Here is a 285,373-nt window from a genome sequence, read left to right on the forward strand (position 1 = left end):
TCTTTTTCATCCTGACACACTGAAGGAGGAAGTTACCCAATTACAAAGAGCTCCTGGGAACAAGCCAGCACTTTGCATTACTAGCACCCACACGCAAATGCTGCCAGCTTCCTCCACCCACCTTGCCCTTTCACCTGGATTTCCAGCCCTCTTCTTCCTTGAGAAGGAACCGTCTCTCATCCCCACTGCCCTCCAAGTCAGAGAGTCCCCATCCCTCCCAAGACTATGGTTTTGTTTTTTCCCCTTGCCTGCCTGGCAATGGTTCTTACACAGGCCAGATGGCACCAAGTGCTTCTCCGGCTACAGCTAGCAGGAGCAGAGCCTTCTGGGGCACATTAGAGCAGTTTCTGCTGGGTAGGCAGCAAATGGAAAACAATCAGGCTCAGGAACTCCTGGTAGCGACGTAGTGATGCAGCAGGCAGGGATGAGAGAAAATAAGAGCTGGAGAGTGAGGAAAAGGAAAGGTTTTTTTCCCCTTCCAGCTTTGCAGCATGAGCCTGAGCAAAATGAGATCAGACTCTCTCTAAAAATGGCTCCCTGCTTCTCAGGGAAGGATGCCTAGCTGCAGCTCCCTCTCTCAGTTGGTAGAGGCAGCACCGTTGAAGTGCCCGGGGCCCCGGACAGCAATGGATGAATAAGCAGCTGGAGCAAATTTAACCTCCAGGGAAGGCAGAGGGGATGCTGGTAGAGAGACAAACAAGCCAAACAAATCAGGGTATGTTGACCTCTTATCTTCCCAAGGTTGATCTGCTGCTCCCCCTTCTGCTGCCACATCACCACCACAATACCCTAAATCCTTCACATCCCTATGCTGTAGGAAAAGATTGTTACCTCACTTGGGCAACTGAGGTCTGGGGAGGTTAAGTGACTCGCCGAAGGTCCTACAAAGTGTCTCTGGCAGAGGCACAATTGAACCCAGATTTCCCGAGTCCACATCCTGTGCCTTAACCACTCCCTCTGCCCTCTGTTCATCAAGACACATTCACAATGCACAACCTCATGGCACTGGAGTCACTGTCACTATAGGAACCCTAGTGAGACATGTCTTCTCCCACCCATAGCTGGCCTGTAGGATGCACCCAGTGTCTTCCAGATGAGGGCCCAGCCACAGCGAGTCATGCTCCTGTCACCTCCAGGCTGGATTGCTATAGCTGACCCTACTGGAGCGGACTATGAGGGCCACACACAATAGCTTCAAATGTGAGATAGTGTCTCGAACCCAGACCCACCGTGTCGCCCAGCAAGAGCCGTACCCAGTGCACCACCACGCTGCAAGGGCGGATGAGGAAACTGCAGTCAATAGTCCACAAACAGGGGCTGCACCGGTTGACTCAGTAGGATCAGCAGACCGCTGATGAGACCCCTCTTCACATAAAGCTGCCCTTTCTGGCCACACCCCTTGTCTGAGCAACTGTGGCTGAGACCAAGTTGCTGCTTCCTCCAAGTTATCTGGCCTCATTCCTCTCTGACTGTTTCAGATTGCAGCTTGACTCTTGATGGGACTTCTGTCTCTGACTCCAGCTGCGGCCCTTGGCATGAATCCTGACCATGATGCTACTCTGGGCTCCAACCAGTAGGTCGGACTGCCCATGTTACAGACCTGCAGCACCCATCCAACATCTGGATGAGGAGGCTCAACAAGAACCCATCTCACTGGCATTTTATGCTCTCCATTGATGCCTTGGCTGTTTCTGGAGTCATTTTGAGGTCCTGGTCCTATATTTCCAGCTCTTATGGGCTAGGATACGGCTGTCTTGGACTCTCCATAACCCACGGTAACAGCTGACAGAGCCCAAAGTCAGACAGGGTGGTCTAGCAAGGAAGAAATGAACCGTGCAAATCCTTTTGTATTGGCCGCCTGGGGCTTGTCTCCACAGCAAGGTTAACTCGTGTTATAGCTTGGTTGTTCCTATTAACTCGATCCCTGTCCCTGCACACAAACCCTCGCTCGTGTGCAGCAGTGCTAGCGACTCAAGTTGGCTGGTGCAGCTAGGGGTAAAGGCTAAAGCCCAGATGAACCCAACCCATTACCTGCTACCACCACCACCACCACATTTTAGAGTGAAGACAGCCAGGTAACCCTTGAGTGTTGCTAGACCTCCACTGCCTTCCCATAACTCCCCTGGGCCGTACTTTCTTGCTACCTACCTAATCCCTGCTTCCAGACTGGAAGGCACCAGCCAATTCATAGAGATGAGAGACAGTCCATAGGGGCTCAGTTTATTGCTGTGCTCAGAACCATGCAGTGTGCTCCCAGAAGCCTTAGCACCACGCACAAGCGAGTGCAGGATCAGCACAGACACAAGGCATTACAGCAACTGGAGCGCTAGGCCCAGGGTACATTTAAAAGCAAGTGTGACACAGTTACCTTGCTAAGGGCTGTGGAGAAAAAAAAAAATCGTGCCACGTGTGCTGTAGTTAGGTAGACCTAACTTCCAGTGGAGACGTGGCTAGGTTGACGGAGGATTCATCTGTCTGCCTAGCTACCACCTCCAAGAGATGGATTAACTACAAGAATGGAGAAATCCCAGCCATCGAAGTAGGAAGCGTCTGCACACAGCACTTCAGTGGCACAGTTGCAGCACCAGTGTTGTGCTGCTATAGTGTAGACGTGTCCTTATTTCCATGCATGGCGGCTCTCACTTGTGCTAGGTTAACACGAGAGAAGTAATTCAGCCATGCCATCAGGGGCTCGTTCACCTGCACATCTACCAACGTGATATATGCCATCATGTGCCAGCAATGCCCCTCTGCCATGTACATTGGCCATACCAGACAGTCCTACGCAAAATAATAAATGGACACAAATCTGACATCAGGAATTATAACATTCAAAAACCAGTGGGAGAACACTTCAACCCTCTAACCACTCAGTGACAGACTTGAAGGTGGCAATTTTGCAACAAAAAACTTCAAAAATAGACTCCAAAAAGAGACTGCTGAACTTGAATTAATAAGCAAATTAGATACAATTAACTCAGGCCTAAACAGAGACTGGGAATGGTTGGGTCATTACACTAATTGAATCTATTTCCCTATGTTAAATTCTCCTCACACCTTCTATGGGTCATCTTAATTATCACTTCAAAAGTTTTTTTTCTCCTGCTGATGATAGCTCATCTCAATTGATTAGACTCTTCCTGTTGGTATGCATACTTCCACCTTTTCATGTTCTCTGTATGTATAAATATCTCCTGTCTGTGTGTTCCATTCTATGCATCCGAAGAAGCGAGCTGTAGCTCATGAAAGCTCATGCTGAAATAAATTTCTTAGTCTCTAAGGTGCCACAAGTACTCCTGTTCTTTTTGCGGATACAGACTAACATGGCTACTACTCTGAAACCTGTCATTTGAGCTGACTCCGCAATGAAGATGCTTCCTATTAGGCCATGGCTACACTTACAGTTCTGCAGCGCTGGTAGTTACAGCTGTGTTCGTACAGCTGTGTAGGGCCAGCGCTGCAGTGTGGCCACACTGACAGCTACCAGCGCTGCAGTGTGGCCACATTTGCAGCATTTGCAGCGCTGTTGGGAGTGGTGCTTTGTGGGCAGCTATCCCAGCATTCAAGTGGCTGCAACGTGCTTTTCAAAAGTGGGGGGTGGGGTGGAATGTGAGAGGGAGCGTGGGAGAGACAGAGAGATTGGATTTTTGGAGCTGACACTGTTCTCAGCTCCCTGCCTTGCAAGTTCTAAGGACTGGAAGACACACAGTACCTACCTTCAATCATTTTAAAAGTTCTGACCCCTTCCCCCACCCCTCTCTCATTCACTAAATGCAAATTATGCACTCCTAAATAGCCGTCAGACCAGATAAGCATCTGCTCAACATGGACTTCCCCCTCCCCCTCTGCCGTGTGAGCGTGCTGTTTCTCTCTTCAAGCAAACAGCTGTGAACATTCCAAAGTAATTCCCCTGCCTGCTTCTGCTCGCTCAGCAAACAGGAGCTGTGTTTGTTTTTTAAATAAGCAGTTTGGCTGAACTCCGAGCTCCCCCTTTCTTCCAATTTGTTGTGGACAGGAATTCTGGGGTACCTCCTTATATCCCGGAGGTCAATAAAAGCGCTGGTGGGGTCCACACTTGCTGACCAGCGCTGGATCACCAGCGCTGGAATTGCTACACCCGAGGCTCGACCAGGTGTACAGCCAGCGCTGCAATCAGGGAGTTGCAGCGCTGGCCGTGCTTTGCAAGTGTGGCCACATCCTAAGTTGCAGCGCTGTAACCCCCTCACCAGCGCTGCAACTCTCTAATGTAACCATGGCCTAAGTCTAGTAACCTTTCCCAGATGGGTCTTTGTTCCACCCCATGACTCTACAAACGCCCTTGGGGAAACCCACTGGGGCTGGTTTGCCAGGCCAAACTTTGCAGGTAGTTTATTCAAAAGCCATGAGCGGGAGTTATTCCAACAAAGGTAGAGATGCTTAATGAAAGAGGAAGTCAGAGAGAGCTCTCCATCACGGCGTAATATCTTAAGGTGTCAGAAAAGAACCGGACGTTCCATTTAGCCATCACACAGGCACGGAGAATCCAAGAGCCATTATTTCTATTTTCAGATAAGATATCAGAGAAGCAAAATGAGGATGTAATATCAGATCAGCGTGGACGTGCCAGTAAAACAACAGCAGAGTTATACCTGCCGGAATAAATCAATAACCTATGTGAAATTTCTGCAGGCACAGGCAGGGTTCATTCAAGAAATCCTTGGAACTTACATTACTCTTTATTAGCTGAAGAGTCTGTTTGGGCCACACAGGGGCTTTGACAAGTAGTTGATTAAAAAGCAATGTAACTCAGAGCAAATTCCTTAAATGATGCTGGCTGTTCCCTAGAGAACTCCTGCCATCTCTACTTTTTGTGGTAGGTTAATTAAATATTAACTGATTATTTAAAAAGTATTCACAGCAGTTTGGCAATTATTGCCTTGATGTTATTTATCTTTTTAGTTATAAAAAAAATGTGCCTAGTTACATATCTTAGGGCATGTACATAATTTTTTTTTTTTTTAAAACCTAAAAGCTTATTGATACAAAGCAATAAAGAGAATTTTCAAATCAAACTGGTTAAGTTTTTCATCCCTGACAAGCAGCCATCTGCAGTGTGTGTCCCTCGTCTCTGCAATGGTCTGCATTTCATGGAACACAAAACAGCTAGGTCACACCTGGCCCCTGGAGATCTTTTATGAAACACTCCAAGCATCAGAAAAACAACAACAAAGTCCACACAACACAACATAAAGAAACATTAAAAAAAAAAATCACATAAAAAACAGTGACTGTACTGTTCCAAGACAACACAACCCTCCCTTTCCTTCCAACGTTGGCTAAGCCTCTGTCTCTGCAACAAGATACCTACATGCTCCTGTCTCCCTGGCCAATTCTTGGGCATACATCTCCTCTACCCAGTTGGCCAGAGCGGAAAACTTGTTGCTCAACTCTATAGGTAAGAGAATAGATCCCAGAAGGAGAAGAGAAACAACCAGGGGCTCCAGCCCTAGAGAATCCCCTTCACCTGAGCTAAGACCCCTCAATACCTCACCACCCTTCTAGCCTCCTCTATTTGATAGGGGCTTCTGTGAGCTGATCGCCATATTTGGGGTCAGGAAGGAATTTTCCTCCAGGGCGGATTGGCAGGGGCCCTGGAGGTTTTTCGCCTTCCTCTGCAGCGTGGGGCATGGGTCACTTGCTGGTGGATTCTCTGCAGTTTGAGGTCTTCAAACCAGTTTTGAGGATTTCAATAACTCAGTGCTGGATTAGGGGTTGTATAAAAGTGGATGGGTAGGGTTCTGTGGCCTGCCTTGTGCAGGAGGTCAGACTAGATGATCATATTGGTCCCTTCTGACCTATGAGTCTATGAGCTCTCTCATATCCAGAGCAGAAGACGAAGTTGCCTGCCCCTGGGGAAAAAAGGAGATGCTGTCGAGGGAATCAGTGCAGAGAGAGCAGCCTAGAGGGTGACTGAGGAGAGGAAGCCCCTGCCCCTCCATCAGCCTCACCAGTTGCTGCTGCTGCTGCTGCTGAGACTTTACCAGAAGAGCTCTCAGCATGGGGCCCACCAAACTGCAGCACTTTTGCTGCAGCTCCAGCACCAAACCCTTCTCCTCCTCCGCTCCCTGAAGGTACCTCCACCTCTCTTTTCTCCCAGTCCACTTCTAAGTACTCACTGGAACTGTGCTCTTCCACCTCCCTTCTCAGCTGCCTCCTCCCTGGTCCTAAAAGGTGGTTGTTATCCCTGCTCCAAGCTGATGTCCTCTGCCGACCCACAATCTCCCCTGGCATGGTCTGAACTGAGACCCTTCCCTTTCCCTGAGCTTTGCCTCCAGCTGCTCTCTGCCTTGAAGCCCTCCCCAGACACAACTGACAGCTGATTCCAGATGCACTGTCTCAGTTGGTCCTGGCTCCGAATCAGAGTCCCATTCCAGATAGGCTCTCCAAAGACACCCTTCTTCACTGTGCCCCTAAACCATGCGTCACAAGAATTGTCCCTTCTGGGGTACAGAGCTGCCCCATGGCCATATTCCTGACATTTGAAATACTGCACATTTGAGTAACTGCCTGCAAAGAGTTCCTCAGACCATCACAGTGGTGGACTGCCCCACATAGTTAACATAACCCCTTTCCCCTGCCACATCTACCAAACTGGGCAAGTGCATTAATCTATTATCTACCTAACTCCTCCTCAGCTTAACCAGAATGGACAGGGGAATATGTCTAATTCCCAGCCAGCTGGGACTTTTTCCTCCCTTGTCAGTATTGTTGTTTCTTACCTTAACCAATTCTCAATTAATTCATAAGGAACTGTCCTGATTCTCATAGGGCTTCCAAGAACTCTCTGTTAGAGAGTTGTTACGAAAGCAGAGATCAGCCTCCCTTGACCCCGGCAGCTGAATTGCTGCTATGAGGTCTGAAGGCACAAATGGCTTTCAACACAGATCTCTTACTTACTAGAGAATCCTCTTTCTGGCTTTGGTGTTGTTAGGGAAGCAGATCACAAACGGACCATGTACCTCCTCACCCATCACCAGTTAGTTGTCCCTGTACCCCCATGTCCATCCTTCCCTCTGTCCCATCCCACTCCCAAACTCAGCCTCCTGCCCTACCTACTGGCCACCATCCCTTCCTCCTGGTTGCTTCAAGGGCTGTGCATAAGATATCACCGCCCCTACCACACCCCACTACGTAGTGGCAAAGGTAGTATCTGATTGCAAACTCTCAGTTGTCATTGTCCTGTTCTGTACCAAGGGCTTCAGCTCCTGAGAAGACCCAGGCAGTTCTTTCCTCTGCTGTGTCCATACCACACTGACCTCTGCAGTAGTCCCACTATCCCAGAGAACTCAAGCAGTAAATGTGCCTGTCTCATCCCCATCTTCCTGAGGCTTTTTGTTATCCTCCCCTTTCACTTGGGAGACTCTTGTGCTGCAGTCAGGGTGGTTCATCCCAACCTGCTCCTCTGTTCTACAGCCATCTCTCTCCTTGATACAGCCTTCAATCCAAGCTCTGTAAGATGAGCGACTGCCTTCACCACCAGCCCCCTACTAGGCTCTCCCCTAGTTATGGGTGACTCACCAGGTACCTGGGGAGCCATTCACTACACACCAGTCTCCTCTGCTGGGGCCACACCTGCTGCTTCCTCCATCATCATCATCAGCAGCTGCTGCTGCTCTCGGACTTTCTGACTCGATCACCACCACCAGAGCAGAGAGTGAGGGGCTCGGCTTGTGCCCGTTCTCCTTTCACCATTCCTGGCTTTACCTCATTCTGTTCCTCTTCCTGCCTCTATACTGGAATTTGTTACAGCAACCGTGCCCAGCCATGCCTATCCTTCTGCACCAAAGCCTGGGACTGTTACTGCAGGATAGCTCTTCATCTTCTCCTAGGTTTTCTTCCCCAACCTCTCCAAACTATGGGCCCTCCTGAACACCAACATCCTCCCCTGTCCCCCTCACTGCTCCCAGAAGTCTGCTGGTTGCAACAATTCCCCTGGGTGGGGCAGGCTCCTCAGAGAAGCCCTTCACCCAAACTGGCACTTGGAAGACAGGCCCCATTTCTCCTGCCCCAGGCCTTGTAGTCTATCTTGAACTGCTCCCCATAATCTCTTCTTTGTGCCATTCCATTGCTGCTCCTCCCCAATGCCTCCTTCAGTCCTCCCTTCTTTTTCCTTCTCCTTTTTCTACCCTTCCCCCCTCAAATGAGAGCCTTACAGGAGAAAATCAGACCTTCCCTACAAATCCCGTGGGCCTCCATCCTAAAACTACTAAGTAGTTGCAGGTCCTTCTAACACAGCAACCATCTTATTCCTCTCACCCACAGCTAACTAGTCCGGGTCCTACCCTTCCTCTGACAGGCTACACAAGGGGGAATGAGGCAACCCAGGTTCACCTGGGACTAATTAACTCACTGAGGAACTGGGAGGCACTTAATTAAACAGAGAAGCACCTGCAGATGATAAAAGGCAGCTACTCCCCCAGGGTTAGGTTAGAGAACACAGGTCTCTAGGGATGAGAAGCAGCAAAGAATCCTGTGGCACCTTATAGACTAACAGACGTTTTGGAGCATGAGCTTTCGTGGGTGAATACCCTCTTCTGCATGCATCTGAGGAAGTGGGTATTCACCCACGAAAGCTCATGCTCCAAAACGTCTGTTAGTCTATAAGGTGCCACAGGATTCTTTGCTGCTTCTACAGATCCAGACTAACACGGCTACCCCTCTGATAGGGATGAGGAACAGCTCTAAGAAAAAGAAAGCCCCTAAGGAGTGGACTTCTCAGGGGGAGCTGGTGAGGGTGTTCACTAGGGAGGGAAACGGAGGCAGAAAGCTCCTAAATGTGGGTCTGACAGGGAGGAGGCATGAGTGCTAAATCTCAGTGGAACTGACCCCATGGAGGGACTTCACCAGGTAGCAGCAGAAGCTCTGGAAGAGAGGAATTTTAGGTTGTTCTAAAGAAGGTTTGTCATGGTCTGATTTCTGTGGGGACCTAGACCCAAGAGGCGAGATCCTTCCTCAGTTGATCATAAGAGGCCCCAGCTCCAGAAGAGGGTTCTGGGTCTAGAGGCCCTGATGAGTGAGGGACTTGAAGATAAATTGGGTTGATGGACCAAAGTTAACTAATCTCCTGTCTCTCCAGCTGGGGATGCTGGGGTGGAGGCCTATTGGTATAAAGGTCCATCTTTGGGTTTAATAAACTAGACCCCTGAAGGGTTGCCATTCAATATATATAAGCCTCCTTGGGCTTATTGAATGCCTATTGGAGAAACTGAGGCAGTGATGTAATTGTGAATGCTAAGCTGGGCCTGATAGGCTGTGCTTCAGTAGTGAGGGCCTCCTTCACAAGCTGCCTGTCTTGTCAAACAGTAGAGTCCTGTGAGCTATAAAGATGCAGCACACAGAAAGACCCCCAAAATAACCTCAACCTGCCCTCCCACAAAAGCCAGGAAGAGAAATGTGTTATGCACCACTTTCTAAAAATCTATCAAATCCAGGCCTTGTTTGACCAGTTGAGCAAGTGAATTCTTTAGGTAGGGCTGGGCCTTTCTTCGGGCCTGGCCTGCCCCCAGCAAAAACATTTTGGTACTGTGCTTGGGATTTTTGAAGGTGTCTAAGCTATTCCATGCTGGATGGTTGACAACTTTCTATCAAGACTGTGTTTGTTGTCAGAAAATAGTGTTTTCAGCTAAACAAAAGAGTTTTTTAATCAAGTGTCTGTGCTGTGGAAAACTTGACTTGCTTGTAATAAAAAAAAACTGAACTCCCCAAATATTTAATTTTAGATAAGCCAGCACAGTGTCACATGGGAGTTGTGGTTCTGTTCCTCCTTTCTCTGCTGGATTCCCCCATGGACTACATCTCCCATCATGCACTGCCTCCCCTCTGGGGGTGGACTATAGTGCATGATAGGAGATGTAGTCCAACCAAGGAGCATAGCTATAGAGGAGAATACAAGCAGGAGGCTCCTGAACTACAACTCCCATGAGGCAGCCTGGCAGAAATTCCAAATCAAACCATTTCAGGTTTTGGCTAAAATATTTCAACTTTTTGTCAATTTTTTTTAATGTTTTTATTTTCTTTATTTTAAACAGGTTGGGGGGATTCCAACTATTTCTATTAAGCAACCCATTCAATAGGAGTTGAGGCCAGATTGTCAAGAGGCCTGTTCCACATAGGCACTTTTGAGAGAGATCTGTACTCATGGGCTGAGCTCTCTGAGAGAGCTTCTCCAAATGGCTGTGGGAGCTGGGAGATACTACTCGTGGCAATGCTAAGTGGCACTCCTACTCCTGGTGTGCTCTCTTTTCACCAATGTTCTTGCGAATGAAACTCACTCACAGAATGGCGCTGGTTTTGCCAGGCTCTTGTTAAATCCTTGAATTGCAATCACAAGGCAAGAAGCTAATGCGGTTACGCTGAAGAACTGGTGAAATAGGCCTGTGGCTAATACTGCCTGTGTCTACTTTCTAGACAGTGGTTCCGGATGGGGCACTTTGTTCTTCCCCAGGGTCTAGTTAAGATTGACCCTTATCCAGTCCCAATCAAGACAAGGGATCATATGGGTTGTGGAAAACATCCAGAAGATATGGGTGACAAGAGCAATACCCATTTCCTCCATACAAGGAGTTTTTCACCTTCCTCTCACAAGGCAGATGATCTAGGGCAGTGGTTTTCAAACTGTGGGTCAGGACCCCTTTTTAATGGGGTTTTCAGGGCTGGCTTAGACTTCCTGGGGCCCGGGGCCAAAGCCCAAGGACTTCAGGATTCAGCTTGCAGGCCCTCTGCATGGGGCTGATGCCCTTGAGATTCTGCTTTGCCTCCCCTCTCGACCCAGGGAGGTGGGGCTTGGGCAAGCTCAGGCTTTGGTCCCCCCTCCTGGGGTCGTGAAGTAACTGTTGTTGTCAGAAGGGGGTCGCGGTGCAATGGAGTTTAAGAATCCCTGATGTAGGGGGCTGACTGGATGTAGGCAGCTTCTAGATCAGTGATCACCAACCCAATGATCATGATTGACTGGCGATCCTGGGGACTCTCTATCACAATCTTCAGCCAGGGCGGGGCTGCCTGCCACGGCCCCACGCTGCTCCTGGAAGGTACCAGCACTCCCCCATGACCTGGAAGGGGCAGGGCCCAGGGGTCTATGTGTGCTGCTCCTGCCTGCAAGCACTGCCTCTGCAGCTCCCATTGGCCAGGAAGGGGGAACTGTGACCAATGGGAGCTTTGGGGGCAGTGCCTGCAGAGAGGGGTGGTGCACAGAGCCATATGCCCCCCGCCCCTCCCAGGAGCCGCAGGGGTGCATTGGCCCCTTCTGTGAGTGGTGTGGGGCCTTGATAGGCAGGGAGCCTGCCTCAGCCGTGCTGCGCTGCTGACCGAGGTAAGTGCTGCCCAGCAGGACGCTGCACCCCAGCCCTGAGCCCCTCTCGGAGCCAGCACCCTGAACCCCCTCCTGCACCCCAAACCCCTGCCCCAGCTCTGAGCCCCCTCCCAGAGCCAGCATCCCAAACCCCTTCCTATACCGCAAACCCCTTCCTGCACCCTGAGCCCCCTCCCAGAGCCAGCATCCCCTCCTGCACCCCAATACTCTGCCCCAGCCCAGAGCCCCCTCCCAGAGCCAGCATCCCAAACCTCTTCCTGCACCCTGAGTCCCCTCCCGGAGCCAGCACCCCCTCCTGCACCTCAACACTCTGCCCCAGCCCGGAGCCCCCTCCCACACTGTAAAGCCCTCTGCCCCAGCCCAGAGCCCGCACCCTCTCCTGAACCCCAACCCCCTGCCCCAGCCTGTTGAAAGTGAATGATGGTGGGGGAGAGCGAGCAATGGAGAAAGTGGGGCCTGGAGTGAGTGGGGCAGGGCTTTGGGAAGGGGCAGGGCCGTGGGGAAGGGCTGGGGTAGATCCTGGGTTGCCCTTAAATTCAGAAAACGATCTTGGGTGTAAAAAGGTTGGAGACCACTGTTCTGGATGAAGTAGCAGCAGCTGCAGAGCAGAGCCGTCTTCCACCCTTTGTCAGTTGGTCTGGAAGCTGCCACCCTTCCTTTCAGAAGTGACCTCACATAAGTGATCTGCTTCTTTGCCACTGCCAGACAGGATCACTGCAATATGCTCTATACAGGGCTACATCCAAGAACCACTCAGCTAAGCTAGGGCTGAAAGCAGCTACCATGTTTAGCAATAAGTCTCCCTTGGAGCACGTGAAACCTGTGCTCTGTATCCTGCACAGGCTTCTCCTTCCTTTCTGGGTGCAAATTAAAGATCTGAGGCGTGATTCTCCATCACGCTGCATGGCAGGTTGCTAATTACACCAGTGCAATGCAAGCGTAAAGCGCTGCCAGGTCAGAATGCATTAGGCCTGCTTTAGATATTGTTTTTGTGGCTATTTTGGTTAGAACTGTGATTTTTTTTTTCCCTACCAAAATAGTTATACCAGTAAAACTCCTAGCGTTGAGATAGCTATACCACTATAAAGGTCCCGTACACTGGGAAAGCTTATACCCTTTATGGGAAAGAGTCATACTGTTATACCAGTATGACAGTCAGGGCTGGGTTGCACCATTCTGTACTGGTGTAGACAAAATGATACAACTTTTGTGTTTAGACAAGGCCTTAGAGTTGTGAGTTCTCTGCCCCTCAGTACCATCCTGCTAACATGGGATGAGGAAGATGTTAATCTCTCCAGGGGATTGGTTTTATTTCTCCACCACCTCTTCTTGCCTTGATGAAATCAAAAGAACTGAGGCATCTTTTGGTTCAAAGTATAAAGACCAGGTCAAAGGGAGGGGAGAGGAGATTGCTGGGAGAAAGGTGTGCAGGCTGGAAAGGCAGTGAAGTTTGGGAGCTAGCGAAATCATCCCGAGCACGTAACGCCTTTGAAGCCCTGAAAGGGCATAGGAATGGCCGCTCTTCAGCGGATGCTGTCTCATCCCACTAATAATGCTTGGCACTTCCAAGTCCAGTGCTTTTCAGCCATAGATCTCAAATTGCTTGCAAAGGTGCGTGAGTTATCCCCACTTTACAGATGGGCAAGTGGAGACATGGAGAGGTTAAATGACTCACCCAAGGTTACATCGTAAGTTGCAGCCTGGTCTCCTGACTTGGAAAGTCAATGTTCTATCCAATAGACCATGCTGCCTCCCATAGGCTGGTGGCTAGGAATCTCCAGCTCATTTTTCAATATTGGTTAACCAATGTGTGTGAAAGTGTAGTGCAAATGATAGTAATAATACCCAGCTCTAATCTAGTGCTTTTCATCTGTAGATATCAAAGTGCTTCACAAAAGAGGTCAGTATCATTAACCTCCCTCTTTTTTTTTTTTTTTTTTTTTAACAAATAGGTAAAATAAGGCACAGAGAGGGAAAGTGATATACTCCCGATCACCCAGCCTGATAGCTGTAGAACCAGGACTCTCCAGTGTCTCAGTCCAGTGATCTATCCATTAGGCAATACTGCTTCTCCTGAAGGTAAGTTAAATTTCTCGTATGTTAGCTAGTTGAGCTGCTCTTGTTAAAATACCAATTCTCATGGCTACATTAATACATGTAAAATACACTTTCCCCTAGTGAAGACAAGGCCAAAAGGGGTTAATTCAGAAAGGTCAGTACTCTGCTCTTACTGGGAAATCAGTGCCAGAAGGAGCTGCTGCTGCTCTGGATGCCTCTCGGAGTGCACCTGGGCTTACGCTGCAGAACTGTCAGCACTCCTACATGCAATTATTAACGCCCCTATCTGTGGCCCTTTGCTGTACTGTTGAAAGTTCCTGGGTTCCAACCAATCCAGGTTTCTGGGTCTTTGTTCCTGTCCTGGGAAGATTTTTTTTTTCTCTTTCAGTCTGTTCTTTAAATTAACCCTACAACACCTTTAGCCTTCTAGTTCAGGGATAGGTAACCTATGGCATGCGTGCCAAAGGCGGCACGAGAGCTGATTTTCAGTGGCACTCACACTGCCGGTCCGGGGAGCTCTGCTTTTTAATTTAATTTTAAATGAAGTTGCTTTAACATTTTAAAAACCTTATTTACTTTACATACAACAATAGTTTAGGTATATATTATAGACTTATAGAAAGAGACCTTCTAATAACTTTAAAATGTATTACTGGCATGCGAAACCTTAAATTAGAGTGAATAAATCAAAACACGGCACAGCACTTCTGAAAGGTTGCCGACCCCTGCTCTAGTTCTTCTGTGCCACTTCAGGAACTGGAGGAAGAGCAAAGCATTTCAGATGTCTGAGAGCCAGCTCCCATACCACTTACCACACCTCTCTCCATTCGCCTTCCCTGCCAATTGCACACAGCTTCTGTCTGCTGTGGCCGGACCAGCACAGCCAGGGCCGGCGCTTCCATTAGGCGACCCTAGGTGGTCGCCTGGGGCGCCAGGATTTGGGGGGCGGCATTTTGCACGCTCCCCACAGGGCGCGCGGGAGCTTTGGGTTCCGCTCCCGTTGTGCTGCCGAAAAAGGACCTTCTGCCGACGTGCCGCGGAAAACAGCGGCAGGCAATCGAGCAGCTCAATGACTGCCGCTGTCGCCTGCGGCATTTCGGCAGAGGGTCCTTCTTCGGCAGAGTGACAGGAGCGGAACCGGAAGCTCCCGTGCGCCCCGTGGGGAGCGCACAAAATGCCACCCCCCGAATTCTGCCTATGGCGCCAGAAACCCTGAGCACAGCTATTAATCTACCTGCATGCTAGGCCTGATTCCTTCCCTGTTTGCGCCTCTAATTCCCCAAATCCCACCCCTTCCCTATTGCTAGTGTATCTTTATCCGTGGGCCCAGCTCCTAGCCCCCCACTTCTTCTCTGAGACCCTTTCTAGAGCAGGAAATTGGACATGTTACAATCACTGCTTTTTTGGTTGCCATCCTGGTGTGTACTCTCAGTGCTGCTTGCTACAGGATGAAGGCACAAAACCTGCTACGTCATCTGTCTTCAAAGCAGAGTTTTCCCAGACTCTCACTTGAGTTTTTGCCCTAGCCACCCTATTGTCCTATGACTGGGTTCAGTGTGCAATCCAGCTGAGTGAGGGGTTGTTACCGCTTACCCTGCAATTCTGGGCACCTTTACAATGCATTGTTGCTGTAGCTGAGATGCTCACAACCAGCCCACAAGGACATAGTCACACCATGAAGCATCAGTGTGCTAGACACCCCTGGTTCAGTAATCCTGACTCCTGGCAGCCTGTCTACAGCCCAACAGTAGCTTCCAGTGACCTTAACACACACACACTCCCAAACTGTCCCCAAACCGTGTGCTCTGCAATGCCAGCCCTCTCCTGGACAGTTCAGAGAAACAATAAGGTTTCTTTGTGCCTCAGAAGACACCAACCACATCACAGCTTATTAACTTAACTGGGGTAAATACACCCTTCCATTTAAACACCACACTGAGTTGGTTTATAGTGAAAATAAAACCAGTTTATTAACAATAAGACATAGGTTAAGTGGTGCCAAGTAAAAGGAATTCAGTTAGAAAGAGCTACAAGCAAATCAAAGTGAAAACATGCATTTAAAAGTCTAAAATTTAATCGAGCAAGGTACAGGCTTTGTTCAAGATTGTTTCTCACTTACATTCACGTTTCTTAAGACTTCAACTCACCCCCTTGGTTGATGGACCCATCTTTCTTCGCTTGCAAAAGCTCCGTGTCCGGGAGTCTGTCTAGTGATAGATGCCACAGATGGCTTCTCTCCTTGCTTATATCTTCCAAAGTTCAATGAACATGTTTCAAGAGGCAGGATGACCTCATGTTTTCCTTCCGGTGGTCTTCCCATCCCTCTGCTGACTTGTATGTAAATGGAGCTTCCATTGTTTCTGGTCACATCTAACTTAATTTCGCTGGAGACAGGTAAATAGCTGCTTTCCCTCCTGTCTGGGAGGAAACCTGTTTCTCTCTGTTTGGCCACAGACTTTAAAACATAATATTATTAAATATCCATACTTCCTCATATATTGTTAATATAGACATTTTGAAATGATATTAATCACGTGTGTCGTTAGCTTTCAAAAATGACTTCATTCTGTGCACTTTTACAATACAGTAATATTGTACACAATGAGCTGATTCAAATGCTTATCACTTGGGGTTCAGTCTCTGTTTTTCTAGATCAGTAAACCTTGGAAGAGGATTCTTCTGAGGGTCACCCCTCAAATTAAAGTTTATTCACACTGTGAAGAAGGTGACATGGAGTACGGTGGTGAAGGAAGCTCCATGCTCTTTCTTCCCCCACTTGTCAACTTAATAGCTTTGTTTACCTAATATGTAAAAATGGACCTTCTTTGTCTGAAGATCAGGTTGGTCAGAGAATCAAATACACGTTCCTTTGTCTAAGGCAGACCCATTTACGAACCCCTGACATGCCTGATTTTAACACCTTTTAGTCATCTTTTGGTCTGTGATGGGATGTTAGATGGGGTGGGATCTAAGGCCTTGTCTACACCACAAAGTTGCAGCGCTGGTGAGGGGGTTACAGCGCTGCAACTTAGGAGGTGTACACATCTGCAGGGCATTACCAGCGCTGCAACTCCCTGTTTGCAGCGCTGGCCGTACACCCGGTCGAACCTCGGGTGTAGAGGATCCAGCGCTGGTGATCCAGCGCTGGTCATCAGGTGTAAACACTCACCAGCGTTTTTCTTGACCTCCGTGGAATAAGCAGGTATCCCAGCATACCTGAGGAAGCCTCTCTGGTAATCAAGCAGGTATCCTTCCCCGCAGTTTGCTCTCGTGTTCCCCGAACCCCCCCCCCCCGCAAGCAGGTCTCCTTCCCCGCGGTTTGCAGGGGGGTTTGGGGAACGCGAGAGCAAACCGCGGGGAAGCAGGTCTCCTTCCCCGCGGTGTGCTCTCGCGTTCCCCGAACCCCCCCGCAAGCAGGTCTCCTTCCCCGCGGTGTGCTCTCGCGTTCCCCGAACCCCCCTGCAAACAGGTCTCCTTCCCCGCGGTTTGCTCTCGCGTTCCCCGAACCCCCCTGCAAACCGTGGGGAAGGAGACCTGCTTGCAGGGGGGTTCGGGGAACGCGAGAGCACACCGCGGGGAAGGAGACCTGCTTCCCCGCGGTTTGCTCTCGCGTTCCCCGAACCCCTCTGCAAGCAGGTCTCCTTCCCCGCGGTTTGCTCTTGCGTTCCCCGAACCCCCCTGCAAGCCGCCCAACAGCGCTGCAGTGTGGCCACATCTAACACCACTTGCAGCGCTGGTTGCTGTAAGTGTGGCCACTCTGCAGCGCTGGCCCTATACAGCTGTACTAATACAGCTGTAACAACCAGCGCTGCAAAATTGTAGATGTAGACATACCCTGAGTTACTACAGAGAATTCTTTCCTGGGTGCTGGCTGGTGAGTCTTGCCCACATGCTCGGGTTTAGTTGATCGCCATATTTGGGGTTGGGAAGGAATTTTCCTCCAGGGAAGATTGGCAGAGGCCCTGGGGTTTTTTTTTTTCTGTCTTCCTCTGCAGCGTGGGGCACGGGTCACTTGCTGGAGGATTCTCTGCACCTTGAGGTCTTTAAACCATGATTTGAGGACTTCAATAACTCAGGCATAGGTTAGGGGTTTGTTACAGGAGTGAGTGGGAGAGGTTCTGTGGCCTGCATTGTGCAGGAGGTCACACTGGATGACCATAATGGTCCCTTCTGACCTTAAGTCTATGAGTCCATCTAGGGTTGCCAGTTTTGGTTGGCCATATTCCTGGAGGTTCCATCACATGACATGATCTTTAATTAAAGATCCATTTTAATAGGGCTGCCAAGAAATTTAAAAAATTGTGTGATTAATCACACTGTTAATAATAGAATACCATTTATTTAAATATTTTGGATGTTTTCTACATTTTCAAATATATTGATTTCAATTACAACACAGAATACAAAGTGTACAATGCTCACTTTATATTTATTTTTATTACAATATTTGCATTGTAAAAATTTTTTTTTTCAGTTCACCTAATACAAATACTGTAATGCAATCTCTTTATCATGAAAGTTGAACTTACAAATGTAGAATTATGTGCAAAAAAAGCCTGCATTCAAAAATAAAAATGTAAAACTTGAGAGCCTATAAGTCCACTCAGTCCTACTTCTTGTAAGCCAATTGCTAAGAGAAATTGCTAAGTCCATATACATTTATGGGAGATAATGCTGCCCACTTCTTAATTACAATGTCACCTGAAAGTGAGAATAGGCATTTGCATGGCACTGTTGTAGCCAGCTTCGCAATCAGGAGAGGCGCCAGGGTTTCTGGTGCCCTAGGCAGAATTCGGGGGGGTGGCATTTTGTGCGCTCCCCACGGGGTGCGCGGGAGCTTCTGGTTCCGCTCCCATCGTGCCGCTGAAGAAGGACCCTCCGCCAAAATGCCACAGGCGACAGTGGCAGTCACTGAGCTGCTCAATTGCCTGCCGCTGTTTTCCGCGGCACGTCGGCAGAAGGTCTTTCTTCAGCGGCGCGACGGGAGCAGGACCAGAAGCTCCCGTGTGCCCTGTGGGGAGCGCACAAAATGCCGCCCCCCGAACCCTGGCGCCCTAGGCGACCGCCTAGGGTCACCTAATGGAAGCGCCGGCTCTGGTCGCAATATATTTAAATGCCAGATGCACTAAAGATTCATTTGTCCCTTGATGCTTCAATCACCATTCCAGAGGACACGCATCCATGCTGATGATGGGTTCTGCTCGATAATGATCCAAAGCAGTGTGGAATGATTCAAGTTCACTTTCATCATCTGAGTCAGATGCCCCCAGGGAAAGGTTGATTTTCTTTTTTGGTGGTTTGGGTTCTGTAGTTTCTGCATCAGAGTGTTGCTTTTTTAAGATTTCTGAAAGCATGCGCCACACGTCATCCCTCTCAGATTTTGGAAAGCTTTTTAGATTCTTAAATCTTGGGTCCAGTGCTGTAGCTATCTTTAGAAATTTCACATTGGTATCTTCTGAGCATTTTGTCAGATTTGCAGTGCAAGTGTTCTTAAAACTAACAACATGTGCTGGGTCATCATCCGAGACTTCTATGACATGAAATATATGGCAGAATGCGGGTAAAACAAAATAGGAGACTTACAATTCTCCCCCAAGGAGTTCAGTCACAAATCTAATTGACCCTTTTTTTTTTTTTTTTTTAATGAACATCATTGGCATAGAAGCATGTCTGCTGGAATAACAGCCGAAGCATGAAGAGGCATATGACTCTTTAGTACATCTGGCGATGCCAGCTACAACAGTGCCATGCGAATGCCCGTTCTCACTTTCAGGTGACATTGTAATTAAGAAAGTGGGCAGCATTATCTCCTGTAAATGTAAACAAACTTGTTTCTCTCAGCGATTGGCTGAACAAGTAGGACTGAGTGGACTTGTAGGCTCTAAAGTTTTACATTGTTTTGTTTTTGAGTGCAGTTATGTAACAAAAAATGTACTTTTGTAAGGTGTATTTTCATGATAAAGCGATTGCACTACAATACTTGTGTGAGGTGAATTGAAAAATACTATTTCTTATGTTTGTTATTTTTACAGTGCAAATATTTGTAATAAAAATAATATAAAGTGAGCACTGTATACTTGTATTCTGTAATTGAAATTGATATATTCGAAAATGTAGAAAAACATCCAAAAACATTTAATATATTTCAACTGATAATCTATTAATACTGTGATTAATCGTGATTAATTTTTTGAGTTAATCGCGTGAGTTAACTGTGATTAATCAACAGCCTTAATTTTTTATTCCTGGGTACTCCAGGACAATCCTGGAGGGTTGGTAACCCTAGAACCCCTGCGTATGTCCATAACTTTTCATACCTACCGCGTATGTATACATGCAAGAATATTAATGTGAGTGAGTTATTATTTTTTAAATGATACCTCACAGTGCATAGTTTGTAGCAAGATTATTACAATGGCATGCAGGGTGTGAATACAGGGGTCCTTCGGATCACCTAGTCATGCAGTAAAACCTTTTATCCAGGTTCAAAGGTGCTTTAAGCCCAGGTTAGCTAGCCCAGCTGGAGAGTGGGTGGGTTAAAGCCTGGACTTGGCTTTAACTCGAGTAGGAAACAAACCACGCACTTTGCAGTGAGCATACAGGCTAAATCACTTGAGTTCTGATAGGCCTCCTTGTCTTCCCAAAATTCCCCTGAGGCCATATTGTCCTGTCCTTCCACATACTCCCTCCTTCTGCACCAGAAGTCACTTATCCGTTTATATCCACCAGCTTGGTATTGAAAATCCACTTTCCATGTAGCCTGCTACATCTCTACAAGCACTTCCACAGAGATGGTATCTGGAAACTCTTCCTCCTGCTGTGCTGCCAGCTGTTACAGGCTGACACCAAGGCTCTGGTGCACCTCAGATGGGAGGTCAGTAGGCATCACGATTTGGGGAGATATATCTGAAATCGGGATGTCTCCAAGGTCATCTCCAAGAGACTCACAGAGGCAAATATCTGTGATGAGTTCTCTGAGCCGGATGACTAATTTGAGGTAATTACCTGCAAGTCTTAATGGCCCAGACAACCCACAAGCAAGGGTCTAACCGGGTATATAGGCGCCTAATGCAAGTAGCCAGCTGCACCAGTCTGCTCCAGGTGGCTATTTTGTTGGGGATGCTCTTTTCTCCCTCTGACAGACTACTCTTGCTGCAGCATAGCCTGGCCCTACCCCTTTGCTGCCACAGCTCTTGCTTAAACCAGGGCCAGTTGCCTGGCTGTCCTCACAGCATCTATAGCTAAGGATCCGATTCTGTCACTGAGGTCATGGATTCCATGATTGTAATGGACCTCTGTGACTTGTTTGTCCAGCAGCCCCTGGGCTAGAGCAATGGCTGGGGGTCAGCCCCTGGCGGGGCTCTGAATGTTAGTCCTCCTCTTCCCCCTATTATAATATTAAAAGTCAAGGACAGGTCACAGGCATCTGTGAATTTTTGTTCATTGTCTGTGACATTTACTAAAAATACCCACGACAAAATCTTAACTTTATTTATATCTGAATGGCTTGGTCTATCTTTGTAATGTGTTCTTCTCTAGGGGCTACACCTTCAGAGCAGACCTGCTGGGCAGCTGAAACACAATAGACCCACAGTATCTTCCGCCCACACACACATCTCCCCACGCAACTCTTCTTCCATTCTTTCTATGCTGAGCAACAATATAAAAGCTACAGCCTAACCTCCCTGCCTCCTGCTGGGATCTTTTTAGATCTGAGGTGCTGCTGCAATATACATAACTAGAAAGTCACATGCTTGGTGCTTTTGTAGGCTGAGTTCACCCAGGGACATTCTGCCTTCCACCAGTCCCTGTGCACCACTCTTCCAACCTCCTCTATTTCAGAGCCTTCTTGAACGTTCTTGTTTCTTGTCTTTCTGTCTGGGAGCAAAGGCATTTCCCGGTTCTGGTTTTCTGATGATTTCTCCTCCTACCCCCAAATCAATTGAGATCTGCTCACTGATGCCTAGAACGTTCCCTGAAATGCCGGAATTGATCAGATGTGGCCTTCAAAAGTTATTGTGTTACATCCAAACAGAGACATGCCACCGAGCCATGTGTAGAACCTTGCTTCCCTTGGCCTATAATAATCTGACACGCAAAACAGGGCGAAGGGGGGTGCTCACTGCTCTCAAAGGACTTGCTGCTGCAGAAAGTGCAACCAGGGAGTCAGTCAAGGGTGCTCTACCCTCTAACTCCGGGGTCCCCAACGTGGTGCCCGTGGGAACCATGGCACCCACTGGAGTGTCTAAGTGAACCCGCGTACTGGCTGGTGGACGAGCATCCGCCGAAATGCTGCCGAAATTCAGCGGCATTTCAGCAGCGACGCCCCAGGATGATGCTGCTTGCCGCCAACAAACAGCGTCATCCAGAGAAGTCACCGCCGAATTTCGGTGGATGCTCGTCTGGCGTCTGCCAGACGAAAAAGGTTGCGGACCACTGCTCTAACTCATTCCTGAACCGACTGCCTGAGCACAGTGTTAGGGGAGGTTGCGTCTTTCAGATTAGATATAAAACTAACTTTCTGACCACGTGTGGTCACTATTATCTGTTGTTTATAGTCATGTAACCATAAAGTTACGTGAGTCGCTCCCAGCCATTCATTTCTATGGTTCTGGGATGATGATTTGTAAACCTAAAAGAGGTTAAAGGTGACCTGCAAAAGACTTAGAAATTCTGTATTTTTTTTAATTATTCCTTTTTGATTTTTGCCTTGGAGATACCAAGAATGTGGAGGCTGGTCAGAGAAGTTCTTAGGGATTGTGTGATGTCCCACGCCTTAAAGGAAGGGTTCGGGTGAGGATGTCCTGTGTTTATACAGCACTTGGCCAAATGGGATCATTGGTCTATGACTGGAGCTCCTAGTGGCTACAATAATACAGTTACTAATAAGAGAAGTGAACCTTTAACAAAGACATTCTGTCTCCCAAGAGTTCGTTAGGAGTTAACAGGTGTTGAGAGAAGGTGGTCTTTTTTTTCTGTTTGTTCAACTTTCCCTCTCTTGTGACCTCCTGATGTCACTAGTTCTCTGGTCACCAGAGAACAGTGATACTCAGGCTCGCGAGGTGCAAGAGACTCTTTAAGATGTCTCCTGCGGCTCTTTGCAGCTTATGATATTAAAACACTGTGATTTAATTATTAACCAATCCGAGTGATTAACCAGTCAGGATGTTTTTACTATGTTATTAACCAATTGTAGTTGATAATAGTTGGTTAGTCATTTTGGTATGTGAAATGATGGCTGCATCGGGCTGGCCGGGGGCTTGAGGCAGCTGCATCGGGCTGGCCGGGGGCTTGGTGCAGTTTGGCCAGGGCTCCTCCGGCTGCAGTAGGGTGCCGGGGGGAGCCTTAGGGCTATGGCAGTCGAGGGGGGTGGAAGAGGTGGGGCCTTTGGCGGAAGGGGCGGGGCCAGGGGGCTAGCCTCCCGAAAGGGGGTTCACGCACTGCCTATGACTGAGATCTGAGTATGACTACTATAGAGTCATCGACGGCAGCTCAAACCTGAATTTCTGAGCCAACAACCAAGTCGATCTCTTTTTGTTTTCATGAAAACCTCTCGAGTCTCCTTTCTCCATCACGGGTTACTGTTAACATCTGCTGTGTTGCATCCTAGACAAGTTTTTATAACAAATTGGGCTGCTTCAGGATTAACGGCGCTGTATAGATACAAGATTGTTTCATTAGTTGAGGGAGATGAGAGGAAGAATGGGATCTATAGCACTGCCCAGATCTAACCGTTTTCTGTCTAAAGAAAAGCCCCCTTAAAATAGCTTGTTTTGGGTCATCTCTGTGATGGGTAATAATAATAACCTCTAGTTTTTATAAGATGCTTTTCATCAGTAGATCTCAAACTGCTTTGAAAGGAGGTAGAGTAGAACCTCAGAGTTACAAACACCAGAGTTACAAACTGAGCAGTCAGCCCCACACCTCATTTGGAACTGGAAGTGCACAATCAGGCAGCAGCAGAGATTACCCGCCCCCAAAAGGAGGTACAGTACTGTGTTAAACATAAACTACCAAAAAAAAAGGGAACACAGCATTTTTCTTCTGCACAGTAAAGTTTCAAAGCTGTATTAAGTCAAGGTTCAGTTGTAAACTTTTGAAAGAACCACCATAAAGTTTTCTTCAGAGTTATGAATGTTTTGGAGTTACAAACCTCCATTCCCAACGTGTTCATAACTCTGAGGTTCTACTGTAAGTGCCATTTTACAGATGGGGAAACTGAGCCACAGAGAGGTGAAGTGACTTGCCCAGGGTCACCCAGCAGGTTAAGAGCAGAGTTGGAAACAGAACCAGGGTCTATTGAGCCCCAATCCAGTGCAATCATCACACTGCCTCTCCTAGTCTAATAATTAATAATCTAGGGCTTGCTGGCATACAGACCAAATAATATTTTTAATGAACTAGCTATTCTTTTTTTAAAAACTGGGTGTGTTGACTTCTGCATTTATAAGAATACGTACGAAAAGGAAGGGAAGTTGAGTCTCTTCCAGTACCAGTAAGTGCTTTGTCAACATAATCTGCAGGTGGATGATGAAAAGCTCCTGTGCAAACAGAATGCCTGGGTGTGGCAACCGTTCTATCCAGAGTCACCCAGATCATGGTACGCTTGTGTAGCTGCTGCATGTACATTTTATATCGATAACTCTAGAGTGAATGAGGCAAGTGAGCCTGCACTTTTCTGCACTCTTTTAGCTCCATCTATAACACCCAGAGGATCCTACGGCACTTACAGACTTAAACACATAGGCCTTGGCTACATTGGCGCTTTACAGCGCTGCAACTTTCTCGCTCAGGGGTGTGAAAAAAACACACCCCTGAGCACAGCAAGTTACAGCGCTGCAAAGGGCCAGTGTAAACAGTGCCTCAGTGCTGGGAGTGCGGCTTCCAGCGCTGCAAGCTAATCCCCATGGGGAGGTGGAGTACCTGCAGCGCTGGGACCACACTCGCACTTCAAAGCGCTGCGGCGGGAGCGCTTTGGAGTTTTGAGTGTAGCCAAGCCCATATACACCTGAAGAAGTGAGGTTTTTTACCCACAAAAGCTTATGCCCAAATAAATCTGTTAGTCTTTAAGGTGCCGCCAGACTCCTTGTTGTTTTTGTGGATACAGACTAACATGACTACCTCCTGATACCAGGGCTGCCCAGAGGATTCTGGGGGCCTGGGGCAAAGCAATTTTGGGGGCCCCTTCCATAAAAAAAAGAGTTGCAATATTATAGAATACTATATTCTCATGGGGGTCTGGGGCAAATTTGCCCCCCGGCCCAGGCGGCCCTGCCTGATACATATACAAATTGTGGCCCCAATCCTGCAATTGTATCCAGGTGAACAGACCCGTGAAGAGCCCAGGGGCTCCCTGAGGTGGTCCAACTGTATGGATCCAATTGCAGGAGCTGGGCCTGTGTTAAAAAAAAATTGCTTCATCCACTGCTGCTTCATCCACTGCTGCTATGTGGCAGCACAGAAACGCTGTATGTGTAGTTTAGTATAGGAAGTTAATATTAATTTGGTGTCTCAGAGAAACTGCTAGAAAATGTGTAGAGTCAAATGTAAGGGCCAGATTGGAATGTTGTCAGGACAGTGGGGCTAAAACCCTGTGCTTGTAACAAGGACTATGGGCTCTTCACAGGCCCCAAATTCCTAGATCCAGTGCACAGTGCTCCCACATATGCTGCTAAGGCAATCGATTCTGTACTGAATTGGACTGAGGAGCACCCGCTCTGCTTCCTGTATGATTTTGCTGTATGATCATGTGCTTATGGACTCCAGTAAGGGATCAGTACGCCATTGTGGTGGGCACTGTGCAAGCTTGTATTATCCCTGACCCAACGAGGTTATAAGCTAAATTCTGAGGGGAAGGTTGGGCCTGGGGTCAATCCCCTGTTCTGCCACAGGCTACCTTGGGCAAAGTCTCTCTCTGCCACCTCCATTCCCTATCTCTAAAATGGGGGAAATAGCACCAAGCTGCGCCACATAAGCTTCCCTGAGAGCTCAAATTACAAGAATCAGTGTGGTATAAAAACCCAATCTCTCTAGATGGGTTACAAAAGAACACAATGGGTAGATGAAATGAGCATATGGAGGATGAGGTAACAAATATTTCTTTTGTACAAAGAGCATTAGTCATGGCTACCCGCTGTCAGCTAGCAGAGCATTGTAGGCACCTGGATTTTCCTTGGAAGTCTCCCTTCCAAGCGGAGCCTTCACCCAGCCTGAGACAGATTAACCTGTTGCCAGACCTTTGAAGAGGTGATTGTTTTAAAGCATTTTCTTTGTTCTAACTGGGAGAGTCAAGATGCCATTGTTAGGGGCATGGGTGTGCTCTTTGCAGAAGGACTCTGGCTGAATGAATGCAATTAGCACATGAATTGTTCAGATAGTTTGGACAGGGGAGCAACTCTGCGTTAAGTAGCCTCATTCACTGCATCACTTAGCAGTCCGTGCCCCTGCTGGACAAGTCTATAGTGATTCACTATCACCCAGCTTTAAAGTTTCCCAGGCTGCTTTGTCAGAGCTAAAAGTAAGTTTAATGTTCTATGCTAAAAGCAAATTACTCCTAAACAGCTGTCAATGAAGGATGAGGAGGAGGAATATTTAGCAGGGGGTTAGTCAGTGATATGAAGTAAATTTAAAACATCTTAAATTATTTTATTACTTACACTCCATGCAAGGTCATAGTGTAGGTAGCCCAAGAGCTAAATCCAGCTCATAGGCCTTACCTTAGTTAGCTGGAGGTTAAAATGCACCTTTTCTCCTTGTGTGAATACCCCCCATAGAGTCCTGCAGTGGGACCCAAGGCCACCTGCCTTTATGCAGTAATTTTGCCTGTAGACTACAGTGCTCTGTCTCAAGCCATGATGCAGGGAGCCATTCGATGACTTGCACACAAAGAGCTCCTTTAAAAGACTCAGGAAGCAGAAGGCAAATAAAAAGAACCCCAGATCTATGCTTTTTACATCATCTCATTATTTTATAGCCAATCGCATGATTTTTGGTGAGCCCAACTCACGATTTTTGAACATTTGGGGATGGCAATGCTGCCACCAGCACAGCAGCGAGGATCATCCTGACTCCGTGTCCTGTGCTCTGACCATCAGATGATGACACTTCACTTGGCTATGGGGAAAGTGGGGCTCATTGATTAGTCTGAGGATGCAGAGGGAAGCCAGTGTTAGAACTGAGTTTAGTATGGAGTTTTGGGGATTAGCACTCCTGTGTTTATACCACGTTGGCTGCACTGAATGGTAGGTGGATCCAGGACAACATATGGCCTCCGCTAATCCTTTAATGCATAATGTTTGATTGTCTTCTTTAATCGGATAGTTTTCAGTGCCACGGTTTGGAGACCAGAAGCTTCATTCTTGACATTGAGGGGTTGCTCTAAGTACCTTTTCATCAGTCTTTTAGCTGCAAATATATGGTTTAACCAGTCAGAGTAAAAACATTCCTCTTCCTGGGTAAGCTTGGGGACAGCTGGCAGTCATGTCTGCCTGGCCACGCCCTAGTTTGCTTCATTTAATAAATGCCAGTCACTAATGCAGCTGTCTTGTTTGGCTTTGGCAAATATATTTATATTTGATCCAACTATATTTGCAGGAGTAGGAGAAAGCTCTTTTTGTAGAAGGATTGGGTGTGTACGCAAGTGATCTCATAAAGGTAACGTTTTTTAGAAACGCCACCAGCCCTTTGATGCAATCAGGTGCATTCTACAGACTAAAATAACTTCCTTCTCTTGACTCTCTCTACAAGCCAGAGACAAAAGTCCATCTCAGGGAGGGATTGTCTGGCAGTATCTGGAGAAAGGGGATGAATGCTACAAGGGAAATCTTGCCAATCTCCCTCTTCCGTTTAAAAAGACTTGCTACTGAAGACAATACAAGTGTGATTATTTTAGACATCTAAGGCCTGGGCTACTCTAGTGAGGGGGTTCGAACGAAGATACACAACTTAGCTACGCTATTCGCATAGCTAAAGTCAAAGCATCTTAGTTTGACTTACCTGGCCGTCCTCACGGCGGTGAGTCGACTGCCGCGCCTCCCGCATCGACTATGCTTACTCCTCCTGCCGAGGTGGAGTACGGGCGTCGATTTGGGGATCGATTTTTCATGTCTAGACGAGACGCAATAAACTGATCCCCGATACATCGAACGCTACCCGCCGATCCGGCAGGTAGTACAGATGTACCCTTAGAAAAATGTGTTTAATCCTGTCTCTCTCTCTGCTGTTCAGCTACATTTTTTAATGTATAACTGCTTGCTAACTTGGATCAATTCTTTCAGAGCACAGATGTATATTAAAATGTGATGACTCAGAGGGATTAATAAGAGCATTCAGAGCATTGAAATTAGAGACCAAATATTTAGTGTCGCTCAGGCCGGTAGAGACTGATTATAATTGGTTGGTTGCTCAATGTGAAGTAAAATGAAGATCTCAATCTGGTTCTTGATATATAAGTGTACCCACTGCATAAAAATTACTTGCATAGTTGACGCCTTGGTTGGCCGTCTCAGCAGAAGCCTAAGACTGAATGAAAAATTGGACCAATCTACCTATGTCACCCAGGACTGTGAAAAATGTCATGCCCCGTAAGTAGGTTGACCTAACTCCTAGTGTAAACACATGGCTAGGTTGATGGAAAGATTATTCTGTCAACCTAGCCATAGGCGCCAACTTTTCAAAGTGTCGGGGTGCTCGACCCCTCCCAGCTCTGCCCCAGAGCCTGCCCCACTCCACCCCTTCCCCCAAAGCCCCACCCATGTCGTGCCTCTTCCTGCCCCCACTACACCTGGCCCCTTCCTGCCTAGTTCCGCCCCCTCCCCTGAGTGAGCTGTGCCTCGTTCCTCCCCCTAGGGTGACCAGATGTCCTGATTTTATAGGGAAAGTCCTGATTTTTGGTCCATTTCTTATATTGGCTCCTATTACCCCCCACCCCCATCCTGATTTTTCACACCTGCTGTCTGGTCACCCTATCTTCCCCTTCTCCCCTCAACCTCCTTCACACCACGAAACAGCTGTTTGCGGCAGGCATGGGGAGGGATGGGGAGGTGCTGACTGGCGGGGCCTACTGGGAGGCAGGAGGCACTGGAGGCAGGGGCAGGTGTTGACCCATGGGGTTGCTAGTGGGTGCTAAGCACCCACCATTTATTCCTCATAGGTGCTCCAGCCCCGGTGTATTTCAGTGTATAGTATATACAAACAAGTCATATGAAATTTTAGTTTGTACTGACTTCACTAGTGCTTTTTATGTAGCCTGTTGTAAAACTAGGTAAATATCTAGATGGGCTGATGTATCCCCTGGAAGACCTCTGCATACTCCCAGGGGTACACGTACACTTGGTTGAGAACCACTGGTGTAGACATGCACCTAGTCTACACATAGTATTTATATGATGCAGCTATTTCAGTTAGGGGAGTGACTTCCTTTATAAATACAGATAAAGTAGTGTGGACGTAGCATACTAGTGTATGTGTAGTATACCACTGGTATAGTTTTATTCCCCTTCCAGATAGGAATAAGCTATCCTGTTATAATTGCCTACACCCAAAAGCTGTATCGCTTTAACCCTTAGTGTGAATGCACACCCTAACGTGTTAAATTAGGTCAAAGAAACTTTCTGGGTATGGCTACACTTGCAGCCGTACAGTGGTGCCGCGGGAGCACTTTGAAGTGCAAGTGTGGTCGCAGCACCAGCGCTGGGAGAGAGCTCTCCCAGCGCTGCATGTACTCCACCTCCCTATGGGGATTAGCCTGCACTGTTTACACTGGTACTTTGCAGCGCTGTAACTTGCTCGCTCAGGGGTGTGTTTTTTCACACCCCTGAGCGAGAAAGTTGCAGTGCTGTAAAGTGCCAGTGTAGCCAAGGCCTCTGTGTGCTCATGATTTCTCTGTACTGACAGTCCTTGTCCTGAGGAAATTGGCTTTTAGAGGGTTTGTATTGAGTTGACTCAGAGGGGGGCTGTATTTCAGTGGTGAGTGAAGTGATTCTTGTATGTATGTAGCTTGCAAAGTGCTTTGGGATGAAAGGTGCAGATGTATATGATTTCCCGCCCCCCCAGATGTGATATGACTCATCCAGAAAGATTAGACCTGAACTCTGTTGTTTTGTTGTTGAAAACACACACTTGCAACATCTCAATTCATGCTTTACGGAGGTCAGTATCATTACCCCATTTTACAGGTGGGGAAACTAATGCACAGTGAGGTTAAGTGACTTGCCCAAGTGACACCCACCAGGCTAGTGGCAGAGCTTCTGAGTCCCAGTCCAGTGGTCTATCCATTATACTGCCTCCCCCTTATAATGATCCTTTTGATGTAAACACTAAGGCCCACATTATCCTGTAAAAACTTACTGCACACGTGCTTAACTTTATATCCCATGAACCAAAGAATAATAGAAATATAGTGCTGGAACCAGGACCAAGTAAACCTAGGTATCTGATCGGTGTTTATCTAACCTGTTATTAACAACCTCTAATAACAGGGATTCCACAACCTCTCTTGGAAGCTCATTCCAGTGCTTAAATATCCTTATAGTTAGAAAGTTTTTCCTAATATCTACACCAAATGGGACTTGCTGTGGATTAAGCCCATTACTCCTTGCCCTACCCTCAGTGGACATGGAGAACAATTGATCACTGTTCTCTTTATAACAGCCCTTAGCATATTTGAAGACTATCAGGTCCGTCCTGCCCCTGTCTTTTCTCAAGACTAAACAAGCTTTTCCTGATAGGTCAGATTTTCTAAACCTTTTTGTTGCTCTCTTCTGGACTCTCTCCAATTTATCCATATTTTTCTTAAATTGTGGCACTCAGAACTGAACACAAGTACTCCAGCCGAGGCTTCAGCGGTGCCAAGTAGAACAGGACCATTACCTCCCGTTTCTTACATACAACACTCCTATTAATATACCCCAGAATATTAGCCTTTTTTGCAGCTGTATCGCATTGTTGACTCTCATTCAATTTTTATCCACTATAACCTTTTCAGCAGTACTGCCACCTAGGAACTTATTCCCCATTTTGTAGTTGTGCATTTGATTTTTAATACCTGAAGACAGTACTTGGCACTTGTCTTTATTGAATTTCATCTTGTTGATTTAAGATCAACTCTCCAATTTGTCAAGTTTTTGAATTCTAATCCTGTCCTCTAAAGTGCTAGCAACCCCTCCCACATTGAGGTCATCCACAGATTTTATAAGTATACTTTCCACTGTGGTTGTTAATGAAAATATTGAATAGTTTCAGACCCATGCAAGACCCCACTAAATATGCCCTTCTATTTTGACAGCAAACCATTGATAAGTAATCTGAGTAGAGTCTTTCAACCAGTTTTGCACCACCTTATAGTAGTAATTTAATCTAAACCACCTTTCCTTAGTTTGCTATGAGAATGTCATGTGGGACTGTGTTAAAATCTTTACTAAAATTAAGATATATCACATCTACAGCTTCCCTCCCATCTGCTATTTGGTTTTGGCATGATTTGTTCATGACAAATCCATGTTGGCTATTTCTTCTTCACACAGTGCACAGTCAACCTGTGGAACTCCTTGCCTGAGGAGCTTGTGAAGGCTAGGACTATAACAGGGTTTAAAAGAGAACTAGATAACCTCCATGAATTTAAGTCCATCAATGGCTATTAGCCAGGATGGTTAAGGAATGGTGTCCCTAGCCTCTGTCAGAGGGTGAGATGGATGGCAGGAGAGAGATCACTTGATGATTACCTGTTAGGTTCACTCCCTCTGGGGCACCTGATATTGGTTACTGTCATAGACAGGATACTGGGCTGGATATACCTTTGGTCTGACCCAGTATGGCTGTTTTCATGTTCTTATAACCTTATTATCTTCCAGGTGCTTACAAACTGTTTAATAATTTGTTCTAGTGTCTTATGTTGAACAGCCCTACTGGGTCAGACCAAAGGTCCATCTAGCCAGTGTCCTGTCTTCCAACAATGGCCAATACCAGATGCCCCAGAGGGAATGAACAGAACAGGTGATCATCAAGTGATCCGTCCAGTCGCCCATTCCCAGCTTCTGGCAAACAGAGGCTAGGGACACCATCCCTGCTCACTCTGACTAATAGCCATTGATGGACCTATCCTCCATGAACGTATCTAGGCTGAGAGGTTTATAATTTCCAGAGTCTTTTTTGTTGCCATTATTAAAGACAGGCACTATGTTTGCTTTATGGCCAGTCACCTGCGACCTCACCCATCCTCTATGAGTTCTTAAAGATAGGGGTTCCTTCTGAGATTGCTTCAGATAGTTCTTTAAGTATTTTAGGATTAATTTGAGTAGGCTCTGCAGACTTGAATACATCTTAAGCTTTGTCTACACTACACAGCTTTTGTCTTTGTCTACACTACACAGCTAAAAGGCACGCAATGTAGCCGCTGTTTGTCCACAGGAGAGAGCTGTCCCACTGACAAAAAAAAACGTCCACCCCCAATGAGCGGTGGTAGCTTTGTCCGCAGGAGCACTCAGGTGTCCACACCAGTGCATTTTGTTGACAAAACTTGTGTCTTTCGGGATGGTGTTTGGTGTTTTTTTTTAACACCCCTGAACTATAAGGGTTTTGTCATTCAGTTGCCAGTGTAGACAAAGACTAAGTTATCTCCAGCCATGTCCACACTACCACTTATGTGGGCAAAACTTTTGTCGTTCAGGCGCGTGACAAAACACCTCCTTCCGTGACATAAGATTTGCCACCATAAGCACTCATGTGCAGGGCACTATGTCTGCGGGAGACACTCTCCCGTGGACGTAGTTACCACTGCTCACTGACCTGAGTTTATTATGTCGACGGGAGAGCTCTCTCCTATCAGCATAACGTGGCCACGCAAGCTCTGGTACAGTGGCACTATCCGTACAGCTGTGCTGCTGTCAGCTTGTAATAGACGTAGCCTCAAATGCCTTTTACCCGGTCTTTCCCTATTTTTGGCTTATGTTCTTTCCCCCTTGTTGTTAATAATTGTATTAAGTCTCTGGTCACAATTTACCATTTTAGGGAAGGCTGACGCAAAATTGGCATTAAAGACCCTGGCCTTCTGGAGGTGGCCTATTCTTAGTAATAGCCCGGTGGAAGTCACCGGGGCTACTTGCAGTGCGTAAAGCCTTTGTGGGACGGGTGCCTAAAATTCCCAGAACCAGGTACTTACACGGCTTGCTTAGCTCTTAGATTTTAAATGAAGTAGTTGGGGGGGAGGGGGCTATGCAAGCAGGAGGAAGGAAAGTGGTGCCTCTTGTATGGCACAGGGCGCTCCCCTAAGCTGAAAGGGGGCCAGGGCTTGCTTCTGGCCTGAAATCCCCCTGCAAAGACCCACCCTGCTGGGCTCTGCCTGCGAGCTGGGGGCGGAGGGGGGAGCCGCAGCAGCGGGAGGGGAGCGTTTCTACGGGAACTGCTGACACGACCTTCTGTGCCATGTACAATCCCAGCCCCCGCACTCCGCATGTACTGCACGTTTTGGGTGTCACCCCCGCCCCCCCCGGTCCTTTGCACTTTGGTACCTTCCACCACTGAGCTCCCGGGTAAGCCCGTGAACGGGGCTGGAGCGGAGCTGCTCCGCCCCCGCTGCAAGCCGCGTCCGTCACCCGCCCCGCTGGGGCTGCTCCCGGCGGGGTCCCTGCCCCGCGACCCCCAGAGGGGCACGGGGAGCAGCCCGCCCCCACGCCTGGAGGCCGGGGGCAATGGGCGAGGCGTGCAACATGGCCTGGGGGGGGGGCAGCCTTTGGCCCCCCCCCGCTCTCTGGGGAAAGGGGGGGGCTGCCCTTTTGCACCCGGAGAAACTCGCAAAGCGGAGGAGAAATAACGAGCAAAGTCCCCCGAGAACAATCCTATTAATAAAGCAAATCTACCCCCCCCCCCGCCCCGGGAACCGTCCTACAGCTACAAAGGCAACAGAATCCATTCACTACCCCCCCCCCCCGCACATTCTCCAACAGCAGAGAAAAGGGAGAGGTGCTGGGGGGGCGAACCCCCCCCCGTTTGCTGAGAATAGAGTAAAAAGGGGCAAACAATCACCCTCCACCCCCACGTTTACCCCACCCCGCTAAACCTCCCAGGGTTAAAAAAATCAAAACCCGCTGCAAAGCCCCCGCCCGAGCAGCAACACGCCGCCGGGGTGGGGGCTGTCAGCAGGGAGGGCAGCTGAGGACAGGAGCTGGGGGGGCTCGCTCGCCTCGCTCCCCCCCCCGTCTGGCGCGTTGGTCGGGCCCGGCCCCGGCGGCTCATTGTGCTCGCTTCACGCCGGCCCAAGATGGCGGCGGCGCTGGAGAGCCCGGCCAGCCGCTAACTACAATAGAAGGAGGCGAAGGGGAGCGGGCGCCCCCCCACCCCCGTCCCCAGCAGCGGCCCCCCCCGGCCCGCCCTCTCCGAGCGGCTTCTCTAGCATGGTGCGGGGCCGCCGCCGCCTCCTCCCGCTGCCGACATGGGCGAGAGGCTGGAGCTCAGGCTGAAGTCGCCCGTGGGAGCCGAGCCGGCCGTTTACCCCTGGCCGCTGCCCGTCTATGTGAGTATCGGCCCGGCCCGGGCACCCCCCTTTCCCGCTCCCTGTCAGACCCCCCCGCCCTGGAGACCCGCTGTTCCTGCTCCCCGTCAGCCCCCCCCCCACCTGCGGTGCCCCCCGCTGCCCGTCAGACCCCCGGACCCTCTCTTCTTGCCAGACCCCCCTGGCCAGTCCCCATCAGGCCCCCCTGTTCTGGGCACTGCCCTGTCCCAGAGCGCCCCCCCCCAGTCAGACTGCCCTTGTGGGGGCACCACCTTCCCCGACCCCCCGCCTGGGCATCCCCGCTGCCCCCTGCTCTGGGCTTTCCCCATTAGGAACCCCCTGTCCAGGACACCCATGCCACAAGCCCCCCCCGGCCCTGACACCCTTCAGACTCTGCCTTTCACCGGTCACCTTCCCCAGTTTCACTTTCATGGCTTGTCACCCATAGACTGTCCCTTCTCCCTCGAACGCTCCTTGTCCCTGGTAGCTCTGCTCATCTGTCTCCCAAAGAGAACCCTTATCCTCCTTGTCCCCACCTAAATATTCCCTGCCCAAAACACCGCTCTACTCCAGGCAGCCTCTGGTCTCGCCAGGCCTAAGTAGTTTCCACGCCTTTCACAAAATCCCTCTTTTTTTTTTTTTTTTATTCCTTCATGTCTTGTATTTTCTTCCCCCAAACAATCCCCCTCCCGAGCCGCTTGGGTGTCTTTGCCTGCCCCCTGAATCCTCAGTCTTTTACTGTTCCCCAGTCATCCGGTTCCATGTTCTGAATGCTCATCCTCTCAATGGAAGAAATTCCTGTTTATTCAACTCCTCTTTCCCAGCCTTCATCCCCAGTTACTACCTTGCTGCCTGTCAGTTGCTATCCAGACACCCCTATCCCCAAGAAGCCAACACCTCCCCAGCTTCCAACCCAACCACCTTTCTAGTCTATGGAATCCCCCTGTGCCCTCAGATAATCCCATTTCCTCTGGACCCCCAACCCAAACAAACAATTCCTTTCTATAAATAAACACTCCTGATGCTGTTTGGCATTATTATATCATTATTTTCTTTAAGCCCTCTGGCACCCTGCTTCTAACCACCTTGCTCTGCTTTCCTCGGTCCCATTTCTCCATTCAGCCCAGATTTGGATAAGATATTTTCTGTCACATTCATAGTTTTTCTTTTGGGGGGGCTGTAGCAATTTGTAGCATTCGAATTACTGTAGTGTAAATAAATAACTATAGGATGAAATATAGCAAAGGGTGGGTTATTTTAGTCTGCTCAACTCAGGGTGGTGTTTCTTTAGAGGTGGTGGATTTGACCTCTAAAATTGGTTGGACTTCACAGATAAACAGGGAAGTGTTGGGAGGGGACAGCTAATGAAAAGTTTTTCTTGAAAAGTCCCCTAGTTCCTCTGACAGGTTAATAAAATGTTCAGACTAGAATGAAAAAAGATTTGTAATTTTGCAAATGTGAACTGGTGGTGATGGCGGGGGTGTCTCAACTGCTCTGACCGGCTGGGGAAGGAGGTTAAGGGTGTGGGGGAATGGGGAGAGCGATCTTAATTCCCAAGAGGGAAGGGAGGGTTTTGGAATTTGTGTGTGGTTGCATAATTGCAGCTTTCCTTGACTTTTTTGAATGCTTATTTAAATAAGTATTAATGTAAATTACTTTTTATTTTGTCTAAAGAGAATTCCAAGTCAATTTTTCTGTTGACTACACATTATAATCCACACCTTTTCTCAAATATAACACTGATTTCCTGTGTGTAGTTTTTTAAAATAATCCACATATTTGATTGCCTTTTTCTGTCTGTCTTGAATCAAAGTGCTAGATATGAGATCCTTTAAAATGAGTATTCATGTTCAAATTAGTAAAAGCCTCACCAAGGAGAAAGTTAGACTGTTTGTCTACTTATATATGGTTAGATGTCATTGCAAAACCGGTCTAGCTTCAGCATCAAATATTTATCCCCTGCCATGTAAAAACACTGTGTGTGAATTGGTTTGCAAAGAGAAAGTCAGGCAATAGTCTTCCAAAAACTGGTTTGGGTGCTGTTGGCTTTCTTTGTAGTGTTTTGGTGTTTGGACATGCTAGGACTTAGTCTAAGTATCTTGGTAATGCTGATGCAACTGCAATTATCTACTATCTTGCTTATGGCAGGGGAGACCACTGCATACATGCTTTCTGAGTTTTGGTGCTGTTGGATGTGGCTGTGGTTTCCAAAACATCCTGCATATAGGAGGACTTGCTATTTTTGATCATCCTACTCCCAGAGCCTGAGCCCTCCAGCACACACCAGTTAATGCAGCCTTTCCTGTTTCGGCAGCTCTGTCATTTGTGTGTGTGCGCGCGCGCGCTGTACTTGAATTGACAGAAACTGAAAGTTTAATAGTGACCATTTCATGCTTGTTACCACATATAATCAGTTTCCAGAGACAAGTTAATATGTAGCAATAAATATTTTCTTGCATAAGTTAAGGCTTAATCAGAAAGGAGGGACTGGATTGGTGATATTTGTTTGAATCTCCTTGCTTAAAAAAGGAAACCTGAAATTAATGTTGTTATAGCTTGTGAGGTAGGGATAAAAAAATTATCAGGGGAAACTTGGCCAAGTGTTTCTAGGTTGCATCTATTCTAAGATGTCCGAATATGCATACTCTTTTTTACAGTTCATAAAAATGTAGTGGGTTGGGTGTCTATCTGCATATGCTATCTAAGATGTAAGAAATGCAGTAGAACCCGAACATCCTGTCATTAAAGTGGCCTCTCTGGGTTGCATATTTTTTTTCCCATAGTGATACAGAAGTGAATGGTTCGTCTGGAGCTAATGAATATTTTGTACCACAGCTCTGTTGAAGAGATCACACTCCATAATATTTTGTGTTCTTGCTGGAACTTCTGCCATTGCATCAAAGAACTGTAATGCTTTAAAAAGAAATCCTCTTTGAACACTGCAGTGTCTGGCCTACTAGCATTGTACTGTACTGAACGGTAGACTTTATTTCCCTCGTTGGCTCAGACTGTAGTTGGCAGCAGGGTGTATGTACCGTTGTGGTTTCAGAGCTCAACTCTGACGTCAGCAGAACGTTTCTTAGTTTCACCACTGACTCCACTTGCTTCTTGGTATCTAGGAGGCAAGATGGGGTAACTTCAAAAATAATTTTTTTAAGGTTTTTTTTTTTTGTTGTTTAGAAGCATCCTTATTTGCAGTTTCTCAAGGTTTATACATCTCTCATAATATTGGCACAGAATTTGTTGGGGATAGGGAGAATAAAAAAACAGCACTCCCCACTAATTTATTTCTGAGGGCCACGTGAATGCTGGAGAATTATATTTGCAGTATCAAAAGTTGTGTAGGTGTTGTGGAGCTGCTGTTTGATAGCACAGTTGTGTGACTTAACGATGTATTAGACAACTTTTGCAACTTTTTATTTGTTACTACATCCAGACTTTATCTCACTTAGCAGAATGTTTATGTACCATGAAAAAGTATTAGATTAAAAATGTTCATATTAATGGTGAATTGATGGTAGCAATTTAATTATGGTATGATTGTATTATTTGTTGTAAAGGACAGTTGCTTATTTTGTGTACAATAGGAAAACTGGGATCTCCTCAGACTACTGAATTTGCATAATAGCTCAGCTGACAACTTGATGCCTGTCAAGATGTTAAAAGAAACCTGGGAGGGTGATGTGAAACGTGTATTTCCCTACAAGACTAATTAAGACCGTGGGAGGAGAGAGCAGTGGTGTTATAGATATAGCCTCCCACTGGCTTACATACAAAACTGAAAGTATGACTCTTTCCCCGCCTTCTGCTTTCCTCAAAGGAAAGGCCACGGTTTCCTAATGAATACATGGTGAGCAGTTCTGTCCATAACGCACTGTGATGAGTAAGTTGAATAGTGCATGGTGAGTAATCTTCCCCCCACATGACTCAGAAAATATTTTCTGATGTTGACCTCTGGTTTTTATGAGTGTCCTTCTTAATCAGAGCTGAGGTGGGTTTACTCTTCTGTATCACAGCGTAACTCCTTGACTCCCAAAATCCTGCCCAAAAGTGTGCTTGCATTAAATTCTCAAGTGTCTAGAATATTAAGTCTTGTACTCTGCTTCATTTATTGTATTAAAGCTTTATTTTAATGACAAATGAGAAGTTTAATAAACCTAGATAAGGTTTTCCTTACTTTCACTCTGCTGGCCTCTCACTTCACTTAGAATCATTTGCTCAAACGTCAGATTTCAGGTATATAGATTAATACGTAGATGATGTCTTTCCTATTCATACTTCAAAACATAGATACACAGGAAAAAAAAATCCTGGTTGTCTGCTGCCTCAAGATAGATACAAAAGACACAAAGTTTGGGGTCTTCTCACAAGCAAGTTGTATTTGCAAAAATCTGATGAAAAGATCAATCCCTAGTATCTCTGAGTATAAGATGGAGTTTATACTGGGGCACTATTCCTAGATGTCATTTTTTTGCTGGGTGCCATTATGCAGCCTCCTCTCAGGATGAAGCATCCCCTTCAGAACAGGGAGTAGCTTGTATGACTGTGCAGTCTGAATTTTAAACCTTCAAACTAGCAGCTGTGATGATAAATCTGGGCTGAAGAATTCACTGTTCTGTTGTTTGTGCGTGATGTTTTTATTCTCACTGCTCTCTTTCTGCTGAACTCTGATGGCAAAAATATTCCATTGGCCAGCAAAATGTCATAGTATCATTTTTGCAGCTGTTTGAGAGAGGCATATTTTGGCATATGTGTCTACTACTAAGAAGTAATGAAGTATAAGCTTGATATAGTATTGACTTTATTTGTACAGGTGAGTGGGTGCACAGCATCTTTTTTTACCCACTAGCTAGGCTGTGACACACATGATATCATTCTGTCCCTAGGAATATGTTTGCTCTGAAAGCTCAGGGGCAGGCACTAATGATTAAAATCACCACACAGCAGTGTGTCATCTTTTTAAAATTTATTAAAGGTTAACTACAGAGATGAATAACAAACCCTGTTTAAGATCTTGTGCCCACTCTGACTGTGGGAAGCAGCCCTGTCTGGAAAGTAATTGTTTGCATCAAAACTGTATCTTCCCTGACTCTTAAGGAAAGAAGCTTCTTTTGATAAAAGAGTGGACTCCAATGGTGTGCTGTCACCTAAAGTTTTCTCAGTGGGACTGGTGACGGCGGTGGCTCTCCAAAAGAAAAAATTCATGATACAGACTTCTTAATCATCAGAAGCTGTGTGTGTGATGGTGACTCACAGAGCTGGGAAACGTAGGAGCTGAACTGATACTTGTGGCGGTGGGGAACTTTTTTAAAAAAAAAAAGTCACTAATGAAGAAAAGCCTGTAGAAGCTTTAATGTCTTCCCCTTCTCTGACCCTTCAAACCCTGCATGCCCTTTGAACATTAGTGCTGAGTAGGCTAAATACGGGTAATTACTGATTTGATGATTTCTCAAGGTTGTATGGATAATAAAGTATATTGAGAGAAATACTTTCTAACCAACAAAACAAACAGAAGCAAATGGCAAAATGAGCATTGTAACACCATTAACTAACATAATTTGTTAGCATTGTTGTTGTAGCTATGTTGGTCCCAGGATACTAGGGACACAATGTGAGCGAGACAGTATCTTTTTTGGGACCAACTTCAGTTGGTGAAAGAGACTAACTTTTGAGCTACACAGAGCTTTTCTTCAGGCCTGGGAAAGAGATCTTTCCTGAACCCCTTCTTCTGGCCGTCAGATAATGCCCCCAGCTTCAGCAAGCTCATCACCAAAAGCAAGTTCCCCACAGACCAAGACACACACACCAGCTCATATCAGCACCAGAGTCTGCCTGAACAACCTGCAGACACATCTCCACTGCCACAATGATCAATACCCCCTGCAACACACCTTTCAAGGTCCATGGGTCCTACACATGCCTATCACAACATTCGGTATACCTCATCCAGTGCACTAAATGCCCCAATAACAACACTGTGGGTGAAACCAGATAGTCATCATGCTCTCGAATGAACTCGCACAGAAAAATGATGGAAGATGAAAACACCACATCACCGGTGGGGGAACACACTTCACAAAACAATCACTCCGTATCTGACCTCAATCCTTGTCCTCAAAGGAAACCTTCAGAACATCTTTAAAAGATGAGCCTGTGAGCTTAAAGTAATAGCTTTGTTAGACACTAAAAATCATGGTGTTAATAAAGATACTGAATTTATGGCTTATGACAACAATCTGTAATCCACTGACCCTCCACCTCCTCTTTTTGTTTTGCTTTATGACTGCAAGGGTGTTAAAGTGCCATTTCACCTTGAATGATCTCTTAGAATATGTGTTATCTCCTTAAATGAAACAATCTGTTCCATCTTGTATTTAGCTGTGGTGTTGTGAGGCCTGGTTTGCATTAGGAGATTAGGTTGGTACAACTTCATTGCTCAGGGGGTTTGAAAAATCCACCCCCCTGAGTGGCACAGTTAAACTGACCTAACCCCTGGTGTAGACAGTGCTAGGTTGATGGGAGAACTCTCCCATTAACCTAGCTGCTGCCTTCAAGGATGTGGATTAGCTGTGCTGACAGGAGAACCTTTCCTGTTGGGGTAGTGGTACAGCTGCATAGCTGCAGGGTGCATCTGTGCTACTGCAGCATTTTAAGTGTAGACAAACCCTCAGTACCTTTCCCAGACCCAAAGAAGAGCACTGTGTAGCCTGAAAGCTTCTTTCTTTCACCAGCAGAAGTTGATACTACCTTGCCCACACTGTCTCTATAATGTAATTTGACAATTTCCCCCCATTCTCTTCAAAATGCAAAATGAAACAAGGCAGGTACTCACAATGAGGTTTTCTGCTCTAGTTCAGAAGAAGAAAATATTGCCACCCTATCACTTTTCACACCCCTTGGGGTGCAATAGAGCAGCAATTTATCTTCTCTGCAAAGGCTCTTGTCAAATATAATTTACTGTGAGTGATAATTTACTCAGATTTCTAAATGGTTTAATTTGCAGCTGAAACTGACAACACAATACCTGTATTTGCATCCTAGCAAAAGCTCAGTGAGCAAATACCTTTCTCTAAATCCTTCTCCCACCTCCAAAACAAGAATGCCATTAAAATTAGTCAGGCTATTGTGTGAAACTACCTTAAGACCATTTCTTCTACAAGTCTGTTACTGCTTCCTTATATTTGAGATATCTGAGAGGCATTTACATGAAATGGAGGTTGTCAAAGATAGTTTTGTTGTTTTTTTTTGTTGTAGAAGAGATGGTGTTAACTCCAAGTGCCCCGGCCAAAGTTCCAAGTGTGACAATTACATTTTATTTTCTTAAAATTCCCTTCAGTTTCAGTTGGACACAATATAGAACAGTTTATGCAATTACAAGTTCTCAAAGTGTTGAGGAAAATCCATCTCACCATATGCAGCTCCCACCCTTCTCCTCCATGGCAACCCACTTATGGAGAAGATTGTCCTTTCAGGTATCAGTCACCCGGATGAATTGTGCTTCCTCTGGGAGCTTGTGAAAGATATCGTATCCCTTGGTTTGCAAGATTTATGGATAGGTAATCACCTTTCTTCCTGAACAGCCATACCTCTACTTTCACACTTCCTTTTTTCTTTCACTTCCCCAGTCTTCCTTTTTTGTTTCTTTGTTGCAGCTCTTAGACTTAACCTTTTGAGTACCTAGTTAAAACCTCCCCATGCAATAATGAATACACCTGATCAATAGTATAGTGAATAACAAACTTGTCCATTGTATTAATGACATTTTTTGATTATGTAGCTGATAGTTTGTATGTGGTATATTAAGATACTCTGAAACCTGTCATTAAGATGATGTTTGCAGTTGACTTTACTTTCTCTTCCTAACAAAAGTTGCTGCAAGAGAGAGGGGGAAAGAAGAGCTCACACCAGGAATCCATGAATTCAATGAATTTTGCAGTTCTTAACTTGCAGATGAGTAGAATCATAGAATATTAGGGTTGAAAGGGACCTCAGGAGGTAATCTAGTCCAACCCCCTGCTCAAAGCAGGACCGATCCCCAGACAGATTTTTGCCCCAGTTCCCTAAATGGCCCCGTCAAGGATTGAACTCACAACCCTGGGTTTAGCAGGCCAGTGCTCAAACTACTAAGCTAAAGCCAAAAACCAAAATTGGACATTTTGATTATACTTGCCACGTTCCATGAATTGGGCTCCTCAGCCACTTAAAAACCCTCCAATGGCAGACCTCATCCTTGCGTCGAGGAATAGCCAAAGACTTGCCGTGTAACTTCTGTATTCTGTAGATATTGTTCTTCCAATGAATAATTGTTCATTTGGTGCAATAGACGTAAATAAATGTAGCGTGTGAAGCAATTTAATGAGTATTTAACCACGTTTTATTAATCTAGCCAGTAATGTGTTTAATTCCATTATCATATATAGTGTAGAAATGCAAACATTAGAGAATTAAGGAGTAGTTGCTATTTTTAGAACACAGGATGATGGCAAGTTATGTTTTACAACAGAAAATTTAAATGATGAATTTTTGTAGATATGATCAGAGCTATGAATCACAAAGATGGTTTTTGCTCTGCCATCTTTTTTCTTTTTTTCTTTTCCAGTTTCATAAGTGAATGAGTGACTTTGAGTAAGCTATGAACAAAGGATGTTTTGGTGTCAGACTAGGGATCTGGGGAACTAATGAAAACAGTTATGTGTTGATTGCCGAAATAATCAGTAGTGTAAAGAAAAAAGCCTTGGAAAGTTCTGAAGCAGCTTCTTCCATTTAATATCCCAAATATGTTGTTAGAATCTGCCTACACTAAAAGGAAACATTCAGAAAACTTCTGTTAATCACATGAAGCTCTGTTATTGATTGCAACATTGGGAGCTCTATGGTGAAGAGGCAGTCCAACCTTTTTAGCACTGTCATGTATCTCTTTTTAGATACAAAGTTTAAAAACTGCCCTTGGCTGTTGTGTAGAGTTCTTGTAGTATGCACTGTCAAATAGCTGCTTCCTGGTCCAGATGTGGTGCATTTCAGTGTTATGGGAGGTATTCCTTCTAGTTTGGATATCAATTTGTAAAGCCCTTTGGTGTGAAAAGTGTTCAGGCAAGATTTTGATAGTATATGGTAAAATTCTGTTACCAGTGAAGTCAATGGGAGTTTTGCCAATGACTTTTGTGGAGCCAGGATTTTACTGTCTTTGAATCTTCATTAGATGGAATAAACAGGTTGGAAGGGCTTAGCCTTTGACTGAATTTTTGCCTTTAAATCAGGAATATCTTCAGATATTACAAAGTTATGATGACAATATTTACCAGACTTGAAAATTAATCTAGTCTTTGAAAGCTTTTGACAGTCTCATTACAAGTGCTGCATGCAGGATGAAGTCTATGGCGGGTGTAACCAACAAGTTGAAACTCATTGTAGATGCAGATGAGTTAAACTTTTTTGTTGTTGTTGTTTCAAGACCCTCACAAACATCTTTCTTCTCTAGGACCTTGAGGAGTATAGCTTTGTATTCTTGCATTTCTGATGTGTCCATCACTGCAATAAGCAGGAGTTAGCCTCAGATAGTTATGGTATTTCCATCTTGGATTAAATGAAAAAAACTTCCTAAAATTTAAATCAGACTGTATAAGGTACCAAATCAGCAACAGAATAAATAGGTAATGGTGTATGGATGTGTGTGTACATAAATAAAACTTAAGCGATAACAGAATTTCCTCCTCCCATTGAAAACGTATACAATTTGTAGTTGGGTTCAAAATAAATGAAATGCAGTTTGTCTCTTTAAAAACATGTAAAAAATAAAAATTTCTATTAACATTCTTCTATATAGTGGTATGTTGAAATCCGAAGGGCCCCTGTGGCTCTTGAAGTCCATCCCACTTCCCCGGAAATGTTTAATGGTTGCTTTTCACTGAAGATCAGAAAGGGTTTGTTCTCTTGGGAACTCTTTGTCACCAAAAGATGCTGAATTCATTGGAATGCATTTGCTAGGCAAATTCTGTTAACCCATTGCACAGTTCCTAAACTCTTTTAACGTTAAATACACCAGGTTCTTTTGACTAATGCCCTTGGTGTGGCTGCTATTTCAGAATTTTGAAAGAAAATGTCCTTATCCTCTAATTTTATTCTTTTTGATTACTCCTTTCCCCATTCCTGTTCCTAATGGAACTTGAAATTAACATGACTTTGACTTATTTATGTTCAAGCCATTAGCATGGTTTTGGGACTAAGTGTTCATTTGTGTCAGGAGTAACATATGCAGAACATTGCCTTTGCTTAGGTCCTACATAGAGATACAAGTTCTGTCAATGAGAACTTTTTGGCAACCGCCTGTGTGGACACAGATTGGTTTATTTCAGTTTAATTTAACCCTTTTCCCAACTAACTTGACTTAAACCAAAAAGTCATTTTTATACCGGAATAAGTGTGTCCATATCCAAACTATAGGTTTGTCAGAACACACAAGTTGTACCACTTTGGCTACACTAGTCCCACCCTTCTTATTGTGGGCACATTTTTACTGGTATAATTTTATTCCCAGATGATGGTGGTTTTTCAACCTTTTTACACTTGCGGATCCCTAAAATATTTTGAATAGAGGTGTGGACCTCTTTTGAATTTTAGACATAGTCTGTGGACCCCCAGGGCTCCGTGGACCACAGGTTGAAAACCACTACTCTATGGGAAGGAGAACAAGCTATAGCAGTATAAGCCACGTTATACTGATGTAATTGTGTTCACACTAGGAGTTGTACTGGTTACAACTATTTCGGCAGAAAATTGTACCCCCAACCAAAGTAGTTAGTACAAAAATAATGTGTAGACTAGGCCTACACTGGTATAAATGTATAACTCAATGTGTACAAGTGCAGCTTTCTCATGTAGATAAGGCCTCAGGCTCTGTTTGCACTACAGTTTACATCGGAATAAGTTACGTCACTCGGGGATGATAAATCCACTCTTCTGAGCGACTTAAGCACCAGTGTGGACAGTGCTATGTCGGTGAGAGAGCTTTTCCGGCTGACAGCTTCTGCCACTCATGGGGAAGTTAAGCTGATGGAAGAGCTCTCTCCTGTCGATTTAGAGCAGCTATGTTAAAGAACTTACAGTGGTGCAGCTATGCCGCTGTAAACTCTCTAATGTAGCCATGCCCTCAGTCTCTTGTTGGATAGATCACATATTAACAGAGAGATAGTCTCAAGGATACTTCCTTTCCAATGTGCTATCATATGAACCACTTCAGTTGCACAACATTTGCAACATGCTCCTGAGGCAGCTACAGCAATCACTTATGTGGAGATGTAAAAATATTTAATGCATTTTAGCTGTCTTAGTACAGTGTAGCTGGTGGAAACAAGAAGGAGCCAGCGCTGTATGGGCCAACAGTTCTACAATCTATATCTATCATTCCTACCCAGAATATCTATTTGGTTTCCATACCAGTTTTGGAATCTCTAATCAGGAGCATATTTTTCCCGTTAATTTATCATACTTTCAGTTAGGTTAGATCTTGGCCCCAAGTTCCTATATTTTTTTTTTAGCAAACTTTTTTTTTTTTTGGTCCCTTACGAATGCATTAATGCACTGCAAGTTTTACATGATGTCTTCTGGCCAGCTGTGTGTAGCGCTATAAATTACTTGAAGCTTTGATTGGAGTCTTCGTTGTGGTTTATGACCTTGTCATGTGAGAAATAATCTTTGAGCTCTATCTCTTTGATTTAATGAAGATAAAGAGATTGAGGGCACATTGTCTGCAGGAGGGAGTCTAGTGATGTCTTTTTGCTTTATAACCTCCTCCTTGGTGTAAGGAAACCTTAGTTACAAGGCAATTCAGAGGAAGCTTCTTGCTCCAATGTGTAAGAGAAGTATCGTATTCCAGTTGCTACACTGGAAAATAAATGACACCAACCTACTCTCAGCTGATGGCATTAATATGTCTAGCCCTGCAGTATGAAATATTGCACAGATATGACTTTTTAGCTTTCTCTTCACTTTGTATTCAGAGGATCCTGACGCATGCAAGTATGAGTTCACCAAAAATTGGTAGTGTGTATGCGCCAGAGGGCCTGAAACTTCTGAGAGAGTGACTCAAGATAGTTGCTAGCTGCACTTGAGATCTTGAGACTTCTCAATTCATTTGGTTCCCTCCCCAAACAGTGTCTCTTCCCCCTTTTCTCCATCATAGCTGGAAATGCTTCTTACATGGGGTTTCAGACATTCACCATTGTCTGTAGATGTTTGTATCCAGAATGATTCCTGTCTTCAAAGACTTAGCTGCATGTCTGCCTAGGCAGGCTGAAAAATAGACTAAAACTTTGTATGTTCTAAATCAGGAGTACACAGATTTTTGGCTGCACCTATGCCACTGGATTTTGAAAGAGAGTATCTGCATGCCACACAATAATGTGGCACACTCTCCTTCTCTTTTCTGTCCCTCTGGGGCAGCCATAGCTCAGAGTAGAACCATATTGACACTGCTTTTGGATCTACAGAAAACTTTTCCACTTGAGCACAAATGGAAGAAACCTGGGGGATATTAAAGGCACAGTTGACCCACTGATCACTTTATTTCAATGGGCAAAACAGGCTGTTTTTCTTGTCCCACCTTTGTGATGCCATTGCTAAGCAACCTTGTCCGTAGGTGACCACAAGGGTGTATGCACCTCTTGATGGTGTGCCCACCATTGTGGCTAGCTGGGCCATTTTTTTGCTAATATGCAGATTGGCCCTTTGCTATCCAAATACCTTTATCAAAGCATGAGGAGCTGCAACAGTATTCTGAGACTGGCTGAATGGTTGGGAGAGCCTGAACTGCTGTGATTTGGTGGCCAGGAGAGGAGTGGTTTCCAAAGTAAGGTCAGCTTCTGCCATGAGGGAGGTGTCCCAGGCAGAGGCAACATAGAACTAAAAAAGCATTTTTTTTTATCAGTTTGCATCAGCTGCTGCTTCCTTTGAGTTGTACTGTCTGACCTAGTGGTCACTGAAGGACTCATGAGAGACCTCTTCCTCCTGGTTTGCAAATGCCTGACCGCAACTAGCTTGCACATGCCCAAATGGTCTTGGGCAGCTCTTGCACAATTCTGAAACGAGGCTTTGGACACTTTTCTTTGGGGAAGAAGCATGTCCTAGTTGCTGGAACACTGAGAAGGGACTAAGGTGTCCTGGGTTCTATTCCTGGATCTTCCATTGGCTTGCGGAGTCATCTTGGCCAAGTCACAGTCCCTGTCTTTGCCTCAGTTTCCCCATATGTAAAATGGGGGTGTACTGACTTCCTTTGTACAGTGCTTTGAGATGTACTGATTAAAGGTGCTATAGAAGATCAAGGTGATATTATCTGTAAGACCCCTCTCCTCTGTCCAACTTATTTGTGTGTGCCCAGCCTCAGATTTTCGGTATGCCAAACCACCCCCACTGGAAAAATCTGTCTCCTGTTTGTATTTCAGAATACCCCATAGAACCCTTACACAGGGCATAATGTGTTTAAAGCACTGTACAGACAGTGACTAATCTCATAAATGTTATCCTCATTTTACAGATGGGGGGGAATAGGTAAGTAGGTATTTATGCCATCTTAAGCTTTAGAAAATGTAGCCCTCATGAGACTTGCTAAAAATGTAGACTGCAGGACAGTTGCATGTCCTTTTATATTTAGTTCATTCTCATACATCTGGAAGAGTGCTAGGATGTGGTTTCTCATTTCAGGTCCTGCCAGCAAAGCATTTTAATTAGTCATTGTTCCACAAACAATTAAATGTTCGTGGAACAATGACTAAAGTGACACATTCACAAATTTAAGAAATAGCTTTTTGAGATTCATTTTACATTAAGAACCTTTTTATCTTTAAAGTACCACCCCTCCTTCATAAACATACCTGGGTGTCTGTGATGCTACGCTATCATGATACCTAGAAATAATTCTGAAGTCCACACCTTTAAGATTTAATATGGGAAGGTTTCTTTAAAGTGTAAATGGAGGGAAAATTTGTAGAGAAGGTTATGTAGTACTTCCTATTCAGTATTGCAACACTGGCCTTCATAATAACTGGGTAAATTGCAGCAAAAGTGTTGTAATAAACTGTCAAAGTTTGACATTTCAGTTTGATAGTATAGGTTTCTAATTCAGTTCTTTTCATTGGAAATTGCTACTGTATTAAAAACACAAACATAGCCTTTTACTGAACTATTTTACCTGTCTGATCACTACTGTCTAGTGCAGGGGTCAGCAGCCTTTCAGAAGTGGTGTGCCGAATCTTCATTTATTCACTCTGATTTAAGGTTTCGCATGCCAGTCATACATTTTAACGTTTTTAGAAGGTCTCTTTTTATAAGTCTATAATGCATAACTAAACTATTGTTGTATGTAAAGTAAATAAGGTTTTTAAAATGTTTAAGAAGCTTCATTTAAAACTAAATTAAAATGCAGAGCCCCCCGGACCAGTGGCCAGGACCCAGGCAGTGTGAGGGCCACTGGTTGCCTACCCCTGGTCTAGTAGTATTGTCCACTACTGTGTTTGACCAGTGCTTAGTCCAGTGGGGCCCAATTCTTGGTTGATTCCCAGGTCATACAGTAATACTGTAAACATGATTAATCCTAGTCTAGATAATGAGAAATGCAGATGAAGATTGCCCTTAAAAGTTTGGTTTTCCATGAATGACAGTCAGAGAGAACTTCCTAAAAGAAAATGCTCAAACTTTTCAGACAATAAAGAAATAAAAGTATACTCTAATCACAACAAGCAATTCTGACAACAATAAGGAAAGGGAGTGGAGCATGGGATTGAGACCCATGTTCTAGTCCCTGCTCTGAACTTTCATAGGCCTTGTTAATAGTCAAGAGTTCCACTATTTAATTTTAATTGAATTTAAAAACTGGTTCAGAATGGTGAGGCTATTTGATTCATTTTAAACCAAGATTCTATTAATTTTATCTTAATTCAATAAGGAATCAAACTAAATCAGAATAAACCAGTTTAAATTGACTTGAGTTTACACATCAAACTGGATTTGCACAACGTAGTTTAACTAAATCCGTTTAAAATCACGCACTTAATTCAATTGGTGCAATTTGCATAGAGACAAGATCTCAGTGCCAACTTGGGCAACTCACTTTTTTCCCTTGAGGTCTGATCTACACTTGAAAATTAGATATGTTAATGTTGCTCAGAGCTGTGAAAAATGTCCTAGATGCAGCTAAGTTGATGGAAGTTTTCTTCTGAGAAGTGCATTAACTACCATTAGTATAGGAAGCGTCTATGCCAGGGGTCGGCAACCATCTTTTAAAAAGGGATAATTCTTTGTCTCCCTCACAGGAATGTGGAGACTCACGGTATGTCTACAATACAAACACTACAGTGATGCAGCTGCTGCAATGGAACTGGGCCACTGTAGTGCTTTAGTGTAGAGTTGCCTGCAGTTATACTAACAAAATACACTGGATACTCTGTTTGGGGAACTGGTTTAAGATAACACAGAAAATAATCCGCTGGTATCAGCTGCATTTCCACTGGGCTTGCCAGTTTAATTGTACTGGTATATATGTATACTGGCAAACCTTTTCAAGTGTAGATATGTAGGCTGGTATTTTCAAAAGTACCCAGCATTGACTGGCCTGCTTCTTTGAAAATCCAAACCCATGATATTGTGAAGTGCTTTGAGGTCCTGTACAAGTACTAAGTTTTAACAAAATACCATCTGAAGTTGGAACAACTTGATATTTTTCTTTTGGGTACTCAAGTCTGCTGAATCAGTGACCACATGATTTTCTTTTTCAAAGTAGTTGAGACAGATTGACTTCTGAAGCATATGGAAAGGAGCAGCCATGTTTATGGAATAATGACTTTTTTCCCCACTGATGCTCCTTTTCTTCATGCAAATTATACTTTAAAAAAAAAAAGATTTTAGATAAATTAATAGGGACTAATTCTGCCTGTAGATGCTTATGCTCATGCAGGGCTCCTATTATGGCCAACAGTATATGTACCGGGGCATAACTGGACTTTCATATTATGCACAATGTGTACATGTTACTGTCATAATAAAAACCCTCTGTTTGATATGGAAGTAGGTTGTGTTTTTTTCAGTTGAAGAGCAGGAAACCTGTTTTATTTAAACTTCTCCAGTGTTAACCTCTTGCTGCTTTCTGTTGTAAAGAACACTGGACCTATAGAGGAATATTATTTGATCATGGGCTATTGATCACTGATGGGTGCACATGACATTTTAAATTGTATGCTTTACATGTGTGCAGAAATCAGTTGATCCTTGATAGGATAATTTTGAAATCTGAAGCTACACAACTGTAGCCTCTAATATTATTTAAAACTTGGCAAAATAATATTAAATTAAACAAAAAGTTTATTGATATAACTTTGACTTGGGTTTGAACCTAATGTTTTAAAATGGTCTAAATGCCATTCTTTGTGTGCCTTGCTATGGTTAAGGCGGTATTACAGCCTATGGGCTGCAGCTGATTACTGCTTTGAGGCCCTAGCAATAGCTACCCCCATTAGGGAAAGGGCTGTCTCTTTTCATTCTCTGTTTGTGCAGATGAGGTGCAATTCCCCTATGGAAGGTGGCTGCCCTCCCTTTCTTCTTGGCTTTCTTCTTGAACTAAAAGATTTTATTTGGAGTTAACAGCCATAGTTAGTTCATCCCATTCATTTGGAATACAGGAATGTGATTAAAAATAACTTCTGTTTTTTGAATTTCAATGCCATTGAAGCAGAATGAAGTAAATTGCTAAATTGTATGCTGTTTTGCCCCACAAGTGAGTTTTCTGGTGTGTGCAGTTTAATTACAGAGGTACTTATTTGCACTGTTGAGGCTGTTAGACCGTTGAGTCCCATCCACACTGGCATTTCACCAGTTGAGAATGGTACAGTGGCGGATGATGTGATGGGTAGCATTGCTTGGAGCAGGCATGATCCAAATGTGATCACCTGTGATGTGTTAGGAGCATTTATGTGTGTAGAGCTATGGAATGTTACAAAGCATACAAAGAGGAGGACATGGTGGTTAGTAGGTCAAACTTCACTGCTTAGCCAATTACTTGGTTTCTGGTTTCCTTTGTTAGTTTTACTCCTTAGGTATTTTGTGGCTGCTGTCACCCCTGGAAAGTTCTAGGATTTTCACATCTGCGGCCATGTCTACACTAGCACTTATGCTGGCAAAACTTTTGATGCTCAGGGTGTGAAAAAATCACCCCGGAGCGACATAGGTTTTGGCGGCATAAGCACTCATGTATATGGCACTATGTTGGCAGGAGATACTCTGCTGCTGAGGTAGCTACCACCAGTCATTGAGCTGGTTTTATTTATGTTGACAGGAGAGCTCTCTCTTGCCTTAGCAAAAAACAGCGAGCGATCTTTAAGTGTAGACGTGGCCTGAGTCTGAGGTTACGTCTGTACTACCCGCTGGATGGACGGGTAGTGTTCAATGTATCGAGGATCGATTTATCGCGTCTTGTCTGATGCAATAAATTGATCTGCTAATCGACACCCGTACTCCACCTCGGCAGGAGGTGTAAGCGGAGTCGATGGGGGAGCCGTGGCAGTCGACTTGCTGCCGTGAGGATGGCCAGGTAAGTCGTACTAAGATACTTTGACTTCAGCTACGCAAATAGCGTAGGTGAAGTTGCGTATCTTAGTTTGAACCCTCCTGCTAGTGTAGCCCAGGAATGAGACTGCTGATCCCAGACAGCATGATTCTTCACAGTTACAGTCTCATGTTCTGACATTCTAAAAATAAAACCCCTTCCTTGCAGTCTAGAGAGCAGTTTCTTTCATACTTCTGCCTGAGTCAGTAGGCTAACAGATGTTTGCCCTTCCTTATCTCTATCCCCTTTCATTGTCTCCTGAGATTCCTGTTCAAGCCAGTACCTAATTAACATATTACCTGCAGGTTGCATGGCATGGGGATTTTCTACCACAGTATTTGTCCTTTGTCCCATGCTGAAATTGGTTTTTAAAAATAAGACTTAATGTTTTGAAACCAAATTTAAAACTGAGTATGTATAATAGGAAACCTACATATCCCCAAATTTGGCTGTGAGAAATACGGATTTAGATTTTGTATAACTTCCAGACTACTGAGAGAGAATTCAGAGATCACTAAAAGTTATAAGCTGTGTGTGGTACGCATGGGACTAAGGCCATGTCTACATCTAAAATTTTGCAGCGCTGGTTGTTACAGCTGTATTAGTACAGCTGTATAGGGCCAGCGCTGCAGAGTGGCCACACTTACAGCAACCAGCGCTGCAAGTGGCGTTAGATGTGGCCACACTGCAGCGCTGTTGGGCGGCTTCAAGGGGTTTTGGGGAAGGCGAGAGCAAACCGGGAAAGGAGACCAGCTTCGCCGCGGTTTGCTCTCGCGTTCCGCGAACCACCCTGCAAACCGCAGGGAAGGAGACCTGCTTGTTCGGGGAACGCGAGAGCAAACCGCGGCGAAGCTGGTCTCCTTCCCCGGTTTGCTCTCGCGTTCGCCGAACCCCCGAGCAAGCAGGTCTCCTTCCCTGCGGTTTGCAGGGTGGTTCGCGGAACGCGAGAGCAAACCGGGGAAGGAGACCAGCTTCGCCGCGGTTTGCTCTCGCGTTCCCCGAACAAGCAGGTCTCCTTCCCTGCGGTTTGCAGGGTGGTTCGCGGAACGCGAGAGCAAACCGCGGCGAAGCTGGTCTCCTTCCCCGGTTTGCTCTCGCCTTCCCGGAACCACCCAGCAAACCTCAGGGAAGGAGACCTGCTTGCTCGGGGTTCGGGGAACGCGAGAGCAAGCCGGGGAAGGAGACCAGCTTCGCCGCGGTTTGCTCTCGCGTTCCGCGAACCACCCTGCAAACCGCAGGGAAGGAGACCTGCTTGTTCGGGGAACGCGAGAGCAAACCGCGGCGAAGCTGGTCTCCTTCCCCGGTTTGCTCTCGCCTTCCCGGAACCACCCAGCAAACCTCAGGGAAGGAGACCTGCTTGCTCGGGGTTCGGGGAACGCGAGAGCAAGCCGGGGAAGGAGACCAGCTTGATTACCAGAGGCTTCCTCAGGTATGCTGGGATACCTGCTTATTCCACGGAGGTCAAGAAAAGCGCTGGTAAGTGACTATACTTGATTACCAGCGCTGGATCACCAGCGCTGGATCCTCTACACCCGAGACAAAACGGGAGTACGGCCAGCGCTGCAAACAGGGAGTTGCAGCGCTGGTGGTGCCCTGCAGATGTGTACACCTCCTAAGTTGCAGCGCTGTAACTCCCTCACCAGCGCTGCAACTTTCTGATGTAGACAAGCCCTAAATAATATAGATACTATATGTATAAGTGATCACTATGTCACAAATGCATTCTATCATGCGTCTCTGATCACTTTGCCTGCAGTCTGCCCTTGAACAACTTTTAAAATTTCAAACATCCCCCATTTTTCTTTTAAATCGTCTGCATTTAAATGTTTCTTCTTTTCCTCAAATGTGGAATTGCTTACCCACAAGCCCTTCAAAAATTACCCTGCCTGAGGCCCAGGATGGGAAATTCAGATCTTGGAAGCTCAGCATTTGCTTTTTGTTCAGGAAAGTCTCTTTTTAATTAAAAAAAAACAAAAAAAAAAACTTATGACACTAGGTTATTTTTAGAGATTTCTGTGGCGCCTTCTGAGCCCTTTACAGTTGGACTCTTGGTAACTATAGCTCTGGGCTTTGCAGGATGGATACAAAACACTATTTAGAACCCCCCATAATTTTCCTAAAACAGACTTTTCTGTAATGTGGCACATGCACAACGGTTTTATTGGCACTCGTATGGGATGAGACCTGCAGAACTCGTGGCTTTACCTAAGTAATATGGTATTCCAAACATATGCTAGTAGAACCTTTGTGTCACACAATCCTGTGTGTGTATGTGTGATGTAATGGACAATTTCAATGACTTTATAGTAGTAGAAAGGCTTTGATGTAGCTGGTGTTTGGTGTTGCCAGTTATTAATCACTAGTATCCATTCTTATTGTTTAGCTGATAGTTTATTTTAAAAAGCCGTTTGCTGATTTAGACTCCTATTCCACATATGGAGACGTGAGCATGTGCCAAATGCTCAGTGGATGAAATCAACTGTTTGTTATGTAACTTGCATTCAAACACCCACCTCGCACTAATAATCCCCATTGACTATAACATTTCTTATTTTCAAGAAGTGATGGTGACATGAGTGGAAGGGCAGTTTTTAAAAACTGTTTAGTAGTCTGTGGAAACTCAAGAAAACTTAAGAAGCTTTGTCTCTTGAGAAATGTACATTTTGAATATATTAACTGGGCTGGGTGGCAATTAAGGACTCCTGCCTCTGTGTAACTCCTAATCTACTTTAGAAGGTGGAGTCCTTTTAATCTTTGGGGATTAATATGAATGGTGTTCTCCAGATATCTGTTTGAAACTGCTTCTCTTCTCTCTTCCCCCCCCCTTTAATTTCAGGACAAACACCATGATGCTGCTCATGAAATCATTGAGACAATTCGGTAAGTGTTCAATGTAGAACTGGACAGAACCTTTTTTTCCCATGTTGGCATTACTGTATGTCTCGAATTAGACATTGGGAGGGGAATCAAAATACAAAGGAAGACAGCAATCTAATTATGCTGTAGCAGAACTAAACCCGTACACTAATCAGAGTTGCATTACAGTGCTGTAAAATGTTTCTATAAAAATGTTTTTAGAGGTGCACGTAGTGCTCAGGTAATGCGGTAACTTCTCCTTCCCATGCCCGCAACTTAATCTTAGTCTGAAACAAACTGTTCCAGTCTGTGGTTGTTCTAACTGAAATTGTACAACAGTACCAAATTGTATGTTTTATTTATAATGAGGATTTTAAAATTCAGTCTTTGGAGACATAAGGCTAGGAACTAAACAAACAAACAAAAACAAAACATCACCACCACCATCTACATCTCTTGTTAAGTTCTGGCCCAATTTAAGCTTACACTGTTTACTTTTATTTCTTAAAATATTTCACTGTGGCTACAGCTGTACAGTGCCACTGGCACTCAGAATGGTTGGGAGGGCTGCCTACATGGGCATTCCAGGGCTAGTGGAGCTGCATCAGTGGGAGGGTGTGGCTGAAATACTACTGTGAAGAAGGCTGCGCGTAAGAGGGTTGAATGTTTTCAGGCACCATTACAGCCACACACAGTTGTGACACAGCAATAATTCATACTTGCTGTGGTTTTGGCAGCGTTAGGAAAAATTTGCTGGGCAGAAACAGTCCCTAATACAACTGGGTTTTTTGTTTATCCTCAACAAATAGTCCTATTTTAAAATTGTTTTCAAGCATACTTGGCCTGTGTTTGTGGATAGAAAATAATGTTATCCATGTTAAGAGACCATGGTTTAGCCTGGTTCCTTGACATTTCTTTTTTCAATCCACGAAGGCTTTGTCTAAAACTTTTTCAACCATTGCTGACAGCATTTCAGCTGTAGTAACATTAGTAAGGTTGGGAGCCCTAGCTTTCTGGCTCTGACACCTGTTTTCAGTAGCGCATCAGTTAGACATGCTCTGAGCAGGTTTAACTGATGCGCTGCTGAAAGTGGCTACTGAAGTAGCAGAGTCACCTGCACTAGTACTTTGTATGTGCACACCAGCCAATGGCAAGAAGAGTCAATGCTAGAACACAGTTGGGCCACAATCACATTTCACAGCTTTATTGTAAAAATGGGGATTTCTGTAGTGCCTACAGGGCCTTAAACTTCTGTAACTATCAGTCTTACCCATGTACCAAATTAACCACAGTGCATACTTGTTGCTTATGCTAGTAAGCTGTCCTGTGGAAGTGTGAAGTGAGAGGATATAGAGCTGACCACTGGCTTGAAAATTTGTGATATGAACAGTTGTTTGCTGCACACTGGCCTAGTTTGCTGGGAGAAAAATTGCAGAGATCAAAAACGTGAGGTTTTAAGGAGGTGTCTTCATTAGAAGAATAGCAAGAAATGTAGTTCACAGATACTTACCGTTATGCCTTTTTTGTAAGGTGCTGAATGTCCTGAAGAGAAATATTAGTGATTTAAGATTAAGTCATTTGGATACTAAATGTGCCCCTCTCTCACATTGGCTGTTCAGGACATTTTGTACACTTTTAGCCTATTCAAAATAAAATCAGGTCATCTTTCAGCATAGTAAAGTGAGGAAAAGTGATTTTATAGAAATGGCATTTTAATCAACAGATCTGCTTCCTGTACACATACAATCATGTCTTCTGACTTTGTCTAAAATGTGGTTCTTTTTTGTTGGATATTTGTGCTACTATTAATTCCACTGAATAGTCAACACAGAGATGTGGGAGAGAACCTGGAATTGTTATCAGTAAATCTATTAAGATAGGGTATGTCTATTGTGACAAAGTTCCTCTTCTATCTTGGTGGGTCCTGTGCTTATTGGTGGATTTGTTTGCCTTAGAGATTCACCATGTGAGTCAGGGAACAGCCCAGAGACCTTCCCCCTTTGGTAACTCACAGTCCAGGTCAATTCCTCCTGTTTGATCAGGAATTGGGAGGTTTGGAGGGAACCCGGGCCTACCCTCTACTTTGGGTTCCAGCCCACCCTTGTGGACTGCAGCTGTCTATAGAGTGTCTCCTGGAACAGCTATGTGACAGCTATAACTCCCTGGACTACTTCCCCATGGCCTCCTCCCAACGTCTTCTTTATCTTCACCACAGGACCTTTCTCCTGGTGTCTGATAATGCTTGTACTCTTCAATCCTCCAGCAATATGCCTTCCCACTCAGCTCCTAGTGCCTCTTGCTCCCAGCTCCTCGCATGCACACTACAAACTGAAGTGAGATCCTTTTTAAACTCTGGTGCCCTGATTAGCCAGCCTGTCCTAATTGATTCTAGCAGTTTCTTCTCAATTGACTCCAGGTGTCCTAATTAGCCTGTCTGCCCTAATTGGTTCCAGCAAGTTCCTGCTTGTTCTGGAACTGTCCTTGTTACCTTACCCAGAGAAAAGGGATCTACTTAATTCTGGGACTAATATATCTGCCTTCTAACACTCTCCTGTATGTGGGGCCTATTTCTGATCTGCCGTCCGTTCACATATCCAGGCAGAGTTCCTCTGGGCAGCATCCATTGACTCCCTTGATGCTTTCGAAGAGCAGTAGGCGCTGTCTGGGGTTCTCTGCTTGGTGTCCCCGTCAGGTTCCCTTTGTTTAACCCTTTGACCGCACTCCTGTCCTTGTTATTTCATTAGTTGTCCCCCGGAATTACTTGGTTTCCAGGTCCTGTGGATCCTCCTCTTGGGCTGAGCAGGGGATCCTTTAGCAGTGGGTGGGCGGAGCCCGCCCACTTCCTGGATCCCAATAGGAACACTCTCCTGTATCCATCTGGCCTGACCCTGTCACGCTATACCTACAGCTGCAGCGAATGTGTTGAAGACGCTCTCTGCCAATGGGAGAGCTCTCCCATCGGCATAGAAAACGCACCTCTGTGGGCAGCATAAGTTATGTCTGTGGGAAAGCCTCTCCCGCTGACATAGTGCTGTGCACGCAAACGCTTATGTTGGTCTAACTTATGTCGCTTGGGGGGTGGAATATTCACACCCCCTAAGCAACATAAGTTTTGCTGATGCAGCGTAGACATGGCCTAAGTTTCAGTTGCATAAACTTTTAGCCAGGGTGATCCACAAGCCAGAAAGAACTCGGCTTGACTGTCACATCCCTGGTTGTCAAGATGCCGTTTCAGAAATGTTCTTTCTAGTGAGCTGAGCAAATTTGATACAAAAATGGAGATGATAAACATGGAACCGCACCAAACCATCACTGGAGTCCTTATGGGGCCACAAAGTATAGAGGTGTAACTCTTTAACTGTTTCTCTTTTTTGAAAAAAACGAAACAAATGCTATAGCGAGTAATCAATCTATCCATAATATCAAGACCTAAGGGAGAGAAAATGTGATTCCCAATGGTATTCTATAGAGCACTCTATATTTTAGGTGTTGCTTCATTCTTTCTCATTTTGATGCTTAGAAGGGAAAGGGTGTGAAACCCCTTTTTCTGATGTGGCTTCCCCAGCCCTTTACAAAGACTTTGTCGCTCCAATGACTTGCCATCCAGACTGGGGCCCTCATTGTTAGCTTTTAAGTTGTCTTTGAAAATAATTAACTTTTTCACATTTGAAATGAAATGCAGAACTTTGTACTTCTTTTGCCAGATTTAGCTTGTCAGATATACTGGCAGTGGCTGTCAGTTTTCCATTTCTAACAGGATCCTGTATTAATACAGCCTGAAAAAAAAACATGCCTTAAAAAAAACAAACATCAAAACCACTATCAAGTCTATTTCAAGGTGGTCATTTAAGTGGAAGTACAGTACACTGCACTGATAGAGGGAGAGAGCGCCCTCTCACACCAACTCTTTGGAGGTTTCATTTGTGCCGAGGATTGCTGTGCATTTTCAAACATCAGGTTGCAGGAGATGACTTGTATCTGTGTGGCAAAATAGCAAGTAGCTTTGTCAAAGGAAGTGGTTGTTCATAACTTATTAAAAAATAAATGCATTTCAGAATGATTGCTTCACGTTTCCCATTAGATTAGCATTAGCTGTGGCTTTTATTTTTACATCAACTAAGTATATTTGTCACTTCATTGGGAAGTCAAAATTCAGTTCATGCGTATTCAAGAGCTTTATAGTTCTGCCAGTGGTAATGGGCACTTAATTTCATATTCACTCTTGTGTTGAATAAGAACTCTTCCAGCCCCATAATTAGCATTTTGTGATGTCTACCTCACTTCTCACAATATTTCAGTCTTTCATGCTTTCTGTAACACCGTCTTTTATTTATAGGAACGTCAGTCTAGAATCCAGGCAGATTGCTGCTTCAGTAAAAGTAAAAACTGCCTCGTTAAGCACTAATGTAAAAGATTTGGGGATCTATTGTATTCTGATTTCTTGTCTCATTGCAGGTGGGTCTGTGAAGAAATCCCAGATCTCAAGCTTGCCATGGAAAATTATGTTTTAATTGACTATGATACAAAAAGGTGAGAGGAACCGAAGGGCAGGCCTAAATGGCTTGTTGTGAATTGGTCTAAGAATAACTAATTACAGACACTGCAAATTGAGCTGAAGTTTTCTTTTAGAGCTGGCTTCAGACTCTACAAAGTTATTTTAGTAGGAAATGTGTAACAGGAGTATTGGCAACGGCTGTTGGATTTAAGGACATAATTGGAAACTTCACATAGCAAAAAGCTGAGCTGGTGTACGTTGGAATTACTCACCCTGAAACAATGATCTGTATCTGTGCTGTTGGGCTAAAGCCAGCGTTAGGAATCTGAATGGCATTGAAGTTTCTGCTTTTGTAGTAACTAAGAATTCTTGTTGGAAAACACTATGACAGAGCTGCCCATGGCACCACTGATTTTTCTCTCCATGTTTGTGGAAAGTTAACTTTCCCCACTCTTCTATTCAGAATCAAATACGAGTGGCGACACTATAAAAACAGAGTTTCAGCTCAAACTATTCCTACAGACTTTGTCTCTGGAGAAGCAGGAGCAGTGCCTGATTCACAGAACTATGTGAAAACACCTACTACATGGACTGGCTTGATAAGGATGTGTTACAGTCTCTGTGGGTAGAGATTGGGAGGGACAGAATCTGACCCTATGAAATGTTTTTGTTTGTAATAAGTTCATTTGGTGACAGTTGAGAGATTCTATATTTTTGGCTCAGTTTGACTGCACTAACTGAGAATGGAAATAGAGATGACACTTGCCTGCAGCCAAGTTGTGGTTTATGAAAATCCATGAAATTTCTTAAAGATCTAATTTCACCGGTGTCCACAAAGTAATCACGTCTCCTGAGTGGGATTGAGACAGGTGAAACTGAATCAGGTCCTAATTCAGCATTAACTATGTGAGCACCTGGATGGCTTTTGCAATATAAAAGGACCGCTCTTTGGTGCTATATTATTCCTTTTATTTTATATGGTCTCCTCTTACTCAGCTCTCCAGCCTCCCAGGAAATTAAACAGGAGTAGTGAATGCTCAGTACCTCCTAACGTCAGGTCTATGGTTTATATGCTGATATTGTAATACAATAATTTTGTAGTACTGGTGGGGTTTGTGTAGGTGTGCAGCCTCACTTTTTGTCAGCAATGATTCTGAATAAAAGAGGAAACCATCTGTCCTCAACTGCACCTCACTTATTTCTCAGAAGCTATTCAAAGAAGCCATAAACCTGTCATTCTGGTAATAGATTAATAATTTTATTTTCCTTGGGGGGAAAAAAAAAGAATTATTTGAAAAATTAATCTTAGAAGATTAGCTGCAGTGCTGCAAATGCAGAGAATGGGAATGAAAACCAGTGCATTATGGAAACGCAAATATACACTCATAAATAATACTTTTCAGTCTTTCCTGTTTTTATTAACATGGAATTAAAAACTGTCAATTGGCAATCCAAAGTGAGTGCAAAGTAACAGTGTTCTCAAATAAGGGGTCTTAGCTAGTTGTGGTAGTGAAGTCAAGTTCATGAGAAGTTAACTTCCTTCTTTTCTCCTCTGTTTTTTTTCTTCCTCCCTTCTTGTCTTGGGGTAGCTGTGGGATATGTTACTCCAGTTACTCTGTGGACTCGCTTTTCTGCTGCTGCTTTCTGGAATCTAGTTATGTAATGACAGTGGGACTGGCTGGTATCCTTCCCCCCTTGACCTGAAATGATTGTGTAATCCTCTCAGCCTCTGCAATTAAGGTGCCTGGCTAAACTGTGATCCCAACTAACCCACAGAACAAGGATTATGCTTCCCTTGTAAAGCGGGTGTCTGGCGGATGAAGTTTGTTCTTTGAAGAAGTTGTATTACATGGCACACTGCATGTTAGAACAGAACAGAACTGAGCTCTGGATGAGTGTCTGACTATCTTCATAGCTGGATATGGTGGACACAGGAAGGAACAAAGCAGAACGCATTAGAAGTGTAATGCCTAAAACTTTTTTTGCATGTAGGGAAGTGAGAGGAAGCCAAGAGGGCTCATGGGAATTTCTGTCTTGAATTCCTGATAGGTCAGAAAGGAAAAACGTAAGATAACGTCAAATTATCTCCATAACTTAATTTTCGCCATTAATTACAATCTTCAGAAGTTCAACGTTGAAATCAGTTTCCTTGAAAGAACTCTTCTTCTGTCACATGGATACCATGTGTAGACTTTCTCATGAATCGTTGAGCTGCTAAAGTCCCTTATTTAAGGAAACTTTGTAAAAGTGTAAAATTGCATAAAGAATTAATGATCGTTGCAAAAAAAAAAATTACAGCTACAGTATGGATACTTTTTAAAAATGTAGGTCAAATGTGTTTACCAACCGTGGTAGTGTTGCTTCTATGTGCATAGCTGAGCATTTCAAGATCTTCTTTAGACTGTTAACTGACTAGCAAACTTTGCTTTTTTTCCTTTCCCAGCTTTGAAAGCATGCAGAGGCTTTGTGACAAATACAACCGCGCCATTGATAGCATTCATCAGTTGGTATGTATTTACCTTTGTTATGCCATGATGCCTATCTAGCTGGCTTTATTCAGGCTAGTGGTTTCAAATTCACTTTCTTAGCGCTCAGTTGAGTGTTTGCTTAAACACCAGCACCACTATTACAGCATTTCCATTCATTCGGGAGTTAATAAATCATCTATTAAACCTTGCTTTCTGGGCCAAAACTTGGCAGTTGAGGATTTAGCCTTGGAGTGAAGTTATATCTTTATATAAGAATGGCTTATGTTTTCTAAAATACAGGTTTGCAGGCTCTTAGTCCTTAATGTGCAGTTGGCACTTATGCTTTGACATTTGAAATAGCTGAGTTACCTTTGAAAAAGGGTTCCTTTGCATGCACCATACCTATCTTTTTCATCAGAAATTTCACAAGGATTTAATATATGCACGTTTCCTCTGGTGTGTGGGGATTGAGACTTAAAAGTTCCTTAATAGTCCAGACTAACTCTCTTGTGTACTGTTGCGATGATCCATAGATTAAGGATTCCCTTACTATTCAGTAAAGCTGTATTTTAGAGCTGAGCTGTTCTGTTCCAAAGGATCAATCGCTATGAAGGAAGAACTGGAATGAAATCTAATTTAATAGGTTTCTAATAATAGGTAACTTTTTTTTGGTTTCTTACCCAAGTTTAAGGCTGGTAATGAAACATAGTAAGTTTAATCTAATATTAAGAATTTTACTTAATTTATGGAATTTAGATGCCAGTTCTGTCAGCAGTATCTGTCACTGTACTTAACCCTCATCCAATTTAATACTACATCTTATTCTATAAAAACACAGTCTAGGGGCCTTATGAAGTACTTTGACCTATCAAACACATGTTGTGGGCTGTAATCTTATTTTATAGGAGCATTCAAAATATACCTCAGAAAGATATGGTCAGTAGGTTAGAACTTCTCCCAGACTTCGCACCACTTTGGCACCTACAAATCTACATATTATTTGCCTGATTCATAGATGCTGGCCACTTTAATCTTGTCTTTGTTAATAGCTTAAAAGTTGGAATTCTTCAGCATTTACAGTCACTCACTGAAGTGAGAATCTAGTCAGTTTCACTCTGTCCTGCCAGTGCCCTGTGAATATAGGAGCCCAGACTAGCTGATATAATGAGCAGAGGTGGTGATTGGCCTCTGAGGTAGCTGCCCTGAGCCCTCAAACAGGATCAGATAGGAAAAAGGTGACTATCAGGAAAAGGAGATGGAAAAGATGCCGAAATCCAAAGAGAGAAGACAAGAGGAAGTTCAGAAATATCAATAGCTTCCATTTAGGAATGAGATTATTAGCCAGCAGAAGCTTAGATTTTTTCTCCTGCTCCCTCTGAGTGTGATTCCTCCCATGTTACACTTCATGGCAAGAAAACACCCCCCGCCCTTTATGTTGTTGGTGCAATGAAATGCAGTTGTTACATCAAGTATGTAGCCAGATCTTAGATCCTTTTCCCTCCTGTTTCTGGTATGCAGTCTTTGAAAATACCTGTTGTGTGAGGTGACACAGACAGTAAAGCAAACCAACCTCCCCAAGTTTCATTGCTGCAGAAGTTCTTTAGCATGTCTTGCTGCTGCTTATGGAAGAACTGTAGATCAGTTTTACTCATACAAGAGAAGGAGTGGAGGAATGTGGATTGTCTTTGTCAGTCTCCCTCCCCCACACAAATGCAGGTATGTCATGAGGTATTTTTCTTGTTTAAATTCTCTTTCTGCTCCTCACCCTTAGTGGAAAGGAACCACCCAGCCCATGAAACTGAACACTCGTCCCTCCAATGGGCTCCTCCGTCACATCTTGCAACAAGTATATAACCACTCGGTGACTGACCCAGAGAAACTCAACAACTATGAGCCCTTTTCCCCAGAGGTGTATGGAGAGACTTCCTTTGATTTAGTGGCCCAAATGATTGATGAGATTAAAATGACTGAGGATGACTTGTTTGTTGATTTGGGCAGTGGTAAGTGACAAGCTGCTTTGTTTTCCCTTTTCTGTCTCTGCCCAGGCTTTTTCCTCCGCTGAATAAAAAATTTCAGTAACTTTACATTTGGACAGTAATCTATCCCCACAGACTGTGTGCCTCTCACTGTGCATTCCTGACAGATCACTGCTTTCATTCCTGTATTGCCAGTGGGATGTGGTACCAAATATGTCATTCACCCATGTGAAGAAAGGATTGTTTCTTCAGGAAACTTAAATTAAGAAGACTCCATTTTTGCCACCATAGATTAATGTAGTCATTTTAAAGTATGGTTGGCATCTGAAATAATTGTGTAAAAGTGCCATTGACAGAGTCCATATTTTATGCTTTCTGGCTTCTAGGTCCAGTTTGTTCAGTTCATGCATCAAACTTTTATTCCCTGAGTGTCAAAGCTGCAAACTCCACCTGTTAACTGAAAATAAAGTGGGTTCCTGCTCTATCTGACACAATCACCAGCAATAAATATAAAATCTTTATTGTGAAGCCATATAGAATCTAGCTCACTCTTCCATAGCTGCATCTGTGCTACAGTTAGCAGTTTTAACAAAAGTAAAAACCTTGCTGTCTTGCTTTCTCAACAATCATCCTTTATCCTACCAAAGGAAACGGGAACCTGCCCACTGAAAATACAGTAGAACTACTAACTTTACTTCCATTTTATATCTATAAGTGAAATGCCAAGTTAAGGGTTTTAAAGCAGGCCACTCACAGGGGACAGAATTTATCCTTCCCCCTCCTTTCTCTCCAGCTCTGGTAACTATATTGAGTGTGGTTAAGTATAATATGAGACACTTCTAAAATGCAGTTTAGTCAGGCGTGGTGCTTTGCTGTACTCAAATAACTGCTTTACCACAGTTGTGTGAAATTGTTTGTTCACTAAGGTCATAATAAGAGATCATATCTTGAAGTCACACAATCTTGCTGTTTGCCTAACAAGATGGAGGAATGTGTGATCTGACTAATGCTTCTGAGTAAAATCTTTTGTTTTCCTTGGCCTCTAACACCACCAAAAACAAAACCAGATATTTATCACCATAGAACCCCAAACCTTAATATTGGACTAAGACCAAGCATATGAGAAATAAGAACTTTCATTTGTATCTGAAAATAATGGTTTAGCATGCAATAGCCTCAACCATAATTCTGTGAAAGCAGCAAAGAGTCCTGTGGCACCTTATAGACTAACAGACATATTGGAGCATGAGCTTTCTGTGATCACTTTTATGTGCGCTGATTTTCAGTTGGTGGGTGCACTGAAAAAAGTTGTTACTCACCTTCTCATAACTGTTGTTCTTCGAGCTGTGGTGTTCACGTCCATTCCAGTCAGGTGTGTGTGCACCGTATGCACAGTCGTTGGAAAGTTTTCACTTAGCAGTTCCCGTTGGGTCGGCTGTGGAGCCCTCTGGAGTGGCGCCTTCATGGTGCTCAATATATATAACCCAACTGACGTGACTGGAGTACCATCTGCTGGATGCGGCAAAATCTTTGGAATGCTGGGTGATAGCATAGTGAGTGGTTAAACATATGCCCCAATGACCAGGATATCGCTCTGCAGATCTCCTGAATGGGACTCTGGGCCAGGAAAGTTGCTGACGAGGCTTATGCCCTTGTGGAATGTGCCATAATAGACTGGGCTGGGACTGTAGTCAGCTTGTAGCATGTGCGGATGCAGTCCATGATGCAGGAAGAAATGCACTGGAAGCCCTTTCATCCAGTCTGCCACGGTCATGAACAGCTGATTCGATTTCCTGAAAGGCTTAGTGTGCTCGATGTACAATGCTAGTGCATGCTGGACATACAATGAGTGAAGCCTCTGCTCCTGTGCACTGGTATGAGGCTTGGGATAGAAGACTGGTAGAAAGATGTCTTGGCTAGCATGAAATGGGGACACCACCTTGGGAAGGAAGGCTGGTTGACGCCTGAGTTGCACCTTGTCCTTGTGGAAGACTGTGTAAGGTGGGTCGGAGGTTAGTGCATTTAACTCGGACACCCTCCTAGCCGGTATGATGGTGACCAGGAATACCATCTTCCATGACAAATACAGAAGGGAGTGAGTCACCAATGGTTTGAAAGGGGGCCCCATTAATCTGGAGAGGACCAGATTGAGGTCCCATGCAGGCGCAGGTCGTTGAGTCTGTGGATATAATCTTTCCAGGCCCTTGAGGAAACGCCCTACCATAGGGTTGGTGAACACAGAATGCCCTAGTTCTTCCGGGTGGAAGGCCAAAATAGCAGCAAGGTGTTCCCTGATGGATGACCCTGCTAGGCCCTGTTGTTTCAGGTGCAGGAGGTAATCCAGGATGAGTGGTACAGGAGCCTGAAGTGGAGATATGTGGTGCTAGGTACACGAGCAAGTAACTTCTTTCACTTATCTAGATAAGTGGCCCCGGTGGATGGTTTCCTGCTGCCGAGCAGAACCTGCCTTACTGGTTCTGAGCACAGGCGCTCCATTGGGTTTAACCATGAAGCTTTCATGCCATGAGATGGAGGTCTGGGTGGTGAAGGTGACTGTGGTCCTGGGTGATGAGATCTGGGCAAAGTGGTGGTAGGATCAAGGTGTCCATGGTCAGCTCCAGAAGCGTGGTGTACAATGTTGGCATGGCCATGCTGGGGCCAACAGAATTATTTCTGCCTTGTCTCTGCAGATCTTGAGCAGCACCTTGTGTACGAGTGGGACCGGAGGAAAGGCATATGCGAGGTGGTCCCCCCAGGGTAGCATGTAGTCAGGACTGGAAGGTCTGGCAGGCTAGTTGCACTTCTCTGAGCTCCTTGATACTGATTCTGCGACCATAAGCCTTATTTTCAGAGATCTCCCAGATGAGCCCCCCCAACCCAGAGCTGACGTGTCCATTACTAGGGATAGAGAGGGTTGTGGGCTGTTGAAGGGGACTCCCTCGCACACTGACTGAGGGTCAAGCCCCCATTGGAGGGATTTGAGTACTTGCTGTGGCACAGTGACCACTGAGTCCAGGCTATTGCACTCTGGGCGGTGACCAAAGCGGGCCATGCTTGGAGGGGTCTGAGCCTCAGTCTGGCATGTCGTACCACGTAAGTGCAGGCTGCAAAGTGGCCGAGGAAACTCAGACATCCCCTTGCTGTAGTAGTCTGGTAGCGCCTGAGGTTTTGAATAATGTTTGTTATGGCTTGGAATCGGGTCTCTGGCAGCACTGAGTCCAGCACCACCTCGATGAATTCTGTTCTTTGGGTCAGTGATAAGGTTGACTTGTTCACATTGAGGAGTTGTCCCAGTCTCTCGAAAGTGAATCTGACTAATCGGACTTGAGACTCTACCTGCTCCCTGGAGCGCCCCCGTAGTAGCCAGTCATCAAGGCAGGGATATACCAGCACCTGTCTTCTGAGGAGGAAGGCTGCTATGACTGACATACACTTGGTGAACACTCAGGGAGCTGTTGATTGACCGAATGGGATGATCGTGAACTAATAATGTTTGCGGTTGACCACAAACTGTAGAAACAGTCTGTGCGCAGGCCGAATGGCTATGTGAAAGTACACGTCTTTCATGTCGAGGGCGACGTACCAATCCCCTGGATCCAGGGAAGGGATGATCGTGCTCGGGGAGACCATGCGGAACTTCAGCTTCACCATGACCTAGTTGAGTCCTTGCAAGCCTAAAATAGGTCTGCGACCCCCTTTGCCTTGTGGATTAGGAAATAACAGGAGTAGAATTCCCTGTCCCTTAGCTCCCAAGGAACCTCCTCCACTGCCCCTATGGTGAGGAGTGATTGCATCTCCTGGATAAGGAGTTGTTCGTGAGAGGGGTCCTGAAGGGTTTGCTGCACTTTGGGTGGCAGCCCAGATGCCTGCAGCCCTGAACCCCTTCTTTCTCATGGCTAACCTCGATGAGAGGGTGCGGGCAGCAGAGTCCGCCGCATCAAGGGAGGCTTGAAGAAAGGTTTGTGCCACCACCTTCCCTTCATCAACGATGGCTGTGAATTCAGCCCTGGAGTCTGATGGAATTTGCTACTTGAACTTGAATGTGGAGGCCCACGAGTTGAAGTTGTATCTGCCGAAGATAGCTTGTTGGTTCGCTATCCTCAGCTGCAGATCCCCCATCGAGTAGACCTTTTAGACTCCTTGGATTTGGGAGTTGGTCCTTGCTGGCCCTAGTTGACGGTGGTCACTACTAGGGAACAGGGCTGCGGGTGCGAGAACAAGTACTCGAATCCCTTGGCTGGGACAAAGTACTTGCACTGCATGCCCCTCGCTGTAGGCGGGATTGATTCTGGTGTCTGCCACAGTGTTTTGATATTGTTCTGTATAGTTTTAATTAGTGGCAGAGCTACCCTGGAGGGACCCTCCAGCTTCAGGATATGGGGTACTCTGGTTTGATAACCACCTCCACCTGCAATCCCATGTTGTGGGTGATTCTGCACAAGAGGTCCTGGTGTTCGCGGTGGTCTATCGTTAGAGGCCCTGAGGCCAAAGTCCCTGTAACTGCCTTGTCTGAGGAGGCTAGAGGTGGTACTAGGTCCCCCTGACAATCCAGTTCTCTTGCGTCCTCCTGGTTAGTGCTTGTGGGCTCTGCACTGACCATTGTCACGGCAGTGGTAGTCTGGCTGGCTATCGGGGCTGTAGTCTTGGTTGTGTTGACTGCATCCTGGACAGGCTGCGGGCCCTGTGCTGGCATCAATTCCGATCCTCGAGTCATCAGGCAATCTTTATGCTGAGGTGCTTTGGCCTCAGAGGCTATTGACCAAGTGCCCCTGGAGAAAAGCCTGGGGAGTCTACTAGGGCCATTGAGGCTGCAGCTGCCAATGTGGAAGCCATGCCGCAACTCTGTGCCGATGTGACCTGAGCTTGATGTGGCGTGAATAAAATGAGTCCCCAGCCGAGTCAAACAACACTGGTCTAGATCGTGATGACCCTGGTGGAGCTGAGTGGTATTGAGCTGGAGACCGATGCCACAGCTCCCTTGCCAGGGACTGGTGCTGCTTCGCTAGTGGCCGGAACCGTGTACGGGGTCCCTAGCTGGGGAACAATGTCTCGGGAATGGTGAATCTGAGTGGTGCCGAGGTGAACGGTACGGTGCCGGGGAAGGTGATCACTGCATCATGGCCGGCTTGCCCTTAGATGGCGCCAGGTGCGGTGGCACCAGTGGCTTGTCCCTGATAGCAAGAGGTTGAGGGGCCGTCATTGCTTTTAGGTTCCTGGCAGCTTCAGAAGTGTCTGGGGTGGAGTGGGACTCCAACTCCTCCATCTGACACTGTCTGTCTGGGGAGTTGCTGGGCGCCGGATTCAACAGTGCCCTCCTGGGAACCAGAATCGATGGTGCCGACTCCTGGTCCTTGGGCGCTGAGTGCTCCTTCATGGGACGCACTGCTGTTGCACCTGGTCCTGCCTTTGGCACCGGGGAAGAACCCCTGTCCATTGTGTTGTCGCTTGTGTGAGCTGTACCTAGTTGTCTGTGCTGGGGAGTGCTGGTGCCAAGGGTCTCTTGAATCAGAGTCTTTCCTTGGCACCGTGTCATGTGCCAAGGCTGGGGCGCTCTGCACTGACACATTCTGTGCGAGATCCCAGCATTACAGGCTGTGGACAGAGAGTGGACTTCATCAGAAGTTGTTTCAGACAGAAATCCCTCTTTCTTCGTCTAAGGCTGAAAGACCTTCAGATCCTTCACCTGTCTATTTGGTGCTCTTACTCAGGACACTTCAGGCACATGTTGTGGGGGGTCGCTCCTTGGCATGGGCTTACCACAGGTCCCGCAAGGTTTAAACCCTTGGCTGCGAGGCATGCCCTGGAGTCGAGCGGAGGTGAGGGATAAGGGATAACCCTGCACCCTAACCTGATACACACTAAACTATATACACTAAACTAAACTAACTACTAACTGAAACCTAGACTAAAACTACAGGCTAAAGAAAAAAACTAAGGAAAGCACTTGCAAGGCAAGTGTATGCCTTTCCAATGGACAGCATGGACGGTAAGAAGGAACTCAAGTGGGGTCCATGTAGGCAGGGTTATATATTGAGCACCATGAAGGCATCACTCCAGGGGGCTCCACAGCTGACCCCCACTGGAGCTGCTAAGGGAAAACTTTCCGAGGACTGTGCAGGCAGCGTGCACACGTGATTGGAATCAACGTGTACAAGCACCCGAAGAGGAAAAAAGGATTATGATTTCTCCTCCCTACCTAACTCTTGTTAATGCCAATGAAAGTTTGCACATTGATGGCAGAATTGAGACTGAATTTCCATATTATTATAGTCAACGCAGTATAGTGTACAAGGTACAGTAGAATACAATTATAGCAGTAGCACAATAGCCAACAACTTCAGTGCCTTTCCTACACCTCTGTGTATAGGAATCATTCATCTGCCACACAGTGTAACAACCGCTGGTGAACTGTGGCAACCATTTTTTTTTATCAGTAACTCTGTCCAACCATTTAAGGCTAGAAGCCAACAATATTATATCTGGTTGAAATGGAATTTTAGGAAGGCAGAATATAGTTCTGCAAAATGGAATTAGGACAACTGTGGCAAAAAAGTGGTATCTTTAATCACAAGTGGTCTCTGCAGAGAGAAGGGCAGTAATGATTTCTAATATTTATTTGGCCCATGTAAATGTGTATAGTTTTTACTGCTTCTTGCATCCTCCCCCATTCTTTTTGTTACTCAATAGTTGCATCTTTTTATTCATATTTTACCCTATTTATACAGTATGTAGCAAAATAAGGCCCAGAACCTGATTAGGGCTTCTAGGTGCTACCATAATACAATTATTTATTATACAGGACTGTCAGCATGTGGTTCCCTGTTATACCAAAGTGGGTATGGCATCAATGATGATTTAATGGCAAGAGCACCACCTCCTCAATTACTAGTGGTACTTCCTGCAGGCAATCGATGAAATGGAAAACGACAATGTGTTTTCTGTGCAAATGTGCTATCTGCATGGCTTGAATATATCTGTTTCCCTTATGCTCCCCTGTGATTCTGTGAGAAGTGCATTAGTGAGACAATGCATTTTACATTAGTCCAGTACAGACAGTGATAAACTTGGTATTAGAATGAATATAGAAATGGTTTGATCGGCAGTTGTAATCAATTGCAGTAAGAAATATAGAATGATTGCAACAGCTTATAAAGATTTACCATGTACTTGGCAAAATCTGGGTCAGGTGTGCAAGCAGAGATTTAATTGTGATTTTCTCCCCCATCCTCCCCCAAGCCAAGGAGATGTAATGTTTGCAGACAAGGTGTGGGAATAGCAGCTAATTACTGCTGGAGCAGTCTCTGTCGCAAACATAATTGAGACTGAGTGATGGGAAGTTCATACATTTTTAAGTAATGTTTTGTCTTGCAGTTTAGCAATTGCTTCTGAAATTACTTTGCGTATTGATCATTATCTTTTTTTATTGTACTAGGAAATAATACTTCTGTCTTGTGTATTAGCATTTTTTTCCCTAATGTGCTGAGACTTTTGTATGCATTTTCCATCATGAGGAAAATGAGGTATAAATGTTTTGTTATAGCTCTCTCCATTATACATAGGCCACGTCCAGACTAGGAATTAAAATCGATTTTAGATACGCAACTTCAGCTACGGGAATAACGTAGCTGAAGTCGAATTTCTAAAATCGAGATACTCACCAGTCTGGACGGGGCGCCATCGATGTCCGCGGCTCTCCGCGTCGATTCCGGAACTCCGTTCGGATTGATGGAGTTCCGGAATCGATGTAAGCGCGCTCGGGGATCGATACACCGCGTCCAGACTAGACGCGATATATCGATCCCCGAGCAATCGATTTTAACCCGCCGATGCCGCGGGTTAGTCTGGACGAGGGCTGAGAGATTTAAACTGCAAAATTTATCTAGCTGCTCTTTGGTTTTCCTGCAGAGACAAAAAACATCCATATTTACTTCCTGTAGGACATATGTCTTTTTAGTGGAAAATAGGCTCCGGTATTGACGTGTAACTGTTTTGAAGTTGGAACTATTTTTTGTAATGTAAATTGTCAAACGTTATCAGTCAATGTGCTAAATTATTTCATAGAATCATAGAATATCAGGGTTGAAAGGGACCTCAGGAGGTATCTAGTCCAACCCCCTGCTCAAAGCAGGACCAATCCCCAACTAAATCATCCCAGCCAGGGCTTTGTCAAGCCTGAGCTTAAAAACCTCTAAGGAAGGAGATCCCACCACCTCCCTAGGGAACCCATTCCAGTGCTTCACCACCCTCCTAGTGAAAAAGTTTTTCCTAATATCCAACCTAAACCTCCCCCACTTCAACTTGAGACTATTACTCCTTGTTCTGTCATCTGCTACCACTGAGAACCGTCTAGGTAGTTGAAAGCAACTATCAAATCCCCCCTCACTCTTCTCTTCTACAGGCTAAACAATCCCAGTTTCCTCAGCCTCTCCTCTTAAGTCATGTGCTCCAGCCCCCTAATCATTTTTGTTGCCCTCCGCTGGAGTCTTTCCAATTTTTCCACATCCTTCTTGTAGTGTGGGGCCCAAAACTGGACACAGTACTCCAGATGAGGCCTCACCAATGTCGAATAGAGGGGAATGATCATGTCCCTCTATCTGCTGGCAATACCCCTACTTACATAGCCCAAAATGCCGTTAGCTTTCTTGGCAACAAGGGCACACTGTTGACTCATATCCACTGTAACCCATAGGTCTTTTTCTGCAGAAATGCTGCCTAGCCATTCAGTCCCTAGTCTGTTGCAGTGCATGGGATTCTTCCATCCTAAGTGCAGGACTCGGCACTTGTCCTTATTTGTATTATGGGAGTGGCTATTGTGCTAGGTACTGTACATTGTTATAGGAAGAGACAGTCCCTGCCCTGAAAAGCTTAGTCTGACTAGACAAGACAAAAGGTGAGAGGGAGAGATGCATTATCCACACTTTTTTGGATGGGGAATTGACACACATGTTGTGCAAAGTCGCACAGGAATCCTTGCATACATCCTGGTCTTTGTTTTAGAAGCAGTTTCCTGTGTATAGGGGGGCTTTTTTACTATAACTGTCTTTTTCTTTACCTGCAGGTGTGGGTCAGGTGGTGCTTCAGGTTGCTGCTGCCACAAACTGCAAACATCACTATGGTGTGGAGAAAGCTGATATTCCAGCAAAGTATGCTGAGGTGAGTTACATCTCAGGGAGTATGAGATTGTAGGTGTTTGATTCCAGAGCTGGTTCAATATCTTATGTCTTGCAGGTAACTGCTATGCATTACAAAGTGGGAATCCTGAGTTTGAATCCTAAACACTGTGGCTCCTTAAGTCAGTAAAGACTGGAAGCACAGCAGTGATGCAAACGATGAGAGGGTTTTGTGCTTCCTGTTGCTCACTGGCAATGCTCACCGAGTGATCAGAAATCATTAACTGGTCTCTGAAGAGAGATTAGCTCAGGCCTGGGAGAAAACCAGGCGGAGTGAAGCTGCGTGTTGATGGGAAGCTTATATAGAGGGAACAAAAGTCAAAAGGGAAGATGCAGGTTTAACCCAGACACCATACTGCCTAAGCTGTGGATTTCAGGACCCTACTCGGGTCTGGAATGGGACTTGGAAAGGGCTGTGTCACAGAGGCTAATGCTGTGTACGGTTGAACGCATCTAGGGAAGGAGTTGAGCAAGATCAGAGTATTGGGAGACAGAATAGCTGAAACTCGTAATCTTTTTTTAAAAAGCTGAATTCTGGATCACGCTAAGAATGTCCTTTAGCAGCCCTAACTCTCAAACCATTGAGCTTAGATACTAAAAATGTTAATATAGCTGGAGCTGCCGAGTATCTGAGACCTATTGATTGCACTGGAGTATTCAGTTAATAGCAATGCTCGGTATGTACCCAAATTAAGTACTTACGACAACGTCTCATAATAAGGCTGTTGTACTTAGAGTAGTTTTCTTTACATTTCCATTAATTCTGTATCAATGGGGACTTGCAAAGTTAATCAACTCCAAGGGAAACAGGGAACCTAAATGAGTTGCAAGCAAACAATAAAAGTTGGTCAAGCCTTGCAATAAGAATTTTGTACGTCCTCCAGTAGGTTGCATAGAGCTTCATGCCTTTAACTCCTTGTTCAAACTAGTGGGCTTTGGTCTGTTTCAAACACAAACTTTAGCTTCTTAAGCTTTAGCGCTTCCTTTTCAAGGATATAGGTAAAAGGCTCTGATGCTATCATGAGTGCCATAGAAGGGCCTAGGAAATAATTTGTCCTTACTCTTCATAGTAATCCCTTGGAAATTTCAAGCTGGAACACTTTTACCAAATCTTTCTCCCTCACCTCTTTGCATGAGCATTCTGGCTTATTTTAGAGCAGCTCACAAAGGCTAGGTTCCTGGCTCTTTATTTAGTAGTCATCACTATTTTAAAAACCACTTACTTGTGAGAGAAAATACATATGGGGCCAGAGTGTTTTTTATGGACCATTTATACAGAACCGTGTGAAGGGGCCATAGTGTAAATGACAAGCAGGCAATAAAGAATTACATGAACTTTGCAAGTGCATGAAGAGAATATAAATTGTTAGGAGTACTGTTCCTGATGGTGTCCCTTTTTAATAATGCCCTGTCAAGTATTTTGTGACTTTACTGGGTGAATAAAGTATATAGGGTGACCAGATAGCAAGTATGAAAAAATCAGGACACAGTGTGGGGGGTGATAGGCACCTATATAAGAAAAATCCCAAAATATCGGGACTGTCCCTGTAAAATCGGGATATCTGGCCACCCTGAAAATATACCATGTTATTCTTGCACTTATAAATGGCTGTCCGTTAGATTATCGATTTGACAACTGCTGCAATTTAAGAATGTGTGAATCTACTCTTAAATAGCCTATCTGCTTCGTGCTGCTTTTAGATTGGCTCACTTTTTTCCTCAACAGATGTTTTGTGTCAGTGATTGTATTGAGCTTGTAGTTGAATTTGTCCATAGTAACAGTTCTCTGGTTACTGCATCACTTTATACAGTTTTTAAGCTTCCAGTTAAATGGGGGGGACCCTAAGTTTCTAGTCTGTGATTTTGAAGAAAATCTTCCAAAATGTGAACTGATGTTTCACTGTCTTTTGACTCTGGAGATTGAAACAATATTTCTGAGTGGTGTGAATTGTCTTGTTGTTAACTGGGTGTGTTAACTCTTAAGCCTAATGGGAATACAAATGTCAGCAAAAAATGTTTCACAGCTGACATAACATCAGAAACCTCCAGTTGATCTGAGACTATAAGTGGAGTTTGGGATGGTGGATGAAACTTGAATACCATTTATTTCCTCCCAGTCTGAGCCCTGTATATATGGACCTAATTTTGCAGTTACAATAGGTCATAAATTGTTACTTTCTCACTATTCCCAGTACATGTCAGTTTTAGTTTTAAATGGGGTGAATAGGTATAACTGACCCTCTCTACCACGGTGCAGAAACATCATGTCCTCTATGCCCACAATTTATAGGAAGGGATAAGATTTTAGACAAATAGTGGTGCTGCTTCTCATTAGCCCCAGACTATCTGGATGTGAAGGATTTTCAGCTCCTTTCTCCTGTGTCTGGCAATGGAAACCCACTGCCAACTAGTTGAGTTTGAACCATAGGTGCCTGCCATCCTATGCAACCTTAGTCTCTTTAGTCATAGATCAAAGTACACCCCCAGCTGCTGGCAGTGTGTTGCAAGGCAACTGCAATAGCAACTGAAAGAAGCACGTCATCTACTGCTTTCTCGTTCGCCCTAGCAGACCTGTCTGTACCCCCCTTCGCTATCTGGGCTCCAGTAGGACCATGTTCACTGCCTTCTGCTTGTTCTGGGATTATGCAGCAACAGTTGCACCATCCTTGGCAGACTGCTGAGCAGTGTCAACTCAAAGTGTCTTTAAGGCTTCCCTGGAGAGGAGAGAAGAGAGTAAGTCAGCCTTGATCCCTTGGCCCTAGTGAAGTAAGAGAGTTTCCCCATGGGAACTAGAAGGGTAGACCTTCAGTATGTGTCTATATGATTTTTCAGCAGTCCCATTCACGTGTTAATGGCAAAGAACTCTTACAGGCCTGTGAGCATTGTCAGACTTGCCTCTTCTCCTCTCACTATCTCATAACTGCTATTGCGAGATGTCCTAATGGGTGGTTCTGTTTTTCCTCTTTCTTCTAGACGATGGACAGAGAGTTCAGAAAGTGGATGAAATGGTATGGGAAAAAACATGCAGAATACACAGTGAGTGAAACTCAGCTGAAAATCTTTGTGCTCCGCTAATCATTACTGATGTTTAGAATTTACAGGTTCCCCTCCTCCCCTTCCCCAGACAAGAAGCAGCTTCCTGGCCTTTATCTTGCTGCTGCTGAGTGATGCTCTCTAAAATACATCTTCCCAGAGCCCTCTTCTTGACTCACTTGACATTTGGTGTGTGTTATTGCGAATATTATTGAGGCTTGCAGAAATTCTTGGAAGACTTTCTTATAAACTCTCATTACTCAGGCTGTTTTCTGCCCCCACATTCAAACATCATTAAGAAAATTGCTCCCTGATTAGCCATTTACCTGTGAGAAATTCATGTAATCCTTTTCTCTAGTGGCTCACTCAGAACCTTGAGAATACCCCTGCTTGTTTGTGTCTTTATCCCAACCTCCTCTTTAAAAAAAAAAATATATATATATATATATATATATCGTTTCAGGTCCCATAGCTGCCATGCTTCTAGTCAAGGAGGGTTGAGTTGGGTCAGTGTTGTTCCCTAATCATTCGGAGGAATTGCCATTGGAATCTTCCCTTCTCTGAGATTTCAGCTAGCTACCACTACAGCACTCTTAGCCTGGGAGCAATTGACCAGGAAACAGATTGTGGTCTGTCATGTGATTTTTGCACAGAGCTCTACAGCTAAGCTATTGGACCAGTCTGGTCCACTTGCCTTTGAATTTCCCAATATTATCAAATGGCCTCTTGTTGGTAGCCAGGGTTTGGCATGAAGGAGGGATACGTTAATTTTTCATTTGCAAAGAACTCAAGACTCATAATACTCTAATAACCAGTGACCAGCCTTGTAATGTAAGGGCTCTCCTATTTCTTCTTGAGAAGTAGGCCATCTGCTGGATTAAGGTGACAATTTTGCCTGTCTCAAAATATCCCCTTGCAGAAACTGACATATAGTGTGTGGCACTGTTCCTTTAGATGTATGCTGATTCCATGGTAGGAGTAGTTTGCAGTTGGATTAATGTCAAGGCTGCAAACTCTTTCCTGCTGTGAAACTCTATGCAGGCCTTCCTTCCCATGAAATGGCCGTGTGGCAGTCTTCCAGGGTGCTACCCAGCTGGCATTATATGAAAGAAATATTTACTGAAGATATTTCACTTATGATCCGTTAATTTAAAGACTAGGGAAGGAACCTAGACTGAAAAACTGAATATATATTCATTGCATTAGGCTACGAGTATTGCCACATTGTATATTACATATGGCAGAATCTGACACTATATAATGGAAACAATACTGCTTATTTTTGTTCAGATCTTTGGCTTTTATAACGTTTCCTTCAATGGTAAGGACTGAGGCCAACATTTTCAAACTTGCGTGCCTAAAGTTAGGCTCCCAAATACGTGTCTTGCTTTTTCAACACTTTTAAGCAGCTGGGGTTCATGGCACCACTAAAAATCAGGTCACCTTCTATATTGGGGTTCTCAGACTGGGGGGTTGTGACCCCTCAGGAGGTCACAAGATGGTTACATGGGGGTCTCAAGTGGCCAGCTTCATGAGGCTGGCAGCTCCGAGCCCCCATTAAATGAGATTACTTCCCTCTCATTTTTAATTTATAAGTAGGGTCACACTCAGAGGCTTGCTGGGTGAAAGGGGTGGCCAATACAGAGAGTTTGAAAACCACTCTTCTATATAAATGCCTAAATATGGATTTAGGCTTCTAACATTAGATCAACTAGGTTTGAAAATTTTCTCATTTCCACCCCCTTATCATACATGGCAGATTTTTACTCGCTTTTGTTTTTTTGGGGGCTTCTAACACCTCTTTTTCATCACTAATCTGTTGGCAGTATGTGTGTGTGCATCTCTAACCCTGACAAGGATCAGATAATGAACAATTTTCCCCAAAGTCAACATATCTTAGCTAAGGATATGCCCTTCTTGGTGGATTGCAATGGACTCTTTTCATAATGCTTGTGGCATGGACATTGGGTAACGGAAATGAGTCTCAAATCCTTCTATATTTAGTTCTCCCACATGGCAACATGCTGAGAAGCCATCTTGTCTTTGGCAGTAAGACAGTAATTCCATCTATTACCTCTGTAGTAATACAGGCTGTTACCACCATGACTAGAATGCATTGGAAGGCACAAGGCTGAAAAGCTTCATCTGAGTGTATGGAGTGTAGTGGTGATAGACAGTGCAGCTGCAGTTGAGAGCCCTCTTTTGCTGCTTGTAAAATGGCTTGGTTACCATCACCCAATATCTCAGAGAAGGGGCGCTTTAGATGTTTTCAGGGGATTCTCGAGAGCCCCGTCGTAACAGTCATCATCAATATGACTAAGAACTGGAGTAGTTTGTGACCAGCTAGATTTTAACTGTGTAAATTCCATTCCATGCAACTGGATTAAAAAGTGTAAAGTTAAATATTTTCAGAAGACTAAAGAGTTGAGGGGGGGAAGAGGGGAAGATTGGCAGAAATTTTTGGGAACAAGTCTCCGATCCTAGCTGCTGCTTTGTATAAATTATTTGGACAGTAGTATTAAGTTCATGCATATTGTTCTGCCTTGCTCCAAAAGTCAAAACTGTGACAGACACGAGACAGCAGTAAATCCTGCTGTTCCTCCTGCATGTTTTTTTTTTTTTTGTTCACAGCTAGGTATCCATAGTTCGATTCTGGTACAACTGGCTCTGTGTTTGTACTCTGAAAAATGACTGACAGAATAACATCTTGGTATTCACATTGACTCCATCTCCAATGCACTCAGTTTACAAGTCAGGTGATGGGTCTTCCCTAGTCCAGTCCCTCAAATGTGGCCTGGAATTTGAGAACTGAATTGTTCTCTCTTCTGGATGGAGCATCATCATCAGCAATGGATTCTGAAATCAGAACTCAGTTAAGAATTCTCTTGATTCACAGACCTAAACAAATAAGTAAACAAAATATCTAGGTTGCTCTTCTGCATTCCCATTGCATTTGGTCTCCAGTGCTAACAAGAATAAAAAGGAATAAAATACGTTTTAGTGAGAAGAGTCAGCATACAGAATTTGCAGTCAGAATACATAGAGGCAGATCTGTTGAGTGAGCAGATGCCATTTTAACATTGTCACTTCTCAATCGATAATTGCATTGTAAAGTTCTCCAGCTGGTGCAAAACATCTTGAGGCATTTTGGAGTCCGAGGCATTTTGAAGTCCAAGGCACTTGCTGAGCTACAGCTGCTAATAATGGGTTATCACTGAAATGTAAAGGTATTTTGGGCAGGAGAGAGCAGAAGACTGGAGAAATTGGAGGAGAGAGGTTGCTCTTTTCTCCCCTTTCTGTGAAAATATTACCACTTGAAAAAAAACCCACCATCTGTGGCTATTAGTGCCTTCACATTGTTGCTTAGGACATCGTATCCCGCTGTGGGTCACTTGAGTCTTTTGGACAAGAATGTTCCGCTACAAACCTAAACCCCATTTGTTATCTAATAATTCTTTGTTTTTAACTGTAAAAGAACAATTTTCTAGGGTCTATTTCCATGAAACTGGAACTAGTTCCTTGAAAGTTTGCAGGTTAGTTTCAAACTTTTTTTCAGGGTAACTGTTGTCCCAAGGAAATAGCGTTTTTCTTAGGTGATTAGAACTGGATAATTACATAGTCTTTCTCGGGGAATTTCTGCACATGTTCAGTTATCAAATTAAAGCTTAGAAACTCAGTATTGCCGTGAACACAGACATATGGTACTTCATAGTTTCCAAATGTAAATATCCCCACGTGGCTCCAAATTCAGAACAATATCCAGGTATATAGGACATAGCATTTGAGGAGCCACTTAGAAAAAAGTGCCTGAGTGTTCTTCCCAGAGTATCTTTGTAATGAGATCTGTGTCTCAAATGCCTCTCACCTGTTGTCTTACCATCTCCCGTATAATAAAGGATGTATTCAGTGATACGTGTACATCAGGAGAAGAGTTGTATGTGCAAACTTGCAAAGCTGGCTGGGGGAACAGAAGATGCCAAATTCACACGTCTAATTTTCAGTATGATGAAAGGCGTAGCTTTTTCTGGTTTGGTCTGGATTGATGACACAGCAATTCCCCTGCCCTTCCCTTCTGCCAGAAAGAGCTTGCTCTAGCCATAGGGGAAAATTCTTTCCAAGGCCTGAGCCTTGGCGTAAAGTGAAGGAAAACCTGCAGACTCTTAAGGTATGGCAGGGGTGTAGGTCAATGTTATACAATGTGTAATCTTTCCTGACCCCACCTCCAGTGGAGTTATACAAGTTTCCATTGAGTCCTACTGTAACCATTTGTAGTCCCCAGATCCCTGCTGGAATGTAGTGGTGTTTTGGGGGCATCCATACAGCAAGTGGTCTGCTCCAGAGTTGCCTTAATGAACTTTTAAATCCAGTGTGAACACTGGTGTAAATCTGGTTGAAGATGAGGGTAAAACTAGGGTTCACTTTTATTTTGCAAAACCTTGTTTGTCTGGCTTTGGCTTTTTAAGAGTGGATTGGATCATAGCGTTCTTTTTCCAGCCTTCCCAATGCTTTGGTGTGGGAGGTACGAGGGCTGGGAATGAAGAACAGGAAATCCAGATCAGAGAATCGTAGGACTGGAAGGGACCTTGAGAGGTCATCTAGTCCAGTCCCCTGCACTTGTGGCAGCCCTATGTATTATAATATATGTCTGAGTCTAACTTTCCAAATTTCACTGAGACTGAAGATAGGTCAAATGGCTGCTTGGAGTTGTGCTCTTGCTTTATCCCTCTCACTCAAGCAGACTGTATCATAGTAGGAAATCTCACTCGCCTAGGTATTTACTCACCCTGTCCCAACCCCACAAATGAGCTGGGGTGCATAAATATGTGTAGTCCCTACAGCAGTGTCTTTTTTCCCTCTCTCTTGTAGCCTGCAGGCCTCACCTAGCTTTTCTGGTAGGCTTGGGTGTGTCCTGGATGCCATGTGTTGCCTTTTTCACAAAAGTCTTGCTTCAGAACAAAAACAGTGAGTTTTGTACAGCACTAATCAGTATCTCAAGCTTCCTTGATATCACTTGCACTGATGTATTTTGTAGACACATAACTGTCATTGCCTGTGCTTAAAAGCTTCCATTGCCTAACAGTGAGTTCTCTGCAGTAAGGGTGTGGGCAGGATGTGTTTTTGTCCTAGATATTTTGAATGCCCTATTTCAGCGGGAAACTCGATGTTTTGGTATTTGAAAAGCCCTCCAAACGTCCCCTGTGGCTTTGACATTTTGCCACGTTTCAGAGGTTTGGATTATTGCCTCTAGTTATTTTTGCAACGAGCAGGGGCTTAAAAATAACCATGTGTACTTTTCCAGGCAGAATTAACTGTTTTTGTGAGCCAAGCACTTTGCCCTGAGACTGTTAGAATGAGACTTTGTGTATTTATGGCATTGTGCAGTCAGAGCTTTACCACAGAGCCTTCCAACGCAGGTCTGGGGAAAGAATATTAGCTGCTGTTATATTTTGGAGCCCAAAGCTCTGGGAAAGGGGACTTGGCCTTCAGAAGCAGCTGTTATCTGTTATAATGAATATAGACCTGCAGTAGTGTGTTTTTCTTGTTGCTTCCTATGGGTGTGACGTGCCAGTTTGCTTTGAGCTGGAGACATCAGCTACTGTGAGCATATTCCTGCAGTCTCTGAAGAGCCAACCTATCTGTCTGAAAATGGGAGGGAAAACTTGCCTGTGCTTCTAAATTTAGAAACAATGGGGGCTGGCTGCTCTCTGAAGTGGATTTCAGTGAGCTAATTATCCTTTTAGATAAAGCAGGTCCCCTGCATTGTCTAATCAGATGAAAATATCTGCATTACAGATGGTCCTTTCCATTCATTATTCACTAAAGAGATTAAATTTCTATGTGTGAGAGAGAGCACTGTAGGGGTGAGTACACTGATTGGAAGAGACTAAGTGCATCCCTACTGCTGCTCTTGCCATCTCACACTGACAGGCTGTGGTTTTCCTGTGTGACCTCGACCGTACAGCATTCTGTACTTAAGCTATGCAATAACCCATCAGAAGCTGGCTGTGTAGCTGTTTAATTACCAGGGAAGAGCTCAAATTTCCTTACCAGTTCTTGTTCCAAATGAAACTTGGGGATTCTTGTGTGTGCCACTTGTTTTGGATACTGTTGGGAGATCTCAATTTGAGAGTGACTTTGGGGATACTTGCGTTCTCCCTTGGGGCTGGTGAAGGTCAGTAGCACTACTAGGGAACTATGACCCGAGGAATGATGGGTGGTTAGTGCTCTTCACTTCCCAAAATAGTAATTAAAAAGCATTTCATACTATCAAACTTTGCAGCAGGTGGTTCTCCCGCCTTGTTGGCTAGAGGGATACTGCTACAGTAGGGATATAAGCCCATAAATGGTTTGATGACGACTAAGGGAGGATATGATTGAGGTCTATAAAATTGTGACTGGTGTGGAGAAAGTAGATAAAAAGTGTTATTTATTCCTTCTCATAACACATGAACTGGAGGTCGCTAAATGAAATTAATAGGCAGCAGGTTTAAAACAAACAAAAGGAAGTATTTTTTCACACAACACACAGTCAACCTGTGGAACTCTGCCAGAGGATGTTGTGAAGGCCAAGACTATAACAGGGTTTAAAAAATGAGCTAGATAAGTTCATGGAGGATAGGTCCATCAATGGCTATTAGCCAGAGTGAGCAGGGATGGTGTCCCTAGCCTTTTTGCCAGAAGCTGGGAATGGGTGACAGGATGGATCACTTGATGATTACCTGTTCTGTTCATTCCCTCTGGGGCACCTGACATTGGCCACTGTCAGAAGACAGGATACTGGGCTAGCTGGACCTTTGGTCTGACTCAATATGGCTGTTCTGATGTTCTCACGCATCACATAATTTCCACACTGCTTTTAAATAAGTGGTGGTGGATCACTGGTGCAGAGTTCCCTTCCTTGCTTCCATATTGAGAAATGTACCAGTTACCCACTAACTGGAGATACGAAACTTTATTACAGTGGTTCTCAACCAGGGGTCTGAGGCCTCCTGGGGGGCTGCGAGCAGGTTTCAGGGGGGCAACGAAGCAGGGCCAGCATTAGACTCACTCTGGCCCAGGGCAGAAAGTTGAAGCTGTGCCACCTGAGGCTGAAGCCGAAGCCTGAGCAGTGTAGCTTTACGGGGGCCCCTGTGGCATGAGACCCCAGGCAATTGCCCTGCTTGCTACCCCCTCATGCCGGCCCTGGCTTTTATCTGCAGAAAACCCGTTATTGTGGCACAGACGGGCCGTGGAGGTTTTATAGCATGCTGGGGGGGCCTCAGAAAGAAAAAGGTTGAGACCCCCTGTTTTATAACACAGTTGGCCCACAGCCACATTTAAACATGGCTATTTTTGTAGTGTAGAGGAGGCCAAAATGACTATCTTTTTTTAATGGCAGTTTCCCATTTCTGGTGCAGATTTTACCCAAGCACTGGCTAAATGTGGGTTAGCTTTTACAATACAAAGATAATCCTGTTTGAACGTGGTTGTGTGGCCCACTTGAATTATAATATGGCGGCTACTTGGCTGGGTAGACAGGAAAAACATTTTCATGTTTAGCCTTGGTGTGTGGCTTATCAGGGTTAAAACATAATTCCTTCATTTGGTTAACACACTCTTTTCCTGTTTGCACAGGTAAGATGAATCCATATACGGTTAGGTCACAGCCATTTTTATAGGGACTTGAAATGTAATCAGTTTAAATAAATAAATAATTTAAACATAGTTTCAGATGCTACTTCCAGCCCTGAGTCCTCCAACTAAATGGTTGGCTTTATAGTCTGTGCTTTCTCTGGGCTTATTCTTGGAAAGCTCCACACAAACAGGAGAAACTGACTAGACATGGGGAAACCGTGAAACTGACTCAACACACATTGATGTCAAATGTACAAAGTAAACAGAAACAGAGACTTGTTTTGCCCTCTGTCTTTTAGTCAGTCATTTGTGATATTACCTGTAACAATGATATTTAAGACTTTCAGACTGAAGTGGGCAAGTCTTTCAGACAATTAAATTGAAAGTGTCCTTTTAGGTGGTGGTGGTGGCAGACCCTAAAAAATATATGTACTTAAGTGTGTGTTTGAATAATGTATTTTCCATCCTCTCTGGTGTCGCATGATTTTGGTAGCTTTTAAAAATGTTCAGGAGTTTTTGGCTTAGCTCCTCTTCCCATCTGATTCCAATCCCTAAAATGATGTTTATTCTGCAATAAGAGAGCATGGATTTAAGGTAGAGTTAATCTTCTATTTAACGGCACTGAATGATTATAAAATGAGTTTGTAGGCATTGTGCTTACAATGAGTATTTTAGCCTAGAGGTTAGAGACAGAAATGGTAGCTCCATTTGCATTTGGAGTTCGTCTTCTGACCAACTGCTTTCATTTATAAAGTTCCTAATGCAGGGCTGTAAGAATCTTGTTCATTCTCTTACCTTGGCGTCTGATTGATGTTTATTTCCCGTTACACACTCTTATTGTTGCTTACTGTTAAGATTTTGCAAACTCCTCCCCTCTACAAATGGAAGGGATCCCAGCACTGTTTTAGTTGCTGAGGCTGTATACCACCCGCTGTAAAATTCACTGTGAATTACTGGTGTTGGGAATTGTTGTGGTCTCATTTCCACATCAGGTAGAGAGGACTACTCTATTGCCCTGTCTGTGCTTGGGGAATTTTCTAAGAACGTCCCACCTCTGACAACACTGGGTCAGCTCCACTGGTATTAGTGATATTGGGCACCCTAATAGAGAAGCTGCTGGTGTTTCTAACATCACATTGTTTAGGTAACTGCACAGAATTACATAATCATGTCAAATATGCCGACAACCCATCTAGCGCTCCCAACACTAACACCAAGAGGAGCTATGCAAGTATTAGCAATTCTGGAAGTTTTTGTTAGAGACTGTCCTTAGTGTAGACAAAGGTCTATGGTGGTCTTCCTCAGGGATAAGAAGGCCTTAAATTTTGGTGGAATTGGACTTAGACTTGAAACAAATCACAGAAAATATAGACCTGATATTCTACATGAGCCAGTAGACAAGGAGAACTTAGGGCAAGGTAACTTAGGGCAAGTCTACACTAGAAGCGCTGCATTGGCGTAACTGTGACACTGTAGCACCTTTGGTGAAGATGCTCTATGCAGACTGCAGTGGAAGTCAATGGTTGCTGAAGACGCTCAGCGTCCCTGAAAAATCAGGTGCTGGGGGTGTCAAGGTGAGCACCCACCATTGAGGAAATCTAAACTAGTGGACATGTTTTCAGATTTTGGCCTAAATCTTCATGCTTCAGTTCCCCATCTGTAAAATGGGGATAATTACCCCCCCCCCAAACACACACACAAAGGGGGTTTGAGAAGACGCATTCATTTAGCGTATGTGATGAGCTTGGATACTGCAGTGATAAGTCAGTAGAGAAGCCAGTGAGTCAATAAAATCTTTTGTGGTGTTGCAATATTTGAATGTTGGGCAGTAACTGATTAGCTCCTCCTTGAGGGTAAAAGGACATCTGGATATATGGAGTGTGCAGTGGAAAGGGAGGCTTCTCCTTGTCTTGGGGAGTGAATGGAGTTGTTTGAAGGGACGTGGGGTAGTTTTCTCCCTGAGGCATTTCCTGAAGTTTTCAAGTGGCCCTATTCATAACTAGCATCACTGTGTCTAGTATGTTAGCCTTGCCATGTACAAAGCTGAAAGAGACATTCAAATTTTCATCTATTTTTTTTATAGCTGGAAAGAGGTGACTTCCTCTCAGAAGAATGGAAAGAAAGAATTGCAAACACAAGGTACAGTAGAACAGTTGATTTTGGCTTTATGAATTTCTAATATTTGTCAGTGTATCATAATGGAAATTGGGAGAATGGCCAACTCGTAATACAGAATTTCTATAGCTAATATTTAAAGCATATATGTGAGCTTCCATGCTAGCAGTAGGTGGAGCCTGATACCTGACTGGAAGAATGGGTTTTCATGTATTCCCAGAAGTATTAACTGGAGTTCCCAGCATAAATTCCTCTTGCACAGCTAGAGTAGATCCCTCCTGTGTTTGCATTTCCGTTAGTCTGTCAGTGACTCTGGCATAAGCACCAGCTTGAGTGGCTGGTACAGCTGCTTACCTTGATAGTAAGGCTGAGCTAAATGAAATTGGCTATTCTGTTGCATTGATCCTCTTGGATAATTGAATATGCACCCAAACTGAAGATCTGTATTTAGAGATGGAGTCTTTTTTAAACTGTTAGCATACTGCTGCTGAAGAGGGAAATGTCATGGTTCAAAACACTCCTACATTTTTGTGAAAGGTTTCATGTTCCTAGAGCCTCATTAGTAGATACTAATCAAGTACCACATAATGGATAGAAAAGAAACATTTGTTAATGGCAGATGTGCTCCTAAACCACCCCCTTTCTTGGAGAGATGGAAAACAGTTGACAAAATAGCTCATTGAAAATCTTCAGGGCTGTGGCAAATTATGGATGGTTTCCAAGACCATGTTTAAGAGCACACTCAGGAAAGGCGTCTGCCAGGCTGAATTTTGCCTCATTATATATCCCCATTAGACTTCTTGGGCTGCCTTTAATTTGTGGGTAGATTTGTCCCAGCCATGCAGTGTGGTGTGGTTTTGCTTTTGCTTTATTAGTTGTTTGCATCTTTACACACACATCCCTCTATACCCCTTCCAGCTCTCTTCCATTTCTTTAGAACAAGTATCAGAGGAGTAGCCGTGTTAGTCTGGATCTGTAAAAGCAGCAAAGAATCCTGTGGCACCTTATAGACTAACAGACATTTTGGAGCATGAGCTTTCGTGGGTGAATACCCACTTCGTCGGATGCATGTAGTGGAAATTTCCAGGGGCAGGTATATACATATGCAAGCAAGAAGCAAGCTAGAGATAACGAGGTTAGTTGCCAGTTTCTCCTCCCTTGGTTTTCACACCTCAACTGTTAGAACAGGGCCTCATCCTCCCTGATTGAACTAACCTCGTTATCTCTAGCTTGCTTCTTGCTTGCATATATATACCTGCCCCTGGAAATTTCCACTACATGCATCCAATGAAGTGGGTATTCACCCACGAAAGCTCATGCTCCAAAACATCTGTTAGTCTATAAGGTGCCACAGGATTCTTTTGCTTCTTTGGAACAGTTTTTAATGTAGGCTTTAGATGAGAGCTCTGCAACGCGACAGAACCTGATTTCCAGGGTTGGCTCTCCTCCGGCCCGTGGGGTGGTGCAGCAGTGGCTACATACCCTGCTTCTGCTGGCCACTGTTACGTAGCAGCACGCACAGTGCAATGGAGTGAGTGTGCCGAGGAGTCATAGCACCTCTCACTTCTGCAGCACAAGCAATGCAATGGGGGCAGCTGTTGGCAGGAGCAGGGCATGCAGCCACTGGCTCATGCACCCACTGCCGCACTGACTCCAAGGACAGGAGGAGGCGAGGCATCCCTGGGAGAAGAGGCAGCGGCAGCATGAATGCATCAGGTTCAGGTTGGAAATTGATTCGACCCTCTTGGGCTTGGGTCCAGATCAGGCCTAGCCTTGAGCAGACCTCTGCTATAGATTGTTTGTTTCCTATTGCACATGGAGACACTGTGGCAGTAAATGATGCTATTCTTTGTTACTTTGAATAGTATGCAGTTGATTGTCCTCCTACCAGCCCACAACCATCTCCTCCCTGCCACAAGTTCTTAAAGCAAAAAATTAATTTTTTGTCCTCAAGCCTTGGTCATTTGAGGTTTTGTGAATGCAAATTGATCAGCATCTGCTGTTTAAAGAATTTTTTGATTGATCAATTGCTATTTTGGCCCAGCTCAATTTCCTAATAAAGTGAAATTTCCCCCTTCATTTTCTGTTGTAAGCTACGTGAGCATCCTAGGTGATGGCCTTCATGATGATAGTAGCCACTTGGATTTTTTTAAGAGCACTCCTAGCTATTTCATTTGGTTAAAGGGTTTTATGATGTCATCCTCGATCCAACAGCATCACTTACCTGATTGAAATTGTGCTTCTAACAAAGCAGATAATACGAGTTCCAAAAGTTCAAACTCCTAAAAATGCATGTTCACTTTTGCACGTGTACAGTTCTCGTTCATATTTGTGCTCTCACAACCGCTGATGCTTAAGCAAGCTGTGTGGCATTTATTATTCATACTGTCTGCACTTGTGGTTAAGCAGTCTGCACTGAAAAGGCAGTAAACCAAATAAGGGGAAAGTCAAGATATTTTGGTCTCCAATGTGCGTAGTAAATATTCCATCAGAATGAACATTTAAAAAAGATTTCAGTGGACTTTTATTTCTTTTCCCCTTCAAATTCTCTAGTGAGTTTAGTACATATGGCCATGCTCAGGAGACGTTTTTTGCAGAGGGGTGGGAAGCGGGATGAAAGGAGCCCATACTGGTCTTGCTTGCCAGAAAAGTTTTCCATATTTGTAAGAGCAGGTGTGGGCAGAACAAAGATCCTTTTTTTTTTTTTATTAAATTGTGGCTTTTAAATAGCTTTGGCTTCGTCTCTTAAACTTAGTGTCCTTTAAGTGTATGGTGTATGGAGGCACCAGAAGGGGAAAGAAGAATCCAAATTAGATTCACTTGCAAAGAAATAAATTCTTATAAAATAGATGGCATTGGCTGAAAAAAGTCCTGAAAATCTTGATCCTGCAAAGCGCTGAATATCTTCTGAGAGGTGTCAAGCTTCCTTATTTCCCACTGAAGCCAGTGGGAATAGAAAACATTTGGAAACACAATATCCAACCCAAAGTTAAATGCTTTCAAAGCTACACCGAGTGTAACGTGTATTCTCCATTTGTAATATGTCCTGTTTCTTGTTGCTTGTGGCTGAAGGTCTCTTATTTCCACTTCATGACACTTTTCATCTTTACATGGCCATGTCTTCTTGCAACTTGTTTGATTTTCTCTTTTCAAGGCTTAAATATTTTTGGGGGGCGGTGAGCCCCTTGCAAGATTTAATCCCTCAACCACGGAAGACACATAAATGTTTCCAGTGTAGGATAGAGCTGAAGACAGCCTTAGGGACAGCAAGGCTTGTTGAGAAAGAGCTAAGAGAACAAGTTTTTCAACCTAAATGCCTTAGTATTAACCTTGTGAAAAGGCCTGTAGAATTTCACCATCATTTGTGGGGGCAGGGGGTATTTTGTAAATAAATTACTTGTAAATACGTCTTCAAATTACCAAAGGTATAATTGGATTCAATAGGTATCTGTCAAGATGGGCTGTCACCGCTCCTTAAGTCTGGTTTAACAAGTGTCATAAACATGTTAGCAGTAGGTATGTTCATATGCACTGTAAAAAGGCCACCAGGCATTATGGAGGCATGATGAACATACTTTTTAATATTATAATAGTGAAACTTGCTAGTGTAGTTCTTAACTTATGAATTCCTGGTGCAGAAACAGCTGATCTGATGAATGGAAGTGTTATAATATGATACTTTTTCATATGTAACGTTTCAGCAAATAAGTACTGTGATACTGACTATTTATAGCTTATTACTTTGTGTAGCTTGCAAGTAGAAATTTTCTGTTTTTCGAGTAAAATAGCTATATGCCCTCAGGATATATAGCATTCTCTTGTTTCAGAACCATGAGCATCATTCATGGAATGTAGCTGATTGCATGGAGGTAGCAGTGTGTGTAAAATAAGATGCCATTTGTCTGTTCCTATTTAATAACTAGACTATTATCTTGCAGTGTTATTTTTGTGAATAATTTTGCCTTTGGTCCTGAGGTGGATCACCAACTGAAGGAGCGATTTGCAAACATGAAGGAAGGTAACAAATCGAACTTAAACTCTTTTCCGTTGGTTTCCTGTTCACTGTGGGAGCTGCTGAATATTCTGCATTTTTTTTTTTTTTTTTTTTTTTTTTTTTGCTGTGCAGTAGTAGATTCAGGGTTTACTAGCTGCTGCAGCATGTGTCTGTTCCTGATTTGCTATCTCTAGCAACCAGCTTCTAGTTGAAAAGTCTTTTGGAATCATGAGACACCCCAGAAGATCTATTGTGTTGTTTTAAATGTTCCTGTCATATATGAATGCAAATTGTTTCTATGACAGAAGGGCATTTCCATGGCAGCACCTTTCATAATGTTTTTTGAATATGTAATCCTGAATGTGTTTTTTAGCTTTTAAATACTCTATTTATATGCAAGTTTGGCAACATCTAAAGCTCAAAGAGCTTTGTTCTGTACTTAAAATAACACTAAGATTATATTTAAAAATTCCTAACCTGCACTAACACCATAGATTGGTGCTTCTGAAACTACAGTCTGCAGAGCCCTTTGTTGTGCTGTATAGAAAAACGCATTGACAACCAAACAGTGAAGGATTGTGGTAGAAATCTTTGTCCTACAAATTTGCCCACAGATTAGAAAAGATGGAGGAACCATTTTGATTAACCCTTGATTAACACTGAAAGTTCTAAACCATTAATCTTTTCATCCTAGTTTGCTTTTCACACTTCACTCAATTTCGCTGTTCAAAATGATTGGTCTCATTTTGTTTTGTTCAGTCATTTTTTCTTCTGGTTATTACGCACTATACCAGTGGTGATACGCTTGGGTTTGGATGGTTCAGGGGGTTATTAATGTGGGGTTCAGATACTCGGTGGTGGTGGGGATGATATATTTACAGTCATCTGAAGCCAGGTTGGTGGGTTCCATTCTTGTGGACAGCCACCACAATGGCAACTAATTGGAGATTTTACCTCTTGTCTGAGTAAATAGACCAAGATCTAAATGGACTTGGAGACTGGACTGCCTTCTCTTCCTATAGGTGACCTTTCATGTCAGGCCTTAAGGACACTGGTGACTGGGGCAATTTGCATTTCCTCTGCTCCTGCTGTATCTCTTCTGGCAGAGATAAGGTTTCGGTCTCCAAGGGTGTGTTTACATTGCAAAAAGAAACCTGTGGCAGCAAATCTGAGTCTGGGTCAACTAACTGGGGCTTGTGCTACAGGGCAAAAAATAGGTAGTGTAGTGCAGTGTTGACATTCCCGCTTTGGCTGGAGTCTTGGACTCTGAGACCCATGCTGCTCACTGGGTCTCGGAGCCCTGGCTCCAGCCTGAGGTCAAATGGCTACACTGTTATTTTTAGCTCCATAGTATAAGCCCAAGTCAGTTGACCCAGGCTGAGAAACTCACTGCGCCGGGGTGTATGGGTTTTTGGTTTTGTTTTGTTTTTAGTATAGACACACTGCAAGATCAATTCAGCATGTTCAACTAGTACTAAATTCATTAGGTGAATTGTAGTTTGAGAGGCCATGTGGTCTCATGGATTAGGCATGGCTCTGGAAGCCAGAATTGCCAGAATTCAGTTGTACTGTGCCACTGAGCAGTCACTCAGTCCATCCGTTTCTCTTGTTTAAAATGGGTATCGTTATACTTACCTATGTCATGTGGGTGTGGAGTATTAATTAGGTAATATTTGAACATGGAGAGTGTTACCGTTAAATCCCCAGGGTTTTTTTTCTCCTGAGAAGTTGGGCTGTAAAAGCTAGCAGTTGGAAATGTCCAGCGATGTCACGATGGTCTTTAACTTGGCTGGGGTACTTTGTTCCTGCCCTTCAGTCCTTCAGACACGTGACAATTTAACTTGGTTGTGACAAATAGTACAAAAATAGTTAGTTATTTAACCGCTCTTGTAAGGCAAACGTATAGAGTGGGCTGTCACAGTTCTAAGTAGTTGTGGAAGTGAAACTTACCCAGGAATATTCCCTGTGAGGCCAAGCTTAGGCATAAATAAAATAAATAAATTCCACAACATTATAGCTGTGACACAAACCAGCCAAAGCCAGAAGAGTTTCAGTACGTTTGATTCTCTAGCTTTTCTTCAGAGTTGGGCTTTAATTTGTATTTAATGTAATAGAAGCATCATGTGCCAGTAGGTAGGGGTACTGGACTGGGAATCAGGAGACCTGGGTTCTCTTCCCAACTCTAGCTGGTGGCTGGGGACTGGACTCAGTGACCCAGGAGATCCTTTGCGGTCCTACATTCCTAGGACCTTCAACAAGGCACTTCATCTCTGTGACGCTCCCTGGTGGTATCCGGGGTTGTGAGGCACCTCACCACGACCTGCCCTTAATGTGAAGCAATCTTGCCTGTGCCTGTTGTGGATCAGTTCTTTGAAATCACCAGCCTCTGGCAACACAAGTGCTGCCTTGTATAGTGTCACTTTCTCTGCGCAAGCTAGTGATGGGAACCCCTGAACCCTGTGAGTGTTCCCTGTAGTGTCCAGCCCCATCTCCACTGAGCACTCACTGAATTACCAAGCGTACTGTTCCCAGAGGTTGTAAGATTCAACTCAAGATCACCACTTTGCTTCACACCACAGCACTTAGATACATTTATAGTGAAAACAAGAATGTTGTTTTCCTCCCCTCAAAGATCAGAGATTCAAGTGATAGTAAGAATATTAGAAACACATGGTTACATTTAAAACAAAATCATAACACTTTCTACAGACGAAACTGTTAGCCTCCTGTCTAAAGAAGTCTATCATACCCCTTCCCACTCCCGCGCTATTCTCTTCATTTTTATCCAAACCTGGTTAAGATCCCTTTTGCACAAAGCAAACTTGTTGTCCATGTACTTCCTCAATGAAGCGTGCCAAGGGTGTTGTCTTTATCCCCGAATATTCCAGAGCAAACTTTGGATGAGTAAACACTCCCACTCGCCCAAGCCCCTCCCCCACCCCCCTTGTCTCTCTCTGAAGTTCTCACAATCCTTCAATAGCATTCAGTTCAGACTGGTGGATGGAGAGCCCCTGAGAACTCTACAATATTTAATTTACATTTAAACACACAATTGGATAATTTGTTTTTCAGGCAGTGATTAGCCCCTGGACACAGAATTTAAGAACATAATTTTCAGTGTATATACGTGACTCCTTGCATAATAAGCGTGCTTGGGTTTTGCAATGATGCTAATCAGTGTGACATCAGCTTTTATGTGAGACCTCAGGTGACACTCTTTTGGTAAGCTAGAATGCAAATATCACACTCAGGAGATTCCTTTAAGCCCTCTGCACCCCCTGTATGCCCCTTGCCAGTAAGAGATTCCTGGGTCACAGCCTCTGGGCCTATATTTCCCCAACTGTAAAATGGGGATAATTATACTTTGTAGAATGTTTTGAGATGTGTACATGAAAAGCCCTGTCTAAGGGCCACCTGGTGGTACCATTATTTGAATAGCTGGATGGATTTTGTCAGTGGTTTTTTTTTTTTTTATATCTTTACCAAAAACAAACGCACTCTTCCCCCCACCCCCACCCCACACAGCTTTTTTAAAGTGACTCTGAGGTGTTAGTGCAATTGCTCGTGATTGCTATTCTGGTACTAAATATAAAGCAATCTATAGTCCCTACTTTCTCCAAAGGGTTTTTGTCAAAGAATAGTGGTAACTGGATCACTTGTATCTTTTTTCCCAGGTGGCAGAATCGTGTCCTCAAAGCCTTTTGCACCTCTAAACTTTAGAATAAACAGTCGAAACTTGAGTGGTAAGATAGGCTTTTCTCTTTGCTTAAATGTGATGGTATGGTGTTCAATATGACTTTTTTTTTTTTAAAAGGGGAAAAGCTCAGTAGAAAGCTGCTATTGTATGTTAAAGTTAAACACCAAATTGACAGGTGCGTTCCAAATATCAGAGAGAGAGACATGTCACAGCTCTCATAGTATTGATGAGACCGCGCATATTAAAAGCTAAAGTTTGTCATCAGCACTTAATCTTATCCAGCCTGCTGCATACTGACCAAAATGGCTCCCTCGCACAAACCCTTTGCAACAGAGTTTACTTTCCCTAAAAACAAACTGCTATAGGAACTCAGATAAGAAGGCCTCAGAGGAAATGACCTTCAAATATTGGGTACAGAGAGAGAGTATGGAAATTCAATTACAGGACCTAATCTCATCCAATTACTAATTTACATGGGAAATACAGTATCAAATAAATATGCCTGCAAGTGCTCTAAGCCTGGGCCTCATTCCAATCTTAATGGCTTTTTAAAAAAATGGTAGCTTTTAGGGAAATGTTGTCTACTTAGAGCTCATGGCACCAAAATCTGCATTTCCCCGACATAACAGAAAAGTGCATTCTCTTACTCTGTGGTCCTTCATGCATTCATCTCACCAGTTTTTGCCCTGATGTGACACAGCTGGGGCACAGTCTGCCCCCTGTTATTGCTTTGCTTTTAAAATCTGTCCTGTTAAATGCTTAGTTTAATAAAACTGTGTTGGTAACAATAATGTTACCTTCTTTTAAAGCTCTTTGTAATCCAGCTTCTTTGGGACAGTCTTAATTCCTCTGCTGGAGGGGGAAAAATCATTAAATGGAGTATGGTGAGAGGGGAGACTTTGGAACAGACCAAAAACTGTAAAAAGTTTGATTAAACTAGTGATACTGACTGTATCCTAAGCCTCAGATTTGTCCGTATATAATGTTCATATACATTCAGACTCTGTTGGATCAGCGTCTTTCAGCAGAAATAAGTATCTGAAATCTCTCCAACACAGTCATGCCATTCACTCAGGCATTTGGTGGTTACAGTTTGCTATGTAGATGGGATCCAGTAGTATTCTGTAGCTACGTTTAAGGCCTTGGTTGCTGTCAAAGCTTTAGCCTGGATATGTGATCCCTTTCCAACAAAAGTAAGGCCTTGTCTATGCTGTTGTAGCTGTCTTGTCAGTGGGTTCCTTGAACAAGTTATTTTGGAAGCATAGCTGGGCTCATTGTCAGATTGAAAGCCCACTGTAGTTACTTTTATTCCAGAATGCTTGAGTATCTGCAAGAAGAATAAAAACAATACACTGTATATCCTAAATATGCATTTTGCATATCACAGATTTTTACCTAAACTCAGGAGTGATATGTGGAAAAAGTATAGAGTTACGTAAAATACATAAATTAGACCACAGTGTTTCCAGGTCTGTTTGAGCAGTTAATTAGCACCATATAATATGACTGAATATATCATCTTTAGGAAAGGATTTACTCACTTGGCATTAGGGCTCTGTGTGTTATTCTACATAGATCGTTTTGTGTTTGTGTGAGAGTGAGTGAGTTAAATCCACGGAGCACCTGATCAGAGTTCCTGCGTGGACTAGCTTGGCTGGGTAGAAGGCATTCAGTATTCTAAGGCTACCTTCACTATGTTAAAACACAGTTCTGAAACTGCTGGGTCACTTTTACTTTTGATAAATGTGAGTGGGAAATGGGGCTCACCTTGATTTCCTAACTGGCCTTTTTTCCTTCAGATATTGGCACTATAATGAGAGTTGTGGAGTTATCACCACTGAAAGGGTCGGTTTCATGGACCGGGAAACCAGTTTCTTACTACCTGCATACTATTGATCGCACCATAGTGAGTATAAACATAGGCCAGTGAAACTTCCATTTTTCCCTTGGAAGCGTCATGTTAGTCTCATACTCTGGAATTCTTGGGGTTCTTCCTTATCTTCCTTTTCCATTTATGGACATGCATTATGGCTCTTGGAGGTGGGGGACAGTTTATTCACACAGCTTAGTCTCTTAGCATGCACACACATATCCAAATTCCACTTCTGCTTAGTTATAGTTAGCTTTTAATTCCTTCAGTGCAGCAGGCTTCTCAAAGGATGCAATTCTGTGTAGCTCTGTGGTTGTCTGTATGTAAATAAACCAGTCAAAATACACTTACATATGAAGAAATATAAATTCCTCTAGCATTATAATTCACTGACTCTGCTGGTGCTTTTCCTACATAATAGCTATTTCATTCTGAGTAAAGACTCTATAGAGGAAATTTTTAAAAAATTCAGTGTGTGCTGTTTAATGAATGTGTGAAGCATCTCATGCTAGGGCATCAGGATACTTGATGATAATTCTCAATCTGAATTAAACTTTGAGTTACTTTAGCATTAGCCTAGTCATCTTAAATGTGTCTGTGCAGTCATCTTTATTTTTTTGCTTCATAAACAAAGTCCATAGAAATGTAACTCTTATTTTGTGGAGAAACATTTCACCTTCATGATCTGAATTTTGGTAACATGCTTGTACAACCTTGTTTTGTAAATCTGCTCTAGTTTGCCTGTGTTATAGATGTGTATTTTAGAATGCCGCAAAGAATCCTGTGGCACCTTATAGACTAACAGACGTTTTGGAGCATGAGCTTTTGTGGGTGAATACCCACTTCGTCGGATGCATGAGAATGGAGATAAATGTTTTATTTTAGTTCAGTACTAGAGTAGATTTGCCTCCAATTGAAAATAACCTTCTGGTGACTAGAGATATATAACACAAAGCTTTATAATAAGGATGTGCTGCATTGGAGATGATAAACCATGTTGAGGCTTGGACTGTGTCCCACTACACTACATTTGCTTCTTTCCAGAAAGAATGAAATGGAAATAGCTTCTTGATGTAGCTTATCAAAGGGGAAAATTGTCAGAACATCTGCAATTTTGTACTCCTGTTAGAAATCAATGTTTTACGCATCAGTGTATTCTGATATGTATAATGACTATCTTATCTTTCCCTTTTCAGCTTGAAAACTATTTTTCTAGTCTCAAAAATCCAAAACTCAGGGTAAGTTATGCTTAATTTTTTTATAGTGTATTCAGAGTAATGAAACATCTAGTATGATCATTTTAAGCATTAGCTTATAAAGACATCAGAGGCAGATGGGGAAATATGTTTCAAGCTCATCAAGAGACAATATCTGTAGATAATTAATCATATTGGAATGAAGTAACTCGTGACTGCAGTGGTGCTTTGACAGCACATCCAAATAAAATAATTCTTAAAAATGTATCAGGGAAGCCTAGACCCCTTGCAGTTTTCCACTTGCATTGTATTTAAAGTATTATTAAATGTTAATAACATTGACAGGCCAGATTTTAAGAATGTAATGATGGCTTAATTCTCCTGTCTCTCAATACTGAGTCTTGTCAGTTAGGGAGTTTTTGAAGAAGGGCCCTCTCAGCTATTACTTTTGGACCTGCCATCCACTTGGAACTGTAACCTGTGTCATTGATCACTGTGCTTTACTGTAGTGCATGGAATTCAAAACTCAGAGGTTTTTGAGATTTAATATGTCCCATTTAGTGAGACACATTAAATAGTGGTGAAAGATGATGGCTTAGATGTAAATTACATGTGACAAATGGCTAGACTTTTCTTGTATCAATCTAGAAAACATCTTGCATTTGTGGAGCCTCTTAATGTCAAAATTTAGGGCTCAGTCATTGTCTTCCAAACCTGACCTCTAATGTTATTTGAGATTGGGGTTAATGGTAGCTGTTAGGTTTGTGGGTTTTGGACTGTTGATTTCAAATTTGTGAGAGAGAGATTTTAACACTAAGCATGGAGAAAACCCACCAAATTTTGTCTTCAAATATTTGTGAACTAATGACATAAACTATTTTTTGGCAGTTTCCTGCCTGCTAATGATGAAGATGCTAACTGTGAGAGAGCTTGAGTTTACCATAATCCAACCTGACTGACTTTTACTTAGTTCCTAAAGAGATTATAGTTGGTAGAATTATCAACACATTAAACCTCATCTGGCAAGTACAAGGAAGTGTGTTTGTGAAGCTCTGTGGAGTTTCATGTCCTTAGTGGCTAGGCAGGACTCATGCTTTTTCAGCTGGTTTTCATCTTGATTGTCTTATCTACAGACTTGGCTAGGATTTAATTAGGCTCTCTTTCAAAGAGTTGGTTCATGACTTGATATGGTAAGGCCCTTAAAGATGCTGCAGTGATGCAACAATACATGAAATACATGAAATGTTGGTTATAAATAAGGCTACCGATGTTTTAACAGAGGCTTTTTTAAAAAGTACAAAGACCTAAAGTCTGTGGCCCTCTCTCCCTCCCTTATGATTGCTTACCTGCATAGATGCTGTTTAGGAGACTGCCATGGGAATATAGTGTAGCTCATAAAGCTAATTCAGGTTGTCTTTCTTTTCCACCTGCTATTGTGTGGAACAAGGTAAGTCAGTTTTCAGAGTAGCAGCCGTGTTAGTCTGTATCCGCAAAAAGAACAGGAGTACTTGTGGCACCTAACAGACTAATATTTAGTTCAACATAAGCTTTCGTGGGCTACAGCTACAGACATATATTTATGTATAAATATCTTCTGTCTGTGTGTTCCATTCTGTGCATCCGAAGAAGTGAGCTGTAGCCCACGAAAGTTTATGCTGAAATAAATTTGTTAGTCTCTAAGGTGCCACAAGTACTCTTGTTCTTTTTGAGGGTAAGTCAGTGTCTTCCTGCCTTCTAAGAAAAGATGTTCTGTCATTTATTAACATATAAGGACTAGTCAGTGTGATTATCCTTGGCTATCCCTGAGGAACTAGCTTGGCAAGATTGGAGTCTGTACTTCAGAAGGGAGAATATAGCAACTATCTTTTGGGCTTATTTGTGGATGTTTTTTAATGCCATTGTTTAAATTGCCTTTAGGAGGAACAAGAGGCAGCTAGACGTCGTCAGCAAAGAGAAAACAAGAGCAACACAACTACTCCAACCAAGGTGCAAGAAAACAAGGTCAACTCCCTCTTGGATATTTACACAAAAACATGTTCTCTTCATTATTGCGCAAGCTTGTGGGCTGCACCAAGAATAAAAGCTTGTCTACATAGGGAGTTTGATCTGAAAATCTATTCCAGAAGAGCTCTCTGCATGGATACGCTGTTCAGCAATAAAAGTCACTTTATTCCAGAATTATTAGTGCTGTTTGTGAGCTCTTCTGGAATAGTTTATTCCAGAGTAGATTTTCTGGTCTCATTCACTGTGTTAACATGCCCTTACTCTTGAGTGGGGGCTCTTAAACATTTTCAAGGGCCATGCCACATTTTAATAGTTTGGTATGTGGACCACACGCTTTCCCAGCCATAAATGCACAAGCTACCTCCCTTCCTATTCACAGTTGCCTAACACCCCTGTTATAAAAGCAGCAATTGCTCACATGGAAAAGTAATAGGAGGCAAATTTTGAGTGTGACTTCAGCTTTTATTTCTGTGCAGTTTGGTAGCTTGAAATAAGGCTCCCCGTGAGCAGCAAGTTTGTATGGATCAGTTTGGGAAACCCTGCTCTGTAATGGCTAGATCCAGAGGAGAGGCAGTGTAGTAGATTGAGCATAGCATACTGGGTGCCAGGGACAATTCTAATCCCAGATGTGACCACTAACTCTTTGTAGCCGTAGGCAAATTACATAATCTTTGCATGCCTCGGTTTTCTTTCTGTAAAATGGGGTTGATGCTTGCTTATTTCAGAAGGGGGTGGTACAGTTTAACTGAGATTCTGCAAATGTAAACAGCTAAGTATTAGAAAGCTTTTTCTCTTTAAAATTTCTTTAGGATTCTGGTGCTGAAGAAGAAAAAGTTGGGACAAATGCAGTTAAAAAGACATCCCCCTCCAAAGCACGTAAGAAGAAGCTGAGTAAGAAAGGAAGGAAAATGGCAGGGCGGAAGCGAGGGCGTCCCAAGAAAATGAACGCTGCAAATACAGAGCGCAAGACCAAGAAGAACCAAACTGCACTAGAGCTTCTGCATGCTCAAACTGTGTCACAGACACCCTCATCCTCTCCTCAGGGTAAGATGAGGAGCTCAGCAGTTGTCAGCGGAAGAGCCTTTTTCCATACGAGTCTCAATTAGTGTCCAGGAAAGTTTTTACTCTTAAGAGTGAATGCTCAGAGCTCTTCATTCGGAGACCATACACATCTAAATCTTTCCAGTCAGTTTCGCATACCTCCTCTCCCTGTTTCCTATTGCATTGTGTCATTGTATCACCTGCTTTCCAGGTGGGATGATTGACACTCAGACAGCTGGCTGCTAATGTTAATCCAGATGTCTCCAGAAAGTGGGGAGGGGTGAGGTGACGGCAGAACAGCGGGGTTGGCAGAGTTTGCCTTCACTGATGTGTTGGGCACAAATCCTGAGTGTATTTCGAAAGCTGATCGGTTGCATGAGAGGGTCTTAACCAAGTTACTGGGTCCTGTGCTGTAAAAAACATATTCCCTGATGGCAAAGGGCATCTTCCTCATTAGCTATGTTTCATTATTAAAACGTGGTCTGCATTACTTTCTCCTCTAGATGCATACAAGTCACCTCATAGTCCATATTACCAACTACCTCCTAAAGTACAACGGCATTCATCTAACCAACTGTTGGTGACTCCTACCCCACCTGCACTACAGAAGCTGCTAGGTAAGAGTTCCCCTCCTGAGGCATAGAGAATGAAAGGAGTAAATAATGGGTTGATCAGTTTGCTGTCTGGGTGATGGTTGTCATGTATCCCATTGTTGTGCTATAAAGATTCAAGGCAAACTGAAACACCAAAGCTTTAATTTTGGGAGAAGGAAGGTATATTTAATACAAAACAGTGAAGTGCAAAATATTGGTAATGGGATATGGAGTATTTCACCTGAGGTCCCCTAAAATCAGTACCCTGGCAGGTGTTTGGCCTTTGTGAAACTGGTTGGGGTGGGAAGTCTTATTTTGTTTCCTACATAACAAATGGCCTAATGTCCCCTTTGTTGGCAATTCCAGCAGAGGACTGAACGTGCCATGCAAGGCCATTTTGCTCTTAGGGATAGTCCCTTCAGAATAATGATGAGGTCCATTGGGGCATGGGCAAAGGTGGTGCATGCTGTATGTATCTTGTAGATAAATCAGATTTAGTCTCCATTGCCTTTTTAAATGGGGTATTTCACTAACACTAAAACACAAGTCAATAAAATGTCATTTTAAAAATTTGGACCACGTTGGCAACTATGTTGCTTGTTACAAGAACCTTTACACTGAAGATGCTAAACCATAACATTGCAGAAGGGAAGGGAGCACTTGCCAGTTCTCTTAGAGCTTCCACCATTGCCAGTGTGTCCGTTCTTTTGCATGTTGCTAAAGTTGAAGCTTTGGTCTACATTTACTGCATTTGGCTGGGTTTCAGCTCTCATGTGGCACGAGAGAAAAGGAGCCTGGCTTCAGCAGGAAGCTGTACTACTTTCCTGGACAGACATTGCTCGTCTAGAAACAACTTTGCATTATTTTAAAATAAGACGGTGCTTTAATTTAATGAATAAGGAATATGTGGGGGAGAACTGTGTTTTCTCAGAACCAGAAAGCAAAGTAGAAAAACAAAATCAGATGCTCTCAGGGTTTTGGAGGACAGTCAGGCTATAATGGTCAGGGAGTCTGTTGCAGATGTAAAAGATGGTGTGAGGAAAAGATGTGGCGTTCTTTCTAGGGAGAGACCTGGAGAGCAGTAAGAGGAGTTAAAATGGCAAAGTATAGGAAGCAACAAGGGGTGAGTTCTGTGTAAGAAACAGTGCCTTGAAGGTTAGGAAGAAATTGGAAGTCAGTGAAGAGATCAAGGAATGTACTGTCATGGTGGGAGGGAATTGGTGAGAGAGATGACTTTAGCCATGGCTTGACGGATAGACTTGAGGGGTGCATTGTGATTAGGGAGATTACAATTAATCAAGGGAAGACATGCCCAGAGCATGGACCAAGGTTTTGGCAATGAGGATGGAGAGGAAGAAGAAGAATATTGGGGTATTGTAAAGAACAAGTAGAGTTTATCAGCTATTTAGCTGTGAAGGAGGAGCAGAATGACCCCAGGCTGTGAAACTGGAAGGATGCTGGAGCACTCTGAGTGCATTTCTATCATGATTATAATGGGTTTCCTGTTTTATTGCTCCTCCTTGCATTAAAGCCCATTAAGAAACTCCTTTTTCAACACACACACATAATTAGGGTCCATCAGCTTCCTGTCTGCTTCCTGAAAATGTGCTCTTAGAAATGTTATAATGAGGGAGCTAATCTATGTGGTTAATGGATGGCACACAGACCAGCTAAGACTCTAAGTAATATGCTATTGGAGAAAGTTTGAGGTTAGTTTTCTTAAAACATTATTTTTCCTGCAAAGGAAAGCACATTAATGGAATAACCATTTCTAGAGCAAAACTATTGTATTTAAAATAATGGAGCTCAGCGTGCCTTGTAACTAGGAGCTTTCAGCATTCACCAAAGTTAGAGGTAGAGTTTCAGTGTACGTGTTAACCCATGCCAAAGGCAGCAGGGAGAAACTGTGGTCCTAAATACGAGTCTTCAATTGTTTTTCCTCCCCTTCTGCCAAATAAAGTTGTCATCCACGTGTTTGTGTTACAGACTCTTTTAAGATCCAGTACATGCAGTTCATGGCGTACATGAAAACTCCTCAGTACAAAGCAAACCTGCAACAGTTACTGGAGCAGGAAAAGGTGAGTGGTTTTTTTTTTATTGGTCTCCTGACAGTTTCTAGCGATGGGTGTACAGCCTCTGCATCCCCTTCCGTAGATACTTGAGAAAATGCCGCAGAGACCCAGAATTCTGGATCTGTATTTACCCAATTCCACTCTAGCCCCTGACAGAGTTGAAGGGCCCTGCTTAAGAAAAGATGATGCCTTTCTGGATAAGACACAGGACTGAGAGGCCTGTTTTCTGTTCTCAGCGATGCCACTAATTTACTGTTTGACCTTGATGAAGTTTCTTTGCACCTCTGTCCCTGTTTCCCCTGTAAAATGGGGTTAAGGTTCACTTTTTTTCACAGAATTGTCCAGATTTAATTCATTGTTAAAGTCCTTTTCATTAAACTCTGTTAAATATGGTTGAGCTGTACGCCTGAATATGAGATCACTTGTACAGATGAAAATGAGGGTTCTCCCAACACTAAACAATAGCAGACAGATAGCACTTAGAAACATGACTTTAAAGAGAAAGTAGGGTCACACTTTAAAGTGCCACCGTTTCAACATCAGTTCTTTCCTTGATGAGCTTCAGGAGAGGCGGTGACCAAAAGTTACACGAGATGGTCTTTTCCAATCTCTGTCAGGTAATTGTGGCTCAGTAAGTTCTGTTCTGAGATCGCAGATGGGTCATATGGGACAATAAAGTTGTGCTAGAGAATATAAAATAGCCCTTATTCTGGTTTTCTGGAAAAGTGTCGATTGAAAGCTAATCCCTCAGAGTCAAAATGCCTACTACAGTAGTGTGTGCAGAAACCAGGAATTGGAATGAACCCTAGACTATAACCCTCAAACTAATTTAACATCAAGAAGTTGGTTTGTTGACCTTATAATAAATGGAAGAACTAAAACAAAAAGTAAAGGAATAGCCAACAGTCACAGAGCAGGTTGGAGTAAGTAGCCATAAGTCCCTGAATAGGTGTTGGGGCACAGTTAAAAAACCTAGGGAGAGATTTGTAAGGTACTTGAGAGCCTAATGGAAAGTGTGATAGTTGTAAAAAGTTATTATGCATGAGCTTCCAGCTATAGCTGAGCAAATAAGTATTTGGTGCAGTAGCTGAACCAAAAAACCCCACCCCTTGTTTGTTTTGAGCCCAAATGGATCCCCCCCCATTTTTTCTCCCTCAACAAAATGAAACATGGAAACTTTGGGTTGATTCAAACAAAATGTTGAGTCCAATTGACATTTCTGAAACTTTTCAGGTTTTTTTGGCTAAAACTGTTTGCTGAATTTGCAAATAGTTTCCGTGCTTGAAAAAAGTGCATTTTTGGGTAACATTAATAAATACTTGCTGAGGAAAAAAATGTCTCCCAGCTCTACTTGCAGTATTCTTCTGCAGTAGAGCTCTCTGTCCAGCAGAGGGAGTACAAGTTCACTAATTATGTATCTTTTCCTTCATGGTTTTGCCCGTTAGGGAATTAATTAATGCCCTTGTAAATAGGGATTACGAGTATGGAGCCAGAATAATGGTTCCTCTACACAACTCTGCCTACACAGTAAAATTCTAACCCTCAACACCTTAGGTCTTCCATTTGTAGGCCTCTGGCAGTCTCAGAGAAGAATGCTGCTGGATTATTCCTAGGATGTGGTGGGTTTTATGAGATGCACAATTCAGGGTAATAGCATAAAGTTTCACAGACTTTATAGAATTTGCACTGTTCTCCATACGGAAAGGCTGGTGTTACCCCTTGGCTGAGAATGGCCAAATGCCACTTGCTGCATTCACTGTGCAAGAAGTGCTTTGAGCCATTGTCAGTGATGTTTGACAGTCCCCTACTGCTTCGGTTTATGGTCCCCTAACAAATAGGACAAAAAAATCCTTCTGTTCACATGTTTGGTGTCAGGAAAATGGGCAGCATAAAGTTAATTCTGTCCACTTGCACAGCCTGTTGTGCTATATACTGGATTTGTGATTTCAGACTGTATGGAGGAGGGCAAGCTGGTGATGGTATCTTGACACCTTTTGCTCCCTTGGGGAAGTGAAATGTGAAACTCTATTTGTAAGTCAAAATCTCTTCATGGAGTGTAGCACTGGGCACTGAGAGAATCACTAGTTTCATAGATTCATAGATTCTAGGGTCAGAAGGGACCAATGTGATCATCTAGTCCGACCCCCTGCACAAAGCAGGGCACAGAACCCTACCCATCCACTTCTATAACAAACCCCTAACCTAGTTAAGAATTGTGAAACCTGAATCCAAAACTGCTCTGGCTAAATAACTTGTTCTGTGGTATGTACTGGTTATAATACTGCCTCTGACTTAGTGTCTTCTTACGAAAACCTTTTTTAAAATGTAACTTTTTTTAATAAAGCTTCTGAAGTGCTAGTATACTAATGTACCCTTAGATGGAGCTAGCAGCTACTGTACTGGCTGTAACTCTTAAAGAAATGCTGGGTGTTCCTAGAACAAATGATTTCACAGCCTCACCTAAGCAATGGATTTAGTGCCATGGTGACTGTGCATTCTCCCTTCCCAAAATCCTTGGAGTAGGTGACAAGGGTGGGGCGGGGAGGTTTGATTGTGGTCAAATGTAATACTCCTGTATTCTTCCACATGTGTAGAACACTGCTCCTTAACCAGATGAATAGCTCATGAGTGCAAGGCCCCTTCTTTTTCCTTTCTTCAACTCTTGGTAGTGAATACTTTGCTTCTGCAGAAATTTCCTCTAGAACTGGGAGATAAATGGGGAAGAATCACAAATTTGTGGCTTCTTTCCCCCTCCACACTGTTGTATTTCATAGAAATTTGAACCTCTTTGCCCAGGTGTACTCCTGTCCTTTGCAGGTATAGGGAGCATGGGAGTAAGGAGTCCTTGTGGTGATCTGGTGAATGTTCTATGCATGAGTTGTCCTAGAAATCAAAGGGAGAGCAGATAGTGTAAGAATTCTATGTTAAAAATTTGAGAGGGGCTCCTCTAGGAGGTGACTTAACATATTTCTGATTTTTCCCTGACATACTTTTGTTTACTGAAATTCTAGGAAGAAGAATGTTCTGTTTGAACCTGGGGGATCTGTGTTCTGTTCCCAGCTCAGCCACAGACTTAGTGTGTGTCCTTGATAAGTCACTTAACCTCTTTGTGTTTCAGTTTCTCATATATAAAATGTGGTTGGCGCTTGAGCTGCGGAGAGATTATCCTGATGAATGCTACAAAAAAGCCTATAAATAAATATCTGTGTACTTTGTTTTAAAATATGGTTTCACCCACAATGTTAAACTCTAGCAAATATAGAACTGCTGAAGTTAGAGAAGGGAAGGGTCTATGAAGAAGTCTAGTTCCTCTCCTTTTCTAGTGCAGGACCATTCTTAACTGTCCAGTACAGTTTTTAATATTTCAGGTGATGGGACTTCCTGTGTTTATCTTGGAAGAGCATGCCATGGGCAAATAGATCTCACTCATACGATAGGGTTCCTAGTTCTTCTTGACTGTGTAAGCATCTATATCACTGAAATGCCAATTGTTGAGATGGACCTTCCTACACACATTCCCGTGGGAGTCTGACATAAACTTTGCTGCTTTTTTTTCTCTTTTTTTTTTTTTAAACAACTTTTCCAGGAAAAGAATGCTCAGTTGCTGGGGACAGCACAACAGTTATTCACCCACTGCCAGGCACAGAAAGAGGAAATTAAACGGCTCTTTCAACAGAAACTCGATGAGGTATGGTTTGCAGAGAAATATCCTTGTTGGAAATTAATAATCCAACATTCCTGAGGTGTTACTCTGGCTCTGAAATCTTGGCTCTTACCCGTAGGTGGCTGCACAATGGAATGGATTTCCTTCTCTGTCCGGTCCATCACTGTTGCTTAGGTCATAGCTTACCAGTCCCACCACCATACCTTGATCCCAGAAGGGGTGTTAGTGACAGTCCACAGGGCTGATTTTCCATTAAGTAACAAAGGAGAACATAGAAAGCACATTCATTTTCCCTAGTTGAGTAGACGTGCCACGTCTGCCTAATCTTTCTCCAAAAAGTGCACACCTGCCCCAGTTGAGCCACAGGCTTTGGTGTTGGTGTTATGTCACTACGCCATTTTATTTGTGGATTTATGACCCTGTGCACCAACCTTGTCCGCTTATGAAGTGGGAGAACAGAACACACTTAGAAATTGAACAAAGGAATCAAATAAAAATCTCTGGTCACCCCAGAAGCAGTGATTTCATTCACCTGCAGCGTAAAGATTGACACGGTACTCTAGTGTTCTGATAAATAACGGTGGTGGAATTAACCAGTAACTGCACATCTGGAGAACTCGTTTATACTTACCCAACCATCCCCTTTATGCACAACATAGTCCTTACTGTGCTGCTCAGTACAGGCTTCAAAGCTTCATTGAATTGGTCCTGTGATTGAGTCACTGGACTGCAAGAGATTTGGGTTCAGTTCCTGCTTCGGTCAGACTGTGAGACACCTCGGGCAAATCATGTGATCTCTGGGACAATATTTCTTCCACCTGCTGTCAGTCTTGTCTGTTTAGCCTGTGAACTCTTTGGGCTGGTCTAGTACTATCCGGCCTTGACCTCATTTGGAAAGTCTTTGCTACTCTGGTACTACCAATAACATTGCGTGGCACAGTAATAATATAAGAGCTAGCAGGATTCACGCAGCACTTTCCATCTGTAGTGCTCAGTGTCTCGCAAAAGAGCTCAGCCTTGTTGCCATTTTACAGATGGGGAAGCTGAGGCACAGTAGCGTCTTGTTTCCCTATAGTGGCTCTAAAAAGCATGGGGGAGGGTACACTGGGACAAACTGGCGGGTACCACACCACCTTAACAAATGCAGATAAGTCAAATGAAAGTTCAAAGGCCTGCAAAGAAGCATGCTGCTTCACTGCATAAACAGGTGATCATGTGGTCCTACTAGGGGTCAACTCCTAGTTTGTATTCCCAGCTTTGCCAATGACTTGCTTGTGACTATACAAGGTATCTCGCGTCTCTGCCTCACTTCCCCATCTGTAAAGTGGGAATGAGGATGGTGATACGCTGCCTCTCAGAAGCGTTGGGAAGTTTTAATAATGACTGTCCAAGTGGCGTGAGTCCCCTAATGACGGGCAGTATAGAAATGTGAAATGTTATTACTATATGTGTGTGCAGACTGTCTGAAATTGGAATACTGCATCCCATTTGAATCTGATGCTTTCTCCCCTCATCCTGTAGTTGGGAGTTAAAGCTCTGACATATAATGACCTGATTCAGGCTCAGAAGGAGATCTCTGCTCACAACCAGCAGCTGAAGGAACAGACAAAGCAGCTGGAGAAAGATAACAGTGAACTCAGGAACCAGAGCTTGCAGCTGGTACGTACCGTGCTTCCATCTGACTAGCAATGTGTGAGCCAAGTGATGGCCATTTTATATATAGAAGGCAGGTCATGAACTGCTGTTTTCCCTTTCATATCTTAATGAGAACAAAAACTGAACGGAAATCTTAGTTCCTCTAGAGCCTCCAAGAATGCTGTCTATCCAAAGAATGCTACGCTGGTGATGGGAAGAGCTTGTATGTCCAGTTCTTGTGCTCACTGTCTAGTTCCTATGCTATCTGTGGCTTTTCTCTAGCCCTAGACCTTTTGGCTTCTGAGAACAGATGGCAGTTGCTTTCTTTTCTTTCTCTTCCTTCTTAATCATTCTCAGAAGAATTACTCTTGACCCAAAGAGTGGGGTGGGTGGTCCATTCTCACAGGCATCTTCATGTAAATCCAGAAGTTTTCTGATGTGACAGCTGATTTGGGTGGCCCCAACCTTGTCCACGGTACACAGTTGTGCCGACATGTTCTGCGCATATGGGATAGCAGTTTGAAGTTGAGGTGATTGAACACTGTGGCCAAGAAGTTTGCCCAGGGCTCGCTTGGCTGTAGCTATTGTTTATACATCCATTACTTCCAGCAGTTCACACAGTTAATATTAGGGTGGGAGAAACTGTACGCGGAAGCATTTAGGGATGTTGAATAAAGTTAGCCTTATAAGCCCCAACTCCAGCTGCTTAAATAGGGATTGGAAACTAATTTTTCTGTAAAGCTGCAATATTTGTCTTGAATTGAGAGCTAGTTTTCAGTATGATAGAAGATTCCCTTCAAATTTCAGTGGAAAGGAGGATGGAATTCTGCCCTGCTCTACTGATAGTTTGGAATTGTGAAACATGCCACTGACCAAGCCTTTATTGCAGCTTAAAGCACGATGCGAAGAACTGAAGTTGGATTGGTCGACGCTGTCGTTGGAGAGCTTACTGAAGGAAAAGCAGGCACTGAAGAATCAGATTTCTGAGAAACAAAAGCACTGTTTGGAATTGCAGGTAGAACCAGGAGCAAGTTTAGTGCCACCAGCTCAAAGTAGTATTCAGCCAGTATTCCCGCAAGGGCACATGTTGTGTTTTTTGCATTACATGACATTGGAACATAAACCCGCTGCCATGGTAGTAGTATGACAAAATAATTAGAAGGTGGGTTGATAAAACTAGGAAGAACAAAGCTGCAGATAATCTTTCAGCTATATAAAGGGCAAATAATGGAACTTTGCTTGGTGTCCAGTATTGCTCTGGGCTTCTGAACCTGAGCATTGGTTTATCAGCTGTTCTCTGTGTCCTTAAAATGCTTTGTCTAGTGAAAAGGAAGGTCTTACTGGTTTTGTTCTGTTTCGTTCTGTTGCTCCTATATTGTAACTCTTGTGTGCGTGTCTCATGTCAGACATCACTTCCCACAGAAACATCTTGCCAAAAGGACCTTTCTTTTCGCAGTGGGGTTGGTTCTCTTGGCTTCTCATAAGAAGTGGTAACCCAGTCCAAATGTGTTACCGGGCACATGGTTGGACACTTTTAGTATGGGGTGTCATTTTCCCCCTCCCCCACCATCCAATAGTGTTAAATTAGGCTGTATTTTTATTTAAATCTGACTTTTTACAGACTCTTTATTGGAAATTGTCTGACATGCTCTAGAAGATGTTCCCTAGTAGTCTGTTTGAACATTCTCTTTTCTACCTGTACCTTTTGTTTCACAAATCCAGAGCAGTGTATTGAAATATGTTTTTTAAATCATAGATTGTTTGCTTTGAGTTATCACCAAAAAAGGGGACACTTTTTCTGAGAAGCATCTGGAAGGGAAAACTCCAAAATGTGGTATTATTCTTAGGTACAGTCTTTAATCTTTGTCCTCCTCTTCATTTAAAGATCAGCATTGTGGAGCTTGAGAAAAGTCAAAGGCAGCAGGAGCTCATGCAGCTGAAATCGTATATGCCTCCTGATGAGTCTCTGTCGGTACAGCTACGCAATAAAAACCGTTTAAGCCGTGAGCCCGAGGCTGATCACGGCAGATTCCAACTTGAGCTTGAGTGCTCTAAATTTCCTATGCCCCACATCAACGGCATGAGCCCTGAACTGTCCATGAATGGCCATGCTACTCCCTATGAAATCCATAATGCTCTTAGCAGGCCCTCTTCCAAGCAGAACACCCCTCAATACATGACCTCTCACCTGGACCAAGAAATAATTCCTTGCACCCCAAACCACAGCAGCAGACAGAAGGTGGACAAGACAGCAAGCTTGTCCTTACCTGATTACACCAGGTTTTCCCCAGCTAAGATAGCCCTAAGGAGACACTTGAATCAGGACCATGCAGTCAATGGAAAAGCAACAACTAATGAGATACACCAGAGGTGAGAGTGGTCAGTTCCTGTGTTGGGAAATGCGGTGTGGTAATGCTTGTCATGTTGCTGGTAATAAACCTAGACAGTAGAAGAAAATAGAATCTCGGCCTAGATTTTAGCGTGGTAAAGCTTTGTGGCATAGTCATTTAACTGTAAGCCAGTATATCCAGCAGTGCCAGTTTATCAGATAAGCAAGGCAATAATGCCTTGAGTTTGTAATAGGAATTCATTTTGGACAAAGGGCATTAGGAGGAAAAAGCTGACTGTGTACATCTTTGTTCCAGAGCTGACCATGTAAAAGAGAATGGCCTTACATATCCAAGCCCTGGCATTTCAAATGGGATAAAGCTGAGTCCTCAGGAAACTCGGCCCTCTTCCCCAGCGGCCTTACCGATTGCAGGCGAGAAGGTAAGGAATGTGTTGGCTTCTCCGCACAGAGCTGTCAACAGAAATGCTTCTGACGGAGCAAAGAAATAAAAGCTCTAGGCTAGAAGGTGTGGACTCTGTTCTTTCTGGTAGCCATAGAAAAAGCCAACTCAGCATTGGGTGTAATATGAAGTGAAAATGTCCATGACGTCAAAAGAAGGAACTGGATGATGGAGAGAGTCTGGTTATGAACTAGGCTGGTAGTGACCAAAAGTTTTATTGCTATCAGATGCCTTTCACTGAACTCTGTAAAATGAGTAAGTGTTTTATTCTAGTTCACTTAACCAATCCCACTTCACATCATCTAGGTGTTGGCTTCAGCAGAGAGGTTGAGGAGAGAATGTACCATCGAGTGTGAACTATCATCTCTCTCGTAGAGGCGCCAATTCCGGAGCAGAGTAGAGGCACACTACTGGGTGGCAGTGACAGGAAGGTTGCGCTGCTGCTGCCTGCTCTGTGGAAGAGGGCTTGTCTACAGATTTGTTGGACAAGCACCCTTCACCAGCAGCAAATCAATGTTTACACTTCTCATTGATGAAAATGTTAAGAAATTAGAGGCTGTGAATCCCCAAGCATGGGCAAGGATGTTGGGAAAGAAGCTTTCAAAAACTCCCTCCCTCCCTCGAGACCCCCATCGGAGCCTCTATCCTTCCTATCCAAGGTGATCTGGTTCAGATTCCTTTGGACACAGCCGTTCATCTCTGGTTGCAATGGGTTGTTGGCTGAATTGACGTGCTGTCTTTGCAATACATCCAAACACCCTTTTCTCGTATTTGTTCCCATCAGGTAGCACGTTATATACAACAGCAAAATGCCTGGGGAAAAATGCACACAGCTTATTTTTATATAAAAATGTCAACATATGCTGAGAAGTAGCAGGGTTTGGTCATTGTTGGGGAAACTCACTAGTGAGTAACAAGCCCCCTTTGAAACAGGCTGCCTTTGTGTTTGCAGGTTTTGCGAGAGAGGACTTCCGCGAGTAATGGAGAAACTATCACCAGCCTGCCTATCAGTATTCCTCTCAGCACGGTGCAGCCCAATAAACTCCCTGTTAGTATCCCTCTGGCCAGCGTAGTCCTACCTAGCCGTGTTGAGAAGGTGGTGAGTAAGGGATTGTCAACACTTTCCATCCCTAACTAAAAACCAGACTGGGGAATAATCGTATACCGTGCACCAGAATCCTGGCCAGGACATTGAGCTAGAATACCCTTGATGCTTTTGGAGTGACCGCTGATGCTGTCTCTCTACCTGGATCTTGGACAGTTATTTTCCTAGAGTATGTTAGACCAACGTGTGTCCTGGACAGGGAGAGAGATGAAGTCCCTGCTCCCAAACAACTTACGTTCTGAATCTATGGCATGCTAGAGAGACAGGCATAGCTTAATGGGTAGGACGTGGGCCTATGAGTGAGGAATCTAGAGTGACCAGACATCTCGATATTTTGTTTTAGGCGCGGTGGCCTGTTTTTGTTTGTTTGCTTAGGCAGCAGTGAGAGGCAGGGAGCGCCTTTTCAATTGTTACACTCACCCAACATGTCCATGTCTTTGGCATTTCGGCGGCAGGTCTTTCAGTTGTTGACAGTCTTCAGTGGCATTTCAGTGGCGGGTCCTTCTTTCTTTGGCGGCAAGATTTATTACCTGCTGCTGAAATGCCACCGAAGACCGTCAGTGACTGAAGGACCTGCCGCCGGAGTGCCGCTGAAGACCCAGATGCTGTGAGTGTAACAATTGAAAAGGCTCTCCCTCTGTGGCAGTCCTGATATTTTGAAGTTATCTGGTCACCCTAGAGGAATCCCAAGTGCTAATTTCAGCTCAGCCATTTACTTCCTATGTGACACTGGGCAAATGAACATCTGGCTTGTTTTGCTCTTTGGTATAATGGGGCTACCTCGTGTGCGTGCTGACGCTGAGTTTGCGCAGTGCTTTGAAATTGTCACACTGCAACAGCTCATGCTTGGCGTATCTTTTCCACTTTCACAACTGGAAATGTTTTGGGATTCCTTTTTTTTTTTTTTTTTTTTCCCCCTTGTGATCTCAGCAGACCTATGCTGGTGCGTGTTCCCAGGGGCAAGAGCATGAAAAGGACAGAGTGGGAGGGGAGGGTCAGTGCTTGACAGACCAGGGATGTAAGGCATCCAGTTCCCTCCAGTGTTTCTGCCAAAGGGGATTCCAGTAGATTACTAAGGAGCATCCACTGCCTTTCTGTGGGAAGCATGGATTTGGACTCCACCTGAATGGTAGTGGATGGAAGAGGAGGGTTAATGGCTTCTTTCTCAGCCCACTGAACCATCTCAGACTGGCTGGATGCTTCCCAGTTTGTGACCACCAGTGTGGTCTTTGAGTCCCCTCCAGCAGTTTACCAGTGCAGCCTTGTGTAACAACATAAAATTGGACATAAACTCCTCCCCCCTCCTAGCCCGCTTTCTGCCACGGGAGAGGGAAAGATCTCTCTATCCTGAGATCATGTATCCCATGGCCTCTGCCAGCCTTCCCCTTGTACTTTCTTCATGTCCTTTAACTGTTCCCAGTTGATGGGTTGATTGCTTTTATTAGCTTAACAGCCTCCTGCCTAATTAAGCCATTAAGCACCCATCCCCCCCCCCCCATTAAATCCACTCAGGGTGTGGGGAGCTAGTACCTCAGTGGCCAGAGTGCTGTGTCTGCTCCTAGCACTCTGTCACCAGGAGTTCTTTCTCTGATGAACTAAATAAGAGATTATTACACAGATGCCACAGCCAGCTGCAGTTGGAGGGTATCATAGTCTGACTCCCCGTGTCCCTTCTCCTAACAAAAGGCCTTGTAGTTGTGCTGGAGGGCCCCTGTTGTTTTAGTTCCAGGCAGGCACCTCTCTTAAAATGGAGGAAGGTGGCATCGGTATAGAATTACACTGCTGCCCTTGAGAGATAGGGCTGCCTTTGGGAAACATCCCTTGCTGATAACTGGTTCGGCAAAGGGAGAGCTTGATTCTGAAGTCTGTGAGCACCTGCAATGTGTGCATATGTGTGTGTACGTGTACTGGGCCACTCGGTGTAGTGTGGATAGTTCCATGGAACTCAACAGGCCTATGCTGACTTGGATCAGGTGGGAATGTGGTGCTCTCTTTAGTGTTTCGATGGCTGAGGCATTTTGAGAACAGAAATACACAAGATGACACCATGCCTTCAGTCTGTGTGCACTTCTCACTGATTTCAGGGGAGCTGTGTGTGTGAACTGAGGGTACGATACAGCCCTTTGTTTCTTTTCCCATCTGCACTAAAACTATGGATTGAGGGACCTCATTACAACACAGTTGTCCTGAGTCAAAGGCAGAGGGACCCTCTTTGATGTGTTTGTCCAGCCACTACCACATTGGGATCCTGGTCCATGACACTGGCTTGTAGATTCTAACTCAATATAAATAATATTAAAAGTTGTAGTGTAGATGGGATCTAACTGTGTCCCATAACTGGACTAACCCTTGAATAGTCCAAACCTCTAACCCAGTGGTGGAATGCCCTTCGGTCGTGTCTAACCAACACTATTCACTATGATGGAGCAGCAATAATCCAAACAGGGATCTGTGGCTTGGTTATAGCTGCAGGCATTGATGGGACCAAAAGCTGAACCATTCTACACATTTTTGAGTTCACCCTTTGTTCCTCAAAGGAGAGGAATCGCTTCAGTCCCTTTCTTCTCTTTGGTTTGTGAGTACAGGTCACGGGCTTGTCTAACACCTGAGTTTCTCAGGTACCTGGGAACCCTGTCAAAAGAAGCACTTTCTTGTGCTTTCGGAAAATGTGGCATTGTATGTGAAACCAGCAGTTCTAGAAACAAACTACAGCACAGTAGCAGGAAGGCTACTGAGGCTCTGGAATTACTGGAGGACTCTAATTTGTGCATCAATACATTCCTAGCTACATGAGGTCAGAGACCGTCATTTTTCTTCCAGGTGCCAGATTTTTTTGGTGGGCAGTGGAATATTCCTTTTGCATGGACAGTGACGCTTCAGGAGATGATCAGATGAAGCCCCTGGGATCCTACAGTGCAGTCCAGGGCCTGGCTCTCACTGCTAATACAGAAGATGTGATCTGCAGAGAAGTCATGTCTCAGCATGCTGTGATGCATTATGGTGGAAAGGTTGTTACATGTTTGGACATGACATCTCTGCAGGTTACATGAGACTAGATGCAGCAAGTTGCCAGTGCAGCTATTGGTTTGATGATGTTTGGGAAGACTGAAGTTAAACTGTAATTTTCTGAAAATGTACAAAGTCTAGAAGGTTTAGGGAATCCATAGGGATTTAAAGCCACAAACCTACAGATGCCCATGAATTCTTGAACAAACTTTCTGAACTGACGTGCTTGTGTTTTTTCACCTCCTCCAGAGAAGCACACCTAGTCCAGTTCATCAGAATCGAGACTCGTCTTCAACACTTGAAAAACAGTATGGTGCTAGTTCTCATAATGGCGTAAGCAATGCTGCTGGAAATAAGCCACTGGCTTTGGCTACCTCAGGTAATGAACTCCCCTCTACGGAGCCATCATGTCTCTTAGCAATAACTCTTCTATTATGTGTGTTTGAGCTTTTGGGCACTTGTGATTGAGAGCCCCTGATACTGCCAAAAGCTGGATGTATGGTGCAGTTTCGTATCAAAAGGTTGAATGTTCCTGGGTTAAGGAGGAGAACCTGGATTGAGGGTGTAGTAGGACTGAAAAAACACAATGAAGGGAAGGGTAATTCATTGGTGGAAACATGAGTGTGGCAGTTCAGACAAAATAATCACAAACCGAGATAGGCAGTGTGTTCCTGTCGGTCAGTCCTGAACACCCTGTGCGAGAAGTCACCCTTAGGCTCTCTTCCAGCATCTGTATAGATTCAGTTTACTCACATCCAACTGCATGCCCGTTTGTGACCCCTTTTATCCTCCCAGTTCTCCTAGCTGCAGTTGCTGTGTGGAATGCTGGCAGACCATTGCCTCTAGCTCTTTCTCTCATCAGCACAAATAAAGGCTGTAACAGATGGTCTCCCCACCCTTGGGGAAATCCTACCTCCAGCTGTACCACTGTGGTGGATCCTGTTGCTCCCCAGTAATCTGAGCACATTCCCAAAGGGAAAGCAAACAGGATGTTAGGAATCATTAAAAAGGGGATAGAGTTTAAGACTGAGAATATATTATTGACCTGATATAAATCGATGGTACGCCCACATCTCGAATACTGCGTAGAGATGTGATCTCCTCATCTCAAAAAAAGATATACTGGCACTAGAAAAGGTTCAGAAAAGGGCAATTAAAATGATTAGGGGTTTGGAGAGCCTCCCATATGAGGAAAGATTAAAGAGGCTAGGACTCTTCAGCTTGGAAAAGAGGAGACTAAGGGGGGATATGATAGAGGTATATAAAATCATAAGTGATGTGGAGAAAGTGGATAAGGAAAAGTTATTTACTTATTCCCATAATATAAGAACTAGGGGTCACCAAATGAAATTAATAGGCAGCAGGTTTAAAACAAATAAAAGGAAGTTCTCTTCTTCATGCAGCGCACAGTCAACTTGTGGAACTCCTTGCCTGAGGAGGTTCTGAAGGCTAGGACTATAACAGCATTTAAAAGAGAACTGGATAAATTCATGGTGGTTAAGTCCATAAATGGCTATTAGCCAGGATGGGTAAGGAATGGTGTCCCTAGCCTCTGTTTGTCAGAGGATGGAGATAGATGGCAGAAGAGAGATCACTTGATCATTGCCTGTTAGGTTCACTCCTTCTGGGGCACCTGGCATTGGCCACTGTCGGTAGACAGATACTGGACTAGATGGACCTTTGGTCTGACCTGGTACGGCCGTTCTTATGTTCTAACCCTGGCACAGAGAGAAATGAATCAGGCCTTTTTCAGGAGTCTGGAAAGGCAGCTGTTGACTTTGTGTCTGCCACTCTCAACAATAGGTAGCTTAGCAAACTCACTACACTCCTATACTCCATTCAAGGGGCAGGAGCAGTTTCCCAAAAAGGTCCAGAGACCCTTTATTCGGACTTCTTGGAACCAGTGAGTGCCTCTTCAGCATAGCTGCAGGAAGTGCTCTTCCACAGCTGTATCCTCATCAGACTTGCACTGTCATTCTTCCTCTGTGCTTCCCATCCTGAGGGCCTTTGTCCTGATTAACATCCTTTCAGCAGACAAGGGCTGAAGGCAGCTCCCTCTGAAGCCAATTATAGTCAATGCTGCAGAGTAACACTGGGTTCCCAGCTCCCCTTAGTCTCAACTATCCCAGGAAAGAAGGCCTTATCTAAATTCCATGCATGATGCATTGCTGCAGATTCTTAATGAACTTCATTACTCTCCTTTCCCTCAACTCCCACATAGGTTCCTTCAGTTCCCCTGACTTCCTGAAGATCCACCACAGTTTTCTCCCTGCTTCCCTTTGGTTTGAGCTATGGGGAGGGGCTAGGTGTGCAGATGACAGTCTTTTGGAAAGAAACTGACTGATTCTTGCTGTGTGGGTGACAGGCTAGAGGAAAGGGCTGAGAGCAGAGAGGTTCTTGGGTTCTAATCCAAGGTGAGCATCTTATCCTGAGAAGGCACTTGAGTTGTGACAAAAATTGGGTTAAAAGCAGGACACTTGCATGTTATGTGTGAACTTTCGAGAGTTAGTAAAAGGGAGCAGAGTGAACTGACAAATCTGACTTAACTCACCAACACATACAGCTATGTTCTTGGCTTCACTGTGTGATGGGCAGCCTTGCAGAGTTCAATACATAGTATTATGCAGATGACTGGGAGTTATTGCTTTGCCAGAATTGCCAGTTAATCTAACTGAACGCTCAGACGTACCCAGAAAATTTAGTCTTACTAGCACTGGAAGGTATACATCATTGCTTCCATTTAGTGATACTTTCCCTTTCCACAGGTTTTTCATATTCTTCTGGCTCCATGGCACTTAATGGAACTCTTTCAAACAGCCCAGCCCACCTTAACCATAGTGTTGATCAGGCAGCTGTGGACGACTGCGGGAGTTTGTTTAACTCGGTAGGGTCTCGGAGCTCCACTCCACAATACCCTTCTTTGCTAATGATGCAGTCACGGAATTCTGGGCAGAATTCCCCGGCTCACCAGCACTCAGCAAGCCCCAAGTTAAATGGCGTCTCCCAGAGCATGGTAGGGGTACTGCAGTATGTGGATGCTCAGAAGATGTTTGCCGAAGGAACAAAGGGGGAACTTCAGCCTGATGCTGCCTTTTCCGATCCTGAGAACGAGGCCAAGAGAAGAATCATCTTCACAATCTCTCCTAGTACAGGGAGTGTAAAACAGTCTCCGTCTAACAAGCACAGTTCCCTAACTGCAAGCATTCGGATGGACTATGGCCAAGCATACATGCAGGATGGGAAGAAACGCGGTCGAAGGAAGAGATCCTCCACAGGGAATCTAAACATGAACTCTGGAGTGTCCCCTAAACGCAAATCCTTACCAACTGTGGCTGGACTCTTTACTCAGCCTTCGGGCTCACCGCTTAATATAAACTCAATGGTAAGGAAAAGAATGATGGGAGTTGCGGCTAAGTGTAGGTATGTTTGGCATATCAGTACTGTACATTGTTACAATGGACTGTAGCATAAAAAACCCATGTGAACGTGTTCCTCTAAGAGCCAACAGGTTGTTGAAAGTTACAATGATCCATTTAGATGTAGTTACAAAATCTTTTAAATCATCTTACCTTCCCCTCAAAAAAATTATATTAAGTATTAAACAGAATCTTTAACAAAATGATTCTGATTCTCCAAGCGATCGTGAAACATATGTTTGCTCATAGTGAAATCTAAATTTTACCCTTTCTAAAATAAATTAACTGACTTGAGTGCTTATGTTCAATTGACTTTAAGCAAATGCTATTCAGTAAGTATTATCATAAAACACAGAGCAGATACTCCTAATGAGGACCTGTAGGCTGTATTCATCATGTCATCAGAAATTGATACTTGAGGTGAAATGTTCTTGCCCTGTTTTCATGCATTTAACTGCCTAGTTTTATCATCTTCAAGGTCAAGTATTCAGAAAAGCAGCCAAGCATTGTGCAGGGATTTCAGGGTTGTGACATTGAAGCATAGCATGACTCTTGGTGTTAAGCACTAAGCTAGTCTTAAAGCTGAATGTGAGTGAATGTTGTCTTACAAAGTTCTTTACTAAAAGAATATTTTCATCTTTAACATTTTTTTTCTTCCCATCCCAGGTCAATAACATTAATCAGCCTTTAGAAATAACAGCCATTTCCTCCCCTGAAAACTCCCTGAAGAACTCTCCTGTTCCCTACCAGGACAATGACCAGCCTCCAGTGCTGAAAAAAGAGAAGCCCCTGATTCAGACCAATGGTGTTCATTACTCACCACTGACTTCAGATGAGGAACAGGGATCAGAAGATGAGCACAATAGCACCAGGTAAATATAACTCTGTGTTGATGTCAGGTCAGCAGCTTTATCTGATCTGAAGAGGCAGCTCTCTAGGCTAAGATCATGGACGCAAGGCCTGGTCTGTTAGTTCTCCAACTACAAAGATCTATCTCATGAACCCATGCTGCTTGTCAGCCAGAGTTTGTTTTCAGCATTGTATATATTGTGTACTTTAGTAGCTAACATCTCCTGATAAACAGTGAAGGTGTTGGAAAGCAGAATGAGCATAGGGAATCTACTCCTAGCTGGGTTTTTAATGCTTGCAGTGGGTGGCTGTGTTTGGAAGAATGAGCATAAACTTTGCAGGAGTGCTAACTTCAGCATCCTGACCAAGTCCCACCTTTTGGGTAATGTTTGGCTAAGAAAATTCCCACTTCCATTTCAACTTGATACAGAGTTCTTCACTTCCTATTCCAAACCGTTGTGTAACATTGCTCTGTGTTAAACACTGTCACATTCTTCCCCATTTCTGAGTGCAGTAATTGCTCTGTATATATGAAACACTTTAAGAGTAAAGGTGCTGTAAATCTGGCTACCTGAGGAAGGAAAATAGCAATGAAAAGTTCCATGAATAATTAATCTTGATATGTAGGTAAAATTCCATTACAACCTCCGTTCAGAGTCTTTGGTAGCTTATTTCTTGATAATGATAAATTCCACTAGTATGGTGGTTCTCAGCCAGGGGTACACATAGGTCTTCCAGAGGGTACATCAACTCATCTAGATATTTGCCTAGTCTTACAACAGGCTCCATAAAAAGCACTAGCAAAGTCAGTACAAACTAAAATTTCATACAGACAATGACTTGTTTATACTACTCTATATACTATACACTGAAATGTAAGTAGAACATTTATATTCCAATTGGTTTATTTTATAATTATAGGGTAAAAATGAGAGTCAGCAATTTTTCAGTAATAGTGTGCTGTGACAGAATGTTTGGAATCATTAGGAAAAGGATAGATAATACAGAAAATATCATATTGCCTCTCTCTATATCGATGGTATGCCCCCGTGTTGAATACTGTCTGCACATGTGGTTGGCCCATCTCAAAAAAGATATATTGGAATTGGAAAAGATTCAGAAAAGGGCAATAAAAATTATTAGGGATATGGAATGGCTGCTGTATGAGGAGAGATTAATAAGACTGGGACTTTTCATCTTGGAAAAGAGATCACTAAGGGGGGGGGATATGATAGAGGTCTGTAAAATCATGATTGGTGCGGAGAACGTACATAAGGAAGAGTTATTTACGCCTTCTCATAACACAAGAACTAGGGGTCACCAAATGAAATTAATAGGCAGCTGGTTTAAAATAAACAAAAGGAGGTATTTTTTCATACAGCGCGCAGTCAACATGTGGAACTCTTTGCCAGAGGATGTTATGAAGGCAGGACTATAACGGGGTTCAGAAAAGAACTAGATAAGTTCATGTAGGATAGGTCCATCAATGGCGATTAGGCAGGATGGGCAGGGATGGTGTCCGTAGCCTGTTTGCCAGAAGCTGGGAATGGGTGACAGGGGATGGATCACTTGGTGATTCCTTGTTCTGTTCATTCCCTCTGGGGCACCTGGTATTGGCCACTGCTGGAAGACAGGACACTGGGCTAGATGGACCTTTGGTCTGACCAAATATGGCCGTTCTTATGATAGTTTTATATTTTTATGTCTGATTATGTAAGCGAGTAGTTTTTAAGTGAGGTGTAACTTGGGGGTATGTGAGACAAATCAGACTCCTGAAATGGGTAAAATAGTCTGGAAAGGTTGAGAGACAATGAACAAGTAAATTTGCATTGTACATTTTTAAATTAGTTGGGCAGACACAGAAACCTAAAAATCAAGAGGTAAGTCATAGGGGTAACTCAGTAACAGCAAGACTTCAAGAAGCACTGTGTAAGTAATTTTCTTTTTTTACTAGAATTGAGAGGAAAATTGCAACGATATCATTGGAAAGCAAATCTCCACAGAAGACTATTGAAAATGGTAAGTTTAGGGAATGTTAACCATCCATTTAAATGCATTGTGCTGCCTGCTTCCTTGTAGTTTTTAGACTGTCAACTGATGAGCAGGCTTCCTGGGAGAGAACTTGTGGCATAGAGCAGACATGCATTTCAAAGCAGAGGTCTATGCTAGTACAGATCCTTCATCACAATACAAACTTTGGGGCCACCTCTTTATAGTTGGTTGCGTCAAAAGCCCTTTTAAATTTATGGGCACAGGTTTTAAAACTATGGGTGGATTAAAGCATTTTAGAGAGTTTTACTTTTTTCCTAGACAAGGATGCCTGACCAATTTTTGGCTAGGGATGTGTCCGATTTGAAGGCTGATGTAATCTGCTCTTCCAACAGCCTGATCAGTCCTTTGAGATGCATTTAAGCAGGGTCATAGAGGGATTAATAGCTGCTGTGAACTTTCTCCCTGTGTGTTCAGAAAGCAGAATCAGCTATTAAAATGAGTCAGTTGTTGGACAGATTTTGCCTACTGAAGATTAAATGACTTGTTTATTGATGCATGCAACCCTTCTTCCAAACTAGGTGGCAGTTTAGCTGGGAGGAGACAGGCACAAACCAGTGAGAACATGAATAGCAGTAAATGGAAGTCTACTTTTTCGCCAATTTCTGACATCAACCTGACCAAAACTACAGATAGCCCATTGCAGGCTGTTTCATCTCTGAGCCAGAATTCCCTGTTTGCCTTTAGGCCGTCCTCTGAGGATGGCATGGCCATCGATGCCAAAATTGCAGCACACACACGGAAAAACATCACCATGTCCTCCTCTGGGACGGACAGACTCAGCCCCAATACAAACTCCGCTAATGGATCCATGTATAACGGTGGACTGACCACAGACATCGGTTTACACAGCTTTATTGATGGTGCTTCTCTTCCTCATAAGACTTCAGATGTGACGACCCTCAACTCCTCTCTGGGTTTTCAGTTACAGAGGAGCAAAGATGTGGGGATTTTGGAGACAAACCCCTTTTTGAACAAGAGGCAGCTTGAAGGCCTCGGCAGCATGAAAGGAGAAGACTTAAACCGATCAGGAGTCAAAAGTAAAGAGCTCAGTGAATTAACCATTCGTCCAGGGGCGGCTTCTGAAAAAAGTTCCTTGCAGCACAATGGCAAGGTCGGCAAAGGACGAGACCGAGATGTGGAGTTTAAAAACGGCCACAACCTTTTCATTTCTGCTGCTGCTGTATCTTCTGGTGGCCTTCTCAATGGCAAAAGCCTTTCCACTGGTGTCTCATCTGCAGGCAACCCAGCACCTTCTGTTCAGACGCACCATCCTTTCTTAAACACATTGACCACTGGATCGCAGTTCCCCCTGGGTCCCATGGCTTTGCAGGCAAACCTCAACTCGGTGACAAACTCCTCAGTATTGCAGTCTTTATTTAATTCAATGCCAGCTGCTGCAAGTCTGGTCCACGTGTCATCAGCTGCAACCAGACTGACTAACTCTCATGCTATGGGGAATTTCTCTCCTGGGGTTACAGGTGGAACAGTTGGAGGTAGGCAGAACTTTGTTTCTATGGTATAAGAGCAGGGCTAGAGGAAAGCGTGGCCATGTTTCTCTCCAGTTACCAAATCCTTTCACTTCTGCAGGAGGTGGAGCAGCTCTGCCTCAGATTGACTCTACCCTGCATCTCTCATGACTGCTAGAATAATCAGCTTTCTTTCTGCTAGATGAACATAGAACTAAACTTGAAAGGAAATGGGAGTGCACTTCGATGTTCTGATTTCATAACACGTGGTCGTTGTCAGTTGTCACTATGCTGGAGCTAGCTTAGGTCTCCCTGCAGGTCTAAAGGTTTAACATGCCATGCTGCCCTCTCTGAACGGTTAAGGATATCTGACTTGTCAGCTTCAGCGAAGGTTGAGATTTGGACATAAGATTCTTTCCTCCCCTCTTCCTTGTTTGTGCTGAATATCCGTGTCCTTTTCAGATGAGATGCTGATGGGATTTGTGTAGGATTCTGCCGGCTCTTGAACTTGAATGTTTCTGTGCCAGGAATGGCAAATACCATGTGCACCTCTAGCATTCCGTGCTGCTGTTCTCGTGAGACAAACTAGTGGAAGCAGATAGGAAAGAATTTTCCTTTAACCCCCGTTGTATTGGCAGGTTCAGATAGGTTCTGCCCATAATCATTCATGCACCATGTCGGGAAATCCTAACTCTCACCTCTTAGCGTTTTAGATTTGCTGGACACACATTCTCTGCCCTTGCAGCCTTGTAAATGGGTAAGCAGGAGGGAACAGCAGTCATTTGAGTCTTCAGATAAAGCACTCTAGTGACTGGGTAATCTCATCAAAAGGTTACCCGTGTGGGGTTGAACCAAAAGTTCTGCTTTCTCTTGGGTCTGGCCGTTGCTCCTCATGGCATTTACAGGCTGGCAGTAGGAAGGTAAGTGACTGTCTTGTACCTCCTGGCCTGCATCCATTATCTCTCATTGCTTGCTGCTATTTCATGCTGCATATTTTGTATGGGGCTGTAACTGCTATAATTTTGCTTTTTTTGGCTTCTTGTTGTTTTGTTTCTCTTTTCACTTGTGACTGTACAAAGCCCATCTGCTGAAGCTGAGTTTTTTTCTCCTGTTTGCAGGTATTTTTAACCATGCGGTGCCTTCTGCCTCCTCTTCTCATCAGTTTGGAGCCAGTTTCAGCAGCAGTGCTGTTTCTAGCAGCACAATGCTAAGCTTAAACCCTCTGCAGGCTGTTGCCAGCACCTCATCCTTCCAGCCCCCCTCCTCTAGCTTAGTAACATCCAGTGAGAACAGAGCTGCCCAACACCTAAACAGAGCACCAGTGCAGTCTGTTTTTCATACCCCTCCTCCACCCCTTCCTAATGTTTCATTACCTCCTCCTCCTCCATTACTCGCTTCTAACTCTGAGCCTGCGCTTCTGCAGAACTTGCCGTCCATCCCAGCTAACGATGCTTTTTTACCATCTTCTTCTGCTGCTTCTGTCCAATCTGCTAATGCTTCTTTGTCTATTAAGCTAGCTTCTCTTCAGCACAAAACTTCCCGTCCCTCCTTTACAGTCCATCACCCACCTCTGCCCCGTTTGGCGCTGGCACAGACCGCGCCCATGATCCCGCAGTCCAACGCAACTGGCACGTCCGCTATGTGGGTTACACTTGGCATGCAGTCTCCTTATGCTTCGCACCTTTCTGGGGTTAAGCCACGATAAAGAGCTTGCTTAGCTAACAGTTCTTATTTTGTAAGGTAAGGCTAGAGAAAACAGGTGGTTTGTACAAGATACTAAATGACCTTCCTTTCCTTTTCAGCCATCAGTCCATAACTGAGCTTGGAAGCGGGGTGGGAACAGGTTCTTTGCTTTGACATAGAGAGAGCCCAATAAAATTTGGAGAGCAGGTAATCTCAAGGCAGAGAGGGGAAACACTGAAGCGCCTCAGTTTTGGGAGTCAGGATTTCTCGACACACTGAGTGCTCACGATGGTAACTCATCTGATATCCAGGAACGTTGTGTTCAGGCCGGGGTAGCAGCAATTACCAATTGACGTTATTTGAAGCAACATTTCCTGCAGTATCATGGCTTGAATACTTTAGAAAATGTGCTGCTTTGAGAGCGTGAGAAAAATTAGGATGAGAAGCTGATTGTTCATATTTTCCAAGCATCTGTCTTAATGTACAGCCCTGCAGGGGTTTGCTGCCTATTCTGCGTTTTGCAGGGTTATCTCCCTCACAAGAGGGTGTGCTCCCTTTGTGTTGGCATGTCATTACCCTGCATGCTGGTAGCGTGGTGGTGTTTTTGTGGCATCATACCACATTTGCTCTGTATGGCTAACAAAGGAGAACTCAAGGTCATAGGCTACAACCTTTTTTTTTTTTTCTTTCCCCTTGGAAACTGAATAAGGATGATCAGTGGAGGGTTGCAGATAATGTGAGCCGAAGCAGAGTGCTGTGGAAAATGGAGTTACAAAAGCAGCCTGGTGACTTGTGTATGCCTCATAGTGGCAACCTGATGTAATCATTCTCTGTATAATCAGCCTTTGATTATAATTTGAATTAGATAAGAATTAAAGCAGGAAGTCTGCTCCCCGTCCCTGATAAGTAAAGCACTAACAGATTGTGTCAGCCATCGGGGTGTTGCTTCCCTTGGTAGTCTTTGGCTTGCTAGATTGCCTGTGCTAGGTTAAAAGAAGGAGGAGCACTTGTGGCACCTTAGAGACTAACAAATGTATTTGGGCATAAGCTTTTGTGGGCTAAAGCCCACTTCAACGGATGCATGCAGTGGAAAATACAGTAGGAAGAGAGACAGACAGACAGACTCTCTCTCTCTCTCTCTCTCTCTCTCTCTCTCTCTCTCTCTCTCTGAAAAAATGGGTGTTGCCATACCAACTCTGAGACTAATCAATTAAGATGGCTTATTAGCAACAGGAGAAAAAAGGCACTGAATTTAGCTGTATGAAGTGGAAATCCATCAACTTCATGGAAAAAAATCAAATGAAATGGGCCATCCTGATTATCACTACAAAAGTTTTTTTTTCCTCTGCTTATAATAGGCCACCTTAATTGATAAGTTTTGTTAGAAGTGGTATGGCAACCCCCATTTTTTCAGGGTATGTGTGTGTGTGCGTGCGCCTACTCTATTTTCCACTGCATACGTCTGATGAAGTGGGCTTTAGCCCATGAAAGCTTATGGCCAAATAAATTTGTTGGTCTCTAAGTTGCCACAAGGACTCCTTGATTATTTTGCTGATACAGACTAACATGGCTACCACTCTGAAACCTGTCAGTGTGCTAGGTTAGTTAGTGGAATACGCTGTGCTAAAATCTAGCCCAAGGAATGAGGCTGTGGAAGAGAGAAAAACCTTGGAAGGTGTGTGCACACATGCGTGTTAGCCAAGCAAGTGTTAAAGAATCTTTCAGAGCAGCTTCAGAATAATATGCACTACCAGAAAGTCACATATTGTCATTATGCAAACCTTTGCTTTTATAATGCAGTTCAGGATTGCATAGTTAAGCCAATATTAGGCAACACCAGCCCTCCTGCAGGTCTCTGATGCTGTTGCTATCCTGTGGTTCAGAAGTACATCCACTAGAGGGTAACACCCTTTGCCTTTTGTGGTATTTAACTAAATTACAGGACACCTCAGATTCTTGTCAAACACTTTGCACGTAGATAGTGTATGCCCATCGAATTGTTCTCCAAATGTGATAAAATCCTCAGCACCCACATGACATAGGTAAGTTACCTCCAGATTTGCAGATGGGGGAAGCTGAAGCAGAGAGGTCAAGTAACTTGCCGAGAGCTGCAGCAGCTGTGGTGTCAGCGTAAGATGTACACAGTCATGAAATATAAAGTGGAATAGGGTGGTGGCTGGAAAATAGGCTTGAGGAAACGGGGGCTGTGGATGGAAACACGAATTTGGAGAGGAGGGGTGTGAATAGAATGGGAGGGATTTTTTATGAACATTTTTTCGTTAGAAAATGCCAGTTTGTCAAAATTGAAACTTTTTGCAGGAAGGCATTGGTTTAGGCAAAGCTGTCATCTGGAAGGTGTCTCAGGTGGCGAGGGAAGAGACCCACTCCCCAGAAATAGTCATCTAGACGGGGCACGCATCTAGGATGTGGGAGATCTGAGTTCAGGCAGGGTCTCAAAGCTATCTCCCACATCCCAGGTAACTATCCTATCCACAGGTTTCATGGGGGGGCTTTCTCTGTTTTTTGGGGAAAGCTTTCAAAAGGTCTTAGTTTCGTTCTGCTGCAGAACAGAACCAAATGGCAGAACCTCAGCACTTTTCACTGAAGGGAATTCTTGTATTTGGGCCAGTCTAGGTGTGATTGTGGTTAAGTTTTTTGGGTCCTTTGTTTAAATCTGCATGATGTGGGTGCAAGCACTGTGGAAAATACCTTATTTTTATTAAGCAAACCACACCTGAAATTGGGACTCCTTGGTGCACTGTACAAATTCATTAGATAGTTCCTGCCCCAAAGTGCTTTCAGTCTAAATGACAAGACATTTAGGAGAGGGGAAGGGGCAGCACCAGAGAGGAGCAGTGTGTCTCCTTTAGAAACACAGAAGCTAGATGTAGAGCAAAGGCCTCGGAACCCTGGCACTGGATTTGACGCATGGAGGTGCCTAGGCCAGCAGACGTTGAAAGTTCAACACAGACTAATATCTAAGCCCCGATTCAGCACGGTATTTAAGCATAGTCCTGCTCCAAAGTCCATCACTGAAGCCAATGGAAAGGCCCCAATTGACTTCCAACGGTCTTTGGATCAGACTCCATATGCCTGATTTAAACACATGAATAAACTCATTATCTTCAATAGAACTACTTGTGTGTTTACCTTGTTGAACTGGAGCCTAAATCTAGGAACAAGGGATCAAGTCTCGTTATTGCACAGCCCAAGAAGGGTTGGGGTGTGATGGAAGAGACTTGTTGGGTTGTCATCTGTCTCTAATTTTGACTTATACCAACACATGGATTGTTCTCCTTTCTGTCCCTGTTGATCCTGGCTAAAAGAAGGTCTAAGAACTATATAGTAAATGACATTTCTGGCACACACTTGATTTGATGCATCTAATTTAGATGGGTCGCTTCCTCTCCTCTTGTCCCACAGGTAACTAGGATTTCTACCTCAACCCAATGTGACCTATGCAAGGACAACGTGGACCAACTTCACTCAGCTTCCACTGAAAGGTGCTCGCCTGGCCTGGCAGGGGTTTCTACTCTCTTACTACTGGACAAAGTAAACAAACAAAAGACCTAAATAACAGAGAAAAGAATATTCTACTGTGAATCAGAGTTGAAAAAAAAAACTGCAAAGGAAAATGCTTAAAACAAAGCTCCAGTTTGTATTGTCGATAGTTTAGCTAAAGTATTTATCTTTTTTTAAAAATGAAAACAATTTTGGCTTATTTTATTCCATCTAAAGTCATAAAAAACCACAACTCATTGAAACCATTCTCTGAATAATAAAGGACTGGCACACCAGCAGAGATGTAAAGAGCCTCCTCTCGGTGCTATTTCATCCGTCAGAACTGTGCCTCTCTAGTTCAAATCCTTGGTGCTGAATTTGAGGGTTGACCAATGCCAAGCCCAGTTCTCAGAAAGGTCTGCTTTTATTTATTCAGCTCACTCTGTTCATATACCAAAGTCCATTGGTTTACAGCAAAGCAGGAGCTACAGAGAATGGCAGTCTTTGGTTTTGGGTGATTGTTTTTTATTTTTAACAGAGCTTATGGCTCAGTTATCAGGCGTTTAATATTGTTTATTACAAACAAGAATGCAATACTCCCCTCTGGAGTGGCAGCTAGATTACCTGTGCAAACTCAGCTGGTTCAGACACTTGGAACAGAAGAAGCATAACTTAAGTCTAGTCCTGTTAGACTACTTCACTGGGCCCATTAAAACCTCTGGTGGCGCTCAAGTCACTGTGAATTTCAGTAACTAGACTGTTAACTTGTTTTGGGGTGTCATTTGGCATATGAACAGGGTGCATAATCACTGGTGTTGGTCAGGCCCTTTTTAACAATATTGGGAAGATTGAAAATCGAGCTTCTATGCTGGGGCAGATAGCAGCAGATTTTCTCAGCTTGTTGTTTTTGTTGAAGTACAATGTATTTTGTTAGTAAGGTTTTGATACTTGATTCCGAAATGGCTCAGCCTTGTACATTTTATTGACTAAGTGCATTCGCTTTTGTATTTCTTTGCTTTGAATAGGTTTAAATGGTAGTTCACAAAAACACCACAATCTAGCGTAACTTGCTGCCACACTATCAAACTGGTGCATTTTGAATTGTATTGTGACTTGGTGTTCTGTGTACAGAAAGTGTCGCTCCGAGCAGTGACCGTATTTTATAGACGTGATGAAAATTTATGAATTTCATAAACTTTATTCAGTTTATTTTTTAGCTTGTGTGATGCACAGTAAACTTGTAAACAGATGTTTTTATTTATTCAAGTGCACAAAATGGGGAGGAGGACCCAGTAGTTCATAAACTTCAATCTGCAGCATAGACTGGACCAAGCGCCAATAAAGGAAACCACAGTAACAGAAGGGCAATCGCTACAGCGAAGTGACTAGATTCAGAGCACAATGGTGCTAAAGTGAACCCTTGCTGGCCTAAGTTCTGTCCGGGGAGATTTGGTCGTATTGCATCAGAGGCACTTGGTGACCTTCAGTCCATTCCAGCGAGGTTAATAGCTCTCTAATTACTGTCTCTAACCTCCAGCAAGATGCCATTCACGATAGCGTTGAGCTCTCCCTTACCAACTCCCTAGTGCGATTTCCCTTTGTCACAAACTGCTGGGCTTCGTGAATCAGCTGCCTAAATGTACTTGGAGCAGGCCAAATATCTCTTCACACTCTTGTGCTGTGCTTCCGTGGCTGGTTTGATCTGTGTTTCCGGGAGTACTGTGTTGATTCTTGTGTCCAAAGAGGCTGGTGGAGATGTTCTCCTACTTTCCTATTCTCACCAGCTCCCTCCTCTCCCCATGGGAGTGAATTGTCCTGGAATGGTGCAGTATCCTGATTAACAATGCCCCCTTCACTGTGTTTCAAATTGGCTGCTTCCCTCTAGACCACGTAGTGGGCAATGGCATAGAAGTTAACAAGCTCGGTTACCCTAACCATTCCTAGGTGTCTCGGCTGTGTGCAGAAACTGTTAATGTAACTTTGCCTTATTATTGATCACTAAGGGGACTGATCCTTATTCCTAATCTTCAGGAATATTTTTAATCATTTTCTAGTTTGTGCATGGGAGCAGAGAGGGAGGAAGTGATGCATCCAGCTGGATTCCTAGCAGCAGGGAGAGAACCTAGAGAAAGCAAAGTAATGCTCAGGGAGTGGCAGCTGAGAAACATCCAGTAGCTTCTAGTGGAAGCCATAAACAGTTATGTCCTGGAATCCAGGGAAATAACGTCACCCAGTTATTGTTTAGCTGTGAATTTGGCAACTCCAGCCTGATCCAGATCTTTGGGTAACTGAAAGGTGCAGGGCCTTCTCAGCAGTTTTAATCCCAATTAAAGGCAACAAAAATGCAGACTCGGATCCTTGGAGGATTTTAAAAAAGGGGAGATAGTGAAATAGTGTGAACAACTGCTCAAGGGCCCCAGCTTTGCCCTTCTATATGCCTCAGTTACGCCGATTGAGGCTCATCAACATCCCTGATCTAAGAGATGGGCAGGAAATGCATGATATTACTTGAGCCAGTCTGCTTTCACCAGATAACGAATTCCCATCCTGGCCAGGTGCAATGGGAGCAAGACCTGGGGCATCTCCTAGCCATTATCCTCTTAAAGCACATGGCCTTTTCAGCACTGTTCTGCAAAAGGGTTTAATGAGAACCTTTGTTGTATTGTGAGTTTCAAACATGCTTCTGAGGGCATTTTATCCCTGCAGGGATTCCAGAGCTTCTCTGCCTTCGTTAGCGTCTTTCTTTAAATTTGACTGTTGCAGCCTTCTGTGTTCTGTGTACGTTGCTTGCTTGTGGATTTAGTCTTCCCAGTAATCTCAGCTGAGTTGGACTTCTGGGCAAGTGTCAGGCAGACTGATCCTGATTCAGGGCAGAGAAACGGGGCAGGCAAGGCTATGGAATTCTGTTGCTTCTCACCAAAAGGCTCCTTTTTCTCTGTATCAGACCCTGGGAACTTCCACTTTTCCATGGAGAAATTGGGAAATAGATTTTTAAAGTTTTGGGGCGTCACGTGATGCACTGGGGTCAGGCAAGAGACTTGGGTCTTACTCTCTGCTCTTTCACTTACTCACTTTAATCTTGGGCAAGTTGGTTCAGCATCTCCATGTTTCCCCATCTGTAAAACTGGCACAATACTTGCTTTGCTTCATAAAGTGCTTTGAGATCTCTCGGTGAAAAGCTCCTTGTAAGCGTGAAGCATTAATAAAGATCTAATCTGCATAGCTGGAAACTTATGGATATTTGTGACCTTAGCAAGAAAGCTCAGTGCCAGAGATGTGAGACTTGTTCTCAGTAACCTGAGGTGGTACTTTATTTATTTAATATTATTTAAGCCAAAATGTGAAGTGCAGGAATGGAATTCTTTCTGGTTTACACTTTCCTACACCCGGCCCAGTCATTCTACTACTGTCACAAATGTTCCTTCTCAGCCGCATTGCTGCTGCTGGCAGGGGGACTCAGAATGAAGCTGAAATGCATTTTGTAGCATCTGCATCACCAAAAAATTGAACTTCCTGAGTATGTTGAGCTGAGCCTGTGTGGCCCTTTGTGAAACAGTGAGGTGGGGGGTAGATGTTTGCAGATGCAGAGACAAGTTGTTGCATTCTTCCCTTTTTTGGTGGTGTGTATCTGCTCCAGTTGTCTGATTTGCCTTTCCCAGCCCCCGGACAACCTCTTGGAGTATCAGAAAGTTGGGAGAGCTCCCAAGGCATTAAACTTAAATTTGCCGTTTTCTGTGGATTAGTCATTCAGTCAGAATTCTGGTATGGGACAGTGGTGGGTGAGGAGTCCAGAAAATAGGCTTTGCCTTGTGTACGTGAGGGCTGCATTGGAGTGGGACTGGAGACCTGGCTGCTGTTGACACGGTTGACCTCTGTCAAATCAGTTTCTGCCTGTATTTCCTCATCTCTAAAATGGGGATAATGGCACTTGGCTGCTTTGTGTAAAGTGCATTGATCTTCCTGGGGAGGGTCATAAATGCTAGATACTAAATCTTGTCATTCATTTAAGTGCAGGTTGCAGGAGTGATGGTTTCCCCAATTACTTGGGGAAACTATCGGGCAACAAATTGGTGGGGAAGGGGAGGAGAAAGTGGGTTTAAAGTGGACTTGGTTAAGGGTTTGTATGGGGGATCCCATAGCCTTCCATTTAAAAAAAAATACTGAGACGATATGTGCAGCTCTCTTTAAAGCTTCCCATATGTGTAAACATCGGAGATGATCAATTGAGGGTCCCCTTTCTCCTTGAGAGGTGTTCCTGTTTGCAGGCCACTCCTCTGCCTGTTTCCTCCCAGTTTGTTTATAATCTGGACTGTCAGCTCATTGGAAGCAGGAATTAAAGCCATCCCACTTAGAACTGCGCGCTAAAAGAATTCAAACTTAGGTGAACTATGGTGGTAGCACTGAGGGCCGCTGGGCGTCGCTCAGGAGCCCTTGTGCTAGGTGGTATGAGAGAGCGCGAGCGCCTCCCCCAAAGCACAATCTAAGTCTGAGGTGGCAGGAGCACAAGGAGACAATGAGACTTTCCAGTTGTCTCAATTGTTATTGCTACCTCTACTGTGGGAATAAAGATCTGTTAGAACATAAAGGGCATTGACCCTATTGATAACTGGCTTTGTGAGCAGGCTCAGTAGAGAGGCCAAAAATTGGAGTGGACCATGTAGGCTGAATTCCCCTCTATAATGGTTGTGCAGGTAAGTGCGTTGACTGGGGGTGGGGGAATCTTGTCCAGTGGCTGCTTTTGCTGTCACTCGAGGGGTGCTTTCTGCTTGCTGCTCGCTTCTGAAGTGATTATGCCCATCACTGGCCTGTGAATAGACAAGAGCTTTAAAGCTCCCGTCCATGCCATCCTATCACACTTTCCCACCGCCAAAATCACATGGCTTTGTTTTTAAATTGGCCCCGTTATTAAGGTGCCAGAGCCTGTTTTAATGTACTCACGTTTGCTGCAGAGCAGTGACTCTGAACTCATTGATTTGGGTATTGGAGAAGGTCCGCTGAACTAACAGATTTCAAGCTCCTTGTTCGAGGAGTGAAATCAAGCAATTACATTGCACCTGTTACCTAAAGATTCCAAAGTTCAAGCAGTTGCTTCAGATTTGCTTGGCTGTTTTTAGGCTGGTAAGTTAAGCTACAACTCGGGCCATGCAAACCTTTAGCTAGGTGTAGCTTGCAGTAGCCCATGTGCCTTATCCTGCTGAGGGATGGATGGATGGATTTCCTCTCATTTCTTCTGAGGGGTGTTGCTTGAATACTGCAATACTATTTAAAATCTCTTGGCTGTGAAAGTTTGTCTCTACACGTAGGATGAAGTAATTTTGCTTACGGGGAAAATGATCTAATGTAATGTGCCTCAGAAGATTGATTTTTAAGCACAGAAGTGGAGCTAAAAATGGATGGAGAGGCAGGGAAAATAATGTCATTTATACCCAATCCTCCCCTCCCTCATTTCCTGTTATATTGGAGCTGATAAAATGATGACAAACGGAGGGTAGAAGGAGAGGTAGCTGTTTATGAAATAGAGGCAAGTTTTATTCCTATCTCGGGTGGTTCAATCCTTTACTGGTAGCTGGGTTTAGTTAAATAAAGATTTCCTCTACATGGATCTTTCACCCCTCCCTTCCCCACCTTCCCTTTCTGGAGAAAAAGCCCATAGCTCTAGTTAAATAGGTGATAGGGTGGGACATTGGCAACTGTTAGACTTTCACCTCTGGAGATCTGGGTTCAAATCCTGTTTGGATTGTGCATTAAAGTAAATTGGGTTTCAGTGCTGTTTGTTCCCAGCATCCTGCCGTTCTGCTGAGAGTCCTAGGACTGGTATAGCTGGAGTGTGTCAGGGCAGGGAACTGCATTAACCACGCTGCGTCAGGGACAATTTGCAATGCCTGCCATATGCCACTGTGTCTACTTAGGTCTCGCTAATGTGAGCGGTCGTTTGTGGGAACACAGTCGCTTCCAGTTGTTTTCTTAAAAGTCCAACATATGCTTCCCTTCTTGCAAAGCTCATTCATGGAGCCCAGTTCTTTGTGACGTCTAGGGAGACTCGGACGACTTCCAAGGCTGTTTGTAAGATGAATTCAGGGTCCAATCCCTTTCTCTGGAGTCAGCCAGGCAAATTTTAACATTGACGTCAGTGAGAGCAGGATTGCTCCCGTGGTGTAGCTGGAGGGATGGATGAAGTAACTTCAGCACTATGTGTGTGGTGTTTTTCTGTTATGTCCCAGTCCTGCAAACACTGACTCCTCTGCCAGGAGTATCTCACTGGTAGTAAATGCTGTGCCCCCAAAGAAGTGTTGGCAGGACCAGACTCTGAAACTGCTAGTGTCTCAGCACTCTTCTTATTTATATATAGCTACAATACGCACACACACCAGGCTGCACCTGACCTTTCCCATGGTTGCTGGAATGGTGGAGGGAGATGTCAAGAACTGGGGCTTGCTGCAGTCTCCCATAAGCTGCTGTTTTAGGAACACATTTTCCTCCCACTGACTAGACTTCAGGCCTACAATAAAAGCCACCCTCCACCCCATTCTGAAGATGGTGCTATTTTCCTCCCCAGTGACTATCGATACACTTGCCAGGTTTCTTCACTGACCAGGGAGTAGCCTTATCCACTAGTCTAACCGGGATTGCTAAATAACTTCAGGCACAGGTGCTGTTCCCCGAAGAGCGGTAATTAGCTGTCGAACTCTGTACTAGCTGCGAGGGCTCCTCTAGGAATTTATTGACCACATCTAGGCAGTTTGCTTTCTGTACTGACAGCAAACCTTTGTACACCAGAGCTTGGAAGCATGAAAACTTTGACGCCCTTTTTCCTTAGAGAGAGAGCTCCTAATTAATACTCGTAGGTTGTTGCTGTTAATAATTCTGCTTCTCTTGTTTTGCCTGAGCCAAAAGCATTAAGAGCACTGGTAGCGTGGAACGATGATTGCTTTCTAATAAGAAATGGAAACTGTACAGTGGACAGTAAAACATTAATCTATTTAAATCACAGTTTGGGGAGAAATTAAGTGTTTTTGTGAACTATCAAGCACTGAGGAAAATCACAATAGATGAGGTTTTTTAAGTACAAATTTAGTCAGTATAAATACCTGATTTTTTTGTTAATTCAAATTCCCTTCCCCATTCCGCTGAGGTTTTTTAAGTACAAATTTAGTCAGTATAAATATCTGATTTTTTTGTTAATTCAAATTCCCTTCCCCATTCCGCTGAACAACTCCATAGATGACCCTTGGTTTTCACAAATGAGTTGGACGTACCTTTCTCATTAAATTTAGTGCCATATTTTATTTATCTGTTATGCATTATAAATATCTATCTATTTAGACTGAATATTGCAATACCAGATGCTGTTGTTGTGGAACTTCAGGGCATAAACCCAATACTAAAACTGAAAATATCCCTCCAGTATATTAGCGCTTGTGACTGTCTAAAAGTCATCTTGGTTTTCATGTTTTGATTTCAATATTAACAATGAGCGAACCACTTCCTAAAGGTCTGAAGATGCTAGTGCTGAAGTTCAAGGTCTCTCAAGTTTGACCCTGTGATTCTAAGGTATATCTGGTTGCTTTTCTGGTGCAGTGGAATTGTCCTTTGGAAAGGTGATTTTTCTGGCATTGTTAAAGAGAAGGCAGAATGGCCTAATCCAGCCTGCTTGGCTCCACCCTCCTGCCCCCCAATATAAATTCTTGAAGTGGTCAGTTTTAAATTAAAAACCAGTTCTTTAGGTCTCTGTTCTTTGTAAGAAAGCGTTTTAGGAGTGGGAGTCTGCCCTTGCTGGGTGGGACTGGACAGAGGAATGCAAATGAAGTTGCTGTTGCTCAGGAATTGATTAGTAAAACTTTTAACTACTAATAAAAATCCATTTTTCAATGGATTTAAAACAAAAAAGAAAAACCCATTTTCTTGCGTAGAACATGTGATATGGGATGTTTCCTAATGAACAGGAATCAGTTTATACATTTTAGCCTCTGAAATTGAATTATTTAAAATTCAAACTTCCCCTAATTTATCTGTCTGGTTTTTTTATACTGGAATGTTGCCCTGTCATTCTTCCATAGAACTAGTGTGAATTCTTCCGGTGTGTATATATGTATGTAATAGTGTGTATATATTATATATATATATATATATATATTTTCCACCCACCCTTCTAATTTTCCACAATGCAAGAGTTAGTTTTTTTCTCCCCTCCCTTCTGCTTTAATTTCTTGTCTTTTACCTTGATTTGTAATTGAAACAATGCTTTGAAGTTCTGTCTTTATATTAAAATGTATGTATTTTAATACATTGTACTGTGGTGGTGCTTCAGTATTTGAGCAGACCGGTTTTTTCCTTTCTTTACATTTCAAATGAGGATTGCCTTCCGTCTCCCTCCACAGCACGAGTGCAAAGCTCCCCTTCAATACTCCCCGGTTGCTAGAGCAGTGGACCCGCAAGACTCCCATATTTTTTCACTGTTGCTGAGGGTATCAACTTGGGCAATTGACCTGACTCTAGCTGTAACAGTAGAATATTCACTTTGAGCCTCCCTACCCCTATCAAGCACTGCATGATCTTCTGAGGAGCTAGCAATTGAAAAATCACATTACAAAAAGCTTTCCTCCGACTCTTGCTAAGCAACTAAGTGACTTGGTTGCTCAACTTAGTTCACTTTTCCTTAAATTCCTGGGTTTAAACTCTCCTGCCTGGAGCAGAAGTGATGGTTTAAAAACATTTTCTAAATTGCTATCTTGCAGCAGAGACAAAAGCCCTCACCATTCAAAGCATTCACATGCTTCACTGAATTGGGATGGACTTAAGGCTGGGCTTACGTGAGGATCTTATAGCGTCACAGCAACACACTGAGCAGGTGCCTCATTCTTAGACACGTTTTTTGGAGTCCTTCCTTTGCAAGGCTTCTCTACAGCGAGTCAGGCCCCAGGAGCCGAAGAGAATTCAGTAGCCTTGGACCTGTAGGGGGGATAACAGTGTCTGGCCCATTGGGCTTATTAGCTGCTCCTGCTATGGTAGGGGTTCTCAAACGGGGGGTTGGAACCCCTCTGGGGGTCATGAGCTGTCAGCCTTCATACCCAAACCCCCCTTTGCCTCCAGCATTTATAATGGTGTTATTAATTTAACACTTTTTTATATGTTTATTAGGGGGGTTGCACTCAGAGGCTTGCTCTGTGAAACGGTCACTACTACAAAAGTTTGAGAACCACTGTGCTATGGGATCTCTTCTAGTGGGACTGTAACAGCAATCTCCTACCTAACTGCCCTACTCCTGGCAATGTACAGCTGCTGTTGATTTCCACATGGGGATCTGCCATTTCAGCCCCACTGCTGCAGCCAACCATTCAGGCTCAGACATGGGTAACAAGGGTGATGCTTTAAGGGAGTTTAGTCTCTCCATTGACTACTACAGTTATACCTCTGGTCTGCTGTTTGCTTCCTTCCTGTGCAAAGGGTCACTTCATTTTGAGGAGTTCAGTGTGGGTGAACATGAGGGTAGGAGTTTCCAAAGGCCATGAGTTCAGAGCACAAATCACACTGAAAGTCAATGGAGCTTAGGTATGAATGAAAATCCAAACCTTATTGATTTAAACTTTTAGACCCCTTTAAACTTCTTTCTTTTTGAAGAAAACACACATAGGATCCTTACACAGCAGCTGCAACTTACACCCAGGTTAAAACAATTAAAGGTGGTGTTTATTTAGAACATTGATTGTACAACCTATGAACAGCATCAGTCGATAATGCTTTTGTTAGAGCAACTAACCACCACCAAGAAAAAAGAACCTGAACAGATCAACTTTTGTATATAAATGACCAGTGATAACAGATTCCTACAACTGTTCCCCCTTAATCCTGAAATGTAAAGCTAGGTCTAGTGAGTTACTGGGCACCACCCATGCTCAGATAACTATTCACAGCATCTGTCTTCATACATTCAATTAAGTAATGAAAGTGAAATTTACGTACCTCCTAATCTAAGCAAATAGCTGGAGCTGTTTCTTGCTCATCTAATGTACCCCCCGCCCTCCAACAAAATGCCCATTTCTATACAGTGTGCAATGATAACCGTAAGCTTAAGGTCTGCCCTTTGAAAGGGTAACAAGAAAAGGGAAGGCAGAAGAGGGAATATTTATACAGTAGTTTGACTGTTCTAAGTAACCTGCAACAATAGTGACCAATGCTCCAGTTCTGAAATCTTGGCTGGTGTGAGCTATGTTCAAATGGCCACCTGCTAGGAATTTAAACAGTAAAGATTTCTCAAGCAAGCTGAGAGGCACTGAGACAGTCCGGTAAAACAAACAGAATTGAGTCAGCCAATGGACCAAGCAATGCTGATTCTAAAGGTAAGTGCACAAAAGCAAGCTGGCTGAACAATCAAACAGGGTTTGAACATGAGAGAGAGAAATATTGGGTATAATCTTTCCATAATTTAGATCTGGTTTATTCTGTATGAAACTACTGCATTTCTAAGCTTTCTCCTATCTTAAAAAAAGCTCCAGCTTCCCTAATGTGATGTACCAACGTTACGGAGTTAATAGAAAGCCTGCTCCTGGCTTAGGCTGCGTTGTCTTAGCTGACTTACAGGAGATGAGACTCTGGGAATACAATTCTTGCTTTCTAGCTGCTGACACAGTAGGGACAGGAGTGCAACCATTGCAACAGTTCAAAGCAGCCTCTTAAACACCATTTCATAGGTCAGTTGATAGGGAGCCTTTGCATCAGCTTAGGTGAAAGTGTTGCTGCAGTTCGTCTTTGCCCAAAGGACAACTGCTATAGTAACCGTGGAAACTTTAGCAGTCCCTAGCTAGCAAGAGCCATATCTGAACTAACCTCAGAGGGGAGTGCTGTGCTCAGTACCAAAAATGTGGAGCCCCCTTCTGCTCTACCTCAGGGCAAGAGCAAAGACCAAGAGAAGGACTGCTTGAGACCGCAGTATAGGGGCAGCTGAGATCATTCTCTAATGTGCTCTTGCTTAATCCTCTATTGTTGCTTCTCAGGGCAATGACCAGGAAGGCGTGGCTGTGCTTCCAAGGGGTTCCAGAGTCTCCCCCCTCTCTCCAGCCAGCGATTCACCCTGAGCAGCCATAATGAGTCACCAAGCTGAGTTACAGCTTCCTGCAATCGCCCAGGCTGCTCTTATAGCATTCCATGCAGACAGGACAAAAGCTCAGGTAAATGAGCGTACTACGGCCTCTTTCCCACACTGTACAGGGCTTGTCCACTGAGTCCTAGAGCTGCATATCAAAGCTACTAGTAACAGCCTCCATCGAACACACTGGTCCTGGTGAAGAGGTGGGTAGGGCCCCTATGTCCCATCTCTAGTGGAGATACTAAAATGTTGCAGCTGATGTCTTGTACTAAAACAATGAGCCTCTGCCAATGTTCTAAGCTTGAATTATTTCCTCCTTGGGAGTCTCCTAAGTAACAGTGCTACATGCCTGATGCAATTGCATCCTGCAGTAGAAAGCTGCCTCGTAGCTTCAAGGTTTGTCCCTGTGCACTAGTATTGGTTTGTGCAAACTGACTCTGTACTGCTTAGTGGGTGGGTTGAAGGCTAGCGAGAGGCCAACCCATGTAGCCATAGACAGTTGCCCTGCCACACCACTCGTGCCTGGCTGCAACTTCACAGCAGTGAAAAGAGGTGGCCCTTTGCTTCCATCCAAAAGCCAATCTCTGCAGAGGTGCTAGGGGGAAAATGCTGGTCCCTGCTGACTAAAGGCATCGAGGAGAAGGCTGCCTGCAGCTAAGGCCTCCTTTTTGGGGTTGCTTTGGAGAGAAGCACCTTATGAGAAAACTAGGGCAGGTCTCCCAGCTCTCTCCAGAAATCACTGGATTGCTTTGGTCTTTTCTGCTCAAGCTGCAGAAACAACTGAGGCGTCTTGTATGTTGAGTAAAGCCTGAAGCCAGCCTGCACAGCTATTCATGCTGTGGGATCCTGTCTCCCAGCTCAGTAGGGACAGGATGTGGTTCTACCCCTCACGCTGACTACAGCAGCATCTACCCAGCTGCTTTTTCTAGCTTGACAGCAGGCTGCCTGCTCTGGGAAGCCAATGACAGCGCAGCACTCCTAGACAAGGGAACAATGCCACTGGGAACCACAGCTTGCTCTCAAGGTCAGGGAGAGGCGTGTGGTTTAGACTGCCTCCCTGCAGGTGTCTTTCAAACCCTTGCCTTGCTCACTCCTGGGCCCTGGTGAGAAAGCCACACCCCTACACCTGTGCAGGAAGTTAGACCTGCATTTTAAGATGCTATAGGGTGGCTCAGGGTAGCTGGATTAATTTGCATTAGTTCAAAATTAGACCCTAGTGAGAGTGTTGAGCTGAGACAGGCCCCAGCAAGCCTGTGCAGTCACTGCTGCTGTGCGTACATGTAAGGAAATGAAGACACAGCCCCTGTGTCAGCTGGAGCACCAGCAGCTACCATGCAGTAACATGACAAATTAATCCTGCTTAGAGTAAGGGCCAGTTCTTCCTCCCTCCATTTGGGGGCAGCCATCCCATAACAGATGAGGGCTTCCCCTCCCTGAAACAGCTGCTCTCTGCATCTTCTGGAGCTGAACAGTGTGCAGTGCAGATCTAGCAGCTGGAGTTGGCCGGACAGTTAAAGTGAGAGAGAGGGGCGAGTCTGGCATTTCAAGGCCAAGGACCACCCCTGTGAGCGAAGGAATCCGATCAGCCAAAAAACACCCCCTTAAAGTAAGACCCTCCTCCCCTCTTTGAAATTAGCCAATTTTCCAAAAGCCAGCAGAGCACCTGAGCACCCGGGTGCCAAACACCAGCCACCAGGGGGTGCAGCAGGCTCCCTGCAGAGCCGGATGGCCAGTCCTGAGGCCATTCCCAGCAGAAATGCTGCCACTACCGGCACGTTTTTGGCATAAAACAGACACTGGCACTAAGAGCCAGCTGGCCCTCTACACCAGATCATCCCTGCCTTATAATAGCACCACATGCTGGAAGACCACTGGGCCGTTCCCACCAGGGCACGTCCAGCCTTGTTTCCACATCAGCATCATAGCTGAAATCCCCAGGCCCCTGGGACTCCTGAGGAGGGTTCTCAGCAGCCCTAGGAGTGGGCAGCCCATATGTCCCTCAGCCTAGCAGTTTTATGGTCCATCAAGTTAAAGCTGACACAGCAGTGGCCAGTTAAGACTTGCTGCTTTCACAACCCAGCAGGGAGATGGGAGCTCCGAGGGGCTGAAGACAAACAGGAAGGGGAGTGTGCAATGAATTCATTAAAAATAAAAGTACAAATTATCTGGCCCATAAATAAGTCACTTGGTCCCAGGTGCTCCCCCTGGCAGGGAGGTGGTGTTGTCACCTCCCCCCGGGGAGGTGGCTGAATGCCAGTTAAGCCCCACTGGGGGTGGGTAGGGGCGGAGGCTGCCAGTTAGAGCTTGCGTGTTCCCAACTGGAATCGGGCTTCCTCGGAGATTCCGTACTGCTCCAGGGGGTCCTGCAGCGAGAGCACAACATGCCCACAAGTAAGGGGGAGCGATACACGCAGCCTGCCTTTCCTGCACAATTCCAGGGAGGGTTGCCCAGGTTGTGCCTTTAAAGATCTCAGTACCTCCTGTTACAGCACAGGGCCACCTCACAGCTCTGCAGCAAACAGGACAAGCTGCAGCATGAGATTATGCAGCCAGAGCCATTCATTTACTTAAGGCCTGGGCATCAGAGTATGGTCAAATTAACTTCTAGATGGAGCGTTGATTCCTCGTCAATGCAGGAAACACAGGGTGGTGGGGATGGGGAGGTGTGGCAAAGGACAGCCCGACAGCCCTTCTGACGGCTGTAAGACAGTCAGCTATGTAAGTTTTTTTAGCCTTCTTAGTACAGACGTGTGTGTGCTGGTGTCACACAGTCACCCTACGGCTTGCTGGTCTCCGTGAGAAAGCAGGAGGTGGGGGAAGCCCATGACTGCACTGGCAGAAGGATCTTACCTAGCCCCTGCCTGATTCTGCCATATTCAGTGTTAAATTAGTAAGAGCTCTACCAGCTGAGCACAGCTGGGCATCAGGACAATTATATGCCTGTTTCACAGCAAGCCCCATAGAAGATGTGACCTGCTGTAAGCACTTTGCACTGCCTAGGCAGGTACCTTACCTGAGCACCAGGCACCTGAAGGACAGAGTCCCAGCCACCCCTGTACACCAGTGCCACTGCATTGAGCGGGATCTAACCTGGCCTCCTGCACAGGAGGCATGAAGTTAAATGGGCCATTGCTGCTGCATGAGGAAAGACTGAGGCAGCCTGTACAGCAACCCTTTGGTGCAGGCAGGTTCCTTAAAACTGACGCTGATGGTTTCAAGAACTAAGTTATTAAGGGGTTGCTCTTTCCCATGGGCTGCAACAAGCCCAAGGGGGAAAAAACAGTTCTGGCTGCTCCAATTTTCTCCTGGTGTAAACCAGGCAGCAAACCCCTCTCTGCTCCCTATGGATTGACAGTTCCCAGCCTTGATGGAAGGAAAGGGGCCGGTGGATGATAAATCGGAGACACTCACCTTCCCTGTCATCTTCTGAATCTCATTCCGATAGAAAATCAAACTTCTTCTCATGAACTCGTAGCTGCAAGACAAGGAGTGTCTGGCTGAACAGAGAGGACTATTTCACACGTGGTTCAGAGTCCTAAGGAAGGTCTCAGCTCAGTCACTGCTGCAAAATGTGCACCGGCACTAGTGGGGTATGGGGCAGAGTCTAGGCTAGATGGCCAGGGGGCATTTTCCCCACAGGCCACTGCAAAGGACCCTTTGCCACAGCCACCTTCCCAGCCTTGTCCATATAGTGAATGCAGTTCAGGTTGCATTGTTGCTTCCTAAATGTCTCTCTCCACAGAGCTCAGCCTGCAGTGCCAGTGGCTGTGATCACGGAAGTCCACCAAACAGCACGCAGAAGGATTAGTCTGGGTCCAGGAACAATTCCCTATGCAGTGACCAAGATAACGTCTCTACAGCCAGGCCCGTGTTTTGCTCTCTACTGAACTGGGCAGAGCGCTCCTGGTGCTGCTTGCTGCCAAGTAAGCTCCCTCTTCTCTCCCCAACTTCAGCGGGGCACACCCAGCGCGGAGCTGCGTTCTGAGTTGAGAACAGTGCAGTGGTGGAGAAGTCCCCCCACCCAACCAGCTGCCCTACCTGGCTCTTCGGAGAGCCTCAATCCACTCCTGGCATTGCTCCTCGGTGTCACATTCAAAGGAGTATTTCCTGTCCGGCTCCTCAATGAAACCTGCCGGGGACAAGGAAAGGATGGTTGAGAAATGCTCCCTGCACCCACCAGCAAGTGTCACCACGAGTTCCAATACACAAGTTATCCCTTTGCCTGTGCCAAGCCACAACTATCCCTTTCTGTATTTTAAAAGGGCAGGAGATCCACTGGCAGAAATTAGTAGGACCAGGCCTCGGCCCCCTTTCTCTTCCCACCACCACCTCACTCAAGCCGCTTGTGTAGCATGGCTTCAGACGCACCGCCCCACTCCTGTCTTTCTGTAGCCAGGGACACACCCAGCCTCCCGGTCACTCACTTCGCAGTGGGACTAAAGCTTTGGTCAGTTGCTTTCAAATCCCCAAGGTGCAGCTTGCAACAGAGCTGCTGTGAACCCCCCAGGAAAGCCAGCGGCAGCAGCACACAGTAGTGTCGTTTGTCACTGGCACAGCCCAGCAACCCGCTTCCCCCCCCCCCCCCCCCGTCATTTTATTCTCTTGGAAAAGTTAGAGCAGCCAACTGGGGAAAAGACTGCCAGCAACTCTCTCTTGAAAGTGGCACAGACCTGGCAGAGGGGCTCATCGCCCCCTTAAGGCACACTTACAATGGCTCATAGTCATAGATCTATTTGCACCTTTCATCCCGAGAGAGACCCTACCAAAGAGCTATATGAAGGATACACAAAGAAATCAGCTCGTGCACCATTGCAATGCAGCCACCTCTGGGGTGAAACGGGACAGCTTTTTATGCCATACCAGATTTCAGGAGAGGCAGCAAAAAGCACCACATCTCAAAACTTCAGCCAGGGAGCGTAACGAGGGAGAACGTAGCTGAACTAGTTGGAATTTGACCAGCCTAACACCTCAGTTCTTGAAAAGAGCCACCACCTCTTTAATGACCACAAGCTGAGGGTATGAGAGTTACACACGTACAGAGGAGGCAGAAATGAGATGAATTAAGTTACCCTAGAAGCAGGAACTTTTCCAAAAGCTGGCACTGCTGCAGATTGGAAATTGACTCCCTGTGTGACTTCAATGCTTTACCAAGATCATATCAGACCCTTTAATTAGCTCTGCTCTTCAGGATATAGTTAATGTAGATCTGGGCTCCAGCTTGGCGATAACTCAGCCAAATCGCATCACCAAATCCCTCTATGCAAAGCAGTGCAGGCAAATGTCTTAGGGAAGGAACTGCCACACTGGTCTGCTTTGTTGCTGACCTGCAGCCTGACGTGCTGCTGTGTAGAGCTTTGGGATACCAGGAGCACGTGACAGTCATTCCAGTGGGATGGCAGGGAAGGGCTGGATGGCTCAATGGGGTGGCAATAGGCTGCAAGAATCTGTCACTTTCAGAGCACCTGATAGACTCCGGCCCAGGACAGAGCTGCTGGCTCATGATTGGTGCATGTGAGGTGAGCTTTAGTGGGTCTCAGACGAGCGTGAACAAGCCACCACTAATTGCCCCATTTTGTTAGTAGGCTGAGTAAACACCCTGTCCCCCTGGGAGGTGATCCTTCCGGAGCAGGAGACACATTGGTGGGATGGCATGGGAAGCTAGCAGTGTCGTTGCTGTACTCATTCAGGGGATACAAGACTCTCAGGCTGCCAATCGAGCACCTTTCAGCAGAAAGCTCATGTCCCAGGGTTACGGCTACTGCTGAAGGGAAGAGGAAGGCCCTAGAGCAGCAGAAATTCAGGCGGCAGGCTGGCGCCCAGGCAGCTCTCCATAGGCACACTCTGTTTCAGGATGGTCCAGTGGAGACAGTGGGAGTTCACCTCCATTCCAGCAAGGAGGGACTGAAGGCTCCGCACGTCGAAGCAGCTGCGCCTGACAGCCAGGCCAACAGATATGGGGATGGCCTTGGAGGAAACATCCTGTTATTTTCGCCACATACCATTTGCACAATGATTGCTTGTTGGATGAAAGGCTGCTTACAAAGGACAACATGCTGCAAGCCAGCTGGAGCCACTGCTATCAACACAAGGCCAAACAGCATGGCGGGAGCACCGGGGCTAGGACAGCGCTGACAAGTGCTTTATCTGAGCTGCCTCATTTTATTTTTACCACAAAGCAAGAGTCTAGGTGCAGCAGTGAGTCAATATCTAGTCTTCCCAGACAGAAATTTCCACTGGTGTTTAGCAATTCTTCCACAGCTCCTTTCATCCCACAGAGCTCTACAAACTGCACCCAGGGATCACGTCAGCCAGCAATGAACTGCAGCCACCTCTGGGACAGAGCGCAGCAGCTACTTAGCACGCAGCATCACTGTGCCGCAGTTTAGGAGAGGGCGTGAAGAACTAAATATTCTTATTGAAAAGCCTATTGATAATACAAGGGGGAGTCGAGAGGCAAAATAGATCATTTGTCCAGGACACCAGAGCTCGCATCCTGACTCTATGAGACAGGATCTTCATGACAATAAGTGCTCAGGGTCTTGGTTTTCACACCTCATGAGGTGGCAATGATGCAGTACAGAGAGGGAAGAGGGGCCTCTATTCAATCCCCAACACCATGTCCTACAACACTCAGGATTTTCCTGAACTGTCTCCCCTTCCACATACTGCCTCTGCCCCATTTGAGCTCTGACACCCCCGCCACAATACGGTACATAATCTGACTCCAGAAACATTTACTCTTGCCCTTCCTCCGCTTGACTGAGAAGGAAAAGTTCCACACCACATCTTAAGGAGAGGGAAATTATGAGAATCTGTATCCAAAACTCACTGATTGAAAAGACATTCTCCTCTTCTTTGGTGATTTTACAATGTTCCAACAGCAAAGCTCCAATTGGCTAGAAAGAAATCCAAAGACAAGGTTTAAAACACCCTTCCCCATTGTTCAGCCAGTTCTATAAACATGCAAGTCATTGTCATGAGAAAGAGAACACAATGTGATGTGCGGGACACAGTGACCGATTCATGAGAGAAAGGTATAACTATGAAGAGATGCTAATGCAGAAACTACGTGTCCTAAGGTATTTTAGTTCTTTGGTGCTATCTAGATATTCACAGCTCTTTCATGATTTCCCATGTTTAGGTTGCTATGGCAGGTCTTTCACAGCAACTCAAGCAAGTGAAAATATTTTTAAAGATAGGAAGACACTGATAAACCACAAAAACTACCGAGGGATGGACTTCAGGGAAGGCATCATAACCCAAATAGAACTGAGTGAGTTTAATGTGGAGCGTTCTTTAGGCAGCCAATTTCTTTGTCTCTGCAGTCAGGCTTCACTATATAAATATATTTTGTGCCTATTAGTATTTGTACAGTGGTTTGGACATCTATATTTGCTCAGTTTCATTTTGGTGATTTAATGAACAGCTCAGTGAGCTGCTCAAAGAGAGGTGAAGGTAAAAGTTTATTTCTAGTTCCCCAGAATCCAGTCTGCAAAGCAAGTTTGGCTGGAAGGTGCGAGAGGAAAACTGAAATCCAAATGTAGGTTTGGTAAAGAGAAAGCTTGAGACTTTGCAGAAGACTAATGGAATGCATCAGTGCATTCAAACAATTCAATGTATTTTAAAAAGTTTATTTTAAACAAATGAATTTCACCTGCAAAATTTGCAACTCATATACTGGTGCACTGAGCTAGGACATGAGCAACCAGAGAGCAAAGCTAAGCATAAACAAAAGTGAAACTGACTATTCTATTCTTTGTCCAAGCTGAATGAAACGCAAGAGAGAACAGAGAGCAAAGATTTTTTAAAATCAACTCAACTTTAATAAAAGGTGTTATTTGTATCCCTTCAGGACACACTATTCTAAGCTTCCAAACTATTCTTGGACCATTTTGGATCATCTACCCCTAAACACAAAGGGAAATATTTATAGTCTTATGGCCAGGATCAGTAGCAGAAGCAGCCAAAATCATGTGCGCAGCACTGGAGGGAAATCTGCTACTGAGAATGGCCTCTAGTCTCATGTAGTCAGAGCTCTGTGAAATCGTGTTAATCACCCAAGAGTGGTTGTGGAGTGTGGCATCTTCTTGGCCAGATCCTGTGATTGTGACTCTCAGAGGAGATAGGTAAGAAGGAGAGACTACCCTACTGAGAGTGCAAGGATTCTTAGGGTCACATGTATTTGTGATTGGCACAAACTACAAAAACATCACTCCAAACGCCTTGTTTTCAAGACTGTTAAATGGCATAGCAGCAACAGTGCCACACTGCACTCATCATGCCCCTTATATCCAAGCTCTTTATAAAGTGGGTTTTATTACCACCAATGAGGAAACAAAGGCAAAGATGGATGAAACAACTTGCTCAAGGACACACATCAAATCATTTGCAGGAACAGAACGCAGGAGTCTCCAGCTCTCCATTCCTCTGCTCTAGCAACCAGACAATGCCATTGCACACTTAAAGGTCCAAGGAAGGAATATTAATAGAACACAGCTATTACATTGCTTCAGTTTTCTCTTTACTATCACCAGGTCTGGCACATAAGCAATGATGCAGTTATTGTTTACAAAGGAACCCCAGTTCTAAATTTAAAATCCACCTCACTAGTTTCACATAAATGAATTGCAGTCCTGCAGGAAAGCGTGGCAATGGCTGTGTTTCAGAGATTGTTCCTGGACCATAGCATCAGAAACACAGTGGTCAGGGTTGGGCGGTACAGTGGTTACTTATCAGCCCAAGCAGAGGTTTCATTATGTTTGTCAAACACCAGTTGCGATCATCACATCACGACTATTTCAATTGTACATTCTTCAGGGCAGGGGCCATCTACTACTCTGCATTAGTACAGGGCCGAGCACAATGGGCTGTTACTCTTGGTTGGTCCTTGGACACCGCAGTAATAAACGCATTAAAAAACAAGGCAGGTTCCTGTGGCATCAGCTCTAACAAGCACATGCAGCCAGTTTGCAGAAGCAGGTTATTTCTATACCTCTGCTTCATCTGTTCGGAAGTAGAAGAGAAAGTTGACAACAAGCTTCACAAGGCGTTTCTTCAGCACTGCAAAGAAAAGAGCATTCAGAAGTGGAGGATGGAGAGCTGGAGCTGTTAGGGAAGGGAAGAGACGGGCACATGCCATCCTCACTGGTACACAGCAATGTGCTGCTAGGTTGCATCTCTGCCTCACAGATTAAATAGACCCTATGGGGCAGCTCCATGAGAATTTAAGTCACCACTGCTTATTTAAGCAGCTTCTGGCATTTAATTCTCACTTGAAGAGCTCTTTGGTGACCACACCTCAAGCAATTTTGAGTCCATCCCGCACTCACCAGCCTTGGCTAGGACATCGCTGATGAATTATAAAACTACAACCACGCATGCTTCCACAGCACCTCCCCACTGGTAGGATCCCAATGCATACCAGCAACTGTACATACTACGCCACAGAAAGGCAGCCACCTGTAGGGCAGAGGGACGCAGCCCACCCCCATACACCCCTCTCACCAATATGAGGGGAGAGAGGAGAAGAATTCAGGGCTGGAGATACCAGCATAAACTCCAACTCTTAGAGAAAGCATCCCCACGGTCCCTGATATCCGCACAGGGATACGCACAGTGCAGGGGGTCAAGGGAGCTGCCTGGGGAGGAGGAAGGGGAAAGAGATGGCTTCAGCTGGGGGGGTGTGTGTACAAATAACTGTCTCCTGGCTAGGAAAAGCTAATCCCCACAAAAGAGCCCGCTCCTACCAGGCATGGGCACCCCCATCTTCCCACCGCCTCTCCCCCATCCTATGGCTCACCCAACACCCCTTAGGTCCTGGCCCCCCCAGCTCTTCCTCATCATGCCCCCCACTTTGGTCCTGGCTCAACCCCTCCACCCTATCCCCGCCAGCTATTCCCCTCCCCCTACACCACAGCCCCCCCGGCCCCGCCCCCCCAGCTCTAGCCCTTGGCCCCCGGCCCCGCTCCTCACCGCTCCCCTTCTTGGGCACCCGCATCAGGATCTCCGCCGCCTTCTCCGCCGGCTGCCGCGCCAGGGACAGCAGCTCCCGCTCGCTGTAGCGCATGGCGAGACCCCGCCGCCCCCGCGCGCGCCCTACGGCCGCCGCCGCCGCCGCATCCCCCGGCCCCGTCGCGCGCCCCCCACAACGCGGAAGCGCCCGGCCCCGCCCCGAACCCGGAAGCGTTTCGTCTCGCGTGACCCCCATCGCGACCCGGATGCGCTTCCCCGCGTGGAAGCCGGAAGTGCCTCCTTCCCCGCCCGCTGGGGCGGAAAGCTGCGCGTGCGCAGTGAGGGGCTCTCTGGCGGCCTGAGGAGCCGTGAGCGCTGGTGAGTTGCGGGGGGGGGCGGTGTAGGCCTCGAGGGTGAAACATGAGCTGCCCTCTGCGTCGGGGGGGTCTGGGGCGAGTTGTGTTGGGGGGTGGGGTTTCCAGGGTCCGGGGGGGAGCTCCGGGGCCCGCCTGGGGGAGGGGGGGAGCTCCGGGGCCCGCCTGGGGAGAGGGGAGGAGGGGGAGCTCTGGGGCCCGCCTGGGGAAGGGGGAGGGAGAGGGGGGGCGCTCTGGGGCCCGCCTGGGGAAGGGGGAGGGAGAGGGGGGGCGCTCTGGGGCCCGCCTGGGGAGAGGGGAGGGAGGGAGAGGGGGAGCTCTGGGGCCCGCCTGGGGAAGGGGGAGAGGGGGGGAGCTCTGGGGCCCGCCTGGGGGAGGGGAAGGGGGAGAGGGGGGGCGCTCTGGGGCCCGCCTGGGGAGAGGGGAGGGAGGGAGGGGGGGAGCTCTGCGGCCCGCCTGGGGAGAGGGGAGGGAGGGAGGGGGGGAGCTCTGGGGCCCGGCTGAGTTGAAAGGGGGTGCGGGGGGAGTTATTCTGAGAGGCCGGTTAGTCCCATCCACAATGGATCAGGTTGGTGCTGGAACAGGGGAGCCCAGTCCTGTGATGGGGCTGAGGGGCTGTGAGATCTCATTGCCGGCTGGAGGGCAGGACTTTCATCTCAGCCTTGTTGTCCTCTCGCTGCACTTGAGGGGAGTAGGGGTTGTGTGGGATTCAGGGCAGGGGTCGGTTCTTCCTTCTGAAAATCAGAGGCCACGTTTCACTGCTGTTTTCAGAGGGAACGAGCAGCCCCAGCCCCAAATTCTACATGTGCCAGTGGGAGCTGTGATCACTCAGCACCTTTGACAATCCAGCTTCTGTCCTTAAAATGCTGGTCAAGTCTAGTGACTGTTTGCCAGAGTGTGAGGCAGCACCTCATGTAGCTTCCAGGCATGCCGTCAGGAGCAGAGCTGAGCCCCAGAGACTGAGGCGATGGCTCTGCTAGGGGTTTGCAAACTGGGGGTTGGGATCCCTCAGGGGGTCACGAGGTTATTATATGGGCGCTTGTGAGCTGTCAGTCTCCACCCCAAACCCTGCTTTGCCACCAGCATTTCTAATGGTGTTAAATATGTAAAAAAAGTGTTTTTAATTTGTAAGGGGGTGGGGTTGCACTCAGAGGCTTGCTATGTGAAAGGAGTCACCAGTACAGAAGTTTGAGAACCACTGATGCACACCGTGGCTACTTACGCAACTCAAAAATAAGCATGTTTATTGGTGCAATGCTAAGTGTACACTTACTCACAGCAAGCTGCTGTTAATGAGGATTATTACGTTAACGTGCAGATATGCCCTGAGGCCCCACTCAGGACCAGTGCTTTGGTGCTTCAAGTAGCAGTGTACGAACACTTCTGAGGACATGGTGTCTGCCTTAATTTGCTTATAGCTGATGTCCAGTATTTTTCTGCTTATTGTTTAGTTCTTGTATCGTTTGGTTCTTTTATGTATAAAATACTTGAAATGGGAATGCACGATATAGTACTTACCACAAATAATCAATGACTTGTAGCCATGCTGAATTTCAAATTGTGTTACATGTCCAACTTTTACAACACAGATCTGGGCCAGTAGACATGCCCACTAATTAACTAGTAGCTTTCAAACATTTTTACCTAATTCCTGAGTCTATTAAATATCTCAGGCAAAAATGCCGACTCTTGTAACAGAGAAAAATATGTAAAAGTAGCTGGGAAAATGAAATCACCTGTGAAACTGCCCAGGCCTCCCACTGAGCCATTATATTAGGTACGCTAGTGCTGTTTGAGGTTGCTCATTCTGACCCTGCATCGCTTCCTGTGGTGCATAGTAGCCAGCAGGCTTTGTGATGGAGAAATTAGGTTGGAAAACTTGGCAAGCAGGTCGGATGAGAGAGAGCCTGCTAGCAGATCTTGGGGAATTGGGTAGCAGAAGAATTGGTTACTACCTTATTCAAAGGCTGCTCTGGAATCTCTAGTTTGAACATGGCAGGAGATGCAATTCAACCAGAGTCACTTCAGCGCTTGACCGCTTCCGCTGGGCTCTCTGTGCAGTCCAGCTGCCAATGAAGGAGCATAGTGTAGCCTTTAAATAACAGTGATTCAGTGTGAATTGTACTCTTTATTTTTCCCAGGTTCCTTTTCTCACCTAAGTCACTTGAAGCTCAAAAGCCCCAATCATGGATTTTCAACATCGCCCTGGAGGTAAAACTGGGAGTGGAGGCGTAGCCTCCTCTTCAGAAAGTAACCGAGACCGCAGAGAGAGGCTTCGGCAGCTGGCTTTGGAAACTATTGACATCAACAAGGTGAACTTTGATCTCATCATGTACATAAGGAGAGGTAGACCTATTGAATCTTACCAAAGAGATGTGTTACTGGATTGGCATAAACTAAACAGGTGATCAGGGAAATATTTTTAAATAAAAGTGGATTTCAGCTTTTAAAGAAGTAATATGTAAATGGGCATAGGGAGTGAGTGTTAAGCGGCGCCAAATTCCAGGACTTGCTATATTCAGGCCAAGGTCAGTACCAAAAAAGAACCCACTACTAGACTGAAGGATCAGGTGCAATTTCATGTGTATTATCCTGCAGACTACTAGAGCTAAATATGACTCCTGTGTATCAATGGAAAGCTGAGGTGTTGGTCTTTCAGATCATGTGATACTGGATCTTTAAAATTAGTTCCATGATTTTTCTAATAATCCTTTTTTCTTTCTCACCCATACCCTAACCCTCTCCTAGTTCAGATCTGATATGGTTGTTCAGTGAATGTTACCTCACAACTTAGAGTTAAATCCAAAACCTGGGGTTCCCATTTTCTGAACAATATAAAACATTGTTTCTTCATGCTAGCTTTCCTCCATGTAATGGGCACTAAAATCAAGTCAGTCTTGAAAGTGATACGAAATAATGCAAGACTATAAGCAGAATGATGTAATTGACTTTAAAGTCCAGTATCATGCAGCTTGAAGATGCTAGATGTGATTTGTTCAGAGCAGTAAAACTCTGCCAGGGCGAACAATCTTTTTGTAAGTGCTGATCCTGGCCCAGGGATTAGAGAGAGAGAATTCTGATCTTCTGATCTGTTGCGAAGGGTTTTAAAGATTTGACTGAGACACTGTCATTTGATCACATAAGCAGTACACCTACTTTGATTGCAGACTTCTCCAGATAGGACCATACTTTCCCATTGTCATTTGTACAGCATAGATCCATGCAGTTGATGCTTAAATACATTATTTTTAATCCTTCTGAAAGGATTGTTAGTCTCATAATTGAAATCAGCGATCCTAAGATTCCTCTCTCCAGTCCAGGAATGATCTTGCGTTAGGTATGCTAATTACCTTTGTCTGAAAATTCAGTGTAGCGCAGGTTGCTGATATTTGCATGTGACTTCTCTCATTCAGTTCTTGTTCTCTTATCCTCTCCTTAGGATCCTTATTTTATGAAAAATCACTTGGGTTCTTATGAATGCAAACTCTGCCTAACACTGCACAACAATGAGGTGAGTTGAGCATCTGCCTGTTGATCTTAGTGAAAAACCACTGTTCTAGAGTTGCATCGGGCTCTGACAAGTTTGATTCAGAGCTTGTGGGGGCGGTGGGAGTAAAGCACATTTAAACTTCTGCTGTAGATCGGGTGCTCTGGTTTTGTACATGTTCTACACGTTATTCAGTGCAAATTCTTCTGCCATACAAAATATGGTGTTGACGTTAAGGGGACCCTAAATATGAACATTATTAGGGAGCAGATCCAAGAATAGCCCAGAAACTGGCATCCATCTTCAAAGCAATAAAATGTTAGCTACCTCTCAGGAATTTCTGAATGCAATATCTTTTCATGTTGCGCTGTCTCTCAGCATTCCTTCTTAATGTGGTTTTCCTCTTCAGAGTAGTTCTGTTTAAAAGGGCTTTCCTTTGAATTAATCCAAACTGTTCTTGTGTTGGGTGTGTATTTGAATAAACTTCCAGTGGGTCAAATTCAGTTATTCATCAAGCTTGAGTGAATGTCTTTAGGCCTTCTGTCTACTCTGCTGTTGAGTATAATAGAGACACTGTTGTGCTGTCTTCAGATGTAACCCCTTAGAGATGGTCTGATTTCCAAGGGGATGACTCCTACGAACTGGCTATTTTTTGTTTTGATTTGGAGGACACTGGATAAAACTTGTCCCTGTATCTCACTTTGTGACAACAGGTTCTTATAATACCTAAGACCAGTAGAAATGTATCCATGAATTAAAAATAAAAATAAAAAAAACAGTGGAAAGATTTTATTAGGCTGAAAAACCTAGATTGCGTTTGCAGTGCACCACAGCACAAAGCTAGTGCAGGCAAGCTAGAAAGTGGTTGCTGAGAAACAGAACAAAATAAGTAAATTTGCCATTTCATATTATTTCACTTTTAATAATAAAAAAGTTTAGAAGACCCTTAAAGATGTCTGTCTCTTTTAAAAAAATTGATTAACTTGACAGTTTCTTTGTAAGAAGGAGCATAATTATATGAATTGGGGTTGGTTTTCATGGGCGGGGGGGCAGGGGTAGATACAGACTCTTGTCTGAAGCAAGTACCACTCCATAGCTCTGCTGTCAAAATACCTCCACTACTCCCTGTGTGGTCTGTTACCTGACTGCCAGTTCCTGAACTGACCATTGGGTGTGTGGGAGGGAAAAGGGATGAGACCTCCCAATGTGGGTTGTGAGAAGTGGAGGGTTGGGTTTCTTGGGGACATGCAGGAGAGGAAGGGGTTGGTGGTTGAGAGTTGAGTTGTGGAAGGGATGAATGAGGCCCTGAAAACAAAAATATACATTTTCTAGGTCCTCAGTGCAATTATGAGGAGGAATAAATTTTCTCTTTATGCTGTAAAAGTTAAAATGTCAGCATTTCTTAGAGTTTCCTTCACAAGGCTGCTTAACTCCCAATAGTATCTCATCTGTGACAGTTGGATACCTCCCAACTTACTGTCATATTTAACTTTCTTATGTCTTGTTTTGTTGCAGGGAAGCTATTTAGCACATACTCAGGGGAAAAAGCATCAGACCAATTTGTAAGTTCTTAATTACAGGATTTTCCAGTCTCTGGACATTTTAAAATACACACTTACTCTTTAATATGTACTGGGTATAAGTTTTAACAAATACTTCATCCCCGAGTTATTTGTTTTGCAGTAGAAATCAGAGAGCAAACTTAGTTTTGCTGTGTGCAGGCGGTGAAACAGTCTCGTTTGGTTTTTAAGCTTCCCTCTTTCCCTGGGTGCAGCCCATTAAGTAGTTCTTGTTCTCAGTCTCATGTCTTATTCTTACGTATTGAGTGATTCAAGTGGCTGAACACAAGGTGGCTGCTGCTGTTGGTGAGGAATATCTGGGAAGCTGTTACACCAAAACACATTGTACCTGACAACACTAAAATACAAATATGTTGTAGGGACCAGCAGGCATGGAACAGTTGTGATCTATATGGTGGCTAATTCTGTGACCTTACAAAGCAAATTATGGGTCTTCTGCAGTACAAAAATAACTTTCTGTAGAGCATTCTGAAAGTGAGCAAAAGCTCATGAGCGTGGGGGATTTGAACGTAGAGTGAACGTTTGATAAGCTGTTGGATGACATTTTAGAACTTTGCTTCCAAGGAGCCGAGCGATGCAGTGGCTCAGGGTGCTAGCCTAGGAAGAAGGATGGCCTACTGGTTAAAGCATTTGCCCGGGATGTGGGAGACCAGGTTTAATCCCTTGCCCTGCCACACACTTCAAGGGTAACCTTGAGCAAGTGTCTGTGCCTCAGTTCTCCAACTCTAAAATGCGAAACGTGGTACCCAGCCTCACAGGAGTGTTGGGAGGAGAAATACACCAAAAGATTGTGTGGCGCCATACGGTCTCCATTACTGTAGCGTCTGAATCCTTAGATAAATACCGTTTCATGTCCGGAGCCTTTAATCCACGTGTCAAGACACCACATTCAGCTTAAGGTTATTCAGTGCGGCTCAGCTGACGGCCTTTGCTAAGGGGAAGCTGTGGATCACAGTTAACCTTGATTGACGGAGTGGAGTACTGGGTCTGGGCCATACGATCTCTTTAAAAATAAATATGTAAATAAAAATTTAATGCTAATAACGAGCTTGGTGCTGAGGGGTTGGGGCTCCCCTCAGTATGTCCTTCTCAAGCCAGTGCTGTTGAGCTCTTAATTTCACAGGCACTAAATTCACCCACAGAATTAAATAACAGAAGTACCCTTGATTCAGTTGGCAGGAGCCTGAAAGGTGGAGCAGCTTCATGTGCTAAGTGGAATGTGACACATATGGGAGCTCCTGGTTTAGCACCGTTGCAGTGGTGGGTTCGGATTCACAGCCCTGGGGGCTGTAGTTCTCTGCATCAGGGAAGGGGTTGGAAGGAGACGGATGGCAGGGTTTCAGGGCTGGAGAGAGTGCTCTGAATTGAAAGGGTGACGTTCCTAGGTGTAGCTAGATGATGACCTTCTCCTCTCCTGATTTCAGGGCTCGCCGAGCTGCGAAGGAAGCTAAAGAAGCCCCTGCCCAACCTGCACCAGAAAAAGTCAAAGTGGAAGTGAAAAAGTTTGTGAAAATTGGACGACCAGGTTATAAAGGTAGCTAGTGACGGGCATGTCTGTTACATCAGGGTACCTGGTGCTCTTGGGTGTTTGCTTGGAGTGCAATGCGGTGGGTGGGTATTAATTATAAATAAGCCTTTTAGCAGATCTGGTCATAAATGATAGGCCCTCGTCCCTCTCTCCTTGCATTGTTTTGTTTGCCCATAGAATGACTCCATCCAGCTGGCAGTCAAACAAGGGCCTGTTCAGTAATACGCTGGTAGTCACGATCTTTCAGCTGTTACAGCATCAGTGATGCAGGAGGTGAACAACATCAGCTGGGATCTGGCTCTCCTCTGCCACCTACCATTGTATAAGTGTCTCCCTTTCTTTCCACGAATGCTGAGGGTCACTAGTGAGATTTGTAGTCTCAAATTTGCCCACCCATTTTTATTACAAAAAGTAAAAATAATCCCATGGCACTTTTCATAGAAATGAGGCTTTGTCATTGTGTTCTTGGCCAAAACTTCCCTTCTGCTTCTTCCATGTTATGTCCCCCTAGCTCCACTTGTTTGGCAGTGTGCTGTGTGCCAGTTCTCTGCCTCTGCCCCAGAAGTGGCTGCACTTCACTGGTGCTATATGTATAGCTGAACACTTTGGGTTAAAAGCTATCAAATAATGTAGAGTATTAAGAACACTGGAAAACTCTGAATGTTCGCACAATTGTAGTTTCTCTGGAGTGGTGCTGTTTGCAATACTATCTGTCCCTAAAATAGGATTAGTGTCACTCCAGCCTCAGTGCTGTATTGCAGGGGTTTTCAACCTTTTTTCATTTGTGCACCCCTAAAAAATTTTGAATGGAGGTGCTGGCCCCTTTGGAAATCTTAGACATAGTCTGCGGACCGCAGGTTGAAACCATTGCTGTATTGAACTTGTTCACTGCTCTATTACAGTGACCAAACAGAGAGATCCAGAAATGGGCCAACAGAGCCTCCTCTTCCAGGTAAGGTACCGTTAACCTCGCAACTGGAGAGATGCTAGTAAAGGAATCACTCAGCTGGAAGCTCCCAGCAGGGTGCATTAGAAAAGAGAGACTGGCATTGTGGGGCTTGGCTCAGTACCTGGTAGACACGTTCCCACACAATTAAAACCAGCCATCCTAATATTCTTGACATGGGCTGAGGATTGAAGGGGCCCTGGAGACGGAACAGCCCTCTTGTTCCTAGGAATGGTCTCTGTAGGATTGCGGTTTGGCACATTGGCACTGGTGCTGGGGGAGACTTTCACTGCTGGTCCTGCTCCTGATGATGCTATAACTATCATTTGGGTGACTGGTGGAATCCATGACCAAGGCTGTCAAGCTGGTTTCTTTCACCAGCAGTAAATATCCTTCATACGGAGATGTTAGTATATGTATTGGCCTTTCTTTATAGCCTGGAGTCTTTTGCTGAGAGAGGGAGGGAGGAGTGAGTCTGTATCTCATGCTGCAATATCACTCCACAGATAGATTACCCAGAGATTGCTGAAACCATCATGCCTAGACATCGGTTCATGTCTGCATATGAGCAAAGGATTGAGCCCCCAGACAGACGCTGGCAATACCTTTTGATGGCGGCAGAGCCCTATGAAACCATTGCTTTCAAGGTACAATTTAAGGGCTTATTGGCTAATAGTGATTAGGAATGTGTCACATAGACTTTAAGGCCAGAAGAGACCACCACGATCTCCTAGTCTGACCTCTTGCATGTTGGTCTCTCTGCCACCCCATGCATTTTCTGCATTTGTTGAGCTCAGAGTGGGGAATAAAGAGCAGTGTAGACCTGTTCCATTGAGCCTGTGTGGATGGGGGGATTGGTTGGCAGTGCTGAAAGAGGAGGGTGAGCACAGACTCCTGGACCACCCTTTGGGATGAAGAGGCATGTGGCTGAGAGCATAGAAACCAGGCCATCTGGGCAGCCGAGGAATTCTCTGCCTCGAGCACAGAAAGGTGCTCCTGAGTCGTCCTTATGCATGTGTTACGAGGAGCCGTTTTCTGTCGATACACTTGCCCTTGGCAGATATTAAAGTGACTTAATTCCTCCCCTCTGTCTGTTAATGTCTGATACTAGCACATCTCACAAAAGCCGGGAATAGCTCTGTTTATCTGGCAGCTCTAGTGCTTAAAAAAAGACCCTGGAGCCAATCTGGTGGTGCTAATAATAGCTCTTCACTCCTTTTGTTACAGGTGCCAAGCAGAGAAATTGACAAGGCAGAAGGAAAGTTTTGGACCCACTGGAACAGAGAAACTAAACAGGTAGCTGGTGACTCACATGTCTCACTTTATGAGGGAGTGAAAAGATAATTGGGGAGGAGAGGGGGGCACTGGCCAGTAGTTACCGGTATCCTAGCACTGATACTTCATGTTTCTTCAGTGTTGAGCCTCCGTGCTGGTCTGCTGAGCCGCTTGCAGGGCCAGGTTCTGAGCTCCAATCTCCAGTGTGGGTTGAATGCTTGGTGATGGGTCAGGCTGATTGATTACGTGTATCCAGTTTCCTAAGGACACTGGGCACAAAGACAGCGTGTGCTGGAGCTCTTCTTTCCTTGAGCCTGTGCTCAAAATTCCGTTTTCTGTCTAACTTGTCTAATGTGTCTTTGGCACGTGATGTGAACTTCCTTGGCTCATCTGAGTTACTAAAGGGGCAGGGGTCCACCTCCTGCAAAAAAAAAAATTTTAATGGAGACATCCTATCTCCTAGAACTGGAAGGGAGGTTGAAAGATCGAGTCCAGCCCTCTGCCTTCACTAGCAGGACCAAGTACTGATTTTTGCCCCAGATCCCTAAGTGGCCCCCTCAAGGATTGAACTCTCAACCCTGGGTTTAGCAGGCCAATGCTCAAACCATTGAGCTTTCCCTCCCCCCTGAAGCACAGTTTCAATAAGCCCCATTATTGGCATTCTCAGCAGGGAGATGGAGATTTGAAGGGGTCATCAAGACTGAACTCCTCACCCACAGAAGGGTTCCCTCCAGGTCAGGTTGAAGTGCATTTTGAGGAAGCTAGTCCAGGAGGCAGAACTTTCCACAGGGAATGCGCTGACTTAGCAGCCACACAGCGCGAAGGGACCAATACATAGTAGCACCATGCACTGCCACTAACATGCACCGGCGAGTGTGGGGATGAGGTGCCCACACAGGATATACATGAGAATGCTGGGCACAGTGTAGCAGGGATGGGGTGACATAAATAGAGATTGGGTTCTGAGTAATCACTAAGCGAGTAGCTATCAATTTCACATCCAAAGAGAGTGTTTCGGGGTATTTAGAATGAGAAGTGGGACTGTGTTTGGTGCAAGCCCAGGGGTTGTCTGTTGATGGAGAGGCTGAGTGTGATGTGATCCCACACCTAAGGCCGGACGTATTAAGCATAATGTTTCAATGGTTAACTCTGTTTCTTGAGGTCCTGGGAGAGAACATGGCAGGGCAGCCACCTTGGGAGGTTCCCAAGCTGTTTTGTTGATTGAATCTGTCTATGGTTTTGTGTTTATTTGTTGTTTTTTTTTTGCCCTAGTTTTTCCTTCAGTTCCATTTCAAAATGGAGAAGCCCCCAGCTCCCCAGAGCATCCCTCCTGGACCCCCCACTGTGAAGAGGCCTCCACCGCCCCCACTGATGAATGGCTTGCCCCCACGACCACCTCTCCCGGACTCCATGCCGCCTCCACCTCCTCCTCCAGGCGGCATGACCTTGCCACCTATGCCTCCCTCTGGACCTGTACCGCCCCCAGCACCACCTCAGCTGCCACCAGCTCCTGGGGTACATCCCCCTGCTCCTCTGCCTCCCATGATGAGACCACCGCTTCCTACAGAGGGGCCAGGAACTATTCCCCCCCCACCTCCTTCCAACTGAAAAGCTCCTCCTGGACTCTCTTCCAGTGGACTCCTTTTGATTTGTGTTTAATTACAAACCGTTATTTGCTCAGAGGGAAATCTTTGTCCTTTTTATATGCTAATAGCGTTGCCTGCATCCTGCAGGTTCATTAAAAGGCTTTCTATGTTGTTTTCTGTATCTACATCTCTTTCTTTGGATTAAGAATGTTGCCTGTATTCCTCCATTAGTAGCATTAAAGGGCCCAAGAAAATGGATAGATGGGAGAACATTGTCAGCCTTGCTATCCTTAGTGGTATATATTCAAAGTTATAATCCAATCAATGGGAAAATAAGTAGAATTCACGTGAAATCTCAATTATATAACTGAAGTAACCATGAATTAAATGTACTTGAAGTAACATCAGCTCAGTCTCGGGAGCTCCAGCACAACACTTCTCCCGGTATTTTGCTTAGCAAGGGAGTCATAGCATTTGGGAACTGTTCCATGCTCTACATTGTCACTTAGGATCACCCCCTCCTTCCCCCACCCCCAAACACACACACACTAGAAAAACTTTTGTGGGATTCCCTGACAGCTGACTTTCTCCTGGCTGTCTCACCCACTCCAGAATTTAATCTTGTACTGGCCTGATGAGCATGTACAGTGTGCTCCAAATTCAGAGTTGGTCTGAGACAGTTCAGCTCCTGTAGGTTTAAGTGCAGTTGCACTTGTTTTGCTAGGTTTGGATCTGGCCATGTGTATATCAGCAGACTTTTGATAGAAGTAGATTTTTGCCCTGTGGCTGTCTCTTGCTGCATCTTGTAGACCCAGTGCAGAAGCTGTACAGTGATTCTGTCTGAGAACTTAGACGGCTTGTGTCAGACAGCTGTGGGCAAGGTCAGTGTAAAGTAGAATTTTGAAGTGGACAAAGCCACAAACATTTTTTTAAAATGAAAATTGTGCATTTTTTAACTTGTAAAACAATAGTAAGGGATTTCTCTTAAGATGAGCTGGTGCTCAGCTGGTACCCTGAAACTTGCATCTTAATAGCCTTTGTGGCTTGAATCTGTGTCTATCAGGCTGAAATATCTTACCCTGAGATGGGTTGGAGGCTGTCACTTGTGAGTCTCTCAGTAGAGGAGAACTCTGAGCAAACAAGCCCTTTGGTCTATTCCCAGACCGTGGTCTCCAGTGCTGCTGCAGATTGAGAGTCATTGTGCTGTATCTAGCTCATGAGTATTGCACATTGACCCTGTGGACCAACAGAAAGGTCTGGCTGTGCGTTGAACTTGGTTTTGAAGACCCGTGGGCATCAAATTTCCATGGAATAGATGTGGCCAGCCTTAGCCGTTTGGTACTGTCGGTATCCGAGAAGGTAAAAAGGAGAAGTTGCCAGTAGTTGTTATGGCCCAGTGGGGATGGGCTATTGCAGGATTATTCCCTATGTTCTCTAATCCAGTCCAGTTTTTGTCTCAAGGTCTGAGGCTTTCATTACTTCCCTTGGGAGATACCTTCCTGATGCTCCTGCAGAATATGAAATATTTTAAGACCCAAGCACTGAGTTTTTTGGGAGGAGTTGGACCAGAATGTGAATCTTTTTGAGGTGAACTCTCTAAACTGTATGCAGAATGGAAGAGCTGGTGCTCCCAGTAATCAAGGGAAGCTTCCCAGTAGAGAGAGAGAGCTGATCAGTCTAAACCTACCTTCCCTCAGTTTCTTCCCATTCCTTCCAGTCTAAGCAATTCTGACCCCCTGGATGTTTCAAGCCCTAAGAGAAATGTCTGCCAATCCCAGTGAAGATTCAAGCCAGACTGGCCGCCGTTCTCCACAACCATTCTTTAAAAACATCTTAAGTCAAGGACAAGCATCCCTACAAATAAGGTAAACAGCTTTAATTTTATAACATTTCCAAGCACTAGATGCGATGCCAAAAATAGAACATAAAAACTCCTTTGAATCGGCCCTCCCTCCTTAATAGCACATTGGCCTCTGAATTTTTCTCAGGGGAGGTGTGTTGTGCATTGTCAACCCAAGGTCACTTTGTTTGAACGGGAGATGCAGTCCTCCCCTTACATAAGTGTTTCGAGGGATGCACTCGAGTAACTAGCCTCGGAGTTTAGAGCTGCTCGGAGCTGGAACATGAGGCCCGTGCTTGCAATGGCTTTGCGGTGCCTGCTGCTGCTCCTCCCCTCAACTGCTCTGCTTAGAAAAGGAGGCGTTGGGGGAGGACTTTCACTTGCTGAAGAACTGGAAATAACCTTTTCAAAGGAGTCAGGACTTGGAGAGGAGCGAAGAGAAAAGGAAGATGGAAGCATATATGAAGGAGCAGAACCCAACTTAATGCCATTGACGTCCAAGGCCACCACTGCTACTCATCTCCTCTTGAAGAGTGACAAGCCAGATGATGCCAAAAGAGCAAAATGCCCTCAGCTCATCCCTGAGGAGGCAGTTTTCCCAGTTCTGGGGTCAGATTCCAGCCTCCCCCCTTGGCCTGTAGGTGGGCTGGAAGGGCCAGTGTGCAGAGTGAAAATGGGCAGGAGGTACGGCCTGGGCCAGAGCCACTTGGAAGTTGTGGGGGTCCTTACCAGCTATGAAAGTGATTTCCTCAAGGTAGTGAGACGTTCAAGCTGGGATCAAGGCCAGCTAGAGACCTTTGGAATCTGTCCTGCTGGGGAGACCCATCCTGCTCTCCTGTCTCTGAAACACATCAGTGCTCACTTGGCCGACCCAAGGGAGAACAGGTTCCTTGTGCTGCATCTTGAAGAAGGTAGGTGCTAAGAGACCCCTGAACTGACTGGGTTGAGAGAGATGCTCAGATACCATGTTGACACGCGTGGTATTACCCAGCAAATTACTGCTTTGCACACCAAAGAGAGGGGTCGGTAGAAGATGAAATGCGGGAGGGAAGGGGAGTCCCTCTCTGAGTAGAAATTACCTAATCAGTACAATAAACCTCCCATTTGTCCTTAGCCACCATCTGAATTGTGGTGATCACCTCGAATGTGTGTCCCCATCCCCAACAACCTCCCATCCTCTGCTTTGACCTCCAGTGCTGCTGGGTTAATGGACTCCACCTCTGCCCTTGTTCCTGGCCCTCAAGGGCCATCTCACTCATTCCGCCAATATTTACGGTAAAATCCAAAGGATCAGTTTAGACCATGTTCTCTTACTGGAGAAAAGAGGGGGAAGGGACGATATGTTCCTAAAGGTGGCAACAATGTTCTTGCCTGCTCTTAACAGTGACCCAGTTCATAGGAGCTCTTCATACCCCAGCAGTGGGCCTGGCATAAAATCCTAGAAAGAGCCGATTGCTGAGAACAATTCACTCTTGTTCTTTCCCTGGTAGTGTCAGTCTCCTGCGAAATGTCTCCAATCCTGTTCTTGAAGCATATCTCAATCCTTGCTGCCAGGGTGAGTTTGCCTGTGTAAAAACTCTGCAGTTCCTCCTTTGCAGTACATGGCACAAGGATTCTTAAGCAGGCAAATGTGAATGGATCTGTCCAGGTGTAGCTGCCCCGCACACTTACCCTGGGGTGGCTGTGAGGAAAGGGCACCATTGAGACTCTCCTAAATTAGTGAGGTTCTGTCTTTGGCCCTGTTCGCCCTGGCAGCCACGTCTGTCTGAGGGATCTCTTACCAGCAGCATTCTAGCATGGGCAAGGTTTTGACCTGGCTGAGAACTATGCTAGTTAAAGTGGCTGAATTTTCTTCCCACTCCCCTACACCCAGCCAACAGCATATTTAAATATATAACACTTAGTGCTGGCTTGAGGTGGTCAGATTAGATGATCATAATGGGCCCTTCAGGCCTTGACATCGGTTTAGTCGGTGTTCCCTCGCTTCACTTCTCCAGGTCGGGTGGGATCATGTCCATGAATGAGAAGGGAATTCAGTCTCCAAGGCATGTCCATTCTTTTGGCCTCTCTGCTGAGCCTGCCTGTACAGTGGTGGCCAGCTCAGAAGCTGGGTTTTGTTCCACGGATACCTGCGTGGCATCCCTGAGCACCCAGCAGCTGTTAAACTCTGACTTGGGCTGGATTCGAACCAGCAACGCAGAGCTGAAGAGTGCTGTCCCTGGGCGGCAGTGCCCCGAGCGATCCAGTTCATCCTGAAGCATAGCTTTGTATTACTGGTCTCAGACAGAAAGAGATCTTGGGCACACTTGGTGAGAGAAACCACCCTATAACTGCTCCCAGGACAGTTGTATTTATTGTGTGTAGCTCTGAATAATCTGTTAGTTCTGGCCTGGGGAAGCTTCCCAGGGCCGGTGAAACAGCAGGAAGCTTTTGCAGTTTACCATTTTTTGTACTTTTTAAATGAAAACAAATTTGTCCCTCAATTTAGCAAAATGGTGTCCCCCAAGCATGCAGCCATATTTTGCTGTGTTATCACTGGCGTATGCTAGTTAGCACTAGTCATGCCACTCAATGCAAAGTTAAGGGCGTTCTTGCAAAACCAGGTTTACAGAGGCTGTGTGGTTTGCTGGGTTGAACAGAGGCCTGGGAGTCAGGACCCGTTCAATTTAATCTTGGCTCTGATGCCTTTGCTAATGCTCTGATCTCTCCAGGATCACCACACCCATCACCACTGTAGTCGAGCTCCAGGCCGGACTCAACAGCACAAGTCACTTAGCCCAAGTTGGTACCCAGCAACTGAGGTTCCCCAAATCAGTGACTGGTTCTAAAAGTTTTTGGTCTTAAACTCCCTCTGAAGCATCTGGCACCAGCACTGTAGGGAGACAGGATACTGGGGTAGATGGACCATTGGTCTGACCCCGTATGGCCGTTCTGATGTGGCTGTCGCCCCTCCCACTCCAGCCCTCTGGTCCCTGCCTCTGAACAAGCTTCGGATCCAGGATGTGCATTTTGCCAGGACTGGTTATCGTTAGGGTGAGCAATTCACCTTGCTCTGTGGCTTGGAGATCTTTGAGTGACTTCCCCATTACTGCTTCTCCTGCCTCCTCCTTTCTAGGAGCTTCCTAAATACTGTGTATAAATTAGTGGTGAGCCCCACAGCAATCAGTGGTAGGGTCTTGTGCTCCTCTAAGAACAGCTTGTTACTGGAATAGCTTCTGCCAGAAAACGCGTTTGTGATGTCCTCCAAGTGCCTTATCCCATCTCCTTGAACGACATCCTGCTGTTACCGATTTCAGGAGGCCACACACCTACACTCTTACCCCGGAGGCTACTGTGGGTGCAAAGAGCCATCTCTGGAGGAGCACCTGGGGTCCATCTTAAAGTCAGACAGCAGGAGGAGTGAGAGTCTGGAGAAACTAGACTGGTCAGAGTTTGAAAAGGAGGAAGGTTTCAGTCTTGGAATGAACTGGGTGCAGAGTGTGTGGGAGAGTCTTCTGCCCTCTGGACAGAATCAGAACTGCGGTGTGTTCTGGACCCCTACATAATGCTAAACATGGCAGGGTCTGGGCCTTTGAAGCAGGAGGATCTGGATTCTGTCCTCAGTGCTACTGAGAAGTGCAGGCTGGACATAGTGTGCAGCATTGGAGGGATCCTACCGAGCCCAGAGACCGAGAAATGGCAGCCAGGGGCAACATGTAGGAGCGGCTGGGGTTTGTTAAAGTGGCACCCAGCCTAATCTCGGCTTGGAACAAGGGCAGGGCAAAAATTTCCTGAAATCCCATGGTATAGGCAGGGCAGCAGGAGCAAATACCTTCTAATGCCACCAGCAGACAAGGGGCTGGGGTAGATCCCTGTGGCAGCCCTGAAACCCAAGGAGCCTAGGAACTGGCAGTTCAGAAAGGGATCTTTCAGCTCGTTATCCTGGCGGCACCAGCTGCTTCAGAAGAAGGTGCAATAATCCCAGCAGTGGGTGGTGATCTAGAATAACCTGCCTATAGGAGAAACAACTACTTCATCCCTGGCAGTTACCGATTGTCTTATGCCCTGCGACAGAGAGGTTTATAACTCCAGTGGTTTTGTTTTCTAGCTAGTGCCCGTGTGGATTCCTCAGCCATTATCACAGTCTGCCTAATCCTTTTTTTGGTGTCCCTTGAAATAGTTGGCCTCTGACATCTTGCGTCCAGGAGTTCCACAGGTTAGCTGCATGCTAAGGTGTATTTCCATTTACCCAGCAAGAGAGTCATGCTGTTTGTGTTGGCTTTTCTCTCAGTGAAGTGGTATACCGAGACACAGCTCAGGTTTAAGCTGGCTTTTCAAGAGGACGTGGGGCGGTCACTTGGAGAGCTCCAGTCTGCCTTGCTGGTGTTTTATCCTGGAAGCAAGGAAAGGAAGGGCAGCAAAGCAAGAGAGAAGCTCCTGGCCGCAGGAGAAGGGCTGCACCAGAAGCAGGTAAGCAGCTGCCCAAGGCTGGCTTTCTTTATCTGTTCCGCACAGCTGAGTGGTGGCAGAGCATGCTCCCCCCACCAACACGCCTTGTCCTAGATCACTAACAGGGCTCAGTCTTGGCCCACTCAGTCCTTGGCCCCGCTGCTGCTAGCAAGGAGCAAGTAGCACCTGCCATGATGGGGGGTTTTGCAGCACAGGTCCCCACGCTAGGAGCTGGATTGGGACTGGCACGGGATACCAGCCAAGTAAGCACGTTGCTTTAGGTTGCATAGATAACTTTGCACCGTAACTTTTATTTTGTGCCATGATACTGGTGCCCATCCCTCCACCACCTCCTCCATGGGTTCTCTGGGAGTCCCTGATGTAGTAGGTGGAGATTTGGTGTGTTCCTGTAGGTGGCGCTTTTATCCCTTCATCCAAACTGAGGACTGTGGGAAAGACAAAGGGGAGGGGGATCTCTGTGTGCAGCCAGAACTTCCCATGGTCCTTGGGGAGGAAGGCAGAGAGCTCTCAGCTTCTGGGGGGGTGGGGGTTGCTCACTATCAATCCATCACCCAGTCAAATGACAGCACCACTCACCTGCCAGCACTCCCATGCTCCAGCCTCTCTAGCATTGGCGTGCCAGGCTGTGTCCAGCAAGGGAGAGGCGGTGGTTACTCCTGGGAAGGGTGGCTCCCCGGCTGAGGCATCCCATGTAACCAGGCAGCAGGGGTGTATGCACCAGCCCTGCTGCACTCTCTGCCTCCCTATGAATCCACTGATAAAATGCGTCAAGTTGCCTGAGCTGCGAGTGGTGGCTGTAAAAATGGCCCTGGAGGGCTCTGTGTATATTGGCTGTTAGGGATTCCCACTCAGATGTGCTCACTTCACATGGGTGCAGGGTCACTGAACTCGGAACGACAGCCCTGGCTGGGTCATCAGCGAGGAATAAAACTAGCCCCTCTGTATCTAAATGCAGGAGCCAAACGACTGGTTCTGCTGGCTGAAGGGGGGCACAGAGCCATGCGGTTAGCCGGCATTGCACCTAGCTGGGCTCGAGTACCAGAGCACCGGCTTCTGGTGCTAAAAGCAGCCGTGTGGACGTTCAGGCTCTGAAGTCTGGGGGGTGAGTGGGCTTCAGAGCCCAAGCTCCGGCCTGAGTCCCAGCATCGACACAGCTGCCTTTCGTGCCGGACTCGGAGCGTGAGCCCCGCTTGCTAGAGGCTGTAGAACTGGGCTCTGACTCCCAGCCGTGAGCTGCCATTTGCAGGGTAGCTGTACCCCGGGAGTGACTCTTTCCCTCTCCCGTCACCTGTGCTGAGTCTGCAGGCCGGATTCTGCCCTCGGTGACATCGGGGTTGGACAGGAGGCACCAAAGGCTAAATTTGGCCCTGCCCGGGGACTCTAGGACAGTTCCATGGTGGCTGCACTTGAAGGACTCGACTCCAGCGCCCTCTCCTGGAGCTGGACTGGCCTTGCAGCGCTAATGGGAACAGACTCTGGTGTCTTCCACAGCTGGGCCGATTGGGCTCTGATACACACAGGGGGCAGAGTCGTTGGATAAGGATGAGGCATTTTAATTGTCACTTTTCAGAGCAGAAGTGCCCACGAAGGGCTGGATTTCCAAGAGCTCAGCTGCCATGTGGGCACTAAAACATGGCCACTGGGGGGGGCAAGTGGGACAATTTGCCCCAGGCCCCGCAGGGGCCCCCATGAGAATATAATATTCTATAATACTGCAATTTTTTTTTATGGAAGGGGCACCCGAAATTGCTTTGCCCCAGGCCCCCTGAATCCTCTGGGTGGCCCTGCACTAAAATAAGCAGCCAGATTTTTCAAGCTCTTTCCATGAAGCAGTTCTGCAGCAGCAGGGCATGACTGGGGGTAGTGCCCCCTACAGGCACCCTTTTGCCTTTCACGTTTTTCACAGGAACCACCCCTGTGAATATTAAACCCCCTACCCTTGCCGCCTTCTCTCTCAGCACAGCTGCTCCCTGTATGTCCCAGAGCCAGGATTTGCTTATATCGCTGATGCAAATGAGGCTGTCGCAGCTGATCCCACTACAGGAGAGTGAGTCTTGTGCATCTGCTGGCTTTCAGCTCCCAGGGGGAGTGCGCAGCCAGCTGGGTAGATCCGCTCTGCACATGTGCATTGAGCGTGTTTGAGCTGAACTGCTGAGAGGAAATAAATACAGAGACTTCTAATGGCGTTCAGATGTGTCCAGCCAAATCTTGCAGCCTTTACTTAGGCAAAGCTACCTCTGATTGTAAGGTTTCGCCCTATGTTGGGAAAGGACTAAATACAGGAGTCCTGCTGGAGGCAGTGACCGAGCTCCTGTTGCCTTCAGAGGGGTAGTAAAGGACCTGTGCTGTGGCACAGCATAGCAGGCACGTCAGTGCACCCCTTGGGACACGCTGGAGTACTGGTCAGGCTCCTCTGGCATTGAGCTGCCCATGGCTGGAGGAGGCAGCTGCTCGCCTTCAGGGGTCTGCCACCCAGTCGGCTGCACAGGGAGAATCCCAGGCATCTTAGAAGCTCCTTGTTTCTTTAAATCTGAACTTACAAGCAAGCCCCAGGCTAGGTGGGCTCCATGTCAGCGTTGCCAGAATGGCAGGGTTGGAGGCAGCCCCCTGACCCTCCAGCACTAGGGTGAAATCATTTCAGGTCAGCAGGGGCTGGAAGCCGTCTCCCTGCTGCTCTGTGGCTGGTGTGGAGTGAGCATGCTGGGTCTCAGAGCTGCCCCGAGCAGGCAGAAAAACCCATTAGTTCCTTGTTGGCAGTCACAGCAAAAGGGCCAAGGGCTGAGTGGGCCAGGGGCACTAAGCACCACTCCCAGCCTGAGAAGGGAAGAGCAGGGGGAAAGATGCTGTGGCCACTGCTCCAGACTCTGGCCCATTCCTTTTCCAGCATCTCCCAGTGCTGAACAGATGGAGTCCCCCTTGCCCTGTTCCCCTTTCTGATCTGTTCCCCAGGGGCACGGCCCTGCCTGCCCCCTCTCATCCCTGCAGCCCTGGGAGCAGCTCAGCGGACGTGCTGAGAAGCCTGCAACAGCCAGGAACAGATTATAATGCTGCATGTGTGTAGATCCCTGAAGGAAATGGACAGCGCTGCCTTTGTAGCCAGCAAGGCCTCTAGTTTGCAGGCAGGGGGAGATCCAGACCAGACTGCCGTTCCCCTCCAGCTCCCGGACAGTCAGTTACCTCCGATTTATATTCCTTCATGCTCAGCTGCCTGGGCCTCTGCAGGCCCGTCCCCTGGGTACAGTCTGGGCCTGCTGAGCTCTTGTCCCACTGTATGGGGTGAGCCAGGCAGGGACGGGCTTGTGTGCACCCATCCCTTCTGCTCTCTTTCACCTCCCCCGGGCTCTGCTCTCCCTGCAGGCTCTCTGCCTCTCCAGGGACACCCAGTACCTGCTGCTTGGGGCCTCAGTGATGTCTGCCATCCGCTCACACCGGCAACTCAGCTTCGACATTTCCTTGGCAATCAGGCGTCCCGGTGACGGAGGTACGAGCGGGGGCTCCCGGGCAGCTGAGAGTTCTCTGACTCCCATAGCCTATTGGGGTCTCGAGCGTAATGGCAGAGGTAGCTCCCACTGACTGGCTGCTGTACGCAAACACAGAGGGGTTATCTGCATAGGCAGTACAGCCTAGGGGTTAGCGTGGGGGAGTGGCAGCCCAGACTCCTGGGTTCTATCTGGGGCTTTGGGGGACCTTTTGAAAGCCCCATCATTTTCATCCCCAGTTGTAGTGTGAGGACAACTGTGGGCTCCACCCCAGGGGCTGGGTGGGTGTCTGGGGAGGGCACCAAGCCCCTTAGTGGGAAGGGGCGTCCTGCTGCTGCTGATTCCCCCTTCTCCATCCTCTCCACTCCCTGCCAGGCTCCCTCCTGCCCCCCCTGGAGGCCCAACAACTGCTCTTCGGCGCTGACGAGAAGTGTTTCACCAGGATGACCCCAGCCTTGCTCTTGTTGGTGAAGCCGCGGTGCGAGGAAGACGCCCCGTCCCCCTCTTCCTTCCTCTCAGTGGGCGGTGTGGTGGAGACGGTCCCTTACCCACAACCCAGGTGTGCAGCCTTTCAGGATGGAAACCAGGGGAGGGGAGCGCCCGCCATTCCAGCTGGGGAGACCCCCAGTCACCTGCTGTCAGCTCTGAGCTGCTCAGCCTGCCCTAGCCCCCCTGCTTTGCCCCAAGAGGTTAGACCAGACAGGCCGAGTGTCTGAGGTTGGAGCAGTACCAGTGTTGGGCGTGGGGGGACAGTGTCCCGGCAGACTGATCCTTTCTGGGCTGTTCTCCATGTCCAGGGCTCTGCAATGGGTTGGCTTCTTTGCGGGCAGCCCAGTCACATGTCAAGGACACTTCTGAAGATGGGGGTTGGGGGGGTGCAGGGGCTGGCGGCTTGGGGAAGGGGCTGCCCCCAGGTCTGAGTGCAGCATGTTCCCCTCTGAGGGCCATGTGAAATGAGTTGGGTGGTTCTCAGTCTTGTTCTTGGGAGACAGGTGCCCACGTGGCAACCTCCCCTCCAGCCTGTCACTGCTCCAGCGCAGAGACCCAAGGGACAGCGAGCCCCGCAGCTGGACAGTGGGAGGGGGGCATGGTAGGCCAGGGTGGGAGGCTGATGCAGTTGCACCTGCTCTGTGACTAGAGTCCTCTGCTCCGGGGGCTGCCAACTGGGCACCATTCGCTAGCACTGAGTCCCTGTGGGGCACAAAGAAAGCCCCTCGGGCTCCAGCCCCCCCTGCATTCCTGGGTTGGGAGCCCGCTCCAGTACAGAGCCCAGAAGGGGGCACTGGGATGCTAGGAGACTGGGTCAGGCAGAATGTGCTCCGCAGTGCCCTGATAATGTCCTATGGCAGGAGTGGGGCAGAGAGTGCCAGGCCCTGCGGTCGGTGCCTTGTCCCAAGTGTGTGTGTGTGTTGGGGGGGGAGGCCCCGTGCCCCTATGCCCCATGGAGGGATGGGCCCCATGGAGGAGGGGACGGCCTTGTGCCCATCATGGGGTGAGGGGCGATCTGGGCCCTGTGTGGGAGGGGGAACCCCCAGGCCTGTGGTTGGGCCCCTCGCATAAAGGACCCTTTGTGACCCGGTCTGTGTCTCCCTGGCAGCTCGCGCTCTGGTGGCAAGGCCGAGGAGCCAGCCTCTAATGCAGCTGCTGGCCAGGCCAATGCTTCGTCCCCAGCGCCCGGCAGCCGCGACCAGTTCCTGGGCAGCCTGACCAGGTTCGTCAGCAGGGTCCTGAGCCCCTCGGGGGAGCCGCCTACTGCCTCCGGCCTCCACCACAAGCTGGACTTCAAGACGATGGAGACGCTTCCTCACCAGCTGCTCAACCTGTCGGAGCAGGCAGCCCTGGAGCGGCTGGTGCAGTCGGACGAGCCCCTGGTGCTCCTGTTCCCCCAGAACAGCCAGGCGCTGCTGGAGCAGCAGTTCGGGCACTGGCAGCTGGAGGGGAGCCTGCTACAGCAGCTGCTGGAGAAGCTCCAGGCTGTCATCCAGGAGCTGAGGGAAATCCCAGCCTTTCAAGCCAACACGGACCTCTTCCAGCACCTCTTGGCCTTCTGCTATTACCCCCTGGGCTCGGGCAGCAGTGACCCCACAGAGCTGCCCCATGGCCACCGGAAGCTGCGCACGCTGCTGCTGCTCAAAGCCCTGCAGACGGTGCGCGCCCACTGGCAGGAGAAGAGGAAGGTGTCCCGGCAGAACCGCAGCGCTGGGCCCCAGGCCTACTGCCGGCTGCAGGAGCTGACGGTCGACCTCCACTACGATTTCATCATCGTCCCTGCGGAATACATTGCCAACAACTGCGAGGGCTCCTGCCAGCGCCCGCTCTCTGCCCGCATCCCCCACTACTCCTCCCACACGGTGCTGCTGCTGGACATGCAGGAACGGGGCACGCCTCTCCGGCGCAGCCCCTGCTGTGTGCCAGTCAAATACTCCAGCAAGGAGATCATCCGCTTCACCGGGGAGGGCATGCAGGTCACGACGTACCCCAACATGGTGGCAGTGGAGTGCGGCTGTCGGTAGAGACGTCCGGCCTGTCCCATCTCTCCCTGGCGTCCTTTGGCCTTCAGAGCTCGGAGGGAGGCAACTGAGCTGAGGCCATGGCCTGGGCCTTTCCCCTGCAATACTGGCTCATTGTTTCCCTCTGGCCCTGGTAGGTTTATGGGCCCATCATGCTCCAGGAAGCTGATGGCAGCCCCAGGTGCGTCTACCCCCCCAATGGCAGCAGAGTGCTGGGGCGGTGCAAGTGATGTGTTCCTGGAGCTTAGAGGGCAGCAATAGGCCAAATCTGACCCCTACCCCCTCCATCTTTGTTAGAGGTGGGATGTGGAGAGGCCATGATGGGCAACAGAACCCCAGCCCCTTCCTGCCTGATTCTTGTATGTGCAGTTATTTCTCAATATCGTCTGGTTTCATTCCTCACCATTTCGTGAGGAGGGTGAGGGGCGTCCTGGGGGAAAATCTGTAATGGGGGGGAGGGGGCAGTCTGCCTGCATACAGGAGATTGATGCCAATGTGCTAGTGCCACTGATGAATGCCATGGGCTAGGTCAGGTGCTGGGCTTTGCACACAGGCCACTTCAAATCCTGTGCTGAGAGCCAGCGCTGGGAATGGGGGCGGGGGGGTGTCTTGGCCTGGCATAGCAGGGGCCGTGTAGCGCAGGCCAGAGGCCTGTGGAAGGCAGGGAGATCAGGCTGGTGGGGCATGGGGTGCTGCGAAGCAGGTGTGTGGTGCATTGGGGGGGGCTGGCAGAGCAGGGGGGGCTGCAGGGCTGAGGGCATGGCAGGGCTGGGGATCAGGCTGCTGTGGCAGGGGTGCTGCAGGCCAGCCATGAGGGGCATGGCATTGCTGTGGCCGAAGCTTGCCTAGCCTCTCAGTTCAACTCCAAATCCACCCCAATCTGTGTGCGGTTGAAGAAAGGAAGAAGGGGCAGGAGGGTGCAGTCTGCCCCAGGGGTCATGACTGCCCTCCTCTGGCAGGGTTCTGTAGGGGCAGCTTACTCAGCCTCACGTGGAGGGAGTGCGCTGTGGCTCTTTAGAGCAGTGATTCTCAGCCCGCCAGCCACTTGCAGCCCATTCAGCACCGGGCTGCAGCTCATGGGACATCCTCAGGGCCATACAGGTAGCGTATATCTTGTGTGGCTGCAGCCCATAGAACCCCCAGAGAGCTGCATGTGCCGCTCACAAGGGGAAATTGGTTGAGAATCAGTGCTTTGGCGCAATGCTTTGGGCAGGCGGCTCCTCGAGAGCAAAGCGAGAGAAGGGAAGATCTGCTGCTCACCAGGGCTTTGGGGACTCTCCCCCACTTATCACAGCTGGCTAATCTCAATGCTGCTGTGCACACCCCTTCCCCTCCCCAGCCCAACCAGCTCACAGTCTGCCCCGTGCAGAATCCCCAAGTGACCCAGAGCTTGTGCAGCTCCATGGAAGCTGACGGGGAGCTGTGGTTACAGGCCTCTGCCATGCACCTAGTGCTCTGCTGTTTCTGTTTGCTGTGGGAGGGGCGCACCCCTTGCTATTCCAGTGCTGGGCCCCTCTTGCAGCTCTGCTGATGCATCTCAGTCCCCCTCCCTTGCCGCAGGCCCTGGCTATTCACAAAGCCCTGCCAGGGCCTCTAAGCCTGACGTGCAGCACCTCTGCTGTAGCAATCTAGCATGAATCTTGGGGTGCCGTTGCCACCTCATGCCACAGAACGGTAACTCCAACCCGAGGGAAGACGCTGGCAAAGTCCCACGGCCCGTGACTCCCAGGGGAGCAGGTCTGGGCTCATCGTGTCAGGTTGAGGTTGGCATCTTTCATTTTTAATCATTCAGTTGTGACTGAACTGCTGCAGTTTTGTCTCCTGGGGAGTGGGGCTGTTTCCATCCAGTGCGAAGATTCACCCAAACGTATAAAAATCTTGACCCAGATTTGTTTTTGAAACCATTCAGTTTTATACATTATTAAAAAGGACATTTTTGCTAACTCAGTAGAGGTCAGAATAAACTATTTACCTCAGCTATTTGGGGCTGCAATGCTTCTTCTGTTCTTACTAAAGCACTGAAAAGTAGCGCACTTTGCTTGTGTTTCTATACATTCAAACTGCCACTGAAAGGGGACGCACAGGAAAATAGGGGGTTGTGCCTTTTTTGCTCCTTAGAAGGAAAACTAGAAGATTCCCCCCACCCCAGCATCTACCTGCTTGGCCTTGCCATTAGACCTTCAGCTTTCCTTAGAAGTCTCTATAGATGACTGGAAAATGAGTAGGATTGTAGCATCATGATCACCATGGAGGTCTGAAACCTGAATCAGTGGCAGGGACTGGGATTTCCATTCAGGCTGTTAGAACCTTTGTCTTTTGGTTTGGTTTTGTTAACACCAATTTAATTCAGATGTCTGACAAACAGTTAGGAGAAAAGCTCTCCAGGTTAAAAACTGACATCTGTGGATCCTGAGAGAGCTTTTTGTACATGCAAAACCTCCAGAGAGTCCTCCAGCAATACCAGGACAGTCTGATTATTTGTAAAGTCACAAAACAAGCAGAAAAATATTTCTGGTGGGGTTGGGGGACCTCTCATGAAGCGCAAAAGGACAAGCTCACCCCCCCCCCTTTTCAGCTCTCCTTTAAGCATCGAACTCAGGGGAGTCCAAATTTGCACCTAAGGCCCATGACAAGACCGTCTGTGCTCCCACTCCAGCAGCAATACCCAGCACCGATGCAGGGATCTCAAAGCATCTCACCTGCACTCACAGCAACCCCTGGGCCTTAGCGAAGTATCATCATCCCCATTTTACAGCCGGGGAAACACAAGGCACAAAGAAGTGACATGACTTGCCCAGCCCAACCCAGCAAGTCAATGGTAGAGCTGGGAGCAGAACTCAGATCTCCCACTGCCCAGTCTGTGGCTCTAACCACAAAACCATGCTGCTGCTCTGTCACCGCAGGTGGGGTTATCAATGGCAGGTGTGTTTAATTCCTGGGGAACTCGGCAAACAAGCAATGTCTAGGGAGGAAAAAACAATGGCCAGCAAATCTCACACGTGAGCGCGGCTCTCGGGGATGAAAGGAAAGGCTGGTGCTGGGGTGATTATGTGCTGCCTTCAGGCTGAAGCCTTGGGGGCAGGGAATTTGGGTGCCCCCAGACTTAGTGTTGTTCAACCTCATTGCTCAAGACCATTCAGGCGCGAGGGGGCAGGTTCTCAGTCATGCCTCTTGCCTTCCCTGAACTTGTGCTGCTCCCAGGGCTTCCGGCCCTTGTGCTCGCCTCGCTGCTGCTTAGAGTTCTGCTTCCCGCTTTCATCATGCCGGTGCTCCTTGTGGCCTGGCCCTTGGGCTGGTGAGTCGGGCTTGGGGTGGCGGCCCTTCCCCTTGTCCCGCCTGGTCCGCTCCCCCTGCTCCTTCCCCTCCCTCCGCTTGCCCTCCTTCCTGCTATGCTGCTGCCCTTCCTCCTCCTCCTCCTCCTCCTCAGAGCCTGCTGGGGGGGCCCTGTGCATTTTGCTGGCCTGGCCCTTGGGGGGCCTGTCCTTGGGCTGCATCCCCTTCTTGCTGCCTCTCTCCGGCTGAGCCACCTCACTCTCTCTGGGCTTCTCCACCTCCTTCTCCAGCGCGCTCCGCTTCTGCTGGCCCCTTCTCGGCACTGCCCTGGCTGGGGAGTCCTGCTGCGTCCCTTCCACCTTGGCTTCAGGATCTTCTGCTGCTTCCGGCTCCCACCAGCTCAACCAGCTCTTGAAAAACCGCAACTGTCCCTGCAGGGGACAGCAGCGCAAGGCAATGGGCCCGCTCTTACCACCGGATCCTGGGCCAGCCCAGGGCACCAGGACCCTCGTCTGTCTGTCCAGCCATTGCCATGGCAGCTGGCGCTAACGCCATCTTTAACCCAGACAAAGGCAGTTCCGTGCAGGACCCTGCCTCGTTCCCTCCTGTTTACAGGGAGCCTTGGCCCTGCTGTGGCGTGGCACGTGACCTGCCAGGCTTGTCTGTGGCCCCCGGGCACTCGGAGCAGCAGCCAGACAAGCTCAGAGCTCCCCTCCTAGGTGTTAGAGAGAGGGGCTGGGAAGGTCCCATATGCACTAGCAGCGACTTGGCGTGGGGCTGTCAGCAAGGCTTCAACTACCACAGCCATGGGCTCTCGGGCTCCCTTCTACCACTTCAGCGTTTCCTGAAGCTAGGCCTGATTCTGGGACATGGGGAGTGTCCCTGGGTGACCTCAAGTGCCCTCAGTTCCTGTCTAGTCCAGTGGTGCAGGACCTGTGTCTTGCAGGATTGGGCCCAATGAGCTTAGCCTGGCCTGGCTCTTGCTCTCTAAATGGGTCCCAAGGCTCCAGGTGGCTGTGGTCTGCCCCGCAGCCCATCTCATGGGAGCCACCCCCTGACTTCAATGGGACTGACTGCTCGGGTGAGTAAGGGCTGCAGGATGGGCCCTGTCCAAGGGGAAAGCCCTTCTCGGGACCTCCAGGGCTCAGAATGCTCTGTGCTTCAATGACGTGTTGGCTGATTTTCTCTGCTTTGCTGTGGGGTTGGGGGAGGAGAGGATGGTGCCCCCAACTCCCCAGTTCCCTCCCTAACATGGTGCCACAAATGGGTTTCGCTGCCATGATGCTAGCCCAGCACGTGAATGCGATCACTAGTGGAGGGCAGAGTTAAAACCTTCCCCCTGGAGCCTACTGGCTGCTTTTCAGAGATGATGTCTCCAAGGCCCCTCCTGCACTGCGGCTCCTTGCCTTACCCTCTCGCCGGCACCATCCTCGGGAAGGCTGCACGCAGGCTGGGCCCACAGGCTGGGCTCTGCTTCGGGAATCTCGTCTTCTACGTCAATGACATCTGGGAAGGGGGGGACAGTGGGCAAGGTCAGCCCTTTGGAGATGCACAGAGGGAAACGTGCAGTGTTCTTGTGTGCTGGTTCACAGCTGCTGCTTTCCACCCCAGAGCTGGTTACACTTCAGTGGGGAATGCAATAGAAATAGGCTCAAGCTAAAAGCCTGACCCAGAACTGCCTGAACAAGGAGGATGTGCTGGTTCTGATCTGAGCAGGTGCTGTGGACCCATTTTGTTTCTAGATCTATAATGTCCAGGGTTTGTGAAGAGCAGTACTGAGGCTTGCCTTCACTCCCCCTTGTGGAGGCTTGTCAATATGGGATACTCCAGGAAATTAATCCACATTAATTTTTAAAGTGGATTAATTAAACCACATTAAATTGCTGTGTGGATGCTCTTATTCAGAAAAAATGGCCTTTATCAGAGTTTGCTTAATTCATTTCCAAAGTGAATTAAGTCTGAATAAGATAATCACACAAGGATTTATTGTGGTTTAACTAATCCACTTTAAATTTACACCTTTGCTTAATTTGGATTAATTTTCCTCAGTGTCCTCATGTAGACAAGTCCTGGGCGATAGGCAGGTAACTCATTATCCTTTGTCTTACAGACGGGGAAACTAAGGCCCAGAGTGAGGACAGGAGCCATTTTCAGAGTGCCCACTACTTGTGGGTGCCTCTGGTTTTGGATGCCCAGCCTGAGCCCCCTTTTACTGCCAGGCCTCAGTATGGCTGGTGGTGCCTAGTCTGAAAATGCTGCCCTATAGATCTAAGCGTTATCTCTGCTGCCCTGGCTAGGGAGGAACCTGTAAGTGCTAGAGGAGCATCTGTAGCTGGTTGGTTCCTGCCTACACAGAGATTTGGTGAAGGATTTGGGCTCTCAAACAGATTGCTTTACACAATTCCAGTTCATGGTTAAATCCTTAGCTTCCAGGCTTAGAGAATGCCGCTGAAGGAGACTAAGCCGCAGCAAAGGACAGAAAACAGCCACAACCTGGTCCTGCAGCTCAGGATCTGTCCTGGACTAGCACGAGGACCCAGTACGGACACTACCCAACGCGTTTATCTGGCAGCAGGAGTTTGCTTCTTGCTTTCAAATCTGCTCAAAATCCCTGAGCACTGGACTAGGAGTCCGGAGACCCAGCTCTGCCACGGACCTGCTATTCCAGCTTGGGCAAGTCCCTTCGCTCTCTGTGCCTCTGTTTTGCCTCCCACCTGTCTTGTCTGTTTTGACTGTAAGCTCTTGGAGGTAGAGATGGCTCTTGCTGTGAAATTAGCACAACGCGGTCTAGGTGGCACTGCTAATACTAATGCGCTACATGGTCAGCAGCAGCGCTAGCTTCCCCCACTCTGTCCCAGGAATGTTTCACTCCTGAGCCCTCTGGGTGTGAAAAGGGGGGTCAGTCTCCAGGCCCAGCACCCTCCCAGGACAGGCTGCTCCCCTTGATGCTGCCCAACTCCCAGCCTCACTGCTCTGACGTCTCTCACCTTGGAAGACCTGGAAGCCCATGCATAGCAGAGCGACAAAGGAGGCGATGAGAATGCACTTGTTGAGGGTAAGGCCCTCCCAGGGGACCTCTTCCTTCATGGGGCTGATGGTGCGGGGCTCGGCCTTCCTTTTCACTGGAAGGGTCTTGGGGACTTACGAGACACAAAGAAAGTGGTGTTACCATAGGGGAGCAGGCCTGTCCTGGCAGAATGGGCTAAGAGTGGGAACAGAGATCCCTTAACATCGCCTAGTTTGGCCACAAAGGAGACACAATGGTACAATTCCAAGGGACTCCTGTCTGTTGAGTTGTATCCCAGCCAGTGGAGAATGGCCCCATCGCAGGGTTGGGAGCATAAGGAGGGAAGGAAATAAGTGGGGATTCTCACTCCCAGCTCTCCCTGGGGTTCACTGGGTCCCCCTGCGGGGAGGGAATCAAGCTACTTCGTTTTGGGCTCTGACTCAATTGCAATTTCGTGTGGCTCTGCCGCCAAGGTTCAAAATGGGCCTTCTATAAACTGCCCAGCAGGGGGTTGGCTGGATAACTGAAGTCTGGACTCCTGGGTTCTATTCCAGTCTCTCCGGTGCCTCAATAGGGGCAAGTCACTTAGGTCAAAATTTTCAGAAGCAGGACAGCTAAATAAGCGGCCTGGTTTTCAGAGGTGATGGATACCTGCAGCTCCCCATGGAATTGGACCAGGATGAAGGAGAAGAGAACTCAGCTCTACCACATGCTTTAGGGGTCAGGGCTCCTGGGTTGATGGGAGAAATGGGGACGAGTGTACCTTGTGGCGAAGCAGAGCTGGCTATCTCCTCCACCCTTTCTACCCTCGTCACTGTCTTCTCCGTGACGACTGGTGTGTCAGTTATGCTTTCCACAAACTCGTCTAGATCCTTCTCGATGACATGCAGTGTGTTCCTCTCCTCCTTCTCTATCCCCTGAAAGGTGAAGGAAAGTGAATGGGTCATGCGGCCAGCACAAACAGAGCAGCCAGGGGAGAGAAGCAAAGCAGCCCAGGGGATCTGTCTGCAACTATTATGGGGAAAAAACAAGCAGCACAGTTTGAAGGCACTGGGGCATGTGTCTCAACAGCTTGTGCTTGTATTCTCTGGAGGTCCCTGGTTCAGTGCCTGGTACCTTGGCCGTCACATGATTAAAAGACAGAAGACATGAATCTGGGAAACAAGAAATCTGTTTCTACAACATATTGACTTCTGGAACTCACCGCTGATGGACATTATTGAGACAATTACATTAGGACACTTCAGCCAGGGTGGCTAGAAATAAGATGAACATATACAGCTATGCTAAGCTAAAAATGGCGAGGGTACTGTGATCACACCAGCTCCTGAAAGGTAAATAGGGCTGGGCTGGATCAGGTCGTGGGACAGGGACCTCTAAGAACACCCAGATCCTGTAGGACATTACTTGACAGGTAGCAGCACTCTTCTTCTCGATACTTTATCGAGCAAAGTGCCGGGCGGGGGCGTGGTTCAGATGAGATGTAGAACCAAGGCCCGGACCAGTTCTGGTCATCACAACAGTGGAGGCTTTTACCTTGGTGTTTGCTACATTCCAAACCAGAGACAGTTTGGCCATAATCCCCTCAGCACCAAGCTACAATTATCTGTAATGATGTTTGCAAGGCATTAGTCATCCACTAGATGTCTCTCTATGCTGCCTGCACAGACTTCTAAACAAGACGTGGTGCCTGGCTAAGAAGAGACACAAAGCTGGAACTCAATCTGTGTGGAATCCTGGCTGTTTGGCTGCATTTGGCCATTTTCTTTAGCAAACACCTCCTGCTTACGGAGGACTGATTCCATATACCAGCACCATATTCTTCTCCACTTCCCGAGGAGTGTTAAGCAGCTGTCGTGCTCCACCCCAGAGGTGGATGAACTGGACAGACTGGTCAAGGCCAGCAGGGTGGCAAGCTGTGGGACTCGTAATGGACCGCACTGCAGTTCCCAGCTGCGCACAGCTCTCGTGTTTATAGTCTGTTCCCCAGTAGGGGAGAGTTGTTGGCTGGCAGAGAGGACGGGAGAGGTTTGTACCTGGGTCTAATGAAGGGAGCAAGGACAGAGGGGGACTGTAGTTTGTAATGTGATGGGGTGCACCACTGCCCTCTGCTGGAGAGAACCAGACTCACTCACATGTAGTCAATTATGAGGCCCATTAGTGATGTCTACCTGGAGAGGATAAAACTTTAATACTAGTGCCAGCTGCCAGAGCCACCCGGGGGAGGGGAAAGCGGGGCAATTTTCCCCAGGCCCCGCAAGCCCTGGCCCGGCAGCAGTCCGGGTCTTCGGCCGGCATTTCGGCGGCGGGGAGCCCTTCAGTTCTGCTGAAGATGCGCAGTGACTGAAGGGCCCCCTGCTGCCAAAATGCCGCTGAAGACCCGGACCGCCGCCAGGTGAGTACAAGCCCCGCAGCTCCCTTGCTTTGCCCCAGCTCCCCTGAATCCTCTGGGTGGCCCTGCCTGCTGCTGGAGGTTCTCCCTTAGGTCAAGTGACACAGCCTATATTTGGGAGCAGATCCACTCTCTATGCTGCACGTGGGCAGTGTAGCTAATGACTGTGCTGGGCCATGTTTGTACCCACGGATCCGTTCTGATGGGGCCCTATTCAGGGCCTGCCAACAAGGGCTCTTTGAGTGTCAAAGCCTGGAAGCCAGAGACGAGATGACAGCGCAAAGGATGAAAACTCACGGGGAGGGGAAATACTCATTACCTGACCTGTCTAATCTCACAAGCTCGATAGTTTGCTTGATGACTATGAAGCTGAACCTGACAGGGTTTGAGTATCCACCACAGTGTGAGAGATCTACTAGAATCCGCTTCTGTATTAGCGTCTGCATCTGAAACACTCCTGCATTATGCAATACCCCCCACGGCAGTGTCCCACTCTGCCCCAGAGAGCCCTATCAATCTCTGCCCGGCCTCCTGTGGAAACTGGCAGGGGCCGTGCTGAGCTCGGGATACAATCACGCTCTTGTTGGTTCATTTTATTTATGTGATTCGATCCCTGGCACATGAATGGGAGCCAAACCTTTGGTAAAAGGCATTTTGCTGAGCACAAACACTCTGCAGACCTGCTTAGCTGCAGCCGCTAATCCGCTTTGACGTGTCTGCCCAGAGGACAACTTATCCTTTGGAGAGAGGGAGCTTAGAAACGGAGATAAATTAGGCACCGAGGCCTGGTTCTGGTTCTAGTCCCTTCCTGCTAGGGTACAGAGAGACCAGGGCTCCCCCATGAATCAGACTCCAGAGGTGCAGTACGACTGACTCATTAATAAATGTGTCAGAGGCCCCAGTTCCTAGCAGATGGGGGAGAGCTACCAGTCATCTGAGATTAGTGACCACAACAGCTGAATAATGATACCTTTGGCTCTGACTGCACACGGGTGGGCTGTGATTCCTCTCAAAGCCCCAAGGAGGCCACGTTTCCAGCTAAATGTTGCCCACAGAAAGGACTCTTGCCTTTGTTCACAGTGGGGAACATTGGAATTTCCTCACCTGCATAAAGCCAACAGGCCAGCCAGTCCTGTTGTTTGGATCTGACTGTGGCCAATGTCATGTGCTTCAGGGGAAGGTGGAAAACCCACATGATTCATCGAACTGTGAAAAAGCAGCTGCTGCAGGGAGTCAGTCCTGATCCCCTCTGAGGATCAGTTTACACCTTGAAGCATGAGAATTGATTTCTTTTATGGTTTTATCTTAGTTAGTGTCACTAGACCCAACTGACCCGGCCCCACTATCCCTGCAGCAAATTGCTGGCATGAAGCGAGGAGTTAAAAGGAGGAGACATAGCCTAATGCAGGGATGACCCAGAAGTAGTGCAGAGCTCCGCTTCTCCTGCTGTGAGAGAAGGCTGCTTACAGCCCAGAGACTGGGGTAGCTTGCTGGGTGGATAGGGATGAATCGACCCTTAGGAGAATGGCTGGAATACTGGTTATTGGAAAACAAGCCTTAAACAGAAGGGTGGGGTCCTGCTCAAGGTTTGCTGCATTTCCCTGTTTTGAGTTGTGTTTTGTCCTGATTTCTTTGAACCTTAATACCCTGGAAAGGACTGAAGTGTGCCTCGGCTGGAGGGTTAATGCACTGCTACGTCGGACTCTGTGAAAGACAGTGACCTACCAGCGGAAACCTGTGGCTGGGTGAGTTGTGCCCTGATGGGCCACCAGGGGGGCAGTGTAGTGGCTAACCTGATCTGCTTTTACTGATCACTGTGATGGTCTAAAGCAGGTTTTCTCTCCTGTGAATTGGCTTCCCTTTCATTTCAGTGGGTTCTCCCCTGCTCTTATGTTATGGGATGAAGTAGACAGGAGGTCTGATTGGTCTCCTCTCACTCCTGTCTTCCAACTACATGTTCCTAGCCTTATTTCTTCCATTATCATGTTCTCTGTGGTACCTTCAGCAACTCCCCACAAGCCCAGCCTATCGGCACCCCAGAAATTCCTCTATCACCCCCCAGAACATCTGCGTCAGCTTCCCAACCTCTCCTTTGCATCAGAACCCCTAAGCACCTGCACCCAACACCCCTGCTCTTCAATAATCTTTAATACACTCCTTTGCACATTCAGCTGCTCATTGGATGCTTCGTAATGGTGATCTTCCTGCCCAGCATCTTCTCTCCCACTGCCTCACACAACGCCAAGCTGAGCCTAACCTCATAGCCCTATTAGTTTATGGGAGGCCGTTTTCCACACTTGTGACTGGTCTCTTCCTCCCTGTTTCCCTGAGCCAAGCTATGTCTTATGCCTACAGGTAACAAGCAACGGTCTCCTTGCTGCTTTCCTCCTCTACTCTAAGTCCTTCTGAGGCACTGTTGCCTAGATCCTCAGAGGTATTTAGGTTCCCAACTGTCACTGATATCAATGGGAGTTAGGTGCCTAAATACCAGAGAGGATCTGAGCCTGTGTGTCCTCACTCCCGTAGAAGTCCTGGAGTTGAGGAAGCAGAGGTTTTGAGAGCACATGCCAAGAGCTCTTCCCCCAGGGAATGGAGGGATCAGGGCAATGAGCTATGGAGTCTTTCATGTCTAGGTCCAACCCAGCTTGATGAGAACCATCTGATAGCTGCTTGGTGGCCTGTGTTAAATGACTGATAGGAAGTGGGCCAAGTCCCAATAGACAGCTCCCAACCACCCCCCCTCACTGGCAGTCTGAGGCCCAGGACTCTCCTCCCCAACCTACAGAGGCAGCCCCTCCTGGCCAGAGTTACTGCACATTGTCACGACAATACAATGGATGCTTGCCCTGCACCTGCACCTTTGCTGTGGGCAACCTGAGGCCTTCGCTCTCCAGGGCTGTCAATCCAGCACCTCTCACCAGTGCTAATTTAATCTATCAAAATCATAAGAATCCAAGGTCCTGCTGCTGATTTAACTGGATGTACGAAGTATCCAGGCAAATCTTGGGAAAGGGGTAGTAGGCCCACCCTGCTCCCCGAGATCCAATGACCAGGCCTCTGCTGCCTTTCTTGTAGACTGTAAGGGCTGTTGCAAACATCCAGTGTCACATAGCCTGGGCCTTCAGCACTGCAAACTCAAGTCTGGAGATAGTTATAAAGAGGATTACTAGATAGATGCTACTTACGTGTGAGCTACTGTTTACCTCCTCTTCGCTTTGTGGCACTTCAGCAACTGTTAAAAACAAGTGCAAGCAAAATAAAACTAAGTATGGACAGCATGACGGCCTCATAGCATGTGATCATCTTGCCACCTAGGGGCCGGCCTGCAGAGAAGATAAAAGCCTTACTACTACTACATCAATAAATTGTCCTTGAACTCAAGGAGCTGTGCCTCTGGACCCAAAGGTCCTAGCCTCTATATAGACCACAGAATCGTAGGACTGGAAGGGATCTAGAGAGGTTATGTAGTCCAATCCCCTGCACTCATGGCAGGACTAAGTGTTATCTAGACCATTCCTGACAGGTGTTTGTTTAACCTTTTAAAAATTGCCAATGATGGAGATTCCCCAACTTCCTAGGCAATTTATTCCAGTGCTTAACCATCCTGACAGTTAGGAAGCTTTTCCTAATGTCCTACCTAAACATGCCTTGCTGCAATTTAAGCCCATTGCTTCTTGTCCTATCCTCGGAGGTTAAGAAGAACAACTCTTCTCCTTTCTCCATGTAACAACCGTTTATGTACTTGAAAACTGTTACTATGCTGCCCGCGGCCCATGAATTCGTGCAGGATCCCAGGGGTGAAGTAGTGCTACGTTAGCGGATGCAATTACTGGGGAAGATGTTTGGGTGCTTTTCTCACATCAGTAATCACTCAGCAAGGCAGGTTTTCACACTTATAATGAGACGTGGTTAAGCAGGAGTTAAAAGCCAGTTCTCACCTGCCACACTGAAAGTTCCCTTTCACAGCAGCAGCCCAATTGGCCTTCAAATGAAAAAATCTTGGTGCAGGAATGGAACCTGGAGCTGGCAAGCACCAGGCTACTGAAAGTGATGGGATAAACTCCCTGGACCTCCCAGGCAAAAAAAAGCTGAGGGAGAAACTGTGATGTCACCCGCAAAACACATGTATCTGTTGGCCAGGCATCCTGGCTTCCTTCTCTGCTCCAGGGATGGACCAAAAACAGGGTCAACATCAGGCAGTGCTAGAAACTGCAGCCCCGGGTGCAACAGTGCAGTGGGGGTATAGCTCTTCTGTCCCTTCGTATTTCAAACTGACTGGCAATGGCTAAGGGCCTCCCTTTCTAACCTGATAGAGCCTGAGATGCACAAGAATCCCCTGAAAACATCCCAGCATCTCAGCAAGGCTAGAAAAGGACACTGGTTGCAGGCTGGATGCTGGCTGTCATCATTCCTGAAACGCTGATCTAAAATACAGTTAGCCTGAGGAACCAAGCCATACTTCAGAGCCGAGATCTCAGAAATCCCCTGTGCTACAGAGGATGACAATAACCCCCCGGGAAGCTGGGAATTTGTTTTTCAGTGGAAGATACCACTTATATCTAGTCAGAGCAGATTGAGAACCCAGGGGTCAGGATCTATCATCTTACTCCCCCAACCTACTTTCACAGCTACGTTTACAGCCCTCTAACTGGAGCGCCGCAGCAGCCCCAGCGCAGTGCTCTATGCCATCAGGAGGCAGCTTGGAATCCCAGCTTTCCAATGGCACGTCGTGCCAGGGCCTGGGCTTTAGCTGAGCGAGCACGCACAACTGCAATTGGGGGCAGATGCTCAGCATCTCTGAAAGTCAGGTCCTTATTACTGGATCTTGAGACTGTGACTGTTAACATCACGTCACAAATGAAGCATAAAAGGAGAAGCAGGTTGGTAATTGGATTTCTCCGGTGGCTTGCTACAGTAAATACGATGATGCATTCATTGCATGATGAGGCTTCTCCTTGGTTAGCTCTTAACTGTCATTTTCTACTTCCAATGGTTTGGCACGTATCAAAGTTCAATACAATCTCATTAAAATAATGCCTCAATTTAATAAGGCTTTATCTATCCTGGGGAAATCTACAGTATTTAAAGGTCCCATCCTGCTCTCATTGAAGTCAATGGCAAAATTCCCTTAGTTTCAGTGAGGGGCAGGATTGGATCTGAATTGCATATGGTATGTGTAAAGGTTCATCAAAGCTCTGGAATTTTTTAAGCTTTGAGCTACTAAGGATTTTCAAGACCAGTAAGATTCCCTACCTCCACCCTCTAGCACTAGTCATGGACCAATGAATAGTAAGCAAATACAGATTCCTGAAATGTAATTTAAAAGGTCATGTCAAGAGTAGAACAACTGAATTTGTCCCTTTTTTCTTTCTGATGTGTAAAGAAGGCCTAATTTATTTATTAATAAGTACAAAATTCTACTTCACCCCAAAGAAGACCCAGAGATGTAGACTGGATCCACTCTCTGATTAAAGATGCAAATATGAAGAATCTTTTCTCCCAACTGTTTGTCAGGGTTTGAGTGAGAGGCATTCAAAGAACCATACAATCCAAAATATTTTATGCAGTCTGAATAAAAAAGACTTCCCCTCTCACTAATGTTATCTTCTGATGTATGTTTTAAACCTCTTTGTTCCCCAGACATCCATACGGTGTTCTCAGAAAAAGGGTGCAATGGCCCTGAATTTCTAGTATAAGCAAACACGCAGAAAAGAGAACGTTTAAAATCTTCTGTTGGGCCTTTTCTAAATAAAATGCAGGGCTACGTAAAGAAGCAAAACTGGGTATAAAAATCTCATATCTTCTCCTTAGAAGGTCACCTTTAAAGAATAAGGCAAATAGTCCAATGCCTGCATTCCTGACCTGGATCTTACCACATCTCTAAAAGCTGGCACTAAAGCTCTCTGCAAGCTCTAAGCTCTAATAATTTCCAATAAGCTCTTCTCACTGCAAAGATCAGAATTTTAAGCATATAATCCCCTCAGAAGACATGTCAAGGAACATTTCCAATGGTATCAGCACAGCGCAACTGCCTTTTAACTCCTTGGAGGCAAGAATAGCCTGTGCATCTACGGCTGGGAAAGTCTTACTAGTATGGCCTCCAGTGTCAAAGTGGGGATGAGGTACCTTTTCTCTTGTCCTCCTTCGACAGCCTTAGAATTCTCTCTACCAGCACTGGCAGCTCTTCTATGGCCTCAGGACTCTCCAGGTCTCTCTCCAATACCTCACAGGTGCCTGTTGCCATGTCACTTCCAGGGAGTCTTGCTAAATAGAGAGAGGCAAAACAAATGCATTGCATTCAGCACACAACACAGCTGGCAAGGGGGAGCACTGGCATCCAAGACAATGGAATTCAGGTGGAGTGCCTGAATGACACAGGTATACATGTGTGAATACATCGCTGCAAACAGTACCAGCCACAGCACTTCCAAAGAGCCTTTCCGTGGAGGATCTCAAAGGCTTGTCACACACTCTCACAACCCTGCTGCAGGCTAGGCCTACTCTAAAGAGGAATAATGTGAGATACAGAGAGGTTAAGTGACTCAGCCACAGGAGGAGTCAATGCCAGCCCTGGGATTACATCTCAGGAATGTCCTGGCTCTCAGGCTTGTGCTCAGCCCATTAGACCAGAAATCTTACAACATATATATGTTTAAAGGATCGAAAGTCCATGGATCACAGCAGGAAAATACCATAGGTCCTTAAGATCCTGGTAACGGTGCACCCCACTTGAAATGCCCACGTTCTACTGGAATCTGGATACATAAAACTGTGATCCAGCCCCTGTGTCATCATTAAAGATCCTATGGCAACTTTCTAAAAATAGAGGTGTAAACCATGGTGTTCTGAACAACTTCTAATTTGGGTAGCGCCACTGTCTCTCTAACTTCCCCCTCAAATTCCACTTCTGCTTTGCGTCCTGCTCTTAACTGTTGGGCAGCGTTGCTGCGTACTGTTAAACAGCTGCAGCGCTACCTCGGAGGCAGCTGCATTGTAGGGATAGGTGAAGCAATTCCCAGGTTGAAAGCCCTTTGAGGGAAAGGTGCTGTAGAAACGGAGGACTGCTATTGTTAAGAGAATGCCAGTGTTCTAATGGCACACGCGCTAACCCCAAAGCAATTAACACTTTCAGTGCTGCTGCTCCCCAATGCAAGAATCTTCTATGCTCCCCATTTTCAATGGATTAAGGCTAGCGGGCTGTCAGGATGCATCAGGTACATACATTAACTGTTAGGAGGTTCAGAGCTGGACTCTTCCTAAAGCAGGGCTTGCACAGTGAGTTCTGAAATTCTGGGCTCACTCCCCTTTCTGGGTTCACTTTCTTGTCTCTGGGTAGAGTCTCCGAATAGCAAACCTATCCCTAGGGCTCCAATACCTGACCTAGGCACCGCATCCGCCTTTGGTTGCGAAGGTTGTAGCCACAGACGTCTGAAGCCGTGAAAGGCCCCAGTTGCCCTCTGTGTCCCTCTGTTATAACAATGAAGACCTTGTTCTCAGCCTGTGCCCAAGCTGGGCTGATGCTGCTGAAGCAGGAAGCTTTGTGCAAATAGGAGAGTGAGGCTGCTGTCTACCAGGAAGGGAAATTGATGACTTAACAGAAGCACCTTTCTAGTCTCAACAGTTCAGCGCTGAGTCATCGATTCCTCTCCTGTTCTGGGCTGCGGCTGCTCTGTGCAATCTGCAGAAAACCTCCTTTTTCAGACAGCGTTAAGGGAGGTAATGACAGAACTTGACCCCGGCTGGAATTTCTCCCTCTCCTCAGCCAGTTCACTGACTGCTCCTGCCTCCCAACTCCAGCACATGCTCAACTGGACTAGGAGTGTGATACTGTTGCAAACCAGGAGCCAATACTAGATGTGGTTCAGGGATACCTGAAGCCCCACACCCGCTAATAGCGGTTACCTGGTCCATTTATGCCGTACCACATCTGACAGACCTTTGGGGCTGGGAGGGAGCGTGTGCTTACACACAGACACCATTGTTTCAGGATTCCAACAGCTGAATTACAGACATTTTGGAACCCCATTCACATCCATCATATGTCCCTGCCTTCAAAAAGCGAGGAAGCCTGCGTCAACAGAGTAGATGGTCAAAATGGTCCTAGAACAGGTTACATCAGCCAGTAGACCAGAATTTGGTTTCATGGGTCAGATCTCTGAGCTCTCAAAGCATTTTACGAAGTAGCAGTTAAGATATTAACACTGTGACAACTGTGTAGGCCAAATGTGGCAATTACAGCTCACGTGCCTAGTCTCTGCTATTCAAACTCATTCCTCCACTGTGCTCTCTGAATCCTTTTAAAAGGTCTTGAAAGACTCACCTAAGAATGTCTCACAGTGTGTTTCTCCTGCACACAACCGTACACTTGGTCTGTTGGTTGTAAACCCCTTAGTGCAGAGCTGTATAAAGAACCTAACATGTCTGCGGACACCATGGAGACAACATGTAAATAATCCTACAATTCTACCTTCATGTCAGCAACGGCTTTTCAGAGACGAGCTCAGGTCCAAGATCTGAAGTTTGACTCCACTAAGTCACACCAAAGAAGCTTCCAGAAATAGCCCCCTTCCCCTCTCCGTCAGCTCCTTCAAGGTAGCGGAATTACAGGCTCTTTCCATACACAAATCTACCCCTGGCTAAACAGCAACCAACTTGTGATTCCAGGCAAGCATTCCATCACCATGGGTTTTCCTGTATTTGCTTAAAAGAGTTAAAATCCCACAAAAGGCATACCTAGGGCTTGAATGCATCCGTCTTTCCTTCAGCCTCGTGTCTGGCTCAGTCTCTACAGAGTAATATACAGCAACAGGTGCTGATTTCTGCCAGAGCAAAATATCAGCCAATCACAGGATGCTAATGCCATCATAGCTTTCATATTCAGCCCTGGGAGACAGAAGAGGGTCTGACTTCACTCTGAACGACAGCGAGAATAACACGAGGCTCATCTGCTTCCTTTCATGACAGATCCAGCTGCTGCCTGGGCTGCTCTCAGAAACACGGGACCCATGGAGCTGTTATGGGTAGCAGGGATATAGGATGGGAAATGGGAAGGATGAAGGAGTAGCCTATGAAAAGCAATAGGGTTGGGACTACCCTGCCAGGAATATGATGCTAGGAAGCCAGGGCTGAAAATCTGACAAATGTTCATTCCTCAAACTGGAGCTTATTGAGGGCACAATAGTGCAAAGTGCTCAATGAATGAATGTTTGTAAAGTGCTGCTGCAGATAGTGCCGAATAGCCGCAAATGCCGTTAACTTGAGTTGAGTAACTCCTCATTTCCAACAGCGTATGCAAGAGGAGAATCGGGCTGAGCGTATTCAGACACTCAAGTTACAGAAGGGTAAAAAATGGACATTATTTCCTAGTGTCAAGAGCAGGTTCTTTATTTGCAGATGACGCAAATGGTTGAACTTCATAGGACCTGCTCCTATAACATTTATTCTCATGAGTCCAACTGAAGTCAGTGGGGCTACTCATGGAAGGAGGATAAAATTGGGCACCTTGCTGCATAGAGGTCTGCTCACAGCTGTGCTGCTGCTCTGTTAACTCAGCCTTGGAAGGAACTGGCTCTAGCCAACCAGCACCAAAGGCAGGAACTCACTCCAGCCACTCTCCTTTCATCGCACTCAGTCTGATATCTGTCCCTGTCACTCTATTGCGGTGGGTACTTGAAAGCTTAACTGGGAACATTTAAATACTAACATGATTAACCAGGAGACTGCCCTCTCCTCCTTCCCCTTAAAAAAACAAGGAAACTAAATACTTCCCAAAATGTGCTAATGCAAAAATTCTGTTGCACAGTTAAATAATAGTCTTTAAAAACAGGGAAATGCAAAAAGCAAGGTTCCTCCAGTAATACAGCCCACAACGTGGGTATTCTGTGGGCCAGTACCTGGTTTGATCTTGGTCCTTGCACAGTGGTTCCAAAAGAGCTGGAAAACCAGGAATTCTGGACCCTGAGGAGACCTCCTGGATGCGGGAATCCTTAGGTAGGATTAACTGCTACAGGAGTGTGCCTCTTGGCTCCTGCTGTGTGTGAATATAGGGGGTGGGAGGCTGTCCACAGGGTCTTTACTCCCTGAGGCTACTGTACTCTATGCGGGGCACTGGCCCAGCAGCCTGTTGATCCCACAACAGAGTGTATAAAATGTAACAATACCACTTTCCCCTCACTCCTTAGCTGTGGAGTATGCAGCCCAGGATCTAGGCTTATATTTTCAAAAACAGAGGTCCGAGTCCTGTAGACTCATAGATTTTAAGGTCAGAAGGGACCATTATGGTCATCTAGTCCAGAGGTAGGCAACCTCTGACACATGTGCCAAAGGTGGCACACAAGCTGATTTTCAGTGGCACTCACACTGCCCGGGTCCTGGCCACCGGTCCGGGGGGCTCTGCATTTTAACTGAATGTTAAATGAAGCTTCTTAAACAGTTAAAAAAACTTATTTACTTTACACGCAACAATAGTTTAGTTCTATATTATAGACTTATAGAAAGAGACCTTCTAAAACCGTTAAAATGTATTACTGGCACGCGGAACCTTAAATTAGAGTGAATAAATGAAGACGCAGCACAGCACTTCTGAAAGGTTGCCGGCCCCTGATCTAGTCTGATCTTCTGCACAACGCAGGCCACAGAATCTCACCCACCCACTCCTGTATCAAACCCCTGACCTATGGCTGAGTTACTGAAGTCCTCAAATCATGGTTTAAAGTCCTCAAGGTGCAGAGAATCCTCCAGCAAGTGACCCGTGTCCCACGCTGCAAAGGAAGGCGAAAACCCCCCAGGGCCTCTGCCAATCTGCCCTGGAGGAAAATTCCTTCCCGACCCCAAATATGGTGATCAGCTAAACCCTGAGCATGTGGGCAAGACTCACTAGCCAGCACCCAGGAAAGAATTCTCTGAAGTAATTCAGATCCCACCCCATCTAACATCCCACCCCATCTAACATAACATCACTACCGCTAATAGCCAAAGGTCAATTAATTGCCAAAATTAGGCTATCCCATCATACTATCCCCTCCATAAACTTATCAAGCTTAGTCTTGAAGCCAGATATATCTTTTGCCCCCACTACTTCCCTTGGAAGGCTGTTCCAGAACTTCACTCCTCTGATGGTTAGAAACCTTCGTCTAATTTCAAGTCTAAACTTCCTAATGTCCAGTTTATATTCATTTGTTCTTGTGTCCACATTGGTACTGAGCTTAAATAATTCCTCTCCCTCCCTGATATTTATCCCTCTGATATATTTATAAAGAGCAATCATATCCCCCCTCAACCTTCTTTTGGTTAGGCTAAACAAGCCAAGCTCTTTCAGTCTCCTTTCATAAGACATGTTTTCCATTCCTCAGATCATCCAAGTAGCCCTTCTCTGTACCTGTTCCAGTTTGAATTCATCCTCCTTAAACATGGGAGACCAGAACTGCACACAATATTCCAGATGAGGTCTCACCAGTGCCTTGTATAACGGTACAAACACCTCCTTATCTTTACTGGAAATACGTCGCCTGATGCATCCCAAGACCGCATTTGCTTTTTTCATGGCTATATCACATTGGCGGCTCATAGTCACCCTGTGATCAACCAATACTCCGAGGTCCTTCTCCTCCTCTGTTACTTCCAACTGATGCAGCCCCAGTTTATAACAAAAATTCATGTTATTAATCCCTAAATTCATGACCTTGCACTTATCACTATTAAATTTCATCCTATTACTATTACTCCAGTTTACAAGGTCCTCCAGATCTTCCTGTATGATAGCCTGGTCCTAGCAATACCCACCAGCTTCGTGTCATCTGCAAAGTTTATTAGCACATTCCCACTTTTTGTGCCAAGGTCAGCAATAAAAAGATTAAATAAGATTGGTCCCCAAACCGATCTCTGAGGAACTCCACTAGTAACCTCCTTCCAGCCTGACAGTTCACCTTTCAGTATGACCCTTTATAGTCTCCTCTTTAACCAGTTCCTTATCCACCTTTCACTTTTCATATTGATCCCCCATCTTTTCCAATTTAGCTAATAATTCCTCATGTGGAACTGTGTCAAATGCCTTACTGAAATCGAGGTAAATTAGATCCACTGCGTTTCCTTTGACTAAAAAATCTGTTATCTTCTAAAAGAAGGAGATCAGGTTGGTTTGGCACGATCTACCTTTTGTAAAACCATGTTGTATTCTGTCCCAATTACCATTGACCTCAATGTCCTTAAGTACTTTCTCCTTTCAAATTTTTTACAAGACCTTGCATACTACAGATGTCAAACTAACAGGCCTGTAGTTACCCGGATCACTTTTTTTCCCTTTCTTAAAAATAGGAACTGTGTTAGCAATTCTCCAGTCATATGGTACAACCCCTGAGTTTAAACCCTTCCTAGTACACGAGTAGTGTCACCGGACTCACTGGATCTACTTGTACGTACAAAGACTACTGCAACCCTTTAACTGTGCATGTAGCAGGTAATAATTAGCAATTAGCACAAAACCAGGAGAACACTGTATTGCCAATCCCAAGCATTCAAAAATTATGAAATTGGCTTACACGGCATGACATTTAAAAAAAAAAGAGGTTTGGCTTGTCTTCCTGGGCTTCTGGTTCTTTTCAAACTTTTCTCTTTAAACAAGACGACTAGTAGAAACTTAAGTTTTGGGCTTTTTAAAATGGAATTAGAAATTCCTGCGTAATTACCAGACTCCAGCCACTGGGGCTTTCAGAAAAAACTGAGAGAAACTGTTTGTTAAAATATAAATATTTTCAATAGAGCCAAAAGCAACTGAAATATCATGAACATCCCCCTTCCCCCCCCTCCAAAAAAAAAAAAGAGAGAGAGAGAGGTCTGCTGTGAAAACTTTAATTTCAGTGGCTGTCCTTGGTCTCCAGCCTACTTGATGGGAAATCAGACTTTCTTCCAGGACTCCAAACACAATAGTTAAACATCTGATTGCCCAACTAAAAACTGTATGAGCGAGTGATCCCTAGGCCTGCACATAGTCCAGGGCACTGCAAATGCTTTAAAATGGTTCAGTCTGTTTCCTATTGGCAATTGTTTTTAGGCTATCAAAGCTTTATTTAAAAAAAGAGACATGACACATTAGTTTAAAGATGACCCTTCATTGCTGCTTTATGATGTATTGAATGGCCTGGCCTTTTTTCAAGACTTAAGAACCAATTATCTAGCCTCCCCAGGACCAAAGGGTATTAGCTGAAAGTGAAATGGAAGGAAGTTACTGGGATCACTGACATACCTGATTCAGGAAAACAGGTCAACATGGAGCCAGATTTGCAAGAGAGTTCAGCTCCATTTAGGCATCCAAGTAAATGGCCAGATTTTCACATGAGATATACATGCTGAGTTTTTTTTAAATCCTGGCCCCACTTCTGGATGCTATGCATTTGGGGTGACCAGATGTCCCGATTTTATAGGGACAGTCCTGATATTTGGGGCTTTGTCTTATGTAGGCGCCTATTACCCCCCCCACCCCAATCCCGATTTTTCACACTTGCTGTCTGGTCACCCTATATGGATTTGAAAGCAAAGCCAATATAGACTAGTGGTTACTATATGTATTCCGAAAACCAGAGAGGGACTGTATGCTTTTCAGGGTAGAGACTCTGCCTTCCCTCTTTGCCGGGGCAGTGCCAAGCATACAGTGGGCCCAACTGTAATATAAATATAACTGCTGATATTGCTGAAGACTGAACCCAAAGCTTTCAATGGGAGTGGATGTACCTTTAAATAATGACCCTCTCTCTGTACTAACTTGACTGGCTTTTGTTCTTTCTTTATATGTCTTGCTGTGATTTTTCTGCCAAATAAGGTCATTGTAGGTAATTAAAAGGCCATATTTGGTTTATTGGGTTTTAGGAGGTGTAAGGAAAACAAAATTCTAAATGGACTAACTCAAAGCAGAAGGGATTTTGATTCAATCATGTTTCACTTGGTGCTCATGATATCATAACCCTACTACTTCTAGAGTCTTCCAGGAAAAGCATGGAAGTCAAGACCTGAATTTTTAGTTAAAAAAACAAAAACAAGCAGTACTTCCCCCACTCTCCTTTTCATAGTCATCACAGAGCAGCAAAACAGGACAAATCCACACACCCCACCTCCCTTTACAAGGGATCTTTCAACGTTTATACAGGTACCTGCAATGAACAGGGAGTGGGGCTGGTTTGTCTCCACAGGCAAATGCCTCCACATGTTTAGCTCTAAAAAGCTCACTGCCAAGTTATAAACACTCCAGGCTCCATTGGACAGTTAAATCAAGGCAGATGCAGGAAGGGGTTTCCCAGAGGCACATTCTTTTCTAATCCCCACCGGATCCCAGTTTCTCACCTGACCTGAATCAGATAAAGAGTCTTTGGGATCAAATGAGCTCAGAGAATCTCTGTAATATTCTCAAATTCTCTGAGATGCCATGAAACAGAAAGCCCCTGCTGGAATGATGCTGGAGGGTAATTGATCAGCGTTCGGCTGGTGTCATGCTGCATTTAGGCTGTGCTGAATGCTTACGGAGGGCTTGCAGTGCTAAATATTGAGTTGCTGGATTTTACTTGTTAATGGGAATTTTATTTACTTTACGTACCCCAAGCTGTAATCGTAATTCATGACTGATCTATGTATGGAAACATCATCTGCTTTACTTCAAATATTCCCATCACTCATGCTCCATTTGGTGGGTTTACATGGCTGAACTCTGATCTGAGGTGAAATGATAATCAAGGCTCTGTGTAGTCTGTGGCATGACCAGACCAAATTCTGCAGCAGCAAACTCCTTACATTCCATAGCAACATTACTTTATCCAGCTACCAGCATATTTCTCTCTCCTCTTCCCACCCTCCCGCACATACTCCTGTTGCTCACAGTTGAAAAATGCTCATAAACAAAATTAGTTAATGATGATTTTCAACAATGATTAGCGTTGAAGATGGATTTTCACTATGCCCTCCAGGCAGCTCAGCTCCATTCCCTGGCTCTCTGCTCCTATGACAGCCAGTGACTCAGCCCAAAACCACCTCCTCCTTCCCACATGTACTACAGAAGGAAGGAGCCAGTAGCCAGTTTCAGTGGCTCATTTTCCCAGCTCTTAGCTGCTCTGCAGTCCAGGTTTACTAGTTTGCCAATCTATGCCTCTAGCTCCCCTGACTCCATCTCTGGCTATCTGTGCCCTGGCTGCCTGGTTCCATGCACAGAGAATGCCCTGTAATCCACTGCACCACTCCACCTACCCCTTTCCCTTGTGGTGAACGCTGGAGATCGAGAGGAAGCTGCAGACAGGTTCCAGCAGGGCAGGGAAATTGAAAGCAAACACCATGTTGCAGCAAAATGGTGAATTCTGCAGCAAAAACGCTGAGCTGAATGAAAAATGCCATTCAAAAATGCCATCTTAGTGAGGGGCAGAAGCATAGAATGTCAGGGTTGGAAGGGACCTCAGGAGGTACCTAGTCCAACCCCCTGTTCAGAGCAGGACTAATCCCCAGATTTTTACCCCAGTTCCCTAAATGGCCCCCTCAAGGATTGAACTTCTGTGGCTGCAGAATTATGGAGTCCACAAGGCCCTGATGGAGACAAATGGGACAAGTCACACCACTCAGAGCCATGGTTTCAGACAGATTGATGTAAGCAACACAGCAGTGGTTACATTTGGTTTGTTTTCCAAGTTATCTCCAGAACCATAAGGGCCACAAAGCCTTTTCAAAGTGGAGATTCAACAGTACAATTCTGTAGCAAGTGCCACAGATACAAACTCCCCAATTACAAAAGGCCCTGATTGTAATTTGACTTCTAGAGCTATCATGGGGGCACCTGCTAAAGAGATATACCACCTTGGGCTGTGATCTTTTCAGAACTCAGAAGCTATGCAGAGAGACAAGGTGTTTAATAGAAGTTGGTCCAGTAAAAGGTATTACCTCATCCACCTTGCCTCTCTAATATCCTGAGATCAACACCGCTACACCAAGCCAAGCAGAGGCAGGTTGAGTCAGCGCTTGTGTGGGAGATTGCCAAGAATATCTAAGTGCTAGAGAAAACGCTTGTCATGGAGTCACAGGCCTGATGCTCTGGAACTGTTCAGTGTGAAGCCAGACAGGACTCTGGGTAATGTGACTCCGCTCAGGCACGCTGTCTAGGGAAAATAGCCTCCTCGGCTATGGCCTTCCTGGGTCTGACCTCAGAGCATTCAGCAGCTCTGTTCTCACTGTACATTTCCCGCAGCAGGTCCACCTTGATGGGACCGCTGGGGAAGCCAGATGGGCCCTGCACTCCAACTTTGCAGTCAGCAGTGACTCCCAGCCAGTGTTGTAAAACGTAAGGGTTTATAGTCGACAGGAACACAGCATAGAACAGCATTTGCTAGCACAGAAATCAGAAACTCTCAGTAAAGTCCATCTGGGGCGGACCCTGGGCGTGGTGCCCCAAACTCCCTGCTCTGAGTTCAAAACAGGAGACTGACCCCTTCTAGCTGCCCGACCTCTGACACCCCTGTTGCCCTTTGTCTTGCTTCCCGGGCAAAGTGTCACTTGTTGGCATTCCCCTCCTGGTTCTCAAGTTACGAAGGGCATCGGCCATTGCTTACATGCAGGCAGCTGGAGCCACCTAACTTCCAGAAGGTCTCAGCAAAAGTCACACACCCTTATTCCCACCACCTACGCATTGGTGCAATACACAGGGAAACTGAGGTACACACAGTATTCATGCAAAACAGTAAGACTCACACAGGCTCATGTACAACATAACAAGGGGGAAACCCCCACTTCATCACAATGCTGACTCCCATTTTCAGTAAGCGTGGAAGGAAAACGCTCTCACCTAGATAAAAGTACACATCACCTGCAGGCCAAGGACAAGGTTTTCTTCACTGTGAAAGTTCGACAGCCAGACTTAAGATGGCTGCAGCAATCTCACAATGTAAATTGTTTAGGAGGGACTATTCACTATCTAAGGTACTTCTCTGGCCCCCATTACCACAGTATCTGGGCTCCTCCCACTCTCTATTGTATTTATCCTCACAGAATGCACAGTGCTATTATTCCCATTGTACAGATAGGGAACTGAGGCACAGAGGCTTAGGCCTGGATGCACAAAAGGAGTTTAGCGCCTAAGTCCCAGTTTCGGGACCTCTGCAATGCACAAAATACCCACTGAACCCTGTAGGTACCCAAACTCACTTGGCACCTACATTTTTGAAGTAAAAGTTCCCTCAGAGCCTTTGTTCCTTCCTTTGAGTATGCGTACCACTGCCTTTCTCCAGCCGTCTGATGCCTATCTCCCATGTAAGCCCCAGAGTGATTTACAAACTAGGGGAAGACTGGTGTACAGCTGCCTAACTCCAGTGCATCCAGGCCTCAGTGACTTGCCCTAGAGAAGGTGGGAAATCTGGGGTGGAGCTGGGACTGATACCAGGACTTCGGCTAGTGCTCTAACCACTGGATCATCATTCCTCTCTAACTGAGCAGTGTCTTAGCACGCCTTTGCGGCTAAAAGTCATTTCTCTTGGGTAATAATAATAATAACAATAATTAATCCCTAGCTCTTACCTAGTGCTTTTCATCCACAGATCTCAAAGCACTTTACAAAGGAGCTCTGTATCCTTATCCCCACTTTACAGATAGGGAATCTGAAAGATAGGGAGGTGAAATGACTTGCTCATAACTTGCAGTGCAAGTCCTCTCTCTTGCTTACACTATTATAGGAAGGCCTGAAGAAGGATGGGTATTGCAACGTGACACAGCCTCTTTCAGGTCTCTGGTGGCAGAAGGTCCCCTCAGGGGCTGTAGTGTCCCAGGTAATTAGGGCTGCCATAGCAACTCAGAGAGAGCAATGGTTGCTGACCTAGTACCACTGGGGGCTTTAAAAATCAGGGTTAGCAGTTTGAAATGGATCTGGAACTGGATTGGGGCCAGTCAGGCTCCAGGAGCACTGGTGATATGTGCTGTCATCAAACTGTTCCATTCAGGAGACAGGCTTACATGTGATATATCAAAAGCAGTTTCTAGTTTCTGCAAGGCCTTTCTCTTTCCTGTTCCTACACAGGATACTTGGCAAGGGGCAAGCCTGGAACGAACACACGCAAGAAACTGCACAGCTAGGCCCTCATCTGAGGAGAAACAATGACCCCACCTTGCTCGTCAAGATAGAAGGAGGCATTTCTGGAGACTATTTGGGTCTCCAAGTACAATGATGAACCCAGCAGGACCCCAAGACCAGGGCTGGATCCAGCTTTTTTGCCGTCCAAGTGGCGAAACGGAGAAAAAAAATATAAAGCTGCGATCAGCGGCACTTCGGTGGCAGCTCTACCTGCCACTTCATTCTTCGGCGGCAATTCAGCAGTGGGTCCTTCGCTCCGAGAGAGACTGAGGGATCTGCCGCCGAATTGCTGCTGAAGACCTGGACATGCCGCCCCCTTCCAGTGGCCGCCCCAAGCACCTGCTTCCTTTGCTGGTGCCTGGAGCCGGCCCTCCCCAAGACTGTGTGCTATGTTAACCACTGGAGCGCAGATACCCCGACAGAGGACAAGATCACAGTGTACGACAGCTCCCTCCTGCATGTCACCTCCATACTTCCTGTATTTACCTTGAGCCAGCTGCCTTTCTTCCAGCTGGGACAAAGCAGCGGCTGTGCTGGACACACAGAGCTATGTGTCATCAGCACACTGATGGTGTCAGAGTTTGTGTTATCTGATTATTTCCAGCAAGGATGGGCCATTAACAGCAGTGGCGACAGGACTCAGGCCTGCGGGACTCCCCAAGCAAGAGCAGGAGCAGGAGCTCCTCATGACCCGCAAGGATCTGCCAGAGAAGAACAGGGGACACTAGTCTGTGCAGTTCCCTAAAAGCTCTTTGGTGGATCAGCAGCTCTTTGTGATTGAAGGCATCAAGTTCAACTTATATCAAGCAGAATTTACATGGATGTTTCACCCATGTCTGTGGCCTGTGACAGGGTCAGGCCAGATGGCTATAGGAGAGTGATAGAAGGCAGATATATTAACCCCAGGTTAAGTAGGTCCCCTTTCCCTGGGTAACAGGGAAGATTCCAGAACAATCAGGAACTTTCTGGAAACAATTAAGGCAGACAGGCTGATTAGAACACCTGCAGCCAATCAAGAAGCTGCTAGAATCAATTAAGGCAGGTTAATCAGGGCACCTGGGTTTAAAAAGGAGCTCACTTCAGTTTGTGGTGTGCATATGAGGAGTTGAAAGCAAGAGGTGTGAGGAGCTGAGAGTGAGTGTTGCTGGAGGACTGAGGCATACAAGCATTATCAGACACCAGGAGGAAGGTCCTGAGGTGAGGATAAAGAAGGTCTTTGGAGGAGGCCATGGGGAAGTAGCCCAGGGAGTTGTAGCTGGCATGCAGCTGTTACAGGAGACACTTTAGACAGCTGCAATCCACAGGGCCCTGGGCTGGAACCAGGAGTAGAGGGTGGGTCTGGGTTCTCCCCAAACCTCCCAACTCCTGATCAGACACAGGAGGAGTTGACCCAGACTGTGGATTCCACCAGAGGGGAAGATCTCTGAGGCGAACAAATCCACCAATAAGCGCAGGACCCACCAAGGTAGAGGAGGAACTTTGTCACAGGCCATAAAAAGAAAGCCCCATCCGTGTCGCCATCTCTGTGCTTCGCCATGACCGAAGAGGTTTAGAAGAGTACTGGTACTGGTCAGGTGGAGCCAACCACACTTGTTCTCTCTGCACTTTAGAATGGAGGGATTATCAAAATTTCAGACTCTGACCAATTATTGGCTTGAACAAACCCTGATAATCTTCCATTCTGGCCTCAAGCCAACTTCAATCACCTGTGCTGCTACAGTGGTAAAAATTCAGGTGCTCAGATGACATGAATCAAATCTGTCACATAGGACTGACTCCTGTTTTCAATTCTTGGTTTCTTACACCCCAGGCTCTCTGGGGCTGATTGTGCTTGTAGAACTCCTGGGCTCAATTAGGAACCCCTAATTCCCAGGGCCACCTGGGGCATTGTGCACTTGGCATTGCTACACGACAGGCCTGAGTTTGATTTATACCACGGGCCAGCAGGGGCTGGAAATTCCTTGTCTTTCAACAGCAACCCCTCTGGCCAGTTCTGTGGTTGGAATTTTAGAAGTCTCAGGAAAAGAGGGGGTTGGTTTAAATAGGGGGATCTACAAGGCTCAATCTAGAGCTGTCTGAATTTTTTTTTTTTGGATTGACCCCTGAAACAAGGAAAAAACCCAAACCAACAAAAATGGGGGAGGGGGACCCTAGTTTGGTTTTAATTGAAAATGAGTTTTTTTCCCATTTCTCACTAATACAAAATAACAAATCTTGGATGAAATGAAACATTGAGTCGAACCTAAATTTTTTTTTCCAGTTTTTTGTTTAGTACTGCGTTGTTTTTGGGTGCCTTTCACTTTTTAAAAAATGTCTGTTAAGTTTCTAAATAAAACATTTTGAAATGAAAAGTCAAAATGTGTCATTTCAAAATGGCCACAATAAATATTTCCACTTTAAAAAAAATCCCCCCCCTTTTTTTTCAGCCCAAACTACACGCTGAATTTGATCCAAATTTGCAAGTAGTTTCAGTGCTCTAAAAAATGCATTTTTTTTGGAGAATTTACTATTTTCCTCCCCCCCCCCCCCAATTGGCCCTGTTCTAGTTCCATCAAATGTAATCATTGTCTGTCTGTCTTTTTGAGGTGGTATCTAGGCTCACCCATCATATTCTCCATCTCATCCATAGTCTGAGGCTCTGCATTCTGGCTACTCTCCTTTCAGACAAAGACAACTGCAAGCAGCACCCATACTCCAGAACTTGCTGAGCAAAGGGCCCAAGAACAACCTGATGTGCCTCCTTGAACCTTGCAAGCCCAATATGTGAGGGAAAGGAGCTGTGTCCCCCATCTGGCATTTTTTACAGGTATTTCTGACTATTTAGTACATGTTCTAGATCTGGGTGGCACTGGGGACTGATTAGAGTCCTTCACCTTTAGGTTACTGCTTCAAAGCCAGTTGAGGTCACCAGTGACAAATAACAGTGACAGTGTTACTCTCTGACTGAACTGAGTTTGCTGGGTCTCTGTTTGCCACTGGACTTTGCAAAGCCAACAAAGGAGACAATTAGTGCTAATCTCAGCAGAGAATGCAAGGACAGAACACGCCATAGAACGGGAACTCTCCTCCTGCTATTAGAGACCATTCATCCAGCTGAGGATGAGGCACATTGCTAGGGGAGGCAGGATGGGAGTGTGTTGTGGGGGAAGCTTGCTCTGGCAGGGAGCATGCTGTAACTTATGGAGTGGATGGCTTTTCCCTCAGGGTTCTGAATCAATACCATTCACCAGCCCTGCATTCACAGGAATGTAAAAAGGCTTTTTTAAAAAGCACTCATAATCTGCTGTGCCTCCCCAAACCCTTACAAAATGTGACTCCATCTCTGTAGGTAGAGTGCTTTAGTAAGCTCTCTCTCTGAGCAGTCTTAAGGAATCAAGGCTTTGAAATTGCCTTGTATATTACATGAGTCTCTCTCTCTCTCTCTCTCTCTCTGTATATAGAGGACATGTGCGTACACACACACACACACGCAATATATATATATATATATACACACACAGCAGCTCCACATTAAAGCAGATCTGATCACACTCTAATCCACATGTGACCTAAATACCCAGACTTACAAATCTCAGAAGGTTTTCACTCTCTTTACTTGGCAGGGGCAGCAGCAATTGGGTCAGTTGGAAAAGGACAGGCTGGATCCCATTAAATGCTACTTTTAGTCTTGGCTGCTTTCAATAATTGTTCCATTCTACATTTTCTCACAGCCAAGTGCTGCTCAGGGCTAATCATTATTCTCTCTGAAGATTTGCAGCCATTCGTACCTCTGAGGAAAATACAAGCGAGCGACTGTTTGAACATGACATTTCAAAAACACTGTCCTTGGGACTGCCATGCAAGAAAGTGAAAACAGGCCCCACTGTTTGGCTCTTAAAGGGCCACTGCTGAGAATTAGTAGGTCTAAGAGTCAACCTAGCCTGAAATATTAGACTCAATTTGACAGATGGGGAAACCAAGGCAAAGGGAGATTCAAGGACAAGGTTGAGCTTTCATTCCTTGCCATGTGTAAGGAGTAGCATGTAGCTGCACAACCTAGGAGCAGAGTAAGGGAGGAATCATGCCTCAGTCACAATTCCCTCTCTGTTCCCCAGGATAGAATCAGCTATTGACACTGATCAGTTCTACTTCCCCTCCCCCCACTAGCCAGCTACATTGGGCTGACGTATTGGTGTTGCAGATCCAAGGATCCACAAACTCCTTGTCCTTCTCCACCCACACCTCAACCATCTGGGGCGGGGGATGGAGAGGAGTAGGATATACCAAGCATGCAGCCCCTACTCTCCCCTCTGCACGTGCAGCCATGATACCAGGGGGGAAAGGCAAGGGGTAAGAGGGAGTCTTACACCCTATACAGCCAGGTCATCATCTGGCCCTAAGTGACCCACTGAGAGTCAATAACAGAAGCTGGAGTAGAGCCCAGAAATATCAATTTGTAGTCCTCTTGACAAACCTCATTTCTGCCACTGCTTCCTTCGAGCAGACAAATTGGAACATGTTCATTCTCTCCTATCACGATCCCTATTGACAATCCTCAGAATCAAGCTGCTCCTTGACGTTGCTGGTTCCTTGGGTTTGCAAAATAACTAAATACATTCTTCTGCAGTCTCCTACAAGTGTGAGCAGCGACGTCTGAACAATAAAAGGGCTCTCATCCAACACACAGATCCACATTTTGTAGCAGGGAAGAGCTTGTAATGGTGCTACTGTGGCTCAGTGGTACCTCTCCCTGTAACTCTGCCTTTTGCAGATACCATATCTCACAGCACTGGCCATTTGCAGCTCTGTTTTTCTTTATTTGGGTTTAAGATAATAGAGGCCTAAGCCAAGCTGTAGGTGCTCTAACACCATAAATAACACCGTCAAATCCTAGCCACATTAAGTGACCTTTTCGATAGCAACGCAGCCAGACAGATACCTAGATAAACTTCTTTCTGTCTCTTTATCTTTGTGGGAAGCATTAAGCATTCCCTCAGCCCCCTTCAAACCTCTCACCCACAAGGGCGGCTCCAGGCCCCAGTACGCCAAGCACGTGCTTGGGGCGGCAAGCCGTGGGGGGCTCTCTGCCGGTGCTGCAAGGGCGGCAGGCAGGCTGCCTTCAGCGGCTTGCCTGCAGAGGGTCCGGTGGTCCCGTGGCTTCGGACCAGTGGACCCTCCGCAGGCAAACTGCCGGAGGCAGCCTGCCTGCCGTGCTTGGGGCGGCAAAATCCCTAGAGCCGCCCCTGCTCACCCAGAAGGCTTTTGCACCAGGCCTGGAAGCTCACGAAATTTGGGCTATTTCAGAGCAAGTTCCTGAGCCTGTGCAGAAAACACTCTGCCGGCTGCCCCGTCTCTTTTACAGTGAGGGGATCCAGCCACTGGTCCTGCTGGCTGCAGCTACGCAGCATGGCATCAGGAGAAAGGCTATCCCTCGGGTAGGCCAGTCCCAGACCATTTAGGACTCTACAGGTCATAATTATGCCTTAAACTCCAGCTGGACACCGATGGGCAGCCAGCGAAGCGATGTCAAAATAACTAGAGTGGCATGATCATCAAGGAAATAAATCCTAGGCTGGCTTTTTCCAAAATCCTTCTGTTCCCCCAGTTCTTTCTACTAGACTTGAGTCCTACCCGTCCATCCTGCATCAGCATTTCTTTTCCTGTTGGTGCTGGCCAATGACCTCCCAAGTTAAAATCCAGGAGCCTTAAACATCACCTCTCTCCATTGTGAAAACTGATCATTTATTTCTACCTCTTGTTTCTTGTGTTTTAACCAGTTACTGATCCATGGGAAGATCTTCCCTCTTATCCCATGACAGCTTACTTTGCTTAAGAGACTTTTGTGAGGGACATTGTCAAAGGTTTTCTCAAAGTTCAAGTACACTATATTGACTGGATCACCCTTGTCCACATGGTTTTTGACACCCTCAAAGAGTTCTAACTGATTGGTGAGGGATGATTTTCCTTTACAAAAGCCATGTTGACTCTTCCCCAACAAATTACGTCGATCTCTGTGCAGTGGTGCAAGTGGAATACATTTCTTACTGGTACGGGAGCAGGAGGGGACATGGGAGGTATGTGACCTCCTCAATTACAACACAGAATACAAAGTGTACAGTGCTCACTTTATATTTATTTTTTCTTACAAATATTTGCACTGTAAAAAAAATAGTATTTTTCAATTCACCTAATACAAGTACTGCAGTGCAATCTCTTTATCGTGAAAGTTGAACTTACAAATGTAGAATTATGTACAAAAAAACTTTGTTTTATTTTTGAATACAAATGTAAAACTTTAGAGCCTACAAGTCCACTCAGTCCTACTTCTTGGTCAGCCAATCTCTCAGACAAACAAGCTTGGTTACAATCTGCAGGAGATAATGCTGCTTGCTTCTTCTTTACAATGTCATCTGAAAGTGAGAACAGGCATGCCCATGGCACTGTTGTAGCCAGCATCGCAAGATGTTTACGTGCCAGATACGCTAAAGATTCATATATCCCTTGACGCTTCAACCACCATTCCAGAGAACATATGTCCATGCTGATGATGGGTTCTGCTTGATAACCATCCAAGGCAGTGCGGACGGACGCATGCTCATTTTCATCATCTGAGTCAGATGTCACCAGGGGAAGGTTGATTTTCTTTGTTGGTGGTTTGGGTTCTGTAGTTTCTGCCTCAAGAGTGTTGTTCTTTTAAGACTTCCGAAAGCATGCTCCACATCTCATCCCTCTCAGATTTTGGAAGGCACTTCAGATTCTTAAATCTTTGGTCGAGAGCTGTAGCTATCTTTAGAAATTTCACATTGGTCTCTTCTTTGCATTTTGTCAAATTTATGAAAAATGTGCTGGGTCATCATCCGAGACTGCTATAACATGAAATATATGGCAGAATGTGGGTAAAACAGAGCAGGAGACATACAATTCTCCCCCCAAGGAGTTCAGTCACAAATTTAATTAGAGCATTATTTTTTTAACAAGCGTCATCAGCATGGAAGCATGTCCTCTGGAACGATGGCCAAACGTATGCCTGACGAGGCATACGACTCTTTAGCGCATCTGGCACGTAAATATCTTGCAATGCCAGCTACAACAGTGCCATGCGAATACCTCTTCTCACTTTCAGGTGATATTGTAATTAAGAAGAGGGCAGCATTATCTCCTGTAAATGTAAACAAACTTGTTTCTCTTAGTGATTGGCTGAACAAGTAGGACTGAGTGGACCTGTAGGCTCTGAAGTTTTACATTGTTTTGTTTTTGAGTGCAGTTATGTAACAAAAAAAAACCTACATTGGTAAGTGCAACATTCACGATAAAACGATTGCACTACAGTACTTGTATGAGGTGAATTGAAAAATACTATTTCTTTTGTTTATCATCTTTACAGTGCAAATGTTTGTGAGCACTGTACACTTTGTATTCTGTGTTGTAATTGAAATCGAGGGTGTTGGGGGATGAGGGCTCTGGTTGGGGGTGAGGGCTCTGGGGTGGGGCTGAGGATGAGGGGTTTTTGGTGTGGGAGGGGGCTCAGGGCTAGGGCAGAGGGTTGGGTGGGGGGGCCAGGGATGAGGGGGTCATAGTGAAGGAGGGGGTGCAGGGCTCAGGCAGAGGGTTGGGTAGTGGGGCGTGAGCACTCTGGCTGGGATTGTGGGGTGGGGTGAGGTGGGGCGGGGCTGAGGATGAGGAGTTTGGGATGCAGGCAGGCTGCCTGGGGCTGGGGTCAGAGAGGACGACTCCACAGTCCTCCCAGCCCTCTCCCCCCAGCAACATACTCACCTGGCACACTGTACGAGCTCCTAGGGGCCAGCTCTCCCTCAGGCCCAGGAAGCCCCCTCGTCTCCCCTGTGGTGGGTGCCGGGGCGGAGGGGCTGCCTTCACGTGTGCGCCTGCTCCCCTCCTCCCTCCCTGGGTCCTGAATTTGCTGGAGCATGGACACCACGGGCCAATATAACTCGCCACCCCTGACAGTTTCCCCTTTAATAAATTCAGCCTTGAAGGATGTTTCCAGTTGAGCTGTTTACTCCTCTACAGCTGTCAGCTTTCCCCCAGCCCTTAGTTTAAAAACTCCTCTACAACCTTTTTAATGTTACATGTCACCAATCTGGTTCTGATTTAGTTTAGGGGGAGCCTATCCTTTCTTTATAGGCTCCTACTCTCTCAAAAGGTTTCCCAGTTCCTAATAAACCTAAACCCCTCCTCCAAACATCATCGTCTCATCCACACATTGAGACTCTGCAGTTCTGTCTGTCTGACCCTGCACATGGAGTGGAACCATTTCAGAGAATGCTACCATGGAGGCCCTGGACTTTAATCTCTTATCTAGCAGCCTAAAGTTGTCCGGCAGGACCTTTCTTTTACCTTTCCCTATGTCACTGGTAGTCCTACATGTACCAAGATCACTGGCTCCTCAGCACTGCACGAGTCTATCTAGATGTCTTGAGAGGCTCACAACCTTTGCACTCAGCAGGCAATTCACCATGCAGTTCTCCCAGTCATCGCAAACAACTAGCACAGGGGTGGCCAACCCGTGGCTCTGGAGCCTCTTCAGAAGTTAATATGTGGCTCCTCGTTTAGGCACCGACTCCAGGGCTGGAGCGACAGGCACCAACTTTCCAATGTGCCGGGGGGTGCTCACAGCTCAACCCCTGGCTCGGCCACAGGCCCTGCCCCCACTCCACCCCTTCCCGCCCCCTCCCCTGCCTGCCGTGCCATCGCTTTTCCCCCACCCCCAGAGCCTCCTGCACCCCACAAAACAGCTGATCAGGAAGTGCGGGGAGGGAGGGGGAGGCGCTGATTAGCGAGGCTACCAGTGGATGGGAGGTGCTGGGAGTGTTGGGGGGAGCTGATGGCGGGTTGCTGACATATTACTGTGGCTCTTTGGCAATGTACATGGGTAAATTCTGGCTCCTTCTCAGGCTCAAGTTGGCCACCCCTGAACTAGCACAATGGGATTTCAATCTTGAGGCCTTTGATCTTTACTGAAGTACAAATCATTATTTCAGGTTCTGTAATCTCTGGAGTTTTAGTAGCAAAAGGCAAGAGCATTATATAACTTTAAACCAACTTGGTCCCTTTCAAAAGATGTGGAGAGCGACAATCCTTCCCCTGGACAATGCAATCACAGCAAATCTTTAGGAATAAGCCTCTTTCGTTGAATAATGAATCCAGCACACAACATGAGGACCAAGGAACAATCCTGATGCCTAACTGGAGTGGAACAAGCCACTCCAGTTATACAGACAGTAGCTGATTATTGCTGGATTTGCAGAAATGGGTGCTGTAGAAACCCACAGATTACAGGGACAATTTACCCCTTTAATTTCACACACAGAGGACATTCCCTGCTGGGGAACTAACTGCTCTCATACTGTTCCATTGTAACCCTTGGACGGCTCCATTTTACAGTTACTAGGACAAGAAATAGAAGCTGCATGTGGGCCCGGTAGATAACAAACAGGAGAATTAAAAAGACTCTCTTTAAAACTAGATTGTCCAATAAAACAGCACCAGGCTACAGTGGAGCGTGCGATTTCCCCTGGTATATAACAATGAATGGCAGAGGAACGCAAGAGGCAACTAATGACTTTTGCAGGTGGATGAACAATATAGCCAGGCTGAGAATTACAGGATGAGATTCAACTGATCACAGCACACCGGGCTGATTTAGTTTTTGGCCTCAGGAAAGGTTGAAGTTCTGTAGTGCTATTTCATGAGAATGTCCTTTAATATCACTTTGGGGACAGAGCTTCATTGAGTATTGCTCCAAGGTAGATCTAAGAAGAGAATGACTTAAGGATAAAAGTTAAAAGCTTAGATACCATGGTAAAGGGCAACTCCATAAATAGGATTAGCTAGACAGACACATGGGAATCATTATTCAAGGCTTTATGTGGAAAACAGTGAAGAGACTCTGGAGACACACATGATGATTGGATATGTGTGATCAGACATACAAAAGCAGCTGTTCTGCACATGGTATGGGTACATTAGCAAATTTTATGAATGTTCTTTTCTGAAGCCTCTTTGAAACTCTGAAATTCTCTGTCAAGGAGAATTTTGATGTCATCTGTTGAGATGAGAACGGTCTAATTATTTTGGGATGAGACTACCTGAAATCCTCTTGCATAATGGATAACTGACTTAACTTGTTAGAAGGACAGGCTTTCTATACAAAGGGTAAAGGTCCACTCTCACTTACATTAATGTAAATTAGAAGCAACTCTACTAACTCAGTGGATTTATACTCGTTTTACTGCTATATGCAAGTTCAGAATGAGTGGCTAAAGCTGCACCTTGAAACAGATTTCCCATGAATTACTCTGCCAAGGATTTCCATAAAAGAGCATGATTCATGATAAATCTGGAATGTTAATTAAAGGGGTGAAACTAACCCTGTTGTAAAAATAACCCAATCCAATGCCAACTTCATCAGTGGCTGAATTTACGGGATGTAAACGGACCAGAAATCAGCATAAGGAGGAAAGCTGGGGGTGGGAGGTGAAGGTGTAACAGGAAAAGCAGCCAAAAAGAGAATGGAAGGTAAAATATTTGGAGATTTATTTATCTTATACTCTGCAGTTGTCTGCTTTTCCGGCTACTCCTGTTCACCTTCTGCCTTTTTAGCACCTAAATCAAACTGGTTTTGCATACCCACTGAATTCCCAAGTGTTGTAAATTACACATGCACTTCAAATTTCTCACCCATTAGCATCAACACTGTGATCTCATTTACATCGATATCAGTTCAGAACAATGCCAATGAAGTCAATGGCATTACTCTGTATTTACAGTAGTGCAACTGATCTCAGAATCTGGCCCCATACACCACTAGCCCAGATTACACCACTATTTAAATTGCCAATTAATGTGTCTCTCACTTTCCTGAGACTTGCACTTGCTTATACTGGACATGCCTCTCACCCTGCCAAGGCCCAAAGGTGGGAGGGGATGCAATGCAGGCCAAAGACACTATGTGAGACACACACAAAATATTCATGCAGAAAACTTGAAACACTGCGGTACTTCTTCCCTTAGCGGAACGGGCACTTTCCAAAATCTTAGTTTCATGATCCTTTATTTCTGATGTAAATTATTTTCAGCAATAAAACAGAGGGGCTGCCACTTGGTGTGAAGCAAAGAAACTTTGTGATTAGAATGAGCGATGTCCCTCAAAAAGTGATACCACCAGGTTTGAATCTGGCTCTGCCCTGGCTAGATGTACAATGGGTCCAGGGCCTTTTAAAAAGTCACGGGCAAGAGAGTGATGTGAGGCAGGGGGAATGCCTTAAACTGCCTACAGGGGACCAAGGGGCATGTTTCTGGAGGCACCTTTACCATGCATCCACCAGCGCTGAAACAAACTGGCTCTCTGCTTGGAGAGAGTGAGCATGCCAGAAAAGACAATGCAAAGAATTCAAAACTAAGTGAAAGGATGTTGCTAATGTATCAAATATAAAATATCAGAGCCAAGTTTCAAATAACAGGCAAACCACATGAATTGAACAGTGAGGCCAGGCACCGGCCTGGTGCCTGCACAGTGACATAGAGGGGACGCCAGCTCGGAAGCCAAAGGAGAACCCTGCCTGCTGGCTCGCAATGCTATGGAGGACGCATGCTGTTGCTTGAGAGTGCTTTATCTCCTTGTCCCAAGGAGTGGCACCAGCAGGCAGAGGGAAAACTGATGTGACACCAGGTCTTTGAAGGAGATGAGTGGAGTAAAATAGGGTTGGGGAAATGGAATGATACAAGGAGCTCCCCAATGCTATAAGTAGAGGACCCTGACTCTCTCTTCCCACCCGCTCCACTCCAAATCCTATAAGTATCTGTTAGGGTTTCACCACAAACCATGTTTGAGAGACCCTAGGGTGAAAGGAGTTTTGAAGAAACACAAACTATTCCATATGCAAGGCTGACACATTCCTCCCCAAACTGCAGAGAGAAGCCCAGCAACCTCCAACTTTAGCATTGCCTTTTACCCTAGGTATGTCTACTGCAATTTGCTTTACACTGGGCTCTGCCTCTTTCAGAAAGCTGCTATGCTGGCTGGGGAGATTCAAAGCATGGAGGAAAGCTGCTTGAAGAGGCAGAAGCAAGACTCTCAGGTGCAGAGAGAGATGTTTATCTTGAAAGCATCTCTCCAATTCAGTGTGGGTTCGTCACTCCTGAGCATGGCCTCTCACTACCAGCAGAACACATCACTTGTCAGAGCAGTCCTTTCCATTTCCATGCTGGGGTTGGCCTGAAGCCCACAGGCTGGAGAATGCAACAGACTTCAGTGCTAAAGTCAGACTCATGGGGCTGGGAGTCAGGAGACAAGGGTTTCATTCTTGCTCTGTGTACCTATTGGGTTTAGCGAGGCAGTTACCCCACTCCTAGGGGAAAAGGTTAAAGGCAGCTGAGATTGGCTGATCGGGGAGGCAGCCACAGCTGGCCCACACGCAATCAGGCTACAGCTGGCCTTGATATAAGGGCTAAAGGAGTGGGATGGACTTAGTTGCTTTGGTGTGCAGGGTACCTAGGATAGAGCAGTGCTGGGGAAGGGAAAGAGGAGCTGGGGAGCTCTAGCCTGGCAACTCCCCAGGCTGAGGCCTTGTTAAGGCCTAAGGAGGTACTGGGGCTGTGGAGGTGCATCCTGGGGATTGGCAGAGGCAGCTGGTCCAACCCCCTTGCCAGTGATAAGTGGCCATAACAGACTGCAGTTTGCCCCAGAGAATGAGGGGCTAGATGAGGACTGGCAGTAACCACGGAGGCAAGGTGGGCATAGGGGGAGTGGCTCCTCTGGGAAGGGAGACCCAGAGTGTGGGGGCACTGCTGTAGGGCAGCACCCCAAAGTAAGGGGCACTGGGGTCTGGGAGGGATATGGGGGGCCTGAGGCAGGAAAGACACTGACCAGCAGGAGGTGCTCTGAGGCTGGCATGAGCTAATTCCTGGATTGACCAGCAGGAGGCACTGTGGCAGTGAGTAACTGCTATGCTACACTCTGCTACTGACTTGTTTTGCAGTCTTGGGCCAGTCACAGTGCTGCTCTGTGCCTCAATTCCCCTTTTATTAAGTGGGGAGGATAATACTTAGTGCTCTGTTAGAGTACAAACCACCTCTTATGAGACTGACTTGATGGCCTTCCCCTCTAAGGGCCAGCTCTAAGGGGTTAGCTAGCCCTGCTCAGTCAGACTGTTGGTGCCATAATTGGCTGCTTCCCAGCCTGAAGGGACTGGTCTAAGTGGGATCAGGTGAAAACCTGAAATACCTGGGCCTCTTAAAAGCTGAGAAACCTCAAGATGGGAGAGGAACAACAGAGAACAAGCTGGGATCCGGTAGAAGGACTCTGTGCCCTACCCCAGAGACAGGAAGAGGGGAAGATAACCCTGAGAGTGTGAGGCGACTTTGGGGAAGGAGCCAAAGCATCAAATGCTATCCCAGACCAGAAAGACTTGAAGACAATCCATAACAAGTTGGAAACTGAGCCTAGAGGGTGGGCTGGAGGAGCCCAAGTGGGGTAGAAGAACCTTCTGTTTGTCTGGATACTGGTTATCTTGGAAGTGGATTGAACTGTGACACACCAGGCTGGAGACCTGAGCCATACAAATCCCTAGGAGGGATGGAAAACCTGGTTGAGGGGAAACACAGGTGGGAGACACCTACAGTGCCAGGCTCCACCAGCAGGGGGTGCTATGAGCTAGCTATACCTATGACAGTTACACACAATATTCTGCTATTTTTATATTGTTATAAGGCTAAATTTAAAATCCTCCTTTCCCTGCTCCCCTCTTCAGGGAATTAAGGCTTTGTTCTTCCAGTATATTCTTGGGAGTCTTGTCCAGTCCAGCTCTCAATAGCTCAAGCACTAGGGCTTCTATCCCTTCTTGTGGGAATCTGTTCCACAGGCCAATACACCTTGCTGTTAGACAGATAAGCTGATACTTAGCCCTTTATGTAACTAAATCCTATTAATTACATCCCACCCAAACAACCCTCCTTGAGGTTTAAATGCCTGTAGATGGTTATCATGGCATTGCTAAGCCAAGATGGACTATCAGCTTGTTAACAGGCTGATGCTGAGGCAGATCCATATCCTACAGTGGGAGTGGGCTCCCAGCAGACCCACCTTTTCTTGTCACCTCCATATTTCTCTCTGCCACATGCTGGAGTTAAACACTAGCAACACTACTCCTCTGGCAACTACCAATCAGCTATTCAGTGGGGAGCAGAAAGGCTTTCTGTCCCTTGCTGGGAAACAAAGAGGTAAGCACACAACCAAGTGCGTCTGGATGGGCCTGCAGCAGAATATGGCTTATAATAGATCACGATCCACTCAGGAAGGAAATAGGGAGGTGAAGCAGAGATGAGCAGGGTGGGGAGGATCTGTGTGATTCATACAGGGAATTGAAGGGGGTGCTGGAGCAGGGCACAATGAAAAGACTATGCCCCTGATTTAGCAGGCACCCATGCATGTGCCTATGTACCTTAGTATGTGCCTAACTTTAAGCACCAAAGTAAATACAATCAACAGCTCACTAATACACCCCATGGCTCTTTCACTCAGTCTCTCCAGATGCTTACAGGGGGAGGGATAGCTCAGTGGTTTGAGCATTGGCCTGCTAAACCCAGGGTTGTAAGTTCAATCCTTGAAGGGGCCATTTGGGGAACTGGGGTAAAAATCTGGGGATTGGTCCTGCTTTGAGCAGGGGGTTGGACTAGATGACCTCCTGAGGTCCCTTCCAACCCTATGATTCTATGAAATACACATGGGTGGCAAGTTATATACCCACGTGGTGCCTGGGTACCCAGCAGTATTCTGAACCCAGGGGCCCAGCTCCACCAATGCTTGGGGCTGGGTCACCCCACCTGCTGTGCCCCCCCATGTGTCCCCCAGCTCCCCCTTGCTGGCCCTGCGCATGTTCCCAGCCCAGAGGGAGCAGAGTGTCCCTGCCTCTTCTGTGCAGCTCCATGCTTCCTCCCTGCAGCAACTGTTGCTGCAGGGTCCTATTGCCCCACACATCGACTGCCAGGGCAGACTGACTCTGAGCCTGCCCTTCCCCCCTCAGACCCTTCCCTTCCCTTTTCTGGTGGGACCTTCCACCCCAGTCACTGCTCCTGCCCCATGCTGGGCAAGGAGGCAGCCCCATCCCTCACCCCCCAGTGAGGCTACAGTCAGGGGCAACAGCAGGGGAGGAGGCGCATGCAACACCCCCTGGCACCCACCATGGGGCAGGTGAGGGAGATTCCTGGACCTGAGTGGGGCCCAAGGAGCACATGCAGTGACAGTGGTGGAGGGGAGTGTGCTGCTGGGGGGAGCAGGAAAGGGGGGCTGCTCCCCCAGAGCTCACTGCTGCCAGCAGGGAAAGGGCTGGGGAGAGTCCTCCTCCCCGTCCCCTGTCCTAGAGCAGCCTGCCTGCCCCCCAAACTCATCCCCAGCCCTGCCCCACCCCAGAGCCCACACCCCCAGCCAGAGCTTTCACCCCCCCACCGCACCCTCAATCCTCTACCCTAGCCCTGAGCCCCTCTAACACCCCAAACACCTTATCCCCAGTCCCAGCCAGAGCCCTCATCCCCCTGCACTCCAACCCTCTGCCTTAGCCCTGAGCCCCTCCAGCACCACAAACCCCTCATCTCCAGCCCCAGACAGAACCCTCTGCACCACAACCCTCTGCCCTAGCCCTGAGCCCCTCCCACACCCCAAACACCTTATCCCCATCCCAGACAGAGCCCTCATTCCACCGCACCCTGACCCTCTGATTTAGCCCTGAGCCTCTCCAACACCCCAAACCCCTCATACCTAGCCCCAGCCAGAGCCCTCACCCCCCAGATTCCTACTCTTGCCCGGATCACCTCCCATATCCCAAATGCCTCATTCCCAGCCCCAGACAGATCTCTCACCCCCTACCCCCTCCCACACCCCAAACCCCTCAGCCCCAGCCAGAGCCCTCATCCCCCTGCACCCTAATTCTCTGCTCCAGCCCTTAGCCCCCTCCTGCATCATGAACCTCTCATCCCCAGTCCCACCCCACACCCCACCCTCTGCCATAGCCCTGAGCCCCCTTCCACACCCCAAACCTCTCATCCCCAGCCCCACCACTGCATCCCCTCCCTGCCCAAACGCGCTCCCCAAGCCTGTACCCCCTCCCTCCACACCCTCTCCCATCCCCAAACTCCCTCCCAGCGCCTGCACCCGTCCTGCACCTCAGACCTCCTCCCCCACCCAAACTCCCTCCCAAAGCCTTGGGCAGGTGGGGGGTGGAGTTTTAGGGGGGCAAGTTGAGGTGGGGGCACCACCAAAATTTCTACAAACCTGCCACCCATGGAAATACATGGTTAAATCAGGGCCTGAAAGAGAGAGACACGGACAAGCTGGACAGGATTGAGAATGGAAGGAGGGTAAAAAGACACTTTATAGAGAAGGGAGAAGAAAGGAAAGGAAGAGGAAAAAACTGAAGAGAACAGTAAACAGCTCAGAAGAAGAAGAATGTGCTGAGTGCTATAGGCAAAATTAATGTGAGGGAACCAGAGATTGAAAAATCCAGAGGAAGAGAGAGACAGAATTTGAAACAAAGAATGTTTAGAGATAATAGCAGGAAAAACTCCATGGGACACAGACTAAGTTAGGAATGGATATGGAGGTGATTTTTTTTTAAGATGCCAAAATGTTATAAGAAAATATCAAAAAGCTTGGTCTGAACTGTGTGGAGAAAGCCAAACAGTCACATCCTTGGAAGGGAAGGGTAGGGTGGGGTGGGGTGGGAGGATCTAGTTGGAAATGAGGGCCAGCAAAGGATCCCAGTGTTAATACCCCCCCCCCACCACCACATACACACACACCATAGGTTGGGGAGGGACATGTGCTTTGAAATAAAATATATTCATGAAATATTGATGCCAGAGGCTTGGCTGGCTTTAGCTAAGAAATTCCTAATGCTGCTCTAGCATCATCACCTTCAAAACACTTGACAAACATTACATCCATTAAACTCACAACATGCTTGTGTGGTAGATTAGTATTCTCTCTTCCTCAGACTGGGACACTGAAGCACAGAGAAATGAAATAAATTGACATACCTGGGGTCACAGAGTGACTGTATCAGAGCTTGTATCACTTCCCCTACCCACTGTCTGGCTTGTCCATTTTGATTCTAAGGTCTGTCTCCTATAATGGTTATACAGAGCTAGCACGATGGGGCCCCATTTTTCAGTTTGACTACTACAATCTTCTTCTTAGCATAGGCACAATGTGCCTCAGGTCCCATGTGACCAGGATTCATCACTGAATTTGGTCTGCTGGTTGAATCGTTCTCTTCCTTGGCCCAGACCGGGTACTGATGGGGAGTGCAGTGTGAATGCTGATCTATGACCCCTACTGCAATAAGAATAATAATTCAGATTTAGAGAATTGGGATCAGAGTCCTTAGCCCTAGTCCTGTGCTCGGCCACCTTTCCCTCTGTTTTTGCTTGTGTTGGATGGGCAAAGGAGAGGGGCACTGGTACTGTTGGGGAGCTGTGTCGCTTGGAGATTTGGGCTTCACTTGGATATTTTCTGTGTTAAACATTTAAAGTCTACCAGACCAGTCCTGAAAGTTTTTGATTTCAGCATGTTTCCCAAATGGCAGTGAAAATCCAGCAGTCTGCACTTCAGATAAATCATGCTGGGACTAGGAAAAAAAACATTCCCCACTTTCCCCTCTCTCTCCTCCCTCCCCAGCATATTTTGAAACAACTCAATTAGAGAGAAGGGGGGTGGCTGGAGTAACTTTTCTATGGATAGAGAACAATTGAGCTCTGTATGGTTTTTCATCATTAAAATGCTTCCCTCTAGCAGTTTGTTAATCTGTGGCATTCGAAAGTAATATGCATGCACATGCAAACATCAGTTCAGTCTTGCTCCACTCAAGAGTCGTAAGGAGTCTCGGTACAAGTGGGAGAGGGGTATGCTAATATCATCATCACGTGGGGCTTGCTCTGGTTCCTTTTTCTCCGCACGTAGCATATGTCTGAAACCAATAATGTCTGAGTCACTGTTACCCAGTCACAACACAATCCTGGCACAGAGTCAAATACTCAGGCATTTTTTTTCTTCCTTCTAAAGGAAAATGTCTATGCACTGTAGATCATTCTTGGTTTTGTCCCTGGAAGGGGGTGGTGGTGAAGGTGTGGAGGATGATGAAAAGCTTCTCCCACAGTGTGACCCCTGGGAGGAAGCAATAGCAGGTTTCTTTTATTATTTTCAATGTACAGTGTGGTAGCCATTATAGGCCTGAGGTGAGTCAGAGTCCCATTGTGCCAAGCAAAATGTTAGGTAAAAGTTCTCGACAAGCTACATGACAGTGCAACAGAAAGAGGGCCTAAGACACAGCCCCAAAGTGGTGGTGCTGTTCAGTGCTGGAGCTGGAAGAGACTATGATCAGCTGCATGCCATGCTGGGGGAACCCTACCAGTACCTCCACCACTGTCCATGGACACCTGCAAGGGAGGAGTCTCACACAACATGGAGGAGGATTTTGTGGATGAGGAAGAGGAGGAGGACGATGCCCAGCAGGCAAGTGGAGAATCCGTTCTCCCCGGTAGCCAGGACCTTTACATCACCCTGGAGCCAATACCCTCCCAAGGCGGGTTTCCAGACCCTGAAGGTGGAGAAGACACCTTTGGTGAGTGCACATTTGTAACTACACTAAAGGGGTTAAAAACAATTGTGTTTAATGTTTGATTTGCCCTGAAGAATTGGGATGCATTTATGGCCAGTACAGCTACTGGAAAAGTCTGATGATGTGTCTGGGGATGGAGCGGGAATCCTCCAGGGACATCTCCATGAAGCTCTCCTGGAAGTACTCTGAAAGACTTTGTAGAAGGTTTCTGGGGAGGACTGGCTTATTTTGTCCTTTACGGTAGGACACTTTACCATGCCAAGCCAGTAGCAATACTCTGGAATCATTGCAGCACAAAACGTGGCAGCAAATGGTCCTGGGTTTTGGCTGCATTCATGCAACATCTGGACTTTATCTTTCTGTGTCAGCCTCAGGAGAGTGATATCGTTCATGGTCATCTGGTTGAAATAGGGGAATTTTTGTAAGGGAAGAGTAAAAGGAACCCCGTTCATGCTGGGCTTTTGTGCATGGCTAAAAGGGATCATCCTGGAGAATAGCCATGCGGTGTGGGGAGGGGTGTGCTGCACATCCAACCCAAAAGCGCAGCCCCTTCCTTTTAAATGGCAAAACCAGCTGGCATTGCTTGCTATGGGAAAGGAGGGTGCTGCTTTGAAACCATTCCACATATTATGAAGGCAGAAGAAGCCAACCCCACATACCCTTTGGCTTACCATTGCTGCCTGGAAACTGAATTCTGTTGCCCAGCCGTGTGTGATGTCACCATACCGGCAGGCACTCATTATAAAATGCAAAATGTGACCTTGTACCTAAAGCACATGCTGTCTGCTGTGAATTGCTTGATTCACTGTGAAAGAGTCTCCCTTTTCTTCTCAGAAATGTATCTTCTTAAATTTTACTCTCCTTTTTATCCTCCCTACAGGAGCAAATGTTCCTATGCTCCCTGTATCATCTCTATCCCCGAGGTTATTGCTGATTAGAAGGCGAAAAACACACTCATGATGACATGTTTTCAGAGCTCATGCAGTCCTCCCGCACTGATGGGGCACAGCTGAGTGCATGGAGGTATTCAGTAAGTGTGATCAGAACATGCAGGAGGAGATGCTGAGGCTAATGGGGGAGCAAACAGACATGATCAGGAATATGGTGGAGCTGCAGGAAAGGCAACAAGAGCACAGACAGCTGCTGCATCCATTGTATAACGGCCTGCCCTCATCCCCAAGGTCCATATTCTCCTCACCCAGATGCTCAAGAATGTTGGGGTGGGGGAGGCTCTGGGCACCCAGCCCCTCCACTCCAGAGGATGGCCCATTCAACCAGTTTTGATTTGTAGTGTGGCTACAATAAGCAATGTGGCCTTGCCTTCCCTCCTCCCCCGCCCCACCCGGGCTACCTTGTCAGTGATCTCACTTTTTTAAAAATAGACTGCATGGATTCAAAACAATAAGGACTTTATTTCCTTTGCTAGCTGTGGTTGAAAGAGGGAGAGAGATTGGCTTACAGGGAATTAAATTCAACAAAGGAGGTGGTTTTGCTTCAAGGAGAAACACACAACTGTCACACCATAGCCTGGCCAGTCATGAAACTGGTTTTCAAAGCCTATCTGATGTGCAGCGTGCCAAGCTGTGCTCTTCTAATCGCCCTGGTGTCTGGATGTTCAAAATTGGCCACCAGGCAATTTGCCTCAACCACTCAACCTGCCATAAATGTCTCCCCCTTACTCTCTCGGATATTATGGAGCACACAGCAAGCAGCAATAACAAGGGGAATATTGGTTGCGCTGAGGTCTAACTTAGTCAGCAAACAGCACCAGTGAGCTTTTAAACATCCAAAGGCACATTCTACCACCATTCTGCACTTGCTCAGCCTATAGTTGAATTGCTCCTTACTACTGTCCAAGCTGCCTGTGTAAGGCTTCATGAGCCATGGGAGCAAGGGGTAGGCTGGCTCCCCAAGGATAACTATTGGCATTTCAACATCCCCAACAGTAATTTTCTGGTCTAGGAAGTAAGTCTCTTCTTGCAGCTGTTCGAACAGCCCAGCGTTCCTAAAGATGCAAGCGTCATGCACCTTTTCCAGCCATCCCATGTTGATGTCACTGAAATGTCCCTTGCGATCCACCTGTGCTTGCAGCACCATTGAGAAGTACCCTTTGCGGTTTATGTACTCGTTGGCAAGGTGGTTCAGTGCCAAGATAGGGCCATGTGTTCTATTGCCCCCTCCCTCCCCACAGTTAGGGAACCCCATTGGAACAAATCCATCCACTATGACCTGCACATTTCTCAGAGTCACTACCCTTGCCAGCAGAAGATTAGTGATTGCCTTGGCTCCTTGGATCACAGCAGCCGCCATGGTAGATTTGCCCACTCTGAACTGACTCCAGACTGACTCGTAGCAGTCAGGCATTGCAAGCTTCCACAGAGCTATTGCCACTCGCTTCTCAACTGTCAGGGCAGGTCTCATCTTGGTATTCCTGTGCTTCAGGGCAGGGGAAAGCAACTCACACAGTTCCATGAAAGTGGCCTTACTCATGAGAAAGTTTCGCAGTCATTGGAACTCATCCCATACCCACAACACTATGCAGTCCCACCAATCTGGGCTTGTTTGCCGGGCCCAGAATCAGCATTCTCCTGTATCAAGCTGCCCCACTGGTGCCATGATGTCCCAATTGCCACATCCCGTGCTTTCAGGAACGTCTGTGTCCATGTCCTCCTCACAATTGTCCTCGTGCTGGCGTCTCCTAGCTGGGTTCTGCACATACCGCAGGATAATGCGCAAGATGTTTACAATGCTCAGAACAGCAGCAGTGAGCTGAGCAGGCTACATGCTATGGCAGCTGCACCAGTAACCCAGGAAAAAAGGTGCAAAACTATTGTTTGCCGTGGATAGCTACGTACAGTGCACTACTCTGTGAGTTGATGCTAGCCATGGTATTGAGGCTGCCCTCCACGGACCTACTGCTTAATGGGGACATACACGATCGACGGTATAAAGTTGCTTTCTAAAGATTGACTTCTATAAAATTGATCTAATTTCATAGTGTAGACATACCCTTACTGTGTAGTGCTGTTAAACTGCTGCCAGACTTCACTCCAGAGGTGCATTTCCGTGGTAGGTGAATCACAGAACTGATCCTGTGAAGTGAGCTTTAGATATTGTTTGACTACTGAAGATTTAGGACTAAAGATACTGCCCAGAAAACATGGAGGACAATAGCCCCAAAATAAAATGAAATTATGGGATGAGATAAAAGATTTTTGGGATGAGGGACACCCTAATGCTAAATCTTGCCATATGGATGAGCCCAAGCACTTCATGTTTATAAGAATAGGCAGAAAAGTCTTGAAATGCTCCAGGGTGAAAATCAATCATAAATGGACTACAAAGCTGACTTCCCTTGGACTGAGTGTGCCTTGACATGACCTTGAGGCTGCACGTTTGCTCAGGGTCAGCAACGAGAAATGCACTCAGATATCCATTTATACAGGATTCTCCAGAAAAAAGCAAAATCTACTGTAGTAGTGTCAAAAGAAAGGAAAAGCTGGGTGGATTTTCCTAAAATTTCAGTGTGCTCCAGCTACGTGTCCAGGGACCTCTTTACACCAAGCTTGTGGAGAAGGGTGTGTCCAAGAAGCATGCAAGAAGTATTTTGGCAAGATGGCTATGTAAACTGGAATTCCAAACGCACCTTGCTTTCTAAAGGGTTGCTCAGTAGCATCATCTTATCCTTAGGGAAGTTTATGTAGATCAGTAGCTACATAAACTATCAGTAAAGCTCGCTCACTCTGAGTCACTGTTTTCCAAACAGAAGTTACCATCTTCCATATAAAGACTTGATTTGACAGGTACTCTGGTGGTTCAAAGCAATCTAGCTAGGATTGTTGTTATCCCACAATACAGTGGGGGTGGCAGGTGGGGGAGTTAGTATGTGAGCGGAGGGGAGGTTTCAAATGTACCACAAGGGCTGCATGAACAGGATGACAAAGGGCAGAAGATGGAACTGGTCTTCTTTTCACACAATAATGGAAAGTGAAATAGCTACCAAATATATTTCCAGAGAAGTTGCCAATAACTCAGGGTCAAACAGTTCTAGCGAGGAACTCATTAAAAGGATTCTTGTGAGGCTTTTTCTACAAATAGAGAATTTGATAAATTCCTTCTAAACAGCTGGGAGGACTTGACACCTGCTTAGAAACAACCTAACTCTCTCTCATCTCAGGGTCACCACAAAAAGGAGAGGGATCCGAGTAGGGTGACCAGATACCAAGTCTAAAAAATCGGCTAGGGGGTAATCGGCACCTATATAAGACAAAGTCCCAAATATCAGAACTGTCCCTATCAGATCAGGACATCTAGTCATCTTAGATCCTAGGCTGGGATGAAAAGAGGTGCTCCAGTTCTGTGTGAGCAGTTGTAGCTAGTCTCTCATCCTGAACAGAGCAGGCACAAACAATCCCTAACAGCTCTGAGAACCCCCTCCAGCTTGGCAATCATGGTAGGATCATGAACTCTCCCCTGAACTACCAGAAGGAATAGAGGAAAAGATGTATGTGACTTTCCCACTCCAGTGGATGGAGAAGCTGTCTCATCTTGGTGCTCTGTTCAGAACCCCAGTGTGTTCAGCAGTGCGACATATAGAGCTGTGTCTGCCCCCCAGAGAAGAAAGATCTCCTCCATTACCCAAAGATCCAGGGGCTGGGTCAATTAATAATCAGATGAGTCATTACATTTTCCCTTTCCTAGCAGGAAAATGGCAACTACCAATGTCCTGTTGGACACTGCTCTGTGCCACAAGCAGTGCTTCCCAGCAAGGGTGACACAATCCTCTTCCTCTCTGCTTTTTAAATAAAACATGGTATCTTGACTGTCTAGTTGGATCAGGACTACTTTTTGGGATATCAAAACATTGAAGACTCTTTTTGCACATAAATGACTATTGTGTGTAGATACTGTTCCAGGAGAAACCAAATTAGTTGGGTTTGAAGTCCTGCTGAACTTCCCTGCCCTGGTAGGATGCATCCATCATTACTATGATTTGATTGAGAGGCAGTGTGAACTGAACAAGGGTGTAAGAAACAGGGACTCCTGAGCTCTAATCTCAGCATTGCTATTGTATGGGCTTGTCTGTGCCTCAGTCTTCCTATCTTTGATATAACATAAGTAGAGTGACCAGACGTCCCGATAAAATTGGGACCATCCTGATATTTGGGTGCTTGTCCTGCGTCCCGACTGATCTTTGGTCGGGATGCAATTTGTCCCGATACTTCACTCCGCTGGCAGCACTGGATTTTTTTTTTCCTTTTTTTTTTTTTTTGCTCCGCCAGCAGCACTCCGCTTTTTTTTTTTCATCCCCGCTCCACCGGTGGACCTGCCCCCGCCCCCACAGGGCCCAATATTTTCTTCATTTGATCTGGTCACCCTAAACATAAGGATAGTAAGTTTCCAGCTTCCTAAAGATGTTGTAAGGATTTAATGAATTACAAGTGCATTACAAAGCATTTTCATCATGCAAAAACATTATATAAATGCCAAGTGTTTTTATTAGTGGTATACCTGCTGTATGCTGCCATAGAGATCTACATGATTATCCTCTATGTATACACTGCCTTCAGGGAACTCCAAAGTTGTCAGTTTAATTCATATTCTGTAGCCCATTCAGTTCAGTACTTGATTTAACATAACTACAAAGCTGTCACGCTGAGTGTATTGTTCCAGCAGCTGCAGCAAGCGAACTTGCTGACTCTGATTGGTTCCATTCTTGAGGGAACAGAATGTGTTCCCATTGAACTTGGCTGTGAGGAGAATGAGCCCCAAAATGGGGCTCATTCTGAATCGCCATTGATGGCAATTAGTAAATTAGACCTTGAACGTGCTCTGTAGCTCCCAATGCTGCTTGGCTGCTGTCAGTCAGGGAATGAGTTGATATGTGTCTAGTAGCCAAACTGTGATGATATTTGGGTGGAATCAATGCACTGTGGGGAATATTAAAAACTGGGAATTCAGAAATCTGTGTGCTGTCTTGGAAGGTGCCATACACCAAGGATGAAGGCAAGGAGATGTTGTCCTAGTGAGACATCCATCATAATCTGAATCTATTAAAACATACAATAAACCTGTGATGCTCACTGTGACTAGCTATTGAGGCCAAGAGTTTAAATAGGGATTATTCATTTATATGAATAACCACTAATAAATAGTCTCACTAGCTAGAATATCTGGAGCATATTCAAGGGCTAATTTGCTAATTGCGGTCAATGTTAGTTTATTTGCGCAATATCAGGCACTCTTTTGAAACACCCTTTCTTCAGGCGCTCTTCTGAAACACTTGGTAGAAATACCTTCCTCTGAAGCATTTAGTATAGGTCATGATTGGAAACAGGATACCAGATTAAGTATCTATTACTATGATCCAGTATGGAAATTCCTACACTGTTGTGTTCCTTATATCAGCCCTTTAAGTGCAATGCCATCAGTGTAGTACTATTATTTACAATTCTCTAGCACCTTTTCTCTGTTGCTCTGAAGTGTTACAAATGTGTCCAAAGCCTTAGATATGTGTAGGGAGGGAGATAGGCATTCTTATTTCCAAATTTACAGAGGAGGAAATTGAGGAACAAAAATGTTAAGTGACTTTCCCAAAGACACTTCAAAACAATGGCACAGCTGGAAGTAGAACCAAGGAGTTCTGATTCTCCATCAACGGCTTTAAGTATTAGACTAAGGCCTGGTCTACACTAGGAAATTAGGTTGATATAATGATGTTGCTCAAGGGTCTGAAAAATCCACCCCAGAGCAAGGCATTTAAACTGACCTAATCCCCAGTGTAAACAACACTAGGCTGATGAGAGAATTCTCACATCAACCTAGCTACAACCTCGAAGGCCTGGTCTACACTATGGGGGCAATCGATCTAAGTTATGCAACGTCAGCTACATGAATAACATTGCTGAAGTCAACGTACTTAGATCGACTTACTGTGGTGTCTTCACCACAGTGAGTCGACTGCTGCCGCTCCCTCGTCAACTCCATCTGCGCCTCTCACGGCGGTGCAGTACAGGAGTCAACGGGAGAGCGCTCGGGGATTGATTTATTGTGTCTAGTCTAGATGCGATAAATCAACTCCTGCTGGATCAATTGCTTATTTGGCGGGTAGTGTAGACATACCCTCATGGTGGTGGCATACCTATGCCAACGGGAAAACTCCTCTGATTGGCAGTAGGTAGTGTCTTCACTGAAGTAGCACAGCTGCAGCGCTGGAGTGTTAATTCAGAGCTTATCCACACTTGCCTCTGAAGTAGAAAGTCCCTCTGGACTGGGTTAGTACATCTTTGTGAGGGAGGTGTGCCTACACTGGTGGTCAAGTGAGGAATAAACAGACCCACTAGTGCACTGTTACTTAGGAGAGACAGGAATATCCATCATGATTCGCTGGATCATTGCTATGAAACATTACAAGATGGCCTTTCAGGGCATTCCACTAAGGCATGGACAAAAGCTGCAGTGGAACTAGTCAAACCTGTCAATCTAGGTTAAACAATAAAACTCAAATGTCTCAACTTCAGCTTCTGGAGGTTAAACAATAACAGCCATAGAGTAAAGTACCTTAATTTGTATCCAGAGAATTTTTTTTAAAGAAGCTGAAGGAGGACTGGAGACCTCAGGATAATGAAACAAGCCTATTAATCAAAAGGTCTCCGGTCCAAAGCCCAGGTTGATAGTGACTAAAAGTCATTACTGTTTGATGGCTGCTGGGTGGTTTACATGAAAGTTTCCTACTGTGACAGTGATCTATTGTCCATGTCTCTCAAACATACAGAAGCATTGAAAGCACAACTGCCTGACAGATACTTAGCTTAGTGCTTATTTTGATACCTCTATCATTCCATGGGTGGCATGACAGCATTCCAAATGCAAGCTGGTTTGGCTGCGCAATGAGTAATCTCATCAAAGGTGGCATTCTGTGATCGTATACTCCCCTAGGTAGCAAAACTTCTGCACAGACTTGAGCACTGTTGATCTTAATAATTGGGTAGACGTGCATTCCTGGCACATGTTGGCACAGTAGTTCAGTTTTCTTTAGGCTGATTTGATCTCACCCCCACATGAGGCAACTTGATCAGTTCCATATGTGCTGTCTTTGGTCTGTTTGCAGGATCAAATGGTGGGGCGAGATTCCCAATATCAAAATCTGTAACGGTTGTTGGATGTCTGCCATTCAAAGCATGCTCTTAAAAGATTAGCTGTTGATTTTGTTTGTATGGCTGACTCTGATATCCAAGGCCATATTTTATAGTCAGCTAAAGCAATGCACTTGTTCTCATGATGTCCAGTACAAATAATTCAAAAACACACTGAAGTCAAACTTGAAAGCATGTCTGGTTCACCTAGCAGCTAAGAAGCAAGAGCCCCTGACAGAGTAAGGTGGTGGCAGACTTATCATATCACCATTTACTGCTTTGAAGCAAGGTGTATTAACACTTTGTGTGGAAACTGAACAGCACAAAGCAAGGATAGAACAGCCTGCAATGGTCATAGACAATCTTGTGGGACAGACATGTAACCGTGTTTGCTATTTTGGCATTGGTCTGATTGCACACGTATGTATTCACCTACAGCGTTTGCTGAATTCTTGTAGGATGACATGAGAGCCTCAGGGTAACCAGATATCCCGATTTTATAGGGACAGTCCCGATATTTGGGGCTTTTTCTTATATAGGCTCCTATTACCCCCCACCCCCTGTCCTGATTTTTTGCACTTGCTGTCTGGTTACGCTAGGGAGCCTCCATATGAAAGTAGTAGGTTCTCAGTCTAATTTCCAGAGGACAAATATCCACATCACAAAATTAACACTATTGTCCCTGTCATGAAAGACTCAGCAGAGAAGTCTAGGACTGAATAGGCCACAGGAACTGAACTCTCGCCTCATCACAGAGAGAGCGAGAGAGAGAGAGAGAGAGAGTGTCCAAGTCAGCACAGTGATTTTTCCCAACTCCACTTCTGCTAATTATCACTGTACAAAGAATTATGGGCAAATATTGTCTCAGATACTGATGGAAACAAAGGCAAAAACCTGGGTCTTGCACAATGGCCTAGTAAATAGGCCAATGACCGTCTCCCAGTCGTGCACCACTAGAAGGAGCTGGTCTGTGGCTGTTACTGCAGCCTCAGGTTTGTGGGCCCAGAACTCTTTTGTATATTATAGACTTATAGAAATAGATCTTCTAAAAAAGTTCAAATGTATTACCGGCATGTGAAACCTTAAACTAGAGTGAATAAATGAAGACTCGGCACAGCTCTTCTGAAAGGTTGCTGACCCCTGATTTACACTGTGAGATCTTTCAGGAGGGGACTGGTGCTCCTTACATGTATGTACCAAGCCCAGTTTTTACGCCTGGGTCATACAACTGTGAATCTACTGGCCATACCACAGTACCCTCTGCATTTTCCCTTCCCCAAAGGGACACGTAACCAAGGCTGAGCAGTGTGAAGCAGGATCATCATAGTATTTTTGCGACTTGGGCACTCCCCCACCATGCCACTTCTGCTGCCCATTAGGTTTGCAAGACTTGGCTCCAACCATGGCCAATGTTTTAGCAATGGCTAGTGAACTACCATTCCAGTGTTAGCACCTTTCTGAAGGAGAGCGTGACACACACAATTTATTCCAGGCTAAATTGCCTACCCTGCCCAGAAGGTTTCATTTTATTTATGGGAAAATATACTAGTTAATAATCTCACAGAAATGATCTAACTGGGGAAAAGTCTCCTCTGACTAAATCCATTCTAATTAACTGTTTGGCAAAATGTTCAGGCAGGAGAACTGACTCTGAACTGATTCCTGACAGAGCAGTTTTGCATGGGTCTTAACATTCGCACTGCTGGCATCCGTTTGTTTTGATAACATTTTCAAACCAAATTACGAGTTACAAAAGCAGCTCCACACTATGCACTTCCTCGTCCCTAACGTTGACTGTTACAGGCCCAACAGGAATGAAACAAGAACAGCCAATGCTACAGAGAACCCAAAGAACAACAAACAAGGGTGGAGTAAGAATAGCTCATGCTGTAAAGAATCATCATAGTTGCTGAACAGTTCTGTAAAATAAAAGGGAAGCTGAGCAAAAAACAAACAACTAAACCCAGCAAACAAACAATCTAGCACGCAGCTGGGTTCAGGGATCCGCAGTGACTGAAAATATTCATGAAGGAATTCCACACAGCCATTGGACACCACAAATAGTAATTACTCACACTCAAGCAGGGACTTGTTTTCTTAAGATCTGATTCTACAAGGGGCTCTGCACCCCTTTTTTCTCTCCACAAATCCAGGGGGAATTAAGGGCATTCAACACCACTCTGGAGAGATGCAGCACCTCACAGGACTGGACACTTTGTAAGGACCTGATCTTGCTCCCATTACATTACGTGAAAGCAATCACAATGAAATCCGTGCAAGCGGAATCAGTGAATGAAAGTGAATGAAAACACTTGTTTAAAACAGGCATATGATATAGTATAGCATGACAAGGACATTCCAATATCTTCTATTTTATTGGTTATTAAATGTGAATTTATTCCATTTATTCACAATTCTCAGCAGGAACAGGAAATTTTATGCAAGATTAAAGTTTATGGAACATCTTAATATACAGAACTGTAAATCCACAAGCTCAAAAACCATTCAGGCAAATTTCAGTTGGCACAAATGTTAGGGTGCAGAGGTTTGATAGTATCCTGTGTTTCTGTGAGGTCTGTCTGATCAGACTTCCTGCTCTTAATTCTCTTTTTTTCTCCACTGATCCTTTTATTTATGAATTATTGCTTTTTATATGGAACCCACACCAAGTGCTTGATCCTGCAAAATGATAGGAATAGGGTACTTGGCACTTCTCAGGAGGTGCTTTAGCACTTTGCAGGATTTGGCCCTTAAAGCATAGAATGGGAAGGGATTTAAAGAATGCTATGTCTGTTACTGGATCTGGATCCAAGAACACTGCAAACCAGCTGGTTGCAGGAGAGAAACCAGGGATTGAAAATTACTTTGGGGTGAGGTACGTGATTTGCTGTAAGTAATCTTGGCAAAGTGTACAGCTAGCAACCCAAGTTGGGGGCTGGCCACTATTTATTTGCAGGTTTCATATTTCATGAAGCACCTGGAAAACAAATGTTTTAGAGTGCTGGAAAGCAGCTAAGAATCCCGGCTTTGCTTTGCAGTAGCATGTAGCATCTAGGTGGTTTGCAAGATATTTGACCTTGAAAACAAATTATTCTCACAAGAGTCAACGGACTTGAGAGCTTTTAAAGACAAAAACAACGATGCTGTAAATTTTGTGCCCCGCAAAGCTCAGGTTAAGTTAAAAGACTACAACTAACTTTTTTTTGGAGGGAGGGGAGGAAGGGGAATGTAAAACCGGCAAATTGACTAAACTGAAATCTGGGAGGAAATGAACCAGAAGTTTTGAGGAAGGAGACTTGCAGGCATAAGAGTGCTTCTTATAAGATCCACTGCAAATAGAAATTTGCTGTGCTTGTGCTGTATTTGTTCAATGCTTTGGTATCATGCCTAATGAGATTTTATTTTCGTGCTTCCCCCACCCCCAACAGTAGACTGTGGATGGGCATTTGAGAGATCCCGGGAACACAGAATGTTATGCTACAGGGTGAGGGAGCTAGCATACATACTGATTTTTGTGAACTATATACACTGTATATATGGCATCATAGTTTTAGGTTCTTGGGAAACACTTTAGTCTCATATTCGCTTGTCTTGTTACTTGATTACATCTATATTGAACTATTAACAGTAAGAACAAATTCTTGCTGCAGCTGAAGGGAGAAAGCAAATCGGCAATCAAAATTACTTGATTTTTAAAGTAGGGGGACTCACAATTTGTCAAAATGTTTTTTCACTGTTTTTGTGGGCTTGTTAGGGGGAGAGGGATAGCTCAGTGGTTTGAGCACTAGCCTGCTTAAAGCCAGGGCTGTGAGTTCAATCCTTGAGGGGGTCATTTCGGGATCTGGAGCAAAAAAAAAAAAAAAGTTGGGGATTAGTCCTGCTTTGAGCACAGGGTTGCACTAGATGACCTCCTGAGGTCCCTTCTAACCCCAATAGTCTATGATTCTAAAACAATGCAAGAATTTAACAGCTGCTGCAGGGAGTAATATTTCTTTGCTGCATTTCCCTAGCCAGCAGTCAGAGGTGGAGTGAGTCCCATGCTGCTGCTAACATAACAAGCAGTTCCTATTACCACATTCAAGAAGAGCTACAATAGTCTAATTCAGCTAAGCGGAGAAAATATAGGCCATTATTCATGTCCCCCCTCTAAGTTAAAATATCAATTTACTGCTCTTATTTGCATTTAGGGTGACCAGATGTCCCAATTTTAGGGTCTTTTTGTTATATAGGTTCCTATTTACCCCCCAACCCTGTCTCAGTTTTTCATATTTGCTGTCTGGTCACCCTATCTGCATTGATCCTCCTCTTAAACTTGGAAACAGGAAGCCCTGACAATGTCTCCACAACCTGCGACTCAACTTCCTTCTTTGCTGGAAGAGAGGCCTATAGAAGAGGCTCAAATATTAACGTTTTCTTCAATTACATTTTTTAATTAGTTGATCTTTTTTTGTTTTACATAAATAAAGTGACAGCCATGATTTCAGGGACAACATCCCACAAGTTGCCAGGGCTAGAGATGTTTTGGGGAACCAGCATCAATACTTTCTGAGCTAGTAACTGTTTCTAAGCACTGGTCTTGTGTCATATGATCAGCACACTTTCAACTCTTGTAGAAACAATAACACTGGGGAGAGGGGAGACCTAAGAGTTACCTATCTAGCCCATTGACCTCCATATGGCACATCCATCTCACAAATTTGGCCATGAAAAATGCATCATGGACCATGAAATCTGGTCTCCCGCCATGAAATCTGGTCTTTTGTGTGCTTTTACCCTATACTATACAGATTTCCTGGGAGAGATCAGTGTTTCTCAAACTGGGGGTCCTGCCCCAAAAGGGAGTTGCAGGGGCATCGCAAGGTTATTTTTGGGAGTTTGTTTTATTGCCACCCTTACTTCTGTGCTGCCTTCAGAGCTGGACGGCCGGAGAGCAGCGGTTGTTTGCAGGGAGCCCAGCTCTGAAGGCTGTGCCCTGCCAGCAGCAGTAAGGGTGGTGATACCATATCATGTTACCCTTACTTCTGTGCTGCTGCCTTCAGAGCGGGGCAGTCGGAGAGTGGCAGCTGCTGACTGAAGGTCGAGCTCTGCAGGGAGCAGCGCAGCAGTAAGGGTGGCAATACCTTCAGAGCTGGCTACCGGCCAGCAGCTGCCACTCTCCAGCCGCCCAGCTCTGAAGGCACGACCACTACGAACAGCAGCAGAGCAAGACTAACGGTAGCAGTACTGCAGCTTCCCCTACAATAACCTTGCAACCCTCCCCCCCCCCAAACTCCTTTTTGGGTCAAGACCCCTACAATTACAACACCATCAAATTTCAGATTTAAATAGCTGAAATCATGAAATTTATGATTTTTAAAATCCTCTGACTGTAAAATTGACCAAAATGGACCGTGAATTTGGTAGGGCCCTATCTATGAACAACTATTAGATACGCTATGAGCATGGGCTGCAGTTGGCCAATGACCTAAAGGGCGAAAGCTACATCATCATCTATCCTGAACAACCCTGTTCAGATTCTCATTTTCCCAATGGCTATAAGGGAGGCTTGGGAAAACACCAGAGATTGGATCTAAAGTTCACACATCAGTAAACCAGATAAGAAGAGGTGCTTGTAGGGTTATTAGGGTTTCATCTTTCCTTCAAGGCACAGAGGCATGTCAGTGCTGGAATAGTCCTGATCTCTGCTGGTTTAGGAAACAAGGATTATACAAATATTTTGATATTCCTATTTTCATCATTGGAATGGAACACAACTGTGCCAGATTTTCTTATTTAAAAAAGGACACTGGTGCCTGTCACCTCAGCTCCCTAAAAAAGCCATTAACAAATATACTGTCTCAAGCACCAAGTTAAAGATGAAAGCTGCTACAATTTGTTCCATTTTACCTGCAGCCCCGGGAGTCAACATAATTATACAGAACTGCTATTAAATATATAAATAAATATTACTAGCAATAATAATTCCTGTCACTATGATAACAGTCCTGGAGTCATCCTGAACATTCATCCCTGTGGAAGACTTTTCTCAATAATACACAAAGCAAGACTCGGCAGCTCTCATCTGCTGTGTTGCAAATTTTGGCCTAAATATGATCACTGAGCTGCCACTCTCTTATTGTTTCAGGTTAGTTTTTGTATAACACAGTAATCTGCAACTGGCTTCAGATTCAAAAATCAATGGACAAACGTAGGGAAAGGGATGAGATTAGATACTAGTGTTTCTTTCACCTGTTTCGTGCTCATGGGGTTAAGCGCAGACACTTCTAGCAAAGAATTTCTCCCTCACATCCATTACTCATCCTGCCCTGAAGACAAGTCACTGGCTGGCTAGGTGAGGTCTGTCACATGATCTTTGCTGCAGAACAATGCTTTTTTGGCAACAGTATTTATGTCCCAGTTTTGGCCAGGGTGGTTTCAGGCCATAGCAGATCAGTGGAGATTTGAACATTATTTTCATTTCGTATGTTTTATTGATTAAGTCTCTGTACATGTGCTCAGAGTTTCTGGATGGGCATGTCTTAAAATCACAATGAACAAAAGAATATACAAAAACAATGGCCAAAATCCAGCTAATCTCTGTAGCTAATACTCTCTCCCTGGCCACAACTGTCTTAAAAAACAAACGGCCATTCACATTCATCAAAAAACCATGACCTTGAAAACTGTATTGTACAAATATAATATTTTTGACAGTTCCTTTCTGTTACATATACATATACCTTTCTCCACGTGCTTTATGGTAACTTAGAGAGTACACTGAATCCCACTATTCAGACACACACAGCACCAGGCAAACCTTTGTTTTAAGATCTCCTTTGTATCTATGATAATAGGATTATCCGTCCAGTTTCTGCCTCCGAGTTTGGTTTTGAAAAGAGGGCTTGTGTGATCTGAAAGATTGTACATTAAAATAGATACACTTGACCCAATTAAAGAAAGTCTTGTCATTGGAATACAGTAGTCCTTTCCTGCTTCTGTATTATTCTAACCTTTTCTTTTTTAAATGCATTTAATACAGGTGAAAGGTGTTTTGAAAAGGGAGTTGGCCATGGCCACCTAGGCAAGTCAGCAAGAGAACCCATGTTTCTTGACTTCCAATCCCATGTCATTTCCTTTGGACATACTTGGACTCTGATCCTGCAGTCAGATCAAAGGAGGCAGACCCTGTACAGATCCAATTGTAAGACCAAGGCCTTGGTTTCTAAAATGCTTTTGGATGCTCAAAAGCACAACAGGTTTCCCTACTGATGTAATGTGTTAGCTGTTGGAGGAAGAACTTCTGCTATTAAAATGGCCAGTGTTTGTTTACTTCCTCATTGGGGTACACAGTGCAAAAATGAGTTTGTACATTTTAGACTATCACTACCAAACTTGCCCCCTGCCACATGGAACTATGAATTTGTGTGAATAAATATTTCTTACAGAGAAGTACTATTATACCTATGACCAAGATTAAAACAAACAAGGAAAAACTTAAAAGTTAGGAATGTTTAAAAATTGTGCACTGCCAAAAAAATGTCTATCTGAGGGTTTGCTCTTCTAGAAAGATGTACTGGGTTCAGGATACATTTTTTCAAAACACCTGGAGTGTTTTAACAAGGCTAGCATAATCACCATGAGCTAGGGCAGAGTGAAATTCACCCAGGTCTGTGTGGAGACCTATGGACTTCAATAAGTCTAAGTGCAGTGGGGAGGTTCATCTGCATGGAGCAATTTGCAGCACCAAGGTTTCAGTGAGTATTTTTGTCCAATTAATTCTTTTCCTCCTTCCTTCTGGCCTTAGAAATAACACCAAGCTACATTAAAAACAATGTTAACACAACATTAGGGCTGTAAGCCAAACTACATCTAAGAGCCAAGAAATGCAAAATGTAGGGCCCTGCCAACCCCTGCTAATGTGGCCACACTGCACCTTACTGGGTATTTTCTGAAGTTAGTGTGGGAGTTGGAGCTAGCTGTGGAGGCCAAGGAGTCAGTGGATGGGTTGGGGAGAGAAAGAAGTTGGTGTGGGAGCTGGGGTTAGTTGTGGAGGGGGAGGAGTAGGTGGGTAGGGAAAGGAGTTGGTTTGGGAGCTGGGGCTAGCTGGGGAGGGGGAGGGGAGGCCAAGTTGTCAGTGGGCAGCTGGAGGAGGGAAAGGAGTCAGTGTGGGAGCTGGGGCTAGCTGGAGAGGGGGTGAGGAGGCCAAGGAGTCAGTGGGTGGGTGGGGGAGGGACAGGAGTCGGTGTGGGAGCTGCGGTGGGCGAGGAGGCTGAGTAGTCAGTGGGCGGGGGAGGGACAGGAGTCAGTGTGGGAGCTGGGGAGGGGGCGGGGAGGCCAAGGAGTCAGTGGGTGGGTGGGTGGGTGAGAGACAGGAGTTGGTGTGGGAGCTGGGGCTAGCTGGGGAGGGGGAGGGGAGGCCTAGTTGTCAGTGGGCAGGTGGGGGAGGGACAGGTGTCGGTGTGGGAGCTGGGGAGGGAGCGGGGAGGCTGAGGAGTCAGTGGGTGGGTGGGGGGGAGACAGGAGTTGGTGTGGGAGCTGGGGAGGGGGTGGGGAGGCTGAGGAGTCAGTGGGTGGGCGGGGGAGGGACAGGAGTCGGTGTGGGAGCTGGGGCTAGCTGGGGAGGGGGAGGGGAGGCCAAGTTGTCAGTGGGCAGGTGGGGGAGGGACAGGTGTTGGTGTGGGAGCTGGAGAGGGGGCGGAGAGGCTGAGGAGTCAGTGGGTGGGCGGGGGAGGGACAGGAGTTGGTGTGGGAGCTGGGGAGGGGGCAGGGAGGCAGAGGAGTCAGTGGGTGGGCGGGGGAGGGACAGGTGTCGGTGTGGGAGCTGGGAGGCTGAGGAGTCAGTGGGTGGGTGGGGGAGGGACAGGAGTAGGTGTGGGAGCTGGGCAGGGGGAGGGGAGGCCAAGTTGTCAGTGGGCAGGTGGGAAAGGGAAAGGAGTCGGTGTGGGAGCTGGGGAGGGGGCGGGGAGGCTGAGGAGTCAGTGGGTGGGTGGGGGAGGGACAGGAGTCGGTGTGGGAGCTGGGGAGGGAGCGGGGAGGCTGAGGAGTCAGTGGGTGGGTGGGGGAGGGACAGGTGTCGGTGTGGGAGCTGGGAGGCTGAGGAGTCAGTGGGTGGGTGGGGGAGGGACAGGAGTAGGTGTGGGAGCTGGGCAGGGGGAGGGGAGGCCAAGTTGTCAGTGGGTGGGTGGGGGAGGGACAGGAGTCGGTGTGGGAGCTGGGGAGGGAGCGGGGAGGCCGAGGAGTCAGTGGGTGGGCGGGGGAGGGACAGGAGTTGGTGTGGGAGCTGGGCTAGCTGGGGAGGGGGAGGGGAGGCCAAGTTGTCTGTGGGCGGGTGGGGGAGGGACAGGAGTCGGTGTGGGAGCTGGGCGGGGGGGGGGGGGCAGGCTGAGGGGCTCACTAGGGACCAGGTAGATTTCACCACAGACGAGTCAGAAGACGCCACACAAGCTCGGCGCATGCGCACAACGCCTCCAGCCGGCTTACTCGAGACACGAAAAGAGCTTTCCGGGGGGCCAATACGAGGCCAGCACATCAAACGCTGCTCAGCCCACTCCGTCCTCAGCCAATTAGAACCGCCGAGCTAGTAAAGAGCCCACTCTAGTCCCCGTTTATCGTCATCCTCCTCAACAGCCAATAGGAAGAGAGCTCATTCCCCCTCCCCCCGTTATGGTCCTCAACCAATGGGGAGTCACCCTCCCTGGCGGACAGTTGGCTATTTACCACACAGGGGCCGTCACCCTCTGGAGGGCGTGGCCACCCGGAGGGGCGTGGCCAATCTCAAGGAGCGGCTATATAAGGGCCCGCTGGGCGAACAGGCGCCATTTTGTACAGCAGAGCCTGGGCCGAGAGGAGGCTGCGGAGGGTTTCGGGGTTCGGACCAGAGCGGCCGGATGGTGAAATCCTCCCTGCAGCGGATACTCAACAGTCACTGCTTCGCCAGAGAGAAAGAGGGGAATAAAAGCACCATCATCATCATGCCCGCCGTGCTGAGCCTCCGTGCCGGACAGAGCAGGTGAGGCGCCGGGCCCGCCTCAGCCCTCACCCCCTCCCGCGGCGCCCTCGGGCCTCTGAGGTGCCCCCGCCGTGCCGAGCCGGTCAGCCCGCGCCGCCCGCATCATCCGCGGCTCTGCGTTGGTCCTGGGCCGGGCCTTGTGCCCCTCGAGGGCAGCGCCCTGAGCGTGGGCGCCAGGCTCATCTCGAGGGCGTCCTGCCCCCCCCCCCAGCAGGTGGGTGGGGGTGGAGATCACGTGGCCCGGCTGGAGGGGCTGGGCAGTGACGTAGCCCCTTTGGGGATCCCCTCCCGCCAGGACACAGGCCTCATGAGGCCCTTTCACCCCCCCCCCGCACGTGGGAGTCGTCGCCCCCTCCTCCCCCACAGGCCTTACTGCTTCCCCTTCGAGCAGGTGAGTCCCCTCCCCCGCCTGCTTGGGGGTGGCCTGCAGATTCCCCCGGTCCTGTCTGAGGCCATCAGTAGCCCCTGGACAAACCCATCGCAGGGCCGCCTTAAGCAGAGCAGGAGCTGCGGTGAATAACGTTCCCTTCCCCATAGCACTGTTAAATCCTCGCACGCACTAATACCATCATTAAAATCACAAAGAGCCTAACCTGCCACGTGACAGTTAAAGGGCAGTTAGATGTAAACAGCAGCCACATCACTGGCTGCTGAAATTGCCAGGAAAGCTAACAGATCAGCAAAGGCATGAATGTGTTTTGCTGAAACAGTGGTGACTTGTGGCTACTCATCAATAAAAGTCCTCAGTAAAGAAAGACCTAATAGAAATGACTACGTCAAAGCAATAGACTGTTTCTGGTATGAAGGCATTTCCTCTGATGGTTGGAAGGTGATTAATTCAGAATGGCAGAAGAGTGAGAAATGAGAACCTTTATGTAAGGGTATAGTTACATACATGGAAACGAATCAAGGTGCTTAGCCTAAAGTAGAACCTAAGTGTGTTATAAAAGCTGCTTGCTTAATCCTCTGATGCAGTTTAAACTATGACAGCAATTGCTGGGATGAAAATAGATGAAAATTACTGTGACCTCTGCAGGGGACAAAGTAGCTATCAAACTAGTTATGCATTATAAGTCTGGCTTTCCCTTTTCAGAAGCTATTTTAAGAAGCCATTTTTGTTAGATAATGTTGTGGTCCAAAAGGAAGGCCATGTAGAGACCACACAGTGAGCCCAACTTTAAAATGTGGTATTAAAAGTAACTCCCAAAGCTAAATGAGCCTTTATGCTACAGAACTCTATAGAACTGCATATATGGGGGGTGGGGTGGTTAAATACAAGTGCTTAGTAAGTAAAAATGTGGTTCTTATCACATGAGGACAGTGAGATACATTGCTTTATAATGAACCTCGAAAGGAATATTAAAATCAATTTAATGCATGGGTTAGAGCACCAGTTGAATTCTTTACTGGAAAACTGCTGCACTTTGGAAATTGAATACAACTGAGGGCTCAGATATAATTGATATCAATTGGTCCTAGTCTCTTGTAACTTTATGCAGTATAATACATTCATATTATAGCCTCACAATGGTCCCCTTTATTGATCACTTTCAGCAGATGATATTGTACCTATCAATATATAGCTGTTCAAAGGCTTTCTAATGAGTGGTCTGTTTGTCTCACCACAATTTTCTGACTGATTTGGAACTCTCAAACACATTTGGACTGAGCAAAATGGTGGATTATTTTGTACATGTTTATACCGATTTGCAAATGGCTGCTGGAACTCACAGATAGGACGATTGTGAAAATTTCCCTAAGGGCCTCGATTGCTGCATCTGCTGAGATGACGCAACCAAAGTGTAAGCCTGCAGGGTGAAAGATGGTGCAGAGGGAGGGGCTAGTGGGCACAGCAGTCATTCTTGTTACTGTATAAAGCTGATCAGGCAAGCAGGCTTACTGATATGAAACAACTTGTGTAGAAAAATTAGGTTTAATCGTAGCTTCAAGAGGATGGAATGCTTTAAATAGAGGGTTCTGTAGTAATCAGTATTAAATTTAGCAGAGCTGTATAAATGCTCTCTGCATTGGAAATTTTCATAAAAATGCTCAGTATGAAAACTTCAAGTAGGTTTTCAGATTAGTGATATTTTAAGGGAATAGTCTTCAATTTTTTACTAAATATGTTAAAATGTTTATTATCACAAGTGTACTATTTCCTCGTGAGCTTTGAATGGTAAAAACAATTTGGAGATGCCAAAAAACAATTAGAATCTACTTAAACTCTCCAGAATGTAGAGAAACAATGTGAGTACTTCCAGAACAAACTCAGCACAAGGTCTGATTTGTATGCACAGGGCCTGGGACATCTGCCAAGGAAACACTGTTTCACATAAAAATGAAAATCATGAAAAAATGATTATAAAATCAGTTATAACTAAAACTGTAGTTAACCTTAGAATTGGGAATTATAGTACCAGTGCTACTGTGATCAAAATGTTCATACATAAACTACAAACTGGTCAAGAGGGAGGAAGAATTTCAAGTCTCAGTTCTTGAATGTGCAGAACTTTTATTGGCTTCAGTGGGAATTACTCATTAAAATTGTGAGATTGGACATGAAATGTTTCTAAATTATGAAATAGCCTCCATTTGTCACGCCTGATAACATTTATAGGTTAATTTAACTGTAAAATTTATAATTAAGTTCTTAGATCGATTTTGTGTTTTTCAGCCTGAACTTTAAATGTCATCAAATCCTTGGCTTTCCTCACATTTGTGGACTTGGTAGCTTAAGCATCATGGGGGTACATTTAATGTGCCTCTTTTTTGTGAACATAGGCCCCTTGCAACCTACATGTTTTTGTCCTGTGTCAAGGAGACTGGCACTCCTTTCCCTTTGCTGGATAAATGAAAGTTAATTAAGACTTAATTTTGCTTTCATAAGCTCAGGCCAATAGCATGTTTTCAATGTGTTTCCTGTTTAAAATGTGATATAAAATGTGAATGCTGCTTGTTTTATCTAGGCTTTATGTAGTTTTAACTGAAATCATGATTTTCTTTAGTTCCAGGGTTTCTTTCAATTGCTGTAGTAACCTGGGTCCGGGGCCTCGGTGGTGCTCCTGATGTCCCTCACCCACCCCTGAAGATCCCAGGTGGGCGAGGGAATAGTCAGAGGGATCACAATCTTTCAGCTAATTTATTTTATTCTGTAAGTATATATATGCAATCTAATGCCAGGCAGTCTTAGCTTCATTTTCTTAGTTTATTAATGACTCTTCATGTGGTGAAGACTATATCAGAAGGTTATAATACAAATCCTGACTGCAGTGCTCAAGAATTTTGTGCACTTCCATGAGTTTAATTTCAAATTTGTGATGAATTAGTAGTAACTTCCCATCTTATTGTAACAGGATAATCGGCTGAATGTAACAGAGGAACTAACATCTAATAACAGGACAAGAATTCTCAATGTCCAGTCAAGGCTTACAGATGCCAAACATGTTAACTGGAGGGCAGTGCTGAACAGCAACAATCTATATATTGAAATTCCCAGTGGTGCTCTGCCTGAAGGAAGCAAAGACAGGTATGCAGGATAGAGTGTAATATGCCCTTTAACATCTCTTTTCTAATTAGGAATTAACTTCAGTACTCCTGAAGAGTGATACTTCTGCATTGGCTACATCCACTTACATCTGATGATGGGTTTATCATGCAGACTTTCTTCTGTTCCAGTCATGACAAAATCTGATTTTTTGCTATAACAGTGCTAAATATTATTCCTATTTTCGGCATGTGCTGGTGAGAATGTAATCTAAATCTCACTTGTTTCATTTCACACTGTGATCCTGAGTCTTCAGAGATGGAAGCTAGCTCTAAAGCAGCATAAACATACTTGCCTTTAGCTATTGAGTTCTTGCTTTTTTAGCTGCAGAAAGGTTTAGTCTGACTTAAGCTCATCAGTTAAGGAGGAAAGTCAACTTATTAATGGGAAAAAGGATTACATGGCTGGTTTGTGCTCTTACAAGTAGAGGAACACCAGATATTCCACTTTTATTCATAAACCCTTAACTAACTTCTGTTGGTGTTTGGGCCTTAAAGTGCAGTGGCACCTATCACTGTTAAGTGTGTTTTGCTAATTCTGAGTGTAAACCTGGAAGTCTAACTGGGCTGTGTGACTTCAAGGGTAAATCTGAAGAGGGCTGATACACAGCCGCTCTTAGCTGTCAGTGTGAACCTGGGTACTTACACTGCTTCCTGATTCAGGCACACAAATTTGCAGGTGCAGATGTGCCCATGAGGTCACTTGCTTGAAAATTTGTCCCCACGTAGTTTTGTGCCTCCTCAACGTTGCTGGAAGGAGTTGTCTGTCTCACTGATATTCCACTTTAGTTTTGCAGTTCTTCTTGAGTTTGCTGAAGAACAGCTTCAAGTTGATCATGTCTTCATTTGCTTCCACAAGAACAGAGATGACAGAGGTGGGTGTAAACTGAAGCCTGTTCAATTGCTTTCACCATGTGACTTCAGTAATATAGAAAAGTAGCTTCATATAAATGTAATTGCAGTATATCTGTAGAAATTGGTCTCTTCAGATGTCTCATTACTGCTCTGTTGGCCACTAGGGATTGTCTAGTGACCCGAATATCAGATTAAACTTGTATTCTTTCTACTTTTTGCAGCTGCATTGCTCCGTACTTTCAGCTTTTTGGGCTTTGAGATTGTGAGACCAGGGCATCCCCTTGTCCCCAAGAGACCAGATGCTTGCTTCATGGCCTATACGTTTGAGAGAGACTCTTCAGAAGAAGAATAGATTGCAATGTTTGCCTCTTAGAGCTTTCTTGTTGTCTATAAAGATGAAACTGTAGAAATTTTGTCAACATCTGTTATACAGTACTTATAATTGTTTGTTCTTTGTACAAAATATTGTGACCAACTGCTCTGGTGGTGGGATGTTGAAAATTTCAAACTTCATCTTTTCTGAATTTGTGCGCATGTTGTGATTGTGCAAATAAATGCTCACTCCAAATTAGCAGTATATTTCTTGAAGTTTAATATTGTGTTTGTGATACCGAAGTATTTGCTTTAATTCTAAATAAAAATTTATATTTTACTTTTTATTGCTGGTTTAAGATGTTTAAGACTTCCCTGTGGTGGGGAAGCTGTGTCCCAGGCTTTTGAATCAAAATGGTAGGTAAGGACTGCCAAACTAACTTTAGTCTAGCCTCCTTGCTGACTTCGTAATGTGACCTGTCTGGATGTATTAATCACTTATGTCAAGTGTACCTTGTACTCACACCTCACTGGTACATAAATTTACATTGATCTGAGCCAGCTTTTCAGCACCGATGATGTGTTCAGTTAGACCAGTTAATATTTCGTTGGGTGATCAGTGGCTGCTATTGAGGAAGAGTCTTGAAACTGCTTGGGGTGCCTGAACATGTACTAAGCCACAGTCCTTGTTCAGTAGTGGTTTTACATGATGATGAAAAGGATATTACCTTGGTAAAAGGAAGACTGACTAGTGTAAAAATAGGTCTCTGACTTGGCTGCTTGCTTTACCTTGTAGCCTGTTTGGATTTACTTTCAGTAAAAATGGAGTTGGATACCTTGAATAAAGACCACCATTCCACCGATTTTTGATCTGTAATGTGACATCTGGATGGTCTTATACAGTGTCACATGACCATAATCTGCCAGTGTTTGACCTCCATGTCAGGGATTAACTCCTTGGAGTCTTACTGTTTGACCTGTTGCTGGTAACAGATTGCCAGTGATATACCCTCTCCTGGTATTCTATAGTCCATACCTAAAACCTGATTCCTTGGCACACTAAAATGGGAATGAGACATACATGTTGAAGCTCTTGAACACACTCCAGTGAACTTTCAGACAGCATTAGGTGATTTAATGGCTGGTTCCAGATAAGAGAATTCATGGGTGGTAAGGTATTTGCCATTTGCTGGGAGTGTCGTCAACGCTTTGACTAGTACATTAAGCAGTGAATCAGTGATTCTCCACCAAAGCCTTAAATCATGAGTGATGATTTACTATGCAGTATATTTAATATAAAGGGAGTTCCTCTGTACCCTTCAAGCATATCCATTTTCTAATACATCTTAAAAAGTCTGGTTGCAGTGACTGGAGGTGTTCCATATCTCCATCCTCTACACAGGCACCACCTGTAAGGTGACAGCTGGAGCACTGGATGAGGTCATAGAATCCCTTGACTCTTAAGTCATTTCAGTTTCCTGGTATGAGTGTTTGGTTTTGCATACTGGGTCATTTATTACTAACTGGAAATCATTAAATAGTTCCAGTTGAGAGAAGCTAGCTCTTTCCAAAGACTAAATTCTGACACTGGGGCTACTGCTCCCTGCAGCCCTTGTAGACACCAGTGAAGTCAGCTGGAGTAACAAAGGGCAGTAAACCAGTCTAGACATGTAGGTGAGTAGTGGGGCCTTGAGGGGAGGTCCTGCTGCACTGTTTATAGCTGGGGAGCACTAGAAAGTGCAGAGGCATGTCTCACAGGGAGCGGAAACCCCCTATCACCTGCAGCCATGAAGGGCTATTTATCTGGTCACTGCATTCCCCTCAGGGCTGAGAGCTAGTCACGGGGGTTTGATAGGCCCTTTTCTGCTGAGCTGACAAATAGGTACCCAGCCACTGAATTCTCTGCACAGAGGAAGGGAGAAGACAGCAGGGGAAAGTGAATCCCTGGTCCAGATGGCATGAAGCTCCCTTCCCCTTAAAATTTCTCACCAGTGCTAATCATACTAGTGATGGGAGGGCTAGTGGAGTCCAGGTGACTACTCTGGTTTGGGAAAATGTAGGCACTGGCTTAAATGTTGACAGCTGCCTAGAAATCTCAGTTATGTTAGTACCCCCACTGTTGCTTCCTAAGTGGATAGCAACAGGGAGGATGTTCAGGAGGAAAATAGTGTAGAGACAGTCTGAGATGCACCAAGATGAGTGTTGGGAAGGCTGGCCCTCATGAGAGCAGTTGGGTGATGGATGGTATCAGCAGAGGGCATGCAGTGCTTATGGCTCCTCTGACAAGGTTGGTGGCGACCTACATCCGCAGAAAGGGACTCTACCTGAGCATAGCAAGCAAGCCTGCTATTGAGCCAACATATGTCACCCCCTGCTGGCTGTTTGGGATGCTCACACCAACAGGTGGTGGTGGGGGGACCCTCAGGAAAATGTGGTTATTTAAAACAAACAGCTCAGCTGTTTGAGCATTGGCCTGCTAAATCCAGGGTTTTGATTCAATCCTTGAGGGGGCCATTTGGAGATTTAGTTGAGGACTGGTCCTGCTTTGAGCAGGGGGTTGGACTAGATGACCTCCTGAGGTCCCTTCCAACCCTGCTGTTCTATGATTAAGAACCCAAAGTGAGTCCAGTTTCTAGAGACGCATTTAATTGGATTTTGTTAATTTCACCAGATGTTTGTTAGCACAGAAAATCAACTGACTGGATCAGAGTGGTGGCTCATCTGACTCAGTATTGTCTCTTCTACAGTGGTCAGCATCAGCTGCTTTGGAGGGAGAGGTTCTGCAGTGGCTCTTTCCTCTTGATTCATGTAGTTAAAGGTCCGCTTATGCCCTGAAGTTTGAGGTTTATATTTCTTCCAAAACTCAAGAGTCTTTAATATTTGCCCTTGTAATGTGGATGGTCTCTTCTGTAGTGTTTGTTTAATTCTGTTCAGCTCTTGACCTCAATGAGGGTTCGGGGGGGAAGAGTTCCACAAACTGACTGCACTGTGTGGAAAAGCATTTTCTTTGATCAGTTTTGAGTGATCCCACTTAGACCTTTGTCCTCGTATTGCATGCCAGGGTAAATAAGAGCACCTGAACTGCCTTCTCTGAATCATTACAGCATACACTTTTAGCATCGGCTGTGACTTTTAACATCCACCTGGGAGCTTGGCTTTTAAGGACACATGCTGTATAGAACTCAATTAATATGACTCCTCCTTGGCTGGATTCCAAGCTTAGCTTTAAGCTGCTAAACAATGTTGCAATATTGCATTATACAGTTAAAAATCCCTTAACACTGAATTTCTTTAAAGGAAGCATTAAGCTTGGAATAAACCATTAACTAACTGCTTAAGGTTTAACTTTTTTTCTGTTGCAGTAATGTAAAGGGAGTCAGCCAGGAATGGTACTGACTGCAGTCAGCAGTAACGCTGAGGGCTTTAAAAGGGAGGCTGTTACACTGAAATTGACTTGGAATTAAAAGTTGAGAGCTCTTTGGAGCAGGGAACGTTCTGTGGTGTACAGCGCTAGCACAGTGGAGTCATAGTCCATGATTGGGGCTCCTGGGTGCTACCACACTCCAAATGATCAATTATTATAATACTCCTGCCTGTGTCCTTTGCCAAGTTTTGGTCATTTTGCAATCACATTTGCCTACTTTTAAAAATGGTAATCTCTCCTCTCTTGCTGTGTGGAAGACCCACATAAACAACAAGCTGGCCGACAGACTATAAAGGAGAAGTGCTCTCTAATGTGTAAAGGTATTACATTGACTGCGTAAACTTGTGAGTGACTGGAGTGTAACTTTCAATGATGGTCATTGACTGTTATTTGTAGCAATATTACATAAAAATTGCAGTTTTGTACCTGTGTGGGTTGCTGGATGGGGAGAGAGATGAGGTGGGGGAGGTAATATCTTTCATTGGACCAACTTCTGTTGGTGAAAGCGAGAAGCTCTCAAGCTCGACGTTGGTCCAATAAAAGATATTACCTCTCCCATCTTGTCTCTCAGAAAGATTGCAGAGAAGTGTAATTTTTAAGGTGATAGCATCTCAGGATAAAAGTCAAAGTCTCATAATTTAAAAAGAGAATAAAAGACGTTCCCATAGCTAGGACACAAGCACAGAATTTGGGTGGCAAGGCTTCCTGTCCTTGTTCCTCTGCAGACATTTTGTATGACCTTGGGCAAATCGCTAAGTTTCTCTATGTTTTGTCCTCCATCTTTAAAATGGGGATAATCCTGACCTACGTCTCGGGTGTTTTGAGAGGATAAACACATTAAAGATTGCAAGGCGCTCAGGTACTGCCGTGATTGGGACAGTGTACGAACCAAAAATAGATTAAAATAATGTGGGACACAGATGTGAACCCAAAGTAATTGCATTCATGTCATTGTGGTTCTTCTGGATTTATGTCAATGTAACTGAGAGCCGACTTAGGCCTGCAGTAAATAGGGGAATGTTGAGACGGGAGCAAGCATAACAAATAAATTTTTGTTCTTTGTTTTGCTGCTGCTAGTGCTAGGTGTTTTACTGCCATCTTGCAGCCAGAGGAAATATTGCAGGAGATAATTGAGAAAAGGCTAACAAGGGTCACCCAGAAAATCAGTGGCAGAGCTGAGTATATACCCCAGATATCCTAACTCCTACGGCTGTGCTTTAACCACAAGACAATCCTTTCTGTGAAAATTCCCGTACATTATAATCTATCCAAATAGGCATGCATGTGTGTAACTGACATGGCTCAGCATAAGCCAAAACCAGAAATTGAAAACGTTCTTTGGCTCACTGTGTTAGCAAGCAGACGCTTCGGAAGTAAGCATCTTGCGTAAAAGGAAGCATTGCCCAGGCGAAGCCTGTCTTGGAAGGGTGCGGTGTGCCCACAAACACATTCTTTCTTGAGGACCTACCACTCAGAAGCCTATCTGGCTGACAAGGACTTTGAGGGGTCAGAAACAAATTAAGCTTCTGCTATGCTGTAAATCCGATTAGTCTTGCAATATCCTGTACCTGTAGTACTAATCCGAGCAAAGCTTTCCATGGCACTGGCATATGCGGGTGTGCTTAGCTAACTTTTATTTGATGGTTTTCCCCTCTGCTTCTGTGAAATTGCAGTTTAACCCTTTTGTTTAGAAGCTAAATGGAGTTGAGGACCTGACTCATCTGGAGCAGTTACTGAGAGGTGGATGCAGAGACAGCTGAGTGCTGATCTCCAGAGAAAACTTTACAGCCCTGTCTATATTAGTGCTGTCACTAGTGGAGCAGAACAAGTGGGAGCACAGAATCATAGACAATGTCGGACTCGTAAGGATCTCGAGAGGTCATCTAGTTCAGCTCCCTGCGCTGAGGCAGGACCAAGTCTACCTAGACCAGCTTAGCAAGAATATCCTAGTGCAGGCACAGCCAGGCCTAAAGTTAGCTTCCTAAATCCACAGTTAGGAAGAAGATTGGCATCATTATCAAAGGTGCTTAACATCTGTAGCTTCCACTGACTACAGTGTTGACAATATTTGTATACTTCATTGAAGCAAAAATTTACTACATCCAATCATGATTTAATCTGGAGAGAAGACTGCAGCGCCTGATAACTTGTCAAATACGTTAAGAACTGTTATAAAGAGGACCACAATCAATTGTTCTCCATGTCCACTGAAGGTAGGACAAGAAGTGATAGGCTTAATCTGCAGCCAGGGAGATTTAGGTTAGATATTAGGGAAGGACTTTATAACCATCAGGATAGTTAAGCTGTAGAATAGGTTTCAAAGGGAGTTTGTGGAATTCCTCTATGGAGGTTTTTAAGAAGGGGTTGGACACAAACACCTCTCAGGGATAGTCTAGGTTTACTTGGTTCTGCCTCAGTGCAGGGGGCTGGACTACATGACCTCTTGAGAACCCTGCCAGCCCTTCATTTCTATGATTCTATGTCTGTTGGTGTTGTCACTGCTGGGTGATGGCCAAGAAGAGGAATGAACACACTTTATAAATAAAGTGAGATCATGTGTGATGTTTTACCCTACAAACACATTGGTGGGTACTAGAAACCGGATCCTGAGAGGTGCATCCACAACTCCTTGACTTTCATGGGAACTGAAGGTGCTTGGGCCCTCGGAGGAGTTGGGCTATGTGTGTATACTTCTACGTCCAGTGCTGTCTACAAGTGAAATGAATGTGGTGCTCTCATTTTTGCCTCTGAAATGGCCACGTGTTCACCAGATAATCTGTAGTTTGAGGATGAGAGGAGTCCTAGTCTCCACTATGCAGGGAAGGGAAACTCCATGAGTTGTAGCTCCCAGGGTTGCAGTGCTGTTGCCCATGCTGTCCCAATGGTGGGAATAAACAGAGGACTCCTGTTTCTAGGGCTGTCAGCCCAGCACAGAGCAAACAATGAGATTTTCAGGCAGGACTTGTGCATGAACCCAGGGGGTTGTACATTGTTGGCTTTTGTTTCTGCTCACTGCTTGGGTAACCTGAGCCTGGCTTAATGTTTTACATTCAAAGCTGCAACAACATGGAGAAGCAGCATGCAGACTGCCAGGCGGACAAGGAGGCCTAGCAAGTCCAAACACAGACCTCACACCCAAAGTAGGGATTTACAGTTCACATGCAATTGCTGCTGGTTGGCCAGCTTCACGGGCCTTCAGGATCATCCACAGATATGCTTTGCAGGCTGATTCTGATGGTGAGCTCTGGGTTGGTTGATTTTCTGAAGTCCTTCTCCACCAGTGCACCCACATGGGGTAGCCACAAACAGATCCAAACTGTTCATCATACTATCTATGCGATTAGATCTACTCACAGAGCAGTGAAGCTTGGCTTTATGTTTCTCCCTGGACAGGTCATGCGGAGTACTAATGTCATAAAAAGTAAGAATTTAAATGGATAGCATTTAAGATTCAGCAGGATCTTGTTTTTATTGAAGGTTTCTGCTACAGGGTTGGTAAATTTCTCTTTGAAATACATTCTCCATGGTAATGCTTATGCAGCAATCAGTTTTTAATAAGTCTATCAGATGCATCATATTTCTCCTTAATAACGTTAACTTAAGGCAAACTGGAGTCTATTTTTTAAACAAAATGACCGAATTAGTGGATATGGGGTGAGGAAGGGGGATGCTTCCAGGAAGATTATGTGTCTAAAGGTCAAATCCTGTAACCCTTACTCAGATGACGTGGGGAGTAAGTATGGGAACATTTTCTGGGAAGAAAGTCTTCCCAGAAAAACTGCAGGGAATTGGGTACAAAACATTGCTTCATGGACTGAAAAGCGGCAGAAGGAGCTTAAACCAAGGGTAAGACTACACTGCAGAGTGCACAGTTGTGGGGATTTGTCTACTAGAGAGTTTGGCTCCATCTTATTTTGAACAATCACAAAAGAGTTGGAAGAGGAGGTTAGAGGTGTAAATAGTGTGCTCATGAAGTTCCCAGGAACAGAAAGGAGGCATGAACCTGAAGGGAAGGGGATGAAGACATTGCACAAAGGCGGCCTGGAGAGGGCAGGGATATGACTAGTAAACAGCCTGAGTTTTATCCTGGAGACACACATGAGAAATACCTCATGGCAGATGTTTAGGATCTGTCTGTGCTGCTGTGTGAGTCAATGGGAGTAGGACTGGGGCCCTAATGTATGCAAGATGCTGAGCAATCTGCCTAGTCTGTGTGTGTGTCAGGGAGCGGGGAGGTACATTCCACCCCAGAACTCCACCTGCGGCAGGCCAGCTGTACCTGGCCCCTCTGGCCTTATTCTTAGTCCAAGTACCACAGAAACTTTAGAGTAAATAGGACCTGAGTCTTAAAAGTCTAACACCTCCCACACCAGGTTAGCTGCATAAAACTCAGCATTTCCTCTTCTGAAGACTGAAGAGCTGAGATGAATCTTAGGGCTCAGTGAATCTACGTATTTCATAACTGATGTATAAGTGTTAAGTCTAACGTGCCCCAGGGCTTTCTGAAGCACGCATAATCCTGAGGGTGTGGAAGAGCGTGTGCTCGGTGGTCTCTGTGAAGTACAAACAGCACAGCCACTCTTCCAGTCGTATGGTCACCTCTGTCTCAGACACCTTCTCTGCAAACTTCAGCAGCAGCAGCACCCTTTTAATCGCCACCCAGTTCCGGAGCAAGACAAGAGTGATTTGGTTCCTGGCAAAGAGCTCCTGGCGTGGTCCCCACAGCAAGACCTGCAGCATGTTCTTTGCTTGTTCGATGGGCACACTCATGCGGGGATCTGGGTGAAGAAGCAGGGTGGCCAGGTTCTGAAGCCCCCATGAATAGATGGATAGGGCTGGGATAGCAGGGAGGTCACCGCTCCTGAGTCCTGAGGGCTTCTCCAAGGGGTTGGGCTGATGCAAGATCTCATAGACCAATATGCCTAACTGGAACCCCTCTGCATTTTGGAAGTGAGCCACAGAGAGCCATTTGGGGGCCATGCTGACTCGGTCTGGATCTCGGGCCACAGAAGTAGATGTCTTCTTTCCTATAGCTTTAGAGAAGTTGCTGATGACCAACCTTGGAAGCGACAGCTCTGCAGATGGATCTTTGTCCTGCTGGCCCAGGTGAGGAGATGGACACTGCACCAAGAGCAGGTTCTCCATGTGAATGTTGTAGTGAGCAACCTTCTGCTGCTTGAGGTGCTCCAGCCCTGTACACAACTGCAGCAGGAGGAGGCAAGCCAGGCGTTCATAGTGACCAGGCCTGGAGCTGTGGAGATCTCGTGATCCCTTCACAAAATCAGCCAGGGTTTGATAAGGAACCTCAGGAGAGATGGCCACTTGGTTAAGAGGAAGGGATGCACTGGTGGAAACAGCTTCCTCATGTTCTTCAGGACAGAACTGACCCAGCTTCTGAGGCCTTTCCACTGGCATGAGGTCCTTAGGGAGGGAATCAATGAAGTAGCCAAACACTTGCTGAATGTTGAAATGAGCCCCTACAGACATCTGTACAGAGAGACTGCAGGGATGGGATTTATGGACCTGTTAGGGCAAGAACCAGCAATGCTCAGTCAGCTGAACGTGATAAAGAGAACACAATCAATCAATACAGGCTTGAAAATTTCCAGGGTCACACCAGCCAAGGCTCTGTTGCAGTCACTTAACACAGCTGTGTGATTCCCAGTTTGCGGCAGAATTTGGGGCAGATCTGCCGCACACATTGGAGACACCTTGATGCGCAAATTAGGTCTGACATGCAGTATAACACAGGGGGACTATGTTGCGGGGGCACAAGGGACAGTCATGCTGTGCAGCTGGAGGGTGATTAACTAATTTGCCTTCTCTCTCTCTCTCCCCTCATTGCCATGTGCTGCTCCTGCCCTCTGCCTTGGAGCTGCTCGCAGAGACTCCTGCTTGCTGTGGAGGGAGGAAAGGGGGGAATAATGTCAGGGTGTCCCCCTGCTCCTGCACCCTGCTTACTCCTCCTCCATATAGAGCAGGGAGGGGACACGGAGGGAGAGAGACAGAGAGAGATGAGGCAACTTCCTGATCCACTGATAAAGACAATGCAATTAAGAGTGGGACAACTTATTTAAAGGGGCAGTGGGCATCTCTCTCTCCCCCCCCAAAGGTGTGTGTCTGTCTCTATCTGCTATGCTGTCTCCCCTCCCTCGTGTTCGTGCCGCCTTGTGTGAGAGGCTACATTAGCAACACTGTGTTAACCCTTGAGGGCTCAGCCAGAGCTAGTTCATCATTTAGCAGTAAGGCATTCCCTGGGAAATAGCCCACCCTCTGACTCCACCACCTCAACCAAGCTTCACAATCATCATAGCTGTGAACAGTATTAAACTGTTTGTTTAAAACATATACTGTGTGTATATCTATAGCATATATAGTTTTTTGTTTGGTGAAAAAAAATTCCCTGGAACCTACCCCCCCGCCCCCATTTACATTAATTCTTATGGAGAAATTGGATTCACTTAACATCATTTTGCTTAAAGTCACATTTTTCAGGAACATAACTACAACGTTAAGTGAGGAGTTACCGGACAGGCATGTTCCCAGGTGGGGAATCCACAGTGGAGGGCGGGGAGCCTGGGTTCCTCTGCCAGCCCCTGAGAAAGGGGGCATGCAAGCCCAGTGCTAGGAATATTGAGCCCAGGGTGGGGATGAAGCCTTGGCCCAAAGGAAAGGCCAAGAAGGGGAACTGAAGGTTCCTTTGTATGTGGATATTTTGGGAACTTTCAACTGGACCTTCTGGATCCCCTGGAAGGGTTTAAATGTGTATCTGACTTGGTGGAGGGCCAAGCCATGGAAGACCCAGTGAGGAGCAGCAGCCAGCGGGAGGTGCTGGAGCCAAGGTTAAAAGCAATGTTACACCCTGACCCAAGGGGGCACCCCTTCCCACACCATTACATGGGCCTTGATCAACCATGAAATATGTTACTAGTCCAGCGCTGATTCAAGTGCATTTGCAGCCATTAATCCCTGCTCAAGGCTCCCTTCCACAGGGAAACCTTTAGAGCATAGCCAGCTAATAACGGTTAGGCAGGGGGCAAGCAGAAGTGACTGCTCCTGGGTAGTCTACTAAACTGTGATCCAAGGGTATGTCTACACTGGAATATAAGACCCATGGCAGGAGTGGGGCTGGCCTGGGGCAGCTGACTCTGGCTCATGGGGCTGTAAAAATCCAGTGTAGATGTTTGGCCTGAGCCTTATGAGCGTGAGTCAGCTCATCCAAGCCAGCCCCCCGTGTTTAGTTGCTGTGTAGACATCTGCTTAGAGCAGGGGTGGGCAAACTATGGCCCATGGGCTGGATCTGACCCGCGGGATTGCCATCCCCGCGCCGCTCCCAGAAGCGGCTGGCACCACATCCCTGTGACCCCTGGATGGGAAGGGAAAGAGGAGGAGAGGGGAGCACAGAGGGCTCAGCGCGCTGCCCTCGTCTGCAGGCATCGCCCCCCGCAGCTGCCATTGACAGGGAACAGCGAACCACAGCCAACGGGAGCTTCAGGGGAGGTACCTGCAGGTGAGGGCAGCGCACGGAGCCCTCTTCCCCCCTCTCCCCCATGGGCTGCAGGGATGTGGTGCTGGCTGCTTCTGGGAGCGGCGTGGGGCCAGGGCAGGCAGGGAGCCTGTCTTATCCCCGGTGCACACTGCTGCCACCCCAGAGCCGCTCAAGGTAAGCGGCACCAGGCCAGAACCTGAACGCCTGCCCTGAGCCCCTTGCTGCACCCCTCCTGCACCCTGCACCCAACCCCCTGCCCTGAGCACCCTCCCGCACTCTGCACCTCTCCTGCACCCCAACCCCCTGCCCTGAGTCCCTTGCTGCACCCCATACCCCTCCTGCACCCCAACCCCTTGCCCTGAGCCCCTTCCTGCGCATTGAACCCTCTCCCACACCCCACACTCTGTCCCACACCCCAGCTGCCTGCCTCAGCCCTACATTCATGGTCTTGCAAGCAATTTCCCCATCCAGATGTACCCTTGGGCCGAAAAGTTTGCCCACCCCTGCCTTAGAGTCACTCCATTCACCCTCCCTCAGCCCCTTATATTTGCTGCTTCTCTCTGTTCCTACTTACCCACTTAGTCTGTAAGGCCCAGATCTTCAACGGTATTTAGGTGCCTAACTCCGACTGGCGTTGCTGAATTCAGTAGGGGATTGGGAATTGCACAGCAATGTTAATTGATGGGATCCTGGAACATTTCTAGCTTGTACTGATTGTTTTGGAGTTTTTTTGTTTGTTCTCTGGTTTCAATAAGCAGTTGGGTGCCCAGATACCTGGGGGCGGCGGCTGGTTGGAGGGGGGTTCGCCTTCCTCTGCAGGACATTTGCAGGTTTAAACTAGTGTAAATGGTGAATCCTCTGTGACTTGAAGTCTTTAAACCATGATTTGAGGACTTCAGGAACTCACCCGCTCCCGAAACAGACCCCTAACCTCTGGCTAAGTGTGACCTGCAGTGTGTAAGACGTCAGACTAGATGATCACAATGGTCCCTGCTGACCTTAAAGTCTATGAGTCTGTGAGACCTGAGCCTTACAGACTAAATGGACAAGCAGTCACAGGGAGAAGCAACAAATAGATGGGGTGAGGGCAGGTGAATGGAGCGACTCCAATCAGATCATGGGTTTTAGCAGACTAATTGTGTGCACACATCAGAGAACAAAATCAATCAGCGCAAGCTAAAAATGTTGCAAGGTCACATCTGCTGACGCAGTGTTGTGATCAATTAACGTTGCTGTGCGATTCCTGGACCACTGCAGAATTCAGTGAAATCCAGGGGTCTTGGCTGCCTAAATACCTTTAGGCCCAGATGCTCAAGCTCTTTGGGTCAAGGAATATTTCCCCCTGAGTGTGATCAGGCCTAGCACCAGGGGACCTCCAGGTGCTACTGTAACATACAAAATGATGATGATGATAGGATGCAACACATGGCCAGCTACCACCTTCATCTCTAGTAACATTGGGTTTGGAAGAAACTTGCCTTATGGGAAGGCTAACATTGCCCACTGTGACCTGCTCTGTTGGCTCCAAGTCCCTGGGCAAGTTGCCAGCTCAGCTCCTGGCCAGACACAGGTTGGAGGTCCCCAGTCCAGCCTCTGGCTCTGTTAACAACTCCAGCAGAGAAAGGAGGGGGGTGGGCAGCTTTGGAGCATTGCGCTGGGAGCTGCGGCTGAGCCTGTCAGTCTGTTGATTCCTATCTGGAGTTTCCGGTGCCTGGTCCCACAGCGGAATCTCACCTAATCCTTCCCTGTTGTCTCTTCTCTTCTCTGAACAGAGAAGAGAATGAAGTATTGGGGGAAGGGGCAGGGAGGGCACGTGAACTGAGTTCACTTCATTTCAGGGCTATAAACTTTTGGCATCAGCAGGTGCAACCAGGGCTGGCTTTAGGAGGTGCGGGGCCCAATTCGTACAGTTTTGATGGGGCCCCGGCAGGGATGACTAAAAAAAAAAAAAAAACACGTAAAAAAATACATGGGGCTTGTACTCACCAGGCGGTGCTCCAAATCTTTGGCGGCACTTCAGTGGCGGGTTGTCCACTTGCTCCAGGTCTTCAGCGGCACTGAAGGACCCACCGCCAAAGTGTTGTTGAAGACTCGAAGCGAGCAAAGGACCCGCTGCCAAAGTGCCGCTGAAGACCCGGAGCACCGCCAGGTGAGTAAAAATTAAAAAGGCGCCTTTAGCCAGGGAAGGGATTCTCACTGGGCGCAAGGCCCTCTTAGGTGAAGGGCCCGATTCGGGGAAATTGGCGGAATAGGCCTAAAGCCGGCCCTGGGTGCAACAGATTCATGGGGTCTGATCTGTCCCTGCTGGAAGCCAGTGTTGTTCCTCCAGGGATGAACTTGGCTTGAGGCGGCTAAGTCAGATGACAGCAGGCAGGGTGCATGAGACACAGCAGGGTGAAATCACACTGCAGGAGCTTCTACCTGCCCCACCGCCCTGATACCCAGCCTTGGAGAGCGTCATAAATGCTTGTGAAATTTTCCTGGTTGTTTCCAGTGGGCTGCCGAGAACGTGCGATGTGGCTCGGCCATTAACGCTAGGCATCAAAACGTGGGCTGCTATTCCCAGACCTGGGGTGTTCAGTGTGTGATGGAGGCTGCCGTGGGTCTCACTCCAAGCTGCTACCCCGGACTGTTAGGCCAGGCTGCAGGCAGGCGGTGTGATTGCCGTGTGTGTGGAGGTACCCAAGCTAGTTTGATCGTGCTAGCTCGCTAACGCTAGCAGGGTAGCTGCAGTGGCACAGGCTAGCTGCCCAAGGACGATGCCACCTAGGATCTTGGGCATGGACTGGGGGGCTAACCTGGGCCACAGCCTGTGTTACTGTGGCTATGCTGCTACTGATGGAGCTAGCTGGGATACATCGACCCGTGCTGCAGTCATGCCTCCCAGTTGCAGTGTAAACATACCCTGACTCCCATTGCCCCAGGCTGCCTTCCAGTACCTGCTGCTGGCTGGTATCACTGCAGCCTGTTGGGCCAGGTTTTCACATGTTCAGTGCCCAGAACTGGGGCTCTACACCCTGAAAACGGCCCATCATCTGCTGAGGTCTGAGTTGCAGGTCCTCTCGGTTAACCCCAGAGCCCCCCTGCTGAACCCCGAGTCTGATTATCTTGGTTCCAGTCTCTGCTTTGCCTGGAACCCCCCATTATCATGGGTGATGCTCCTGGTGAAAAGACACCACTGCCCTCCAGGATGGCTGTAAGTGATATGGGATTCCCCCTCACAGACACACACACACCCCGCCCGAGCTGGATCAGCCTGTCTTTGCTGGGGGGAACCAACTAGCCACATCCCTCTACTCTTCACTCTAACACTATCTGATCCCCCTTGGAGGCCAAGAACAACCGGCTGGATAACACAACACAGACAATAATGAACAAAGAAAGTCCACCGAGGGGCCTGCATGCCTGAGGAGTTTGGGGATTCGGCTCTGCACCCTTTCATCTCTAGTTCAGCTCCAGCCCAGGTCAGTTGTAACTGAAACTCATCCTGCACTCAGGTCAAACTGCCACTGGGGATGGTGGAAGAAGCTATTCTGGGGGGTAGAGGGCTTCCTGGGGCACCTTTGCCTAGCAGTATGGACGCGTTCATGTTGCGACATTGAAAATCAAGACCATCTGTCAACTCATTATGAGGGAAAAGCGCCACTGGTTTTTTATGATCCTTTTGAGAACTGTGTAAAGAATCACTGATGCCTCCCCAAAAGGTCTGGGGAGCATCTGACTGGGTCTTTCTGATACAGCATGAGCTTCTGATTGCTCCAGCTGATCTTTTGTTCTTCCGTACGGGGGTGGCGGCATGAAAAGTGGATCGTGGTTCGTCTGCTCCTGCTGCCATGCCTCCCCCCAGCAGTGACAAACCACTGCAGGGCCCCAGCACAGCTGACTGCCGTGGCAATCCTGAGGAAGTCACCAATAGCAGATTTTCACCATAAAATCAATCAATCACCCTTTCTCCATTGATCGCAAAGCACTTGCACTATGGTGGGGTCAGAATCGTAAGCTCCATTTTAGAGAGGGGGAAACTGAGGCGCAGAGAGGCAGTAACTTCTCCAAGGTCACCCAGTGCATTAGAACCCAACTTTCCTGATACCTAGGCCTGTCTAACCCAATAGACCATGCTGTCTAATCCCCACACCTCACTAGTAAGGAGCAGCAAGGGATGGGCTCCTTGGGACCAGAAATCTATTTTTCATTGAGATTCTCAGACTTTGTGGTGGTGGTGGTGAGCCGCACGGATCAGGGCTGCCCTGACTCAGGTCTTTCCCCATCTCTAATATTTATGGTTACCTTGGCTGCGAATATTTGCTGGGCTTGCTCAGAGGCACAGGAAACACGGTAATACCAGGCGTCTCCTGTTTCACAACATGGCTCCTTGTCTAAGAGCGTGAAATCTGCCCACTTCTTTCCTGCAAGCTCTGCTCCCATCAGCTGCTGCTCCTCCTCCTTTCCGCCCAGGATCTCCTGCGCCCGTGCCGTGAGATGGATCAAAGACGCCAGGTGGCACCCCATCACCTTCTCATAGACGTTGGCCGTGCTCGCCAGGTCCTCAAAGAAGTGGGTGAGCTCCCCATCGGGAGTAGTGAACGTCAGTTCTTCTGTGGTGATGTGCCCGGGGACAGGGACAGGGTGAGCTTTACGCAGGGCGTCCCAAGGCTCAGATTCACCCAGGCTTTGGGACTTAGGCAAGTATCTTTTAGGGCCACAGAGAAGTCCTTCCGTCGACTCAGAGTAGCTGCGGCTGCCTCCTCTGCTGTGTGTGGAGACTTCATACAGGGTGTTGTGGACAGAGTGCGGTGTGGGGAAGTGGGCACTCTTGCACGGGTAGTAGTGATGAGTCTGCATCTCGGGCAAGGACCTGGTTCTGCTGAGCTGCTTTTTTGGCAAGGGTGGAGGGAGAGGATCACGGCTGGCCTCAGACGGGGGCTTTTCAGGTGACTCCCCTCGGCATGCCTTGGCTGGCACCAAGTGTGCTCGCATTTCCCCTGCAAGGGAATAAACAATTACAGGTTTACACAGTCACCACTTCCGACCTCAAAATGCCTCCCAGGTGCTCAATGAGTCTGCAAGGGCCTACACTGGGCAGCTCCTGTCTGCATCCCTAGACAAGTCACCCACTGTTCTGCCCCAGTCCTGCAACCCCAATAGCTCTTTCACCTGGAAGCATCTCTGAGCCTTCTTCCCTGCTGCCTCTTCCGTCTGCAATGCACCTTCCAGAGCAACTGGCCTCATCTCCACCACCACCTTCTGATCCTTCCTTTGCGCACACTGCTACCCTCTAGCCTACAAGCTGCGAGAGGGCAAGGGAGGCCCAGGGTTCAGACGGGGGATGGAAGAGCTGTGGCATGGGGGTATTTCCAGGGAGGGGTCATGGCTGGGTGGCAACTCTTAGCTTGCAGGACAGCTCACAATTAGTGCCAGCATGTTGACACCCGGTCAAATCCGGGGGTTAACTTGCCCCCCTTGTTGTCCCACTGACCCTGGGAGAGCAGTTATTGTTCACCCAACTGCACCTCTCCAGGTACAAAAGGCCTAACTCCCCCTGTGAAATCACCAGCCCCACCCTGAGCTTTCCCTCTGAACGGCACTGAAGTACTGACCAGGACTCAGAGCTGGAGGGCTAAAGTAAGAGGGAAGAACCACAACTACATGGGAGGCCAGATTGTCAAGTGCTCGGTGTGATCCAGTGCTCAGTGTGTGTTATGGGCCCTCTGTGCCTAACCCACAGGGGATACGAGTCCGTTACAGGCCCTAACTAAACATCTTCGGCTCAGGCTGTAGCAATGCATGCATCGCTCTCTCCAAGTCCCCGGTTCGATCCCCACCGTGTCGGCCAAGAGGGCAACCATCATGCGCAGCACCCCACGTTCACCCCCCGGGCCAAGCTCTTGGGAAAACCAGGCCGACAGCTGCTAGCCGCACCCAGCTCTGCACCAGTGAGTTGGTGGCCCAGTTCCCTCTGAGCTCTGCTGGAGGCCACTCACCTATGTTGCTGTAAACGAGATCTCCCTGGGCTCTGTGCTGGGCAGAGCTGCCAGCCCCTGCAGCCTGCATTGACAAGGGTGGCTCAGCAGAGCCAGGCAAGCTGAGCTGAGAGCTTCTCGTTCTTCTGGCTGGGATGAGCTCTCTGTAGGGAGGGAAGGGGAGGTTAGGCCAAACTCCCAGCAAAGTTTCCTCCGTTTTCTGCCAGCGAAAGAGAAACTAAAGAAAAGAGGAAGCGGGTGATGCTCGAGGGCCTCCAGTTTGCAAAGGGGCCTGGAAAGTCTGGTAGCTTTGCCGTTGTCTGTGCTGCTTCTCGGCAGTATATGGCAGCATTGGCACAAATTCCAAGGCGGGAGAGGGAATATCTCTGACTAGGGGGACCAGATGTCCCAGTTTTATAGGGACAGTCTCGATTTTTGGGTCTTTTTCTTATATAGGCTCCTATTACTCTTCACCCCCTGTCCCAATTTTTCACATTTGCTGTCTGGTCACCCTCTGACTCAGAGACCTTAAGGTCAGAAGGGGCCATCGTGATCATCTATTCTCTGACTTCCTGCACGTTGCAGGCCACAGCGCCTCACCCAGGACCAACGTGTGCTGGTGAAAGAGACGAGCTTCCGAGCTTGAGTAAGGGAAGTTGGCCAATAACAGATATTGCTCCACCTGCCTTTTCTCGCTAATATCCTGGGACCAGCCTGGCTCCAACAACTCTGCTTAAAGGCACAGCCCCGCAGAGCATTGGGGCTGGAGTGGGACATTCTCCCACCCAGCTTTTTCATAGAAACTCAGGGTTGGAAGGGACCTCAGGAGGTACCTAGCCCCACCCCCTGCTCAAAGCAGGACCAATTCCCAACTAAATCATCCCAGCCAGGGCTTTGTCAAGCCTGAGCTTAAAAACCTCTAAGGACCACCACCTCCCTAGGGAACCCATTCCAGTGCTTCACCACCCTCCTAGTGAAATAGTGTTTCCTGATATCCAACCTAGACCTCCTCCACTGCAACTTGAGACCATTACTCCTTGTTCTGTCATCAGGTACCACTGAGAACAGTCTAGATCCATCCTCTTTGGAACTCCCTTTCAGGCAGTTGAAAGCAGTTATCAAATCCCCTCATTCTTCTCTTCTGCAGACTAATAATTTGCTTTCTCGTTCACACTCCTTTCATAGGGCGCTACAGTCATGTGTCCCGATCCATACTTCTGTTACCCTCTCCCCTCACTGTGCAGGGGGTATTTGTGTGCATCTCTGGGGTTGAATCCAGGCCATTAGCAGACCCTGGAAGGGTGGCCTTGTTTTCTCCTCTGCCCCCTCCCGTGGATGGACCCCGTGTGGGTGTATCGCAGGCTGGGAGCATACTGAAGCTGGACACATGGGAAGACCCAGTCACGTCCACACAGTTACAGCAGCACCTGGAATCAGTGTGCAAGTCGGAGTCCTGCCATAGGGAGGGGACCAAGGTAGGTCTGGAGCCCTGAAACGTCATGTGACTGGGAGCAGTCCCTCATCAGCCTTCCTGTGCATGCCACACCCTTATTAAATGGGTGATGAGACCCTGGGGAGCAGCGAACTCTAGAGAGCTCTAAATGTCCCAATAAAATACTCAGGTTTGGAGGGGAACCTGGCTGTAGAAAATCAGATTGGAGAGGAGGGGGCCTTCTGGAGCCTGGGGAGGAGTGGGGCGAGTAACAGAAAGGCATGTTCTGGGCTGAGAGTCAAGACTCTTCAGGTGGTTGCTAGAGAGAGCAAAATACAGAAGCCAGATCCCTTCCCTGGATCAGAGCCAGTGTCTCTGACAGTTTCAGTTCCTAGCCCCACCCTGTTATGGCTGTGCTTATAATTGGGGCCTTTTCAAGGAAGTCAGCACTTTGTTGGGCCTTTTAACAAACCCTAAATCCTGCAAACATTTCTCCACATGCTGGGCCAGATCCACCTCCAGGGGGAGCCCAGGGGATTACACCAGGGATCAGGTTGGCCCCTTTGGCTTTTTTTTTTTTTTAAAAGCACCGGATAACGGAAGAGCCTTTTAAATGAGTCCCTATTTGACTCTGGGCTCACCAGGCCACCTCAAAGCTGTTCCTTGGCTGGCTCCGTAATTGACTTTCCACCAGGTCATTGCTGCGGCCCCCGCACTGCCTGGGAGCTTCGTGCGAACAGCTCCCACAGGGGGAAGTTTTGCAAGAGGAATTGAAGTGAGATGCTTGACTAGAGCAGGGGAAGTGTGGTCAGGGCTGTTAAACCACAGATGGCAACGGGGCTTTTAGCAGCCACCAGCTCCCCATGGGGCAGTGGCTCCCTGCACAATAACCAGACGTCTTCCTGAAAATTCTGTGTGTGGGGAAAGGGGCAGGTGCCGTGGTAGAGGCACATTTTAGGGCAGTTTGTCGAAAGGGGGGAATATGGGAAGGGAAGCCAATAACTTGAAGCACGATCTTGGACACATCTCTTCACCTCTCTTCTTCCCCTCCACACACACCCCGCCCCCCAAAAATCTGGGGAATGGTGGGATTGATGCTGCTTTGCCTCCTGGGGGTGCTTGTGAGAGTTGCTGAAGGTTAGTAGAATGGTGTACCGCAGTGGTTCTCAATCAGGGCTCCGGGGAGGGTGACCAGACAGCAAGTGTGAAAAATCGGGATAGGGGGTGGAGGGTAACAGGAGCCTATATAAGAAAAAGACCCAAAAATTGGGACTGTCCCTATAAAATCGGGACATCTGGTCACCCTAGGTCTGGGGCCCCCTAGGGGGCTGCGAGCAGGATTCAGGGGGTCCACCAAGCAGGACTAGTGTTAGACTTGCCGAGGCCCAGTGCAGAAAGCCCTGAGCCCTGCCATCCGGGGCTGAAGCAGAAGTCTGAGTAACTTGGCTTCACAGGGGCCCCTGTGGCATGAGGCCTCAGGCAATTGCCCTGCTTGCTACCCCTTAACACCGGCCCTGGCTTTTACATGCAGAAAATAGGTGTTGTGGCACAGGTGGGCTATGGAGTTTTTATAGCATGTTCGGGGGAGGGGGAAGGTTGAGACCCCCTGGTGTAGAGCATGATCTGGGCAGGCTCCTGTTGGTCCATGTGCCGTGGTCCAGCAGCACTCCTGGACTTGCAAACATTCATGGACCCCTGTGTGCACATGTGTGTATACTACAGGCCTGTGCACATGCCTTGTCCCTGCGTGCTACAAGATTTCCTCTGCAACTGTTTCTCTCCTGTTTTAGCTGTGCACGTCCCTTGACAGCTTAGCCCTACACCTCCATTTCATCCCAGATGTTTAACCTCCAGAGGTTGCTGAGCAGGAGGCTCAGGGCCTGGGACAGGAGGGGAGGGGAGGGTGCTTCCTGCAAAATATTAGCCATGCAGATTCCTAGACGGGGCTTTGCAGAACAGGCCTCGGAGCTTGACTGAGGAGGAGGATGCTGAGGACAGCAAGCTGCTCCTAGTTTATGGGGGCTACCACCACCCCGTGAGCTGATAAGGAGCTCCCATTAACCAGGTTCATTCTAGGATAAAACTCGTGCCCCTGGAATCAAAAGGTCGTGGCAGGGATTTTTCAGTCTCCTACCGGATCCTTAGGTCTCTTGTGTCCTGTGCATCAGTGGGCTGGGCTGGAAAAGCTGGGAAGGACGATCCCAATGGCTCTTAGAACGCCCCCGCCCCCACTGTTCAAACTGCACGACAGACCACGGACTCAGAGCCTCCAGCTCGCCGATTTCAATCTAGGCTGAGCAGTTGGCAGTGTCCAAAGGTAGCTGCTCCGAGAGTTCTGTGATGTGAGTTTGGGGGGTAGCCTCCCCAGTGGACATGTGTCCACATCACCAAACTTTCCTGCTGAACTCAGCAGGCCTGAGTTAGACAGCACCCAGAGGGAGGGATTCACTTCATCCCCATCACAGAAATCATGGCTAAACCCAAAACCCAACCACTGACTTGCTTTGTGATCCTCAGTATGTCACTTAACCTCTTTGTGCCTCAGCTTCCCATTGTCTTCCCAGTGAGATCAGTCAGCCCACGGAGTCCAGTGGTGTGCAGGTGCGGGGTTCAGATTTGCTCGTTCACAGAGAGAGGTGCTAGTCCCAACATTTGGATAAAGATTGGGGGCTGGAATTTGACAACCCCAAAGTTTAGAGATATTTGAGTCTGAGGTTCTAGTCCACACCCCGTTCTGGTCTTTTCCATCTCCAACCCTTTGTGATCTCACAGCAAACACCTTTCTTCCCCTTTCCCTCTGCCTCTCTGCTCTTATTGATTCACGAAGTTATTGGGCTCGAATGCAGTGATTAGGTGAAATTCTCAGGGCTTTGCTATGCAGGAGATCAGACTAGATTATCATAACGGTCCCTTCTGGCCTTGAAAATCCACAGCTTAACTTTGGGGACCTGGGAGGTGCCAGGCCTGGGAAGCATTAGTACCGCAGGAAAGTCTGTTACCTTTGTGTTTTCCCTGGGAGAAGTGGGGGTGCCGCTGGCTCCAACTCCGGCATGTCCTTCCTTTCCAAAACCATCCTCGTGGTGAGTGGATCATCTCTTTGGCCAGCGCTCTGATTCCCATCACCTTCTCTTTCTGGGCCAGCCACTGGCTTGTGACTTGTTTGCTGGGGCAGCAGGAGCGGGGCTGCACGGCTATCAGACATCGGGAAGGCTTTGAAGCTGCGCCAGAACTCTTGCTGCAGGGAGAAGTGGCTGAGGCTGGGGCTGCAGTGGGGAATGGGCTTTCACAGCACTTGGTGTAACCACAGCGCTTACAGGAGGATGTTCTGTCAAACTACATTTCAAAACCTCTTGCAGGGCTAAACTAAGCCATGGGTTAAACTCATCCTTGGTGTCGCTGTGAGGGCAATGGAATTACACCAGGAACAAATCTGTCCCCACTAATTTACATTTCCTTCCTTATCTGTGTTGCTTGCGACACCTTATGCTATTATAAACAGAGAGTGTTACAAAGCTACTGCATAGACGTGCAGTTTATTTATTCATAGAATCATAGACTATCAGGGTTGGAAGGGAGCTCAGAATGGCATCTAGTCCAACCTCCTGCTCAAAGCAGGATCAACTCCAACTAAATCATCCCAGCCAGGGCTTTGTCAAGCCTGAGCTTAAAAACCTCTAAGGAAGGAGATTCCCCCATCTCCCTAGGGAACCCATTCCAGTGCTTCACCACCCTCCTAGTGTTTCCTAATATCCAACCTAGACCTCCCCGACTGCAACTTGAGACCATTGGTCCCTTGTTCTGTCATCTGCCACCACTGAGAACCTAGCTCCATCCTCTTTGGAACCCCTCTTCAGGTAGTTGAAGGCTTTTATCAAATCCCCCCTCACTCTTCTCTTTTGCAGACTAAATAAGCCCAGTTCCCTCAGCCTCTCCTGGTAACTCATGTGTCCCAGCCCCCTAATAATTTTCATTGCCCTCCACTGGACTCTCTTCAATTTGTCCACATCCCTTCTGTGTGTGTGTGTGGGGGGGAGAAACTGGACACAATACTCCAGGTGTGGCCTCACCAGGGCCAAATAGAGGGGATTAATCACGTCCCTCAATCTGCTGGCAATGCTCCTACTAATGCAGCCCAATATGCTGTTAGCCTTGGCAACAAGGGCACACTGCTGACTCATATCCAGCTTCTCGTCCACTGTAATCCCCAGGCCCTTTTCTGCAGAACTGCTGCTTAGCCAGTCAGTCCCCAGCCTGTAGCAGTACATGGGATTTTTCAGTCCTAAGTGCAGGACTCTGCGCTCGTCTTTGTTGAACCTCATCAGATTTCATTTGGCCCAATCCTCCAATTTGTCTAGGTCATTTTGAACCCTATCCCTACCCTTCAGCATATCTACCTCTCCCCCAGCTTAGCGTCATCTGTGAATTTGCTGAGGGTGCAATTCATCCCATCATCCAGATCATTGATGAAGATGTTGAACAAAACTGGCCCCAGGACCGACCCTTGGGGCTCTCTGCTTGATACTGGCTGCCAACTAGACATCGAGCCATTGATCACTACCTGTGAGCCCGACAATCTAGCCAGCTTTCTATCCACCTTATAGTCCATTCATCCAATCCATACTTCTTTAACTTGCTGGCAAGGATACTGTGGGAGACCGTATCAAAAATTTTGCTAAAGTCAAGATATAGCACAATCCATCGCTTTCCCCAAATCCACAGAGCTAGTTATCTCATCATAGAAGGCAATCAAATTGGTCAGGCATGACTTGCCCTTGGTGAATCCATGCTGACTGTTCCTGATCACCTTCCTCTCCTCCAGGTGCTTCAAAATGGTTTCCCTGAGGACCTGCTTCATGATTTTCCTGGGGGCTGACGTGAGGCTGACTGGTCTGTAGTTCCCCGGGTTCTCTTTCTTCCCTTTTTAAAAGATGGGCACTACATTTGCCTTTTTCCAACTGTCCGGGACCTCCCCTGATTTCCATGAGTTTTCAAAGATAATGGCCAATGGCTCTGCAGTCATATCAGCCAACTTCCTCAGCACCCTCGGATGCATTTAGTCTGTCCCCATGGACTTGTGCATGTCTAGCTTTTCTAAATAGTCCTTAACCTGTGGGTTAGGCACAGAGGGCCTGTTCTTTCACCAGTGCAGCAGTCTGGGAGCTGACCTTGTCTGGGAAGATCTAGGCGAAAAAAGCATTGAGTACATCAGCTTTTTCCACATCATCTGTCACTAGATTGCCTCCCCCATTCAGTAAGGGTCGCACACTTTCCCTGACCTTCTTCTTCTGATTGCTTGGCTTTCACTCAGCGTGGAGAGTGGAAGCCAGCTGGTTAGTTTCCCTTTCTGATTCTCTTACAGTAGCGGGTTCCCAGCACTGCAAGGGAAGGCTTAATGGCTTTTAATAGGTTAATTAAAAAAATTCTGCATGTTTTTTTCTGTTAGGAATATTGAGTTTGATGGAGATCTGTGATGGGGTGTCCACCCTGCACAAGGCCTGAAGGGGAAAAGATGGCTAGGTGGGTCAATTAACCCCCAAGGCTGTACCTGGAGAAGGAGCCAGGGTATAACGAGGGCTAATTAAAGAGGAGGTGCAGCTGGACAGGGACAGGAGGGGTCTGTATAAAGCCCAGAAGCTGAGAGAAGAAGGGGGCTGGAGAGAGAGACTGCGGCTGCTGTCAGCATGAGAAGGCAAGGTAGGAAGGAAGCCCAGGCATACGGCAGTAAGGGATAGGACTGTGCAGACCTTGAGTGTTAGTTGTAGAGTCCCTGGGCTGGAAAGCAGTGTAGAGGGCACCTGGGATCCCCCAGTAACCACTGGAGAAGTGGCACCATTAAGCAGGCAGTGAAAGAGAAGATTGCCTGGAACAGTCCAGGGAGTCCAGAGTGACTTGGATGCATGTGACTTCCCCTGAAGGGGAAAACCACTGCGACCTGGCCAGAGGGCCAAGCCATGAAGCGGGAGCAGTTGAGTCCCGAGAGAGCGACGGAGTGCAACGGCAGGAAGGGGCGTCAGCCAGGCAGAGCTAATCCCCAGCTTCAGCCAGAAGGAGGCGCTCCAGCTCTGAGTAGAGCTCCTCCGTGGAGGACTAGAGATCTGGACTGGAAGCTAAATTGGCATTTTGGGGAGGTGTTGAGTCTTTAACATAGATATCCTTTCTCACAAGTGTTCCCAGACATTAGCGTTAAATAGCTGTCAACAGAAACATCTGACTAAAAATTCCTCCCGGGACAAATTGTATTTTAACATGTTAGCGACCTCTTCACACAACAGGGAGTTGTGATCGGTGAGTCAAATGCTGCACCTGGATTTAATAAAGGGCTGGATAATTTTAGGCAGAGGAATAACCATTGAAGATAAAGATCTCGTGCCCCAGGGCAGACGTGGATCAGTTGCAGGGGTTAGCACTGGAAAATGCGCCCAAGGGAACAATCCTGCATTGCTCCCAGGGACAAGGAGTGGGTGGTCTATTAGCTCTCTTCACCTGTAACATCTATGATAGGAATGTTACTGCCCAGGTGCTGCTCAGCTCCGTGTCTGCTGCTTTCCAGGCCAGGCTGAGAGACATGGCAGCGGAGAGCGGAGTGGCACAGAGCAACGGGCTGCTGGACCAAACACATCCCTAGTGTTAGTGCCTCCAGGGAAGTCAGTGGCATTACAGGGAGGAGGATTTGCCCTGTTCTTTTTGCACGGGATGTTGATCTGTCCTCGCACGGCTCTTGCATGAACTGTTGATAATTAACAGTGATATACACCACTAACTGCCCTGTAACCCCTGGAGCAGCCACCTGGGTACCATCTTTCTCCTTGTTCCTGTGGGGAAGACTAACTGAGATAACAAATTACCGTCCCCCGTTACAATTCTCGATCATCACATGTACTGGGTGTGGCTGGATTTCTGAGATGGATGGAACGGGGTGAGCCAAATGAATCCCTCTATGTGGGGAACAGCACTCGCTAGGCTGTGGCTGATGTGTAAATTGACAACAGCATTAACTGGTGAGCTGTAGAATAATCTGTCACACCGTAAGATGTCCCTGTGCTGCTCTGATCTTCCCAGAGGACCTCTGTAGTTCCCTGCCCCAAAGGTACCAGCAAGATGATTGCCTGGTTAACAGGAACATACCCGCATTAAACAGCCCAAGGAGGCACCCGGGACCTAAATACTCATAGGTTTTAGGGACAGGCAGATTTGGTTGGCCTGAAACAACTGAATCCTGATCCTGTGTCCCAGACTGTACCCCAAGCACCTGAACCTTTTCCCCCCATTGTAACTCAACCCTCAAACGTTTGGATTCCCCCACCCCACCTGTAACAAGGGCACAGAGGAGTGGCAGTACGTGGCTATGTATCGCCTGTCCAAGTAACATGACATGGGCCAGGATTCCAAAGGTTAATACCCCGGCAGCAGAGGTGGGGAGCTGAGAGCGCTCAGCACCTCGAAGGAGGGTTGGAACCCTGCTCCAGGAGACAACAGGCATGCACCAGGACTGCACTCTATATCCAACCTTGAATAGGAACCTACATGAAATGGGGTCGCTCTCCAGATGTTTGGGGAATTAACTTCAGGTTCAATTAGTCTCCAGCTCTGAGGAGGAAGCCAAGCATTAGGTAGGAGAACAACGAGGAGTCTGGTGGCAGCTTAAAGACTAACAGATTTTTTTTGGGCATAAGCTTTCACAGGTAAAAAACCTACTTCTTCAGATCCATGGAGTGAGTTTTTTACCCACGAAAGCTTATGCCCCAATAAATCGGTTAGTCTTTAAGGTGCCACCAGACTCCCCGTTGTTTTTGTGGATACAGACTAACACGGTTACTCCTCTGATACTGATTAGCTAGGAGAAAAGCCTGTCTTTCTTGCAGTACTTGCCATGCATAAGTTCTCTAAATCCCACCACTGTTCTGATCTTTGTTTTGTAAAGTGCCCGTGAGCGTAGCATCAGGCCCAAATGGTAGGGCTGATATGTCACACACTGGTAAACTCTGCCCCATTTCTCATTCACTCTGCATTCAGTGGTGTAATGTGGGAGAGGTTACGCTGTATTCTTCAGACACAACGGCTCGATTAATTACGCCCATTGAGAATCTGCTCCTTTGATGGCAAAACAGTGACAGAAAAAGAAACGTACGTACAAGTGTAAAAAACAGCTCGCCTTTAAGCGTGAAGCCTAGAGCAGGGCCTCCAGCTAGCAGTTCCAACATTAGGACAGCACCAAGGGCTCTCTTGTTGCCGATCTGCTGATCTTGCCAACGACTGACGGGGCCATGGGCATGGAACTGCCTGTCTCTCTCAGTGGTCCATCCAGGGCAAGGATGAAGCATATGAGCAGGGGAGTGAAGCTTGCACTAATGTTGTCGATTCTGTCCCTGTGCTGGGGGTAAACAGAGGAGTCCTGTCTCCAGGGCTCTTTCATCAGGAATTCATTCTCCGAAACAAGTAATGAGCTTTTCAGACAGGACTCGCTCTTGAACCCAGTGGTTTGTCCGCTGCTGGCTTCCACTGCTGCCCCCTGCTTGGTTAACCTGAGACCGGCTTAATGTTTTAAAATCAAAGCTGCGCCGATGCAGAGACTAGTACGCAGATCGCCATGCAGACAGGTAGGATCCGCCAGCCTCAGTACAGGAGTGTGGGGATCTTTCAGACCAGACAGGCCCAAAGCAAATAGAGGCATTTTCAGGTCTGCTCGCTGGTTAGGCTCCATCGTCCTACACAAGGATGTGATCACTCTCCCAATGATGTCAATGCAACTGTTTCCCTTGACTTTAGTGGGAGCTGGATGGGCGGTTCAGAGAATGGTCACTTACAGATCTGCTTTGCAGGCTGATTTAAATGCTGTTTCTTGGTTTTGCTTTTTAAATTTTTAAATTTTAAAAATTCCGCCCAGACAGCGATTTAAGAACCTAAAAGCTTGACATCTCCGGGAAAATACAGATGTATGTTAACCCTACCTAAAGTTCTTTCTTAAAATAGAAATGAGCTCTATTTCATATGTGTGGGTCCCCCCCACTCCCTTGGACATCTGGTCACCCTAGCACACCCTCTGGTGTTATAACTAATCAGTGCAGAGCAGTGAAACTTGGATTTGTATTTCTCCCTGGGCACATTATCTGGGGCTATCATGCCGTAAATAAACAGAATACAAATAGGCCATGTTTAAGAGTGAGCAGAATCCTGCTTTTATTGCTGTTGTTCAACTACATGGTCGGTAAATTTCCCTCTTCCTAATAAGTTTTTTATGTTAATGGCTATACAACAAGCTGTTCTTAAATAAGACCCAATCTATCAGAGGCATCGGATTTCTCCCTAATGAATAATGTTAACTTCAAGGTAAACTGGAGTCCATTTAACAAAAAATTACAAAATGAGTGAGTGAAGTGAACACAGTACTGTAAGGTACCCAGATTTGGAAGGACCTCAGAGAAGAACAACAGGGGCAAGAGGGGGTTGACTTTTGAAGCGATATGAATTGCCAATATTATTGATTTTATTCTAATAAGAGCTGCTGACAAGATTCCAAAACTGACATTTAAACAACAATGTCCTTTTAGATTATTAAAATACTTTCATCAAAATTCTAATAGGCTTTTCTCACTTGCTGTTTACACTTCACAACAGAAGTAGATTGATTGGAAACAGAAAGAGAAATTGATCAGTTTCAGTTTACTTGATTCTCCTTCACTAGGCCAGTGCTGTCACCTTTGGGTTTTTGGCACTACAGGGAACTGCTTTAAATTAAAGTTATAAAATGTGAAGGATTCAAGAAAACATTCTATTCTGATGAGTTTTTGTAAAACTTTCCCCCTTAACAAAATCTAAATTTAGGGCCTAAATTCTGAACCACTGTCTGTTTCAATTTATGTGTCCATGCTGATAACAGAGGCTCTGATTCAGCAAACCACTTCAAAGCATGTTTAACTTTAAGAAAATTCAGGTCTTTTTCAGATGGTGGGGTTATATAAGCCTGTTTCTTATAAAGGCTGAGTGTTATGATAATGAAGGAGTTTATGGAGGGCTGAAATTGTGTTTGTATCGGAGTTAAAGAAAATACAATTCATTTCAAAGTAAACAGGTCCTCAGCTGGTATCAATTGTCACTGTTTGTTTAATGACACCAGTTTAGGATCTGTCTCCTTGATTTAAAAAACAAGACAGCTGCAACAGTGACAAGAAACATATGTACAAGAGCCTGGGCAGTATTGAAATTCATTGTATGGGCATCTTGCTTTGATACACATTTTCATGTCCATGCGTCTGCAGAAAAGTACGGAGACTGGGGAAAGGCTATGAGAAAGAAGAACGTTTGGGGTTTGTCCAAAGGTTTCTATTATCTTTGGCAGATGATTATCTGGGCAGCTCACCAAGGAGAATCCAGTTCCTCTGCTTACTCTGGGACATTTATATCACAGAGTAGACACTGTAATAAAAAGCAAGCAATGAGAATTAATGGCCATAGCAATGTCCATTCATCCCTTGGAATGCCAAGGAATATCATCAAAGTAACAGCTTCAGTTCCATGTTGTATTTCGCGGTCCTTTTGGAAACCACTTGCTCTCTGAACTAGGAGGAGGGAGAATAATATTAACTAGTTCCTACATAGCACTTCTCATCAGTAGATCTCACACTAGACTCATTTGTTAATAGGAATATTCCATATTTGCTGGTAAAATTGTATCTGGCAAACTTGTTAGGTTCAAGATTTTTAAAAGACTGTGGCAAACAAATAAATAGCAGCTGCTTGACAGTGCCGACTGCTTCATGTCGATACAAACTCCAGCATTATCTGAAAATTAATCTGGTGTACGCTAGCCCATCAGGTAAAAGAGAAATTAGTTTGCAAATTGGTCCAGTGTTAAATCACTTTGCAGAGTTAAATCCCCAAACGTCAACTCCACGATAACGCTCCTGTCACAGGAAATTAAATGTGTTAGAACAATTCAGCTGCCAAATTCAAGAACTCAGAGGGACACTATCACCTTGAACTAGCAGGCACACACAAGAGGCAGTAGCTAGGTTGATGGGAGGATGCTCCTGTCGACCTAGCACTGTCTACACTGGGGGTTCGATTGGTTTAACTATGTCGCTCAGAGGTGTGGATTCTTTCGTCAACCTAGCAGTGCCCACACCAGGGCTTAGGGTGGCATGCCTGTACCTCCCGGGGTATGAATTTTTCACCCCCCTGAGCAACGTAGCTAGGTCGATCTAAGTTTTATGTGTAGACCAGGCCTCAGAAGTTTGTGGAAGGATGGAGAAGGTTCTGGAAGGGTGGCAATTAATCAGGAATATCACAGGAAACAGCATGGGGTAGGGGGATGTTTAATATTCTGGAAAATCAGGCAAGTCACTGATTTCTTTGGGCTTTGGATCAGGTTGCTAGGGAGGGGCTTCAGTTCTGACAACCCCATGGGTGTCAAACTCGTGAGTCAAGCCCCAACGATCATGATTTTGGCTTAAATGCATGAGATAAAAAATACAATACAATTGGAATTCTGTTTATTCGTGTCTTTCTGGCATGAGGCGGTGGGGTTGTGTCACATTTCCAGGCTTTTCCCCACCTCTGCAAGGGCGAGGGGGGAAAAAAATCCTAAACATTTCGATTAATTTCATTGCAACTTTTATGTTTTTATATTTGTATATATTTAATATTGTGTAGAGAATATTATGGTTCATATTTTACTATAACAGTCAAAATGAACTGAACTGAAATGATAAAGTCCAACTGGGAATGTTTCCCCCGCCCCAAGATCAGCAAATTTCCTGTGGAATGGAACCAGTTCTACTACCCAACTGTCCATGGAAAAACCATTTCAATGGAAAACTTCCAACTAGCGCTGTTCTGTACGTTGGGGTTGCTCATAGATTTTACATGGGCATCGCCAAACTCATCGCTTGATACATATCTTTACACCTGTACCCTTTTCAGTTGTGTTAATTCATAAGAACATAAGAATGGCCCTACTGGGTCAGACCATAGGTCAATCTAACCCTACAGTGGCCAGTGCCAGGTGCCCCAGAAGGAATGAACAGAACAGGGAATCATCAAGTGATCCATCCTGTCGCCCATTCCAGCTTCTGGCAAACAGAGGCTAGGGACACCATCCCTCTAAGGAAATAGATTTGCCGTTGGAATAGCATAACAGAATTGGTCAGCAGACCCTGAAACAACTTAAATTAATGATAGTCTTAATGAGAGTCTATTTCAACCCTTATGTAGCTGACAGGCTTTCTCAGGGCACGGCTGCTGTCATGACACATTCTGGCCTGTTTTGACTTTGACCAGACGTAGCAGCACTGGCGGAGCTGAGATTTCTAATGATCTCCAGCACTGACAGAGTCTTTTGTTAGTTCCTTGAAGAATCAGGTTTTCCCTATTTTTTTTTAATCTCCTGTGTCAACTGGAGTCTTGGACATGTCAGGTATTTCCAGTAAATTTCACTCATTTCTCATGTGAATATGTCCCTGTCTAGGCATAGCTTTATGTCCAGCACTTCGCAGGCTATGCACATACAATACAATTCCAACTAATCCGATGGTCGCATTTCCCCATACACCCACTACTCCTGTTTGGAAGCCTCTCCAACGCTTCCTTTTGTGTTGTCCTGCTCTCAGTCAGTGTTTCCCCCTCGCCCTGGGTGAGATCATTCACACAGAGAGATTTCTGCACTGCATTCACCCCTCAGCTAGTCTTTTTTCCCTCCCTTCCTCCAGGAATGGTAGGGGCTGAAGGCTCTGATCTGGGGTGGGCTTGGTCTCTTGTACAGAAAACAGAGCTGAGCCACGTGCTTTTCATACATCAAGCCAGCTCTTGGTGCCTTGGAAGACAGACTGACAACATCCTCCTTTTCTCTCCTCCAGCCCCGGCTGAGACATTTTGGGAGGTTTACGTTGCTGGAGGCAGCTCCCTGGATCGTTCCTCTGTCAACCTGCATTGTCCCTGCTGCAAGCTAGAACTTCCATGGAGAAGTAAGAGAACCTCTCAAAGGTACCCAGCTGCTGTGCGAGCACAGAAAGGCAGAGAACTGCCCTTCAGTCCCTAAACCCTTATCCATTCACAATCCTTCTCTTTTAGGGAAACAATTTTGGATTGATTAGCTAGCTAACATTTGTAAAACACAGACTTTATAGGGGGGATGATTTCCTAGCTCATAGTTCAATGGTAACATCTTTAGGGCAAGGACTGTCTTTGTGTTCAGTGTTTGAACAGCAGTTAGCACAATGGGCTGTGACAAGTGGGGCTTCTAGGTCCTATGGTAATACAGATTAATGAATAATAATAATAATACAGTTAATTTTCCCTCGACCTATGCAGGATTGTTCCTTATCTTCTTACTGTACATGTATTAGTTTTTGGTGCTGGCTAGTTTTAAATGTGCTACCTTGGGAGGTCACCTTGAAAATATAAAGCACTATACTACAGTGTTCTGAATTGATGGGCACAAATATAGCTTCTAACACTTAGCGCTTTTGTTCTGTAGAGCTCAAAGCCGCAGAGGACTGATCTCATTACCCCTGTTTCATAGGTGGGAAAACTCAGATATAAAGAAGGAAAGGGACTTGCCCAAGAAGTCAGGTGTAGAAGCCAGAGATCTGGATTTCCAGACCTATGCTCAGCCCAGTAGACACTAGTTGCTGACAATGCCCCTGATGTACTTTACACCTTTCTGGCAGAATTCTGCCATGGGAAATGCTAAGTATTATAATAAGAACTATTATTTCAGCAGCCTCATGTCCATCCTGCTTTCCTGGCTCCCTTCATGCAGCCAGGGTGCCCAGACAGCAAGTGTGAAAAATCAGGAGAGGGAGTAGGTGGTAATAGGACCCTATATAAGAAAAAGACCCCAAAATCTGGAATGTCTCTATAAAATCAGGACATCTGGTCACCCTACGTGCAGCCTTGTGTGTCTGCTATTGGAATGGAGAATTGTGTCTTGCTCATTTTGCACTTAGATGCTGTTCATTTGCTTTGGAATGTGGCTTCATAATTTCATTGTAAAAACAAAACTGTCCACAGCCATTTCTTTTTTATTTCCTTTCTCCTCCTCCAAACCATGTCCTCCTCTTGATTTGCAGCTAGAACATCAGGAACTTAGCTACGTGTGGGGTTTTTACCTTATACCCAAGACCCGAAAACCAGAGTGTGAGTGAAAGGAATATAACCATCATATCCGAGAGGTGTTTTAAGAGGGATGTGTGGCCCTGGACTAGAGGTTCACAGAGAGTTGCTGCAGAGAACCACATTTCACTTCAGTTCCCCTTGATGAAAAGATGATACTGGCTAGTTTGAATCTAATCATTAAGACCCTGTTTCAAAACACAGGGCCTGATTCATGGATCCACTCAAGCAGTGCAAAGCAGCCAGAAATCCAGCCAATCAAGTTTGTGTAGGCAAAATCCCTGAGTTGTGTAAAGCGGGTAGAGCAACTCCCTGCACCTCTCTTGGCCCCAGGTGAGGGTGTGTTCAGGGCTCCACTATGTCTGGCTGAGACCTAGCTGCCGTAATGGCTCTAGTTTTTCCTTGGAACCACTCAGGAAGCTGTGAAAGCTGCATACAGGCACCTTGCCCCCAGCCTTAAAATCTGGACTGAGCTGAGTTTTGGTACAATTTGGTATTGGGGCCAAATAGCTTGCCAGACAACCCTGATTGCTTTGGGGTTTTTTCCATAGAAAAAAATAGTGGGTGAGGTAATAGAATGGATATTTTATATTTGGATTTTAATAAAGCATGTGATACAGTGTCATCAAATCTTACTTTTCAGTTAATTCAAATTGGCTTGGGTATGTGTATTGTCACGTGGGCTGTAAATTGGTAGAAAGACAAATAGAAAAGGAATGCTTGAAGGCAGCTTATTGGCCGGTGGGAGGCACCTTGTGGGGGTACTGCAGGAATTAGTGCTAGGAATCATTTTATTAAGCACCGTCATTAATGATTTAGGAAGGTGGGGCGTTAGTAGCCCATTAATGATGTATCTATGCAGATTGGGAGGAGCTGCAAACTCCAGTGAAGGCGGAAAAGTGATGCAGAAAAAGGCAGTGTATAAAAACATAGGCCTTCCCAAGCTTTGGCAACCACCTATTCCCATAGGTGTCATCGGTGGCACAGTTCCGTGTGCGTGGGACATTTCTCGCCAGTGTGAAAAAGTCACTAGTCTCCCCTCTATGGTTCCCTGCCATTGCTTGGGGGGAAGGCGGGGGATGGACACATCACAGGAAGGACATTAAAACTTGTCACACATGGAGCTGCACAACACTTCACTTTTCCCCTAAAAGTCAATTCCTATGAAGCCTCTTCCTCCCCAAAGTCAATTAGTGACCCCTGACTTTTTGGGGGACCTACGCCCCTGCTCTCTTGCAGGACAGCCAGACCCCAGGGATAGCGTTTTCTCAGTGTATGGGGATTTCCCCTGCCCATATATGGAGTACCCCAGAGGGAATCCCCAGCCTCTTGTGCATGGGATTTTCCAGCTCTGGCTTTGCAAGGTCAGGTCTGCTCCACTGGCTCCAGCAGCTGGGGTGGGGTGGGGGACAAATCATGTAACACGTGATAAATTTGCAAGAGTTGGCAAAGCTGCAGTTGGAACAGTGGGCGTAGCTGTGTGTTGCCAACTCTGGCATTTTTAGTCAGTCTCATGATGCTTGGTGGTTTTCTTAAGGCCTCAGCTCCTGGATCATGTAAAGACAGGAGAATTTCAGCTTTAGTTTCAAAAATACGTTTCTAGTCCTCAGGGTTGCAGAGGACAGCTTGAGCGTGACCCTCAAGGTTAAAACCCAGCAGGCAAATGGAGAGAGCCTAGCGCTTGTCCTTTTTATTGAAAAATCAACAACAAAAAAACCTGGTGATTTTTAAGCCACACTCTTGATTTGTAGGGCCTGGCTCGTGATTTCTGAACGCTTGCAGTTGGAAGTTCTGAAAGGTGTCTCATCCATCTTTCCCCGGCCCCCGTCGCCCTCCCAGGGCTGTGTCAACAGTTGGTCTGAAAGCAACTTGGAATCAGGCCTGATGTGTAACTTGGAAACTGCAGCATCTTTCCTTGATCATTTCTGGCAGCTTCCTGGCTCTGAACCCAACAGGCTTGGGAAGGAGTTTTTCTAGTTTCTATTTTCCCTTATGCATTTTCCTCCCATTGCCCCTGGCTATCCCCGCCATGCACCACACTGACCAATTCCTCTCCTGCCTTGATATCTCTACCTTTCTACGCTGCTGTCATGTGCCCTGGCAGTCATTGCTAAGCCAACCAAGTCATATCCACTCTTAATCTTTCTCCATGAATCAGTGCCTCCAGCCCCCAGGCCAGTGTTATTGCACATCTCTGAACTGCCTCCAATTTGTCAATATCTTTCTGGGGAGAAGAGACCTTGTACAGAACACAGTGTTCCAAAGCTGGTTGCTAATGGGCTGTCCATCGACTTCAGTGGATTTACGCCCGCTTTACCCAGCTGGAGGCGAGAAGAGATTCAGACTCCGTGTCTCTGTGAGTGCATGCGTCTATCTCTCCTCCTCTCGTTGCTGCCACTCACTGACAGCAGGAAGAATGAATGTGGAAACGGAGGTCAATGGAGAACAACGAGCACTAGGAACAGGGGAGGCAGAGCAGCCCTGGGGAAATTTCCCCTAGTATAGAGATGGAGAAGGCCTGGGGTATGCAGCAGAGGCCTCAACACCGTGGGTGCTCTGGGGCTCAAGCACCCACGGAAACCAGCCACGGTTTGGTGGCACCACCAGTCAGCTGTTCGGTGGCTGGGGGAGGCGCTTGGGGGAGGGTGGAGGCAGGGCAGGAAGAGGCCTTGGGAGAAGGGCGGAGCGGGGGCAGAAAGAGACAGGGTGAGGTGTGGCCTTGGGGGGGTTGGAGCGGGGATGGAAAGAGGCGAAGTGAAGGCGAGGCCTTGGGGGAAGGGGCGGGGTGGGGGCAGGGCCTTAGAACAGCATAGGGGTGGAACACCCCAGGGCTGTCCAGAGGATTCAGGGGGTCTAGGGGCTTCAGCGGCAGGGGGCCCCCGCTTCGGTGGTAATTCGGCGGCAGGGGGTCCTTCTGCTCCGGGATCCACTGCTGAAATGCCCCAAAGACCCATGGCGGGGGCCCCCTGCTGCCGAATTACCACCTAAGACCTGGCACTTTGGCGGCAGGTCCCGCTTTGGCGGTAATTCAGTGGCAGGAGGGGTCCTTTGGCCCCAGAGTAGAAGGACTCCCCGCCACCGAAGACCCAGAGCAGAAGAAGTTCCGGGAGCCCCAGCCCTGTGAGAGTTTTCTGGGACCCCTGGAGCGAGTGAAGGACCCCACTCCAAGGGTCCCGAAAAACTCTCGTGGGGGCCCCTGCAGGGCCCGGGGCCTGGGGCAAATTGCCCCACTTGCCCCCCATCTAGGTGGCCCTGGAACACCCCCAGGGAAAAATAAAACTCAGCGTCTGTGGTATGCAGCCTTCGATATAGAGGCAGGCTGAGGAGGGGCTGGGTGTGAGGGGGAGCATGCTGCTGGCAGGAGAGAAGTGGCTGGTGCGATCCATGCTCTGGCAGCCCGGGGTGTCAGAGTAGCTCAGAATCTGCCAGACACAGTCCCTCTGTCCCCCCGCTTCCTGGGCTGGACCTTGTGTGCTGCACCTGGTGAGAGGTGTGAACCAGGATGTAGCCACAGGAGGCGTGGTGCTGTGGGGCCTGGGTGCAAGGATGTGACAGGTATAAATGCCAAGGAGGGAGAGGAATTTCCGAGGGGGCTCCAGGACAGTGGCACTGGGCTGAGAGGCAGGCACTGAATTTGGGTGGAACATTGGAAGATATTCGCACCTATTGGTGAGCTCTACGGGGCCGTGAAACAGTCTCCAAAGGGAAGTGGTGGCAGCCCCAGGGTTTAAAACTAGGCTGGGCAAAGCCTCAGTTAACGTGCTGTCGGGAACAATCCTGCATCGGCACAGACAAGGACAGAGAGGTAACATGAAGGATCTCGCCCATCCTGCTTCCAGGGGCTGCAGATGTCCCGGGGGATTGATTCTGGGGGGACGGGGTTAGTGCCTCCTTTGTGAGCTGGGGAAGGTGGCACTATTGGTTCTGTGGCTCCTGACTCAGTGGCCTCTGGGCCAGAGCCTGGCTGCGAAATGGAGGTTGAACCTGTTGCTGTGGAATCCATGGCCTGGGTGAAAGATTCTGGTGTGTGGGGAAAGCCTCACAGTGAAAAATGGCTGTTGAAGGTGGAGGTTGGCCCTGGGTTTCTGAGGATGCTGCGAAGTGGGCTAGTTTACCCAGTGCAGCTGGGAAGCTCATTGCTGAGGGTGGGTCTTTGGTTGGAGGTAGGGGGCATTCTGAAGTAGTAGTTTTGTCCACTCAGTCCCAGCAGCCCCCTCCCTCTGGTCTCTCTGAGGTTCCCCCCTCCAGGTCGGAAGTGACGTTGAATCTGAGAGTGTGGGGGAGGACAAACTCACAGAGTCTTCGGGTCCTGGACTCCCTGAGTGGGGATACATCCTGGCTGCTATTGGTAGGTTTCTGCATGAGAAGTAGTGTTAGCCATGAGTCTCCTTCTGAGGGTTGGTCTTATTTCATTTTCTCTATGTTGTGGGATAGAACGGCCATACTGGGTCAGACCAAAGGTCCACCTAGCCCCGTATCCTATCATCTGACAGTGGCTGGTGCCAGGTGGTTCAGATGAAATGAATAGAATAGGTAATCATAAAGTGATGAGATCAAGTGATGAGATCCATCCCTTGTCGTCCATTCCCAGCTTCTGGCAAACAGAGGCTAGGGACACCATCCCTGCCCATCAGTGGCTAACAGCCATTGATGGACCTGTCCTCCATGAATTTATCTAGTTATTTTTTGAACCCTGTTGTAGTCGTGGCCTTCACAACATCCTCTGGCAAGAAGTTCCACAGGTTGACAGTGCATTGTGTGAAGAAATACTTCCTTTTATTTGTTTTAAACCTGCAACCTATTAATTTCATTTGGTGACTCCTAGTAATTGTGTTATGAGAAAGAGTAAATACCACTGCCTTATTTACTTTCTCCAGACCTGCCATGATTTTATAGACCTCTATCATATCCCCCCTTAGCTGTCTCTTTTCCAAGCTGAAAAGTCCCAGTCTTATTAATCTCTCCTCATATAGAATCTGTTCCATACCTCTAATATTTTTTGTTGGCATTTTCTGAACCTTTTCCAATTCCAATATATATTTTTTGAGACGGGGCGACCACATCTGCAGACAGTATTCAAGATGTGGGCATACCATGGATTTATATAAAGGCAATATATTTTCTGTCTTATTATCTATCCCTTTCTTAATGAAATCCCAGCATTTTGTGAGCTTTTTTGACTGCCACTGCATATTGAGTGGATATTTTCAGAGAACTATCCACAATGACTCCAAGATCTCTTTCTTGAGTCATAACAGCTAATTTAGACCCCATCATTTTATAAGTATAGTTGGGATTATGTTTTCCAACGTGCATCACTTTGCATTTATCAACATTGAATTTCATTTGCCATTTTGTTGCCCAGTCACTCAGTTTTGTGAGATCTCTTCACAGTCTGCTTTGGATTTAACTATCTTGAGTAGTTTTGTATCACCTGCAAATTTTGCCACCTTACTGTTTGCCCCTTTTTTCAGATAATTTATGGGTATGTTGAATAGGACTCATCCCAGTACAGACCCCTGGGGGACACCACTATTTACCTCTCTTCACTCTGAAAAGTGACCATTTATTCCTATCCTTTGTGTCCTATCTTTAACCAGTTACTGATCCATGAGAGAACCTTCCCTCTTATCCCATGACAGCTTACTTTGCTTAAGAGCCTTTGGTGAGGGACCTTGTCAAAGGCTTTTTGGAAATCTAAGCACACTATACCCCCTGGATTACCCTTGTCCACATGCTGGTTGATCCCCTCAAAGAATTCTAGTAGATTGGTGAAGCATGATTTCCCTTTACAAAAACCATGTTGACTCTTCCCCAACAAATCATGTTCATCTTTGTGTCTGATAATTCTGTTCTTTACTATATTTTCAACCAGTTTGCGCAGTACTGAAGTTAGGCTTACCGGCCTGTAATTGCCAGGATCACCCCTGGAGACTTTTTTAAAAATTGGCATCACATTATCTATCCTCCAGTCATCTGGTACAGAAGCTGATTTAAATGATAGGTTACATACCACAGTTAGCAGTTCTGCAATTTCACATTTGAGTTCCTTCAGAACTCTTGGGTGAATAACATCTTGTCCTGGTGACATGGGTGGCAGGTGCTAGCCCCTGGCCCGGCCTGCCCCTCCTGCCGAAGCTCATAGCCTCTTCCGCCCCCCACCCGTGGCTGCCAGCCCCACCTCAATCCCAGGCAGCCCGCCCCCACCCCCAGCACGCCGGGTGGGTGGCGCAGCCTCCTTCCCCCAGTTTCGGAGTGCCAGGTGGGTAGGCAGCGCACACACCCCAGCCTCGGAGTGCCAGGTGGCTAGGCAGCGCACACACCCCAGCCTCGGAGAGCAGGATGGCCCCCATTAGCCCCAGCCTGGGGCCCCGGCCACTGTGGAAGAGCCTCCCACAGCACAGCACTGGGAAGCAGGAAGGGGCCTAGGGCTGGAGCTTGGGAGGGAGGGGCCACACAAGGCTGTTTGGGGAGGTTCAGCCTTTCCCTGCCTTCAATACCCACCCCCATGTCTGGTACTTTATTACTGTTTAGTTTATCAGTTTGTTCCAAAACCTCCTCTAATGACCCCTCAATCTGGGACAGTTCCTCAGATTTGTTACCTAAAAAGAATGGCTCAGGTTTGGGAATCTCCCTCACATCCACAGCCATGAAGACTGATGCAAAGAATTCATTTAACTTCTCTGCGATGGCCTTGTCTTCCTTGAATGCTCCTTTAGCATCTCAATTGTCCAGTGGCCCCACTGGTTGTTTAGCAGCTTCCTGCTTCCGATGCACTTCAAACATTTTTTGCTATTACTTTTGGAGTCTTTGGCTAGCTGTTCTTCAAATTCTTTTTTGGTCTTCCTAATTATATTTTTAAACTTCATTTGCCAGAGTTTATGCTCCTTTCTATTTTCCTCACTAGGATTTAACTTCCACTTTTTAAAGGATGCCTTTTTGTCACTCACTGCTTCTTTTACTTTGTTGTTTAGCCACTATTATAGTGTCTTTAAAAAGTTTCCGGGCAGCTTGCAGGGATTTCACTGTTGGCACTGCACCTTTTAGTTTCTGTTTAACTAACGTCCTCATTTTTGTATAGTTCCCCTTTCTGAAATTAAATGCTACAGTGTTGGGCTGCTGTGGTGTTTCAGTCTCTACAGCAGCTGTTGTTTGAGGAAGAGCCTGTTCCTTGAAAGCAACTGGCCTTTGCTTTTCTTCGGTGGGTTGGGGGCTTGAATTTTGAGAGGGAACTTTTTTTGTTGAACCCTGGGGGTACCTCAGTATTGAGGTGTTATCAGGTTTTTATTAAAGCCTTTTTAATGCTTGGAGATTTTTAAAGAGGAGGCTGTGGGATTGGCAGCTGGAGTTCCCAGGGCTGCTTGCTGAACCCCTCGTTTATTGTCGATTTCCCTATGTTAAGTATCCTCACACCTCTTGTCAACTGTCTGGGTCATTTTGATTATCACTACAAAAGTTTTTTTTTTCTCCTGCTGACAATTGCTCATCTTAATTAATTAGCCTCATAAGGTATGTCTATGCTACGAAATTAGGTCGATTTTATAGAAGTCTTTTTTTAGAAATCGATTTTATAGTCGATTGTATGTGTCCCCGCTAAGCGCATTAAGTCGGCGGAGTGCATCCACAGTACCGAGAATAGCGTCGACTTTCAGAGCGTTGCACTGTGGGTAGCTATCCCACAGTTCCCGCAGTCTGCGCCACCCATTGGAATTCTGGGTTGAGCTCCCAATGCCTGATGGGGCAAAAACATTGTTGCAGGTGGTTCTGGGTACATGTTGTCAGGCCGCTCTCCCTCCCTCCCTCCGTGAAAGCAACGGCAAAAATTGTTTCTCGCCTTTTTTCCTGGGTTACCCATGCAGACAACATACCACGGCAAGCATGGAGCCCGCTCAGCTCACCGTCACCGTATGTCTCCTGGGTGCTGCTGACAGACGCGGTACAGCATTGCTATACAGCAGCAGCGGCAGCTTCTTGCCTTTGCAAGTTAGCAAGGACGGTTAGCAGTTGTACTGCACCATCTGCCACCGTCTCCTGGTTGCTTCTGGCCAGCCTCGGTGAGGTCAGTCGGGGGCACCTAGACAAAAGTGGGAATGATTCCAGGTCATTCTCTTCTTTAAGTTTCGTCTAATGGAGATTCAGTCCTGCCTGGAATATCATACCAGCTGGAGGCTTCTGCCTCAGGCTGCTCTCCCAGCTGGCCCCACCTACCACAGCCTACCCCTTGCTCCCATGGCTCATGAAGCCTGGACAGTAGTAAAGAGCAGTTCAACTGTAGGCTGAGGAAGTGCAGAATGGTGGTAGAATGTGCCTTTGGACTTTTAAAAGCTCGCTGGCGCTGTTTACTGACTACGCTGTTTGCGATTGGATTAGAAGAGCACAGCAAGGCGCGCTGCGCATCACAGAGGGTTTGAAAACAAGTTTCATGACTGGCCAGGCTTCGGTGTGACAGTTGTGTGTGTTTCTCCTTGATGCAAACTCGCCCTCTTTGTTGATTTTAATTCTCTGTAAGCCATGTCGTGAGTCGCCCCTCCCTCCATCAGAGCAACGGCAGACAATCATTTGGCACATTTTTTCCGCAGACGCCATACCATGGCAAGCATGGAGCCCGCTCAGATCACTGTGGCAGTTATGAGCACTGTAAACACCATGCACATTATCCTGCAGTATATGCAGCACCAGAAACTTCAAAAGGAAACGAGAAAGCGACGACAGCGCAGTGATGAGAGCGATGAGGATGGACACAGACTTCTCTCAAAGCATGGGCCCTGGCAATTTGGACTCATGATTCTAATGAGGCAGGTTCATGCCATGGAACACCGATTCTGGGCCTGGGAAACAAGCATAGACTGGTGGGATCGCATAGTGTTGCAGGTCTGGGATGATTCCTAGTGGCTGCGAAACTTTCGTGTGCGTAAGGGCACTTTCATGAAACTTTGTTACTTGCTTTCCCCCACCCTGAAGTGCAAGAATACCAAGATGAGAGCAGCCCTCACAGTTGAGAAGCGAGTGACGATAGCCCTGTGGAAGCATGAAATGCCAGACAGCTACCGGTCAGTCGGGAATCAATTTGGAGTGGGCAAATCTACTGTGGGGGCTGCTGTGATCCAAGTAGCCAACGTGATAACTGAGCTGCTGCTATCAAGGGTAGTGACTCTGGGAAATGTGCAGGCCATAGGGGCTGGCTTTGCTGCAATGAGATTCCCTAACTGTGGTGGGGTGATAGACGGAACCCATATGCCTATCTTGGCACCGGAGCACCAAGCCAGCGAGTATATAAACTGCAAGTGGTACTTTCAATGGTGCTGCAAGCACTGGTGGATCACAAGGGACGTTTCACCAACATCAGCGTGGGATGGCTGGGAAAGGTACATGACGTTTGCATCTTTAGGAACTCTGGTCTGTGTCAACAGCTGCAGCAAGGGACTTACTTTCGAGACCAGAAAATAACCACTGGGGATGTTGAAATGCCTATAGTTATCCTTGGGGACCCAGCCTACCCCTTGCTCCCATGGCTCATGAAGCCATACACAGGCATCCTGGACAGTAGTCAGGAGCTGTTCAACTATAGGCTGAGGAAGTGCAGAATGGTGGTAGAATGTGCATTTGGCCGTTTAAAGGCACGCTGGTGCCATTTGCTGACTAAGTTAGATCTCAGCGCAACCAATATTCCCATCATTATTACTGCTTGCTGTGTGCTCCACAATATCTGTGAGACTAAGGGGGAGATGTTTATGGTGGGGTGGGAGATTGAGGCAAATTGCCTAGCCACTGATTATGTGTAGGCAGACACCAGGGCAGTTAGAAGAGCACAGCAGGGCGCACTGTGCATCAGAGAAGCTTTGAAAACCAGTTTCATGACTGGTCAGGCTACAGTGTGAAAGTTCTGTTTGTTTCTCCTTGATGAAAACCAGCCCCCTTGGTTCACTCCACTTCCCTGTAAGCCAACCGCCCTCCCCTCCCCACTTTGATCTCCGCTTGCAGAGGCAATAAAGTCATTGTTGTTCAAAATTCATGGATTCTTTATTAATTCGTCACACAAATGGGGGGATGACTGCCAAGGTAACCCGGGAGGGGTGGGGGAGGAGGGAAGCACTGGGTGGGGTGGCGGAGGAGGGGATGAGGGAAGGGCAAGGCCACACTGCACTTCAAAACTTACTGAATGCCAGCTTTCTGTTGCTTGGTCCTCTGGGGTGGAGTGGTTGGGTGGCCGGAGGTTGCCCCCCACCATGTTCTTGGGAGTTTGGGTGAGGAGGCTATGGAACTTGGGGCAGAGGGCGGTTAGTTATACAGGGGCTGCAGCGGTGGTCTGTGCTCCTGTGCCTTTCCTACACCTCAACAATATGCCGGAGAATATCAGTTTGATCCTCCAGTAGCCTCAGCATTGCATCCTGCCTCCTCTCATCACGCCGACGCCACCAATCATCTTGATCCCTTCATCTCTTCTCTTGCTCCTGCCACCTGTCCTCACATTCATTTTGTGCTTTCCTGTACTTTGACAGTGTCTGCCTCCAGGCATTCTGCTGTGCTCTTTCAGTGTGGGAGGACTGCATGAGCTCAGAGAACATTTCATCACGAGTGTGGTTTTTTTGCCTTCTAATCTTCGCTAGCTTCTAGGACAGAGATGATATGGGGAGTTTGAAACATTTGCAGCTGTGGGAGGAAAAAACGGGAGAGTAGTATTTAAAGAGACACATTTTAGAGAACAATGGGTACACTCTTTCACGGTGAACCAAGTTGTTAACATTACATAGCACGTGTGCTTTCTTTACAAGATCGCATTTTGCCTCTTATATTGAGAGCCTGCCGGTTTGGTGTGAGAGATCACACACGCAGGGCAGGCGGGCAACAGAATTTGGCTTGCAGGCAGCCATGGTAAGCCACAGTCTTTTGGTTTCTTTAACCTTCATAACATGTGGGGATGGCTTCAAACAGTAGCATCCTCATTTCCCATACTAAGCGCCCGTTGGGTTGGCCATTTAAAATGGGTTGGCCATTTAAAAGGAGGGGCTGTGGTTTTGGGTTAACGTGCAGTACAAACCCAACTAACCCTCCCCACATCCAATTCTCTGGGATGATCGCCTTCCCCCTCCCCACACCATGTGGCTAACAGTGGGGATGATTTCTGTTCAGCCAAAGGCAAACAGCCCAGCAGGAATGGCCACCTCTGAATATCCCCTTAAGAAAAGTCCCCTATTTCAACCAGGTGACTCTGGGAGTACATCCAGGAGAGCTTCACTGAGATGTCCCTGGAGGATTTCTGCTCCATCCCCATACACGTTAACAGACTTTTCCAGTAGCTGTACTGGCTGCCAATGCATCCCAAGTCTTCAGCGCAAATTAATCATTAAACATGCTTGCTTTTAAACCATGTATTATATTGACAAAGGTACACTCACCAGAGGTCCCTTCTCCGCCTTCAAGGTCCATGAGCCCACATTGGGTTTCGGGGTTAGTTTGCTTTATCTGATGTAACTGTGGTTTTGTCTGCATCCTTCTTTAGAACTGGCTGCACAATGGGAAGTAACATTAAAGAAGGTCCTTTGAAATACTAAAGACCGTTTAAGGCAACCTGGCCAGGGGGAAAAATTGACTTGATTGAAAGTTGTCCTACAACCCCTCTGCACCACAAAGCGGTCACATGGATACCCAGGGAGCTCTCGAGCCACTCAATGGAGGCCCCTGTTCAGAGGGTGTCCTGGGGTGTCAGGGGACAAATAGGGGGTGGGTCGCCAGGGCATGGTGGGCTGGATCTCAAGAGCACTGGAGAGGGAAGCACAAGTAACTTCCCCCTGTCCCTGAGCCAGGGCTGAATTCCCCTGTGAGTTTGCATGAAAAGGCCTGAGGGATTTTGCTGCCTGTTTTTACCCTGAGAAATATCATGGCTGTCAAAGTGTATTTTCCCTGGTTTGTAGGCTCCTTGGATGACTCAGGCGTAGGCTAGGGGCTTTCTCTGCCCTTAACTGAAGTTGAAGAAGTTTGAACGAAGATAAAATCCTAGACAAAGCCCTCATGAAGTTGATGAGTGTTGCCGATATCCCAGCCCAAGAGAATCAGGCTGCTGAATGGTTCACTGGGGATGATCCCAAGAGACGGCCTGTGCTGGTGATAGCGGGTTTTGAAACACAATCAGTTTACCACTGGGAACGGGATTGAGAACTGTCAACTCCTTTCACACGGGCCACTGAACTGACATGAGTCTGTCACAGCTTTTGGTCACTGCTGTCCTGGGTTGGACTCAGACCAATAACCTAGAGGTGAAAGGCTCCACACAATCCTTTATGATTTCTCTAAGCTCTACAGGCCTGGGATTCCAGGAACGGAAGCAGCAAACTCTTCTAGCTTAACTGCGAAGGCTTCTTAATTTCTAAGGAAATTGGTTTTTCCTCCCAGCAGGAGATAAGATCTTTAAATGCACCAGCTGGAAAATTGCATTTTCTAATTGTCTTATTTTTTAAAAAAATACTATGCCACTGGGAAGACTCTTGAATCCCTCCACTGGTGGAGATCAGTGGGTTATTTATAGCATTGCTACTCATTAGCATGGTTTTGCTGAGCGACCTTATTGCTTTGAGTGGGCAATGGATCGGCGGGTAGTGATCGATCTGTTGGGGATTGATGTACCGCGTCACGTCTAGACGCGATACATTGATCCTTGAATGCGCTCCCCGTCGACTCTGGAACTCCACCAGGGCGAGAGGCGGAAGCGGAGTTGACAGGGGAGCGGCGGCCATCAATCCCGCGCCCCAAGGGCGCGAAGTAAGTCAATCTAAGTCGATCTAAGATACGTTGCTATTCTCGTTACTGAAGTTGCGTATCTTAGATCGATCCACCCCCTAGCCCAGTATAGACCAGGCCTAAGTCTTGCTGATTTCACAGCTGGTTTGCAATTCACTTTTGCAGGCCAGCCCCATCTGAGGGCTGCTCAGTTCCTCTTATGTGGAAGGGGAAGTAGTGGTCTTGAGCTAGTGGAACTTTGTTGACCTGAGTTCACTCTCCCTTTATTGATGCTGCTTCATTCCCCTCCTCTGCCAAGCAGCCCCCCCTCTGCCACTGCTGCCTTACCCAGTTTGCCAAAAAAAGGGAGGGTTTTAACTACAGGCACATTGGGATTGGAGATTATTCATGGCAGCTATCTGCTGAGTTTCTGGAACCTCCTACCCACAAGCCCCTTTCCAGGTGCCTTTTCAGGGGCCACTCTCACAAGGAGATTCTATGACCAGAGGTGAAGTCCCTTCTCACTGGAGACATAGAAAGGGGATCAACGTCAAGGGAAGGGATTCTATTCTCTTTATTTCCTGAGCCCCAAGAAGAATGGGAGACGGAAACCAACTCTTGATCTGAGACTGCTGAACAGAGTCATTTGAAAGCTAAAATTTCACATGATCTTGATAATTCCCTCGTTAAAGGAGGGCACATGGTTTGTGGCTCTCAATAGGAAAGATATGTTTTCACATAGACATCCACCCAGCCCACAGGAGGTTCCTCAGGTTCTGCTTTGATGAAGACCATTACCAATTTGGAGTCCTTCCCTTTGGTCTGGCCACAGCACCCAGGGTCTTTGCAAAGGTTTTTTCAGTAGTGGCAGCTTGGATGAGAAGAGAGGGATTTACAGTCTTCCCTTACCTTCACGACTGGCTTCTGATGGGCATTTCCTGTGAGGAAGTCCAGCAGGCAACCAGTGTCCTGTTCAACCTTCTGTCTTCGCTGCCTGTCTGCATCAATCATGAAAAATCCACACTGACCCCACGAGGGTCATAAATTTTACAGGGGCGACGTTAGATCTGATCACAGCAAGAGCGTATCCACCTTGTGAGTGGTTTGAGGCCATGAGTGCTCTCA

At 46.4% G+C, this 285,373-nt stretch overlaps 7 protein-coding genes and 1 long non-coding RNA gene across 23 annotated transcripts; 5 read left to right on the forward strand and 3 right to left on the reverse strand.

Moving 5' to 3' along the window:
- Positions 1-33,713: 33,713 nt before the first annotated feature.
- On the forward strand, positions 33,714-127,146 carry DOT1L (DOT1 like histone lysine methyltransferase). Of its 5 annotated transcripts, none has more exons than XM_050934351.1 (28): positions 33,714-33,911; positions 54,314-54,357; positions 58,789-58,863; positions 61,272-61,335; positions 63,068-63,296; positions 72,331-72,425; positions 75,416-75,478; positions 85,173-85,228; positions 89,143-89,222; positions 92,873-92,941; positions 94,695-94,801; positions 95,962-96,003; positions 97,879-97,962; positions 98,775-99,009; positions 99,510-99,623; positions 101,586-101,677; positions 105,258-105,359; positions 106,857-106,994; positions 107,860-107,985; positions 108,856-109,340; positions 109,616-109,739; positions 110,712-110,858; positions 114,120-114,249; positions 116,636-117,252; positions 117,953-118,158; positions 120,090-120,154; positions 120,706-121,680; positions 122,772-124,454. In XM_050934351.1, exons 1-28 carry the CDS (start codon positions 33,831-33,833, stop codon positions 123,356-123,358), a joined length of 5,232 nt encoding a protein of 1,743 aa, XP_050790308.1. In that variant the 5' UTR covers positions 33,714-33,830; the 3' UTR covers positions 123,359-124,454. The 5 variants fall into 5 exon arrangements, with proteins under 5 accessions (XP_050790308.1, XP_050790306.1, XP_050790305.1 ...); XM_050934349.1 differs by lacking the exon at positions 122,772-124,454 and adding an exon at positions 126,760-127,146 and having other exon boundaries at positions 33,720-33,911; positions 110,712-110,807; XM_050934348.1 differs by lacking the exon at positions 122,772-124,454 and adding an exon at positions 126,760-127,146 and having other exon boundaries at positions 33,720-33,911; positions 97,879-97,947.
- PLEKHJ1 (pleckstrin homology domain containing J1) lies at positions 93,016-148,027 on the reverse strand. Of its 8 annotated transcripts, none has more exons than XM_050934366.1 (7): positions 147,893-148,027; positions 146,913-146,980; positions 144,750-144,816; positions 141,959-142,049; positions 141,332-141,395; positions 125,388-125,540; positions 93,016-94,222 (listed from the first exon to the last, which is right to left on the reverse strand). In XM_050934366.1, the coding sequence occupies exons 1-7, from the start codon at positions 147,984-147,986 to the stop codon at positions 93,992-93,994; spliced, it is 768 nt and encodes a 255-aa protein (XP_050790323.1). In that variant the 5' UTR covers positions 147,987-148,027; the 3' UTR covers positions 93,016-93,991. The 8 variants fall into 8 exon arrangements, with proteins under 8 accessions (XP_050790323.1, XP_050790324.1, XP_050790328.1 ...); XM_050934368.1 differs by lacking the exon at positions 93,016-94,222 and adding an exon at positions 97,347-97,391 and having other exon boundaries at positions 147,893-148,025; XM_050934369.1 differs by lacking the exon at positions 93,016-94,222 and adding an exon at positions 110,140-110,572 and having other exon boundaries at positions 147,893-148,025.
- LOC127040333 (uncharacterized) lies at positions 128,719-135,123 on the forward strand. The gene is made up of 2 exons (XR_007771422.1): positions 128,719-133,891; positions 133,970-135,123. It is a non-coding gene; the product is annotated as an uncharacterized LOC127040333 (long non-coding RNA).
- A 932-nt stretch (positions 148,028-148,959) lies between the features above and the next one.
- SF3A2 (splicing factor 3a subunit 2) lies at positions 148,960-158,828 on the forward strand. Its single transcript, XM_050934365.1, has 8 exons — positions 148,960-150,557; positions 151,685-151,756; positions 153,248-153,294; positions 154,737-154,846; positions 155,743-155,792; positions 156,293-156,433; positions 157,014-157,082; positions 158,334-158,828. The coding sequence occupies exons 1-8, from the start codon at positions 150,432-150,434 to the stop codon at positions 158,667-158,669; spliced, it is 951 nt and encodes a 316-aa protein (XP_050790322.1). The 5' UTR covers positions 148,960-150,431; the 3' UTR covers positions 158,670-158,828.
- Positions 158,829-158,920: 92 nt separating this feature from the next.
- On the forward strand, positions 158,921-173,136 carry AMH (anti-Mullerian hormone). Its single transcript, XM_050934353.1, has 5 exons — positions 158,921-161,398; positions 164,758-164,936; positions 168,294-168,417; positions 168,791-168,974; positions 170,013-173,136. Exons 1-5 carry the CDS (start codon positions 160,771-160,773, stop codon positions 170,926-170,928), a joined length of 2,031 nt encoding a protein of 676 aa, XP_050790310.1. The 5' UTR covers positions 158,921-160,770; the 3' UTR covers positions 170,929-173,136.
- A 103-nt stretch (positions 173,137-173,239) lies between these two features.
- JSRP1 (junctional sarcoplasmic reticulum protein 1) lies at positions 173,240-188,437 on the reverse strand. Of its 5 annotated transcripts, XM_050934361.1 has the most exons (8): positions 188,331-188,437; positions 187,918-187,996; positions 185,724-185,861; positions 182,783-182,829; positions 177,969-178,122; positions 177,186-177,338; positions 175,610-175,704; positions 173,240-174,629 (listed from the first exon to the last, which is right to left on the reverse strand). In XM_050934361.1, exons 3-8 carry the CDS (start codon positions 185,839-185,841, stop codon positions 174,084-174,086), a joined length of 1,113 nt encoding a protein of 370 aa, XP_050790318.1. In that variant the 5' UTR covers positions 185,842-185,861; positions 187,918-187,996; positions 188,331-188,437; the 3' UTR covers positions 173,240-174,083. The 5 variants fall into 5 exon arrangements, with proteins under 5 accessions (XP_050790318.1, XP_050790317.1, XP_050790320.1 ...); XM_050934360.1 differs by lacking the exon at positions 187,918-187,996 and having other exon boundaries at positions 188,331-188,436; XM_050934363.1 differs by lacking the exons at positions 187,918-187,996; positions 188,331-188,437 and adding an exon at positions 188,065-188,320.
- Positions 188,438-234,208: 45,771 nt separating this feature from the next.
- Positions 234,209-239,467, forward strand: OAZ1 (ornithine decarboxylase antizyme 1). Its single transcript, XM_050934375.1, is given in 6 exon segments — positions 234,209-234,410; positions 237,416-237,473; positions 237,475-237,561; positions 237,764-237,936; positions 238,743-238,828; positions 239,030-239,467. Coding segments are annotated over 6 exon segments (657 nt in total). The 5' UTR covers positions 234,209-234,288; the 3' UTR covers positions 239,161-239,467.
- Positions 239,468-246,007: 6,540 nt separating this feature from the next.
- Positions 246,008-260,686, reverse strand: PEAK3 (PEAK family member 3). Its single transcript, XM_050934352.1, has 4 exons — positions 260,425-260,686; positions 256,015-256,157; positions 254,321-255,015; positions 246,008-248,067 (listed from the first exon to the last, which is right to left on the reverse strand). The coding sequence occupies exons 1-4, from the start codon at positions 260,625-260,627 to the stop codon at positions 247,027-247,029; spliced, it is 2,082 nt and encodes a 693-aa protein (XP_050790309.1). The 5' UTR covers positions 260,628-260,686; the 3' UTR covers positions 246,008-247,026.
- Positions 260,687-285,373: the final 24,687 nt, after the last annotated feature.

This window comes from Gopherus flavomarginatus, chromosome 24 (assembly GCF_025201925.1).
Source record: "Gopherus flavomarginatus isolate rGopFla2 chromosome 24, rGopFla2.mat.asm, whole genome shotgun sequence".
Taxonomy (NCBI): domain Eukaryota; kingdom Metazoa; phylum Chordata; order Testudines; family Testudinidae; genus Gopherus; species Gopherus flavomarginatus.

What these genes read in the sequence shown, in the direction of transcription:
- PEAK3 (XM_050934352.1), bottom strand. Translation starts at nt 260,627, where the DNA reads ATGTCTGATAGCCGTGCAGCCCCGCTCCTGCTGCCCCAGCAAACAAGT. An exon ending in CTCCCAGGGAAAACACAAAG is followed by an intron (nt 256,158 to 260,424) that starts GTAACAGACTTT and finishes CCCTCCCTACAG; the next exon opens with AGAGCTCATCCCAGCCAGAA. An exon ending in TCTCGTTTACAGCAACATAG is followed by an intron (nt 255,016 to 256,014) that starts GTGAGTGGCCTC and finishes ATTCCCTTGCAG; the next exon opens with GGGAAATGCGAGCACACTTG.
- JSRP1 (XM_050934359.1), bottom strand. An exon ending in GAAGGAGGACAAGAGAAAAG is followed by an intron (nt 182,830 to 185,723) that starts GTACCTCATCCC and finishes TGTTTTTAACAG; the next exon opens with TTGCTGAAGTGCCACAAAGC. An exon ending in AGGATGGTGCCGGCGAGAGG is followed by an intron (nt 174,630 to 175,609) that starts GTAAGGCAAGGA and finishes TGTCCCCTGCAG; the next exon opens with GGACAGTTGCGGTTTTTCAA.
- PLEKHJ1 (XM_050934366.1), bottom strand. Translation starts at nt 147,986, where the DNA reads ATGCGCTACAGCGAGCGGGAGCTGCTGTCCCTGGCGCGGCAGCCGGCG. An exon ending in GGTGCCCAAGAAGGGGAGCG is followed by an intron (nt 146,981 to 147,892) that starts GTGAGGAGCGGG and finishes TTTTCTTTGCAG; the next exon opens with TGCTGAAGAAACGCCTTGTG. An exon ending in GAGGCTCTCCGAAGAGCCAG is followed by an intron (nt 141,396 to 141,958) that starts GTAGGGCAGCTG and finishes CTTGTCTTGCAG; the next exon opens with CTACGAGTTCATGAGAAGAA.
- AMH (XM_050934353.1), top strand. Translation starts at nt 160,771, where the DNA reads ATGAGGCCCGTGCTTGCAATGGCTTTGCGGTGCCTGCTGCTGCTCCTC. An exon ending in TGTGCTGCATCTTGAAGAAG is followed by an intron (nt 161,399 to 164,757) that starts GTAGGTGCTAAG and finishes CTTTTCTCTCAG; the next exon opens with TGAAGTGGTATACCGAGACA. An exon ending in AAGGGCTGCACCAGAAGCAG is followed by an intron (nt 164,937 to 168,293) that starts GTAAGCAGCTGC and finishes CTCTCCCTGCAG; the next exon opens with GCTCTCTGCCTCTCCAGGGA.
- SF3A2 (XM_050934365.1), top strand. Translation starts at nt 150,432, where the DNA reads ATGGATTTTCAACATCGCCCTGGAGGTAAAACTGGGAGTGGAGGCGTA. An exon ending in AAAAAGCATCAGACCAATTT is followed by an intron (nt 153,295 to 154,736) that starts GTAAGTTCTTAA and finishes TCCTGATTTCAG; the next exon opens with GGCTCGCCGAGCTGCGAAGG. An exon ending in TGGACGACCAGGTTATAAAG is followed by an intron (nt 154,847 to 155,742) that starts GTAGCTAGTGAC and finishes GCTCTATTACAG; the next exon opens with TGACCAAACAGAGAGATCCA.
- DOT1L (XM_050934351.1), top strand. Translation starts at nt 33,831, where the DNA reads ATGGGCGAGAGGCTGGAGCTCAGGCTGAAGTCGCCCGTGGGAGCCGAG. An exon ending in ATTTGCAAACATGAAGGAAG is followed by an intron (nt 89,223 to 92,872) that starts GTAACAAATCGA and finishes CTTTTTTCCCAG; the next exon opens with GTGGCAGAATCGTGTCCTCA. An exon ending in CCAAGGTGCAAGAAAACAAG is followed by an intron (nt 97,963 to 98,774) that starts GTCAACTCCCTC and finishes AAATTTCTTTAG; the next exon opens with GATTCTGGTGCTGAAGAAGA.